Below are 243793 nucleotides of genomic sequence, written 5' to 3'. Positions count from 1 at the left end.
GTGACGCCTCACTCTCACCTCGGGGTGTAGACGAGAGAGAAAGAACCTCACAGGTTTCCATGAGATGGCCAGTTGAGAATTCCAACGTCACAGTGATTGATGACGACCACGGCGATGATATATACGATGCCCCCTCCCCGTAGTATAATTTATGAGCAGGCTCGTTTAATTTGTCTGTGGCTTAATTTGGCCCCGTATATATGACTTATTAACGTGTTCGGCAGTTGATGACTTCTACTCTGGAGAAGCAGTGGGCGACTGAAACTAACATGTCCTTTGGCATAGATACGTTCACTGTCATCCGTCCAATCTACATGACCTGACAATTAAGCTAATAAGTGAAAATGGCACCTTCCCAATGCAACTTTAATGAGCACCATGTTGAGAAAGGGATTCTGTTCACGAGGAACCCTTAATGGGCTGCTCCTGATTCCCAGCACTGAGGCAGAAACGGTAAAAGCACTTGAACTAAGGGCTCAGCATAATTGGTCCGTACCCCACAGCTGAACCAAGTCTCGTTGTGTGTCACTCAAACTTTTGCTTTGAACTTGTCAGGTTTAAAAAAAGGTACTTAAACATGTCTGTCACCGGGAAAACCTTCACGAATCCTTTGGGTGCGTGTAGCTCCTGATCTCCAACCCAATGTAAGTGTCCAAAGCCGTTTTTCAGACATGACCTCTGGAGGAACTCTTTCTCCAGAGGTTTATCTTTCACACATGCACAACGCAGCAGGGGATTCTCCACTCAAGACACAACAGGTGAGGGGGGGTGCAGCAGGCACAGGCAGGATGTGAAGAATTTACACCCATGTCGGCCATTTTCATCGAAAACCCTCTTGACATCTTAGTCTGTGTCTTTGTCTGGCACCACTTTTTAAAGCTGAGATATTGAGAGTATTTTAGTTTCTTTAATTTTTGCATCTGTTTCATTTTAGAACCCCCACACTCACTCGCAGAGGATCTCCTGCTGCTTCTCACATGAGCTCCTCTGTAGTTTCAGCAGACTCATGACTCGGGGGGGCGAGCTGGAGAAAGACTCTGGAGGTTCTCACAATCAAAAAGATAATTATGCCTAAAACGGTGACTTTATGTATTTTATTCAATGTAAAAAGTCCCTTTAAATGTTGAGTTAGTGTCAATAAATCAAATAACTTGAAAATGATGACTAATTTTAAACTCATACATAAATATAAACACACAATTCATTTAATGAAATCCCAGTGCAAGTGGACATTTGAGTTCACATTTGCACGTCCTCTAAAGAAGCTCCAGAGGATCTCCGCAGTTCAGTGCATGTCTGAAAGCACCTTAAGGGTTTTCCATTCGTTTATATTGTATCTGATTTTAAAATAGTGAGTGTCATGGTATAATAATATTGCAGTTGTGTTATCATATTTAAGTTGCGACTAGAGCCTGATCAATATATCTTTTATATTTTTTGGGGCCAGTGCTGACGCCAATATCACACATTGACTATGCAGATGACAACTGACCACATTATACACTTCTATACACTCTTTGCCAAAATTAACCAGAGCATAATAACGTATGAAAATAAAGAAAAGAGGAAGAGTCGAGGCACATTTCCTAATCTTTCTATCCAAATTAGGAATAAAGTATCATTTACAATCATCAGACAGCACTGACAAAGTGGCCTTTTGGACTTTTCTCCACTGTTACAGAAATTGGGCTGGTGGCTCAATGTGAAAAAAAACAAGCATCATAGAGACAGAGGGAGACAGACATTGGTGTCTGTGTTGTAATGATGGGCCCAGTGAAGCAGAGCTGTGCGGCCCACTCTGGTTCTATGTGGACGTCGCCTCCATCACGCCTCTCTCGCTCTCTCTCTCTCTCCAGATAACCACGTTTGGTCCCGCAGCTCCGCCCACACACTTACTGTTTGCATGTTGGTATTTTCACTGTTGGTCTGAACACTTGAGGAAAACAGCAGTGCACCATTGCTGACTTGTTTTACATGGATAACAATGTTAGAAAAGAAAGGTCTAGCTGCAAAAATAGTTTTTTTTGTAGCAGGAAATTGTTGTTTATGTTTGTTTTCTACTCTGGTGTCATTAGAGATTTAAATATGCAAACACAAATACTCAAAGTCTGTTTTAATAGACAGAATCTAAAACTCTGATATATCTGGCTCTCTATTAACGGCTGTACTGTTTGAATTATGTATTGTACTAACCTGTAGTTACAGAGTTAGATGGTTATTGTTGAGACTGCATCTTCTTTGTTGTTTTATTTGTGGACTGAAATATGTTTTTTCTCCACAAACTGATCATAGAATATCATCAAATCTGTAATTGAATCGTGTAAATAACAATTAGACTATAATGTTTATTATTATATGACCTGTCCAGGGAGTACACTTCCCTTTGCCCCCTTGTAAAACTCAAAAGGATAAGAATATGGATAATGGATGGATGAATAATTCACATGCAGGTGTTCGGCTTCATGTATTAATATAAAAATAAAATGTTCTTGTACAGTGTAACATGGGCTTCATGTGGTGGTTTGTCTGTGGTTGTCAGCCAGACTGAGTGAAAAGTCCCAGGTCACTTTTCACTCAGTCCTTGTCAGCCAGACGTGTTTAGCCCAACGTGTTCTGCTGGAACCACAATTCTCTCTGTGTGTGTCTGTGTGCAAGTATTTGGTTACCTATTCATTTAGGGACACCTACCAAACACCAGTGCAATGTAACATAACATCTCTGCAATAAACCCTGCCCCGCTGAAGGTTACAATGTTCCGTGTTTATTGCGACTGTTTTCCAGTGCTATTGATTCGATGTTAAGGTCATTTTAGAGGCTGTAGCTGTTAAATTTGGCATCAGGTGTCACATCTTCTTGAATATCACTGTTGGAAAAAACAACCTGCAACATCATTATTTTGGGGAAATATGGCTCACCGCAATCTGTGGGTATCTGCATCAGAATTTACATGCGGTATGTTTTCCTCGACAACCTTAATCCCCCTGCCTTAGGAAGCTGAGGGCTTTGCATTGTTGCCATGCTTGGAAGTTGCCATCCTGCCATCGTATGTAAAGGCTCACTAATAGACCCCAGTGGGGCATCATTCCTATTCCACTGGAGTTGATGACCCCCCTTTCTTTCTTTCTTTCTTTCTTTCCGTCCTTCTTTCTTTCTTTCGCTTATTTTGACTTTTTCCTTCTCCCTCCGTGTGTCTCTCACGGTGACTTGATATTTTTCTCTTGGCTCTTCTCTGCTCTGCCTGTGGGCCTGCGAAATGTCTCTGTCTGAGGAGAAGGCCCCCTCGTCCCTCTGGAAGCCATTAGAGAACCTTTATGAATATGTGCTGAAAGGGCGCTTTTTTTCAGGGGTGGGGACCGAGTGGGTGGGTAGATGAGGGGGATTTATGTGCTATGCTATCATTTGCCTTAGATGCTCGTGTTGTGAACCACCCATGAATGTTTTCCGCGCTTCTGTTTAGAGCGCTGATTTATTTTGTACTTTTGTTTGGGGTTTTTCTTGTTTCTGGTAGCGCTGAGTGCTGCTTGTGTTTAAGTGCAGTGTCTGTGTGGAGGATTTTCTTTCTGTTTTACTGAAGCTGCAGTGCTTAAAAATAATGTTTTAAAAAAGGCCGGCCTTCACAGGCAATGTTTTTCCTATTCATGCTTTCCTAAAATCTCTCTTCAATATCTTCCTCTCTTATCTACTTTTTCTTGTTTTTACAACTAACTTTTTATTTAGAGACGGTAGTAAGTACAACTTTGGGCCCAAACAGAGTATATTGTGTAAGTAAGTGCTCAATTTAAGTGCATTTTTAAAAGGGGGGGAGAAGGCAACAGGGCTCAATTTTCACGGCTTTTACGCATTCTGTTCCCATGAAATAAATATCACATATTTTAAAAGCTTGTATGTTAAATTGAGCCATGGTTAAATATTCAAGACGCTCTTGAAGAGATAGTGGCCAGGATGTACTAAGTGCACCACTTTACTTGTGGCATCTAGCTCTAAATCTGATTGGCCTGACTATGTACTCCTACTGGTAAGCCTGCGGTTTGTCTCTTTATACGTCCAGCGGCACTTTTAACAAGATCGGCCTACCTTGGGGGTTTCCACGCTCTTGTTGATCCGTGCTCGGTGGTAACGAGATCTTATTATGAGCAGTTGCGGATGCAGGCTTTAAAATGAGAGGATAAAAAAAAAGAAAGTGGCAGCGGTGGTGAATGCCCTCTGCTTCTCTCGCTCATTAATTGCAGAGAGGGCAACTGTTTTGAGTACAACCTGATGGTTTGGGCTGCAGGCCTGCCTGGGTCAGACGAAGGCTCCAGTGCTCATGAATCATGCTACCTGGGAATAGGAGTCCAGCTGAGGTCCAGAGGGGGGGGGGGGGTGTAAGCATTTCCACAAACGCCTCATCGACAGCACAAATGGGCTCTGGAGGTCCTGCAGGCTCAAACAATCAATCAGAGACCATTTTATCATAATTACACCGAGGGAGTCATGGTGCTGAGCCGTCCACAGCAGCACATGTCCCTTCCCTCCACCTCTCCCATGACTTCTTCTGTCAAGTGGTTAGTCTGATGCTTTCTTTCTATTCCCTCAAGGACCTCCATCTTCATCCTCCCTCCACTTCTCTCTTCTTTTTCCCATCTCCGGTTCTGGCCTTTATCTATGGCCCTTCATTTGCCCTCCATTTTGATCCGCCTGTCAGTATTTTCTGTTGCCCGGTGCCGACTTTACACACAAATACACGTGCACACTTGCAGACTAATAGACAGGCACATGCATCGCAACATGCTGCAGATTGTGGGGAGAGGATAGATGAGAGGTGATCTGATGGAGTCTGTAGGGGAGAGGGAGATGGCTATGTAGGGCACAGTGTGTGGATAAAGTAATGATTTCTCCTTCACACCTCCCTTGCTAATTAGTGCAGACTGCCTGCTGCCTGGAAGGGGGTGGTGTCTAGGGAGCCCTGCTATTTGTCTTGAAGAATTACCGACAAGGAATTCACGTTGCTCCTTAATCCCACAGATACTGGACAGAATTCAGCATTTACCTGACTGCAGCCACCTGTCAATTTGGTTTAATGATTGCAATGATCATTTTTAGCCTCCACTCCTCTGTGCAGCCACGCAACTGGGACGTGGCATAAGCTGTGGCCTGCTTCACCTCCCCTGTGAGTCCCTCAGTGCAGACTGTTTATGTGTCCTCATGCTGCAGACTCCCCCCACGCTGGTGCGTCAGCGACATCCCTCCATCATCTCCTATTTGTCGCCTGCTCTCCACTCTTCCTCAAACCTGCTGTCTCTCCGCCCCCCATTCATTTTGAGAGGTGTCATCACAATGGAGACATCACTTTGCTGTATGTCAAGTGTGTAAATATGACATACATTTGCGGTAATAGAAAACTACTGTAGGTATTAACCCTAACCAACAGGTCAAGCTGAAATCCAACCACTGGTGCTAGATGCTGAAATTCCAAATGCATTTTTCTTTTATTAATTTGCAGAGGAAAGCGCTGAAGAGGCAAATGACGGAAAAATAGTTACTTACAGATTTACTGTATGTGATAGGTGTTTGTGTGGGAATCCCATTAACATTATTTAGCCTGAGGTGGAACTCATCTCCATAGCAGCTGCATCTGACAAGCCTGCCATGGCATGACAGAGAAGCCAATCATTAATGTCAGCCAGAAGAAAAAATAAGTATTATGTTTCCCTGGAAGTACTACCCGGTAATGATGTCCATTTCCATGCATTCTGAACTTTTCTCCACTGGACTAATAAGATGAAACTTTAATGATATCTCTGGGTGTATTGTTCGCTTCCCATTACCAGATTGTAAAACAACAAAGCAAACAGAAATGTAATTCAGATAAGATTGGGGTAAGTAGAGGCTCGCTAAAAAAATGGACAGTCACTCAGATGAAATTCCACTCACGAGTTTTTGTTTACAGCACATCAACACCAGTGCACCCTTATCACCAAAAGCTCTCAAATCTTGTTTTCTATCCAAGTTGACCTCTTTGGGCTCGCTCGGACATTATCCACAGTTTTCGGGGCTGGCAGAAGAAACTCTGGACAGTGTCGATTGGAGCTGACTCAGACATTTGCGTTTTTCACATACAGCCCCTCAACATAATTTCAGGAGATTATTTGAGGGTGTATGTCTGAAAGCACCTTTACAGTTTGTGTTCCTAATAAATTGACAGCTGAAAGTAAGGTTTTGTCAGTATTTGATCTAAACTGTAGGTTATGCTCTTGGGTTGGTTTAAGTGTAGCTAGGTGTAAAAGTAAAAGAAATACATTTACATAGTTTTTAGTTCTTAGCTTAGGTTTAAGAATATTGTGTTCCGTTTCATTGCTGCTTACCAGGACCTCAGTACTTAGTTCCGTTCCCTCTCATGTATCTCATGTTTTGGAATGACAATAAATCTTCTCGAATTTTGAATAAATAATCTTAAATAAAATCAGATGACAGTGAATTAAGAATCGTTTTAAATATTGTTAAAACAAACTTTTAAACAGAATGATCAGAACAGAGGGGGAACGAAGTGGAGAAAAATGGTGTAATGTGTCTTTAGTCCCATCCATGCTGTTTTAAGTATATGGAGTTTGGGTAAGAGAGCACAGATCAGGGTGCTGTGGACTTTCTTCAGGTACACAAGGATTTTCTATAGGATTTAATGGGTAAATAGATTTTTTATTTCTTTTATCAATTAATTAAGTAATTTATATTTTTTAGAGATGTAGAATGAAAGCCTTTTTTTTTTTACCCACACTCCAGAGCAGAAGGTGGCGGTAGGTAATGCACCATTAAGCTGGATGCCAACCGCCTTAAAAAAACAAGAAGAAGAAGAAGAAGAAGAAGAAGAAGAAGAAGAATATGCACCTGTGTTAATAGGCCTCATGTAAGGAAGAGAACAAGAGTGGGCGGGGTTTAAATCAATCTGGCAAGGGGACAGAACATGGAGGAGAAGAGACACAGAGAAGACAGAGTTCAATATACAGAGAAACTTTATGGTTAAAATGTCTTTCAGTGATTCAGAGGACAGACAAGAGTTGTAGCAGTGGACAACGTTCGCTGTTTAGTTTGTCCACAGTGACCGACTGCTACTGTTGCTCATGCTAACATGGGCTAACAACAGCTGGATGAGAGGAGGCCATTACTGATCTGAGAGGAGGCCATTACTGACAGAAGAGGACTGCTGTGCTTCCTCAGGATCGTTCCAGGATTATTTTGCCGTGTGTTTCATCACTCGCTCCACAAACTGTTTCTACAGGACCAGGACTAACTTCTAACTGTGAGTTAAACTGTACTTTTTTCTTTTGCTCTGCTGGGGATAAAGCTTCAGGCATCACACAGGGTTCTTTTGTTATTGTAGTGAGTGTGTGGGCCCACCTCAGTGTTTATCATGAACTGAGCTCTGGTGTTTGTGTTTACTGAGGTTAACAAGTGTCACTAGTGAGTCCTCCTCGAGCAGTTCTATAATATACTGTCACTTATGATTGTTTTTGTGCTTGACGTTGTGTGCAGAGCTTTGTTTTAAGCCTATGGTGCAGAGTGAAGTTAGAAACATTGTGATTATCATACCTGGTTTATAGGCAATGGAGATTTTAGTTTTTGTAACCACATTTGCTTTATTACTGTTCATGTGTGGCTTATGTATAAGTTTGGGGTGTTAAGCAATTTACAGCTTTTCAAAAATAATAGCTCTGTGATTCAGTTCAATATAAAGCACTGCAGCGACAAAATGAACGTTATGCTTTTGCCTAGAGGACAATTTGCAAAAGGGGGAGTGATTCTGTGAATGTTGTTGCCTTAATGACGCTCAGGACCCATCACTGGTCAGTCGGGTATAAAAAGGTCAGTTTGTTTTAAAGGGGTCTAATTTATACTTCGTACATTCTTAAAAACTCTCTATTCAGTGAACTGTGTTTCCCTTTTATTCAAAAGAGTTGTCTGGGGTCAGTTATACAGCACAGTGAGAATATTGCCATGTTTTAAAGCTTTGTTTTTTAGAATGATATTGTAAGTTTCACCCAAAACAGAAAATCAAACCCCCGAACCCCTTATTCTAACCTCTGGTGAGTTAAAGTAACCTGGGCATATTATAGAATGCTGACTACACGTGTGTATGTCCTTTTCAGTGTTTTTTTCAAGGTAAAAGGAGAGACATTTGTTTGCCACTGAGCAGTCACAGTTGGTGTAGTGCTAATCAATCTTGGACCATTACTCCACTATACCCCACATCAGGAAATGCTGCAAACACAGCGCTGCTGCAGCATCATGGCATGTGTCAAGTGCCGCCTCTAGCAGGTCCAGGACCAGCACTGCTCTCTAGGAACAATACATGTTTTTTTTAAGGGACATTAATGCTGGAAAAAGGACATTGGTGTGATGGTGTGGGCTGTGCGGTGCTGCCAGCAGCGTGCGGCTGTACATACCAGTGTGTGGTGGCTGTTTGCCGGTTGTGTGTTTTGGGATATTCTATCTCTCACAGCACAAGCACTATCAGCTAATTACACCAGGATATTGTCAACAAACTAGCAACATCTTCTTCTCCCTGACAAACTTTCTAAATATAATGAAGGAACTGTTGTGTTTTGAGTTTGTAAGTTTAACAGCTTGCATTTAAAATGCCAGTGCTTCTCAATTTGTAAGTCAATTTATGCCATCTACTTACAAATACATCATGAATTGTTAAATGTTGTTTTCAGTAATGTGAGCACACATGCAGATGGAAGTTGTGTTGTGTCTTTCTCTCCAAGTTTCCCTCTTTATTTATAAAAGTCTTACTTATTTAAAGGCAGGACAAGGAGAAGTGTTTTCTATAGAGGGCATGGCACTGAGGCTACACCCCTCTGTAATGAAGCAGCGAGGGCTGCAGTGTGGAAATGCCCCAGTGCCACATAAAATGGATGACACAGGGATGGGCTAAGAGGCTTTGCCAAAGCTGTGGCTTACCAGTCTCACAGGTGTTAATGTGTGCTCTGTCTGCCACCACTGAGAAGATTGGGCATCACACTCACTTTTAACAATTCAGTGTCGGGCACAAAAGTTACCTCCTCCACTATTTCCCCCTTTAGTCTGATGCTATGTAGAGAGTGAGCAGAGTGATTAATTGTTTTGTTTCATAACATGGGAGAGAGGAAGATGAATGAACCGAGGAGATAATCTTTAAAAAAAGCAGAGGGGCTGGGAGGAATTATAGCCACTCTTTGTTTCAACTAGATGTTTGAAAGAAATCCAATAATTGCCTATAATCTTAATTTTACTCTCGTCATATAATGGATATCGTGGACAAAAACCCTGAGCCTGTGATTATTAGTATTCCATAATTAAAAGAGATGACCACATCTTTTCAGTTGCCACCATAATTTCATGCCTTTCCTATTGCTCCTTATGAGAGTGCATATGTCTTGTACGTTTTTCCTTTATTGTGAGAAGTTCATCCTTTTGATCCACAGCTTGTCTTGTGTGGATAATGTGTGAATGTTTTTATTTTTTCTGAGGAAAGTGAAAGGCCCTAATCTAGTGTAGAAGCAGCAGATGAGAAAACGCTTTTTGGAATGACACTGCAAAGGTGCGGATTTCTTCCTCTTCTTTAAAAACTATAATTGTTTCTTTCAGAGCTCACAGCTTTCTTCATTCTTTAACCCCAGGCCAAGGGATTTGCATCACACTTGCATCACAGCTACACACACTGTCCAGTGTTGTAAAATGTATTTTAACAATTCTAATATTTTGGGAAAAAGAAAACAAGGAGATATTTACTTCCAGTTTGTGTTGTACACAACATTGATGCTATTATTAGAAATATAAGATAAATCATGTTAATATTAATCTATGATATAATAATAAATAATATTTTAGAAAGTATATTATAATGCCTTGTATAAACGACTGAATGTGAACCCGTTGTACTGTTTCCACATGTATCCACACTGCACATCTCAGTATGTAAGGATGTGTATTTAAATGCTTCTAAGTCTCCCAGTGCTGCCTATGGATAGTGAGCTTTAAGTGGGGAAGAGTGAAATCCCTCCTGTGTCGTCTTAGTGGAATTGCGGGCATGAGCAGACTGGATTCCAGCTCAATAGAAGCTGTAATTAGTTGTAATTTACGGGGCAACTCCTCCCCAGCGACCCCGCTGTGCTGAATCCCCTGGCCACTTGGAAAGATCATGTTTTCTTGCACAGTGCATGGCACTCAAATGAACCACAACACTGCCATAATGGCTTGCTCCCCACTGATTTGCCCACCTTGTCTAAGGTAGCTGAAAGTCACTTCCTGTGATGCTCAGTGGAGCGTATGGGCTGCTATTTCTATCGAGATGTGAAAGAGCAAGTATGCCAGGAGCCACCATAAACACATCAATAATAGAAGCAATTGGAGTGATTGGCAAAGTTGGTGGAACTGTGAAGATGTTACTGCTTGATGTGTTTGCACCATCAGTGGATGTGACTGACGATGTGTATTTTAGATGCACTGATACATTTGCTTGTGATTCTCTGTGCTCGTTATTGTTCTGAAATCAGCCCAGATGCAATTTGAGCGCATCAATTTAGAGTCCAATGTTACTCAAGCAACTAATGGACTCTCAGGCAAAATGAAAATTGCTTCCTAATGATCTGACTAAGCTTGATGGGTGAATCTAAATTGATTAGTGAGCTAACATGAATGTAATATGGAATTAGCCTTTGAGAAGTGTGATCAAATTTTTCTCGCACTTGCTGACCTTATTACATCCGAGCATTTCAGTGACAGACTGATAGTTATTGCTTTGTATTGGACACACACCCGACCTTTTTGTCTTCCTCTCATCCTGTTGATGAGAAATATATTGACGTTCTCATGGATAAGTATTGCCTTGGCTGTAATGACATAATAGCGCTACAAATAGGACGTTACAAGGCACGTGAGTGGTTCAGTGAGTTATTTTCTTACCGCATGGTTGAAATGAGAGGAACTGTTTGGAATATAGCGCCTCCCTAAAATCAAAGTAAAGGTTTTTACAATACACAAGAAAATCCATATTTACAATTAAGACATATTATGACAAGCTGTTGCTGTAACACACACCTATATACCTATATATATTTGTTGTTGATGTTATTGATATGGTAAATCAATGACTTAAGCACATTTTCAACATTAAAATGTCCTCTTCATCCTTCACCCCAGAGTCCTGTATGATAGCCAGCTATCCTTCTCTGATCATGTTGCATCTTTCTCCCAGATGTGCCACTTTGCAAAATACAATATAAGAAAACCATGCCTTACCTGACCTAGTTGCCACCCAGTGCTTGGTACATGCCGATGGTTCAGGAAGCAGCGGTGCCTCTGGTCTTCAATCAGCCAAAAAGGGCACATGTCGTTCCTCGGCTAATCAACCTCCACTGGCTACCCATGGATGCCAAGAGCAAAGTCAAGTCCCTTATGCTTGCCTTCAGAGCAACTTCTCTGGCGACACCCATCTACTTGAACTAAATCATATTCCCATATACTCCTTCGCTGTCATTTCTCCAAGGAATGTCATCAGGTATTGCTATCCCTGCACTCAAGGCAATCACAGTCTAGTCTCTTCTCGTTTGCGGTTCCTCGATGGTGGAATGAGCTGCCAAATGCTAATAGAACAGGAGCATCCTTCTTTACCTTCAAGAACCTCTCGAAGACCCATCTGTAATGGGAGTACCTCCTTCTCTAACAGCTCTTAAACCCTAACATGCCTAATTAGCACTTACTTCAATGCACATCTTTACCTCATCTTCAGTTTTTCTTATTGAACAAATTTAGTGCCTAGTACTTACTTAAAGTCTCCTACTATACTCAAGCTTTAATGTTGTCCCTCAGTTGTAAGTGAATTTGGATAAAAGCATCTGCAAAATTAATAAATGTAAAAAATAATTGTATTGTTTGTTTTATTGCAGTAATGTGGGTGAATTGGAATTAGTTCCCTTGAAAATATCGCAAAGTTCAACCAGTCAACCTACAAAAGTCAGATTAAGGATTTTTTTATTGATGCCAATTTTCTGCCAGACTGTGAAGAGTCAGAGGTCTTTTGGCTTTCAGTTCAAATAATTATTGTTCTAAACACATTTTTTTAGAAATAGTCTGCTATTATGCATTATCTTTTTAAACACACTGGCCACAAAAGAAAAAGTGAGGAAATGTGACTTTGGTAAATTTCTGTGTAGTTGCGGGATGTAAAACAGATAATATTACTAATTTATGCTGTACCATCTTTCCATTACTCAAAGAACTTATTTTTTCTAATTTTGACAATGATTTCCCTATTTAAGCAAATGCACAGAGCAAGTAAAGCAGTGTGCCAAACAGTGCCACTTTAAGTAACAAAACAAGAACATGCCTCATATCCTGACTCAGTTTTTCTTTTGACAGTTAGCTAAGCTAACTATAGCCTGGACTGGAGTATGTGTCTGACATTTTTCATTCAAATTAACCAAACTTTCAACATGGAAAGCTAAATATTGCAGAGAAGAAGATAATGTCAACGGAAGTACTTACTTTAATCCGAATTAACTTTTATCAGAAATAAACTTTTTAATTTGCAAATATATAAATGTCATGTAAATGCCATTTGTAATATTGTACAAGGCCAATACAGCAAATGAAAGCAATCTAACAAACACAGTACCAGCAAATCAGGAGATATTCTAATTTACCCTTTCTCTTATTTTTCATAAAGTCTCATATTAATCAAACATTAGCTGTAACTGGTGCATGTTGTAGTATAGGCATCATGATTATTTTAGTTAGGAATTAGTGAGACGACACATTTTAATATTGATTACAGCTCAGCCACTCACATTTATCTTCCATCTGACCTTTAAACAACCCCTGGGTCCCCTGACTGGACTGCTGTCTCCTCTGCTACTTACTCATTCTGCTGTCCAGATGGTTTGTCCCCAGTTGTCGCCAGAAAAGAGAAATGAAGGAGGTAAGGAGTGTGATAGAACAGGCAAGAAAAGCACAACATGGATGAATTGGGTTTGACCCAAATGTTACATGGGCTCCCCTGTCTCGGTATGAAGGACTGAGGGACACTCGAACACTGAGATGAGCTGGCAGCTGGAGCGGAGCACGACAAGCTCTCATCCCTCCAGCCTGCATCCTCTTCCCCTTCGCCTGCTCATCCTCCACTCTGCTCTCGACCCTTTACAGCGGCTCACCTCAGTGAGAATGAATAATGAATGTGACTAGACACATAGGTCAGAGGTGACGTGTCTGTGAGGGAGCAAATTCCTCCTTGATTAGTACATAAAAAGTGGGGCCCATCTGCCTCCTCTCTGGGATTTGACAGGGGTATGGCCAGGAATGCCAGGAGTCTAGGGACTGCAGAGCAGAAACAAGGGCTAGGCATCGGGAGGGGGTGTTAGTCCTCTGAACCAAGCAAGGAGGGACGAGTGAGACTCACTTTATCATCGCCTAACATTACACAGACACTGCAGCATTGTAATGTGCAAAGCTTAAACTTGCCTTTAGGTGTATTAGCATATGAGACTAGTGTATACAATTCAGGCTATCAACTATTGAATGGTAAAAACAGTATTAACTGTTAATTCATGAAATGTAAAAGTGATGGGAATTATTTTAGGCTATCAATGCACAGGAAAGACTTGTATAACTCTTATAAGATATTCATTCACATTTTAACACAGATGCTAGTGCTGTTAGTGCAGTGAAATGGGCTCTTTGCTTGACCTGTGGCAGCTTCCTCTCTGAAACTGGGCTGCGGTACTCAGTCCGCAGAACCCTGAGACCGTGCCACCGCTCCTGCACAAAGAGCTGTTCACCTGTTCATTCAAAGTTCTGTGAAGCTCGACTCTGTACGCAGAAGCCTTTATTGGAGAATTACTTATCGTGGATGCACTGTTGTGATTGTCAGAGCCTGTTTGTTCAAAGTTTATTAATATTGAACAGTACTTGTGAACTGCATTCCACGTCTGGAATTATTAGATAGATGACAAGTTAAAAAGCCGCTCTTTCAATTGTACATTACCGTATAAGAATACATTTTTACTTGCCCTGCTTCACCTTGCTATCTTGACTATGAGCACAGAAGTCCCTTTCATTCCACCACTGGCTCTTGACTAGAGCGGTTCACTTTATAATACGCCAAAAAGAGAGCTGACCGCAGACAGCTTCCTGTACAGTTTTTTTAAATGACTCACACAAGGGTCTTCAAGGCCATCTGGAACACCACTAAGAATCCCTTGAAGCTCCTGACCTCCCACGAGGGGCATCATTGATCTTATTAGTCTTTATAGAAGGATTAACCGTGGGAGCCCCTCCGTAGACCTTTCCATTCATTTGCACTGATGGACTGGGGTACAGGGAGGTAAAGTACCATATCCCATCCCACAGTAGCAATGCAATATATACGTGACGAGTCCAGAGATAAGCAAATATGTTGGGAGAGGAAAACATAGAGCACGTTCACCTCCAACAGAAAGACCATACCCTTCGGCAGCGGCTATAATTAATATGCTAAATTGAATTGCAATAATCGACTAGGGGACTGGCCTTGTGCTCCAGAGGTAGGATGATTAAAACGTTAGGCTCCAGTGAAGGGGTGATCGGGACCCTGGTGAATTAAGGATTGGATTTGATGGGAGACAATGCAGCTTCTATTTTTCATTAATTAGCCTCAGATCCATAAAACCCATGAAAGACTTCAATTGTGTATTACTCCAGCCTCTCAATTACACCCATTCATTAGATCTGAATGGCCTTCACCAGAGTATTATAGCACATGCATATGAGAATAAAAGAGTGAATGAATGATGGAGTAGACTAGCCTAATGCCACTGGGTCTCATTATTATATGTGGGGAGTTTATGAAAAATGTTGAGGTCCTTTGTCAAATGTCAAAAGGATGGATGTTACATGGCCAACATCCAACACAATACACATCTGTGCGAGACATCCAATAATAATAAGTTTCTATGGGACAGTCACATCCACACAACCCTTACAGACATCGCCTTGTGTTGGTGAACGACCGAACCACTAATTTTCAGTTTCTGTCTATAGTCTCCATAAGGCATTCAATATTCCAATGAGTCACTTCTTGAGAGACATAATCAAAGAATGATTTTATAGTTCGCTGATCATGTAAGAACTAATGTAATTGTACACAAAAACTCCCTCCTAGACTTGAGAGATAATTTCTATAAATATTAACTGTGCAAACAAGTCATATTTTCATCCTGACCACAAGAGGAGATATTCCTAAATCACCATTTGCGCCTTCAGGATTCCAAACAATCTTCATACAGACTGCATACGTAGGGAGCGTTTAAATAATTGAGAAAAGACTGCTTCCTGTTGTGGCTGCCTGTATATGCAACTCTCCATAGGCCCGAACACAATCTGTGATTAAAATCTCCTTTGACATTTCTTTGTTGGAATGTCTTTGCATTACTCTGACTCAGTACTGTTTTGTTTCTCTCCCACAGCCCAAAAGGATTTACCACATTTTGTTTTGATGCCTACATTTCGTCTTAAGAAGATTACAAAAAAGGCAAGAATTGTCATATATCCTGTCTGCAGCTCGTCTGCCTCTCTCTCTCTCTCTGTCTGTGTGTGTGTGTGTGTGTGTGTGTGTGTGTGTGTGTGTGTGTGTGTGTGTGTGTGTGTGTGTGTGTGTGTGTGTGTGTGTGTGTGTGTGTGTGTGTGTGTGTGTGTGTGTGTGTGTGTGTGTGTGTGTGTGTGTGTGTCAGCCTGTGGGTGCAAGCACACAGAGATAGAGAGGTGTAGTGACAGCATAAGAGAGGTGCATGCGTGTGAAATGAAACCCATAATTACAGGGTGAGAGACGGGTATTGTTCATCCGATTGACAAGTCCCTTTCAGTCACGAGTGCAGTTCTCTGTCAAAGGCCTGTTTTTCCTGTCTATTTCCCCCCCTCCCCCCAGAAGGCCGTGCACCCTCTACTGCAGCACGACAAGACAATGGCAGCACTCTCCTGGAAAGGGAGTGTGCTTGATGATAATGCATCATTTGCATTTAATTCTTGGATATGACAGGCTCCCTTATAGTACAGTTGAGCCTTGGGTCTAATTTGCATTGTCTTTATCAGGTGCCATTATGCTTTGTTAAGGGACAAACATTTGGAGTGTGTGACATTTATCTGCATGACACAGTGGTGATATGGTTAGCCAGTGTATTGTGACAATAAAAACAAGCTGCTGATGTGTAGAGATATTGTAGCAAAGGTGCACCTGACTACACCTTGTTTGAAAGAAGCCAGTGGCTCTGTTGTTTTTCTTTTATGTTACATGTTTACTTGGGAGCAGACTGACATATAAAATTGAAAAGATATTTCATCTCCCCATGAAAAGAGGAAATTGTGTTCCAAATGTCAGACCTATTTCCACATTGTTTTTTTTACACAAGAGAAGTCTGCATGTTTGGTGTCATTTATGCAATGACACAGTCAAGTATCTTTTTTCACACCCATGTCTTCACATGCTCTTCACCTCCTTCCAATATTTGTAGAGGAAAAAATACCCCTTGTACTGTGAACACAATATTTCTCAAATTCGCTACTTGTCCTCAAGCACAGTCACTCCTGGCAGTGTGAGCAATTTTTATTGAACATGGCTTTTCCTCTGACTAGTCTTCCAGAACAAAAGTTCCATACAGGAGATTCTAGAATGTCACATATCAGGTCAGTGCGTCCGGGTATGTGATTCCTCAGATATTACACATTTTTAATTCCTCCTTACATGCCACAGGAGACTAGTGGGAGCGGTGGCTGCCCATAATTGAGCCGTATTGTTGCTGAGCTTAGGATTCTTGTGGGAGAAGGGCAGAAGATGGAGGAAAACACAAGCCTGACCCTGGAGACAGAGAGAGACACAATCTGCTGTACATACCTCGAGCCCTCCCTTCTCCCATATCAATGAACTCCCTCACTCTCTCTGCCTCCTGCACTGGTCATTTGCTTTCTCTGCCTGATTGTTGTACACATAGACACTGTTAACCCAAATGTAAAAATGTGCCAGGTCTGGGCAAGGATCATACCTGCTCCCTGATGAGTGATTAAACACATATGGAGCATATCGGCATTCCCAGACCCCCCCAGCCAGCCCAGGGATATGTGCTCGCTCTCGATTGCGGGGCCTCATCTGCCACCTGCACCTTTTTTAAAATGAATTTGTCACACATCTGAGGCCAGGAAACTGCCCGGCTGAGTGCCACCTCCATTTGAGCTCAATGGTTTGAACACTATCAGGAGGGAAGTATCAAAAATGGGATGATTTGAATTGCATGTGAACAGCTTCACCATGTGCTATTGCTTGTTTTTAGTGACAGGAAGACAAGCCCTCAAGCAACAATATATTTTTTTTCCCACTTCGCAAGTGTTATTCTGGTGATTCCTCCTTCACACCAGAGACGATTGGAAGTGTTAACCATCGTTTCTGTGTACGACATGTACCTTTGTCATGTCTTCTTGTAAAAGGAGCATTGCAGCAAATTAATTCCCCCAGGACCCTAAGCCAGTTCTTTGTTACAGTCCCTTTTTCCCCTTCACTAAAGTTCAAGCACTGTAATATCTACACTAGTCAAAAGAGAAATAGCTTGTCTATTAATACTGAAACGCTGCACAGAAGTTTAGATGGAGGAGAGGCTGGTGGTGGCGAATTTGATGCAAAGGGAATTCCTGCAGAAATCACAATTTGCCTCAGCATTCCCTGGCCCTTCACAGTTTAATAACTCAATAGATTACCTGCCGCAGTTTCCAAGGACATTAAACTAAGTTCTTCCAGGGATCGATGGGAAAGGGCTTTTTGGATATCAACACTGTTCAATACTGCACACTTCATTTCCCACACCATAAGGGCTCCTGCATTTAATTATACCTCGCAGAATGGCTTTAATTCCAACTTTGTACAGTTACATAGAGAAGCTGTCAATATGACGAAGACAGAAGCACATCACTGTAAAAAGAAATGAATGAAAATGTTAATATTCAGGAATTAAAAATACAAGACATGCAGATTAGAAAAACCTTGTAACACAATTTAAAGACACATTTTAAAATTACATTAGGTGACCGAGCAAGAGATTTATTTCTTTAAAGGGTACGTATTTCACAGGAAAAAGACTGGCTTACGTAGGGGATGTGAGAAATGGGCACTTATATTTAAGTCAGCTGGCAGGTAGGGAGGAGTTATTGGTGCCCACTTGCTTTGTCAAAGGCAAGAAGGTCTTTGGAAGGTCTTTTTCAAGTCTGACACTCATTGCTGCGGACTATTTACCTACGCTTGTGCTTTTATTTATCGCACAGTTCCACACCATGAATTATCTAATGTCTTATGGACTGTAAATTTCCCTAATGCAGTCCTACGCCCTTCCTCTACACTTACCTACAAACATGTGTGCACACAAGCACACACCACAATCAACCACAGACATACACAACCATGATACCCCTGAAGTCACTCTTTTGTCGGACTACTCCCTCAGCTTTATTGAGTACTGTGGCAACAAAATGCCCACATTTGTCTGCAAGGGGCTGAGTGATAAAAGCATCTGCCATACGAACCCCTGGTGTCCTTTTGAGGTCCTTGTGAAAGCAGTTAACCTGCTGTCACCAATCAATCAGTGAGAGTACTATAATATTGTTTACTAGCCCAGCTCATTAAGCAATGTAGCAGAACATGCTAACTTAATTCAAAGTGAGATTTATTGTGGCATAGGAAGGAGAACCAATGTCCTGGAGCTCAACTCTGTGCCATTGTGGATCTAGGTTGCTAAATTACAACTAAGAGCTGCTGATGAATTGTTCTGTTCTCATTTAACCTTCTTACCGGTTTTCCGATTGGACAATAATGAAGAATTATTCGACACTGAAGTGGAACGCACTAATAAAACTTGCTGTCACGCTATCGAGTGTGACTACAGGTCATGCAAAGTGGCTAGGTTTTAAGTGGAAGTAAATTGGTAACATGTAGCCGCTTATTCTCACCAACTAGTCAAAGCAGGTAAGTTTCAATAGAAAACTAGAAACTCAAAATTAATAGCTTTTTACTTTTGCAACAGCCGAGCTTTTGTGAAATTGTTACTTGTCGAAAAGAAAACAACTGACAATAAAAGGAGATTTTAACAGTATAAAAGCCTCTGTGCTACATGATTGCTCATGGACATTCTGGAGATGTGTATAAATATGCAGTTGTCTAACTTTCTCTCCCTTACACAAACTCCCAGCAACACAGCTGTGAAAGTGAAAGTGACACACTGACAGCCCTCCCACTGAGGACGAGGTCACACTAAAGCCGAACGATCAGGACTCTCAATGGGGCTTCTTCCCAGGTACCAGGTCCGGGGCCATCTCTCTTGCAAGTGCCTCCGGGGAGTAGTCACACTTTTAAAAGACGGAAATTAAGTAGAAAAATGTCTGCTCATTCACTGATGTAATTATCTGTCCTGGATTAACATCTGTTCGCAAGCTTCAGTGCCAAGTCCACTTCAACATGTGCCAGTACCTCATGGCAGTGCCGGGTATGTGTACCTGTGTCTATTTCCAAACGCTGTGTATCTTGGCACCAGCTGCAGCAACTTTTCACTCTGACATCCTCCACCCATTCAACATCTGCGTATTTATGTGAACATCTTGGCTGCGGTCACTGAGAATACCAACGTTGTGACGCCACTTAATCAGGTTTTTTCCCAGTACAACCATGACACTGTAGCACAGATTTTCTAATATGGCAATAATTGAACAAATTACTGGAGTTTTACAAAATAAAATACATAATAACTACAAAGTACTGCACCATGGTTTTTAATATTATTTCAGTTCCTCATATTACCATATTTTTGTTCAGGATTTAGGTATTTTCTGCCGACTCTCCTTTCATTATAACATTAATCCGAGTAGCGACAAGTCCCTAGAGATTATCCTTTCCTTGTTGGTGGGGGGGCCTCTAGAAAGCTCATTTGCATGCTTCATTTATCTATATCATGTGTGTCAAAGTGAGTGTCAGGGTGGGCGTTCTCAAGGTGGCTTATTCCCACCTTAACAACTCTGTTGTTACGGAGCTCAGGTGGCCTGATTGTACTATATAACCTGCTTGATATTCAGCCTGCAAACCTGGGCTAATCCATTATGCATTGGCTTTGTTATACTCCTTTTAACTACGCCCCCCCCCCTTTTATTAGAAAGGCCAACTTTCCCTGGTGCTGCTCTAAGTGTGAGCTAAATGAAGGATTCCATTCTAGTTGTGGTTATTGACGTGCAATAACCAGAGGATTACACCTGTCTTACTGTGGAAATGTCATCCAATATAAGTAGAAGGAATGTATTTGGATGACCCCTGGGTGAATACTCCCAAGAACGCTAAAGCCCAGTGGGAGCGAATTATAACTGAACTACACCATGGAAAAGAGAATTTGCATCTCGTCTCGTTAACTGGGCCCCAATTATCTTTACTCTTTAGTTATTGAAGCAGACGGAATAGAGCACTCTGTCCTCTCTATTAGATCAACTGTCTGGGGAGTTTTTTAGCTATAGGTTAATGAACTGCAGAATATCAAGCAGAATGCAATCACAGCTCAGCCAATATTACCAACGGTAGTTTTTTGTTTTTTCTGAGCTTGTGCATCAGGGCTGAGAAAAGTCAGCTCTCAGGGGAGCATGCCCCTGTAGTGTCAGAAATGTTGCACCAATGTCATGGTGGTTTTCTCCCATTAAATTCTAAATATGTCAAATCATCTGCCCTTGTTGCCTTACAAATGTCCCTGGCTGGGGGATATTATGAAGTACTCCCATTACAATGCATGACATGTTTTACAGAGCTCAGTAAGTATAAGATTTGCGTAGCCTTTGGCTTGTCAAATGATTCTATAATTGATTAGATTAATACTGATCAGTGCTAACATGGAGCTGAGGGTGGACTGATGTCAGTGTAGAGCAGATAATTGGATATTAGTGTGAATACATTATCAGTGATTAAAATGTTTCAAAATGTTATTTAAGTAATGTAACACACATATATGATAATTTTCCAAAGGGAAAACCCACTGATTGGATTTATTAAATTGTGATTGATAAATGTAAATACACAGTATGATATGTTTCTCATTATAAAAAAGGTCTGGTCAGATATATTACATGCTGCAATGGCCATATAACATACACAGTGGTCATTATAGAGTAAATTATGTCTGTTTCTAATTAGAATTTCTTTTGACCTGAACAAAATTAATTATATTTAAGATGAATTAGGGGTTTACAATGTAAATTTAGGAATTTGAGTATGAGTACACAATACTGATATTAAAACCATAGAGAAAGCATAGCATGAGGCCAAAGTACTAGACACAATGTGATCGGTGGAACATAAAATCTTCTCCCTCTAGACATAGCGCCTCAGTCAGGAAACAGAAAATGTGCAAATGTTTACTGGACCAGTTTCAGTTCAACCTTTTCAGCTGTCAGCTTGTGTAGTACAAACAACACAACATTTGGTGGTTTTAACAAAGGACAACAACAAAACACTCCATCTTGCCTGACTTAGTTACCACAGTCTAACTGTAGTGCTTTTTTTTTTGATTGAGAGTGCTGGTGGATGTTAGCTTTATTCTACCAATCACACCGGACCATGTGTGACCACGGCACAGTTGTATGCCCCTTCCTTTTATATTTACTAGCAAGAGTGTGATAAGCACCTATGCCACGGGAAGCAGAGTCCATTAAATGAGCCATTTGTCCTTCCCCAGCCAATGCTATCACTGAATATGGGCTCTTGCTCTTGTAGCTCCCCTGCTGGTTTGTCTTTGCTGGCAGGCTTAAGCCTTGGGCATGTTAGCAAACCACCTTTTGTTGTTCAATGGACTAACTCTCCAATAGCAACATGGTGCCGTGTGTGTGGGAAGTAGCATATCTCATGGCGGCTTCCTGACTATCAGCTTGCTCTGATTATTATAAAGAGCCAAGTCCTGCTTTCACATGCAGTGGCATCAGATCCTGCTTTTTCTCTGGTTCCCAAGTTTGCTTTGTACAAAAATGGTTCAATAGGGGAGACAGCAATGACTTGAGTCAGTATGTCAGCCGAGGACCTACTTATCAGAAGAGTACCTCAGAGTCTGTGATTTGTATATAATATTGTGATATTAACAGTGACATATTTGTAGTGGCCAAGCTGTTGGGCTAACCACATGCTTTTTAAAGATAACTGGGTTATCAGCCACTTGCAAATGTATGTAATCCCCAGTAGTTTTAATAGCTTCTGTCGCTTGTATTCCTCCACTTATAGGTTTCAACAGTTTCACACTTTAATGTGGTCATTGTCCTGCACCTGTCTATTGTATAATGGTTTCATTTTCACACACAAAACCTCCTCAGGGATTCAAGGGGACCCAGATCTGGAGAGGTGTTTTCTCTGCAAATTGAATCTATGAATATGTTGAGGGGCATTATAAATATATGAGCTTGACAAGAACATTTCAATTCAAGCAACCACATCATTACTGCTTTTTGAAAAAAATCTACCTGTAACAAAAGTCACTTGTCGTCTGATTTTGTCCAATATGTAAATTCTAACAGCACACACTCACATCATGTTGCGAATGCCTTGAAGTTTTGTACCAATTCATTAGTAATTCTGATTAGGATTCTGTATATTTTCTGAATAACAGAAGGTTCAGTGCTTCTGTTGTTTTCATTCATTTGTTCATCCGGCTGAATCTCTGAGGACTCGATGCCATCTTACGGCCATCTCCTCTCCAGCTGGTCCACAGGTGGCTAAGTACACTTTGCTCTTATTTGTCTGGCCCGCCTGTTCAATATTAGCCTCCTCTCCATCTAGGAACAGCCCCTGATATTGTTATGAGAGGGAACATAGAATCAAGAAGAGCGAAAAGGCATTTGGCTGGCATTTTCCACCTTGGCTAAACCCAGTTCCTGGTCCCTGGGCCAGACTGTTTTGTTTCTGTTTGAGCATTGATGATGACACAGTTCCAGGTCTCCACCTGTGTCCTCCTCCTCTGATCAGTGAGGTGGCCATGCTGAGAAGGGATAAGCAACAGCAGGAGGCTCTCATCTCTCCCTCGTCTTTCTGCACTGATAAGCATACAGAGATTATCAGGATTGCAAGGTGTTAGAATCTCAGTCTTTTATGCTTGACCTAAGATCAATGTACATTTGTCTGTTTGACTCAAGTACTTTAGCTCTGGCCATGCATACTAAAAGTTTTATTTTGGTATGAAATAAAGAAACCCTTTAATCTACGAATCACTTTGTGAATGTTTACAGGATATGCTTAAAGGTTTTGGGCTTATCAGTGTTATTTTTGCCTGTATTAACATTAGTATGAATACATGTTATTATAACTACTACATATACACATATTTTATACAGATCATCATGTGCTTATTCTTTTTTTGACTTGGACATTTTCCCATTAATACATGTGGGACATGCTGATATTTGAGTTTTAGGCTGGAGATCCATTCCCAAAACAAAAGCCCTCATTTTGGGATTTATGGAGGAACACAAATATGTTTAAAAATGATGAGTCTTGGTTAGGAACAGATTATTATACTCCTGCTGTACTACATTACTGTAATACTTAAGAGTATGCATGTAAACCTGAATATTAGTGCAATATATTTCTTTTTTAACAGCTTAGTAGGAAATTTGTCTTATTTGGAGTGAGGGTGAAATATTTTGTGCGTGTAAATGTAGTGAGTGTGACTTGTAGCGTCTCCTTCTCCTCCCTCCTAAGCCTCAGACACAGTCTCAGAGTCCCGCTCCCCAGTCTCAGGCTGACTACACATGATAAGCAGTCTGCGCTGCTCCTGCCACTTGGGTTCAATGCTGGAAGCAACGTTCAACCCCTATTTGTCATTATGTAATTTATATAATTTATAGACAATAACTGTTAAATTCATGCAGAAGAGCAGCCAATACACACTCATTTCCATAAATTATATGATATGCGACTGTTTCTTCTTTGTGAGTATTAATTTGACTATAGGCTTGCTTTGAAAGGGCAAACAGAGCAAGCAAACAAGGTTTACGTTCACATCATTTAAACTTAATGCAGCGGGATGTGGTATTCTCATTGCCCATTGCTGTTTCTGACTCTAAAATGTGATGGCTGTCCTAAAATATATGTGCATTCTGACCTTTATAAGTGTTCCCATGGGAGAAATGATATACAAGAATAATTCATAAAATGGCTGTATCTCAGAGCCAAATATACAATATAACCTTAATAATCAGAAATGTCCTATTTAATGTTCATATTTTTTTCAAATAAGCATCACTTGCTACTTGCAGGGATCCTCTAGCTGTGTTTGCAGCTCTTAGCTTGCTTTCTTACTGCCTTGCTAGCAAACCGCAATTATTTACAAAATACAAAAATGCAGTTTTTAAATACTTTAATCAGCAAATGTTGACGGTGCACGAAATGCACGACACTCATCACCTCAGTTATTTGACATGAGCACAGAGAGTAAAGCAGCATTCAGTGGGACAGATAATCTGTTATCTGTTCAAATTCAAATCATGATTTCCATTAGTCATATAAAGCATCCAGTATTAAAGAGAATGCACAGTAAAAGGCCGTACATGGGTGGATAGATGGACCAGAGGGTGCAGAAAAAGATGGAGGCACGGCATGGTCCTGGGGGGGGGGGGGTTGATGGGGACTACCTGGTCCAAATAATAGGGAAGGCCAGCTGGGGCTTTTGGCAAACACATTTAGAACCCGGTGACAGACCCTGAGCCCCTGAACTAATCCTGTTGCAGGTGATTATGTGGAGACAATTTGAGAAATAGGCGGAAGACTACACCCCCTGCTCCCTTCCCCTATATGTCCTGTATACTGCTGTGCTTTGTCAGGGCAAATATATATTTGAACACAAATGAGGCATGAAATCTTAAAATATTCAGTCAAACAAGTTTTTAATTGAAAATTATTATTTGACAAAAAAACATTATCAATATTAATCTTCATGGCCAATGTCAAAGTGCAAACATATGTTATTAAGTCTTTCTATCGTCATGGCCAGATCATTATTCCATATAACTGTGATAAATATGTATCATCCAATATTTCCATTGGATTGGAAGCATTAAATGCACATGCTTTTCAAGGCTGCTATTTTTATCCATGCACCCACACACTGAAATCATCACATGCCATGTCAATCCATGTCTGTTCAAATTAGGCAATCAAGGGAGGACTGAAGGAGTTGCATTTTTTTGAGCTTTAGTCAGGAACGACTGACCTACTTTAGGTCAAAAGGACTTCCAATTGTAGTATGATGACTTTAAACACTTCCATCTACATTTATTTTGATGGCAGCAACATGCTCGTCACTGTCTAGCTTGGCCTCTGCATTCTCGACTGTTGTACAAACCAAACTGTACTATACAGACCCCTGGGAAAAAAACATTATAGTGACCCATCACTATGGGGAAAACAGGAACTGGTACTGCAAATCGGTGTATATACATACATACAAGATGATGCAGCTCTTTCCAACAGTGCACACATATACGCTTTCAGTCTCAAGCTTTATAAAGTTTGGGATGGCTATTATAAGCAATTACCACAAACTATGGAGTTGATATTTTTGTAAGGGGTGAAGTTATTTTCAACAAAATCAACGCGTGCCATCTTAGCCCCATGGGGGTCTAAAATTATTTCCTTTCAGTTTTACCTAAAGATATTCAAAAGACAAACGACAGAATGATCTTTCTTTTCTCTCTCCTGTTCTCTGTGAGTGGCAGGTACAGCCTGTGACAAACAGGGCTCGTAACATGCTCTAAATCTGTCAGGGCTGATTGCACTGGCCTCATTTGATGTTAACGGCTACACTGAGGGGAAAAAAAACATTCAGACGCCACGCCTAGTTGATGATGAGATTATTATGTGATTAAAGATTAAATCTATTTGACCTCCAACAGCCATATGGGCTTTCACTGGCGTGGTGCAGTAACAGTTTCCATAGGGTCAGAATCCTTTAGTGGATTATAAATACTATATGTGCAGTGTAGAGTGTGTTCCCGTGCACACACTTGCTGATGGGACAAAAAGTCGCGGATATGATGGATTCATGATCATTACAGATTCATGTTATGTCTACTGAAGGCTTTATTATTTATTCTGACGGCTGAATAAAGTGATTTTCTGCTTTGAGTTGTATTTTCTTAATGACTTTTACAAACGGCAAAAGTGTTAAGACGTTATCTTCCCACTTATCTTTTTTTCATTCCATTACGTTTATCCTCAAACACGTCTCAGGTTCCCACGTGGTTAATTGAACATCACATAACTTTCTACATTGTTACTTTATGTTAAGTAGTGAATGAAATCAAGGCAGCATTAACGTTCATCCAGAAACTGTAAGGCAGAGAAAACACACTTATATCATGGATTGTACAGTTTAGTTTTCTCTTAATTTTCTTCCCCTTTTCATTTTTATTTTACCTTATTTATTCATTTTCTTATTGAGCATTAACACTATTGCAGAAACTCATTATTATTCAGACTTCAGCAGGATGATATTAACTTAGAAACTTTGCTAAACATTACTTTGTCAGCTGTATTGGGGAAGAAATATCCACCATAGGAATATATGAAACTTTAATGTCTGGTTAGTTTGGCATAATATGTTATTTCTTGGGTACATCAAATTTATCACCTAAAATAAAAAAAACAAAGACTGAGTGGTTTGTATTTATCTGTCCCAAGAAATCCAATCCATGTTCTGGATTGAATTGTATCCAATCAGCTTTGAATCATATTGCATCATTACACGTGTCATCTTTGTGTTGGATCATGGATTGTATCAACTGTGCAACCAAATCCTCTGAGTGGTTGACTTATTGGTGGAAATGTGACAAACACCCTATCTCAGATTTTCCTTCCACCACAGATTGGCATAAATCCATCCTGTAAATGTTCGGTAATCCTGCTGCCAAACAAAGAGACAGAGGAGAAAAACATAGCCTCCTTGGCAGAGGTAATACAATTACATGTGAAATCTGGAAGGAGAAGTGGGGTTTACTTGGTGAGGTCACTCCTTTTATGAACATAGAGCCAGACATCATCCTAAACATGCTCACAAGCAACTGTCACTCTATTCAGCAAATCATCTCCAGACCCCAGCAAACCAACACTTCCTGCAAACGCATTTTACTATCACTGCTAGTAGAAGATTTAGTTTGGTGATTGTTTGACATTGTTTTTTTTGGCACTTCCTCTCTTATCTTTCTTTCGTCTCGTCAGTCAAACCCTGTCTCTGGTCATGTTTCACTCAAACTGGTTAGTAGAAATATAACGTGATTCGAAGATGCACCAAATAAGATTTGACCAGAAATGCGCTCGAGAGTTTGTTCAGCCTGAAGGGACGAACGACATAATCCAAAAGGTTATTGTCCACAATCTGTTACATTTTGTGTCGGTTTCTTTCGTCTTTATAGTTCATAGTAATATAGATTTCCAATGCAGTTTTACATTCAGTGATATTCAGACAATACTTTGCCCATATTTTCTGCTTCATTGGGAAATTGGAGACATTCAGTCTCACTCCACCTGTAGTATTCAATGCTTTTTAGTGAAGAAGAAAGAGAAGAAGGTAAAATCCATTAGAGACATGGGGCTTGTCATAACAAGACGAAGTGAGAAACGTAAGGATTCATCTTAAAAGGATTCATCTTTGCCTGTAATGCATTCGGTCATTTTGCTTCACGAGGATTCTAAAATTAAAGCTTCATGTGACATCTCGTGAATTCGAGATTCATTTTGAGACATTTATTTCACTCTGTGCCTCGTTCTCTGTCTCCCGCTCTCCATCTTTCTCTTCCTGAGCCAAAGGGGTCAGTGATTAAATGATGTATTCGGTGGGATGCATCAGCCAGGTGGTTTACAACGCATCTGTTGTCGTGTGTTAGTTTTCCAGACACACAGCCTTACACACATGGCAAGCCTCCGATGCAGGAATGGTCTCAGCTGCTGTGTTCCCATTTATTTATTGTCATCTATTGGACATCTATTTGAACAGTTATTCACAGAACACAAACTGCTCTAATTGCTACAACCGCCACCAGCTTTCCAGACTCCCCTCTTTGACAGCCATCCATGATAATATGCTGCCGTAACGCTTGGAGTAAGACTTAACACGGCAGCATGCAGGTAAATCCCATGGCATGGAGTTAATTTCAGTCTTTTACGGGCAGCATAATGTTCCAAATTTGCCATGATGTTACCCTCTTCTTTTTATTATGAGGCCATGCAAGTCACATAAAAAAATCTAATTTGCAAAATGTGAGCAAAATCAATAACAACACAAGATCAAGTCAAGATATTATTTTTCCTCTGAGTCCATACACAGTAATTGTTTCTATCATTTAAAGCAGATACTATCTAGATCAATGCAATGTATAAAAATGACCTGCTCATAAAACTTTTTTTTTTTTTTTTAGATTACAGCATGTCTTGATAAATAAGCACTGAGAAGTCTTTTTAAATATATTCTGTACAAAACAGCCAGTGAAGGGCAATGTGTAATTAGCTGAGTATACAAGTACAGTTAACCCATAAAGACATTCCTCTATGTTATTGACGAATGAATTGCAATAATGGTATTGGACTTTCACTGGGATATATTTCATATACTTTCCTCCTACTGATTTTGATATTAAACCCACCAGGCTGAAGAAAGAAGATTTAATGGAGAACCACATGAAAGAACAAAGCAAATCTTTGTAGCTACTGTACCTGGTGTAAATCTAGTTTTAAATCCTTTGAGTATACGAATATGGCAATTTTTCATAGCACATAACTGTTGCATTTTATAAATGCTATATGTTAAATGCTATTTTATAAATGCTATATGTGCTCGGAATCCAGAGGGTATAACCTTTACATTTTTTCCTTGCCCTAATAACTGGCAACATAATGGTGGAGATGCTCCCAGTTTCAGCTCTGTGTATCTCTAAGCGTGCAGCTGCCGCCGCCCTGCAAGCTCCCAATAATCCTGCATTCTGGCAGAGCAATACAGCCTAAAATAATGGGCAGCACATTATCTTAGCTAACAACATATTTCCTTGTCAAGGGCAATTTGGCAATAGGCTTGATGTTAAGGGACTCATAATCATTCAAATAGCATCAACTAAACACCCTCTTTTGCACGCACGCACGCACGCACACGCAGACGCACATGCACACACGCACACTACCGACAACAGTGTGGTCTGTGATTGATTAGCACAGTGGCACTGGTACAATAGCTCGGAGGTGGTGCAATCTGTAAATAGAAGGTTTGTAGAAAGAGCAACGCAAGCCAAGAATTTTGATCAGCTGCAAGAAAAACTGTTCTGGATGGTGTTCAAGCACATAAACACAATCGTCAGAAGTTAAAAAAAGAACTTTTCTTTCCCTCTCTACGCACAAGCAAGTACAATGTCTACAGTATGTGTTGTTTTGGAAAGGCATCAGATTTTATTGATTCCCATATCAATGCTGTACTGATTCACTTCTTGCTTATTGAAACTCATTATAGACTCTGATAGTTACCCATAATTTTTATGAATACCTTTAAGTTGGTACATTGCCACGTCAGTGATGGAGGAGCAGCAACAGTTTTCACCAGGCTGTAAGAAACAGAAGGCAAATTGGTGTCATATGGTGCCATTATTTTTACAATATATAGCTTTTCTGTAAAAAAAAAACCCACACACCATTACTTTTGCATTGTTTAAGTGAACTCACACTTATTTGACCCATTTGCTTGAGGCAGACAAGTACACACAATAAACATCTTCTTTTTTTTTCTCGGGCAGATAGAAAATGCTTACTCACTGTCGATGAATTTACAAATTAGTACAAATCCATTAGGCCACTCAGGAAACAGTTATGATTAAATTAATACAATCACTAACTCAGATCTTAGAGGAGTCATTTGCTATGATGCTTTTACAAATTGTTTGTACCATGTTAATGCGTTCGCAGGAGCACACATGCAGTATGACTCACATCCTGCTAGAGGTTTAACACTACAAACTGTTAACACTGAGAAATGTAGCAAGGCATCGCCAAAGGCAGTGAAGAGTAATGCTTCTAGCAAACATGTATGTAAATTATGTGGAATTTAAAATACATACAAAAGATTTAACTCACTTATTATACCTCAATAATACACACTATGTATATGATTGTTCCAATTGTCATTGTCATTCATTGTCACTCACAACAAAATGAATACAACATAATGTAATCACAATGGGTTTGTTTACCAGCAAACTCTACAAGGGCCCTATAAATATTAGATGATATGCATCCACTTACATACCATCATTAATCAGTTTCTTACATTTTCTGGCAGAAAATATCACCTCTCCAAGTCCTACTGAAGAGTGACACATCTATTCAGGTGACAGGCGAATACATTTGTTTTTCGACCCAAAGATTTAACACATGGCATCACAGCTTTTCTACCAATACAACAAATCCACATCCCTGGTCCTTGTCAACTGAATAGAAAAACCCCAACAAATTACGGGAGGCGATATTGTTAAAAAAAAAATAAAATAAAAAAAAATGTCAAGAAAACAGCCTCTACTGTCCAGCATGAGCAATTTCCCTTATCTGATTTTAATATTTGGCACAATTTGACAGATAATGCAAATTTCTAAATCTGGTCCATGCAATACATTCCTTGAGCAATGTGCGTGGCAACTCATGTGATTTCACATAAAACTGCTTGGACAAGTGGAAAATCACATCTCTTCTCCCAGCGATTCCCTCCCCTCCCCTCAGTCATCCACCATTAGGCCTGCACAGTAGCGAAACCTGTTGGCAGTCTGAGCCATGCTGCTACCTGCTGAAATGTAACTAAGACAAAGCTCCTTTATCTGCCCTGCTAGTCTGCTGTCCTCAGCACACAATTTACTATTCAGTCATTTAACAGATGCTCTTATCCAGACAGAGACATAATAAGTGCATTCAAATGTGGAGGTGGCCTCATATTTCCTGCGTGTGCTCCCAACTTTGTCGAATGTGAAGGACGCGGGGCACTGGTGCTGGTGGAGGTCACAGGAGAGCTGTCTGGATGGCAGACGGTAGAGATGACTTACTTTATGACTCCCACTTTGAATTCCTCTCCCTCCTTGTCACTCTGCCTCTCTCACCCTTATTCTAGCTGGATTTCTCATTTCCTATGTTTTTTCTGCACGCCACATTACATCTTGAAGGTGAATCCCATAAATACTGAAATTACTTTGCAGGATAAATTACTCAGGGAGGCATTTTTTAGGCCTGATTACCATTGCATGGCGTCCCGAGACTTATTCTGCACCAGTGGAAATTCTTACCGCAAATGCATACATTCAGACAAGGCTAACCATCTATTTTCTTTAAGGAAAAATATCTACTTGAAACAAAGGACAAATGAAGGAACTGAAAATGTGCCGATTTACTTAATCCCTTTGAAATGTATATCATTTCCAGATTTGTTCCCCACGTCTCACGTTATAATTCCGTCTCAATTTTTTTATCTCGGAAAACAGGCCTGGAAAATTAATCTCCTGAAGCCTCTTGACAGGGTCATGTCCAGACCCACCGACTTTCTCAGCAGGTGCTCGTTTTGTGCCTGCATGCAACTGTGTGTGCGGTGTAAGTGTGACCATGCACACTTTAAGTGTCTCTGTGTTAAACACAGTTAGTTTTCAGTAAAGCTTTTCACAGTCAGCATTTCAGTTTACTCTGCTTTTAACTGAAAATGGCCTTTACATCTTTTCAGTGGAAGTTGCATTAATGGTTTAAAAATTGCCTGATTTAATATCATTTAGGTGGTGAAGCATTAAATCTTACATTATGTTAATAACAAGATATTATTACACACTCACTGATTTTTTTTAATGCAACCTGGAGACTTTTCACCAGCAAAATGCTTTGCACTAAAAGAGGTATTGTTTACTTAAGGTCAGTTTGATGGTACCAACCTCTGGTGTATTGTTAAAATATTAATAATAATAATACTATTTTAACAATCATTACAGTTTAATGTTACAAATTATCTTGGGTAGACTTCTGACTTTATAGAAGCTGTCGCCAAAGCAAGCAACTGCCAAGGTTGTTGTCTGAATGAAGCTTTGCCACTTTGCTAAAAATATCCTTTATCCTTTGCCTTCCTTCTACAACTGGACGCACATGACAACCACATTGTGTCTGTGTGCGGGTCAATTGAGATTGTAAGAAGAAGAATATCATGGCTACAATGACAAAAATAGAGTTTCAGTTTTATATTCGAGTTGGAACAGAGTTTGAGGAAACTGGTGAAGAGGTAACGCACCACAATGTAACATGCACTAACAATGTTTCTGTGTCACTTCTCATTTTAGTGTTAGGACATGGCAGGTACAGGCCTGATAGCTGAAATATCTGGTGTTCATTAGGCCATCGTCTACTGCTGAGTTGAAAATGTAAGTGGGTGGGTCCCTTTAGGATCGCTTAAAAATTCCGAAAAATGTTCTGAATCCAGAAAACATTTGAAAATGTCTTTCAGTCTCAACAGCTTTCAACACTTGATAATTGCTGGTTATTTTGTCCTCTTGTGAAGGACATATTTTACCTATTTCCCCTCTGAAACATCAGCATGTCAGTAGTGTGTCATGACATATTTTATAGCAAATGTTCAAATTAATCTTGTGGAAAGAAGGAAAATTACTGACTTGAAGCACAGATGCGATAAAATCAGGGTGAACATTTCTGTCCTCCCTCGCTTGTCATCAGTCAGTGATTATTTTATGATTTAGTTCAAGAAATTAGTTGAGCCCGTGCAAATCAAAAGGACTGTTGGACTGGTTTTGGGCAAAGCCCTCGTAACCCACACACAACACACAGCCACCGACACCACCCCCTACACACAGCCTCTCCCCCCTACATGCCAGCACTGAGCAGTGCTTTTGACATACAGAGGAAAGAAGGGCCAAGCAGCAACTAGAGCAGCGGGGGCACAACCTGTCAGGGAACTCTGCTGCCAAGCCTCAAATAACATTTGGAGGTAGCCTTGACTGAAAGTCACTTTCAAAGTTTATCCCAGCATTGCAGAGACCCATATCCAGATGAGCTGTGTACAATAAAACTTCTAGACTTCTTTTTTAGGCATTTTCTGCTTTCATTTGTGCAGTGTTGTTATACTCAGTGAATTGCTGCTAGTTCTACATGTCACTTAGTAAATGACTGCATTGCAATCTGTGAGTAACGTTGAAAAGGGGTTAATAATAATATAATTATTATATTATTTGTTAGTTATCAGTAGTCACCACTCACGTCGTAGTGAGCAAATCACATGATATGGTTCAAGATGTCACAGGAAAAGAAATCCATGTGGAGCGCTCTTTCAACTTCAGTCAAAAGAGTACATTTGAAACGGCAAGTTTTTGTTTGATGTTTCCAAATAAAAATGGAGATATGATAATATAAACGTTATGTATAAGAGATATACACTTGTTTGTCTTTGGGCTCGATATGTTGATATACTATGTAAAAGTGTCAAAATAATATCTTGGTCATATAGGAAATGTAGATACCAAACAAACGGCAAGATGACATTTTTAATATGGTTTATAAAGGCAACCTCACAAACATTAAAAACGGTCAAAGTAGCGCAGGACTCCTGTGAGTTAAAGGCAAGTAAAGCAGATAACAGGAGGGTTTGGTCTGTAGCTTAATTTCAATCCTCAGCTTTGTGATCTGTGCCTGATTAACTGAGACAGGAAGATATTGAACAAGTAAGGATTGTGCTATCCACCATTTCACCTGTATAAATAAAATGCCAAAGCCCAGAAGCAAATGACTGTTTCATTCATTTAACAAATCAATTAGTGCCGTTATTTATACTCAAAGGTCTATGTCCGCAATTACCTGGTTTTTATTTAAGTTAAGTTGGTTGGGATTTAATTATTTTGCTGCATTTAACTAATTTTAAACATAATATATCTTTCTGCGTTCACAGTTTGGACGTCCCACATTAGGGTTGATCAAATGTGCAAATCACTGCCTTTGTGACGCGTTTTCTTTCCCTGTTCCCTCACTGGGAGAACGTGAGGAGAGTCTCTCTGATTTCAGTTGTAATTGCAATGGCCATAAAACCACCAGCAAGTCATAAATCAACCTCAGTTCGCTGGAGGTTTGATTGAATTTCATCATTTCCTTCAGTCGTCGAGGTTCTCGAGGTCGATAAGCCTGATATTTGTGTGACGGTGTTAGTCAAATGACTGGTGATATGAAAAAGGGGCATGAACTACAATCCTTTAGTTCCTCCAGTCTGAGTGTACTGTCCTTTATATTACAAAACACTAAATACCAGAGAAAAACAATAAATGTATAACAGAAGAAACATTGGGACAATATCCCAAGAAGCTGTGATATGTAACGGAGAAATAAACATGTCATAAATTACAAAGTGTTTCACAGATATGTGTTGAATATCAATATATCAACCTGCCACGTTAACACAAACAATTTCTCCATTAACTCGGAGCGGAGTATATTTTTACATCACAGCTGAGCCTTTAAAGTAAACACAGGGAGTGTTTCATTTATAGCTGAATTTGCTTTGCAGATTTTCTTACACCACTAATGTTCTCACCTTCCACTGAGATAGAGTAGAGGTGTGATAATATTCAACATCGCCCCTGCCGATATGATTACAATACAAGTTTTTGTGTCATTACATCGACAAGACGGATGAAGTTTTTGCAAATGTTGAATGCAATATCATAGAATTGATTAGTTTCACCACAACAAATATTTGTGATGTCCTCTTTCTTCCTTTCATAAACTTACATTGTCCAACATAAGACTGAGGTGTGGAAAGAGCAAACTAAAATTAAATCATAAGAAACACAGTCTCCTCTCTCATCTTAAATTTTTCACCGTCACATCAGAGCAATGTCGCACTCATCATCCTCTTAATTAGCTGTCAGAATATGGCCAAGAGGAGTTCCAGAAAAGATGCTTCCCTTGACGCATGGAGAAAATGGAAAGGGTGGTTTCTAGGATATTTCACTAGTGTTTTCCTTTATAGCCTCTTTTAAGGCCACGGCCCTCTTGGGTGCGAGCTGAATCTAACTGGAGATGGAGGAGGCGAAAAGGTGACGCTTCGCCCGACACACAATACATCATATGTGACAGATGTCTGCCCATGTCCCAGTGCCAATAGTCTCTTCCTAAGTTAGTAGTTGCTCTCGCTGCCACACCACAGCATACGAGGAGGCACCATGTGTGTTTCTCAAAGCTTTGATAAGAGTGATTTAGATCGTGGCAGATGTAATTTACCTACATCTCAAGGTTGTCAATGGGCAAAGATTTAGTAATATTTTATTAAATGACTCAATTAGCTTGTGTGTCTGCATAAGGATACAGAGCAGTCAGGCATCTGTTCTTCTGTTAAATGTTTCTAATGCAGATGTGATATTAACGTTTCACTATATGTGGAGTTATCAATTCCTTTTAAAGTATCCAAAATGTAATTCTGCACTTATGTAGACAATCATACTGAAAACAACAGTGTTTCAGTGAAGTTATCAGTATAAAAGAACAGATTTTCGTCCTCAGTCGACATTTTCTAAGGTCTCAAATGATTCCATTTTCATATTTGATTAAGACATATAGCATGAAGTTTATACCCTGGTATTTTGAGGACATGCTGTTCACTGTACTGCATAAATGGAACTATTCAGTGACATTAGCCAAGAATTGAATAAGGAAATGACATTTTCAAGCAATTCAAACGGTAACTTGCATTTAAGTGGATTGTCTCTTTCCTGGTATGCGTTTCATATAGGATGTCTGTCTTTACTCATGTATAGTGTCTCCCTCTTTCTCAAGGGGCTTGAGTCTCTATCCCATTGTACCTCTGTTTTCTACTTTCTGTCTCACTCTGGTCTCTTCATCTCTCAGAGCGTTGAACAAATATGATTGAACACGACCCCGGTATATTATTCTACTGTATAATGTTATGCTTTCTTGGCTGTTATCATGGTCAAATTATCTTTACTTTCCTTCTTTAGCAATCTGCTACTCTCATTACCTAAAGGCAACCGTTTGATGGTCACTCTTAATTGAGCTGTACCTTTAGACCATTCATTTAGGTGTGTTGCACACAGGGCTGATCGCGGAATATTCAATTCATCCGAGGCCCCTGAGTCGAGTTGAGATTCTCGGAGTCTGGTTTCTTTTTTTGTCAGTTTGCAGCTTGTGGGGACATTTTGGTCTCAGCATTAGCTCAGCGATAACTTGCCTTGTTCACGTAAACATTATTATGACACTTTCAGACAGAATTTCCCTCTGAACTCAAACAGTGCATTGCTAGATTCTTGTCCGTATGAAAAAAGAAACACAAATGAGACACATTGCATATATGATTAAGTTACGTGATATAAAGCATTAAATGGCTTATTTAACCACTCAATTGAATTCTAATTAAGTGTAATAAAGCTCATAGCCTCTACATGTAGAGTTGGCATGTTCCCTGCATCTTTTTTTTACCCAAGGATGTAGAGGGGAGTTCTTGTGCAGGTGCAGGAAATCACATTTCTGAAGAGTCTCTCCATTACTGGGTTCAGCCCATTTTTTCTGCCTCATTTACAGCCTGATTGGAGTTTGGGCAGAGGCAGAAGCCAGCCTCTAATTGTCTCTCATAATGAATTAGTGTAATAATTAGTAACAAGGCTAACCTTCTTGTTGCACAAAGCAGGAGTATGTGCCCCTCTACTTTTTGAGGTATTTGTATAGTGTGTGTGTGTGTGTGTGTGTGTGTGTGTGTGTGTGTGTGTGTGTGTGTGTGTGTGTGTGTGTGTGTGTGTGTGTGTGTGTGTGTGTGTGTGTGTGTGTGTGTGTGTGTGTGTGTGTGTGTGGAAAGTATTCTTGTGCCCAGTGCTTGTGCATAATTTTCTGTTTCATCAGTAATCGTTGCTAATGAGATGTCTGGTACTCTATGTGCCATCGGATTTAGCACTTCTGCATATTCTACCCTGAAGTTCTCCTTTCAGAACATTTGGCTCCTTTTACCTATTAACACCAATGTATGTCCCCTAAACTGAGCAAGATGTGCTTTCATTGCTCATTGGCTTTTAGCAGTGAGTTGCTACACCTCAAACTGGGGCTGGGCAATTAACCAAAAATGTATCGAAACCGACATTTATAACCTCGAACTGACCTAGTTTGGTCATGTCAGTTAATTCAGTTAATACTTTCCCCAATGCGTGCACTCAGGAACTGTCGGGTTTCTGCTACAGTACTTGTCCGTATATACCCTGTTGCATGTCTTCCCTCTTCACCTGCTGATCTGCCCTCACATTACACGTTAACAATAAACACCAACATTAATCAGAAGTTATTAGGACACGTAGGCTGCAGGACTTGAAGTTTACCTTGTGTTGGTTTGATCCACTCTTAAGTTTAGTAAGTTTAGGAGACACGTATTTAAACTTTAAAAATTCAAACATTTTGTGTGCACGCAGTTCACACACAACAGGAAACCTAACGTGACACGCACAGCCAGGACATCAGGGTTAAAGTGACCGGAACGATCCAGATTCCTGATCCAACATAATGGATAATAGCTAAATAAACATGATCGTCAGTTTGTGTGAAGTAAGAAAGGGACGAGGAGACACACGCAGGAGTGACAATTCATTCAATTGTAATCAAGTTAAAAGTTTGAAATAATCGTGATATTGATTTGAAGTCATATCGCCCAGCCCTACCTCGATAAGCATTTTGTCTGACAATTGTGATATCATACTCAAGAGGCTTTTGATTGTGGTGACAGCAAGATCCTTGTCATCTCCCAGTAAATTTCATCTGAAATTATGCTAATTTGTAGCAAAAGATTTAATATTTCCATCAGTATGTGCATTTGAATCAGAACAGTACAGTGCATGCTTTGGAAATGTGGGTTGATACTGTTTAGTGAGGCACTGCCTCGGCAAAACACAGTTTGAATTTAAAGATGTGAATCTGAGGGTCAGTGCATCACGAGTTTGTTTAATACACAGAAGCTGATATATCATAACAGAGTAGCTCGCAAATAATATACATTGCCTGAATTCAAGGTTGTAGGCTGTACTTCTCTGAGATATATATGCTAAATATTTAAAGGTATTTATTTAGTATCATACATTTTAGATAGTGTTTGTGATATTATTGAGTATCAGAAATATCTTGTATTTTTGATATTTTAAATTAAAATATGTCTGATAGTAAATCAGAAGGTATAAGCTAATGTTACTACATTACACTGAAAATTGTAAGTTTCCTGTTGACCTGCATTTGGCCAAATCTATATTTTACTAATTAATATTAAACTAAAACCGACACAACAGTAGTTCTAATTAACTGAAACCTTTTGGTTTAAGGCAGCCGTCAACATTGAATTTAGTTCTCTCTGATTTGCCAAAAAAGGAAAATGAGACAAACAATTAAATCAGAAACCTTAAGAATGGGAATAATGAATCTGGAAGTTTTACCTCTGTTGGTATTGGCAAGATAATTTTTTTCAACATTCACAAAAACGTAAACTAAATGTTGTTGTTGTTGTTTGTAACCTGAGTTTAAACAAGTTCTAACAACTCCTGCTCATTTATGTTTGTCAGTCAGGTGACACTTTGTACAGCTGTCACTCCTCCAGCTTGCTTCATGTTGTAGCATATGGACAAACTGATATCGGCCAATGACACATGGAAGGAACTGAAGGCAATTTTATACTGTGCGATTACTCTCCAGCTGTGCGGTCTGCTGATTAAATCATATCCTTGTTCTGTTCATATAAAAACAGTCATCCTAACTCTGAAATATATATATTTATATATCAATGGTGTAAGAGGTAGTCATGGTCACTTATTAATATTTGATAAAACTACATTTGACAAAATGGATGGGTTTTTCTAGGAAAATACATCACTATAGCTTTATAATAAATTCTGCCTTTGTGAAGCTGTAAGTTATAAGTTATGGTGTTGATCACAACTGTTAATTTGTTTTGAGCGATTTAATGCAAATGTTGTACGACTACTGTTGCCATAACAGTGACTTATCATTTGCTGTTGAAAATAAGACTCTCTCAATATGTAACTGGAAAAAAGTTGATGTTTAGTTTCACAGTTTAGTTTTGTAAAATACAGCAACAGCATTTTAGATGATAAAACTATTTCAACACCTGATTATACAAGTTTAAAATGAATAAGATTGTGTTAGTACAATACATTTTTTATTGCAGAAAAAGTTCACAAGTATGTTTATAATACACATCTTACAGTAGGTGTGTTACATGTGATAATTAATAGTAAGAGAAGGACACACACACACACACACTAGTTTTATAAATATAATAATGATGGGGTAAAGACTCAATCACATATCCATATAATACAGTAGTATCAAGAGGATAGAAGAATATGAGATGGACTGCCGCTTGGCGACATCATCCGGTCTTGTAAGAATGCTTTTTACTTAACAGTCGTATATGTGGGTTTGAATCTATTTCACTTCTCATTCATTATCTCAATTCCACGCGTGGCACATACATGTTTTGCTGATGGAGCAGAGCATCATCTGTTTGTTTTGTGTGTGTGACCTCCTTCCTCCTCCAGCGCCGTTAAGTGCCTACACAGAATGATTTTGTTTTGTTCCCTCTCTTTCAACTCTTGCCTGTTCATTGATACAGCTCCAGCCTTTTTAAAATGATTGAACAAAGAAAAACACCTGACACATTCTGACTGACAAAGAATAACCTGCAGTTCACATTATTTTACTTCACTTACTTACGTTTAGCTTCCAGATACACATTCAACGCTTGCTCTGGCCTCGGAGCCACAGAGTGAACCTCGTGATTAACTGATCCGTCTTTCTTGAAACTGTGAACCTCACCCTCCGGTCAAGACCTTTCGTTTGAGACCTAAACAAATAGACCGTGGCTACAAATGGAGGACAAGATGTTCCTCTACAGGGTGGCTGGCCTCAGTCTGCATTATAAGGTGAGGACTTTAACAAGTAGGGAGGGCCTCCGTATTGAACTGCTACTCCTCCACAGAAACAGGAGCCAGAATGTGAAGTGCTCCAGACACCTGGTACGATTCCCTGCGATGCCTGTCTTTGGAGGGGCTCCAGGTGCAGATAGCACAGGGCATGAGCTGGAGGACTCTAGTGAGAAGAGATGCCCGGCTGCTGGTTTCAGTGTTGCATGACCATGACCATGTTTTTTTTTTTACTGGCTCTACACACTTTTCACAAAAAGATCAAGTTAAATTGCTCTTCCACTGGACAGAAAATGTAATTGAACAACAGCCAGCAAATAGAAAATCTCTCACAGATGTTAATATATATGTTTTTTAATCTTAGCTGCAATATACGGTTGTGTATGACAAGTGGGGATTTGATGACATGTTTATTTCCCCCCCTTGCCTTTTAGAATTCCAGATAATATATTAAAATACAAACGAATGGGGCTCAGGAGGTAGTGAGTCACCCACTGAATAGAATGTAAGTGGTTCAATCCCAGTCCCCCCCCCATTCTGCGTGCTGAAGTGTCTTTGGGCAAGATGCCCGCAGTGTCTGAAAGTGAAAGTACACATCCGTGAACTGTTTGAATGTATGTGTGAATACATACATGCATGGCAAAACTGTACCGTGAAGCCCTTTGAGTGGTCATCAAGAAGAGAAAGGTTCTGTATGAATACAGACCATTTACAAAATTGTAATTAGAAACCATTGAATTCTAATGATAATAGATGTCTCTAAAATGCATTACACAAACCTAGGTGAGTGTCACACAACCTTGGAGTAATCAACAGTGCCCAGGTAAACCCAGCCTGTCTTTTGATGGCGGAGTCATTTTATCACCCCGTGATTTCTTTATTAATTGCTACCTGCAGTTTATCATCAGGACAACAAAGAGATCGATGTCAACACTACAGTCAGAGCAGGTTAGTTATTACATGAATTAATGGCCTCACAGTAAGAACACTTTGCCAAGGCCAACATTAGAGAACAATGCAACCCTTCAGAGCCAGATCCACTGTGGATAAAATCATTCAAAGATCGAGATGATGAAACCAGCTGTGCTAACAGATGCTCAAGCAGAATCCTGTTTCTCAAGAAGGGGGGATTCAGTGTGGGGGAGACCAGAGGGAATCTGTTTGTGTGTGAGATAATTGCTATATCCTCCTGTCCAGCTCCTCAAAGTCTGAGCTGTCTTTAATACCATGATTACTTCATTTAATTTGATTATGTATCAATCAGTTCTTCACAATAAGAAGCTTATAAATTCCTATGACATTTATCAGGCGCATTGACTGTTACTTGTTCAGTATATTGCTGTGACATGATAGGGTTTTTATATATTTAATTTATGAAGTTTTTAATGTTTTATCTTTAATATTTATGTTGTTTTCTCTATGACTCCTAAGCCTTGTGCTTATGAAAGCCTTTCAAACCCCCGGAGAATAAACTGGGGAGAACAAGAGCTAAAATAAAACAAGTTTAAAAATCAAACACAAAACATTTTGGAAACATCAGTTTCTCAACAGACAGCAATACTTTTCCACATAGGGACCTGTGCTAGTGCATGACTTTAACAAACAGAAATATGTACATCTGCATTTAAGCACATTTTAGTTAAATGCTGAAATCAATGTTCAAATTGAATATCTTCTAGGGTTCACATTTTGATAAGCTTATAATTACTTACAATGATGTCTATACTCTGACAACATCTAGAGATGGTGATTTAAATGAACATTTTTGCCTTAATCATCATACAAATTACTTGCCTATAATGAAATCCACTTAATTGTTGTAAAACTAATCTGCATTTCCACTGGCACAGATGTGTAGATGAGAGGAATTCAAAATAGATCCATCTGGGCTAAAAGGTTTAAGCCTATTCTTTACTTCTGCCAGACAAAAACATGCATCCAGACATGAATCTACAGACACAAGCAGGCTGAACAGAGGCTATTCCCAGGGTGTGTTGTTTACTTGAGGTTGAGCTGCAGCAGCTGAGCTTTGTTCATAAAATTACTCAAAATAACCAATTACCCATCTTTTGCAGTGTATAGAACTATCTGAAAACCCCAGAGGATGCCTCTAGTCCTGACACTGACGGAAAAAACTCATGTCACAAAGTCTAAATATAGCTTGTTTTTATCCTTCCCCTTTTTCTTCTTACTTCCAGTGCTCCGTCTGATTTGGTCTGTGTCTTTATGTCTGTCAGTCACTACATCTGCCAGTCTGTTTTCATCTCTGCATATCTGTCAAATCAAAGGCAAACACATTATGTATGAACATTGGCTCTAATTGATGGAAGATGGGGTATAAGCATACACACAATAAAGCAATACAGACCCACACAACAATGACATGATACACAACTCAGTGATTCATAGATGAAAAAAAGGAAAAAAGTTGAGCTTGAATGAGCCCCTGGGTGGAATTATTCTACTACCACAGCTCTGTTACATTTTTTAAATTTTACATGTGACTAGGTGAGACAGTGATTCATCATGAACATTCGAAGGATGGCTGGGCCTAAACATGGGGGCGGATCAAACACTGATCAAGTCAGGCATGTGCAGGTGTATGTCTGTTATTGTGCCTGTTTTTTTAGTGTCTGAGGGGGCATCTGTTTCCAAATGTGTTTGCCATCTGCAAGAGCCAGTATAATCTTTTTTTAAATGAGAAGGAAGTGTAAAAAAGTAGATTTAGACTCTCGAGCAGTTGTCAATAAAATATACATTTTATTTGTAGCATAAAAATCTGTGATGGTTTCCTGTAGGTAAGGTCTAATAAACAACACAGCATTTATCTTTTGCAATGTGTTTAAAAATAAAGTTGAATTGGATCATATTTTCAACAAACTTTGTCAATGTAATTGATTCGGCACATACTGTATGTGTCACTGTGACCATGTGACTTTTTGAGGGACTAGTAACATAACTGCTAATTTTATTGACAGTATTACTTATTATTTTTAATTGTGTAAATAATAGACATACACCCCTGTGTCGGAATCTGTTCACCCGATGTAAAAATGCATTTTAATTATTAATATCAACCTGTAGTGTGACTAAATATTCTACCACATTGTACACAGAGGTAATATATTTGCATATCTCCAAGCCAATAATTTTTTTTTATCATTTATTGAATTTTAATTAGTTACAGATGGATTTTTTAAAAACCTTTTGGTCCCATGGTTTATATTTGATTATTTCTCAAAGGCTTTGTTGGTTTAGATGAAGTAAGAGACAGTTTAAACTAGAGCTGAAATTATTAATTTTCGGATGACCGATTTTTTTTAATTAAGTACCAAATATAATCACTGTTTAAGTCATTAACCAAATATGTATCTGGTTCCCAATGCAATAACCTTATGTTTTACTTCATTCTGAAAGGCTGTAAATGTTATAATCTTATTTATGGCACTTTTGGCTCTCGGAAATGGTGAAGGGAATTTCACTGCTTTCTAACACCCAGCATACTAACCGAACCAAATATTTAGTCCATTGAATTATAGAGAAAATAACCGGTTGTTGCAGTGCTAGTTATAACCTACAAAGAAAGTAACATTTTCCATGTGACAGCAGGGAGCAGATTAAATTCACAGACATGCAGATAATTTCATCATAAATTGTGATTTATTCAAGCAGAGAAAATGGCCTAAAAGCTACGTCTAATAGCGGGGAGAAGTTTTCAAAGTAATAAAAAGAGGAATCCTCACAATGATAGAAATGAAACAGTTTTGTCATTTCTAGAAAGCCATGGGAGAATAACATGAATTAACAAACTTCACGTCTAACGCTCCCAGTAGACTTTAAGGTAGCATCACATTTTTCAGTCTACATATCATGTAAATGTGATAGATGGCCCTGGAGAGGGAGGTGAGGGAATTAAGGGAAACAGAGACATGCAGCATGTTGAAATTAAGATGAAAATTGGGACGAAACGCAGAAATGGGGTGGGTGGATTGGACATGGTGGTGATAGAATTCCACTGGGCAACCTTCTAATTAGTTCTGCTAGCCTGAGGCAGTGAATTGCCACTGGCCTTGTAGCATACAGAGTTCCTGCAAGACCTCGAACAGAATGATTGACCGCTCTGGCAAAGAAACTGATGATAGCTATCATAAGCATAGCACTTGCATTTAATTACCCTGGGGTTTACAATGCATGATAAATACCCACATGCATAAAGATCGATAATTGACATTCACAGTTTGGAATATTAACTATCAGACCTCCTTGCGAGCTTTTGTTTGATTCAGCATCACTAGGACACGTTTTTTTTCCTCCTGCAGATTTAACAATGCATCTTCCATACGGATCACTTACTCATTTCCATCTGTATATATATCAAGAGCATTTAGTGCAGCTGATACTCTGAAGGAGTATGTATGTACTACTAATGTTGGTGGTTTCACAATGTCACAGAAATGGATGTTTTACTTGTATGTGGTGATTTAGCTTCATGAGCAAGTAATCATTTCATTTCACTTTGGGAAGGAAAACAGGAATGTGACAGCTGACTTCCTTTGTGCTGCTCCTTAATTGGCCAGCAAGGGAAATCAGCCATTGAAATGGTGTCACAGTGAATGTGTGCTATCCCAATGAGCAAGTGATAAGGGGAACTTGTCAGGGGCCGGCATGAGCAGCATCTTTAAAAAAAGCGACTGTATTTTTTTTTTTGCTGGAGGAACAACTATGCAATTAAATGGATAGCATTGAGAGAAAGGATGAAAGAATATCATGCTTCACTATGCCTAACATCTAATTATCACAGGATGGGAATCGGGGATAATGATATAATGAAAATATTGGTGTGATGGGTGGTGTAAATTTTGATCCTGTCACTGGTTTCTCCCTTTTCAGTCAATACTACAATTATAACATCTGAGCAGAAATTACCTAGGACAATAATTTTGATCATACATACAATCAGAGAGGCCTAAGTGTTAGTTATCTTTAATGTGGATCTAACAAACGTGTGGTAAATGTCAAAGTTAGTTGCTTTAATTATCCAGATGATATGAATATACCCGGCATCACCCCAGACTCTTCCTCTCATTTGATACGGCCTCATTAATTCAGATTATATTCACACCTCTCAGTGTTGTTTTCACACATTCTTCTCCTTTTCTCTTTTACTGACAGGTCACACTAATGGACAGAAAAACTTCAAGGAATTCATGGTAGAATGGTGTAAGCACAGGCTTCCTTATTTTGAAATAGGTGTTGGTCTTTCTGAGCAGTTTTTTCTTTTAGGTTATTCCTGAATCCATGTTACAATGTAGGCTTCATTAAATACGCAAATAAAAGACTTTCAACATGAATCAATTTGTTAATTTCTATATCGGATACCAATTGGAAAATAAGTATGTAGTGCTTTTTTGCTTTAAGGAATTTAAGGAATAAAATAAGAATAATTCCGTTATATGCTTCAAATAATTCAATCCACTTTTGACCTCCTGTATCAACAACTGCATTCTGAAGCCAACTGGGCATGGGCATACACATTAGGTCATAAAATCACTTATCAAACAAATTTAATATCTGTTAATCCAGACAAATAACAGCAAAGGTTTTCACAAAGGCCACTGATTTGGTCCAAAATTTGGTTAGACTGAGTAGAGTGGGACTGGTCCAGCTATAGTCTCAGATACAGTCCTGGTTCTTCCCTTGTGGCTTATAGAGTTCTGATATTACAAAATATAGTTAAGTACTTCAGCACAAACATTTTCCTGTGTGACAATTTTAATGCAAGTTTAGGTTTTAAGAAGAAAATCTGTACCCACACACCGTTTTCATTGGCACATTTGCACACACCATTCCTAATCACTTATAGTGAGTCTGAAGTTCAGCGGCCTAATGTGTCTTTATTAAGGGTAATTAAGTTGTAGTGATAGCTGTGGTAAATGTGGGGGATCCAGACCTGATTGTCCACTAGTCTCTGTGTGAAGAGTTGATTATTTTGGGCACAGCACTGGATGAGGAGACACTGCACAAAACACACTAATCAGCTCTGGCCACATTCTCTAACTTTACTCTCATTAAAGTTGGCAAGTGACATTTAACTGCTACACCAGGGACCTCCCAATGCAAATAAATGGCAACTTTAGCATTAGAATTATAATGGCCTTCTTATTCTACTTTTAATGACCCAATCTAGTTTTCAAAGTCACCTCCTCAGGAAGAGGTAGGCTCGCCCGCTCCCTACAAACCTTCTTATTGGATAATAGGGAGCAAACGATGTCAACTTAACTGTAGCAGGATTCTCAGCGGCAAGTAGAGGGAGAGGCTAAAAGCTCAATCACTTACTTCAACTCCTCCACTCTTCCAAACGGGCTGTTCGTGGACCCATTTGGATATTTTCATGCTACATTTCATACAGGGGTCTTTCTAATCCCCAGGCCCCTAATGAGGAGGTAATGAAAAGTTAATCCACATAGCTCAACTCCACCTAGCCTGTAGCTAATGCTGCTTTTAACTCTGGCTCTCATTAACTTTTAAAACATGAGCCATTAACAACAGGTTGGTAGACTAACCATCGGCTGGCCTCGGCAGCACTCTGCTATCCAACTGCTCCCTGTGCCTGAACTTTAAAGCGCAATTAGGCGAGTAAGAGAAATTCTTGGTACACACCGACCCTCTAATTAAGTCTGGATTTTCTGGAGCTCAGCTGTCACTGTATTGATTCCTCCTCAGGATTCCTCTGCTCACGGAGGGGTCAGGTCGGACACTAAGCCCGAGAGGTGATGTCTGACTCTTTTTTTTTTTTTAATTGTTGCTGAGGATGCACCTGAGCACAGAGTAACTTAACAGTTGATTGTGAACTGTTGATTTCATTAATCATAAATTACAGCATTTTTAGAAACTGGAATTTCAAATACTTCTGTCTTACCTGCAGGTTCATTTTTACCTTTTTCACAGCAGCCAAACAGATTGATTTGTTGTGTACGCACTCCATTTTCATTAAGGAAATTATGAATGATTTAAGAGGATGATTAAAAATGAATCACATTCAACACACATCATAAGCTTTAGGGGAGGTCTGGTTGTCTGAAATAGACACTGCCACCTCCCACCTCTCCAAGAATTCAATGTTGCCTCCAATAAGGGCTGCGACTGTTGTCTCCCCGCCTATTTATGACAAGACTGGGTCATAAAACATGTCTGACTGAACCAACGATAAATAGTGATTTGATTACAGACGGTTAATGCAAGGGCAAACAAGTGAGTAAATTTTGAATTCCTGGAGCTTTCTTGACAGCTCTCAACGGATTACCAATTCATCATTTTTGTGCTGTGGTGACACACAGTTCTACAGCACTGTTGCTCTGGAGAATGAGAATGAGGTTAATCAATGTGGATCAGGCTAATTCATCTGTCCTCTGCCAGGCCACAGACCTATAAAATACGCACATAAACCGATCTGCGTGGATGAGATGGTTTGTTGCAATAAGTAAATGTTCACATTCCTCAAGGGACGTTGAGCCAGAAGAAACATGATGTCTTCCAGATGTTGAAAGAGTTGTTTCATAAATGTCATGTCCAAATGTTTACTTTCACATTAACACAGAAGGGAAGTACAATAACTTCCCGATATAATATATACATTATATTTATGCATTATACTCATGGTAGAAACTTTAGGCAAGTGAAAACAGAAATGTTATTGCATGCCTGGTATCTCCAAACACTCTAAGTTAATGATGGCATGCATATATATAAAAATATAAATCCACAGAGTCCACAAGCTGTCCACAACCAAGTTTATGGAAAAGAAATATCTGACTGTTGACACATTTATAAGGTTGTTTGTGATTCTGTCTCCTCTCATCCTGTCAGTTTTTCAGTGTCTGTCCACACTAATATGGATATTTTCCTCTGTGTTTGGGCCTCTTGTCCACACATATTTGACACTTTAAGTCTTTAATACAAGGATTTATGGAAACGTCTTCCAGCGTGCTGATTCTTTAAAACTCTGGTTTCTGTGTACAACAAAAAACAAAGACGTCACAGCTTACATTGAACATGTCCACAGATACTTTGTGTGTTGAGCATGCACCAGAAACAACAATAGCAATGGCGGCTACATACCACTTGATAGAATAAGGTCATTAGAATAAACAAAGGTTTTGAAGTCGATTTTTTTACAAAATGGACGGGCAAATATCAACAAGGCCCAAATGAGTCACACACCCTATCCTCTGAACCATAGTACCAGCCTTTCTCTGTCTCTGTTCAAATTGTTACAGCACAATTTGGCAAATGTGAAAAGTATGGAGTAAAATCCGTCAGTTAAAACACTGTGCGTTTAAGGTAGCAAAACCCAGATTTATATTCTGATGTCCCCAGGCTGTTTCAGAGACAAAAATCACTTAGTGAATCACTGAAGTTCACTTCCCTCCCACCCCCTCCCCAAAAACTCATCTTCCTCTTCCTCATCTTCCTTTATCTGTTGCCTCACTACAGTATTCCTGTTCCCATTACACTGCAGACATCCGTCTGGATGGGGAGAGATGGTATTTGATGCATTCCCTCATGATTTAAGACAGATTCAGCGACTAATTTATGGACCTGCTTTGTAATTGCACAAGCACGCTTGCGCATACAAAATCCACCAATGAGTAATAGCCAGTGTGCACTGCCACGCTGCTCGTACCAGACAGTCAATTTCACATAGTTAGAAATCAATTTATGGATATCTGCTTTCACTGTGTATATGGTGATGACTCGTGTGCCTGGAGGATCAATTCAATCTCAGTATCAACCCTTTTTAATGAGAATAAAACACAAACTCTGGCACCTGTTTTTTTTTTTTAACAGTTTTATTTGGTTGAGCTCTACAGTTACAAATTAAGTTATTAAACAAAGTGATTAATTTGATTCAATAATAATTAATTGTAACCATTAATCATCACAAAATGAAACTCAATACTTATCTCTAGGAGTGATGATTACAGCCTCGGGGCTATTTGATATACAGTTATCAAGCAATATCAAACTTGTTCTTAATATGAACTTTGATCTCATACTTTATATGGCATTCATTTATTTTAATTCCGTGATTACTTAATCCAAAATCATCAAATAGGAATGATAAAATAGCAAGTAGAAGCATAATGTATGAGAAGCTATCTTTCAATTAACAGCATATGGTGCAGTGGTAGCCTGTGCTAATAACTGAATATTTCTTTTACACTTTATTCGAAGTCTTAGGGAAGGAACATCCAGCTGGGCTGCGAATCAAGATTCACTGTATCTCAATTTCACACGGATATCAGCCGAGTCTTGAGAGACGAAACTGAGAGACATGATTCAGCAGAATCTGGCTCTGACGCTTGGGGAAGGGGTTGGACATCGACCAAAACCATCAGCCGCATTGCAATATGTGAACCACAAGATTTGAACCGGGTCATGAATGAGAACAATATATCATATAGAACAATAAATCATTAGGCAGCATGTGGGAACCACAAGTTTACATTAATGTATGACGATAAAGTAGTGTTGGCAGAGCGGCCTGAGTGGAGGGTGGCACACAAACCACCAAGGTCTTTAAAGGCTCTGAAACAGCCCTAAAGCAAACTCTCACTTTTTTCTTTGAAAGAGGAGGAGGAGGAGGAGGAAGGAAGCCATTCATCTGTGTGGTCCTGCAAGACAAAAAGCAGTTTGCGAACACAAGCAACAGGCACGTCTTCAGATTGTTTAGGTTTGGGGCTAAATAATGTCAATGTTAGAGGTCATGAACATTTTCTAACCAGCTGTCAGTAGAGTAACCACAGCGCTGCAGAGTAAACAGCCCTTATTGGAGAGGCTCGATCTCTATGGTTAGTGTGGAGGCTGAGGGGAAGGAATTACCAAAGGGCTAATAGAACGGAGTTTGCCTCACTCTCCATGATTAATTAATTATCATTTTCTGCTTGATGGCTCTCTGAGGGCCACGGTACTTTGCTGCTGATGCACTGTCAGCATTTGAGGCTTATTACTGTGCTAACCCATGTAAACCATATAGTACACTCTCCCGGTTACTTCAAATTACAGAGTCATAATTTCACAGCGAAAATGTAATTGGCACATTCATTACACTCTATATTAAGACAATTCATGGAACATATGCAATTACAGCAGCTGTGGCCACGTTATGGTGAGACGGTTATTAAATGAGAATAGTTCTGTACTTGAGTTCTATTTGATCGTTTTCTCAGTTTTCATTGCTCAGTCTTTTCAGTCTTTCCATATGTGGATTCCATCATTTATTGTTAATGTCTTGACAGTGTCTCTCCAAAGGCCGGGCTTAGGAGTATTCCCACAACTGTGCGTCAAGTAGAGCAATTAATTTAGTGAAAAATAATTTTGAGTGAGAACAGATAAAACATCGACAGGGATTTAACTTCCAAACTGTAATTACGAAAGGAAAAAATGAAACAATTGAGATTAAATTGTTTTGTGCTTAGACTTAGCAGCTGGAAAACATTTGCTTTTGAATAAATAATTACTTCTGTTGATATTATGAATAAACAGATTTAGAGACATTGACAGCTCTTGCATCGCAGCAAAGTTACTCCTTTGATAATTTCGAAATATAAATATCAGATACAGGACAAGACGGTTTGACTGAATCAAGGCCGTTTATAGTTTTATGCGATGTTTGTCGGCAAACATCTCGTTGCTACAGAGCAGTGCAATGACGCCCTCATTGAGCCCTTGGCACAGCTAACAGACCAGATGAAATATTGGGAAACTTTCTACTGACCAGATTGAAAGCTGTGCATGCATTCGTTCATGCATCCCCATTGGGGGCACTTTAGCACATAAAAGCCATTCTTCTAACAACCTAATTTGGGTCGTTTCACTGGTCCAGTCATTTAAACAAACTAACAGGCCCACTGAGGTCTGGACAGAAGAGCTTCACCGTTTCACAAGATATAAAATCCTTCCACTAACTGGAAGCCTATGCAGTCTTTATCACCAAATCTCACTGTTGTTACAGCGTCTATTTGTTTTTAATGGCGCACTGATCGTGTATCATGTTCTTGATGAGATCTATGGGTATATTGGGAAATGTGTTACTAAAACTAACATGTAAGAGGCAGCTTTCATATTATTTTATTTTAAAAAACCTTTGAGTCAAAGATATAATTTATAAAACAGGTCAGTTAAGTAACATGTAGAAATTACAACATTGTTTTCCTCCACAAAAATCTGCCGATATCAGCCTATCACAGACAAATTTATATCCGACTTTATATTTGCCAATAGGCGCTGTTACGAAAAGTTTTATTCTATAGAATCAATAGTTCGACACATTTTACATATTTGTCTTTTCTTTTTATTAATAGTTTTTATAGTAAAGTTATGGATAAACTGTAAAAAGATGAAGCCTCAATTGGATTTCTTTGTCAATATAAGTATTGACCCCAAAAATCCAAATCAATCTGGCTCTACTTACTTTTATGCCTGGTTAAGTTACCTTTTCTATGCAGAAAAATTCTGAAAATGTAGTTTGGTTTAGACGATGAGCATCTCAAAAAAGAGCCCCTAAAGTTTTGTGACAAACCAAGTGAATGTCCCTCATGTATTTACCACTTAAACTAGAAGTAAAAGAGACAGATGAGTTGGTCTCTTGTATGAAGTATTTCTTTTTCAAAGATTTCTCGTCATTATACATCTAGACAAACGTACGTTCTTCCACTGATGTAAACTATGTCCGTGAGGTGGACTACTTATCAGTTATCGACAGAGGAAATAGTCTCCACAGCGCAGAGACCCCTCCCCAGGAGTGCTACCTTATGTTGCCTGTATTATAGGTTACATACAGAATTTGTGTTATATTAGCCTTTCAGGTAGGATATTAAGGGATGCCAAATTGCCTCATATTCCCACTTTGTTTCTGAGAATAAATCTAATTTGTTCTAAATGCAGAGTTTCTGTCAACTCAGGTAGCCAGAATTTAACAGTAGGTAATGTTGTTTCTTCTTCCAAAGTAGAGGAATGAGCTTATGATGATGAAAGATTTTATTTGATGAAATTACCCCAGGATTGTGTTGGTGTTGCTCACAAGTTATCTTGGTCACAATAAAAAGATAAAAGCATCCAAATCAAACTTTTATTTACAAAAGTTTGAAATATCTGATGTTATATTTCTTAACTCCAAAATAAAAAATGCTGCGCTGAAAGTGCGTCCATGCAGGTTTTTAAGAAATGAAAAGTACATAGTTCACAGTTTGAGTTGATCAGATTTTTGATGTCCCTAAGGTAAATATTTAGCAGTCAATAATGAGCAGTATCATTTGTAATTCATATAAAACAACAGAGAACTGAGGGAAGTCTGCAATGTGCGCTGACACTATAAATAAACACATGTTGAAGGGTGCATTTAGAGCTCCTATATCTTCCTCAACCATAGTCCTAGCTAGCCTTATGGTCACCACCAAATTGACACCAATTAATCTGAAAGGAGCTGACAGCTAGCTGGGGCTTCAACTGATTATCCTAAAGGTGTGAATGTTTCTATGCTAATTGTGTTAATTTAGGGCTTTCCCTTAGTTCCTGGAGGGTTTATGTTGAATTTGCAGCTGCGAGGCAGCGGGGGTTCTCTCATCAGGGTGTAGCAATAAATGGTATATTTATCGTTTACAGTGCACCTCATCCCATTCTTTGTTGGTCCATTGGTTCTTCTTAAAGGGATAGGTCACAAATTGAATTTGTTTCCTGTGCAGCAAAAGTACGACAGTATATGTCTCTATCGTCCTCTCCCCTGTCCCTTTCCCTCTGCTGCTCATGTGAATACATTGCCTGGCTTTGCCTTGCTGGTATTGATCAACATTTGCAAAAAAACACTGTTGAAGTCTCGCAAGAATACTGACTGTACCTTTAAAGATTAGAAACAGGCAGTGACATTTTTAATGTGGATTTAAGACTTGCATACAATGCAAAACGCATGATGAGAAAAAGTAAAGGTAAGAGCTGGTAGGGAGCTTCCACTTCAGAGAATCAAGGCAGCAGGTGAGGCTGTGTTAATTGACTGCTGAATGGAAAAAAAACCACACTATAATGAGTGCGATATAATTACCTGCTGACATAAGCAAAGAGTGAGAGGGTGAAAATGCGGTTGAGGTGCGCTAAGAGCTTCAGTCTCATAGGATACCAGCTATATGAAGAGGTAGGCATTTTGCACAGCTGGAGGACTATTGAAGCAGCACAGCAAGACAAATCTTACCTTGGTATCTTGTTATATAATTAGCAATTTATTCATTCTGTGAAATCGTACTATGGCTCTCAATGATCTAATTGTGAAGAAAGGCATGATCATACATTCAATGTGCTTAACAGAGGCATGGAAATACAAAAATAGTCATTTAGACATTAAAATTGTATTTAACAGACATAAGTGCTTTAAGAATAGAATATAATGTTTTTTATTGTCATTGCACAGTGTACAACACACTTTTACAAATCCTGAAGGTGCAATATATACATTAAAAAAACAAGAATTAAATACAAAATTATAATAATAAAAAGTGTATATATGAGGTAGAAAAATAAGTGAAATTTAAATATGAAAACAGTACAGCAGATATTTTAGCAAAGATTTATTGAAAATGTACAAACTAAATAAAGAACAGATACAGTTACTTTGATAAAGTGCCAGTGCATTACTTTTGGTTTGTCAAAATATGACAATGCAAAATCCTAAATATTTGCCCTGATTTAATTATTCCTAATCTATGATCAGTAACAAATAAGAGTCCCTGTATGTCTCTCATTCCCATGTTTGGGGGTAATACTGATACTAATCCAGATATCAGCTGGATGAATGTAAAAAATAGAAACGGATATTCATCAAGACAAAATTCTGTCCTGACAGCCAAACAGTCACCCTCAGGCCAACCACATTACTGAGTCCACATTTTAGAGGAGGAAAATTCAAAGCCTTGATATTTTAGTGCTGAGCTTCAGCACAGATAAGTGATTATTGACTGGGAGGGTGTTGTATTCTGCATAAAACTAATGTGATGTCAATTAGCCATTAATACAAATGTCTTGCCCTTTTCTGTAAATGTCTGATTTGACTCAGCAGTTAATATGCAGGCACTATGTGCATGCACACAGGGAGGGTGTTGAGGACTGTGGCTCGTTCTGCATGAAATTAACAGCAAGCTAATGGCTGTGCTGGAGGAATACTACTCAAGATGTATGAATCTGCCTATTTTCTGACTCAATCTGCTGCAGTTTCACATTTCCTATGTGACAGTTATGCCAAATACAAAAACTCCAACCTGCCAGTAATGTCAGACATAACCTGAGTCTATTTTAAAAGTTGTTGTGGGAGTGTTGTGTTTCAAATAGCTCGTCAAAACCTTGTCATTTGCAGCTCTAACAGTGTAAAATGCTATTCCCATGCTGGATAGCACTGTATGGAGGACAGGTTGCAGCTGGGCCCATAAAGAGCAGCACAATGACGTGGAACAATGATGAAGCCAAGTCTTAGGCCGTTGGGGAATGTCATGGCTTCCATGTCATTGCACAAAGCCGCTGGTCCATTCAGCCTTTATGACACCTGGAAGGGCAATCAGCCTTCACTCACAAACACAAGCTGGACTCGAGAAACAAGTCCTCATAAAAAGTACAGGCTACTTCTTTGAACCTACTGTGAGCTATTCAAGCAAAGGCTTTGTGGTTTTTAGTAATCTCTATGTAGTATTTTCACATATATATTTTCAACCAGGGCCTTTTTAATACAATACCAGCCTACATGGCAAATATTTACCAACATAAGGGCACGCTCGGGACAGTTGCTATCAGCACATGGTAATGCGCCAGTCCAAATAAAGGTCAAACTTTTGAATGAATGCATGAATTAGCACCTCTATTGTGTGTCTCCTGCAAACTGGGTGGACATTTGGTCTGTGTTATTTTTTTAAAGACATTTTGCAAGATACCAATATTAGTCTTTTCTGATAATGACAGCAGTTAATCCTGGTAGATTAGACTTTATTTAAGCGGATCAACCTTCGTTGTACATATGATTAATTCCAAGCTCATGTCTTTTTGTTTTTGCACAATCAAGCTGTCAATGTCTGCACACTGATTATGACCTATTGGCAATACCCACAAAACAATGATGTTTTCTTGACAACAAAGTAGGAAATGACTGTAGGACCCACTCGAGGATCCGAGTGCTCTTCCAACTGAAATGCTGTAAAGTGGTGGAACTGACAGAAAACACAGCCTGTGTAAGATGAGCTTGCTTCCCACGGGGCTCGGCTCATGTCATCCATTGAACTGTTTACATCCACAGAACTCCAGAAGCTTGTATCGCCTTTCTCGCCCTATCAGGGACCAAGCACAACAAACCACAGTTTGACAATAATCAGAGGCACGAACAGTGTGAGAAACCAGTGGAAACAATAAACCCTGCTCATAAGGTCGTAGTTTCTTTCAAAGTAAAGCGATGCACTCTGCTGTTTCGGTTATTAAATTTGGAATCCTATAATGTGGAACACAACATGATATTTATTCAGTGATAGGTTATGATGCACGCACCAACAGAAGGCACAGTCACAAGACGAGACCCGAGTAAGGGCATGACTCCTCACCCATCCCCATTACTCATAGTCTTTTTCTGCAGAGGCCGAGGTATGATGAAGGCCTGTCTTCAGGGAAAGTGCTGTTTTACATCAATGCATCAGTAACTCCAAATTGCAAGTGGATCGGTCATATCCCCTTTGGTAGGAGGGTGAATAACTCTGAATCATATGAGTCATTCAGATTTTAGGACAAACTCTTTGTCATACGGCTCATATCACATTTTTCTCCCCTTTTGTCCTTTTTGACTTTAACATTGTCTTATTATTGTATCGTGTGGTTGGGTTAGAGTGAGGGTATCTGAAGTGGTATCATACATGTGAGTGTGTATGAATTGCCAAACAGAAGCACAGCAAGTATGAGTAGGATTAGGGGAGTTAGGGAAGAGAATATGAGAAGGGCCATAATATTAGATGGGACAATGTCTTTCAGTGATTTCAAAATCAATAAAACTTTAAAACTGCAGATAATCTGTAAAGTTGGAATAATATCAATGTGCTAGTATATCCTAGCACTTTTTAAATAATGTTTTCATTTGTGTGTGAATAGGTGAATGTAATTTAAAGCTCTTTGAGTGTCTGTTTAGACAAATAAAGTGCTATTCAAATTTACTATATATTAGCATGGTAATGAGCTAGCTCCAGACCAGCACTTTCCAATACCGAGTGACTGTAGCCTCCAGCCTACTCCAAAGAATTAGTGCTGCTCAGATCCCATACGATTATTACTTGGCCCCTAAAGGTAACAACAGAGTTTTATAGTTATCACCTATACTATCATGGTAGTCTACAGTAACTCAACTTTTGCACTCATTGCTGACAAAAATCTTGCACAGTTGTGAGTTGATCAAGCTTTAATTAGATACATCTTCTTCAGGCCTAAAGATATCAGTCTACATTATATAGACATGTAGTGCACCCAGGTGAGAAATAAAATGAATCATGAGCCGTAACACTGGGTCAGTATTGCCCCGTGTAGAAAGAATAATTTAAACTCCACTTGTTCACCACAGCAGGCTGCCGAAGACCCTCTGATTTTTACACAAATAGCCCTTTCATGCTGTCAGGCTCCTGTGCCAGAAAGTACTGAAACGTAGGGCACGCCTGTGTAAGGGTTCCTGCTTGCGTTGATGCAGCAGCTGGGCAGAATTCCGGGGCGGGCTCTCGATCTACACGATCTAAATTAGGGGTTATCACTGGTGAACTGCAAAAATACAAATCCACATAGAAAGGCTGTACAGTGCAGTGTGATGACTTAGTGATTCTGTGGACCAGGGGAAATACTCTGAGTCTATGAAACTGATTAAATGGCAGCGTGGCTTGTTCGTGTGTGTGTGCCTTCTGACCAATGATTCCAACCATAAAAACTACTCCAGATTTATTAAATGGCCAGAAAAACACCACATGTTTTTATCACACAAAATGTAGAGCGCAAAATATACTTGCATATGCATATTTATTTTTTCACTGTTCATAGATATGGTGTAGTTACCTGGTTATGTACCAGGTGACTTAAACCACAAGTGGCTAAACTGGCAGCAAAATGTAATTATCCTAGTGAAGTGCCTATTGTAAACCAGCTTGGAATGGGCCGTTTGCTTGGCCTGTGGCAATGCTGGTTCCGGCTGTCTTTCTGAAACTGCACTAATTGAGCTGTGGCAAGTTAAGACTGACTGCTGGAGTCTGTAGAACCCTGAACTGGAGAAACCGTTGTCGTTATTCAAAGTTTATTTATAATGAACGTATTTCATGTCTAAATCCTTCCTTTGGCCCTTAACAATACACATGCCAAGTGTAAAGCTGATAAGATGAACTGTTCTCAAGATATGCAAGCCACATTGTTCTCAACGTTGAAACCTTCCAGTTCCCACTCAGAGATTTGGGTTCGGTCTCCCAAAATGATCTGAAATCTGCATATCTTAAAAGTAAACATATGCATGAAAAATGAGCTACTACACCAGTAAGCAGTTTGACATACAGCTATAGAAAAGTAAAGGTGGGGAGATAAGAGCGCTGAATGGGTGGTGAATGTAGGCGAGAGATAAATATTACCATGTAATGCAATCTAATACAACACCAACACAAATTATTCTATTTGCTTGAAAAAATCCAGGCTCCATGACTCAATTTCAACACACGGTGAACATATGCTTTACAAAAGCAGTGCTTATTTCAGGGATGTTGCATGAGATGACATTACAATATACTGAGGATGCTTTTATTCGTCTGCCTGAAGTGTTTTGCATAATTACAACTGTGGTGAGAGATTCAATTGCTATTTCCTGTTAGATTTTTAGCTATGATGGCTTGCTTTAATCTCAAATTAATAGCCAATGTTTAAAAGCAACTTAACACCAGATTGCAGGTTGAACAAGTCCCCTTAGCAGTTTTAAAAACCCAAACTGAAAAGCTAGAATGATACTCAGTCAAGCTCATACCTTCACCAAGCCACACCCAAATGCACACACTCAGAGATGTTAGTCCCCCAAACACAGCAGGTGTTTGAATCAACATTTATGCATTATTTCATTAATAATTTAATTTTGTATCAATTGTTGAAACTGTCAAAAAACAACAAAAAAAGAAGTCGGAGTTATAAAAAAGTAAGAAAATGTAATAAAACATTTCTGAATCTGTTTGTCCAGATCGGCCCCAAAATTTAACAGATTTGCTTTGGTCCCATCCTTCCACTAAACTGCAAACAAATCAACAAACCAAGCAACAAACAAACCAGCAGACAGGGGCAAAAGAATCAGCCCCTTGGCAGAGGTCATGAATTTCATATCATGAAGGTTGTAAAAGGGATTAGGATCAATTGATAGTGCTAAAGTGACTGCACATAATTTACCAACTCATAAAAGTAGATTTGTTTTGGCTTTAGCTGCTATGAGAGTGATTGAATTACTAGATTTCTTATTAATTATTAGAAACTAACTTTAAATCAATAATAGTTTTGTTTGGCTGACACATATTCTAGTTTACGTGTTTCTGTCAAAGTTGTTTAGTGTTGGAGGAACATAACCTTCACATTCTGCTGAGTTTTCGCCCGTGTGGGCAAATTGCATGTGACTCTGTTGAGAGATGCACAAGGCGTCGCTCAAACTATGTTAACAATAGAAGGTATTTTCATTCCTGTCAGGTCTGGGTGTAATTGCTTTCTTTTTAGTGGTTGGAATTTGACACCCCATTTTCAACAATGACAGTATTATAATTGCTTTGAGAAGTCATGGCTGAGCTTTTGAATGATATCAAAATACCAGCACCCTCCTCATCCACCTCACTCTACTCAGCTTCCTGTCGATCTACAATGAAGTGCTATTACTGACGCCTTTCGTTCACCCAACCATGAGGCCTATTTGGAGTTGCTCCACCACTGTCAGACCCACCACAGATTTTTTTTCAGCATGGCACCATATGAACAAGGTCCTCTGTTTTAATTGTGTATTCAAAGAGACACATTAAGTGGGGTTAGATGCACATCAATTTTTCAAACGACATTATTTCATGTTTGATTTGGTGCTGTGTCCTGTGTGTAAAACCAGGGATAATATAAGCTCTTAGACGTCTAAATTTAATTACTGGAAAATTAATATAGTTTCTCTGATCCTAAGAAATGAAAAAAATAACTTATTGGACACATTCATTTTTCATTTGCTGTGCTTAATCATCGAAAATGTCTATCAATCTGCGTATGCAAATTATTAATCATTTGTACATTCATTGCTTCATTTTTTAATGATAAATTGTTTCACTGTCATTTTTGCTTTGCATATTTAATACTGCAAAATTTACTGTATTATCCAAATATGTGCTCTCATTACAATTAATCACAGAATAACTAAAAATGAACTCAAGTTGACACCGTTCACTTTGTTCTGAAAACATCACCGAGGGGAACAGTCCCTGTTTTTGCTGAAGGGCTGGCAGTGGCAAATGTAATTAGATGGGTAGAATTCCTCCAGGTGGTTAATGGCTGTTCGCAAGGTCAGCACAGCCATGTTTAGGATGCCATTCAGGCGTGAAGAGGAGGAGCCGGGCTTGGTTGACTGGTGGTGTGAGCATTGCCGTCCCCTCAGGTGACTCACATGAGATCCACCCGCACCCCTGCTCAATGCTGTAAAGTTTGACAGCGAATCACGGGAGAGCGTTGTCTGTCTAGATGCATTATAGGTCCATGGTTTGCGTTTTTGGAGAGAGGCTGTGCTGCTGCTTTCCCTAACAAGCTCTCATGCGATATATGATCAATTCCATGAGATTACAGATGCATCCTGGCATATACAACCAGGCAGTCTGATTAACCTTGAAGACCTGGGGCTCAGGAGCGTGAAGAGCACCAGTGTCAAAACGTAAATGAAAAAGACCTGTTGGAGGAGAAGAAGAGGGCCATGCCTGCACGATGGCAAGGGAGGGGAATCTAAAGTGAATCCTTAAGTAGTTTGTTTGGTTCTGCTTTGTGGCTGATACTCTGGAGAGAGGCTTCCCATCTGTCCTGCTCTCACCTTGGCCAGTGTCTGCCAGCTTGGTCTGCTTGTCACATTTGAGTAGTTGCTATGGGACTAGTCCACTGAGGCCCTGTCATAGACCACAGAGAGCAAGGCCCTATCATCAATCACACAGATGAGCAACACACTCCGCAGGAACCTCCCACTAATGACGGCCAGAGATCTAAATTCTTTTGACATGGATTTCTATGCAGGGAATAGCTTGGGTGACTGTAATCATTTCACAAACAGGCAACTTGATTGTACATTGGTGACTGCCAAGAGTGCCTTTGGCAAAATATCACATATACAGTAACATGCTGTACATCTAGAACCTATAGTGAGGATAATAAAACCAGATGCAATCAGTCTATGCTATGGTATGACAGTAAAATTGCATTGTGTTGTGATTTGCGATGTATTGTATGAACTAAATCAAATTCATGATATTACAGTTGTATCCTGATACTGTTCCCATGAATTACAATCATACCCTCAAATTGATGAGTTATTGGCACTAGAGATGTTTCCAAACACATTGTTTTTCCGTCATTACTTCTACTCAGGAGGCTATGAGGAATTTTCTTTTGTTAAAGTTCCCTTAATTGAAAGTGCAGACTTGCTTGTCTCCACTGCAACAAAGATACCACTTAGACTAGACCTCAGATAAATCATGAAACCTTTGACAGATTAAAAGTGGCTGCCGTGCAGAATTGCATTCATGAGCTAGGTCATCTGAAAATCAAACTGATAAGACACATCATGTACAAGGTCTGATCAAAAGGTTGAAAGAATGTTCCTGTTTAGGTGACAGGAGTTCTGCATGGAAATATGCATGTAGCATTTTTGAGCAGTAACTCCAGTGAGTCATATTTCATAATTGATGTCACATGCACTACATTGTGCGATCTTTCGATTTTTGTTTGCCTTCATGATTTCACCAAGCATCTCAAACTTAAGCAGAGAGCAAAGATCAAATTCTGTAATGACAGAATGGATCAACAGCTCCAACCAACAGCATCTTTGAAAAAGAAGAGCCCACAGTCTCCAAAACCCAAGAAGGTGTCATGTCAGAAGGACAACCAAGAGCATGCTTGTGTTTTTTCTCCAACATTTGCACAAGGCACAAGACATTCATCCCCCATCATTAGACGGACTCCTGCTGCACCATTCATAGGTGGACAACCTGAACAATGTTGAAATTGGGTGCTTCATCATGACAACAAACCTGCTCACAGCACATTGAAAACAATCATGTTTTTTTGGCCCCACCAGCCCAACTCGCCAGATTTGGCTCCCTGCATCTTCATTGCTTTCTGAAAATGAAATTCAAGCTGAAGTGTTCCGGTTTTGACATAGTGGAGGAGATCCAGCTCACTTCACAGATGGTGCCTGGCGGGTTTTTAGATTGGGACCTCCAGAGACTGTTCCAAGTGTGGCAGGAGCACTGGAAGCGATGTATCGCTGCACAAGGTGACTACCAAAAAGGGCTGGTAGCCAGATTTAAGTTAGGAAGAGTCTTAATTTATTATAGGTGAACCGTGACCAACATCCATCAAAGCTTAGCAACAGGGGTCAATGACAAACACACCCATGACATACACAAATTGATTAATCTTAGATCTTTCTCAAAAAATATATTTTGAGGGTTTTCTCCTCCCTCCACATTTCTGTGAAATGTGAAAAATTATGGCCAGAGTTCTCCACTGCTGAGGAGAGAAGTGATACCAAATCATTATATTCCTTGAGGCCAATTTTTGATTTGGGATTTTAAAACAATATTTGACTTGACTTGTTGGCCACTTCATATTTTAGGACAAGACAAATAGTCCAGCAACATAACCTCAATTAATTCTTATGAATTTAGATGCACGTCTATTGTCTTTTACAGAGAATTGCTTGATTTGTTCTTTGTAGCCTTAAGACTGCTAAGTTGCCAAGTTGTTGTAAGTTCATGTACAAGGTGTCTCTCGGAGTTAGTGAGTCCTAAGTTGTTTGTTAGTCCAGTTTAAACTGCAGGAGGCTTTAAATGCTGGTAATATATGTTTTGCTGCCATGGACAAAATTAATTTGTCACAAGTAAACAGCATTTCATAGCATCTTTACTACAGAAATGAACCAGGAACAAAATCTCTGGTTAATTTCTGATAACAGGCAAGAATTACAGCTGTCACAGACGAGGATGTAATCACAACATTCAGGGAACAGAAACATTCGGTCATTTTATCTTTAAAACACTGACCGAATTGAAAAAAGACAATAAGCAAGTCTAAAAGTCCTCATTAACGTAAATATCCCTTGGTTTATTACGGATATTTAATTTTGATTTCTGTTTTGCTGTTAATTGGTTTAACACTGCCCAGTCTTTAGGGGCAAGCAATGACATTAGGCTTTTGTGCCAAAGAGAGCGATTTATGGGATTTGGAAATCAAGCTGCCAGCCTTGCAGATTAAGACATTTTATATGCAAGTAAAATGACAGTGTTAATGTCTATATCTCACAAAATCGGAACATACTGTTCTCTATTACAGCACTGTACCCTGAATAAATTGTTTATTTAAATGAAAAGATTTTCCCATTTTATTTGAAATTTGATTCAGAGTCTGCTCCAATTTGTGGTTACTATGGTCTAGGTACTAATAAGAGAGCAGAGGCCATGAACTAATGTAACAGCATTCTACCAAGAGACTAATGGAACTCATGCTGAATCACCTGTGAACATGGTGAGATAATTGCCATTTCAGAGACCCAAAGAGCACGCAGTGATAATAAAGTCAAAGGGAGCAGGAGGTCTGCCTCTTTCTGGTAATTGAAGAGTGGAATGCCATGTGACTTGGCCACACATCAGGTAAAGAAACCAAAAAGTTTTATTCACAGACACCATTATGGGAAAGTGTGAGCTTGCTTAGTTTAATCGAAGGTCAATTATAATGGAGTCGTGCTTAGGTTGTCACCAAAGTGCATAATCAAGGGGTACTGCTGGGCTAACCGCTAATCCATAGCTGTGCACTTAAGCGTGCCAGGCTTGTAGCCATGGAGCTATTCAGTGTGCCTATAGTGTGGATCCAAACCAAGAGCCTCTGGGGCTTCACACTGCGAGGGTGTAGGTCTGTGTTTAAGTATGATACTCCAATCCACACAGACCATTTGTCAGTCGTGTAGCATATAAACACAGTATGAGCCTTCAATACAGTTGAATGTCAGCATAGGATTGTCTTAAAAGCCACCTTCAATCAGCACACCATGCTGAGAAGTAAGTCGGCTTTGAAGATATTAACTTCGCTCACAAACAGGTCAAGCCTCTCATATGAGGACTTTGACATTCATGACGTTAATAATAGGGGAGACAGTACTTTTCTTTCAGCAGTGATATGCAGGATCCACTTACTGCCCAAAGAATATTAGATGGGCGAAGGTGCGGAATAATTTCGGAACGAGCTTTTTGAATTTCACATGCAAATGGAAAGAGAAGAATTAACATCTCTGGTGTCATAAGCCAAATTTCTGATTAAAGGTTTGATGTGAATCCTTAAAAATTACAATCAACTATTTGACTGAATTAAGGAACCATATAATAGGTCAGACTTTACATTTTCCAGAGCAAGATGGCGGAGATTGCTTTATTCTTGGTGGAAAATGTTGTATTTTAAGAATGATTTTGCATAAAAATACGTTTTGATGATATTCATGGTGAGAAATGTGTGTTTCAGTTTCAATATTTTCATTCAGTGAACCTATACGATGTTTGGTTTGTTAGTTATTACGAAGATTTTTCACGTTTCTGTCGTATCTGAGGTGGTTGCTATGGCCGCTTTTGTATTACAAATATTACACCACCTCTAGTCACCCCTCTTGGACAAACAACTAGTTTCAAAAGCAAGTTTAATCTAAAAAAAAAAAACACTTTTAAGAATCTTTTAATATTCCGCTGTACTCTTTACATTTTATATGTTCCTCCCCTCAACTATCTGCATTATCTACACAGAGAACTCTCTGATCTGTTTCCATGTTCAATCTCCACCCTGCAGACTGGATTACCACTGAGCCCAGAGCCAAATCAGAGCAGCACATCTGCCCACACAGGTCCACAGCAAGGTCTAGTACCCGGTAGCTCACTGCCAAATTTCCAACTGTGATACACAACTTTCTGCTTCCTACAGCCTGGGACACAACTTAAATCAACTCCAGCTGAAAACATAGATGTTTTGCTTGTCATTCTATTTTTAGAAGAAATATGGACTGTCAGCCGAGGCTGAACATCCTCCTGATGTGCAACATGCCCCTCCTAAATTCTTACATAAAGACAGTCTAAATGGGTCAGAACTATGCTGGAGATGAGCCACGAACAGCTTAAACAGGGCAAAGAAAAGAGAAACCATTCACAGAATCAACAAGCCGATAGTCCCAGGGAACATAAAAACAAATGAAAATGTAAATATAGCACTTTGGAAACTTCAATGTGTCCCAAAACAAATGAAATTGAGTAAGTGCTACATGATATTTGGATGTGAAAAGTTGCACAACAAAAGCTTCAGAGCAGCTTTCCCAGGTTATTTTCCCACAAGCATGTGTGTATGTGCATTTATGACAACATCTGTGTGCAAGTTCGCAGATGTGGCTTAGCTCTTTCAAGTGTGTGTGCTTGTGTGTGGTAAACAGCCTATGGTGATGTCTGAATAAATGTTAACTGGATACAGGCTATGTGGGTTACCAAACATGACTAACACTAGCCAGGCATATTGCATTATCCAGGGCTGTGTAGCTAGAGGTTTGTGCCTATTAACATTGTATTAGTCATTGTTTTGTGCTTGGGTTTTGTCCAAACACACGACTTTTTGTTGCAAGGCTGTAAACTCATGAGAAAGTATTGTTCTGGATATGTTGATTCCCTTTGCTGCTTTGACTGCAGACACGTCCTGACCTATTTTCTTCCATGTCAACAGCATTACTGCTCACCTCAATGAGGAGGATTTTAGTCTGTCATGAGACGGAATTAGATTCTTGTCACACAGACGCACAATTACTGTGATTCCCCCTAAACATAAAAGGCACTCTGACTTGAATAATAAAAAAAAAAGAAATCATGACTTTTGTATTGCCAGGATGAGGCACAAAGAAAGAATAGGACTTCATCAGAATAACATGAATAGATGAATAAACAGCCTTTGTATCTGATGCACTGAAATACGGCAGCTGTAGACTACTTAATCTCACACACCTTGTGTTTCTTGATCCAAATACTGAAGGTCATGGTTAAAAAATATAAAGTTTATAAGCTGATGTGATATGAATGAGAGTTCAGTTGGATGAATGCCACAACTGATAGTGACGTGCCATGTTTTGCAGGGAAGACGATGTCTAACGCTGTTTGATTTGTTGGAGCCAAGGAAACATTCGCATTTGAACAGTGGAGCTACAGAATGTTCTCAGAAACTATCTTCAACAAGTCAAGCAAAGTTTAATTTAGTCCTTTCATCGAGTTATTTGCAGAACCAATATTAATAAGTGGCCACTTATATGACGTACCGCCGCCAACTTTTGTTATTTTAATCAGCGTCAGCAATGTTAAGTACTAGCTAAAAATGAGAAGCACTGATTGGATAATTCAATGTAGGATTAGTGGATAATTTAATTTTTTCTCTTTATAAGGAAGAAATTCTAATTCTAAATGTCAAAAAACAAAACCTGTTCAGCAAGAAGTCAACATGAGATCAAATGATTTTTTTCCAATGACTAACAATATTAGTGCTGTGACAGTGTCAATATTGTCGTATCTTCCTTTTTTGGAGAAAAAGAGTAGAAGCAGCATTTGACCTTGTGCTCCATCAGTACAAGAGTAGTTTTTGTTTACCTCTACCACACATGCTGTCAATATCTCAGTTCAACTTATCCACCAAATGAGCAATGAATCACCTGTTTAAATATTTTTGGAATGATTCTCGTCTATCCAAACAAAAAACACCTGTGCTGAGCCTCAGCCTTCTGTCTCCCTTCTTACGTTTTCTTCACCACTTGCTCTGTGCTGTTAATATCCCTAATCCATGGATCCAGGATCACTGGTTTCTACAGGCCTTACAGAACCCTATCAGATTAGCTGAACTATCTCTTGACCAATATGGGGTCTCAGTATCTCCAAAACCTATAATGAGAAAACCGAGATTGAATTTGAAACTCAGTATGACCGGAAGGATTAGTGTGCAGCCCGAGACTCCTCATACCTCAAAGATGTCAGTTGGATTTCAGCTGGAGGGGGTTTTGGAGGTGGGTTTTCGAGGATGACCTACATTTCTTCTAAACCGCTTGCAACACAGGGACTTAGGACATGGGCAATGTCTAATAATGTTTCTGCCTCCAGAAATGGAACTGGTGCACGAGGAAGGTTACGTCAGCACTAATTTACAAGGCAACAGGAGGAAATACGGTTTCAGTTTGCATGGGTCAAATGCAACAGCCACTAACAAGTGATTGTGTTTATCAGTTTTGAGACTTATTTATTTCCAACACTATTTGTCCCCGAAGGGCAGTTTTCAAGGTCATGTAGAGACGTGAAATGAGATAATAGAAAAACCAAATCTGTAAAGCAACACAACTACATTTTACTAAATTACTAAATCTGTCAAAAGGCAATAGACAATTCTATAATAAGCATAGCGGTTCGATAAATGTAATTACACACAGTTCCAGTCCACTTCTACGCATATGGCTGAGATGACAAACCCGAGGCCAATTGCCAGTCACTGTATAGGTATGTATGTATATTTACTGGACTAAAGATAAGCATACAGTGAAACACACACACACACACAGAAATGCTCAGGAACAAACTCATTCATTACTTCTCAATCTGGCCTTGAGTGGTGTCAACCCTGCAGCACAACATGTTGATAAGCAGAGGAACGGCACCATCACATGGTGTCTCTCCTTGTGAGAGAAAGAATTGCCAAAATATGAAAAATAACAATCTTCCCATGAATAATAAACTATCCCTCACACAGGCACGCACATACACTCAAGCATACCTCCTTTTTAAAATAAATAATCAAGTAGTTAGAGTCGCCTAGCAACCACATCAGTACCTGCTTTGTTTTAACACACTGAATGATCGGCTTAAGGCCCACAGCACATAGTAGGATGCGAAGGTTCAAGTTAAACTGATTAATTTTTTCTTTTCCCATTAACTTCCTATTTCGTATTAATTTATTTCTATAACTGAAGGTAGACAAACACATAATGAGTGATTTAACGTAAACAGACGTTATCTGACATCACATATGTGCATGTATCTAATACAATGTCACAGCGATCTAATTTTATAAGTTGACGAGTTAGTTTTTTGAATAACTGATTATTAAAAGCCTAATTTTGCTATGTTTTTTAGTGCACCTTGTTGTCACCCTGTACTTAAGTATTATCGTTGTATAAAGACGCTGTAAGATAAAGATGCATCAATGCGATGATAGATGTGTTTATCACATTAACTAACAAATTTTATCCTCTGGTGTTCAAACGAGTAGACAAAATGCATGAAAGAGTGATACGAGAGTGTGTACTTTGTGTTCTGAAAGCCTGCATAAAAAATGCAGTATCATTCTCCTATTGGTTGTTTTTCCAGTGTGAACAGCGGCATGAAGGTGGACCTTTTGGCAGTCTCTCAAATCCAGTCTGTGCCCTTGAAAATCAAGAATGGCCTGTTCACACAGCAACTTATCTCCCAAAGTGAAGCTGACGTCTAATCAACACCTGCAACCCTTTCCTTTGCCGTGTGTCCAAGTGAGACTTCAAAAGCTGTGCCAAGCCACACGCTTCCCGCTGCGCGCGAGACAGCGGCGGGGAGGAGAGAGAGATTTCTTATCAAAGCCCCCCAGAAACTGATGTTATTTTCCGCCATATGCATTGGATAGTACCTGTGATGTGTTGTTGAAGCTTCGTGTCCCTTTGAATTTTGAGGTGGCTCGTCTTACAGCCTATTCTCCACCGCTGATTGTGGCTCGTGCTGTTAGATTACACAGCTCTGCAGTGAGGTTTGAGAGCCTTTTTCTCCTGATACCGCCTTTTGTAGACCTGAAGCAAAGAATGAGGGCTTGTTCTATGTCGGATTTAACACGTTGCAGCTTCCCAACGACCATCGTGTCACCTGATTTACCTCAGGCTAAATAGTCATAATCATTGTGTCACAGAATGATTTGTGGATGTGGATTGCATTGTTGTCTCAAAAGCAAAAATGCCTGCACTGTCATATCAGCTTGCCCGTTATCTGACTTAAGATTGCATCGTTGATGTCGGACATCATATCGCTCGGGCCTGTGACGTTAATGGGCTACACCTTCCTTTGTCGACAGTCAACAGTGGAGATGAAAACACTCTTTGTCAAATAGGTTCAGCGTTAAGATGGTGAAAGGAGCTTATCAGTCTGGTGCTGCTTGCTTGTAATAATCAATTACAGGTGACTATGAGTGACCTTGCAATGTATTGAATCTGCAGAAATACAATGAGAGGATTTGAATTGCACACACTTGTGTAATGCTGCCAAGGATTGTGGACACACCGTGCTGGAAACAGACCGAATAAGGCTGTGTGGATCTATTTTTCTCCTCCCCCAAACCTAATATCTTCCTGAAATGCATCATCTCCCCTGGCCTTATCTCCCTCTCTGCTCTCTCTGCTGTAATTGTCAATGAGAAGCTTTTGGTGTAGCTGTTCCACCAGTAATAGCATGCAGAACGTGTATCCATCAATCTGTTCAGTTCTCCCTGAGCAGTTCCTTCACCGAAATCCGTTTAGGGCTTTTCTTATTGAGTGGAGTGTAGTGAAGTCCTTCTGGGGCTTCGGCTCTCTAACCTAGTTCTCCCTCTGTGTCTTTTCAATGAATCCATTCCCACCAGTGAATACACGTGCTCACTACATAGGAACAGCAGAAAGGCCAATGATGGAGGAGACTGTGATTAATTAACTGTGAATATGTGTTCATAATCTTTTCACGCAGGAGGTTTCGCAACTTACATCTTGCATAAATCTAGCGGCTGTAAACTGTTGGTTCTCTTAGTGTTTTTAATACTTGCTTTTCACCAAATTAAGTAGCTGCGTTATATACCCACAATTATATATATATATATATGTAGATTTGGGATGCATAATTAATCAAGCAGCACTCTCCATACACTTCTGACAGTAATGAGCTGTTGGTCGCAGAAAGTGCATTTTAACACAGCAGAGTTTGTGTTTACTTCAGGATTCTGATACCACCACTTCTCAAAGGGTTCTTTTCTCTCCCTTAGAGTTCCCCCCACAGATGAAGGTAGCTGTAATTGGGAAGCGATGTTTGTTGTCATAGTTGTGTAGTCATAATAAATTTTACATAACAAATGCATTTTGAAACAGAGGAAGACATTGCTGGCTGTTCAGTCCTGTTCTTAGTGTGTTGCCATAATTGGTGTGTCGGTGACTATCATAGCTTTGAACACGGAGCATGCTGAGAGCAATTTTAAATACGCTTCACACGAGACGGTAGAATGCAGGGAGTTGATGTTGTATTACTATCCAAATGTGCAATCTGCTTTCATCATAACCTCTTAAGTATGTCTGATATGTACAGGAGAGGGTTCTTTGCTGTGCTGCTCGCTCTTGAGCAACCTACCTGCAGCTCTTTTATGTAACCAACATGCTCTAATACTGTCATTCACTAGTAGCTTTATTTTAATTATTCATTATCAATTGTCCCCCAGTAACGTGCAGCTAAGGTCTTTAAAAATTCATCATCACCATTTCGGCACAGATTTCAAATGTATGTGAAGGTTCATAGGAGAATCATAAATGTGAATGAATACGACAGAAGAATTGTGATTGTGAAGATTCCGAATGGGCACATGTTTGGAGTTTAACAAATAACTAACAAATACATTTTTGTAAAACTGAATTATTTCATTATAGGAAGCCGTTTTTCTTTCTTCTTCATCTACACAAAGCAGTAATGATGTCGATTTTCTACTAGCAAGGTAGGAATATTGGTGAAAGAGCTTATTAAAATAGCTCCACCATCGAGGAAGAATAATTGTATATCCTGCTGCAATGGGAGACTTTGATCCAATTAAGTGTGATGTCAGCAGTCCGAGGTAGACTGAGTTGCGTGGTTTATCTGGAAATCCAGTCCCCCTCTAAAATTTAAGGGAATCAAAAAAAATGGGTCCCACCGTCTGCATTTGTCCCAGAGTCTAAGATCAAAAGAAAAATTGTACATGCACATCCTCAGTGTCTGAATAATAATAGTCCCTTTAAGACTTTAGCAGATACATATTATGGGAAAAGGTAATGCATGTGTTTGCACTAGAAAATAGAAAATGATAACGGGAACATCAATAAAGTCAGAAATAATGAATTCATCTAACTTCAATACTACAGTTCTCCATAAAGTCAAAGAGATGTTTTAACTCATCATGTTATTGTTACTCACTCTTAAGCCATTTTCAGACGTGAACTCCGTAGATTGCAAATTCAAGATTTGCCTTTCGACGCTTCTTCCAAGTTGACTTCTTTGTCCGTGTTATAGATATTTGTATCGTTGTTTCAGTTTTCCATCAACCACGTGTTAGAAACGTCATCAGTGTTAATTGATGATAACTTCAGGAGATTGGAGTGGAGTTCAGTGCATGACTGAAAACAGCTTTGTGGATATTGATGTTTGAACTTTAGCATTGAAATCAGATGAGGCTATAATTCAATGCAAATCACACATCTACCAACAAAATGGTGATTCATGATGAAAGCAGTGGCCTGACGGGGGGAAAAAATGAGGCAACTTTGGTTTGTAGCCTTAAAGATTTTAAATCGCAGCCGGATTCACCAACAAAATTGATTGTGTTCTTTCAGGTGTTCTGGGGAGAGATCCAAGAGCAGAATACAACTTTAAAAAAATAGAAACAAAAAAACCTTTCCAATGCTGTAGATGGTAATAAATATTATCACGCTACATTGTGGTTTAAAGTGTTTATTGCTGTGTTTAGAGTCATTGATCAACACAACTGCTGTTCTCCTACAGATGTCCTGTGTTCTTGCCAAGGGGCTGTATTCTGCAGAACCATCAAAAAGCTCCTGTAACGTAGAACCGGTGGATTTTATCAATCCCAAATGCTCCAGTCTTGCAGCAGCCCCTACTGCTTGACTCTCCTTCCCTGTGTGTGAGTTAATGTTCCTCCAGTGTTCCTCTGTGAGCACTGGGCCCTATAGTGCGCGCTGCTTCCTTGCTGTCTCTCCATTAGGCGCCTAACAGAGCGTTGGGCTGCGGCTGCTCTCTCCCTCAATGCCTCCATCTCCCTGTCGCCCTTCAGGTCTCATCGCCCTCGCAATGGAGGATCCATCCGCCATGATCCCAGGACACATACTGTCCTCCATTACCCATCCTCACAGCCCACTGCATCCAGATCCTACAACCCATATATGTGCACGAGCACATTGCATGTGTGTGAATTTTTGCTGCTTCTGTGTGCATGTTACTCTTGTAGGTTTAACCAAGGACGGTAAGTTATATCTAGTTACATGACCCCGACACACACATACACACACAGACAGAGAGCGCAAGGGGGGATTTTAGAGAATAAGCGACAATGGTTTAGAAGCAGGAGTTGTATTCATGGTGTTTTTCCAGACTTTTCAAAAACTGCTGACTGTTCAGTTTGAATGACAGTTTCAAAGGAATAATACTGAATATCAAGTCTGACAAATTTGCAAAGGCAGTCAAGCGTTTTTTTGACTAATTCCCTGCACTTTAGAAAAACGTAGTTTACAGTATTTCAAAGTTAAAAAGAATATCCAGAGTTGTATCAATTATTTTGAACCTGAGATTTTAAGGATTTATTACATTTTTTCTAATTCTCAGTTCACTAGATGTTTCACATTAATTAGACTCCATCTTTACCAGCCATTACAGCGTGGTCACATAGGCATCAAGATCACACACATTCAGATTTAGTTGTTTTCTTTAATCAGTAAATTACGATCTTATTACATCTCTACTCATGGGTTGGACAACAGCCTTCTTCAAATTTTCTGATGATTCACTTTTCTGGTGAATGTGATGTAGCTTTGGTTTATATGTTGTTCAATTTGTATGTATTTTAGTTGGTTTCTATGGAAATAAGTAACAATACATGAGCCTTACTTCTGCATTCGACTGGAAAATGTGCCAACTCCACAAGGCTGCTATCATTCAAATCAAATCACTGTCTTCGCCTGGAGTCACAAACACCCCCAAAACTTAGATAACAGATTGTTTTATCCATAGGATCCAATTAAAAGCTGTGAAATCATTGAAAGTCATTTGGTGTCTTGGATGCTTATCGCCACTGAGTGCATGAGTGATTACACTTGCCAGTGAACTCTAGAAAATAATACAGATGAGAAATGCCAGACGTATAACATACTCCCAGTAAAACGGCACAATCAGGGATTGCATTTTCTGATTAAATCGCAAATGTAAGTTGAAACTCAATGTACAGTTGGTCCCATTCACACTAAATTACTTTTGCTGTAGAAAATGTTGTTCCATGACTATAGTATAAAGGCTATTCTAGTCATGTCAACAGCATGGGTATGACAATGAGGGTCTGTCTGTGGGTTAATCAGCTGAATACTTTGATCTGGACTGAAAAATCTAAAACAGCGAAGATTGTCACAATGATTTTATTTGTACAGCCATTAATGATCGCAGATAATAAATCCACCAGTTCAAGGTTTTCACATGAAAGTTACACTGATCCATGCTGCTAAGGCAATGTCCCAATTTGCAAGTATGCCACCACCTGTAAGTACCCAAAATGGTGCAATCAAAATGCACCAAAAGATCAATATCAAATGCAGTACACTTCGCATCCTGAATGGTTGTGGATGTGGTGGCCGAGAAAAGAGGACACATTGTCATGGGAAGGAAAAATTACACAAGTGATGTGAACAAAACAGAAATTATTCATGGCATTTACTGTGTTGAGGTACCTTATTTCTGTTGAGACTGATCTTTATAACTTTACGCCATCCCCCAAGTCTCAGGGGAAACACTGCATTTCAGATTCAAACAAAGAAGAGTATTTGAGTAAAACTTAAGAAAATAATTTTGACATTCCCAAAATGGGTTAGAGTTAGGTTTGGTTTTTGTTTATAGTTTTTGTCAAAGAAAAGACAGACAGACTCTAGGTTAATAGTCTGGCTTGCTGAGGACTAAGTTGTTGTTTTTTAGAGGATGCAAAAAGCTAACAACATGCCTCAAGGCAACATGGTGGTTCCCACTGGGCTTTAGTGTTATAAAGGGTATAAAGTGCACATTTAATAGTTTCCTCCTCCCTCGTTCTATCAACTACTTTGGGAAATTTAAGCAAAAAAATAAACCATGCTTGAAAAACTAAAAAATCTACATTCAAATATAAAAGTAAAAATCTATCACTCATAATAACAGACATATTTGTCAGGTATCTAAAATATATTCTTGAGCAAGACCACTAGTCATAATACAATAATGTATAATACATTTGAATTATTTAATCTCTTTCAGATGCTATGCCATGTATTTTACCAACTTAACAATATATTCATTTTACTTAATAGCATTATATAATGTGACCTATAGCTGCATCACATCTGTCGTCCCACGCCAGGATATTATTCATGTTGATGAATCAAACACACATTTGAGAAGAAAGCATATATCTTCAAAGCTTAGTAATGATGCATGCATAACCTTTAAGTATTGGTGTGTCTATCATATCAGCCTCACAACATCACTTAGTGTAAAATAGATCATTCAGATGTGTCTCACAGCTAATTTGATGATGAAACATAAAATCCCAATCTGGCAGCTCTGTAACTGTAAACAGCCATCCTCGTGCTCAGAGGCTGAGACCAAATGGAGACATAAATTGAAAAGTAAGAGTAGCTTTTGAGAGAGGAGGCGGCTGTGGCGGAAACTGCGAGTGTCAGATAGGATGGGAGGTGGAATGGAAGACAGGTGGGTGTGGAGAAGAGTCACGCAACCATGAGGAATTACATAATGGCTGGGGATGGGGAGGAGAAGGCCTCAGCGGGTGGTGACGCTTCCTGTGAATTACCAGCTATGAAGTGCTCCAGTAGCACCATGCTAATGAAAGGCTTGATCAGACAACAATGCGGGAGTCAAGTGCGAGTCATTTTCTAGGGCATGATTTCTGCAAACCTATTCCTTTTCTTTCCATTTAAAACTGATGACAGAAAATCTCCATGAGAAAAGCCTAAGCTCAGTTTAATAAAGCTTGTTCACCCATAATATGAAATGGAGGCTAAAAGGATCCACCAGGTTAAGAACAGTGTTCCCATTCTAGTGTTCCTCTCTTCTTTTACTACACGCATATAGTGCCTATAAAGTGCTTCTTGCTTTATGTGTGAGTGGCTACAACGTTGGTGGAAGATCATGGACATAAAACACAGACCAAGACTAAGGGAAATCAATACCAGTGATGGAGACCGTTTACTGTTTCATTATTCCAGATTCATGACCTACCAGCGCCCCATGCTGTTGTTGCCCCCCCGGCTAAAGCTCATTGTCACTCGCGTTTGCTCATTAAGTGCCAATCACGCAGTACTCCGGGCTATAATTTTGCCAGCATTGGTGGCACTGCAGATGTCGCATAATGATCCCTGCCTACTTCCTGCATAATTCAATGTAGGTGCAGTTGACAGAGTTTACCCTTGACAAGGAACTACAGTATGTCAGTGTGTGGGAACTGGAGGTGAAATTGGTCAGCACCAATTGTCATTGTTCTGTGCAGAGTTTTCTTTGTGGACTGAATGAACGGGTACATGATGCATCTGTCGTGTCTAATTTTGCAAGTTTTGTAAATATGGTTTAGCCTGAAAGGAAATTAATTATCTGTCTGCTGGATTGCATTCCATGTGCACTGATGAACACCGTTATATGTCCTGAAAACTTATCAGTGTAAACGTTCTGCTTTGATGATATACAATCTCGTTAGAGGCCGACTTCTCATATTGCTCATCACATAAAAGACTCCGGTCTAATATGCATTTATTATCCTCTTATGTGCATGGTGTCAGAGTAAACATATGTTTATCCCTGATATCACAGCAAGAGGAGAGTTGGTATTGCTTCCTCTTCATGTAACATTTACAGTACAAAGACCTGCAAAGAGTCATCTGTAATAAACACAGATGCAGTTAGATCTGAGGAGCAAATCGGAATTCAGATGCCAAGGCCTGGCCAAAACAAATTAGGCTTCATAAAGGATCTTTGTGTGAACAGGGCAAAAGGGGCATTACATGTATGGTAACTGTAAACATGTAAAAAAAAAAACACTTCAAGGTTTCTATGGACAACAGCGATTAAACATGAAGACATGCGCCTGCATGCCAGTGAATGAAATAGAAAGTGTCATGTGTCAGTGGCCATGATCCTGACTTCCATTGACACCTTGTCATAGTTCAGGCGTTTGTAAGGCAAATAAATCATTCAAAGCCCAGCGAGATGGCAACCTGAGACAATTTGTGCCTCTAAAAACACGATTGTAGAATGAAGTCTTTGTGCACATGCAGAGAGAACAATAGCCAATGGAGAATGGTGGTTGTACCTTTTTTAATCGAGACAAAACCACAAAAAACTCATGATAGTGATTCCTCCAGGCTGCAAAAACAATTATAGAGTAATTGTAGCAAGGCCAAAGTTTGAACACATTACTAAGTCAATATCATTGCATATCTGGACGGAGCATACTGAGTTAAATCCAGTTAGTTTAACATGCGCAGCAGCTGATGTTTGAGTGGTTATTTTTCAGCCTGGTGCTCTTTGACAAAGATTTAATTACCTTGTACCCACCCTGTATCATTTAAACTAACATTGTCACTGTTGTTTGGCTGCACTTTTCAAATTATCAGGTACCGGTGTAAAGCATCTGTCCTGCTGCCTGACTCAGTTTTCATCAAAATAGCAACACTTTTTGTGTTTCCTCCACTTTTGTGACATGATGTCCAGTGCACAAATACTCACTAACTTATAACTGACCCCACCTTTTAGCAAGGACGGTCCAGATTACTCTGTGTTAGCTTCAGAATTATCCAGGGAACAAAGGCTTGAGCAAAATTGTGGGCTCATCTCTATCATCTTTACTGCTATGAAACTAAAGCCGTCGCTGGTAAAATCTTGTCACAGTATGAACTTAATGAACTGAAACTATTAGCTGAAAAAGTTATTAGATTAACCTCTGATAAACAATTTATCGTTTTTTCAAATTGCTCCCAGTGGGTTTCAGCTTTTCGCACATGAGAATCTGCTGCAAGTTCTTTTTTATTTATGACTTTACATTGTGGAACGCACAAAGCGAGCAATCTGTTGAATTATGGCATCACATTATATTAAAAAATCAAACTATCTACACCTGCCACTGAGAAAATGCCATCACCCTTGCAATTTAAGGTAACTTTGCAAATGTTAAAACTCTCACTTTTCTATATGTTAATGTTGCCTAATGTATATATTTAATGCAAAGCTGTGTGAGTGTGGTTTAATGTTACATGTGTGTGAAGCTGACGATTTGACCTAAGAGTGGCACTAAATTGAAGCTCATGAAGAGTCTAATAGAGTTGTGCTAAGTGCTTTACAAAAAAAGCCAGTTATCAGTCTTCACTCCCGCTGCCAAAACAACCTCATTAAAGGCCAAAGCTTGTGTGAAATAGAGCGACCATTATGTATTATAACCCTGGTTCCACAAACAGAGGGAGAGCCCTTTAACTAGATTTTCTCTCTCTCTCCATTATTTGCTGCTGACATAATGGAAAGATATCAGAGAATCACGGTCTCTACATTAGGAAAGATGAAGTCTTACAATGATTAGTTTGCTCGCACATAGAAATTTCCATTTACAAATCCTGATCGCAAAAGCCTGTCTTCATAGAACCATGGTTATAATTTATAACTACTGGATCTTGGATTATTTAGCCTCCTTAACCCAGGCTGTCAAACGTAAATCATTATGCATATCACACACTTTTACACATTTACGTATTTTCTTCAATCTCAGAAACTAACAGGGTCAAGCTTTCTGAGATGTAGATCTTAACATATATAATTTATCCACCCTGAGCGGTCAATACTCTTCCGTTTTTCAGTCCAACCAATTCCTTGGGCTTTGTTTATTGCTTGTGGCATTTTGCTATTGTAAAAAAAAAAAAGAAACACCATTTCAAAGTTTAACAAGTCTTCTCCAAGCATTTAACACACAGCCATTAGGTGTTACAGCTACAGAAAACGGCCCTGGTGAATTTACCGATTCATTTGTCTACAAGCAAAGAAGCAAGGACGCAGAAGTGCTTTGAAATGCCACAATCATTGTTAGGAATGAAAGCTCCCAGGCTGTCCATGATTATCTATACCTGCTCTCGGGTAATTACAATGTGTATAATATTTTTACCAATGATATTTATTTGAATTACAAATGATTAACTTTTAAATACACTTGTTTTGTTCCATTAACAATAACCTAAACATCTTTTACAGTTATCAGAGGTGGGTGACAACTACAAATGTAAGATTACTACACTTGACTATGATTCTATATTTTTAATTCACTGCATTACAGAGGGAATTACCGTGTGTCTTATTTCCTTACATTTCTAAAGTCTATAAAAATAATTCCTTGCTTTAGCTTTAACAGATTGCATGAAGTGGCCAACTACATAATTTATTTCTGTATACACTTTATTAGGAACTTATACTGACAGAGTTTCTCTTTGCTCTTAAAACAGCTATGTTCTCCATGGTGTGGATTCCACAAGAAGTTGTAAACATTTCTTTGATATTTTGCTCCATCCTGACATCATTTTATCACATAGCCTGTCGGCTGCACACTCATTCAATCTCCTGTTTTATTACCAGGGAGGACACTGAAGTACAGTCCCCTTGTTGTCATGTTAATAAGACCAGTATGAGATGACTTTTTCTTTGAACATGTTGCATTTTCGCGCTGGAAGTAGCCCTTAGAAGATGGAAAACTCTACATATAAAGTGATACTCATGGTCAGGAACAATACTCTGGGTGTCTGTGGTGTAAACAAGCAATGACTGATTGGGATAATGGGGCACAAAGTGGGCTAGGAACACATTCCTCAACCACTTACTATATCAGCAGCCTGTACTGTTGACACAATCCAGGTTGTGTCCATGCATTCATGCTGTCTATGCTTAGTTTTGAGCCGAACATCTGCATACCTCAGCAGAAACCCAAATTAATCTGACCTGGCTACGTCTGTCCACTCTTCAACCGTCCAGTTGTTGGGGAGCCTGGCTCACTGCAGCTGACAGGAGTGTAACCCATCGTGGTCTTTTTCAGTTTCATCCGATGGTGGTGAAGAGTAGTTATCTGAGTTACTGTAGCCTGCCTGTCAGCTCGGACCAGTCCGGCCATTCTCCTCTGACCTCTCTCATCAGCAGAGCGGTTCCATCAGCAGAACTGCCGCTCACTGGATGCCTTTGTTTTTCTCACCATTCCGTGTAAAATCTAGAGACGGTTGTGTGTGCAAATCCCACAAGATCAGCAGATTCAGAAACACTCAACCAGCCAAGCACCAAAAACATCATGCCACATTCAAAGTCACTGAGGTCAAAATTTGTCCACACATGATTGGCTGATGGGATATTTGCATAGATGATCAGGTGGAAGGTGTTTCTAATAAAGTACTTGGTGAGTATAATTATAATTTGTTAAACTTTCTGTTTTTATTTATTAGTCTTTATACACTCTTAATCCCACACAGTCAAAACTTTGTAGAAGACAGTCTATGTCTGATCAAAGGTAAATGTGTGTACCAATACAAACCTGCCCTGAGGGAAGGGAATAATAAATGAAAGGCTAGAACACAATGGTAATTTCCTGCGAGCTACAAAACTGCTGTGAAAAGCCTTTTCTAGGTTGCTGCTTGAGAGGCAGTCAAATGTGAAGAGTTAAAGCTGCTCAAAGTGACTAGCAGCACTGAGGGCTAAAAATCCCATTTCCATCTGGATTTGATTTAAAATGTAAACACACATTGTTGCGCCAGAGAAATCGCAGCAATGTTGCAACTCATGACGCGTCTACAGGCATTATCTAATCCCTACGACATGCAGCTGGTTCCTGGAGTTCTTTTTCTCATGGAGTCTTAGTCTCTTTCTCTTTGCCCCTTTCTCTCCTCTTATATTTCCCCACTCAGATAAACCTTAACTGACTTTGATTTGAAAATATGTTTTCATATGTCATGCAGACAAATAAATAAATAATAGTTATTAATGAAGGGGTTACAGAAATCCGTCTATATCCCCATTCTCCTCTCCTCTGGGATCTGGCTCAACCTCAAGGCTGTTTTTGGTGATTAGGTCCTTGGTGCTCTCAGCTGAATGGCTCTTTTATCAACCACGATGGCTTTTTTCTCCTTCTTGCCTCTCAGCTCAGAGTGAGAGGGGCTTGGATTCACCCCTCTTTACACCCTCTCCCCTTCCCGTGCTCCATTTCCCCCCCTTTCCTCGCGTCTTTCCTGCTCTCCTGGAGAGACCGCCGTCCACTCTGTGTGTACAGATGACCTGCGTTATCATCAGCACAGCAAAAGAATGATTTTACTCCCCTGCAATTCTCCGGAGATGGCCACCAATCCCTTGTCTTAACAGTGACACATGGCTCTGTAACTTCTTCTCACTTACACTGATGCAAGCCACAGGGCCAATAATGAATGAAGAGACATGACCGATCATGTATGTGGACAGAGACCATGACAGCTCACACAGTGAGAATAAAGGCTCTGACAGCCTCAAAGGCCATGCGAGGCAGTTACTGTATGTGTCGCTGATATGAAGGAAGACATCGGAGGTAAATGTCATGTGTACGCCATCGGCCAAACATGAGTCATAACATTCTTAACGGACTGCTTAGCCTGGTAACTCCATATACTGCATGTTTCAGACAGCGTTGAAAACAACTCATGCCGATTAATGTGTACACGCAGAAACAAAACAGCAGAGGAGAAATGTGCATTTTCTGGGAGAAAAGCCTATTAAAATGCATCCACAATAATGTGATCTTTTAGAGAAATGTGCTTATTAGATGCCAATTATCAATGCAGTCTCATTTGTATACTAATATGCATTTTGGCAAAAAACCTGTTAACGCTGAGGATGGTAATTTCAACTAATAAGCACCTCAATATATTTAGTGTGAAAATCTAGCACTTCTTCAAGAGTACTTCGAATTATTGATCAAATGGAGGTTCCACTTGATGGGGGATATGAACTTATGCTAATTACATCGCTAATGTACAGTGCAACATACTGTACAATAGCTTACTCTCAAATTGTTTTCCAGAACCTGTTGACAAAAACCTGTCTTATAAGACTTGCAGATTAGCCTTGCATTTTCCTTCTTGAGCTGAGAACAGCTTGAAGAGAGAGGTAATTAAGTGTTCCATTTTTTTCTCCTATTTGCAGTTCATTCCAGGCCTAATTGTGGCTAATTATGCAGTGATGTGAGTATTGATAAGTAGTGAGGTGACACACCTTTTCAAGGCTGCCATCACAACTGTGAACGTGTTAGAAGTTTTCTTAAAATAAAGTTAGAGTGGCAATATGCTTTAAGTAATTATTCTAAAGTAAATGTTTGCACACTGTAATAACTGTAGAATAATGATAGTATCAGCTTTTTGACTGGTTCCCTATAAACCTTGCTTTTATCACGCAGTTCTGCAGCCACCGGGTAAGATTTACAGCACAAAGGAACAATGACGTGCATCTGCTAAGGACAATCAAAACAGGAAGAGACACACAACATAAGTGGTGCCTCATCTAAATCCTCCCACATTGACCATCAGGCCAGCACAGTGACGCACCAATATCCCATCATGGTGTGGATCAAACCCTTTGTTCAGCATGTTTGGTATTTTGTCAAACAAATGACCGCAGAGAAGCAGTTCAAGGTATTTTTTATAGAAATGTAGCGGGAGACCAAAATAATTTTGCTTGTTTGTGTCTCTATCCATGAGAGGAAATTATATATATATATATATATATATATAGAATGGTCCATTATTGTATATAACATGGCTTAGTGTCCCTTTCATCACGTCTGCAATCCGCTGATGTGAGCATCTGAGAATGAACCAATTGATGACAGTGGCCAAGAAAAGCAGTGAGCAAGGTCATTTAAACCATTATGCTGGGAGGTACATTCTGTTGCTGTTAATTAACTCAGTAATTCTACTCACAATAATATGGTGTGGTGGTTACAGGTACAGCAGCTCCACCAGGCACTTACTACCATCAAGTGCTGATCGAAGGATGTAAGAAATGTTCATCACCTTCGGGTACGCCTCTGTAGTCGTGCAAATGGTAGTATTTTTGACATTCTTACACATGCTCTTATTGGTATAGTTGATTTGTCAGCGACCTGTAGAACCATTGCAAACCAAGTATTTCTGAAATAGCTGTAGTTGACATACACATTGAAGTGTTACATCACTCAATGTGATTTTCTATTTTGCTGTTTTTTGTGCAAAATCTGGAGCTTAGGCCTGTCTGCTTGGCACATCACAATTAGTGTTTGATCCAACTTTTAATTTGCATGTAGAAGTAAGAGAGTGGGCTTGAAACGCAGCCTCGTCTAAGTATATCACTGATGAGCCATTTTTGGTTTTTGAAAGAGGATCATTTCAGATTTGGAGAATACATCAATCTTATGTATTCGGGAAAGCAGTTTGCCTCCAGTCTACAATCACTACAACCATCTCCCTCCTGCGAGTAGCCATGATGGAGACAGGAAGTGTATGTATTTAGTATAGCAGTTGTGAGACAGTTGTAAAATTGTTAATCAAATGTAATACAAACTGCAATTTGGTGTCCAAGGTACAGATAAGAAATCCAAAAACTGCAGTGTCTACACTTGAGGGAGACAAAGGATGACAGCTTCATCCCAGACCCACAGAAGGTCATTGTTGTCAAGTGGAATGAGCTTTCCCTGCTAAACTGTCCCTGCTAAATAATTCAAGAGCTGTAAATGTTTGTTTTCATTTGTAAATAAACAATGGGAATCAAAAACTTAACTTCTGTTGACATAGCACATAAATAGCAAATAAAAAAAAGACTTACATTTGCAGGCTATAAGAAACTGGTTTACTTTAATGGTGGGACACCCTGAAGCCAGTGTATTGACCCGTTGGCTCAGGAATTGCATCAGAAATTGGCTCCTGGTCATCATCGATTGGAAGAAGATGATGCCATGTGTCTAATATACAAGAGCAGTGCCCATCCTAAACATGCTGAACATGTTTGGAATGTCCTGTTTGCTTGACCTGTGGTGATGCTGGTTGTAGTTTTCTTTCTGAAACTGTAACTGCTGTTGCATTAAAGAGCCATTCAGCTGTTGGTTGAAGTTAGGTGAAGCTCAAATCAGACGCAGAGCCCCGAACTGGAGAATCAGTTGTCGTTGTCATGAATGTGCGAATGGTCCTGATCATCCTGTGGTCATGATTTCAAATCAGACCAAATATGACACTGCACTTCCTTTGGCCCCTAACAATACACATGTCAAGTGTGAAGCTGATAAGATGAGCGGTTCATGTAACATGCGAGTTACAAACAGTCAGACTATTTCTACAATCATTAGAAAGATAATACTCCTTTGTTCTGTTAGATTACTAAAAGCATGTAACATGTTCAAAGATTTGGATTACTTCAACATTGTCATTGTGACTTTATTTTGCACGTAACACTGAATGAATGTAGCATACATACAATACTTCTACCTAAACTAGACAGAACTCTGAAGCCTACACATGTGCACACCATGCACATTGTAAATTGTCCCATCTCTAGACCTGTTTAGCAAGCTAGCTCCTATGCTAAAGAACAGGCTAATCAGCATTTGCCTAGCAATTCAACAAAAAGTATTTTGCCAGGTACGCAACCTAACCTGCACTAAATGAATTACTTAACTAAACTGTACCTACCTTTAGATTTCACAGTGACTTGTGCAGACTATAAAAGAAAAAGAAAAACGCATCCCTGGCAGCTGCAGAGCTTCTCTGTGTCGATTGACATGTCCCTGCAGTGGCTGCAGATGCACCAGTGTACTAGTGCCCATCTGGGACATCAGGACTCTTGGCAACCTCCAATAACCTTATGACGTCAAGCATCAGGTCTGTTAGTCTTGTCATGTCATGACCTTTTCCAGCAGTTAGTCCTTGTAGGGAGCCGTCAGGGAACAGATTTTTGCCTACAATATAAATCATTTGTTTTATTAAAACTTTAGCTGAGGAAAAATAAATCTACAAAAAGTGATATACAGTACATCTGATAAATCTTTCTATGGAGGAGTGATGACATAAAATAAATCTGAATTTCAGCTGTTTTTCTCTGCTGCAGCTCCTTCAGCCACCTCTGGTCATCAGGGTCAATCTCGTCTCTGACCCTAACTCCTCTTTCTCTCTCCCTCTTGAGCTTCCACCTCCCCTCCCGCTTCCTCTCCTCTGACCTCTCCCTGCACTCTGGCTTTCTCCTACTTCAGAGGAGGTTGAAGCTTAAGTTGATTCCTGCAATAAAACCATATAAAGAACTGTTGCTATAAAACCTAAACCTCATACTCTCTTAGCAATGCATAAATTAAACTTTCTAATTGAGCAGACTAATGCAGGGCTGCAGTGATCTGTCTCACTGCTACATTACAACAATTTGACAGTAGAGTAAACATCCTTGCTGATTTATTTATTATTTATGACAGACTGCAACGTTATGCCATTTCTATCTCAAGGAGTTTTGTAGATTTTCTGAATGGTAAAAGTCAGCGTAGTCTCATCAGGTCAGCATGGAAGTACGTTAATTAGTCTTATACCACGTACTTCGTCCAGTCAAATATGCCTTAAAGTTAAACAACCTTGTAAACCTATCTCAGCTAGCTTGTAAATTACACTGTCTATGTACAGTGGAGCCTGTATTGTGTTTTGTTGTTGTTGTATTGTTCTAAATCCAACAAATGAACTTATTCATCTGCCAATGAGGGGGGAAAGAGGGTCATGGCACAATTTGTAAAAGTAAAATTCACTCCAGAACGTAAGGGGCAAAAACTACTGATTCTTGCATTATAATTCGAGCATTTAACTTGAAATGAGCCATTATTCAAGACTTTAGGCTGACGAATAAACTCAAGGCCAAAGGCCACCTCAATTTAAACTAACTAAATTTAACTCATGTTAATTATCACTCAGAATTATACTGTGCAGATGTAATTTGACTTCTAAGTAACCTGACACCAGCCAAAAGTTACCTCCAATGTTTCAGTTTCTCACCCTGTTGCAGTAATGCAGATGTGTATTCCAGGGTGTGTCAGTGGTGTCACAGCAGCAGTGTCCTTTACCTTCTGCAGAGGACACCTCCGACCCCAATAACTGACGCTTATCAGTACCTCTTTTTGTTTTGTTTTGTTTTGTCAAAGGTGGAACAGACTTGACACTTTCCACCACAGAGGGCAGTGAAACACTGCCTGGTGTTCAGTCACTCTTTTCATAGTTTCTCATCTGACAGTGGTTGTGTTGTCGTGTCACGCAGAAGTAACTGTCTTTATGAGTAGGACACAAGGTGAAAAGCTGACATGATGTTTGCATCCGGCTCAGCTCCTCTGTTTATTTGCTCATAATTACCAGCCTGGCCCTGCAGCCTGTTGATTTCTCTGCGCTTGAAGTGCCACAAGCACATTTCATGCAATTTTCTCCTGAATAATTTCTAATTGATTGGGAATGAGGGGCAACACAGGTTGATGTATTGTTGGAATGTGGAATACTTTTAGGCGGTGCATTTATGGGCTTCTCAGTTATGCAGTAAATGTCCTCCATTTTTCATTTTGTCAATTCAATTCATGCCAGTAGCAGAACAGTTGTGCACATTCCCCCAGTCAGGAGGTTAGCATAACGCTGGAGCTATCTGTCACTTAAGACCCTGGCTGAAAATGGGAGGATGGAGAAGCAAGGGATCAGTGTTTACCCACCTGGCCAATTAGAAAACAGAGAAACCTTCAAGATGGAGTCAGCCTCCAGGAGCAGGTACTAGTCACTGTTATGGCACTCAGCAGTTGCTAGGCAACACCATCTATCTGTTATTGAGCAAACTTGTTGTGGGTATGGCTATTATAAATCACTGGTGATCTCTGCACCTCAGATAAGGTGGTGCACTGTTGTTGAGAAAATGAGGTTTGATTTATTCTTTTAAGAATGTCTAAAATTGATCTTACTCAGAGTGATCAAGTAATATAAATGTATTTTCAATCAGAAGAAACGTGATAATATGAGCCTCTCTACATTAAAGAGAAAGCTATGGGAAAACAGCACATTTTAAGGAAGCACAGATTCATCAGCGGCTTCTAAATTGCCCAGCGCTCCCGATTTAAGAGATTAATCTCATGTGAAATCCCAGGTAACAATGCATGTGTTGTAGTTTTCTGAAGGAAAGATGAGCTATGGGTTTCTGTAAGGATTTGATGTATGCACCGCTTGGCAGGGGATGCGGCGTAAGCAGAAATGATGAGAGCATTGACACATTGGTATACATCACATGGAAGGCTGTAACAGCCCAGAGAATTTATTTCAAATTAAATACCCACTTTATATTTATTTCAACAAATATTCTACATGAGGAAAGCAAACCTATCGACTGATATTCAGTACATTTGCCTTTTTTTATTCATCTTATTGGGTGTGTATGCACATAAGAGTACACTGCGAGAGGTGGGTCTTTAGTTCCCAAATCTGAATCTCTTTGCTCTTTAAAATCACTATTATTTGAATATTACCATGGAAACAGAAGAGAGAATGTCATAAAGCATTTAATTCCTAAATACCTCAGCTTTAAAAACATGTCACTTTATCGTGTTTATTTTAGACAAGATATGGTACAAGCTTCTAAACTGAATAGTGGAGTCTTCCATAATATTAATGTGAATGCAAACACAGGGTTTAATGATGTCCCTGTAAGGCTGCTGACAATGCGTCTTTGCCCACAGAAATAAATAAAGTTATTGCAGGCATATATTAGCGACACTTAAAATTCTGGATTCATGCTAAAATTTTAATATCAGAGTTTGGCCGCATGATGCATTGTACAGAGAGAGAGGGAGAGAGAGAGAGAGGGAGAGAGAGATGAAGGCAACTAGCCAAAGCATGTCTATTAGTACCACATTTCCCCCAGATCCACAGCATGAAAGGTACACTCCCTAACCAATGATTTTTCCCTGTATATGTAATTATTTCATTAAATATTATATCAGTCCTGCAGCCCACAGCTGCTTGCTTCAAAGGAAGTTTGGTATCATGGCCTAAAGCCCGACACACACACACACACACACACATATACACACACACATATATACACACACACACACACACACACACCAACATCTCTCTCCTTTTTCCTCACTCCGTCTTGTTCTCTCTCTCCCTCTCTCTCTCTCACTCAGGCACAGTCCAGCAGTGCCAGTTTTGCCCCGGGCTGACTGATCACAGGAAGGAGCAACATTTTTGAATTCAGGGGAGGATTGAGTCACACAGTCCCAGCATCAGGCTTTGGGTTACAAAGCTTCGCTGTTTTTCACTCCTGCAGACCGCTATGATTCAAATGGAATTTTAATGGCCCGCTCTGCTAAAACTGTATCATTGTCTTTTCCTATTTGACTCTGGATTTGTCTCCTCCCTGATAACGCTCTGTGTGATCATTTTGCTATTTGCTGACTTGTTTCATGCCAGGTATGTTGGTGGTCCACTCCACAGAATTTAATTTGGATCCAGAAATCTTATTGTTCCTCTTGGCTTCCGACCCATTAAAATGGAAAGCAATACCTACTGTATTTGCAAATTCCACATACCCGGCTGCGCACACAGAAAGTTAAACAACTCAAACCAAGAGGGTTTTTCTTCATTGCAAGGCTTCCCTTTGAATACATTTTGAACTTCCATCATTTTTTTAAAAATTTAATAACAAAAATGACATACATCTTTCAATTCAATGGACAGTATAAGGTTGAGGTGATCATTTATCACATCATATCAAGTTCATCCCACAAAACATAGCTTTAATGCTAAATTAAAATAATCTTCCTTCAAACAAATGTAAAATGGCAGCAATTCTTCCTAAAATATGTAAAATACCAGTGCTACATTTAAGAGGGATTTGGCTTTAGATTAGTCATATCCTTGACCCATATGGTGGCATATTATGGTGCCAATATGATTTAAACTATACCTGAAAACTTCAGCCATAACCTTTAGAAACAGAAAGAAATTACAATTCTGTATTATGCAGGTATTGACATTCTCAACCAGCTGCCTGGCATGGATGAGTTGTAATACCTTGAGGAGCTCACCTATTTATATTCATAGTCGTTCCCATACAGGAGGGGGCAGTGCAGTGAACCTCTCTGACTTCAGCCAGCGGAGGGATTCAGAGACAGAGAGAACAGTAGATGGATAAAGTGAAAGTTAAAACCCAGGGCTTATACACACAGATACCGTAATCCTGACAAAATCTCCCGCTACTACCCTTCACATGCAACTTACGGACATGACCTTCAGTTGTACTTTTGGTCACACAGTCTACGCTGGTGGATGTGTTGAATAAGCAACTTGATCAATAGGTAAAAAGTCAATTCCAAAGGTGTAAAAACGCTGAGAAACGCCTGAGTATGCGACAGCAGATGCAGCTGACTGGAGTTATACTATCCGGAACTAAACACAGGTGCCAGTTGATTCCCTCACACTGAATTCTTCTGTCTGCTTGTTTTTTATTTTTAAATGCAAAGTTTGCGGTGAGTCTTGCAAATGTGTTTTACGTGCGTCATGCAAATTATTTTATGTTGCATGGAAATAATTTTTCCTGCTCTTTCCTCTCTCCAGCACACACAGAGGGTTAGATTCCACACAATGTTGCTGCTGCTTTAAACTGTGATGGTGAGGCAACGTGTCTCTAAATGAAGTGTTTTTATACAAACGCACACTAACACTTTCCTGACAGGAATTAGCATTAACCAGCTTATCAAACGTTTTCTAAACATCCAACCAACGCCTACAAAAAAACGGGGCTAATAGAGAGCCATTTAATCACAGATACAAACAAATTAACCTTTAAATACCAGTAGGGGCATTTTAAGTGCTCATACATCTATTAGAGCTCTGGTCTCTCGCTGTCTCACACTCAATCAACCCCCCACCCCAAATACCCCGCTGCATTTGGCTGCAGCTGAGAAGCGAGGTGAGTCTGTATGTGGGACATCACAGAGCTCATTAATGTGACTGTGCAATCAAATCAGGTCAGATGGATGCATCTGTGCCTAGAGGAAGGATTTGATAGCCAGCTCAGAAATGCCTTATAATAAGTTAATTAGACATTCACTTAATGGTCCTGCAGCCATCCTATCACTAGATAGTTCTTTGATAGGGTTTGGGTCTTGAAAATTGAGTGTCACAGACTAGTGCCTTATCAGTACAGTGGAGTAATAGGAGACTCCTCATTAGGATTAGAGACAGCCGTCTTCCTGAGCCGGCATCTGACCATGTGAGGATGGAAAACAACAACCATAAATAAACCAATGCCACAAATTTGGCAAAGGTTGAGATATTAAAACAGTTTCTTGGTGTCAGCGCTACTCGGACTCTTCTGATATTTGACCCGTTTGTGTGATACTTGGAGTGGGGACATGTTTTGAAGTTCTGGAATATACTGCAAGCTACTATAAGTTCTGGATTTACTATAACATATACTCATTTTGTAAGGTAGTCTGAAAATAACAGGTGGAAACGTAGTTTTATTGTTTGCTAATTTGTTTTCTATTTAGAGATGACTGCATGCTGGTTTTATTGGCACAGCGGATCATATGCTTTCCAGGTTTTTCCCTTTCCTTTAGTGTGTCATAGATATTTTTATGCATATAAAACATCTGTTAAGTTACAAAGAGCAAAGTCTCTGTCTCCCACAGAAAACACTGCTCCTGAAACAACTTGTTTTTATTCCTGTTTTGATTGTTTCATTTTCCGTAAAGCGTCTATTTCACCATGGAACACATAACGTCTAACATGCCCACCGTCTGGTTAGCTTGGCTGGAATTGGTACATCAGAGCTAACACCATTGTTACTGTGGTTACAACCGTGTTAACACCTGATCAGGAAGCATCTGAGGAAGCGATGCCACATTTCCGGCACAACAGTTTTTTTTGGGGGGGGGGGGTTTAAGAGAGAGCTAAAAAATAGTATATTTGTATTTCGAACAGAATATAAACTTATTCTAGTCGACCCAAGAATTTCGATGAACCTATAAATACATAAAATATGGGCAATTTAAAGTCATGGTGCATGATTGTTTATTACTGCCCGTTTTTTGAACAGTACAATTCAACACTACTGCATATATTGTTACGTCATAATCTGATTTGAACATACGGAGAAACCATAAAATATAGGACTGGAAACTGCTATGGCTTTTAAAATCAACTTTAAATTGATTGACAGGTTAGTTAATGCAGGAAGTAAATATTATTTCTCAATAAGATATAGGTTTTCTGGTGTGTAGTTGAAAACACTGATGCACAGCAGTCTGAAAGTACTGACAAACACAAAATGCTCTTATCTTCAAATAATCTATATATACTGTAGCTTTGATATGTCTAAGTGACTGTGTCTATGCATTTGTCAAGTTAATGCTCTGCAAATAAAATGAATTCACTGAATACCTATAAAGGGCAGGTTGCCGTACAGTTAAGTACCTGCAACTTAGGTGTGCTGGAAACTACACATTGTGTTTGACTAGGTGTGTTTGCCTTGTGAAGACCTGTCAAGGTTGTTCCTTTGCCTCTCACCAAGTGCATTCTGGGACAGGGTTGGGTCCTCCCGTGACAATAAAAAGAAAGAGTGGCTATAGAAAATGGATGGATGGATATGGAACAGTAACATTTGTCTGTGTCTCTCTTTTCTTCTCTATTCAGGGTTTACCAGTATTATCATTCTCTCAGAGAGCTTTTACTGTCACAAGGGTCCTAAACTCTGATACACCGGCAGTTCACAGGGGACCAACCCCTCTTCCCTGAGCTTTAGTTTCAGTCATCTAGGTCTGATCCCTCATGGTTGCTGTCTCATGGGTAAAAAAGCCCAGACAAAGTGGTGTCTCTGGAATTACAGGAAATCAAGGGTAACAAGATAACTTTGAAGAAATAAGAGCTGGTGGCTCAGTCATTGAAATAGTAATTAAGTTGCAAAGTACATATACCATACAGTTAAAAGACTTTCCAGCCTTTATGTTTTTTCACTAGGGAATAATCAATACATCAGCAGAATAAATAAGGACTTTTTGTAAGCTCCTATCCAATGTCCAATTGTGTTCCATATTCTTCTGTACGATGGTAACAAAATACCTGAATAGTTAATGACTGAAATTAGTAGCAGGCTACATGCTACTCTTAAATGTAATTAGAATAGCAATCAGTAGAACGCGTAGCTCTGCCAAGGCCCAACAATCCCCTTGAACACAATCAAGCTGCACCAAATTACACACACTGAGATGTCTGTCCCCTAGATATACAAGATTTATTTTCATCTAGAATCTTGGATTATTCATTTTAGGAAATGAGTGAAACTGTCAAGAATAAAATTCATGTTGCCATGTTAAAGAAAGTAAAAAATAAATAAATAAACTCAACCCACATGAAAATAAGTTCTTCCCTGACCCATACTGTGTTCTTTCCACCAAGTTTTGTGGTTATCCATCTTGTAGTTTTTCGGTAATGCCACTTACGAACAGACAAACAAATTCACGCAGATGAAGACATAACCTCCTTGGGGAAGGTAATAAATGGGCTTGGCTACTTTTACTAAATCAATTTGGCCCTTTACAACAAACACTGACGGCGTAACTTTGTCTAAACATTGTTACTCGTAGCCAAACTCATGACTGGTAATCTCTCTTTATAAAGTATGAGAGCGGACCCAGCTCTGGAGCAATATTATTATTAGCTCTGCTTTGACAGTAGACGTGTGCAGTGGGGAACAAATGAGGATTAAAGAGGAAATCTTTAGATTCAGTTGTCACCCTCTGCAGTGGTGTCAGGAAATGATGGAGAGATGGTTGTTGTATTACAGCCCAATGTCTTGGCAACCAATGGTGTTTTGTGACATCAGTCTTGTTGCTATTGAGCTGAGTGAGAACGTCCTTGACCTCATTCCAAGGTGTAGTGTTGGAAAGGAGAAAACAATGTGGCAGGAAGTTGGGCAGCACAGCACTGGGCCTATGAGGTGCTGAGGGTTCTGTCATTATTTCCCCGTACTGGAACAACCTATTATATTCTACATTGCTTAAATTACTCCTGGAAAATTATTAGCTGCTGTAATCTCCTATAGGTGGTTGTTGACAGGTATTTTTTTTATCTGCTATCTTCTTCCCCAGGGCTGCAGCTCACTCTGTAGAGAAAATGTTCAGCTCACATGAGACCAGGGGCAAGGTCACTGGAGATCACAAACCCACCTGTTCCACTTTTCTGTTTCCCTTTCCTTGAGGTGGGAGGGGAGGGGCTGCGCCTTTTGCTGGCAAACGGCTGAGAAATGCTTTGGTTAGGACAGATGTGTCATTTGCTGAAAAATACATTAAAATGTATACTACACCGTTTTTTGCAGATACTCTGAAAATATTTGTCACTGTCAGCTTTTAAGAAACACAGTCACCAAGAAGGTCTAAGAAGTTATTAAATCTAGTGATGCAGTTGCCAATTTACGGAACACTGCTGCAAGCAACTGTGTTTTCAGCTTTGCTCCATTTCTGTGTTCAGACTGCGAGCAATCACTTTGCTGTGCTGCAGTCAGTGGGTGATTTGAGTTCGCTGATTGATAGCTTTAGTGTCAATGGTTTTGCAGCAGTAGGTGGGACACAGTGTACCACAAATCCAGCATGTGATTGGCCGATGATGAAAGATATTGCATGTTCAGTTACCGCTAATGTTTCTGCACTGATATGAACAGAAAATATTTGATTCTGGCTCATGTATTTTCAATAATTCAGTGTAAAAGGCAAATAAAGAGTTTCATGTCTGTCTTCAAAAGTCATTAATTGCCAGTTTTACATAGTTAAAGGGTTGTTGTGAATTTACATACATTGGGAAATGTCTTGTGTACAAAGCAGTGCATTGTGGGCCTTGTTAGAAGATTATCATAATTTCAGTTTATTGTTTGTTCATCATGCACATTTAGGGAATTAATTTCAGTGATCAATTGAGGTGTAGAGCTAAACATTGCTTTTCTCTTTGGCAATCACCACTGTAAATTGAGGCTCTCATTAAGAACAGCATTGCAATCGCTTGGTAGTGTTACACTTTGATTTACTCATCAATAAATAAAATACAATCACTGCTGTTTGATTATACGGTGTTCATTATTCTCAGGTGATGAGATGAGGTTGTTAAGAAGGTAATGTATGATTCGCTGTGAAACATAATTCAGAAGGGACGAGGTGTTCTTCACTGTCTGCATTGTGAAGTTGTTGTTTGCTGTATATACACCTCGCACCAAACGACATGGATCGGTCTGGCCCGAGTAAAAATAATTCTCGAAATGTTTTGCCCAGTGGTCTTTTCAAAAAGGCCATTTCGAGAACATAAAGAGCCGGAGGGAACATTTCTTGGAGGCAGAGTTTCTTGTGTGTTGTATCAATTTCTTATGGCATGCTGTTGTTAAACTTCTCAAGTGGTGCATAAAGCTCCCAAAAATATTTCCTTTAGGAGCCAACCTCAAGGGTTTTTAACATTGTGTTGTAAGTAGGATTGTACAGTTGTTGCCATGACATAGAATGACCTTCTTGATGCTTTTTGTAAATTTAGTCGGTAATACTGTATTTGCATACATTCATACGTTTCTCACAATGTTGCAGTCATAGATTATCCTTAAAAATAAAATGCCACATGGTTATTCTGATGCAAAAACAAAATATTAGCAGGCCACAAGAAACCAAATTAAGTTTTTGTTTACAAGAGCACACAATTTAATATACATGTATCACCTTCATTTCACGAATAAATGAGCTTCCCAGGGAGAAAAAAATGGGTCTTGATTTGCTTTTTAATCATCTTCAAGAGTCAAACCTCTCAAGCACATCTGTCATATACTAATTAGTGGAGGTAGCTGCTGAATGGATTGCTGTGTCTTCCATACAGGATATTATGTAATTAGAGGGTGACATTCACAGACAAGTAAACAATAAACACCTATATGTAAAGTCCGAGAAACGTGATTTAAATTCCCTTGACACTATAGGTGCCGCTATGCGTCCTTCTTTTCCTTCTTCTTCCTTCATTCCCTCCCATCTCCACTGAAGGAAGCTGGGTTTCTCTTCCACGTCACATTTTATACTGAAATGTCGCTGTTGAGAGAATCCGGTGTTTCTTTCAGTGGCTTCAGACATTGGTCTGTTCATTTTATTGATGGTATCAAGCTTTGGTTTACAAATTAATGCATTATTGATGGACAACGACCAATAATGGTAAAAAAAAACACACTGTTGTGTTTGTCACCTTTTAGCTCTTTTAATTAGTAAAGACTGAATTGCAGCAAAGATCCATCACTGTGGCAGCTACAGCCACAGATTAATTCTGTTTATTAACAGATTGATGTTTCCTAGCAAAGTACCACTAATGCACCATCCTTGAAGTAGTACAGTTTTCTTTTGGTTGAGGGGACTTTTTGGGTTCAGGTGGAACCATATAGCTGACAAATAAATCCGCTTTTCATTCAACTTTTTCCGTCGACTGAATGGAAATGCTTCAAGGTCAAGGAAAGATTTTAGCAGACTTTAGAGGAGGTAGAAAATCAGAGCCACAGTGTTTTACTTCAGTGAAAACATGGTGGAAAGCAACAGCAATAAATACAGAGGTGTTTTTTCTGCCCTCTAAGTCTAAAGTACGTTTGCATTCAGAGTTTTTATTACATTGCGAGTCTTCTGAGTCATCTCCATGTCCACCCACTACTTTTTTAGCAAATGCGAGTAAGTTAACTTTAAGTTCACTGTGAGGAAATGTCTGTCTGTTTAATTTGCTAATAGCTTGTCAGTAAATTAAACTGAAGCTTTCCGTGTTTTCTACTCCTGTAAATACACAACACGTTGTTGTGCTGCTGTTTGCATCATGTTCCTGCAAACTGTGACACTGTGACCTGGCTTTTTTCAGTCACCAATATTTGTTCCAATGAAATCTGGCATTCACTGAATTTGTTTTAAAGGTGTGACAGCTGGAAAAAAAAACAGCAGACTCCGACAAAGCACTCATCTCTATAGTTCTTGGACACTGTCGCTACCTTTTTGTATTCCTGTAAATTGTGCATGGGTTCATTGTGCAAGCGAGACATTAACTTTTTTCTGTACTTTACTCCCTAAGTCCCTTAAATTATTTCCTAATCTGTCAATAACCAGTTTTTTTTACACATCGCTATCAGACCATTCGACCTGCAGTCCAGAAATTGTTAGAAATCCTTCAGATAGTTTGCTCATGATCATCGGCCGGACGTTTGGAACAAGTGGGCAGAGACAATCTTGTTTTGAGGTGATGAGACATTGTGAGTGAATGGAAACATCTGATGAACAGCTATGTCAGCCTTTCTGAGTAACCTTGAACCTCACTCAGTAAGTATAAAGCAGTATCTATCTTTAGAACATTCACTTCTCTCCCATAGAAATATGTTGTCTCTCGATCACTCATTATCTTTGCTTATTCATTAATGTTCCCTTCCTTTGTACCAGGATTTCAACAGATATGGTCCGGAATTCTCTGAAAGAATTCAGTGTCCTTCAATATTAAGTAGTGTTTCAAAATGTGTGACATGTTCATTACCAGTCTTCTTCTTTACATGTTCAACTAATTATGAAAGGAAAATCTGATTAGTTGTTGTCATTCATTTTTCGCAGCCTCTCTGATTAAACCACGACTTTAAAACCACAAAAAAAAAACATTAATATCTCCAGCATAGACCTGAATTGAGCTCATGTCATACTCCTACAAGTTGCACTGCCTGACACAGTCTACCTCTTAGCATTGAGACCTAAACAGCTTTGATCTGTTGCCACACTTTTTACTTTGAGTGAAATTACACTGATAGCTAAATCTGCTTTAACAGAAAATAAAATAAAAACATGACAGAACTGAAAGCAGCAACTAAATGTTTAAAATACTCTCATATTTGTTGAAAATGCCGATAATCAAACTGTCAAAAATCGAATGCTTGTTAGAAGAAACGTATACAACATGCAGGAAAGTATTTATTTACTTATTTATGGGTTATTTGATAGGGACAGCTATCTGATGCAAGTATCAGTGTTTATTTGTATCATATGCAAACATGCATCAACAAAACTTGTTAATGTATAACTAGAAATGTGACACAAGGGATCGGTGGCATTGTGTTGCCACAGCAGCCCTACCTTTGTCTGCTTTGGTCGCTCGGAGGTGCAAAGAACAAATATTTACATGTTTATCCATTTATTACAAGGACTTGCATCATCAATATGTCCATTTGGCCGTGAAAGCCAAGAAGAGAGGTTCAAATGTGAAAAGTGGAGCCATTTGAAGACAACTGCACTGCTTAGCTTCAAACTGTCATGCAGCTAAAATCAAGGTGAACTCCAATTCCACAGTGGATCATTGCAGAAAGCAGAAATGTTGTTAATAAAAGTAAAAGTATAAAAATACAGTGCCCATTCAAACTTGTAAACAGCAACACTGGTCATGAAAGTGAGTAGTACAGTCTTACACGTTCACTTGAGAGAAGCATGCAATAAAAGAATGGGCCATAGACTCTAGTCCTATTAAAACAAAGTGAAGCCAAAGCATCACAATTGTCCCTGGCGGCTGGCTGCAGCATGGTCATGTACCCCGCCTCCTCCATGTTAGTGGAAGTAGATCACATCAAATAATTTAGTTTTTTGTCATTTAAGGTAGCTCTTATCAGTTTGTTCAAGTGTTCATGTAACCAACAAGTTTGGCTTCTAGTAGTTATTTGATGACCTCGATACTACGGCTCCATCGCCTGATCGCTACTCTGCAGACTCTTGCTCCAGATGACGTGATTGTTGCAAGATGGCAGCGTTCGTACCAGGGATGTTTTTGACTTCATGTCTGGATAGTGGGTGGAAGTAGAGACGCGTTGTCCATCTTTATATACAGTCTGTGGGATGGTACCACAAATCCAACCTTTTAACTTTTTATGCATCCACTACCATGCTCTTGCTTTGGTCTATTAATATTTTAACATTTTTTGAAATGACAACTTTGTGAACTCTAGTCAAGAACCCCAGTAAATCATCTCAGTGTTTATAAAACCAGTTTAGTTCCCACATTATGAAGGGTAAAGCAATGAACCAAAAACAATTGGATGAAATCAGCATCTCTTATCCCACAATAAGTCATCATGGAAGTATAGCAAAGCAAAAGCATGAAGGGCACAGTTCAGCCTGATGCGGTTGTACATAAAAATAAACCCAAGTTTTGTAAATAGCACTGTTTGGGGTAAATTTCCATGACTGAGTCTTCGAGTGGTAATAACACAATGCAATTTACTTCAAACTGTCAGTGTGGACATTACACATGAGCATAATTAATTTTGATGTCGGGAAACACATGCACTTCACAGTGAAGGAAAACCAAGCCTCCAAGGAAAGTGCACGACAGTAGATGTTTATTATAGCTCGTGGTATGGGGGAAGTATGAGGGAATTTCATTTTCAACCACAGCATAACATTTTCAAACTATGACAGACAAAAACAGTAATTTACATCAGCATTGTGTAGGTGTTCTGCCATCTATAATGAGCTAAGCTGTCAGCGGGCATTTGTAGAAAAGAGTAGAAAAAGATAAAACTGAGGAGCCGGCCAATGCGAAGTTAAACGTAGCAAAAGAGTTGACTTGCCCATTATTTATTATTGGCTCTGCAGTGCTAAAATTGCTGGAAAATGAGTTTTTGTTACACACCGTGATATAGTACAAGATTGGTAAGTGGCAACCAAACATCAGACTGTCAGTTTCTTTTTTGTCTGGAAGGAGGGAAAAAGATCACTGACAATAATAACCAAGAAGACACAGCCCCTCCCATCAGTCATTAAATTCTATTGATTCATAACAGACACTATGAACAGCTTCAAATGAAAATTGCCATGGCAATTGATCCATAAACCTGTCGTTTGCTGCATACTGAGCATCAGTACAATGGAATACAATGAGATATGTTTAAACATATAGGTTTTCCCCACATCACTGAAAAATGCTTGTGAGTCAACATGCATTAAGGTAGTTCTCATAGGAAAAGTCAGGAAACACTAAATGGTTGTTGCTTGGAGAATTCTAGTGATATGTCGACTGTTAAACAAATAAATGCCAAAATAATTAGAAAATTATCAATATTTCAATAATGAAAATAATAACATCTGCGGGCCTATATAAGGATAACTATGTCCAAAAATGTCCAGGCCTGGAAAATAGTCTCATGTCTGTTCCATCACCACCTTTGTTTAGGAACTGCAGATTATGACCAACCCATGATGTCCACCAAAACACAAAGGGTGTTTTCAGTAAAACTTCGTAGAAGGATTGGACATGAGAAACCATTCTACTTTGGCTCTGGACAAAGTGGGGGATCCCCAAATGTTTATTCACTTCATTTAACATTGTGGAATGTTAAAGATCTTGATGAAAAAAACATTAATATCTTTAAGTGTGTGCAATTTGGGGCAACTTGATCAAATGTCAGGGCACTGTTGGGCATGAGACAGCAGAAGAGAGCAGAAAACAGGAAATGGGAGCAGTCACGTATTTGTGCAGCAGATATCAGCAGTTTTTCGAGTGTAGCACTTGTCAATTTCTGTTTGTGTGGTTCTGAGAAGCTTTCAGAAAGACAAAAACAGGGAAAGCGATATTAAGGTGGCAAATAGGGGTCCCGAGGAATAGAGTGTGATTAGTGTATTAAGCATGCATTAGAACTCCTCCAAGCTGTCTCTGCAGAGGCAGGGCGTCGAGATAAATGGCTTTAATATCCCCGTGTTGCGATAGGAGAGCAACAGTTGTTTCCCATTGATGGCTTTAGGGTACGACAGTCGTAGACACCGACCTTTGGAAAGCAGTATGACAACCCCCTGTCCTTTCAACCCAGAGAGCTTGTGACCCATTGAGACCCTGGGGACAATGAACCAGCAGCATCAGTGGGACAAGCCCATGTATGTTGGACGAACAAAGGCTGGCTAATGCACTGTTTTCTCTCTTCATACCCTGGTGGGGGTAAATCTGACCTTCTGCCTCTTGTTTCAACATGCTGAAAGCAGCAGCAGCAAGACGCTGACCTCTAGAAACTTGTTTTCTATGCCCTCCTCCCTTGACAGTGTGGAAAAATGTCAATTTACAAAGACCTACATATCAAGTGCAGATGATACAAGGTTTTTTTTTTTTTTTTTTCACTCGTTTGTTGTTAATATGCATAATTCAGCTGAGGAAATGCCAACACTGTGCTATTACGATTTTTGATATGCTTTATGAAATCAGGCCATTACTCTTCAAAGTGCCATGATGAGGCCCATCATGATGTTTCCTTTGTTCGCAAAGAGTCCAACATGTGTAAAGGAAATGGAATGCATTGATTCCGCACGACGCTGTTTGTTCTCTAATTCTTTCTGTCGAGCCTTTATATGTAGACATAATCAACCTGGATAAGAACTCTGGCTCTCTGATATTAAAAATAAACCTGCTCTTTGAAGCCCAATTTACATTGCTGCTGGGTAACTGCCATGTTGCTCGCACCATCAAATGATTAATGGACAAACGACTCAAGAAAGACCCAATCAATTAAAAATAGACACAATTGAAGTTAGTAAAAAATAACATTTAACACAGTGTCACTTGAGGTTTTGTTTTCATCCTCGAAATAGCTCAGATTTATCCTAATTAGCTGATGAAAAACCTTTGAAATAATGTGCAAAGGTTTGATTTCAAACACGTGATAATTAATTTAATTTATATTCAATACTATATAGAGATTTAACAAAAGTATTAATAGAAAAATCCAAAGGGTTCCAACCTTCACTTTTCCAACGTCTGTCTCAAGATATTGACAGTTGGGGCGAAAAAAGCACAAAGTAATCTCAGTCATCTTCTGCTTTCTTATATACCCTCTATCTATTCCCCTTTTTCTTTCACAAAAGAGAGATTTGAGTTGTTCAGGTGATAGCTTGAGTGATGGCCATCTTGGGAAATGAAATATTTGCTGAAACTCTGTGCCCTTGAAAGTTAATTCACCAGAATGTACCAGAAACTTTGGAGAAGAACAGTAATGGGTTTTCTTTCTTTGTCAACCTTTGTCTTGTTCTGTTCACTTTGCTGTATCATCCTTGACGTACATACTCCATTTGTTTTTTAAAAGCAGAGGCTAAAACTAATCAATATGTTCCCAATAGGACATGGTGAAGGTTTGCTAAATTCAAGCATCTACATCTTGGAACAACTCAAACAGTGGCCACCACGTTGTGTACCAGGTTGTTTACCACGTTGTGTACCATGTTGTGCTGATATTTACGAGACTATTGAAGAGTGTCAAAATACTGACTTACTGATCAGCTAAATACTTAATTCAACCAAAAAGCAAAAATCCAGCAAATATATCGATTGTTTAGGTATTTTTTCAAGATAAATATCAAATATGTTTTAGTTACAACTTCTCAGTGGTAATGACTTGTTGTTTATATTCTCTAATGTGAGAATAATTAGAATTTCTTAGATCTTCTGATGTGGTTGTTGGACAAAATAAGCAATTCAATGACATTCTTTTGGGCTTCATAAAATTGAAATGTTTTTTAACATATAATAATCCAACTAATTAATCATAGTTGTCCATTGTCATTTCAGTCATCTGGATTGTGTCTTCACAATCACTTTTATATTATATATAGGTATACTAATTATAAATATAATAAAAGTGGGTTGATGTGTTGTCCTAATCCAACATAGTCTTCTCACCTGCTCTGATGCATTTAGTATTTTGGTCCCTATTGATTTAATTAATGCCAATGTGGGAGGAAACACACAGTAGGAGGTGTAAAGAAATAATCAAGATTCACAGCACACTTTGAAGACAAAGGTGATGATGATTTGCACTTGACCCAATGCATCTTTCCTGTGAATGTGGCATTTCCGAGCAATGCACCCATGATCCATTACAAAGTCCACTACGCATTTGTGGATATGTTCGCTGTTTGATCTTTGAATCAAACCCCTCAAGCATGGAGAAAAACAACAGCATTTTTCATGGCCGACATCTTTTGATACGGATGAGTGTCAGTATGTGCAGAGTGGGGCTCAGGAGGCGGCAGTGACACCATCCTGCGTGACACCGATTCATGCAAATAACAACCACATTATGTGTACGACCATCAACCCGCAGACATTTAACATCCCAGGCAGGTGAAAAAATAGCACTCCTCTCCATCCTGAGGACGCGTAGCCTTGTAGTAGCTGCCACACTGAGGTCTGTCTATTTTACTCTATTTAATCTGACTATTTTACAGTAGCCATTTACCATGGGAGCACTGGGCTATGATGCATCATCCAATCAGCTGAGAAAATCACTATGTATCTCGCCCTCCTTCCAGGTCGGTGTGACACCAGGACCAAGACGTGCACTTAAAGGCACGTCTCTTCTCTGGCCGCACTCACACCAGCCAACATATTTCATAAGCTCTCTCAGTCGAAATATGCCGACGCTAAAACTCACAAGAACAAGAACAGCATTTCTTCTTGCATCTCCACAACAGACAAAGGTCAAGACTCCTCTGACTGGAACATGATTTAATGATGCCTGATTTAACTTTCAGTGCACATTGTATATACACCGATGTCAATCTGTGCATGTGTCTCTATAGGTTTCGGTTTAGAGATGTACAGTCGTGCTCAAAAGGCTGAGGTTACAGTGATGTACGTGGTCAGGGTTAGTTCAATAGGAAGGATGGTGTCCAAGCTTGTCCAAGTATAAACCCATAAAAACTTGACAGAAGAAAGTGTTTCCACCACAGCAGAGCGGATTTTTTAAACTGCCATCAATGGCACTGTTGAGGAGCACAAGAGCAATCTGACAATAATCCGTAAACCCATCTCTCTGTAATAGAGCACAGGGAATCTCTCATCCACAGGTACAAGTGCTTGTTTTGACGGTTTTATAGGACTACATGATAATAAATATATCAACCACTTATCAGCTAAACATTCTGTGTTTTTTTTAACAACGGTATGAAGGAAAACCAAAACGTTTAGATTTACTGTAGTTGGAGAGCAATGATGTTTCACTTCAGGCCCACTTTCCCCTTCCAGAGAGCCAATTGCAGACTGCAGACGCAAGTAATTGGCCGAAAGTGTCAGTGGTACATCTAAACCTCCTCTTTGTTTACACTTCTCTCTTCTCTTTACAGTTCCTACAGATGCAACAGGGCTGCGGTGTTGTAGGCAGTAATTGCACGAGGTGAGAAGGCCATGGCTCTCTGCGAGGCACCTAGGTGGCTTAGAGGTGACTGCAGTCCCTGCAGTTTGAAGTGCGGTCTGCTTGAAAGGGAAGTTGACCTAGACAAGACAGGAGCCTCTCTTTGCCTTGTGGGAAGCAACAGGGGGGGGAACAAAGGGCGCCTCTGTCTGCCCACATCACATTACTTAGACCTAATGGCAAATTGTCACTATGGAAAACACCTCAGCCACAAAGAGATTGTTCAGGGACAGAGGCATAAGCGACCTCTCCAAGGTTGGACAGTCATTGCCAAAGGGGGGGTTTGAGTTGGTTCCACTGGTGCTATAGTTTATGGTCTGCAGGCTAAAAGATGTTGTGTCGTGATGTGCTTGTTTTTTTCCCCAGTAAAAAAAGGTGTCAAGAAAATGCCTCAAGTGTTGCTGTTTAAATTCCTTTAGGTGATGTTAAGTCCACTATACGTCTAAACATGCGTATTTGATGTATGAGTATTCATGACTTTATTCACAACACATTACTTGATAAGTCAGTATAATCACCATCCAGATACAATAACATTTAATTCCACATGATGCATGATATTAGTTTGAATTTGATGCGTCATTATTATTATATTAATGAAAAAAATAGTGCCACCCTCAGAAATACAGATATTTCATTTAATTTGAATTATGCTTTGATGAAGGTTTGATACAAATAACCAGAGAAACAATGTAAATTGCAGCTGGGATTCAAAACCGGTAGCATGTGTCATTTTGAAATTGCTCCAATATTACAGTTCACGAAGGAAGTGTTTACTATTTCATCATCATTTGTTTAGTAGTTTAATTTTACAGTCTTTCAGATTTCATACTAGTATGTTCATGGCTGCCATCACTCGTCATTGAGGAGATATGCACGCATTGTCATACTGCCAGCGTTTCTTTAAATCACAGTCGCCAACAATGCCTCCGCTTCTGTTCAAGACTTTTTCAAAACATAAATCACAACACAATGGCTCATTATGAGTTTGAGTTACCTCTTTCTTTGAAGTGCACAGTGTTCACGCAGACATGTGTCACAATTGGAAAAAGATGATGACTGGAGACCTCCCTGTTCTCTCCTGATCGCTCGTGTCTCTGCCAAATTCCTCATCTCTCTCCACTCCTCAGTTTGGTAAATCAAATTGAGTTCTCAGTCATTTTCCCCTCCCTGTCTGTAATAACAAGGTGATATAAGTACATCAGTATCTCTGAATCCCAACTCTGCTGCAGTGTAATTCTCACCAGGTAAAACACGCACAGATTCACAGTGGCCAGGACTCCTGAGCCATTTCCTCTGGACCAGATGAACTGTTCTGCTAATTAACTGTAACACACATTACAAAGTCATTTCCATTCTGCTGCTTTGTTTGTAATTGAGGGCAGTTACATGTACATTAGGTTAGAGAAAAATCTGGTTTAGCTGTAGTGCAGATGTAAGACCCCAACATCTGTTTGTAGTACAACTGTGACCAAATACTTTTACAATTAACCACATATTTCTAAGGGAAGAATTTAAAGTGCTGCTGTTAGTTGACAAAATGCTTCCAGATGCATCTTAATTTTTTGCTCTCCATACATTTTTTGATCTGTAACGTTTCAAAGAGACACAATGTTATTATCCAGCACAATACAAGTGGGATGAATTTGCAAAAATAATATTATTCAATAACAACAACTGACTTAGGGATGTTTATCCCTCCCATCTCATGGGAGTAATTAGCCTTTAGTATTTTATATTTTGGAAGCAGCTGTCATGTCCTCATTATCACTCACTGGTTTTCTCACTCCCTCAATCAAAGTGGGACTCTAATATCTCTGCTGTCACAGAATCACGGTGTTGTGCTACGTCACGTGTGTACATGTACACAACACACCGACAACAGTCCAGGCTTCCACTGACAGCTTGTTCTCAGTCAGATTAAACAGCTGTTTGAGACTCTGCTTGCATGAAGGTAATATATCAACTTATCAGAGTGTGAAAAAACAGGCAGGATTAGCATCACTCTGATCAGCAATGAGACTTTTATATTGGACACACAAATGATAGAAATCTATGCAGCTTTTTCAGTTCAGCATTGATATACATTGATTATTCATGTTTGAATTCCTTGTTTCAACTTTCTACAGCAGGGAGAACTTTTATTCATAGTCAGAATAAAGGTAGGTGTTTTTTTTTAGCACATTACACACTCTAGCCAGACTTGGTTAATTAAACTTGTTCTGGAGGAAATCGAGCAGGAGAATCGCTGCAGGTGGTCCACACGTGTATTATGTCCTCAAATAACTGACTTCATTCCTTTAAATTATTAAATTAATATCCTGTTCAGCCCCTTTGTCCTTGTCTCCTGCTTTCTCATACAGTTTTGACATTGGTTTCAATGCTAACAACCAAAGGATGAAAGTTTTATCAAAATATTCATATAACCCTCTTAAATATTGACTGAGTATAATACCCTTATCCAAACTTTGGCACATGTTGGTCTGCACCACTTGCTTTAGAATAACTGACCCCACACAAATTTAAGATGAAGTCCATAATACAGCTAAGGTAAAAAATTACAATATTACCACCTAAGACACCATGGTTCTCTGTATTCTGTGGTTCTACCTTAACATAGCAGATTCAGCACAGCATAGTCTGTGTAGAGTTTAAAGCTGAGGCTATGGGTAGATAGGCAATGTTATATTAGTAGGGAAAACTTCTGATAATTAATTATTATAATTCCATTAATTTTTCAAGCATTCATTTGACAAAAAAATCTTAACTCCTCAAATGTGAGGATTTGCAGCTTTTCTTTGTCTCGTGTGACAGCAAAGTGATAATCTTCAGGTTCTGGACTGTTGGTTAAAAAAACATTATTTTGTCATCACCTTAATGTTCAGGCAATCATTTTATACAATTTGATAATTTTATTTCTCAAGCAATCAATTGATTAATTGAGAACATATTCTGCTGGTTAATCATCAATGAAATAAAAATATTTGTCGCAGCCCTGATGGATTTACTGTGCATTTAATTAGAGATATAAATAACACAAGATGTTATGGAATATTATTGTTTACAACACAGATTTACAAACAGTTTAACTGTATTAATGCCAATGCAAACTAATGCAGACTTTAAATAAACTATAGTTACACCATTAAACGGAAAAAGACAATGCCTAACCCGGGTTAAGTTGTGTAACAAATTGGTTGCTGCAGTCTACCACAACTTCAGCTAATGACAGAACTCCTCATTTCAGAGCAACAACACAACACTGTAGACACAGTAGCAGTAACAGTCTGTCACAGAGTAACCACACCGCCCACTGGGCACAAAAAAAACGGCTGATGTAACAACGTCAACTGCAGCTTACGAAAACAATGTCACGTAGAGATGAATCCATAATAGACCTGATGTTCAGTAAGCATCACAAGCAGCACAACCGATGCAGACAGAAACAGGCCATGATGAACATCCAGCCTCTAAATACTGCACAATAAACAAACTGTGGTGTCACACTGCACAAGCTGATTAAGGTCTTACCTTTAGAGGAGTCTCTTCCTTGACCTTCTGTGTGTGCAAACTGATACATCCAATCCTCGAATTGAATCGATCACACCAGGTTGGACTCCACAGGCAGCGGTGACAATACAGAGTCAGTCAGCTCCGGGGCCAATGACATGAATGTGCAGTCGGAGTCGAAGCTCCGTGTGGAGACTTGAATCTCTCGGTGCAGTTAGTTTAGAGGGCAGCAGTGCAACATGTCACTGCAGAGATGTCTTCCTCCCTGGTCAGAGTCCAGCAGGTTCGATGGCCCTGTTCTCTCAGGCTGCACAGGCTAATAATAGCTCTTCCTTGTCACGCTCCATTATTAAATTAGGATCTGGATAAATACTGTGATTCTTTATAATCATTTCCAGGCCAACAGACAAATTTGCCATCACCATTTTCAAAATAGATCCATGCCGAAACTCCAAGCATGTGCAGGGCTACGTGGAGCTGCTGCTGCTGCTGCTGGCCTGCCCTGCTCCCGCTCATCTTTGCTTTATCTGCCCCACAAGAGCTGCCATTTACAAGCCTTGCCAAGCAAACACTCCACTTCCGTTGCTGATGACAGCCCTGATGCTGGCGGTGGGACTAATGTGTCTGCTCCAGCACCACCACTATCTTTGCTGCTGATGTCTCATTGTTGCTCCTCCCGGGCAGCGGGGCTAACTGATGACAGCACCTGTTGCTGATGGTCCCACTTGTGAGTCCCACAGTGTTTACACTCTCACAAAGCGGAAGGTTTTCATTCGACCTCGAACTAACGCGTAGTTGGCAATTTAACACGTTTTGGTTGAAAGCTAAACGGTCTAATTACAGACCGGGGAACTTATTTCGCAGGGCGTGCGTTTGTGAAGCATAGGCAACAAGCTCTAATGAAATGTCACCTGCACACACTGAACAGTGAATGTGACATTCATGAGTCGCCCCAACTCTTTAAAATCCAACTGGACCCATTATTTGATCAGTGACATTGTCCTGCTTCTCAGGATAGTGCCTGGTGCTGCATGGTGGTCAAAGCTAGAAAGCAACTACTCTATGTGGTGAATACTGTAGTGGCCACCTTAGATACACCCTTACCATGTGTTTTAATGGTGTGTAAAGTTTACAACATTTCACTTTTGTCGTCATTGCCTTTTCTTTTTCTTTTTCTGCATATAAGTATCAGAATGGTGCATTGAACAGAAGCACTGTTTCATGTATGTCATGAATAAATGATGCAAGTACTTTATTAATCCCAGAGGAGCAATTCTCAACACAGTTTATATTAAGAGGTGTCTCTCAGAGAATCCTTCATTATTTTATTAAGATTATTCAACAATAATGTGTTGTACTCAGTAGATGCAGCTCTCATGAGTCTCAGCATCAGTTAGATAAGACTTATGGGAAATGTTTACAGTGGACTGAAGGTTTACACTTGGTTTACAACTGGTTTACATTTGGCTGAAATTACTTGTGTTGTCAGGGTACAGTTTATAGTGATTACACTGGAATTCCTTAGCTCTCTACAAACCTAGAGCCAGATTTAATTACCCAGGATTTGGTTACACCTTTGTGTTCTGGTGTACCATGGAAACGAGAATTTATTGTTTAGGTTTCTGCTCACTTCACTTTCTGTATTTTTCTGCAACCAGGGAATGTTTGAAAAATGGAAAAAAAATCTTTCTTTTTGTCTTTTCACTGTATCTACAAAATCCAAAATGGTTAAATCCTCAAGGGGCTGAGCCATATAGATCTCCTTTGAAAATTAGACTGTGATGGTTCTTACCTAAGACAGAGGTGTGCCTCGTGGGAATACACGATACAAGATAAAGCTATCATTAGCATCTCCTTGGTATAAGCCGTGACCAAGGATACTGTGCCTGTGAAAACAATACTTCCTGTGACATTCCACTGTTTGATTCTCTGCAGTAACCTTGGCAATTGCCTCAATCACAGGGAATTAATTCCAGTCATGCCACTCCCTCCCCCTCCCCTGAGCTGTATCGGGCCCATGCATCGTTCCTCTGGCCCTGATTCACCCCGAATTCCAGCCAAGCCCAATGATTTTCAGGTCCCCAGACCCCTATTGGTATCTGTCTGCCTCCACTCTCAAAATGGGCCACTCTTTTGTCTGCAAACATTTTTTAAGCTGCCAGGTCGTGGCAGATTCAGGCCGTTTTTTATTTCTATACTCATGGAGGATGTCAAAGTGCAAAGGATCTCCTTGTTGAACAATGTGCAACCATTATATGTTGAAGTGGAGCATTGCAAGTCCAAGGGTGTACATCCCAGCCTTAAATTCTACACGGTCAGTCATATGTGTCAAATATTTAGAAATGCCAAACAAACAAAGTAAAGACAACCTTTGTGCACAATCATTATTTAAAAGTTTTTATTTCATGCAGCATAGCAGAGATGTATTTTTGCACAAATGCTAAAACTGCTTCACTGACAGCTCCTGTTGCTGATGGTCCAACAAAGTTTTTTGCTCTGCCATTACAGCAACAAACCAACATGTTCCTGTTATTAAATTTGTTCCTTGTGACATTTTAACCAACATTGGTTTGAAAATATTAAGGAGAAGTCATTACAAATGAAATGTGTCATAATCTACACATTTCTTGTCATTCTTAATATATCCTGCTCCTAAGAAGCAAATACCAAACTGCTGGAGCTCTAGGAACAACAAACTGGTCCCTGGCTGTTTTCTGATTGACACATGGCCGGACCAGTCACAAGGAACAGATTTTGACCCACTACTGTAACGTGCCACCAAATCATTTTTCAGCTGTGAATAGGATTAATTTGGGACAAAAGACGAGAGACGAAAGTGTACTGGCTGTCACATGTGTCCTGTAAAACTGGTGGTGATTGTACAGCAGTTGTGCATCAGTGCTTTACTGGGTGAATGTACATTCCATCCGGCTGAGAGCCTCTTTTCTAAGGAGCTTGGGCTTTGATAAGAGCTCTCACTCTCAATTCAGAATTCAGTAGGCAACAGCAGTTACTTACTCCTATTGTGCTGAGTGCAGCCATATACCACTAAGCCTACCTATTCAAAAGAGCATGTAGTGGTGCCATCCTAAATATAGGCTGCTCTGCTGCCGGCAGGTTGCCTCATTCCCACTGTGTCAGCTCTGTAATGCACAATTAACAAGAGTTAGACAAGACCTTTAAAATACAGAGTTACGTTTAACAGCACTCTTATTTTGTGTCATGTTAGACCGGCTGAAAAGAGGATGAAATTTCATAGGTTTTCTGCCATGATCCTTAAAATACTCTGATGGGAATGTTTCATTGAATCATAATGAGACTCTTGATAGCAGTCACCTCACAACAGGAAGCCGTTCAAACTCAAATCGACAGCTCGGGCCGTCATTGTTTTGAGTTTGCGTGTTCTCTCTATTTACATGTCGGTTTCCAACCGTTCAAAGGCTGCAGAATGGAGGTTAGGTAAACTGGAGACTAAAATGTCTGTATGGAGAGATTGGTCGTTAATATACACAATATTGTCTAAATCACTGATAATTCCTACTGAAAAACAGACCAAAATAATTTGCCATGCAGCTCAACATAAATATAAAAAAAGATTCTGTGGACATTTTACTGCTTGATGTGATATTTTTGCTCTATACGCTAATTGACATGTAATTTATATATATTATTAATTAAATAATAAAACCTCTTGCACATGAGTGTACTATTCTTAGAATGAGATGTGGTTGTGATCATTTCTGACATATTACTGTCTTGAGAGAACAGAATGTGAAATCACTTAGACCAGCGAATACCTGGTCTGAAGTTAATAGCTCAGTATTAGAGTCATTTTAAGGGAGCATTATTAATATAATAATATGTGCCTTTATAAACACTTGTCTTGTTACGTGCACAGATGGTCTGGACACATATTCGAGTAACCATTGCCTCTGCAGAGAAGTGTCCTTTATACCTGGCAAATCCAGTGTTTGAATAGCAGACACCGAGGTTCAAGTGCACCTGGCTCCAGCTCTCATGACCCCGAACAGAAGCATTTACAATGGATGGAAAGATAATTGTCATGTGAATCAAATAATATGTTTTTAATGTGTATATGCTCCAGATGTGAGTTCAAGGGAGGTTTTATTTATGGGTTTAGCTCTTTACTTTTTCCTTTACTGTCCATAGTTGGTGGCCAGCTGCGAAAATGTGCAAAATGTATATCCTGTATGGCTTTTTGTCAGGGGAAATTATGTGTGTATGCTCACGTAAAGGAATGGTGACTGTGGGGAGATGGGGGTTGAGTCTACGGTGGGACGTTGTCTTGGACCACAGGCATCTGTCTGGGAGTGTCTGTAATTGGCTGCAGTGTGGCATTGTCTCATTAATATGGAGCCCAGGGGAAGGAGACAGCCAACTTCCTCCCTCTATGTTTGGTTGTTTGACTGTATCTCCATTGATGCTAAATGCAGTGCTCCCAGGGCACCCCATGCCTGTTGCCTGCTTCGTTAAAACCAAGAAAATTAATATTAATGTTATAAAGACTGGAAGCTGCAGTAGCAGAAGGGGGTCGTCAGTCTAAAGGCTGTTCCTACAGATTTCTGGGTGTATTTAATAGGGTCTATTTGAAAGGGCCCAATCCGATCCGCTGCAGAAGGGCATGCTCTATCAACATGGAAAGTGCTGTTGACACCTTATTTTCTTGTCTACTGGGCATCGTGGCACACAGTGACTGAAAAAAATGTCCATTTGGAAATACAGTATATTACTTAAGCATAGCAGGTATAGTCCCATGTCTTAATTCTGAGTGGCCACATACACACTACAAGACATTATGAGAGTGTAAATATATATTTATGGAACTCACTGGTGCAGTAAATTGACAAAATGTGTGCATGGGTAGCTGGAGCAGCTCGCTCCAACCTTGATCTTGGGAAGGCAGTAAAGTGCCTGTAACCATCACAGTAACATTTATGACAGCGAACACAGTCTGTTTTCAATTTACTTGACACCAGTAACACCAGCAGCAGACGTGTCAATTCATCCATAGATGCCACTGACAGCACCATCGTGTTTTTTCTCCAGTTGAAGAACTTGCTATAGGACACAGATCAGAACTGTATGAAAACAGTGTTTCTGATTAATTTCTCGGCCCAATTTTAGATTAAATATTTACAATGTTCAAACAAATTAGATATATAAATAATATTAAAGTAATTGGACAAAAGAGGAGAGCTTTTCCCCCTTTTTTCAGGCTACAACAGACTCCGGCCAAATGCTTATTTTTCTCACAAACAGATATGAAAGTGGAATCATACCTCTGACCAAAAAGGGTCTGTTCGTTCCATTAACATCTGGTTGTCTAGTGTAATTCATGCTGCTCAGACTAACTGGTGCTGTCCCCTTATGAAACAGAATTTAAATCCGCTAGGATCAGATTATTTTTTTGGATCCACTCAAAATTCCACACACTTATAGATATTAGTTCCCTAAATATGTCTGAGTTTTCCAGGGAAATTGGTGAAAATGCCAAAAGAAACTCCCCATCTCACAATGTTCAATGTTCAATAAACAAATTCCTGGATCATCTCCTTTGTCCAGATCTGCACCAAAATGTAATGGTTTCTTTCTTGGCCCAAATAGATTTGTTCTATAGTTTGTGCATAAACCTGCTGACAAACAAGTCAATCAACAAGCTAACGGACTGGGTTGAATACATAATCTCCTTGGTGGACATACCTACAGTCAATGCCAAATTAGAAGCTAAGGACATCTAAAATCTACTCTACCATTTATTATTTTTGTTCAAAGGGACAAATAAACTAAAATGCTGTGTATGGACATGATTGAAACAGAGTACACAGCTTTCATACTCTGAACAAAAATCCTGTGGCTCATTGTGCCAGTGGTAGAATAGGGGCAAAGCCAATGTTGAATATGGTGTTGTTACATAATCAACTATAAACACCATATTAAGGTTGAGTGAAAAGCCCACTTCAAACTACTAATGTGTCAGTCCCTCCACCAGACTGCTATGTTAGCGATGAGCTGATGAATAATTAATAGTAGAATACATAGAATTCTCACTGGGGAGCTGCTCTGTATCCTCAGCGCAGACAACCGCAGAGGGACAGTCAAGGTCAAGCAAAATGGGTTTCCTTGCCAAGCATGTAAGGATAAAGACACTGGAAAATACCTATAATTGGTTTAAAACACTGCAATGTGGAAGGCTCCCCAGCAGCCCTGCGGTCATATCAGCCCTTTTTTCCAGTTGAATTTCAGCAGCATTAATAAAACTTCAATTAACCATCAGGGGTCCATCTTCCAGCTCACCTTCCTAATCTAGTTTGATGGAAGCAGTTACAGAATCAGCAGAGCCAATTTATACGGCTCCCACCTTGGTAGTGAGTGAGAGTATCGGAGGCTTGTAGTGAAAACCTCTCTCTGTCGGACAGAGTGTGCGAGGCTGCATCATGTAGTGTCACACTTTTTTATTAAACCCTGTTTCTCTTCAGCTTCCTCAGTAATTTGTTGCTTTGTAAACACTGTCGCTATGTAGACCTGATGTCACACTGGTTAATAGGAGCTGACCCCTGATGGTTAAATTATTTAGGTACTTTGGAGAGAGAAACCCAACAACCCTGCCTAATTGATACACCCACACACAGACAGACACACACACACACACACACACACACACACACACACACACACACCACTGTGTAAGGGTGCACATATTCCCAACATTTCAGAGGCCTATTGGGCCCATTGCCATTCTTCTCCCAGCAGATTGGAGGTTTTAATGAGCAGCCACTCTATCGCTCCAACCTCGTCTTTAACACAGCTATCCACACTGGACCACAGGGTCTGACAGACCCCCTATTATGTTTCCTCAGTAAATTAGAGATGTTTTTTCTTCACTTCCTTACAGTTCATTTTGACTAATCACTTACAGCAACGACAAAACAATGTTATCCTACTTTACTGCTGTGCCCGTTGTAAACCAGCCTGTTTGGAATGAGCTGTTTGTTTGGCTGGTGGTAATGCTGGTTACAGATTTCTGTCTGAAACAGAAAGTAAAGGCCGGCTGCTGGACTCAGTAAGCAGAGCCCTGAAGCTGCATCACTGCTGCTGCACACAGAGCATTTCACCTACGTGCAACCGCAAACTGGAGAATTGTGATTGTCGGGAACGTGCTGTTCTTGTGATTAACGTCACCTGCGTTGATGAGTCCCACCTGCGCTGATCGCCTTTTTATTCAGTTTATTAATATTGATCGTATCCCTAACCGAGTCACACCAAATTCGACAAGGCCGACAAAACCCATTAAATCATTGTGGGTTTTCCACAGGACATCAGCACGTGAAACATTCTGGGGTTATTTTTTAATAAATGTCTTAATTCTGCTGTGAGAAACTTGCAGTGTTGCAGAGGGTTAGTGTTGAAGTTGGCACCCGTGTTGGAGCCTGAATGTGCTGAGTAAAATAATCATCTCATCAATTTTGTTTGCCTCAGACATCAGGCTGTAATTCTACCCCGTCTTTTCCCTCTAGGCGTATCCACAGAACATTTGAAGGACTTGAAAAGACCAGTGACCAGACAGAAAAGTGAGCATGATGCCATTTGTGAGCTCCATGGTGCGGAGGTAATAACATAACAGCATAATTGCTACACTTTCTTGAAAATAATCTTTTAGTCTTTAAAGGGACAATCGCTTGCAAAGATCATACCTCTGGCAAAATACAGTGTAGACGTTGTAGTTTGGGTGTTGTGACGGCTGTCATAGTTTTCATCTGTTGTCTGGTTTCAGCTAAATGAGGTGGATTTTTAAAGGTCATTTCATGGACCAGGGATGTGTTGTCTCCTATACAGACATTTATGATGAAGACAGTCTGGACTTGTGCAATAGAGTGCATACATCCGCCCAGACCCAGCAGTCCCTTTACGAAACTACCATTTGAATTCATTGGATCCGTACCAAATTGCGCACGCTCATAAATATCAGCCCCTAAACATGTCTGATTTTTATCATCTGGAGCCGTTAATTATTCTCTGAGAAATCCACGGAAATGTTGAAAAACACTGAACCTCGCAATGTTAAAGAAAGTGAATAAATCTTCACCCTGATAAAGATCCACACTACATTCCTCCATGGCTGCCCTGTCTCCTCCAGTCATTTCTGCATCATACTGCAAACAAACAAATGCAGACCAAAGCACAACCTCCTTGGCAGAGGTAATTAAACAAGAAATGACAATAGATAAAACGAACATATCCCTGTGCTGCTGTTGTCAATAAAAGGAACATCTGCATCCATCAGACTTCAGTTATGGAATAAACCTGTGTGCAGTCACACTGTTTAATCACTTGACGAAGTTTCTAATGTCATATCCGTTATTCCTTTATGAGATCAATAAAGCATTTAACTCTTCAATGTGAAGTAAGACTCATTTAGTCTTTTTTTTCTTATTTATCTGCCTCAATAATCAATTTTGACCCAAATCTCATCAGTTGAGCAGTTTGTGTCTGACCTGCCAGTTTCTGCAACTTCCGGGTTCACTCCTATGAGGGCGAATTGCTGTAACATTTCCATGCTTATACTCTTGAGCGACCATCTGCTGCTGTCTGTTTACACATGCCACTGAGGAAATTAGAACGGAATAAATAGCCGAAATTGTCACCTTGCAGATAAAATGAAAATGTCTCATTAGAGTAAGAGTATCAGCGCGTGTCAGGAAGACGGACGTCGCGCAATTTCAACAAACCTCTTCACAGGATGTCACAATGTGTGAGCTCACTCGTGAGCCATTCATCTATTAACTCAAATGAGCAGCTGCAATACCGCTGATATACTGTACGGATAAAAGGGAATCAATTCATGGGGATGAGGAAACAATAATAAAGCCTTTTATAATGATGCACAGTTTGTATAATGTTAAAAGCTGTTTATATACTAATAATTCATTTGATAATAACTACCGGTGATTTACATTATATTCCATTCGGCAGTGCTAAAGGCTGATTAGGTGGCATTCATGGTCCCGATGCTTCACTAAAAGATGCTGTTAATTCATTGTTATCATGCGTAATGGTCGTGTTTTTTGTTTTAGTCAATTCATCTTAATTTTTCGAATGGAAACACCTCCTGTCAATACATGCTCAGGGAAGTGAAGGAGGTCTCGCAGCTGTCACTTTGTCAAGCAAGGTAAGGGTGATTTAATGCTGCCTCCATATGCTTAATCATGTAAAACACACAAACATGCTGGTGATTTGTTGGCTGCCAGTCTTCCCCACATCCAGGGTGAGTCAGTGGATTGATCAAACCAGCTGGATGTTCCAGCTCCACTTTCACTTGAAAGCCATTAATCCAGGCCTGTCTTTGTGCTTTTGCTTTGTGTTTATTTTATTTATTTTTTTGACGTGGAAGGAAAAAAAAATCACAATCTATTTCATTTGCGGGCAGTTTCAAAATCACCATATATTTCTGTCATTTTCACTGAGTGCTGTATTTTTGAAACGTTCTCCTGCTGACAGGGTCATTTTAAACCCATACATGCTTGGTGCTTGTCTGTAAACATTTTTAATGAAGTGTATACATAATCATTATAAATCCTCTGTTCGTTTTGTATGTGCGTCCTTATATGATAAATATAAAGTTAGAGAAAAGTGACACAAATAAACTTCCCTGAAAGTCGAGTTATTAGGAACACAATACAGTATATGAAACCAAAGTAAACCTAAAATAAAGTTTGAGCATCAATGAGTAATGCTCTTATGCACAGTGTATGGTGAAGGGTCAGATTCTAGAGCTAGGTATATTATTATTATATAATAGTATAAACATATTTAGAGTTAGTTCGTATTTTCCATGGTTGAACGCCCCTTTATATGTCCACCTACATTCAAGCCCATGCACAGAATATGAACTACTGGGAAATACGGAAAGTGACGAAAACATCACAAGTTACTGGACATAGATGGAATTTTTAAGAGGAAAACATCTATACAACAAAATATCATCTGTAGCTATTAAAACTCTAAGGTCTGCATGCATGTTTGTAGCCTATCAAAGTTTGTGCATAAAAATACACAAAAGTGAAGCCAAGGTCATAAACCCTGCCTTCTCCGCGTTAGCATATGGGACATGGACCAATCTAAAAAGTGAGATTACTGGTCCAAAAATGTGTTATTTTTGAAATTTTATGTCGTTCTTATCACACGGACATTTCTTCAAGTGCTCATTTATCCAGTAAGTTTGGTTTTAATTTGTTATTTGATGCTATACAGATGGGTTGAATTGTCGCAATTGACAGCAGAGACGGACTTGCGGCGTCAATTTTTATATTTATAACAAAAACCCTACATATACCTTTCAGCAAAGGGATCCTTTGGTCATGGATTTAAAGTAATGCAGTGCCCACCATTATAGATTTCTGTGAGGGGTCAGGCATGCACAGCTTTGTGCCACAATCAATTGTTGATGCCTTATCCGATGCTAATCTATTCATTTCATGACTGCAAAGGGAGTAGTTATGGATGTTTAATCCAGGATCGGAGAAGGTTAAACTTTTCTGGTGTGTGAGTCGAACAAATATCAAACAAATGAAATGTCAAAGTTGGTACCCCTGAACAAATGAAATGTCAGGGAAAATACCTTGGCCCAGGCACTCGCTCACCTGCCTCATCATCTCCAGGCAGTCGTATTTGTAGTCAGACATAAGAGGGCATGCCAAACAGGCTTTCTTCCACTGAGCTGACCTATTAGCACCCTATTATTTGAACTGCTGAAAGGAAAGTGCTCTGGGTCCCTTCACCCAACCACAGAAAGTTAAGGTCACAAAGTAAAAATTCTCTGGTACTTTTCTCTGTCCTTTTGGCTCCTGCCTCTGCTTCCTCCTGTTTCCTCTGCCTGGCACTGAGCCTCGATTCCTCCCAGTGTGGACATACTCTCATGCACCGGATCTGACTATCAAAACAACAGTCATTAGGCAAATTTGCTTTGGTGCAGGATTACGTTAATTATCATGGAATTATCACTTCATTAAAGCAGACAGAGATAAATTATCTCTGATGAAATGAATGCAAAATGAGGAAATAATGATCAGCCTCCCCCCCGCCCCAAAAAGGAGAAATAAAATGTAAAAAAATGAAGATGCTACTCGTCAAAGGAAACTCATTGTGCTCCGGAGACTTTATCCCTAAGAGGCATCGCAGTACAGCACAACCTGACAAAGGAAGTGGGTTTCCACAGAGCAAAGTAAGGACCACCCACCCCTTTACCCAATCCAGTCCAATTTTCCTCCCCAAGCCTCAACAGAGCCTGTATTCTTCCATGTAAATTGCAAGTGCCATTAATCATGCCAAACCCTGATTTTAATGAATGCCTGCATCACCCCAGTTACGCTTTGTTTCTGGGCAAAGGCTGTGGTGCTGCAGCAGAACCACAGTGAGATTTTTATGACTGTAATAATGATTTTTATTTTTTTTCACTCATTGGTATTTTGATGGTCACAGGCTTTGGTGTGTGGACCTACACTGCAATCATCATAAAAATCATGGTTATCGAGACGACGCTGCCCAATCAGGATCATATTGTGCATTTGCCTATAATAGAAATGATTAAAAAGCTGAAAACCTTTTTCTGCAGTCGTTGCTTATGTTGTAGAAGATTTCTGATGAAGAATACACAGAGGCTGCAAGAGCGTCTTTTTATTCCAACATCTGTATCCCTACTTATAATGTTCGACAGACAATACTGTTGCCAGTGCTGACGTGAATAGGTGCATGTTTCCTTGTGTATGTGGAGTGCTCATCCTTGTATTGTGTGTGTGTGTCTTAATTTCCTGGAAATCATTGTTTGAAGTGTGTGTATTTAGGCATGTCCTTTTGATTAGATAACGACACAAGTGGAAATTGGTATTTCCCATATTGCAGCCAAGTTCGGTCAAAACAAGTTATACACCATTGTTCTTTCAGAGGCCAATACTTATTTGTGAGGGCAGCAGTATCTGGCAAATTTGCACTGATACCACTGTTCACTCCTGCCACCGTGCTCAATCCGCAACATTGAGTAAATCACTGAGCCGCCCTTATTCTCCACAGTGCAAGAGAGGGCCGGGAAACAAACAGTTAAAACCTTGATGCTGCAATTTTAATAACCCATTTCTTGCTTGATGTAATGAAGATATTGGCATCTTATTTCTGTCACACCATTAGCTCTTCACCCCGGATCTTTTTAAAGTGCCAGAAGAATTAAAAAATATGTCCCCCAGGGTGATCAGGTTTTCTATTAGTTGTCTTTGCTTGGTGTTTTTTTTTTTTTTTAAACATCCCAACAGTGAAGTAAATGAGTGCAGCACAAGGACATTGGTCTCTGCTTGATTGATAATCATCAGAATAATCATATTTCTATGGCAACATTAGCAGGGCCCCTATCTTTCCACTGGATAGCAATATGCAGTATTGTGTTCCTCCTCTGGTTATGAGAGAATACTGTGGGAGATTAAACTCTAGCTTTTATCTGTTGTTTAATTTATTCACACACTCAATCATTGTTTTTTTTGGGGGGGGGGGGCTAAAACAACTTTGGAAGGTTTGATGATCTATGTGTTGCGTATTCCTGAGGCCTAAGACTGTAATCTGTGATGTTACTTAACTGACAGATAGTTGCTCTACAAACTGAAAAAAGCTTTTGTCTGAATAGAGCACAACATTTTACTGATATGAGGCAGCAAACAACAATTCCTGTCTGCCTCAATTACTGTCTCTAAATGCTTTGGGAAAAAAAAAACGTTTTGAATCGTCTCCCTGTCAAGCAAACGGCAGAAAATCTGTCTTTGACAAAGTTGTTGTAACTTTTACAAGTACATGTTACAAACAGTGACTCCTGCAGGTTATCTGCATACTTATAAATACAAAAAACTAATTATCAGTAATTACTATGGTCAGTGAGTCCCCACTGCTATCACCAACCAGAATGGCACTTAGTAGAGTCAGTCCCTTTATGAAACCACATTTCAAGTCACTAGAGCCAGATTTGTATTTGGATCTTCACCAAGATCCATGTATTACTCTCAGAGGAATAAATTTAAATGCAGGAAAACACCCTATCGCCCAATATTAAAGAAATTTATAAAAAATTCCTGGATTAAGATTCTTCCCTGACCACACCACATGCTTCCACCGAGTTTCGTTGTAATCTGTCCAGCAGTTTTTGCATAATCCTGCTAACAAACAAACAAACGCAGATGAAAACATAAACTCCTTGCTTGAGGTAATAACCTTCCCTCTACCACTGCATTTGCCAGCTCATGCTGATCTGGGGACATGATGAACTGCACCACTGAAGCTGTAATATAGACAATCCCACAAGGAGCCTCCCGTAATGGTGGCACTCTGTTCCATAAAAATGCTAGTTTGTTTAGGAAATTGAGGTGCAGGTTCATTAGAGGCCATCTTGTTCAATTTGACAAAAGGCTCCCAGGAATCAGTGTGGGGGGGAAGTTTCTAACACACACAGTTTGTCACTGTGCATCAAAGGTAGGTTTTATCCTCCCCCTCCTGCCATGTTGGTGGTATCAGCCAGGCCTTCCATTGTTTAAGTGGTTTTGGGGGGGAAACCTCAGACCAGGCTACTTATTCTTCATGAGGTTACATTGAACGGAGACACTTAGTCTCCAGGGATGTTTGTGACTTCTGAAAGCGTAGCATTGCTGCACTGAGCAGCAGTGGCTGTTTGAGTCTGAATACAACTTTACAAAGAGGACAAAAGATTTTGACACGTCAATTTGAATATAATCCTCCGCACTGAAGGTAGTGTTAACATAAACAATGCCACCTGAGAACATTACTCAATGCACATAGAGAAATCAAGTGTGGCCACAAGGGTTGGTAAATCAGCCTTTGTAAGCTGAACCAGGATTTTACAGATACAACACTCAGCATGGAGACATATACACTGGTTTGTGTGTTGACGAGCCCCAGTGTCGAGTAACAAATTACATAAACCGCCCACAAGAAATCTGTGAAGATATATTTGTGATGATGCAGCCACTCGCCACCGTGGACCGAGCGCCCTCCTTCTCTTCTAGCGCTTTATTCCCGACACTATTTCATGTTCTTTTTTTTTTGTTGTGCAGAAATGTGTCTGGAACAATTTCTACAACTTTGGCCCAAACAAAAACCATGTCCAATTCCTTCCACCAGCTGCACAAGAAACTACACACACCTGCAGTCAAAGCTGCAGGCGATCCATTCACTTTTGTTCAGAGATTTAAATAACATAAGGGACAATAAATAGCGTGCACTCTACACAACGTTCCAATTTCAGCTCTTTCAGTAATCTCGTATTCTTCTTGCAGAATAGTGAGAACCATTCAACCCCTTCTTTGTCACAGGCTTTTACAAGGACAACAAAAGCACCTATTTACGACAGCATTGTGTAAACATTATGCATGTGTTTATCTGCTGACATCTTATTTGTACATCATTCATATTTAAATTGCGATCCTAATTTAACTGAATTGGTTTGATAATGTTATGAATAATATATGTAAGCATACATGTATAGTAAGTTTAACACATAGAATGTAAGATGCTCCCTCGTCTCCACATTTTGTAAACTGACATTTGATTGAATACTTGCTGGAGGGAACAATCATTAATTTTAATTGATCGGTATTGGTATTATAAATCAAACTGGCTGGTTGGGGCCTAATGGACAACTTAATGTGGAGAATGGGCTTTAGAGTAAAACTGGAATTTGCAGCAGAAAATTTATTCTGAAAGAAATATACTGGCATTCAAATTATGCTTTATATCAATTTAGTTAAATGCAAATAGTTCACTGACAAAATATTTAATTTGTTTTCCCTACAAAAGCAGCTTGTGCAATGCAATAAAAGCAAAAAACTAAATACATTTTTAAAAGCATTTTAAGGGAAAGTTTGTGGCCTTGGTCAAACATAAGTACAAAAAAAGTTAATTTCATTTATTAAGTTTATTAATATTGAATAAAAACAGTGTCCTTGCCTGATCGTATTTAAAGTGTTTTTGCCTAAATCTGAGCAAGGACACATTATGATATACATTCTATGTACTATTAGAGACCTAAAAACTGTAATATGTTACAATATGTTACATATTATGTAAGATTCTCTCAGTATAAATGCCATGATATGAACTATACAGTTATTTGAAATACTGTAGTTTGGTCGTTTTGCATAAATTTACCTTCTACTGATAACATCACTTTGTTTTCTCTACCAGCAGAAGAATAAAAATATATAGCTTAATTTAATCAATATGGAGTATGTCTTCTACACAAATGTCTTTTCCCCTTTCTGAGCCAGCCAGTGGATGAGGAGCGGTCAGCAGTCGGACAACTATCTTTCACTGGCAGTTCAGTTCAGCATGTTGAGTCAGCCGAGCGACTGCTGATGAGAGAAAACCAGAAGAAACTAGTGTATGATGGTTTTAAAGTGTTCGTCTTTATTCACCATTAGCTGAGTTCTACCACAAACTTTCTTTCGCAGCTGCATTCCTTGTTACACAAACCTAAAAAAAAGCGTTATTCTCTCCTTTTACTCCATATCAAAACAGAGGGCCGGGAAACTGAACCCTCTAAACTGCAGCTTGCATAAAACAGTATGATAAATGGAAGCTGAAAAGCAAAAAGGTTAAAATCAATGTGTCATTAAATGCATTGTAGATAATCAATTCATCAGAGTTGCAGTCGCAAAGAAGAAAATGTGTCGCAGTGTCGGAAAACTCAAGTCATATTTTGCCTAAATATCTTCAAACTGCACAAACGTTTGTAGATAAAAAAAATCACACGAAGCAGAACAGCGAGAAACACTTCAGAAAACAAAGACCCCTGACTGCCTCAAAGGTTTTTGAAGATATTGCATATTTTAGAGTCCTACTCTCTTGTCTGCGAGCATACCTCGAGAACTGACATTTGAATTGACATGCTCCTTTGGTTTTAGCTTTTCACAGCACATTTTGGTCTCACTTTGGACTACAATCCATCTTTCTGAATTACTGTAGCAGAGGAACAATTGACCCAATCTTTTTAGTTCCCTGTGTATTCCTGCAAAGGGCTTCTTTCCTCTGAGACGGGGAATTATATTTGAAATGGATTCAAAAATAGATTAAAAATGGCTCCTAAAACTCCTGAGACATTTGTATGACTTATTCAACCCACAGTCCAACACTATTCAGGTGTTTTCTGTCACTGTTTTCCTACAAAAGGGCAGAGAGGTCAGGCAACGTACCTGTGCCAGGGTAAAATAAATCATTGGCAAACAGAGACTTAGGGTCAAATAATCACCCCGCCGATAATGCATGTCTATGGAGAGAGCCAGTGAGATTCATTGCTGTGCTCCCGCTGACAATAATGGAGGCTTTCAAAGGCCACAGTCTTTAATTTCTAGTCCCTGCTATCAGCGTTTTTATCCTCCAGAGAGGGGGAGGTCAACTGCCCCTGTTCCCCAGCCCCAGAGCCAGCATCCTGGGCATTCAGGGCTGAGAGAGGTGGCAGAGGTCACCCTATGATTGCTGCTGGAGATGGCAGGGAGCGGGGTCCTGGGGCTCATTGGACCCCTCTCAGACAAAGAGGCTTCACAGAGCAGCTCCCAGGTCAGTTTTATCAGGGCATCACTAATGGTTATGATATGATCTGTCTAGCATCACTTCCAATTAAAGCTAGCTGGGGGAATGTGGCAGCCGCTGCTTCCCATCTCGCTCGGGACTCTGTGGTGTTCTGTGAATGCAGACTATTGTTTGAGCCACTCATTTCAGCAGTGATCAAAGTTCCATTGTGACTACCACAAAGAGAAGTGGCCACTGGCCAGGCCTATTAGATAAGTAGTTGTGGTGGGGAGATAGAGAGGGTAATCAGTCTTCTTACTGATAGCAATGACCAGCCCACTTCTCATTGTGACAAGGACTAACCTCTTCAATACAATATAAAGCTATAACAAAAGGTTATTCTTCTTGTTTAGATAGACTTGCCTTTTGGCCAAGAAAAATACGTCCCTGAGAGTCTTCATAATTTCTACAAACTTCCTGTGGCTTTGTGGAGCTAATATCCCATTCTACGCCCTCACCTCTTTCAAACCACTAGGACTGCGGCAAAGCTTTAAGAGTGGCAGAGTCTGAACCTGTCATCCATGGGACACCAGGGACCAGGACAGATGTGCTGTGAGGAGCGTTAAATATTCAGTCTATGGTGAGGACAGGCTGAGGTGAAACCAGCTCTGGGCTTTGTTGGATTTCTCTCCAACAGAGATGTTAATCGTTTTGCTTATAGGTGTGAATCTGTGGAACAAAGCATTATCTTTATGGTAACTGGTTTTAAAGAGAACAGAGAAACTGCGCATGATAGAGGAAACTGCCCGCAGGCCAAAAAACAAGAGCTCTTTTCTTTGAAGATACTTCAAATTGAGTTGAGTTTTAGTGAGACTTACGAAAACAGCACCTTGTGAATCTCAAGTGTTGATCACCTCACTTGCTCATTTGTGGAGAAAAATTGGAGAAGAGGTGTGAACCAAAAATGGCAGATTCAGTGTCATTTGCATGCCTGAAATAAAATTTATTTGGCAAAGTGCAGCAGTGGAGAAGGCAGAGAAAATCCTCTCCTGTAGATACTGTATTTGTGGGCGCAGTCATTGAAATAAACAACCTTTGGACAACCATTGGATTTTCCAGCTACATCAAATAACAGATAAAACGGAATTGGCCCATTATCATGTAGCTACAGGCAAAAACTCAGAATGCAAATGACCTAAAAATCTTCAATTTTAGAGCGCATCACTTGAATTTATTATTTGATCTTTTTAAGGACACAAAACGTTGCTTTCTTTCTAAGACGTCTTGGCTGTCACGCAATCCAGTGGTGAGCCTCCACCAGAGGTTCTTGAATGGAGTAGTTGGTCATAATGAGGCAGGAGCAGCTGCAGGTCCTTTTGAGAGAATGAGGTCACTAGAGCGACAAAGATCAGTGCGTCTGATTGGGGGTTGGTTGAGGGGGTCTCCCTCAAAAGAACAGGCAATGGACTATTTTGTACTGAAGGAATGCAAGGCTGCAGGCCCTCCTGCTCTTTTGCAAAGCACATCTGTGTCAGAAATAAATCATTTTAATTGTTCTCTCCAAATCCCCCCCCCCCCTCACCATTTTGCAAAAGGATAATTGAAACATTAATAGGCTGTTAATAGGAAGTGTGTCCTGGTAACCTTTGTTATAAATCTTGCTGTAATGAAGAATATTCTCCATGACTATTGTGAGTCAGGAGTAATTACACATGCGTTGGCAAGCACCAATTCGGGGGATTCACAAATACGGCTCGTGAATTTCAAGTTGGGTTTGACTCCGGGGGAAGCTGCTGCTTTGGAAGACAAAGTTTTTTAACATACAAGTTTGGAAGAATAACTGGAAAATTCCGCCACCAAGTCAGTTTTTCAGGTTAATGATAATGAAACTGCTCTTTAAATGCTTGCTTTGCCCTTCAGTTGGAGGTAGGACAGTACCATTGGCTCAGGCAAGTTTGTTATGGAGACCCAGGGGTCTAAACACTACTGAAAGGGCATGAGTAATTCATATGAGTGGGGCAGAGCTGGAATAGCGGTATTGCCCAAGAGAAGAGAACTTAGCTGGAAGAAACCAGATCCTCCTTATAGACTAATGGATGTGTTAGCAAGTGTGCTTTAAGACCAGCTTTCATGTTGGCTCCACCAGAGGGTAAAGAAGGAATGTCAAATTAATTATAGAAATGAAGCCAACCTCCTTTTCTTATCATGGAGGGCAGCTGTGTTGTCTTTTTTTCTTCTTCTTCTTCTTCTTCTTCTGTGTCTACAGTGCTGGAATGTATCCTGTTCTACATCTATCCTCTCCTGCTCCTCATCAATCCATACAAACTTACTCAGGAGAAAGATCTCCTGTGTATGGGAGAGTTGGAAAGTGGAGCTGTTATCGAGTGAAAATGTCATAGAAATTGTTGCAGACGAGCGAAGAGAGAATCAGGCTCTATCTTCCCTTTCAACGTGTTTCACAGCTTCCACTCAAAGTTGACTAATCGATCAATATTTCTGTTGGAATCTGTTGTAATGACATCACACGGTTGCCTGTAAAACAGCATTAACCATTAGCCTTGTGTGAGTCTCAAATCTCTGACAAGCTACATGGTCCTGTAGCATTTAGCTGTAGTCTTTTTAGGAGAATTTTGCAAAGTTAAATATCTCACAAATGCAACGTGTGACCAACTCTAAGATGCTCTCACCTCACATGTTGAAAGATTCCCCAAGGTCTGCTTGGGAAATAATGGGGAAGAGCAACAACAGCATGCATGGAATATTAATGCAGAGTTGAAGCCAGCCTTGACTCAAACTGTTTATATCCATTATATCATGACAAATTGAATAGACATCACTCCATGTGTTATCATGCTGTTTTCGAGAACAGTCCTCAGACATGCACATCATATTCGAGATGATAAATGTATTATGGCGAGGAGGAGTTTCTCATCCTTTGCTGACTTGCACATTATTCAAGTTAATTAATGGTCATTTGAATTCATTATTGTTTTTTTTTTTGCCATTTCTGCTCTATTTACAGCGACAGTCGGGAAAGAAAGGAAACACAGGGGAGAGGAGCGTCTGATTCAAGACTGCAAGAGGACCTAGCCTTGATATGTGAACTGGCTCTACAGGTGAGCAACCAGAGAGCCTTTTCTTCTGTTTTACTTAAGCTTGTGCATTTTTAGTCAAGTGACTTATTACAGACTCTATATACATCCACAGTCTCAGGCTGAAATGTTCTGTCCGAACCCGACAGTGCCTGAGAGATAAAGCCCAACCTGAACGCCACAGGCATTCTGTTTTGTGTCCAAACCCGAACTGAGCCCAGTGATCACACTGGCAGGTTTTGTACTCTTGGCTCATATAGCCCCATCTGTGATTTGGACACTACTCCATGACTCCATGTGTTAGTTTCTATGTGTTTTGATTCAACTCACTCAATGAACTGAGGTTACAGGACACCTGTCACTGTCGGTGACAGTCTGGTCATTTACCGTTTGGACCCATGAGTGACAGCTAACCCTCTTCTTTGTGCACTGTAGTCTAAATACAGCCCTGAGTGTGCAAGAGCTGTACATGACTCAGCAGGTGTGGAAGTAACAAGAAAACATATGAATGCTAGTGAGCTACGCTTGCTAACTCCCACTTTCCAAAAGTACAATAGCTCATTCCAAATTCTGGTTGTTGACAGATTGCCAACGTGATAGGTTTACTGAAAAAGTGGCAACAATATCCATAGATCCATTATCTATACTTTTCCTTTGAGGGTTGCGGACGGACTGGAGCTGATCTCAGCTGACATTGGGCAAGAGGTGGAGCACACAAGCTACACTTTGAACAGCTCTGTGCAGCTAAGATACAGATACATGTCAAATCTGGCTTTAAAAAAGCATCCAAATTCTCACATGTGCCCATGTGAGGCACAACACAAATACAGTTTTCCTGGTCTGTACAAAATATTTTTCTTGTCTTCATTTTTCATTACAATACCAGAGTTGGCCACTGGGGTATATATCCAAGGCATCTCCTGGCAAGCGCTGTCATCGGAGGTGTTCCCCTGGAGGCCTGAAGCTTAGACACTGTTTCCACTAATAAGTCCTAATTGGTTTTATCCTCATGTAAAAAAACTGAAAAGTTTGCACAATAGCTGCAGGAGTCTTACAAACAGTCAATTTCTACATCACAATTTTCAAATCAAAATAAGCTGAGTAAAGACAAGGAATCAAAGCAGAGAACATTTAATAGTTTAATTATAAGCTGCTGTATACATTCAGTGATTATTCCGATTTTCATGTTGCCAGAAGCCATGGGTGAGACCAGCAAAACATTCAGCTACAAGATCTAGTTTGTTGTATGCAATTTGTCCATTTTCATTCATATTTTTCGACATTGTACATAGTTTACTGCAAAGCAACAAAAACCACATTGCTGATGTGCAACACGGTTCTTCCGAGACCTTAGTTCATTGGAACACGATTCCACCCAGTCTGTTGTGTGGTGCCTGTTGGAGGGGAGAGCCATGTTTGTACCACTCTGGTCGTAACCTTATCTTTGAGTTCATGTGAACACAGATGGCAAAGGGTGACAGCAGTGCTGAGCAAAGCTATTCTGCACATCAGAATGCCCTCAGTTGAAGCTGAAAAAGTCTTATTTAAACTTGATTGGGCCCAATAGGAAAGCCGACTCTTACAATAGGTAGACACCTGTTTACCAGCTTGGAGAACACTGGGAGCCGTTCTTTCTCCTCCTTAGATACTAAGATAATGCAACATCCTGCAATCTTTAAGGTTTTGTTTGCATCTTTTTTGGTTTCTTTTGCTATCTCACTCTAAGCTCATTGAACTGACACACTAATGTTGGTGCTGAAATCGCTTTTTTTGTAGAATTTTTTTTTGTCTTTTTTTACATTTTCTAGTAGCCCACACAGAAACTTGATGGCACAAGAACTGACCAATAAGAAACTCTTTACAACAAGGTAGACTGCAAGTCAACAGTTGCCAGGGGTCACACAATAAACAAAAAAAATAATCCAAGTTCATTTTGAAAATGAAAAATAAAATCAGATTCAATAAAAAAGCAAAAGACAAATGAACAAAAGCAAGTTAATTTTTCAAGTATAACTTACTCATAAAATAACTACACAGCATTAAATATTCTCATTATACATTTTTAAATTATTTATAAAATATATTTTGGCATATATGTTTTTTTTCATTTTTGTGTTTGTGTAACAAACGCTACTGTAGCTTCAGTTGAACACCAATGTTTATTTGTTTTTTCTCTTGAAACAAAACATTAAAGGGATTGTCACATAACAACAGGTTATTAAAAATGATAATAGTAAACCCTATACAGAGTTTCACATAGCAAGACATGAGTGACGATCCCTTCTATCCTAGCCCCATAATCAAAAGTCAAAAAAGGTACAAGACCAGAGCACAAAGTTCTAATTTGTGCTCCACTGGCTACAATCAAGGTTGGGCACAGGAGATTTCAAAAGCAGTAAGTCTTTTTTTCATACAACTCAATTTGAACACAAGGATCGGTCGGTCCAACTTCCAGTGTTCAGAGCGGCTGGGCAGATAGTGAGAGTTCATTTAGCTCCATCCGTGATAAAATATAAATACTGTAAAGACCTCACAGTCTGATGACACTAGGATGTCCTCAGGGATACGGCGAGAAAGTTTCTCTTATTAGTCGGGGAGAGGGGCGAATGAAACGGAAAGGCCTCGCTCCCCTGCTCCTGAATGCACTGAGAATATTTTTAGCTGAATCCTGTGTATGTCTGTTGTTGCTTATTACACTGACGGAGCTCACTATACAAAGGAACAAAGAGCGATTTTGGCAGCTAGAACAAACTGCAAAACCAAAGAAGGCAAATATCAGTTTGTGATACAAAAGTAGTTCGAAAGGCAAAACTGTACTTGTGAGTCGGCACCTCGGGTGTCCAAACGTGTAGTGTCCTGCTTTGGCGCAAAGGGCTGGAGAGCTCCGCCGGGCCATGTCCATGCAGTCAACAGTAACCTGCCTGTCCACTCATTGCAGACTGATAGAATGAAAACTGAACAAAAAGCAAACAAGGAAAACGTACTGCGACTACAACAAAGCCACATCCACTACCTCAGCTTGAGCACACATCTAGCTGCAGCATACTACAGTTCATCATCGGCAGCCCGAGCTGGTTCTTCATTATTGGATACTGCAAATGGGTGTGTCTCTCTCTACTTCCACGGCCTGATGTCCTCCTGTGCACACACAGCTATTGCGGGGTATATATATGTGAGTTTACACTGTATGTGTGTATGCATGTTGGTGTGTGTCATAGAGAAGCTCGCTAAAGCACAATGTCCTTCAGGCGCTTGCTGCTGGGGGATTCCTTGTCTCGGCCATCGTGGAGAAGCGTGTTGATCTCCCTGACAGCCGGCTCACTGTCCTTCCCCTCCGGCTGCCGCAGCAAGCTGTGGTTGGCGATTCGCTCTGCGTCGCGGCATTTAAGTGTGTTGTAGGCAGACGACGGTTTGGACAGTGGGCTCTTCAGGTGCACAGGGGAGGTGATGGGGCTGGCTGCCTCACGCCCGTTGCCAGCTTCACGGACAGCCCCTCCATTCGCCTTGGGGCTGCACACCTGAGACTCCTGAGTCCGCTTTCCCTTTATCTCTCCCCGCTCCACGTCCTCGGGCCCATCCTTGCCGAAGGTGGCAAAAGTCCTCTTGGTGGTGCCATCTTCGTAGTGGGGCACGTCCACTGTGGTGGCCTCGATAGACAGAGCGATGACATTGCGGCCGTGCTCGGGTGATTTGGCTCGCGCTGGGATCTGTACACGGGGCATCCAACAGCGGTCAGAGTGGCCTAGGATGCGACACTCGTCCTGGCAGTGAAAGCCCTCGCTGGGATCTGTGGGGGGACAAAGAGAACACATGATTGTTAGCTCCGTCTGATTTTCAACTTTTATGAAAACTCATTTGCACACAGATCTCATGATGCTAATTCTCCCACATGGTGTTCATTTGACTTTAGTATGCCAAATCTGTCATGAAATAAGAAGAAAAAACAATGCAGCATTTAGAGTTAATTAAAACCGTCCAATTTAAACATTACTGAATGATTAGCTCTCGCTTGAATTGCATTCCCGCGTCTGCTCGCAACTGCAGTCCTGCGCTGAAAGCTAGAGCTGGATGTTTGGGGCACTTCTAATATGCCAATTAAATTATGTATTGTTAAATCAAAAGTCCATTTGCAGCTCTTGTATAATTGGGTTTTCCGTAGCAACACCAGATGAAAGGCAGGTTTAAACAGTGCAATCAGATATCTCACAGAGAGACACCAGGCGAGTTGCGGTGTTGTCTGCCTGGTGCGTCTCTCTCCCCCTTTTCTTTCCCCGTCATCTGGCACTGAGTTATAAATAAGTAATGATGTTTAATGCTGAACTGAAAAAGAGATTTGTCTGAGTCTCTTAGTTGTGTCGGGAGGAGGGAGGACATTCAAGACAATTTCGCACTGTCAAAAATGTTTTCCTGATTGTTATTAATTCACAAATACAATTTAATTCCAGCTCTAGAAATCTCTTAAATCGTTAGAACATGATTTCACTTGTATTTCACTGGTCTTAAAAAAGGCTGATAACAACAAAAGATTTATAAAACACCCTTTGAAAAAGATTCGGCCCTGGAAAACATAATTTGTTTTCCAAAGTGTCTCTATGCCACTGTGCCGTTTTCCACCAGCTCCAGTCTTGAGAAAGAACTTGTCACACACACACATACCCAATGACACATTTTTTTTGTTCCCCTACTGGTTGTTTCACTTCTAGCGAGAGTCATCCTCCATTCCACACGCCCAAGGTGACAAGAGAGGATTGTGAGAGGGATTGCCATCGACCCAAATGCATACGCTTACATCTGGCAATCGCAGCTTGACAGATCACCTAATTAAAATCACTAATGATCTGTTTTTCTCTCTTCTTTTCCTGCACTCATGAGAGGCACCTCTGCTTAGGCCCTGGGGATCGATATTTAAAGATTGGAGACAGGCTTTTCAGGACCAGATATGCCAGAGCTGTCTCTCATAAAGTATAATCTGATGAGGCTGACAGATAACATGGTGACTAAATGACTGAACGAGTGAGTAAAGGGTATCATGGGCTGTCTCAACCCAAATAAGGGAAGTGGAGTTGTGGGGGAATCATCGCGCTGGAAGGCAGGCGACATTAACAACCGCACCAACACTGCCGACGATGAATATCCAATGTCCACGTGAATGCCTCATAGTGACACAGAGGCGGAAACAGACTTCCTTTTATCACGTGGGTCGAAAGGCACTCACGTCATTCTCTCTAATAGATGCAGCTTCAGGCCACACTCTCTACCTCACAAGTGACAGCATTGATATAATTGTGTCTCAAAATGTAGTCGATGCTTAAGCAAGGTAGCATCTTACAATATTAGATAATATTAGCCACTTTACCTGTATTGTAGCATATACAGGCAGTTTTATAAAATCACTATACAGTTTAAATCATGTGATGTGACGAAAAAAAATCAAGGATGAGCCGACTGAGTAGTTTTTCCATGTGTTTCACTTGTGTATGAATGTAAATTTCCATGAAAGCTGATTGGTCTGAGGAACTGCACTGGCAGCAATCAAGCAGACAAAAGGCATGAAGCTTAAACAGAAGGGATCCAATCACAGTGTAATAATGTAATCATAACAGAAAGTCTTTACCAGGTACCAGGAACATAAAAAAAAAAACATGCCCACACACTGGATTAGATTGTCCACTGCAATAGTATTTTTAAAGCTCTTTTTAAAATTCCATGTTCTTTTTCTAATCCTATGTAATGGATTTCTCATCGTCTGTGTTTTGAATCTAACCATTTTTGATGTCTTTTCTTTGATAGATGACGGCGCTTTAAGAGAGTCAATATCTGAGTCTTAGTAGCAACGTAAAGTCTTTTCAGAGAGCTTACATTTTACTACTCTCTCCCATTGGAAAACATGTCTTTGATATGTGACATGAAAGTTGTAACATAAAATTCAAACGTGCATTTAATAATCTGAAATTTCTCCCCAAATCTTGTCTGACAAAGTAGATATTTTTCTCTCCTGATTAAAGATTTACCAGCAGCTCGGTAATGAATGCCATTTCCTCTAAATACTTTGGCTTTTTTCTCTTGCCTGAAGCCCTTTCTAAAGCGTGAAAAGCCTCAAGGCACAAAGAAATATACACAAGTCGCATGCTCGTTGCTCAGCAGTGCATGCATATGCAGTGAATGCCATTTTCGCTCCTTTCCTTTAGGGGTAAATGGAAGAGCAACTGGGTTGTAAATGACATTGTTATGAAAGCCAAGTGCCATTAACACTCACACATCCTGCCTCTGCTCTGAGCTTCATAAAACGCAGATGTTAGTCTAAAAGACCCACAAAAAATGGAGAAGGCAAAGTTTGAAAGAAAAAAGTGACAGGCCATCGACCTATGACAAAACACAATCTCGCCCTATTCTGAAAAACCAGCAAACTGCAATGGTGAGAGATGAATTAATGGCTTTTCCAGCAGCAGCTCGGTTTGGAAGTCAACAACCAGAGAATGAAATACAGTGGAGGCGCCTCCTGCCGTGAGTGTGTGTTCAAAGTCGTCAGGAAAGTAAGCTTGCCAATCATCTATTAACAGACTTGAAGTACAGTATAGAGCAGGATGTCACTGGGAACATTTCCTATCTACAATTTAATACCTATTAATTACTGAGGGAGCTCCATCGGGAAGTGGAGGCTGCCTGTGTGGTTTTTTTTCTTCCACATTTAAAATACAGCCTCATGGCAGAGGAGGCAGCAAATCCACATATCAAGTATCAGTGCTGCTTTCAAATCAGACATACAGCACTTTAATACTGAATCTAGGTCCAAACACTGGCAAAGGCACTAGAGAGCACTTAAAATATCTATGTACTGATGTGCACGGCATTGGAAAAATATTAAATATAGCCATTTCAAATACAAAGGCTTAATCCTCCTGATAGTGCTGCCCATGTTTTTCTGTTTGTAGTTACCTGGAATAGCATCACTTTGCATCAACTCGGGGAGAAAACCCTCCCGCTCGCTGCCATTCCATCACACATCTGCAGCCTGCCAGCAGCCAATTCAATCCTGTCTGTTTCTCTCAATCACACGAAGGCATCTTTACATCCAGTTACAGCAGACAGATCTCCGGCTCCAGCGCGGGGATCCCGCAACCTGACAAGCTCATTGCTCATCTTACCCTCATGCACTGCGCATAATGATCCCTTCATGTCATACAGCTGGGGTGTGCTATTTGTTTGTTGCTAATGTTGCACAAAAAGAAGAATCAGCAGAAGACTAAACTCTCCTGACACTAAAGGGAAGCAATGTGTTCACTGCAAGAGGCAACTCCCCAAAAAAACTCCCTGAGCTTTTGCCAGCTATTTTGCGTCCTGTTTGGCGAAGGCACAAGAGTCTGGCTTGGAGAGCACAGACGCTTTTCCCTCCAAAACTAGTGCACACAGCCTCAAGGTTGAAAACAATGATGTAATCCTATAAAGTCGGCGTAAGCAGCAACAAGAAACAGAAGGCCAGATTGGAAGACCAGAGACGGGGTTGAGTCAAAGTGAACCCACGTTCTGGTGACAAAATCTTCATTGTGTATTTCATCGTCTAACTGGAGCCATGAGGCGATGGGGACTTGCAGCATGACACAATTCAGTCAGCTTGGTTTTACAGCGTGATGAACCCTAAAAGAATTTGGAACAACAGCGTGGCATGATAAATCATTTTACAAAGAATGTCTGCCACTTTTGGCTTAAACTACTTTTTTGTATTTCCTCTGTACGCTGACATTTTTTTTGTCGCGGTAACAATAAATGCCCTGATTCTGCTTGTCACATGAAAATAGATCCTCCTGAACAGACATCCAGGCAGCTTAAAGCAGACAATACTGTGATGATGCTGTTTTCAAAGAAAATAATTTAAAGCAATTTAAACGGGGGCTATATTTTATTTGTGGCCTGCATACACTTTACCGCTCCGCTTTGATTTCCCTTGCTTTCCTGTTTTGTTCCTCTCTGATATTAAAATGCTGTGACAAAGCTATATAATATCGCCTGTCTGTGGTCTGAAAAGATAATTATTCTGCCGCGGTGATTGAAAAACCCAACACCGACTCTGTCATTGTGTCTCTCTTCAGTTTTGCGCGAGAGGCCGAGAATAAAAATGCAAAAGAATTCAATCAACAGAAAGTTAAATCAATGTGGCTGCCGACCCCTTTCTGAGGACAGCCTGGGAGCCAACGCCCGCTGCAATGTCTGAGTGCTGTACAGGAGGTTTTCATTTGCTGCTTAAACGTCGTCCATTTCTCTGCTCTCATCTTGGTATTCCAGTGTATCTATGACAGTGAGATGGCTGTTTTCTAATTGCTCTCCATATTAATTTTCCATCCTGGCAGTCACATGGCAAAGATTGATTAAATTTAAATTGTTACTACAGAGTCGGGATGGAGCCTGTGATGCAGAAGCTAATGGAAGTATCACAGGGGAGGGAAAGTGAAAAGATGGCAGCGGCAGAAAAGAGGGTGACTGTCAGTGGTTGCGGTTGGTGGAGTCCAAAGTGCGGCCTTGGACCTGCCTGACCCCAACACTGGGGATAGCGCTTAACATCTAGTCTGCCCTAACTACTACCGAGGAGGGGTCTACACGGCCAGCTGAGGCTGAGGTCTGGCCAAGCGGCCTCCTACACTTCTCACCAGGGAGAGTCCAAGCACGGCTGTCATCCCAGCCAGCCAATTCAGTCCACGGGCCATAAATCAGCCCGGAGGCCTGGCTCCTGCGGGAGCGGCAAGATGGAGTGTGATGGTCTTGTTTTTACAAACAGTAGAGGGGCACCCTTGCTGCACCACGCAAGCCATCATTCTCTACACAGCACCGAGTCCTCGCCTTCTCCCCACAGCATCTGGTTCAGTCACATCAAGCTTTGCCCCCCCGATGCAGCCAGATTCATCCCTCGCAGCTCCCCACACAAGCCCATCCTTTATGCTTCTCCTCCTTCTGTCCTCCTCTTTCATCTCATCAGTACCGCTGTCTTGCGTACATTGGCGTAATTAAATAAATCCTTCGCTCTGAAAATCTCCTGCTCTCATTTCTGCCGATCTGACCGGAATTCCTTCCACTCTCACAGTCAAATATAAATTTTCGAGGAAATGCGACTCGCTGGGCCGCCTTGTTAGCGCTGTCATATGGGTGGTGGAGCTGGGGGTTCACGTAGCCCCGGTTCGGTTTCTGAGCATTAGTGCCAGTCAATTCATCAAGAACAAATTCACTGTCTAATCCGTCCAGCTCCACAGAGAGCGCCTGACAGTGTGTCACCTGTCCCAGTATCCTCCTGAAAGCTGATACAAAATGTTAACCATCTCACACTCGCTGATATTTAAGCACTTGTCAATACTTGTTCAAAAGCTAACAAACCAAATTATGAAAATGTTTACTTCCACTGTGTCCGTTCCCTCCCACACTGCTCCCCCATCCAGCCCCAGCCTGTGCATTCTGCAGCAGGTCTCGGTTTAAAGAATGAATTTTCAAACTGGTGTTGACAAACAATGCAGCGGCTTCTAAATTGGTACAAACAACATCTGTTTAACAGCTGTGTAACAGCAGCGGGTGGAGAAAAAAAAAGAAGCAATTGCTATGCCGTTTTTATAAATCACTGTGTCATCGCAGAGCAATGTTTTTGTTCAAAAGCAGGTCCAGTAGCCAATGGACTGCTTGATGTAGTGGAAATGATTCGAGCTGCTCGTCATGATGACACACGTGGGTGGGCTGGTTTCAAGGCCCCGACAACAAATGCTGTTTAGCTGAGAGGATGGTCTCACCTCACTGTGCCCTGCTCCCACCATCACATGCTCCTAGAGGTTGCCGTGTGTGAGGAACGCTTTGCGAAGGCTCCACAATGTTACCCTCGGCTCCCATTGTGAATTGTACAACGCTTAGCAGGGCAGGATTTACACTGGTTGGATCTACTGTGATCTGTGGGTTTTTAGATGAGCCAAAATCACGATTCATACATTACATGAGCCAGTGGCTGTTTAACTCTCTAAGCAGACACTCTACACCGGATTTAACCCAGACCTTGCTGCATGTGGCTGAACTCGGGTAAACAGAAAAGAAGAGGTTGCGAAATGGTTTCCGAGACACACAGCGACCAAAACAACACATGTACGAATGTGTCCACGAAAAACCACACCGCCTCCGGGGCTGAGGAGGTGTCATGTCAGACAGTACAGTACCCGACTGTTTAACCACACTGTCAATCCAGCAACATGCAGAGACGTGGTAGAGAAAAAGGCGTCCTTCATGTGCCGTTATACTGGACCTTGAAATACTTGACTATAGAAGATAAACCACAGGACAGGTTTTAGTCACTGTACTTAAAAGGTTATTTATTTGCCTGTAGAAAAATGGGCTAAAACATGTCACACATGCATAAACTACCAACATGCACATACATCTAATAACTGCAGATTGCAAAGGAAGTCGTATCATGTCTGTGCTTCCCTCTGCTGCGAGATAATGGTGCCAAACGTATCGCTGTCATATGAACAAGAAATCATCTTAATAACTTTGTGATAATAAATTAGATAAATATGTGGCCACATATAACGTTTCCAAGAAAAACTAATCAGGGGTGTAATTCAGAGATGAATTTCATCAGAGGGAAATTTGGGTTAGTAAAGTGATAATTATTTTAAAATATGAAGGATACAGAGGATGGGGGGAAAATGCAATTAAAGAGGAAATTAAACTGCAGCTCTGACTTATATTTCTTCATAAGTTGATATATTTCCAGTTAAAAGGGAAACTGTGGTGAAACATCGTGCAGAGATAAATAATTCAGAAGTGACCAAAGGCAAATGAGAGAGAATGGTAAACTCATTTGTTTGGATGGGTATTGTTTGGTGCTTTAACATTGGTTGCAACACACTTGAAACACAAGCCATGAGTAACTAACACAATATCTTTTAAACCTTTTTGTTTTTATGGTAAAAAGCAGCCGTACAGTAAATATTGGCCTTCAGAGCATTTCCCAGAAATCCTCAGGCTGGAATTAGGTAATAGATAATAGAGATTTGATATAATACAATAATAAAGACTGCCTGGAGGCTAATGTCTATTTATGTGAGAAGTAAAAAAAAAAAATTCAGGATTTGAAGGCACTATAGTTTTCAGATACAAATCCTGTACTTAATGACCAGTGTAAATAAGAGTTAATTAGCCAAGCCCTTAAGAAAATGTCTGTATTAGTGAGGAAGTGAACATAAACTAATTAAATTACATCAAATTTGGCACAGGTACAACCCGGCTTTGTATTTGTGCACGTTGCTTATAGTGTCGTGTAGCACGGTGATGAGATGTACTTCAATATAATGACAAAGCAAATGCCACCCTTGTCAATTCTCAGCATCCAAATTACCCTTCTAATGATGGGCTTCAAATTAACCTGTGTTGTGGCGCTCCAGGCCCACGGCACCAGTATAATGCACTCCCAAATATCATCACAGCACGCCGCTGCTGCCCTGGTTGCAGAACTGCCCACTCTGCCATCGGAGCCAAACCAACTGGCCGCTCTCCCGCGCGCCTGCCACTGTCTACTTGGCTCGTTTCCTCCACAATGCATCGGCAGAGGACATCTTTAAATACACTGGAACAAGTGCCGTATTTCTGTGTTTAAGCTTGACCGAGCTAGCAAGCTAATTTGCTCGGAAACCCTTGAGTCTGAGAGAAGCAAGGGGGACAGACACAGACTCTTAAATTACATCTGTGAATGGGGTTGGGGGGATAGATGAAAGCTATATGATGGAGAGGGTGAGCGCTGGCAGGGGGATAGCAGCGATACGGACTCTGATCATTGATTTCACAAGTGAGAGGAAAAAACGGAGGTTATATCTGCTGAGTCCCTCAGGTCATTTTTTATCTCTTTCTGACAATTATATATTCCCAAACTGAATCTATTTGTACTTTATCTGAGGCAATGAATCCCTATTAAACAAGTATAAGGGTTTTTAGAAATTCAAATGCGCATGGGAGAAAATACAAACTACAAATGTCAGGCAAATATAACACTGGATGATGGAAAACTGTGGCACTGAGCTTTTCCTTTGTAAACAAGACATCTACATCAAATAAAGAGATTTTCTATTTGTGAATCCACATATTTGTCTCAACTAATTAAGTGTTGGGGAAATAGATTAATGATTAACTGGATTTGAACAATGTTTTATGTAAACACATTATTTCAGCGCCTGTCAACGGTCAAGGTCCCAAAAACTGGCGACAGCTCACAGGGAGAATATACAAATATCTTATGATTTTCCTTTCTCACTGCGAGTGTCTGCTTTGCCTCAAAAGAGTGGCCCTACATTATTAATATAATGTGGCTTCTCATTGAGTCATGTTCACTTTGTGTCAGCCAGGACTATGTGTTTTATATTCTATTTTATCTTACTGCAGAAGCACCAGCATGGTTCAGACTCTCTTCTCCTTTTTCCAGCTTTTTCTTCTTTTCTTAAAAAGAAAGTAAAACAAAAAAAAATCCACTTGTCCCTTTTCCCGACCGTTTTAACAACCTCTGAAAGTAGGACAGTGTCACATGCTGAGTGTGGTAGTATGTAGCGTGATGGGCAGGTTTACTTCAGCGTGAAGAAACATATACAGTATGAGTGGGTGGGCCACCCTGGGATAGCAGAAAAGAAGGCCTCCCTGGTCCCCGCTGAACCGGATTGACAGCATCACTCAGGGACAAGCGGCAAATAAACGAAATAAGGGAAACACAGCGAGGGCCCTGCCGCGTAGTGATGCATTAGATTTACACCTGCTGGGCTGAGGAAAAAACAAGAGGGAGGCCTTTCCGACACTTTCTATTTCTCTGTCACAAAGGCCATTCTGGTTTCAGAGGCACGCTGACGCTCTCCCAGGTTCTTCATTATTAACCACCGCGAGGTCCGCACCGTGATGCCACTTAATCTCACAGAAAGTCCCCGTGTCCGCGCGGCACTAGCCACCCACCATCCAGTGCTAGGCTGTATGGAAGATTGTCAGCAGTGAGTCAGTCCATGAGAAGTGCTGCAGCTTGAACCAAAGACACACTGAGATGGAGGTGGGAGCCCGGACTAAAGAAAAGAGAAGGAACTAATAGCCACATCTTTTCTGATTTGAGGAACATGACTATAGCATACATAAGGATGATGGCAGGGGTCTGACACAGTGGTAGTAATTGGATTTCTCAGGCCGGGTGCCCACTCATGATAACATGCTGAGCTGTGACATAAAAAGTCCTTATGTGTGGCGAGGGAGGAAGGTGCAGCAGAGTGGAAGTGACAGTTGTCAAAGATCCAATTCCATCGCTCCTCTCGATCCCCGAGTTCCTTTTCTCTGGAGGCAGCCGAAGAACAACGTGCCCTGTGGTTAAGCCAAACACCAAGCTTGACATTCAGTTGCAAATCCAAGCCAGTTAAACGTACGAAGAGTGCTGCAGGAGGTGGCGGGGGGAGAGCTGGCATTAATGTGGATAGAGGAGGTCGTGACCTGATTGCTTGCTTTATTTATTTTCTGATGCTAACGCGAGCTGAATACAGAAGGAGCACAGGATTTCTAAGACGTGCTGGAGACCACACAAAGGAGTTTGAGACCCCCACTGCAGACCTTACTGACCCCACTGTGGGGGTAGTGTAGTGTCTGGCCAAAGTTCCCTCCCCATTCTCTGCGTGCATGCCGGCGTCATATTTAATGAGGATTGCATGGGAACAAGGCACATCATTAAAAGGAGCCATTCTGGGACTTTCCTGTCTGACATTAAACTCAGCAGCCGACCTCTCTCGTTACTTTCTTCTTTAACTTTAAGGACGTGGGGGACGCAGGTGTTTGAAAAGTGACATTTGGTTGGAGAGATCCACCCACTGAGTGAGTTCTGTCCCTCAGTTAATTATACATAGAAGGAACAATGGCGAAGCCTCCTGGAGTATTTTGCAGACTATTTCAGAGAACAAGTAGAGTAATGTCACAGTTTCCGCTGTATTTACATGGCTCACACTAACCTAATTGTACATAATATATTGACGTGATATGATAAGTAGGTCCATGACCAGGAAGATGTTTGGTAGCCTAAAGAAAAGATGTTATTAGCACTGACCTACTAAATAGAGGGCATTTGTGAATAATGTTTTCATTGTTGATGAATTAAGTTTAATTTGATTATCCGCCACAATGTAGACACTGCATCCTGTCCAGCTCTTGACCTTTGTCTCACATGAGCGGACTCAATGCAGGCAGACGACAGAGCGTCCACACAGCAGTAATTCAGATGGACTAGTGGTGTTTGGATGTTTATTCAGAAAAGATGACCCTATTAAATCAACTAACAACATTTGTTTTCATAATCTGAACTTGTGTGCGTGTTAATTCATCGAATAAGGAATAAACAGAATGCAGATGTTTCACAGACCGACAGGATCTCCAATATGAAGACGTGTTGAAAGACAAAATGCCAGCGGGGTCTGTTGGAGCTCGGTGGCCAGGAGAAGGTCAGGAATAGGCTCCCTGGGTCCACACAAACCTCGGCAGGTCCCTTCTCTCTGTTACCGTGCTTCCACTCTCATCAATATTTTATAATCTGGGTCACCAGCAGCCACAACGTGCCTCCCACTATTGAGACCTTCTCAAAATGCTGAATTACAACACAGTGTGCTCATCCCCTGCAAGGTCATCTAGGGGACAGCGAGGAGCACTGACACTAATTGGTGAATGAAAGATCGTAATGATAGACGTGGTTGGGATGACTTCTCCTTAACCTCTGTTTAACTTCTGCCGAGCACAAATCCAAAGAGCACATTTTGCCGACCACTGTTTCACTGTATGCGCAGCAAGAGAAATCCAGCATTCCAACGGCGATAAAATGTTACAGAATAAATCATTCTCGCTGAATATACATGAGCGGAGCAGAATATGGAAATATTATAGCAGTAAGCCTGAGGTAGTAACCTTTTGTTGCCACAACTGAGGAGGACGACATAACTTTACATATTTCTGTTACATATTCCATCTGAGTTACAATGTTGTCAGGAGAGGAAAAAGGTGATGAGGACTAAGATAAAACCCAGGATGGAGATGGCAAAGGCATCGGGGGACACAGAGAAATGAAAGAAAAACAGAACATAGGGAGTCCCAAATGGATGAAAGAGGATGGAGGTGCAGTGTTTTCCCACAGAGAGGAAGTAATAAGGGTTAAAAAAAAACTAAGAAATGCACATTGCTGCAACACAGGAGATCCCCCCTCCTCTCTCTCTTCCTCCCTTACCCCAGCTGCAGTGATAAATGTCTCTTTGTATTCCGGACAGAAAACTGCGGGCTACAATATACTTGTCAGAAGACAGCTGATTTTCCCCTTAAACAGAGCAGAGTATATTCTTAATCTGTCCTTTCACGGAGGCAGCAGATAAAACAAATGCCTCATGCCAAGACACATAAAGGCGAGAAAATCTCTCCCCCTAGTCACTGCGCGTTTGTGTGGCGCATAGCTACCGATCCACCCCTGTGTACACCATGTTATTTATATCTGCAGCAGGTGCAGATGCAGCATGTGCAACTGCATGCTGTTTTTACTTTTTGCTAAATTTCACAGCATCCTTAATCCCTGCAGCATAACCATGGTTCCACTATGAGGGCTCCTAAATGGAGTCAGTGCTACAGGTAATGGAGCTGATTATAGCTATCTGGGCTACGGGCCAGCTGCCAGACTGCCCTGCCTGGAGGGAGCGCAGGCCGCCTGGTGTCTGATATCCTGGGATCCCTGTAATACAAGCCTTGCTTTGGCAGTACCTCGGTGACTATCCTGCCCACTTCCAGCCACACACACTGAGGGTCCTTTGAATTAGTCTATGTGTATAGTGTGTCCTCATCAGGTTGTTTACTCCACATGGTATCAGTCTATAGTCATGACGTCTCAACAACACGCCGCAGTAAGTCTGACAGTTTTACTCTGACCTTCACCGTCTGTGGACTCTGTCCCCCTGTGATGACATAACTTCCTCCTTCTCTGCTCGTCTTTCTGTGGCTCGACCTGAGACAACTGATGTTCTGGTTTTCCTCAGGTATACGTCTTTAAATTCACACGGAGCACTGGCAACAGATGTGCAACAACCCAGTGAGCGACGGTGTGTATCCGTTTCTTTCAAGAAAAAATTAATAATTTGCCTCGGTTCAGTCCTTGTTCTGTCACGATGTGTTTGCGTGACTGGGAAGGTGCACTGGTTCGTAGGTGGGAGGGTTGTTAATGAAGTAAAAAAGCACAGTGGAGGAGTTTACATCATGTGTTTATAAAAATTACTGTTAAAATGTAATTCCTGTTCAAATATGAATCCATGGCAGCAAACCCACTTTAAACTGGAGCTACAAAAACGTCCATGGAATATTAAACACTGGGAGGTGATGTGGGTGACGTGAGAACAAATCAGATTTCAAATATCTCAAATTAATTAAGTATTTACTTCCACCATTTGTTGGTTTATATGTTTGTAAGTAAGATTGTGCAAAAAGTAGAGAGGGATGTGGACTGGGTCAGTGAAGAACGCATGAATTCTTAATTCATGGATCTTGATGAAAAATATCAAGCATGTTTAGGGGACTGATGTTTAGTAAAAATATAATGAATAAAAATGAAGATGTAGTGAATTTAAATGTAGTTTCATAAGTGGACTGATTGTCACTGATTTACGTTTGCTGACTAACTTCTCTCAAACAGGCCCATTAGGTGCATGTGATTTCAGCATAAAGGGGCCACAGTCCCTCCACTGATGCAGCCCTCTCTTTAACCCACATTCTTAGTACTGCTTGCTTTGTGTTGTCGAGGAGAAGAGGTTGTGCCCACGCAATGACCTCAAAGAACTAAAAAGACAATGGTGCGGTTAAGAAATATGGCTGAGGCCTCGGTTCCTCAGACAAGAGCTGGAATCAATCGCAGCCACAAAAGGACCTGGACCCATAGGATTTCTCTCTTTATCTTGCTCCCTCTCTTTTTCCTCTCATCCTCTGTTTAACCTTTACAGACACGGCTGCAGCCACACACACACACACACACACACACTCAATACACTGTACACACATTCAGACACATTTCAAATTCAGGTACTCTCGCCTCTCCCTTCTCTGTTTAATACACACTCAGCCCCCATCAACTTCAGAATATTACCTGTTCTTAATCTCCCTCCCTCTGTCTGGGATCATCCTGATCCCCCTGTTTTCCCATCTGCTGCCGACCGGGGCCCAGTTTGGCTAGGTGTTCAACAAACAACTGTGATTCACTTGGTTTCTGCGGAGATTATTAACACACCTAGCATGCCACAGCATCATGAATAAGCAATGGAGAGCCGGAGCCCTAGTTTCTCGCTGTCTCTGTGTTTCCTCCCTCCCTCTCTCTCTCTGTCTCTCTCTCTCCCTGCCGCGTTGTGAACTGAATGCCAGGATTGTCTAGAAAATGAGCTGTCAGTGGAGGGCCTGCAATGAGATACATCAGGCTCATTGTGAGTCCTAGAAAATAATGAACTATTCCCATTTCTCTCTCTGATATGTTCAATACGCTATCCATGACAAGTGCAGAGAGATAAGAAGTCCCCTCTTGAGCTGATTAAATACACTGGGTATATTCAGGAGAGCTTTGGCAGTATGAGGGTTCAGGGGATGCCATTGCACTATTTTAACATTACTTTATGTTTTCAGTCTGGGCTGCAGATGAAGATCTTTTGCAATGCGTTTTTTGTTTGTGTTGTGCAGTTCAAGAAGATCAGCTAGAGGCAATGCTTGTAACAGCTTAACAGAGAATCAAAACATGTCAAGTTGGTTTAAGTCTTTCTTCACATCTCTTAACTTATTCCCTCTCGGAGTTAACTGAAGAACTAAAGAGGAAGGCTCCGAGTTTACTTGTGGAAGTGCTCCACAGGGCTCAGGTGCTAGAGGAGGGTTGACTGCTGGTCCCTGCTCAGAGAGCATACAGATGTGGGCCAAAAGACAACAACAACTTATGGAAGTACCACCACAGCCAATTTTGAAATTTAGAAAAAACTGTTGTTAGAGCACAAACAGATTAACAAAGTGAAATATACTGAAATCAAACCTTCACACTGACTGATAAAGGTCTCGTCTGCTTTACCAGGGACAAAATTAATATTGGTCATTTCTGTTTTTGTTGTGTATTTCAATTATACAGAGCTACAGATATTGAGTCTCACAATGAGCAAGGTAAAAAAGATGAGTCCAGATGGACACAGCTTGAAATGGCATTTTTTGTCTTTCTCTTTCCACAACTCTACATCTCAAAGGTAAAATCTGCATCTTGGTTTGTTCATCACAGACTTCACTACACCTGCTAGCATTCTCTGGTATGTTTGAGCATACTGTGTGTGTGTGTGTGTGTGTGTGTGCACTCTATCTTCCTTAATGCTTGTATTGCACTGAGCTCTTTGTCACTGTCAGCCATTTTACCTCCACCACGGGTTCCACATTAGATTAGGCAAATCCAAATCAAAATGGATGATCCCAGTATAGAGTTTGTATGTTGATCTAATCATAAAAATATCATATCCCGACACGTGTTGTTGCCAGTTCGAATCGCGGGAAGAGTTTTGATACTTAATTCAATCAAATGTTGTTTGAGAATCAGTCAAATCCTCTGGCACATTCACAGTTATCTGGGAGTGAGAGGGGAAAAAATCCCTCCTACCTGTCAGAGAGATTGTTTCCTCTTTTCCTCTTTTTATTTTCCCTCGCTAAGACTGCTTACTAGATTCTCAGTTCATCTCTCCATCTCTGTCTCCCTCACACACACACACACACACACACACACACACTCCCCCTCTCGTGTTGTCAGCACAGCCCTGTTCCTGTTGCCTTCCTGATTCTGACACCTGTCAGCATTTTCCTCAGTAGATCACAGAGCTGCAAACTAGAAATGTTCCCGTGTTGAATTTAGGGCAAGTTTTGCAGCAGGAACGTGTGAGGTGCCTTTACTCTTTCTCTAATTCAACAGGGGAAGGGTACTGCTTGACTGGCACAAAGTTGGGAGATGGGGGTTGGAGATGTTTGTTGTCAGTGGATGGAAACAGAAGAGACAGACAGAAAGACACGAGGAGAGGGAAAGAGAGAGAAAGAGAGAGAAAGAAAGGGAGGCTGAAATCAATTAGGAACAGCGAAACCCTCTGGATCTGCTGATGGAAGGAGGGAATATGGAGAAGTCTGCAGCCCAGAGTGGGGGCTTCCATTCCTAGACTCCAGCTTTAGGCACACACCCACAGGGAGCTAAGAGATAGATGAGAGATATTCTCCAGAGGTGGAGGCCAAGGAATATGTCAGAAATAAAAGAGGCCTGCTCTGGCTAATTGAGCAGTCTTGGATCGCTTTGAGTCGAATAAGCCAAGAGAACGGGATTCAGTTTTTTTTTTTTTATGAACATTCACATTGACCTGGAAATCATTCCAAAACCAAGACCACAAACCTCTAAACCCACAAATCGGACAGTGTGCAACCACATCATGCTCTCCCTTTCCCTCCCGCAGAGATAACCCGAGAGATTTAACAACGACATGAATCTTAATCCTTAAAAGCCATGGCTCATCCATATCCAGGAGGAATTAAAGTGTGAGCTATGACAATCAAAGGAAGTCGGGGAAAAAAAATAGATTTAGCTCTCTTTGTCACCAGCCCCCTCAGAGTCTGTTCTCTTGCTTCTCCCTTGACACTAATGGTTCTACGGAGCCAAAGCTAGCATGTCGCACATTTCAACCAAATCCCCCTAACTTCACAGACATGCCTATAAAGATAAAGGAGAAATCATTTTATACAGCTCTTCTTCTCAGTTCATAGTCATGGGCGATATCATCCCTTTTTATTCTTATGGTGGCTACAGTGTGAGGGTGCCATTACATGTTAAAGATGGGCCTTTATAGATCTTAAGAGATTTAATGTAATTTGTTCTTCAGATACATCCCTAATCTAATCCACTGGGTGAGGATATTTCAGGTCAGGCTTTCAAAAAGAGCACACACGGCTCTTTAGATTCTTGGAGGGGATTCAACAAAGAGGCATTCGCTCAGATTTAACTCTGAAATCTCTTCACGAGCACTTCGCTGAAAGTTACCTTGGTCGTGGCTGGTGCAGGAATAATGAATAGCGTTGTTGAAACCGCATCAGTCAAGGGGAAAAGAAAGCATAAGCGTAGTGGACGACAGCCAAATAACAAAGTCCTGTACTGACACAGAGAGGACGACGGCGGGTGAGTTAGCAGCTGAATCCCGCCACCTGAATGGATTCCCACATGAAAGCACACAATGATGACGTGGACGTGGGGTCTTTGTGTGGAGGTAGCGACTCGTCTCCAGGGCAAACAACACTGGTACGTGGCACTGGGAACTGTAAACATTTGCACTGTAAAAGCCTGAGAGCTTAAACCTCCCTCCTTCCCCCTTCCAGCTTCCTTTTGTTCTCAGCACTTATCAACACAACCGGACAGAACAATAATGACACACACACACACATACTCGGCTGGTGTGTGCCGTCGTCCTTTGGCAATTGCAGTCTCTCAACTTGTTTTCAGCCTTCGCTGGCAGGAGAGACGCACTATACAACAGAGTTAGTCCCAGAAGACATCTAAGCAGCGGGGTGTTGAGTGAACAAGCCTATTTGTTTTCTGACAATCGCCTCCATTCACTCACAAGTAGCGGATAGTGTCCATTTTCGCCAATTAAGACAGATGAGCTCAAAGTAAAAACCACACCATCGCATGACCGCAACCGCTGCGGTTCTCATATTTTACAAACCTAAACTGTTCTATTTCTGCCGCTACACTCGAGTCAGCTTCCACAGAGGGAAATGAAGAGGAGGCTACTGTTCTCTTGAGGAGACACAGAGCGAAAATCTGACGATGTAAAAATCCTCCTACGGCAGGAGAGACGGACTCAGCTGCGCCTGGTGCTGAATCTGCCCGTCTCTGCCGGCCCACCATGCCTTTTAACCATGTAATTAGACCGTTGAGACAGTAATAGAGGGGCGATTTCATTTGCTATGTCATTACATTTCTGCCCGTGTAAGGATCTTTGGTCAATTCATTTAATAATTATAAACTCTCATTACTCTCTGGTGTGACCACTGCTGATGACTGACTTTCAAAACAAAGGGAGGAAAGGTTCGACTGAAGCCATTTTGTGAAGTCTTGAGTGAGGAGAGAGCGGCCGGCCAAAAGTGAGTGTGTAGCTGACCCCGATATGAAAAATAGAAGAAGAGAAAGGGAAAGCCAATAACAAACCGTCTAATTGTAATTCCGAACAGATACTTTGTTATCATCTTCTCGTTCTGGTCAAAACAATGGGCAGCGCTGTGTAATAGCCTCTTGCTGTGTTTACCAGCAGTGTGGAGCCGCATTACACATTCAGGAGGCATGCATCCATTTTGCTGAAACAGATACAATCATTGGTGGTGTTAATGAAAAAAAGGGCTGCCTGAGAGAGCTCTCCCCACTTGTAATATTCTCCGTGTACATCATTTCTAATTGTCTCCAATAATGAGATCTCACTACTAGACGACCTGTCAGCGTGCATCTTCTTTTTGTAAGAGGAACTTTTGCAGGTTGTGAAGTAATTACAGCTGGCAACCGATAGTCAGCAAATTCACTTTTCATTACTGTCTGATGCCACCGAGGGAAAACACCCATTGCAACCTGATTCTAATGGTCCCCATACTCCAGGGTCCTATATAAATATATATATAGCTGCTTTCAGACGTGCACTGGACTCCAGATATTCTCCTGAAAGGGTTATGTGTGAGAACGCAAAGGTCACAGTCAGTTCCTCACACGAGGGTTTTCCTGCCATGTGAGAATACAGGGGGATCGTGTGCAGAGAATTCACCGTAAGTGAGTGGGCAACACGCGGCAGACACAAAACTGAAGGAAGAATACAAATGTCTCAGGATGAAAAGAGAAACCATACACAAAGAAGATGCCATTAAAGGCCAGACACCGGTGTTGATGTGCTGTTAACAAACACACTGCAGCGGAATCTATATGTAAAGTCCACGCTCTATCTAGATGCCACCGCTCGCCTGAATCCATGGAGATTATCCTGGTAGTGTGTCTGACCCAGAGACACCTGCTGCGTTCTTTATATGTAAAAGGAAAAATAGCTCATGTGATATCTGTATTTTTCTCAAAGGTAGAGCCCAGTAAATAGAGATTTCTTCGTTTTTCGATACCAATACTGGGGAGAAAGAAATGTACCAATACAACTTGTTCTCATGCGTACAATGTAAACATAAATAAAGTTTAGATATCTGCAATACGCATGCTTGGGAAAGTCTCGTATCGGCCAATTGTTATCGGCCATGCAGGCTGAATGCATGACTCCATCCTGAAAAGTTGCACGTTGCCTAATATTATTACTTCTCGGTCCAACAACATCAACAGCAAAACTGCTCCAAGTGAAGCATTTGGTCAGTTAAATACAACCGAGACCAGGACGAGCCAACACGTGACTATTACTGCTTCTTCAACCGCACCCACACACTTCACAGCCCACTGATAAAAATAGATAGATAAATAATTTAGGAAAAAAAAAATCACATAATCTTCATTCCTTTATGCATTTTTATAAAGTAGGGTTTCTTTTTCGTTATCTCTCGCTCATTAAAATGGATTCTCTATACGAGCTGAGGAGGAAGAAAGCAGTGAGTGAGTGAGGGAGCAGACTGGCTCACTAGGGCAGTGCTAGTAGAAAAGGAAGGAAGCAGAATTGTGTGGCTGTGAACTGAGGGAAGAAAAACTAAATTTGGCACAAGTTCCCAAACTGGAGCACAACAAAAAAAAACGTATAGTTCAGACACAGCGAGTCGGATCTGTACGTGCTGTCCTCGAGAGTGCGCTTTAAAAATAAAATGTCCGGTGTTTCCTGCTCACCCAGATTAAAATGAATGCGAGTCATCCTTTAAAAAAAAAAGCGCCTGCAATTTTCACACACGCTGACTCTCGTGCTCGGCTGAGCCACTGCACCTGTGCATGCGGTGTTTCCTTTGAGCTCAGTAAATACCCTCAGGTGCATATAGTAACATCCTGCTCTGCTCCAGACAGCTTTATCCTGCGTTCTCTGCTCTCCCTCTTACTGACCCACTGTCTCCCTCAGTCTGAGTGGCAGTAGTTAAGAATGAACATGACCCTTACACTGACTTCTGCCAACCGACTGGATGTCTTTTTAAACGGTGAGTCAGAAATGAAACATCAACATTAATTCCCTGCTAAATGATCCCTCTGAATAATGGATGAGGCTACGTGGAATATGTAGATTTCCACCTTCTACCTTTGTGAGCCTAATTGCTGCCATTCAAGCACATCTGATGTCAGGCCCGGCTTCAGGAGCTGACATGGCTACTATCAGTCAATAATATTGCCTGAGCCTGTATCAAAGGGTAGCCTTTGCTGTCAGAGATCCCTCACATTTGCTGCTCTAGTAGGACATCAAAGATGAAAAGAAAAACTGTGTTGTTATTCATACTTGCACTTCTGAGGACGGCAATGGGCATAATGCACCTTAAAAGATGCTCTGGAGGCATGAAAACAGACTCAAGTGCACACAAACGTACACATTGGTCTTATCTGGAAATTGGCAAAAACATACTCCAAAGGATGTTGCAAAACTCTAAACCCCCGCAGTGCACGCACAAAAACACACACACACACATTCACACTCAGGCACGGAGTTTCTTACCTTGGTCTGGCAGCTGGCAAACGTTGGGGGGGACAGTCATGTTCAGCACGTCATTGACAGCGGTGTCGACATAGTGTCCTCTCTGGACATCGTGTTCACTGTCGGTCTGGTCGCTCTCCTCATGACCGCTGTCCTTCAGACTGTTCCCCTCCAGGTCCTTGAATGTCGACGTGCTACATGGGGGCCAGCAGGGAGGAGAGGGAAATGTTGATTAACTGTCATGTCACCTTCTCTCACATGCTCTCCTCCGTCCTCTTGTCTCTGATGGTTTGTGACGAGCTGTCCGTCTTTACGTCTGTCCCCTTTTTACGTCCTTCCTCTGAATTCTGTGCCCTTTTACGCGAGTCAGTTCCATGAATTCCAAACAGATGAATGGTAATTTCTTTTAGGATAAATCTTTGCAAAACGTGTGGTGCTTTGCAAAGATCAAAAAGTCCCACTCCAGCCTCGCTTGAAGTAACCATGAAATAAGAGGAAGGTTTAAATCTGTTGAGAGGCTCTTTTCTTTGGATTACATGGAGTTTTTTTTTTTTTTACCTTCACAGATACTAGCACAGCAGTTACAGCCCGTTTCAGACAGGGACATTTTGGATGGATGCTCTGACTTCAAGGACATCGGACTGAACAAACAGGAGGCACTCACTCACTAGAATCAAACAAATACTGCAGTAATCAGGAATTCCTGGAAGGAAGATGGATGTAGGAAACGCTGGGAGCATACAAACTGAGCATCTGTCTTGTTTGGGGCTCACAGTCAATAAAGAGGGTGGGGTGGCGTGGTGCACAATCAACAGCTGCACAGTAACAGCATGATTTCCCTTCATTTGATTTCTATCCCACTGGAACAAATTCTACTTTACAAACAACACTAAATAGGGGTGAATATATGAGCATGTGTTCTTGCATGAGGAAAAATATATGAATGAGTTCGTGAGAGGGGAGAGAGGGAGGTTAGAGAAGAATAGGCGGTAAACAAATGTGTGCAAACAAAAAGAAAGGTTGAGGAGGAGGAGAGGGACAGGACAAGGAGGCTGCATTCCCCAGCCCCAGCCTCACATTCCCCAGCCTGGGAGAGAGGAGTGCAGTGGAGGTAATGCTGGCTCTCTGATGTTATCACTGTAATTGCACCTGTCCCAGACCATAGGCTTACTGGCTCCTGAGGGGATTTCTTTGTAGTGTGCTGCGGAGGCCCACACTTGAATGCTCTTTGTTTACATTAATGCAAGGGAATCTTTTGGGTGGGAAATTGCCATAATGGCTTTTCAAAAGACCGGGATGGCCTCAAACAAAAGGAAGGCAGGAATGCTCCGTGGCTGCGGGTAAAATGGGAGAATTGTAGTTTTTGAAGACAGCCTGGTTACAAAAACCTCCACGGCTGCAGGGTATTATTGTATGACCCCCTATCCCGACCCCCCAATCCTGCATTCCTGCAAACCTATCTAATATCTTTGTCCAGGTGGACTGAATAACAATGCACAATGGAGATGTTTATTCTTCACTACTCACCCAAGGAAGAGAAAGGACATAATGTCTCGGCAAACAGTGGAGAAATCCCTTGAATTGAATTGAATCATTAAGTGCATGAGCCACATGTGTTGCCAATGAGGAGTGCAATAAGGTTATCTGTAAACGGGAGAATCGCTGCTCACAGATTCCACCGCTCTATGTAATCTCATAATCTGAAAGTATGAGTTTGTGGCTCTTTTCAACAAGTGTCTCCTAAACGTATTGTGCAGAATAATATTTATCCCAAAATCGTATCCTCCCCATTGCAATTACACTGAATGAAAAAACATGCGGGAAGACATTTAGCTGCAACCGTAGCTGTGCACTCATTAGATAAAGCAATTACAGATAACAATGGTAACGAGGTGCTGGTAACAATTCCTAATCAAGACATACCTTTTAATGAGGTGGGCTCTGCTGTTCACGTAACTGGCGTCAATGGAATAATTCTCCGTCTGTAAGAGAGCGATGCAGGGGGCGGGGGGGAGGGGGGGTGGGGCAGGGGGGGGTAAATGGGTGGCATGGGGGTGGGAGGGTTGTGGTTGAGGGATGATGGGGTGCAACAGAGAGAGAGGTACTTTTAATAATGGAAGCAACCAAAATAATGTTACCAGTAATTGGCTTTCAGTAGAAATGTTATTTTACACAAAGGCCCCGGTGAGCAGCCTCGGATTTTATACGGCTGTATCCTATTCTCTCTCAAAGCACACACACAGAGAGGCTGACTGGGAGCTAAGAGCTGTGGAGAGTGCTGCAGTGAGCGCAGCCTCTCTTCTCCTCTTCAGCCGCCCCGCTCTACACCCCTTTGCTCCCCCCCACCCCACCTCAGCCCACCATCTTTAAAATGTCGTCATTAGCGAGGACAGACTATCTTGCAGACAGAGGGAGAAGAAAAGTTTTCCTTTTTTCTTCTCTGAACTCTTCACTTTGACCATGTTTGAGAAGACATTAATGTAGAAATATTAAATAAATAACTGCAAGAGAAGTAGATGAAATTAAGAGTGTACCGGGGGAATCTTAACTCCGCAATTGCAGATGAAAAGGCTTTTCGGAATATGCATACGATAGATCTCTGACCCACATTAGAGAACACAGTTCAAAGGCATCCTACATTCGTTTTTTTTAAAACATTTATTTAGCGGGGGGGATGCCTGATGAGTAACAGCACGCGGACAGAGGAGGCAGTGTACACTGAGCAGGTCGCCGCTCCTGCATCTGCCAAGCATCAACTCACACTAGGTAAGAAGTCAGAGGGCCAAAGGGTATCAGAGCCTCTCAAAGGACTTTCCCAGTCCTGTGAAAAGACAGGATACGACCCTTTCCACAAAGTTTGATAAGATGCAGGTGTTTTCGGCAGAAAGAAAGCAGGGCCTTCACTTTAAATTCCACGGTGCAGATAGTGAATCCTGATAATGGCCGCGAGTCGCTGGTTTACTCTCCGAGGGAAGTCTACAGTACAGATATCGAAACAATGTTGGAAAAGTCACCCCCGAGATAAGAAAGGTTAATGTAGGCACAAAAGAGAGCAGTGGCTGATTAACAAGTGGGCTCCATATTCAAGGGAGCAGTGGTCCTGCACAGCACCGTCATACAAACAGAGTTGGAATAAAACTCACTGTGCGACTGTGCGCTCACTGTCCTTATTGGACTTTAACTGGGTTGAATATTTTGAACTTTTTCAGCATAGCCACAAAGCCAAAGAGTTTAAGCAGTGTGGATGCAGCTGCAGTAGAAATGCCAAACATTAGTCCCAGTCGTCTTGGATCGCTGCTGAAATAAATACATAAATAAATAAAAATCATGCTGGCAGATTACAGCTGCCAGTGTCTGGTGTTTACCTTTGGCAAATAGCTCCCCTGACCTGTTTGCAGTCTATGAAAAATGTAAAAGCTTGTTAATGCTACTAAATGCATGTCCTTGTTTGTCTGGATTCTTGGTATTGATGCCATTATCTCTTGGCTCCTCAGACAACATATATGCTGTGCAGCATTATTATCTGACTGAGGCTGACGCCGTTCTTGTCTCCTCTGTTGCAGGGAACTTGGTGTCTGTCAGAGGTGCAGTTATTTTTCAATAGTCTGCAAAGTGCATAAGGACATAAGCTGTTGTTCTCCATCTCACCTCATTTACTCTTCATTATTTTTTTGCAGGACGATTATGTAATGATATGCAACAATGCAAGGCTAGGCCTCTGATTGGGGTTTTGCTGAATTATGATGCAATGTCTTTGTGCCGAAGGTTAGCATCATTCCATCTCCTTTTTTATCATTTACCCCTAATTAAACTTTCACTCATTACTACAGAGAAGATAATTTATAAAAAAGGATTTAATTAACATTTTATTATTAGCCCTTAATTTGGAGCACATGTTTGTTCTCTTGTATTACCCCTGACTCCTTTTGTTCCTGTTCAGCTTGACTCCATTAAATATCAAAGGTAAAGGCAGTGGCAACACTCTGAAACTCAGTTTAATCATGAATTAAAAATATGGAATTTATTATTTAGATATTAATATAGAACATATATTATTTCATTCGTATTTTATATTCCTTATTTCAGAAAGAAGTTTGTGATTTTATGAAATAATCTATTTTGTATCTATCTATTTGTCTGCCCGCCCACCTGCCATCTATCTATATATCTGCTTGCATGAATAGTGCATCATGTACTGTAAGTGCATATACTACACGTTCCACCTGTGCTCCACTTTGGTTCCAGAGAACATGAATTAAACTGCCTCATCTTCTACAGTGGCTGCGCATCCGGTGAGAGCCTAATGAAAATGCAAGGCATGAATAACAAGGGGAAAACTTCATTTAAAAGACAAGATAGAACATTCCTTGTGAATGTCACTCTGGCTGCAGCCTGTAATTGGTTTGGATGGCAGATTCTGTGTGAGCACAGCCAGAAAAGGACGGCAATATGACCCTGCTTTCAAGCTGTTCCAGTCCTGAAATGGAACTGTACTTTCCATAATGCAATTCTCTCTCAGGATTTTTACATGGACAAGTGTGTAGCCGGTTCAGCCAAAGGAGACTAATATTCCACCATTCAGTGTTTTTGCATCCCCGTCTCTTCCCCTCCAGCTCATATTCAACACGGCAGCTTTTCATTGATCCAAGGATTCAGTGGAGATAACCACATTTGGTAGATTCAGGAATTGTCAGTGGGATAAAACAAATACTCCAACACTTGAGGGCATAACCCTTAGGCACCGATTATTCAGTCAACACTGCCTATTCTGTTGAAGAATGGGATGCATTAGCCCATGCAGGCTTCCTGTAAAGAAATGTAATGTCTGCCCCCACATTTCTGATTGACCTCAAATTGGAGGACATGTCAATATATCTTGCGGGAGGTCAAGTTTCAGGCAAGATGATGAGGACTGCTTAACTACAGCGAAGATGCCACAAATGGCTACTTAATCAGGTTGGACAATGTGTTGTTGTGATCTGAGTGGCCCCAGTTTGGCGGCCAGCGCAACTCTATCCCCATAATTATTGTTCCGTTTCATCTGGGGGACTGGAGGGAGGAATGCAGTCCCTGGTGCCGCCTGGTGACTGATAGGTAGTGTCAAGATGAGTGGGGAGGGAAGTGGAAAGAGAGTGGCGAGAGAGAGGGTGAAGATGGGAGGAAATGGGTGAGACTTGACCTGCGGGAGACTTGCGGTCCAGCTGCTGCAGCCCAGTAGCTTTCCCCTTTTCACCCTGTGCTTCTTTCTCTTCAGTAAAACCTGAGGCACGGGGATGACGGGCTCGCCTCTCTGCCACTGAGAGGAAAAGCAATCTCCTCGCCTAGTTGCTGCCGTAAGATTTGATTTGCCTTCCTCCCAGCGTGACAATTGGTTCTGTAGTCTGGATGCAAGTGTATTCATTGTGTGGGGGCATGGGGAGCAGCAGAGAGAAGAGGAGGGGGGTGGGGGAGTGAAGACACCAGTTGTTACACCAGTAAACACCCGACAAGTTCAGCAGATGTCACACAGATAGGAGAGAAAGAGAGAGAAAAAAATGTCATACAGCTGCCCTACTGTATGCATCATCGAGGCTGACAAAGCACAGTACATTTTAAGAAGGATGCAAGTTAGGGAAATATGGACAGTTGCATTCACATGCACTAATAACATGCTATTTAGCAAAAGGATGCAAAAGTTGATCTGTTTAAATGGACATAAAAACCAAAATGACGCTTGAACATAAATGCGTTACATCAACTCTATTTACTGAATATGAGCTAAATTGCTCAGAAATAAGATGCATTCATGCAGGGGTGGGGCGGGATGCACAAGACTGCATCTAAAATCATCATGAAAACTCGATTACACAAGTGAGTGTTTCATGTCTGTCATGGATGCAGCTCTTTAAAGTCATCAATTTAACTGACAGAAAACATCCATCCGTGATTGTTGTGGACACAAAATGCTCTTACTGCCACAGTTAAAATGCACGGTTTGAACATACAGAACAACAGACGAGACAGAATCAATTAAAACTGTCGGATCGAATTTTGCTGCCTGGTTGTGTGTTTGTGCAGTCGGAGGTTGTGCCTCAGTTTATTGTTAAGCAGCTTCCTCATGGACTCCCCTCGGTCGCGGAAGGAAATGTTACACATAATGTGCCTTGTTATTGATATCCCATTGCTAAAAGGGAGGGGTGGGAGGAAAGAGATCCAGAGGGTTTACAGGACAAATCAACTGCAATTAAAAAAAAATGAAAAGGGAAGGTATGGTTGTGAAAGAATAGAGATGTTTTTTGTTTTTTTTAAACAGATGAAGGATGAAAATGGCTGTTAATACATTCACATATCCCCAACTTCCATGTGATTTTGCAGTGAGGATGCAGAGGAGTATGAGTGTGTGTGTGTGTGTGTGTGTGTGTGTGTGTGTGTGTGTGTGTGTGTGTGTGTGTGTGTGTGTGTGTGTGTGTGTGTGTGTGTGTGTGTGTGTGTGTGTGTGTGAGAAGCGGCGACTTTCTCATCCTATCCACTGTGTCTATGAAAAGAAATGCTTCACTCTGAGCCTCTTGCACATTTACATTCTTGCACACACAGACTCTCTCTTTCTGCTTCCCTACAAAGGCACTGCTCCAACAATCCCTACTTGCACGGCTGTGCTGGCTGTGCTGGCTGTGCTGGCTGTGCTGGCGCCCGACCACCACGCCTCTGGGTCGACACCCAGCAGCTCACATTCAGTCTGTATGACACCCATGACGAAGACATAGACCACCAAAGCGCACCCTCCGAGTGGGTTTATATTCTGTTCACCGTGTGAGGATGAATAAAACTACTCTTCGGCCCCTGAGCTGCCATAAGCCTCCACCACCTCCACTTCTCTGCCCTCTACTTCAGTGACCATCATCACCAGCTTCTTCCCGATTATCGAATTTCCTATAGATCCTCTGCCATCTGCTAGATTATAGATTTCCCTCTTCCTTTAGAGAGGGCACGGCCCCTAAGGGAGGATCAGTGGTAAAACGGGTGAAAGAGGGCCTGAGGCACAGCCATGGTTGTGGATGAGATTACATTTTCTATTTCTGCCTGCTAAAGGGGGCCCGCCGTGATGAATACACAGACTTGTTACCATTTAATATCAACTGGCTCCCCTGCAAACTCAAATTATACACAATCAATTGTGACAGAGGGGTACATGTGTGACAAATAGCCTGCCACATTCTCTGCATCATTTCACTTCATCACCCATCAATTCAACCCAAACCCAGTAGCCCATCTGGAAATCAATCATGTTATGAAAGTGAGTGATTCTGTGGAGAGAAGGCTTTTAAAAGCTTCCACGCGCCGCTGCAGTTCCTGTGTTTCTGTAGTCTTTGTGGCCGGACAAGAAAAATAAACCGGGTGAATTAAGAGCTATTATGAGGTCACTAGTGTCCTTGTGTTGAGTATTGTTTTAACAAATTAAGTAACAGCTTCTCTGAAAGACAATGAAGCAGATACGTAAACAACACACCACTTCCTGCTTGCATTTCCGCCTCCTTTTTCTTCCCTTCCTGTGTGAAATCGAACAAATACTTGTCCACTTGACCCAAAACAATCACCCCCTGCTCTCAGAGGAGCTGAGGAAAACAGACAACGTACTACAGCCAAAGATCGCTCCACCTGCATCACCCCCACATAGAAAACTGCAGATCATGCAGCTGTCTTTTATTCTGAAACAGAGACAATCGTCCAGACAAGTCTCCATGTCACTCAGGCCGACAGGCTCCACAGAAGTCCAGTTAGTAGATATGTGATTAATTATACATACATTGATAGAAACAACATTCATTATTCATGAGCTACTCAACGTCAAAGCTATTTCCCTCCCTTTCAGCATGATGAAAAGATTTTAAATAATAGACCCCCTCTGCAGACGCCTGCATTCCAGCGGAGTCGGCTGATGCTAAAGAGGCTTAAGTCAGAGCTGTTGTCTAACCAGGGAATCACTGCTCAGGCCCAACATGTTTCAAACTGTCGCTGGTTGTGGGGCTTCCTGGCCTGGTGTTTTTGTTTTGTCTTTGTCTTTAGAGACACGGCTGGTGCTTTTAATCCTTTCAGACGGAGTTATAGTGTCCACCCGGGATGAATAAGGTCTCCCGCGTCACCCGGCCCATTAGGGCTGGGTAGGGTTTCGTTTAACACCTGTTCAGCGTCCGGGCCTGTGTGTGTTTTCAGACTGATTCTATCTGCAAGTCAAAAAGAAAACCTGAGAACCTCGGTGAGATTAGGATTCGTGGTTTTACATAGTAAAAAAGGGGGGAGGGAGGAAAGAGACTTCACTGCGTTCGCTGTTTCCTTAAAGAAATCGGCTTAGTTTTCTTAAAGCCTGTGGAGCCCAATCAAACCGAATAGCAGGAACTTCCCCTTTAGGCGAGTCTTGAGGGATTTTCTTTAATTTGGATGTCAGACCGCAAAAGTTTTCACACTCCTATCATCCAAAAATCCGTTAATGTGTGTGTGTGGCGCCACAAGAGAGAGGTAGATGGGACTCTTTTATTTTTTGACAGACAAGAAAACATTGTGGGTAACATCTAATCCAGGAAGATTTGGTGGTTTCGAGGGGCCTCTGGGAATAAGCATTACAAACAAGCAATGTTTGAGCAGCCATTTAATTTTTCTAAGAGAATTACTAGATAGCATTTCCCCTCTTTGCTCGTGCCCTATATTAGCCCGTGTTGAGAGGGAAGAGGGGCACGCTAAATTAGCGCACATGGAATTCCCAAAGGTTTCTCCCACCTCCCCTGGGCTGTGCCTTAAAAATAAACATTCAGAAACACTGCAGATTATGTAAACACATTTCCCCCTTAAACGCTTGCATGAGAGCAGTGACTGAATAAACAGCATTACTTTTTGAAATCAGTAAACTTAAAAAAACTGTTTTTGATTAACCCAGTGACTTGGACGGCAGGAACGAGAGACGTGCGAGTCTGTGAGGAGGAGAGCTGATTTGCTTGCACTCTACAACATGGTGGAGCACGGCTCGGTACATTTTCTCTTAGCAGCTTAAAGGTGGCTGCCAGTCACGTCTGTGCAGCTGTAGTCTCTCTGTCTCCCTCACTTTCTCCCTCCCTCGTGCTTTTTCTCTCACAGACTGTGACAAGGCATCTTTCCAGACATTTTAGCTGGATGGAGATTTGCAGCAGTTCATTACAGACTGGGAGGCTCTGTGAGCGGATGCAGTCACTCGGAGATGGATTGAGTGGGTCTGTTTATTGACATGCCTTAATCTGACACTGGGTAAAGGGAATGAGTCACCGCCTCCAGACACACTACCACATCACAGCCACTCCAGCAAATAGGGAGGCAGCACCCAGATACAAGTGGAACTTCATCAGCGCTCATTAATCCAACTACCCCAGGCCACTCGCTCAAACAAACCATGTTTACTCGGTGTGTTGGCTGGATGGAGGGGTGATGGAGCTTTTCAAAGGGCATGTGTGCAGGTGCTCAGATCCGCAACACACACACACACAATGTGCATACCCTTGCCACACACACACACACACACACACACACACACACACACACACACACACACACACACACACACACACACACACACGTACAAACATGTTCTTCAGACTCCAGCTCATCAAAAACCCACCCGCCCATCTTACCCACATCACCCTGAACACAATATCTGTGTAAACCAGCTGCTAAAACTCAGTTGATACACTTTGTCTGGCAAAACAGAGCCGGTGTTCCGAACAGGGGTGAACGATCGGGCTCGGTGCCAGGGTGCGTATCAGGGGAGTGGGCCTTTTATTAAACAGATGGGTATACGAGATCTTTTAGTTTCACGTCACAGGACCGCTACTCTTATCAGTGATCAGGCTATGGGGTTACTGTTTTGATCCAGTTTACCAGTGGTCTTTCCAGGCAGCTGTCAGTGCTGGGATTGACAGCAGCGTATTAGCTGTTTGCACATCACCACCGCATCTGTAAATCCAGCTTGTTAACAGGACTGTGACAGGCTGCCATTAGGGCACGGGCAGAGCAAAACAACATCCGACGCTACTCTTTGTTTCCCGTTACTGTGCTCTTTAGCACAGTGTCTCTGAGATGTGAAAATATGCGTCGCTTTTACTGTACATTTTTTAAATCTACTCCTCAGCAAAGACAAGGAAAACGTATAAAATGTATTAACAAGTTACAAACAAGCAATAGGGACTAAAGACTGTGTGAGTCAGAAACGGAATAACGACACAAATTTACAGTGAAGCGCACGTGTTCATGCACACACACACACACACACACACACACACACACACACACACACACACACACACACACACCACGTACAGTGGCAGTAGGGCAGAAAGTCGGAGAGGGGCCGGCTGTCGTCTCCATCAGGCACTGGGAGTCTAGCAGCTTGGGAGCGGAGCCAGTGGAGAGGAGGCCAGATGCAGCGGGCTTGACCCACTCATTCGTAAGGGGAGGGGGGGGGCTTCAGCGGCTGAAACACACAGGGATTAGCCACACTGCCTTCATTTAATTTAATTTGTATTAGGGCCATCTTTGGGGGCAAACATCGTTTTTCACCGCGGGGGGATATACAGGGTCATGGAAAACAGCAACAGACGGAGGGACTCTGAGTCCTTCCCCCCGCAGTGGATCCACAGGGGAAGGCATGGCGCTGTATTCTCAGACCTCAGGTACACACACGTACACACACGTACACACACCCTCCAGCACAGATCTCGTTTCCCCCTAATTACGTCTATATTATGAAGTCCAATCTATCCGATTGAAACGCATCTTAGTCCCTGCATCCACCGTTCCACAGCTTGATTTCTTGAAGTGAAGACCTTCAATCCTTTTGTTCTGCCACCATAAACAACATACAACTTAATTTTCTGTGCTTATCGGAGCTCTGCTATGTGAACTTGTTGTGTCTGTGATTGTTTGTGTAGATGTGTGTTGCACACTAAGCTCTTATCTACAAGAACATATCTTAGGGCTGGATGTTTATCTGCACTGATGCAGATTGGAGGAGTTCTCTTTGTCTTAGTGCAGTGGTACATAATATTATTTCTCTTTTGTTTTTTCAGCATTCATTTCTCCTGAGCTGATATAGTTTGATATCCTATGGTGGAGAAATCCTTTTAGTTACCCCCAGGCATCTAATGTGCTTTTAGTTGTAATCTGGGAATTTAATAAATGAAAAGGAGAAGAAAAAGCTGTACACAATCAAATACAACCCTTTGTATTCTGTGGAACATGACTTACACTATTAAGCGGAGGAGGAAAACAACTGCAGTGAGTGAGTACCCAACATGCCTGCTCACAATTTACAATAGCTCTGTGGAAAAAATATGGCTGCAATCAGCCATCGAGTCGGCTGTAGCCAAGGCCTGTGGTCATATAAAAGCCTCCGTTCTGTTGTGTGCAGGTGACATACGAAAGAAAGCTAATGTACCGTGCTCCGGGAAAAGTTGTTTTATTATATACACATATCCCCAAAAAATAAAGGAAAAAAATGTGCGAGCAGCAAAAGCGCTGCTTTGTCTCTGCTAGACAGAGACGACTGTTCTGCTGGAGCCTGTTCAAGACTATCAGCTGCTCGCAGTCTTTTTTTTTCTCCTCTCCTCTCTCCCTCAGCCCCTATCAAAAGATGTTACTGTGTAAAATGTCAAAGAAAAAAGAGGCAAGAGAAGTAATCTCCGTCTCCTTTTTGATCGCAAGTGGAATAATTGGAAACCTCTTAGGCTCATTACATGAGTTGCCCGCCAGCCAAAAGACAGCTCCAACTGCCCCTCTTCATTCATGTCGGAGCTTTGAAAAATATTGCTTCCTCTAGTAACAACTCTTTATGAGATGCAATGACTAGAGGTCCTGGTACCTACATTAACGGGTAATCCCACAATGCCTTTGAAAATATATCTTTCAACTACCACTGTCAAACATCAATTCAGCGCAATGGGAAGGGAAACAGCAACAATCTGGCTCTGTAATAACGTCATTATGCATATTGCAGGGCACTTCTCACCCTTGCTCTTTTTTGACAATGCTGTTCCTCTCAATTACATTAGGCATTGCATGCATGCAGCAAGTTAATTTGGATCCCTATTACTAATAGCCTGCTGCTCATTGTTATAACAACTATGCATGTAATTATTGTGACTCTAATTACTCTTACTGTATTACTCAAATTGCCCTTATTCTGGGTTTAGATCACCCGCACTGATGGTAGCCAAGACATGTCTATGAAGAATGGCACCAATGTCCCTTCAGATAAATCCCGCATAATTAGCTGTGTGCCTTACAGGGCCTGTGTGATGGTAATAATTAGAGCTACTGTAGCAAAGGTCATGCAAAACAATTTAGCGAGGATGCAGGCTGCATGGGTAATGGGGATAATGGGGGAGGGACAAGAGGAGGGGAGAGCTGGGATGAACATGGAGCCTCCTCTCCTCTCCCATCTCTCGGAGGCAGAAGGCAGACGGTTGTCGCTTTGCCTCCTCACTTCAACCGATGCTCTCTCAATAATAGAAATTGAAAAAACAATTTTAATAGCAAGCCGACTTGTAGCGAGCAGAGTATGAATATATCCACGGATCGGATTGGAGGACAGTGCTACCGGGTGGATCTGTGAACCGGCATCAGCAGAAATCTATTCCCTGCTTTTGAGGTGTGATCGTCGCCCAAATCACCGGCTCTTTCACATGTTCATTAGCTCGAGTTCAATGTGCTTACTCTTGCCCGTAGTTATCATTATTAATTGTGTGTTTGTGCATGAGAGAGATACAGAGAGAGGGACATTGAGTGCTGCTCCACCCAAGTGCACAGGTTAATGAGCTGAGTCAAAAATGTTGACAACAAGGTAAACAAGTAGTCACACCGAGGTCCTTCTATTTCTGCAACTCCCCCACCCCCCCACGAGGCTCGGCTCTCTCTGTAACTCCCAGGCTGCTCCTGAGCCGAGACCTAGAGGTCCACAGCCTGAATCCACCAGGAATTCACCAGCTCCCTCACCTCGCCACTATCACACCCCGGTGAGATAAGCAACAGCCTCATGCTCAAATATAGCATCTCAAACAACACTTATGCTTATGTGTGCTCGATTGGTGCCTATTCCCTCTTGCAACACTGACACCCCACCCCAACCAGCTCCTAACAACACTTCATTAGCAGCGACTGATACAAACAGCCTAAAACTGGTAGGATAAACCTTTTCTATAAACCATGTCATATAATTATTTATTTTTTTATTATAGAATTTTATAAATTTTCTTGCCCTTTGGCAGCTCATAGATTAGAGACTTTGTCCGTAAAGCGTAGACGGAATACTTTCCAACTTTCACTTTTAAGAACATAAGATTGGAACCACTTATGTCAGAGCAAGGAAGAAATGAGACGGTTACCTTAGCAGCTAGCCTCGCTCTAGCTAAAGGTTAAATAAGTCCAATGCAACCTACATACCAGCAGCTGATAAGTAATCAACAAGTTATATTTATAAACCTGTACAAAATCAGGTTTATAAATTGTGGTTTATATGTCAGAGCCTATTTCCTTGGGTAGTAGGGATAAGAGAAGATTTCAATGCCCTTATATTTATGTACAAACAATTGTTCTACTTGCTCGTGCAATCATCCTGTGCCACTGCAATTTACTTTATAACCTTTCGATATATACCACTTCGGTGAAAGGTGTATATAATGTACATTCCCCAGCTTTTATTATTACATTTTTTATTTTTATTCTCTTGTCTACCTCATTCTGAGCTGACTGTTGCTGTAACAACTGAATTTTCCTGGTGTAGGGATCAATAGTTATATCTTATCTTATATTATCTTGCCTTACCTCTGCCAATGAGGTTAAGTTTTCTTCCTTGTCTATTTTTTTTGTTGATTTGTTTGAAAGATAACGAAAAAAAATGCTCCAGCATCAGGCATGTTTAGAGAACTGATATTTATGAGTGTGTGCAATTTGGTGCAGATCCAAATAACACTCTGGATCTAGTGAATTTAAATGTGGTTTCATAAGGGGACTTTTGGGAGGTAGTAGACTAATTAAAAAAATAATAATTGGGAAAACTTAGAAAAACCTGAGGTGATAATTAGTAAAGAACCCCTGGCACTAGAAACTTGAATGGCTGCAATCAGTTAAAATATCAGTTTTTTTTTAAAAAGGCCTGAAACAAGCACTGCATCAGGATGTGATGTTGGACGTCTGATTCAGCTGCTTCGTTCAGTCAGATTTAACTTAATAGTGAAATTCACTGGGGTGAGAGCAGAGGCATATGCTAAGATCCATATTCCTGTGAGGATTTAAAAACCGTAAATTGTGATTATCATTGATCTCAGTCGTCAGATGCCCTAATCTCTATGACTCACATCCACACCGGCCACATTGGGCGACGATGAACTGTCCTCCCCCACATCTGAAGTCCCAAACAAGTGTTGAGGGAAGCAGTGATAAGCAGGTCCTTATCCTTTTAAAGACACTCCCGTAATCCAACAGCGGTGGGAGGAGGGAGGGGGCTTCAGCTTTCAGGGACTTAGTCTGGATTATAGCTAGTCCTCCAAATTAAACCAAAAGTCAGCTTTCTGCAGTTGCTCATGCAAGCTGGCGACTGGCTTGTTACCAGCACTGCTAACAAGGCAAGCGATGGAGGTCTATAATTAGAAAAATGCTCTCACTCACAGGCCACAAGGCAAACAAATGCAATTTACACATTAGCACAACACGGCTTGTTCCCACCTAAACTGCATATTTTCTGTTCTTCTCTGTCACCTCCCAGCTCACCTCCTCTGAATACACTCGAAATGTTTTCCATGCTGTGTCCCTGACTTTTGCTGCCAACTAGCTTAGCCACAGACAAGCTTCTGAGCCAGGGCAAGGCTGCTCTGTCCCCACTGATGCTGCTTCCCACAGCAAAACAAGGCCAAATCTGGGGCTTAGAGGCTAAAATGATCATTACTGGGTCGTGAACAAATGAAAAGTCAGAACACCACTCCCATGACTGTCCTCCCCCCCATCACTCTTGGTATTTCATCTGCCATCCTATCACACACACACACACATACAAAACAGGGGCAGCCACAAATTAACATTTAGGATGGACGACATTTTGTTCTGACAATAAAAAAAACCAAAAGGCAAAGCTGAAACCAGATTCTCTTTTGTTCTCTGGAAAATATAATTTAATCAAGGAAAATATCAGTTTCTGTAACTTTAATTTTAAGAATATTGTCGGCAGTTTGGGAAATACACGTATTTACTTTTTTTTGTTGAGAGTAATAAGAAAAGATTGATGTATTGAGTATAAAGCTGGATCCAAGAGATGATTTGTTTAGCAACATCTGGAGGAAGCCTGGTGTGGTTCTGTCCAAATGTAAAAACATAAAAAAATAAAATTAAAATCTGCATTCCCTCTTGCAACATGTTTCATTGAGTGAGTAATTAAGTTACTCACTGTTCTCTGCCAAGACATCCTCAAATGAACACATCACAGTTATGTTACCCTCGCAAAGGAATCAAATAACCACTTTTTCAAATATAATAAAATATTTCTGCACAGGTTAGACTGTTTCCACTCGTAGTTTAAAACAGTTTTAGATCACGTAGGGACGCTAACGGTTTCCCCTTGCTCTTGTTAAGTACTAAACATCACAGGGCAAAAAAAATCTCATCTAACACTCCTTAGGAAAGCAACTAGGTTAATTTCCCAAATGTCACATTTTCTCCTTGTTTTTTTTTATGACTTTTATTGATAGTTTACAGAAAAAGCTTCGACAGAAGTTTTTGAACTCAGCAGTGCATTCTTGTTCCCAGGTGTGAGCATACATGTCGATGTATTAGCAGTCCTTACAACCTGCTTTGACGTTACAATACCCAAACTAGATAAGGCCACATAAAGCAGCTCCACAGTGACCTTCCCCAGCGGAGCACTCAACCCCTGTTATTAGAGCACAAAGATTATGAGCTGTCTTCGACATGCGGCCTTCCTCACTCAACAGCCCCACACAAGACTGGACTGGGAACAGCGCTCAAACAGAGAACAGGTACAGAAGAGTAATTTTGAACTAAGGGGGTTACAGGAGAAAGTGCTGCACTTGGAGCAGTCTGACAGAGGCCAAGTGCTTTTCATTCATTAAGTTGGCCGCCTGAGCTGTGGTATGTCAAACAGTGGACGTGAGGGGAAAGTCAAAACTGATGTCCCATTGTGCGGCGCAGCCAGACACCGACTGAACCCCGAATATTGTTTTCTGATGCCATGAGAGAGCACAAAGAGGCAGGTGGAGCCGTTATCAATTCCCTTAACATGGAAATCATAACAATTATCATTAGTAGTATTTTTATTCCTCCACACTCAGCGCAGAGTAGATGTCTTATCTGTCTCCTGGAACACATTCTTGTGTTTCCAACATGACCTGGTATCACTCCAGCAAAGAGATGGTTTCCCGCCTCTCTGGAAAGCAGATATGGACGTAAATAATATGCCTGGGACCTTTCTGAAAAGCCCTAATCCCAGCAAAACAAACCTGAGCGTAACAGGGCCACCTGAATTGCTTTCAGGAAAACTAGATAATCAAAATGCAAAACAGCCTTTGATAGAAAAATGAGCCGACTTCTAACAGCAAATCCTCTTCACCTAACATCAGCAAATTCTCTTTCCCGAACTTTTATTTGCATGCAGTGTTTGGGTTTTTAATGTAATCACAGAGCACACGGTGCTCCGTCAATGAGCTATTCTGATTTATGTCAGCCTGAATCAGGCTGAATGCTCTGAGCTTTACAGACATCATGAATGAGAAAAGGAGCCACACACTGAACACATTAGGGGTCCCACCATCTCCGCAGACAGGGGGACAATGGGTAGGGGAGCAGAGATAAAGGAGGGTGAAAGCAGGGGTGAAAGAGTGGTTGACGCTGATCGGCCAGTGAAAAACTGGGGGAACGGGGGAAAAGAAAGGAAGAGGCCCAAGACGATGGCCACATAGGGCAGAGGGAACGTGAGGGCTCTGAGAGGCCTACACTCGGTCATAGCCCATTAGGCTGGCTGGGTGAAAATGCTACAGCTCATTACATGCTCTGCCTCTGTTCTGTGGATGAACAATGCACAATTACGCTACCCTGCTGCTCCTCTAGCCCGACTGCTGCATGCCTCTGAGGCGGCCGATATTGCTGCTATAGTGGCTCGCCTGCCAACAGCCTCTGCGCTCATCAAACATCCCATACACGGGCTTCCTAATGCAAATCCAGGTTTATGTCTTAGAAACAAAAGCACTGTATGAATTTGCTGAAATGAAAGGAGGGGAGGAACAGGCAAAGGCTTCGGCACCGCCAGAGCAAACAAAACCGAGGTATAATGCAGCATTTGTGTGTGTAATACAATGACGTTTGCTCCCTTTTGTCAGCTCTGCCGTCCTTAGATTCTTCTTCTCCACAGTTTTAAAGACGAAGACGCAAAAAAAAAAAAAAAAATGGGAGAATTCTTTTGTTTCCAGCTCAATTAAGTTTCACTTGATGTTACAATTACTGTTAAGCCAGGTACGGTGCTAACCTACAGGTCCAAATATAACCACAATTAAAACAGAGAAGTGTAAGCAGATGACACTGAGAGGGCCGTGACAATATCTGCAATGCAGTGACTAACTAAGCTCAGGATTCATCTCCCCCGCAAATTGGTTCACTTCAAGTCTTCCTCTTCCTCCACTCCACAATTATGCATGCAGGAGTTGACATTTAATCTGATGGGGGAAATGCTAACTAACATCCTCCTGCTTCTGCTTTGCTTTAGACTAAAAAACAGGACACTTGGAAAGGTCATTCTTCCCTGGTGTCAGAGCCGGCTGCTTGGAAAAGTTTCCCATGCACAGAGAGTATTGTTATGTTCCACTGAGTCCCTCCCCCCCCCACTTCCCTGTCACTCAAAAACCACAGCATCAGCACTCGGGAGTAAAGCCCTGGGAACTCTCTTAACAATGTGGCAACATGTCTACTAACCCAACTAAATTAGCCAGTGAAAATACCAAAAACATGTTGAAGCTGACATCCACGGATTTTAATTAATACTTTTTCCTTTCTCTGCACATTGGGATGAAATTCGTTTTTGGCTCCTTCAAATCATCGCTGTCATTACTGGAGAATTGAAATAACTTTTTTTCTCACTTTGTTTACTTCGTAAGTTAGTTTTTATTTTTCCAGAGCAGATCAGACAGGGAACATTTAATTTCCCCAAAGACTGATTATGAGTCCCTTGTTCTTGTTATCGGCGAGGAGAGACAAATCTTTGTATATGTGTATATATCAAGGCTTTATTACACTGCGTGTCAGCACACATTATACAATAAGTCAGAGTGACAGAGGTGGGCACATGCCTCTCGACAAACACTAAAGAGTATCATGAGCTTCCACTGCAAACAGCTTCCACTCTTGGCCATTAGCAGTCTCAGGGCTTTGTGTTTCTTTTAAATATGTGGGCTGACCTTTTCTCTTCTTCTATATTAATGTAACTACAGGCATTTTTCACCAAAAGGCAGAACAAATCTGCGTTAATGAGAGCGGGGTTATTTTTTAAATATTCATTCTGGAGCCTTCCTCGTCCTACATTTTCTTATTTTCTCTGTTTTACTTGTTTCCCTGAACATTAAGGATTTGATGCACAAACTTTGCAAGAAATTGTGTGAACAGCTGCACATGAAATTCGGGTTGATTTCCACACTTTAACTTCTTATTTGTTTGGGTAGAAAACACAATGCGGCATATTTGTGTGTGAGGGTTTGATTTGAGAAATAAAAGAACAACCCGGTGGGAAACTCATTTAAACGGGTAATTACTGTACGTCCACGCAGCATCGCTCGCAGGGTAACAAGGTGCATAATGACGTCCTCTTCTCCGGCGATAAACATCATCACTATGTCCATTTCCTTCACTCCATTTAGCCTTCGCTCATTTACGGCTGGACCCATCAACCCATAAGTTCAATGCCATTATTCCCCTTTTTTGCATTCAGGTACATGTCCATTAAAATTTTTTACATAAATTGCTGGACGACTAATGCTATTATGTGACTACTTTTGGCTCCTTGAAAAAAAATCCCCTTCCTTTGATGCTTAATAGGTTTAAAAGAAAGTTAATTCTTTCCACATAATAGAGCTTTTCAAGTACCTTTTTCCAGGGCTGCCAACTTGAAGCAAATAAATTCATCACAGAAGATGAATGATTAGGCTGATTAGTACTTTGCGATTTTACTTTTTTATTTGAATGTATTTGTGTGCTCGTGTTGCAAACAGCTTTAAGTGTCTGTTTGCTGATGTCCTCCATGAGTTCAGCCATTTGACAATATCACCCTGGAATGTGGAGATTTAATATAGAGTCGGTGCAAAACTCAAACCACTCTCCTTTGCTAATGCAATTTACCATGTTTGCCGTTACATTGAAATAATCACAATATTTGCTTTTTCGGGGGGGAAGTTGCGCCAACAATAGAAGAGACATTATTGCTTTCCGTGGAGGTTGATGCGGTCTCTGCAATAAAATCTCTCCGTCATCCTAACACCACCTTTTAGAGCGAAAAATAACACGTTTCAGGCAGCAGCGATACAGGTTGAGGAAAATCATTGGCACTCTATAAATAGACCTCTCTCCCCTCGTCTCTGTCTCTCCTGGTTTTTCTCGGCCTTGCCATTTCTCCACAGCGCTCCTCAGCCTGTTCGCTCCGCACCAGTCACATGTGGTTAGGGACACATACGGTGACATGTGTACATCAGACGGCATCACTCATGTGTTTTGACTCTTAAGCTCTTTTGGCTGGGTGCTCTAATCCCGGACGGGAGGCCTGGATGCTTGTGACTGGCTGCCCGGGGTTGTTATGTCATTTCATTGTACCTCGGCAACATCGAGAATGACGTGCCGGCGTGTCGCGGGTTGGGGTCAAGGCTATAAAAACCTAGCCGAGTGTAAAACTAGCACTGGTTGTGCATGAAGTGAAAACCATCTTGTTGAGTAATGCCACTAAATCAGCCCACAGCTTCACCAGTTTCCCATGTAAAACACAATGGGAGGAGCCGGCTAAGGAATGTTATAAGAGGGGCGCTGAATACATTACTGTCATACTGATAATTTATTTCTGACAGACAACATTTTTATTTCACCTTATAAACAGTGACACTTGAAAAGCAGAGTATTTCTGAAGCCGCTGCCTTACAAATAACCTCTCTAAATAATTAACAGGTTCATCTGCCACTCAATCAGAGCGCAGCTGAAGCTTTTGTAGATGAAACAATTCCCTCTGAAATCCTCTGAGAGGAGGAGACTTTAAAGAATGCACCGCACGCCTCCTCTTTCAACACATGAAAATAAAGATACTCAAAAACACAAGAGTTTTCAGATCAAGCAGTTATGTATACCTTCCCTTATTCCACAATATCTGTATATCTGTTGTTTCTTTCCCACCGTGAATAGTCACTGACAAACTGTTCAGTGTTGAAGAGCTCCTGTATATTTTCTATAAGGCCTTTTAACAAGATATTGGTTTGGCTATATTTTGCATATGAATATAGAATAATTATTTTTTTATCAATCTGTAAAAAGAGTTTCTTCCCTTGATGTTATTAGGGACTGGCTCAGAAAACAGAGAAATTTGACTTTTTTTAAGACTTTCAATTAGGTACTTCTTAAGTCCATATTATTATTATTATTATTATTATTATTATTATTATTATTATTATTATTATATACTATCAATATTATTATTATTTACTTCTAGGCACTTCATAAACTTCATTGAAAACTGAGCATAACTGAAAAACGAATATCGAGCGATGAACAGTCTCCAGCTGCAGCGACGCGAGCATTCGGCACCAACATGCGAACTGAGACAGTTTTACTTCCACAATTTCAACCAGCAGCTGACGTTCTTTCTGTCAATCTCAGCCCGTTCAAGTCAACAAACACACACAAGCTAAATGATTCGTCCAGATACAGTCTGTCTGTAAAGATAAACTGAAAAATAAAAGCTGGCTCCCCACAGAAACTCTGCGCCAAAAAAGTTGAACAGCTGCGAAAGTCGGCTGAAATATAATTTATTCAATCTACTGTAAAAACGGTCTGCACTGTTACAAACTTTTTCATTAACACTAGAGCACTAAAATGACAGATGCTATTAAGGAAATATTATTAGAAGCATTTATAGCTCTCCGTATCTTAAACACCAGGGAATGATGATGATGATCACAATATCATAACAACATTAACAAAGCACTTTAAATGCAGGATCACAACAGTGTTTGATTATCGAATGTGCGAGATTGTGCCGCTCATTTCTGCTGCTGTGAGATTCCTGAGTTGGTCATAACGATGTAAATGATAATGTCACAGCCCATACTTCAAATAAATGTGACACTCCATAAGAAATATTGTGGCTGCATTTGTGTATTCATGAGTGCATGTGTGTGTATGGGGGGGTGGCAATTTCAACAGATGTGTAGTGTGCGCTGACAGCATGACATGTACTTTGCATGCTCAATAGGACACGTCTGGATGCTCCCATGCATATTGTCCTGATGTGAAGTGATAGCGAGTGATGTGCAGCCATCGCTGGAACCACTCCCTGTTGTCGCTCTCCTACATCCACATCAAAACATCTTCTTCTCTAACAGGGAGAAGCAGCGAGACCGGTGCACTGAGATACCTCCTCACTCGTGTGGCTTGATTTTTCATTTTCTCATTTAAGATGCTTTGATTGGCTGCGAGAGCTGAACAAACAAACACAAATATGCACGTCTGAACCCGACCCCGTGGCGCACACTTCAACACGGTATCACAGAGACTTGTGTAGCCGCAGTATCTTCAAGGAAGCAGTGCAGAGAGAATCTGGAGGACGACTGCATCAATTATCAATTAACTGCACTTGTCAAGCGCACTCTTCGCTGCATACTGAACACTGAACGTTCTCCAGCGTGCAGTGCAAAGTCCTACCTCTTTTTTATCCTAATTCATTTATCACCTTTTTTCTGATGAATTTATCACCTTTTTCTGATTCATTCACCGCAGCGGAAAAGACATAATATGCAATCTACCTGAATGAGCGTAATCAATACAGTAAGATAAGTTCTTTTTTCTGCTCTGCTCATTATCTGGAATCAGGTGTGAGAAGCCCTAAGTGCAGATTACAAATTCAAAAACACATTCTAGCCAAAGGCCATTCCTTTACTGTATAATTGTTTCCCCCACCAAGTGATTCACTATAATTAAGCTGTGGAAGACAGCTCTATTCTCCTGTGAGCATTCATATTAGTGCTACCACGGGCAGGTCTAACAAACATCTCACAGCTGATGCGTCCCAAAACAATGGACAGCGATGTTCGGGGGGGAGGTATATACGGGTGCACGTTCTCACAAGGGAGAATACAATACACACAATGCAATTGCAGGTATGAGGCCTTCGGGGAGACCTGTCACTGTTATCTTGGCCATGTCTGCTGTGTGTGTGTGTGTGTGTGTGTGTGTGTGTGTGTGTGTGTGTGTGTGTGTGTGTGTGTGTGTGTGTGTGTGTGTGTGTGTGTGTGTGTGTGTGTGTGTGTGTGTGTGTGTGTGTGTGTGTGTGTGTGTGTGTGTGTGTGTGTGTGTGTGTGTGTGTTCGTTCCACGGTGCTTTGTCTGAAGCAGGAAAAGCTTGACTCCAGCTGCTCTGACATAAGCAGGAAGCTCGCTGCCCCACATAAACTTACAATGGAGGAGAACCTTGCATCGATTATAAACATAAATTACAAAATAGACACAAGCTCATATCCTCTTTCCCTCCATTAGCTAACCAAATCTGACCCCGTATCCACATTCTGATGGCGATGATAATTCTAAACTGCACGTTTGGAAAAATAAACAAACAGGGAGACATCATCGTGCCCTGGTGTAAAAACAAAAAAGCTCTTCCGCTGAGGATAAATGAATCATGGATAATTATGAGGTTGGCCTCAGGATGAAAACAATTTTTGGGACAAAGCTGCCTCAGTAATCACAACAGTGCAGCCACTTGTGTGTCCTAGCCAGTCAATGGAATATGGGTTGAGGACTTGTGGAGTCAAGTGGTTTCAAGCCTAAGCTTGCTCATTGTAACAAAGCAATTATCAGTCATTTCACCGCTGTTTGTTTGTGCTATAAATGGTATTGTAATTATACTGCAAACATTTGCCAGTTAAGAGCAACGTTTGAACATACTGTAGAGCTTGTCTCTCTTGCAAATGTCACAATGGGGAGGAAAGCAAACAATGACAACCATCGCCGGGCTGAGGTTGGAGGGCAACGCGTTCTGTGGCTCCTGCTACTTCTCACTTACATTCTCGCGTTCTCACTCACTTACTTTCTCACTCACACGCTCTCTTCTCAGTCCAGGGAAAATATGCAAAGGCCGGGTCAAAGAGATGTTTGTCAACATCATGTGTAAGGCGGAGAGCGATGGAGGCTGCATGCTAAACAGGCCCGGCCTCTATCAAACCAATCAAGTGCCTCTAAGAAAATGAGAAAACGTAGCCGGGGCTCAGACACCTGGCACTGAGACTCACTCACCCTCGCTCACATCTTCCCTCCTTATCTCTCGATCTGCCCTCACACAGCTCTATCAAGACAACTCCTAGCTTTGCATATGGAATCATCAAAATCAATCTTCAACCCTATTTGTCTCCCTCTCCGCTTTTTCATGAGCTGAAACAAATAAAGGCCCTCCTAATCCTGCGGCAAATGTGCTTTTATTGGATGGTTAAGCCACAGAGGCAGGATGCTGCTCTGGCTTTTTACAAAGGTGCTTGATTTCATTCTGGAGCCAGACCCACATTTTTTTTTCTTGGCTGAGGAAAAGGGTGGTGGCGACCAGCAAATGCAATCACAGCATAAAGGGTCAGTGCATGCGCCGGCTGAATCCCCTACCTCTGCCTCCACTGACCGGATAACACCACCAGACAGCCCCCTACAACATTTCTCATTCTTTCCACCTGCGTTACTCACCCACACACTCAGTCGGAACCAGCTCAGACAGGCCCAGTAAATCAGCATGCCTGTAAGTAGGCCTCATTGACCCCTCAGGATCCACCGGTGCCTGGATCTCTCTGGATCATCCAGTCAATACATCAATATCCATCTTGTGTTCCTTGTTTTAAGACCCCGCTCCCAACCCCGCACCCCCACCTGCTCCTCACTGAATGTCAAGCGGAGATTGGAGTCATCAATTACAAGTGTGCGCGTCTGTGTGTGTGTCCATGGAGCTTATTTGCTGCCGTCTATGGGAGCAAGCGTGATACACATTCGTAAATAAACACACGCGCACACGCACATACCGATGGACATTTTTCTCTTGCACTCACACAAACATAAATGTCCCTCCCTCCCCTGGGATTGAGGAGAAGTGGGTCACGAAGAGAGAGAGAGGGGAAGGTTGCCCAAAGAATCCAATAGACCAGTTCATACACACAAAAATCTATAAACTAAAGATCAACTTGTCGGCATACACTCTGTCAGCTTGAATAGTTTTTCAAGTCAGACCTTCACTGCTCTGCTGGAGCCATGCATGGTATGTCAGGGTAATTCAATGTGTCTGTGCAGAGCGGCCATGCGGCAACGCTGCAGCCAAATGGACGACACACAGATAAAGCATTTTAACAATGATTCTTTTTTTCTGCTAGCACCTGAAATGACGTGTGGTGGAGCAGATTAGTTGGGTCAATACACCTGGCAGGTGCTCAGACTTGTCTTCTTTTCTTTTTTTTTGTAACAATAGCTCAGCTCACACAATAGAGAAAGTAAACACATGGAGTAGGGAGAGGCCAAATAATCCACTTTGTCAGGCCTCCAAAATTCTGCTTGGCAAAGCGCTCTCACTCGCAGGTCAGCCTCAGTGTCTCTGCACCTTGAAATGCCTCGAAGGATTCTGCTCAGATTGACAACGTCACGAGCTCCACTTGAAATCGCTCAGCTTTCAATCAGTAACAGTCAGGCGTCTCACCGACACTATGATCTGTGGTATGATGGAATGCTAAATGTCACTAGACCTTGAGATGTGTTGAAAGGTGGCGTGTACCATCTTTACAACTCATGCTGAAGATTCAGCACCATTAAGCAGACCTATTAGTCATAAGTAATGAAAAGGAAACCTAACAAAGATGGTTCTTTCTTGTCTTTGATTAAACCTCACATTAAGTCATATAAATCTTATAATCATGTAAATCTTACCCCCCCTTCCCTTTAGTTCTAACCCTAACACCGAAGGCTGCCCAGCCAAGGATTTAGAACAGAGCACAGGGGAGTGTATCTCACCTCTGGCAGTGGCATGCCGTTGATGATGAGGTCTGGCTGTTGGTGGCTCTGCCCAGTGAACGGGTGCTGATAGCCATGGTTGGGAGCTGCATTGCGTGAGTTCTGGTTCTCCACGTTGAGGAAGGTGCTCTCGGAGCGCCTGCAGCCCAGCGGCAGGCTCTGCTGGTGGTAGTCGAAGTAGTTGAGCGAGGAGGTGAGAGACGAGCAACTCACCACATTCATCTTGTCTGTCTCCTCGACGTCTCGTGGCACCAGGCGGATGTCGTTCTTGCTCAGCTTCTTCTTCTTGCTGGACTTCTTCTGGCTGCCATATGAGTACTCTGCCACCCTGCGCAAGTAGAAGAAACTGAACAGACTCAATAAAGCAGTGCTCTGCCTTCCCCTCCCCTGTCCACACGGTCAAAATGCTTGCCCGCCATGCCAGCTAGGGCACTGCTCAACCATGGGTGCCAGACAAAGGCGCATTGGCCGTGTCCAGGGGTGGAACAGCACACTAAGGTGACTCCCCCACTCTCAGCTTGCGATGGAGCTGTCATCCCTTATTTGTTTGCATTTGCATGCTCAACAAACGACAAGACACAAACAGGCAGGCAAAATGCAAACATGCCAAAACCACAGAAGCAAAGCAAAAGGACACACTGGTACTCAGCAGCACTACCGGTATATGCAATCATATTCAAAGCACACAACCCACACTAATTCCATTTTTTTCTTTCATTACCAAGCAGGCCTACTAGCAAAACGAAGTGCAGGAGAACTGCAGATTCAAATTCATTTAGCTGTTCTCAGTGGCTGCTGCAAACTTGATATGAGTATTTTGACTTTAATAAGAGTAAATGAGCAGCACAGCCACGTTTTATCAAAGGAGCCTCAGACTGGGGAAAATATCCATTATTCGCACAGCCTTGCAGTTTTCCACAGGACAACAGATGCTATGTGCTTTATAGTGATGACTAACCACAATCTTCAATAGACATATTCCATACAATTTGTGATGTTGTTAATGATCTGCATACTTCAAACTCTGTAAGAGTCCATTTTCAACCCCAGGGCTTCGAGCATCTGGCTTATTTCCCGTTAATGCTCAGAAGGAAACTATAGTTACCCATGAAATTGCAATATCTGAAATGTGTCTGTTTTCTCTCTTGTCTTGTCTGGAAGCTCTCTGCTACACCAACCCCCACTGGCCTCTGTGCCTCACTAAAATGCAGCTCTAATCCTCTGTCGCTTTTAAAATCACACTGGCTAAGGAGCACCATTGTAGTTTGTCTTTTTCATTTTTCTTTTAGATTGCATCTTGAAAACAGCTCCCGCCCCCATTCTGCTCCCCCTTGATTCAGAGGAAAGAAAATGGGCAGCTGCAAGTGTGGAAAATACTCAATTTCTTTTCCATTTATCATTTGAACACGTTGTCTCTCTACTTTGTGCCCAAATTGAAAATTGGGAGGGGGAAATCTTCAGAGTCAGACAGATTGACAGAGGACAAGCAATAAATTGGAGATAACTGCTCCTCGTATTCGAGGTGGTGACTGAGAAGCTGAACACAGCAGTGCTGATTAAAGCACCCAGCAGGCAGAGCGGCTCACACTAGGAGAGTAAAGTTCTGAGAGCAGTTTTGAATTTTGAATTTGTTGTTGTTGTTATCACTGTTTCTTCTCTGCAAAAAACACATATAAAAGACTTTTAAAAAAAAAAAGATAAAATAGCTGTTTTGATGAAGATGTGAGCACACTGGTTTACCATTCTATCAAATCAGGCTTCAATAACAAGACGTATAGTGTGGTATGTATATGTTGAGAAGAGATGTGAGTTCCCACTGTTTACAATCTAAAGGGATGGTTCCTCTTAACCCAGAGATAAAGGGAAGCAGAATTTATTTCCATTTCCACGCTCTGTAATTAAGAAAATGTGAAAAGCAGGGATTATTCAAAACAAATATTATTACTGGGGAATTACAAGAATATTACTCCTAGTAAGTCTTCTATTCATACTGAGTAATATTGGGGGAGTTTTAGAATATGTGTTTCACCACTACATGTGGAAAAATGGCCCAATTTCACTTCAAATCAACAAAATTAGGTCTGGAGCAAAATATGATTATAGCTTCAGGTTAAATCTCAAATCCAATCTATATGTAAATTCATAGTGGTGATGTGGCACAGGGAAATCAAAGCCAGAGCTGATGTTCAGATTGATGAACAAAACAGATGTGCAAAGGTCCGGGATTATAATAATCTGGAAAAAAAAGGCTAAATAGTGAATGACGGTGATGTGACCTTACATGATTTTATAAAACTAAAAAAATGCAATTAATTCTTTTATTATCATTATTATCCCATCTTATTGTAATCTTATTGTTCCAAGACAGAGGTAGATGTGAATGATCCCGGATGATTGTCCATGATCACACTAGATTAAAGCTGATAACAAGCAATCAGCCATGGTGGACGTTAAATAATAAATGTCTGGGACTGCTATTGAACCAGTGGGACGTTAATTGTCCGGCAACACACCAGCAAATTGAACATGACAGTTGAACCGTCATATTTATGAGTCAATTGGTTACAATGGAAGGATTAAATCAATCAATCCCGTTTGCCTAACACGGAACAGTGGGCCTCAGCAGAACGTGTCTGATTTAAAGCAGGGAGGGTTTATTTAGGTCTGTTTCACTTTCAGCTGACGAAAAAAAAAATCTGCAGTCCTCACAGTCAGGCCTCTGCATGCTGCATGACAAAAAGCAATGCATTGACACCTCGCCGTTTTACGCACAATCACGGTCACAAGCACCACGGTCTGTTTCTCTCTCTCTGTCTCTCTCTCACACACACACACACAAACACACACACACACACACAAAAAGAGTCGGTCAGTACCTGCAGTTGTACGTCCGGATCTCCTTGTTATCCCGCTTGCACTTCACCGCCACAAAAATCATGGTGACAAACAGGATGGCAGCGATGGAGCCCAGAGCGATGATGAAGATGAGGGACAGGTTGACTGGTCCAATAGGCTCCTGTGCGTTCAGGTCTGGCGAGAGGTACACCACGATGTAGGCCGAGGCGGAGAGGGAGGGCTTGCCGTGGTCCCTCGCCACCACCGTGATCTCGTAGGTGGACTTGGCGTTTTCCCCAAACATCTTGGTGGAGCGCACCTCCCCGTTCACCTGGTCGATCTCAAAGAAAGCCCGGTCCCCCTCCGAGATGGTGTAGGTCAGCCGCCCGTTCTCCCCCTCGTCGTAGTCGTCAGCTTTCACCTGGGTCACCATGTAACCCACCCCGGCGTTTCTGGGGATGGAGACCTCCGCTGTGCCGTTAACCAGAGGGGGGTTTGTCATCACAGGTGTGTTGTCGTTGACATCCAGCACCACAATACGCACCGTGGCGTTACTTGACAAAGAGGGGTTGCCATTGTCCCTGGCCAAAACTTTGAAATCAAAAGTCCTGGTGTATTCATGGTCGAATGATCTCATGGAGTAAATGCGGCCTGATGGGTTTATGCTGACATATGTGTTTACATCCATGTGCTTAATCTCACCAGGGACTATGGAGTATGAAACTGTGCCATTCATCCCCAGGTCCGGGTCTTCTGCCGATACTGCGAGCAGACATGAACCAGGGAGGTTGTTTTCCATCACCATTTCCTGATAGTGAGGCTTGAGGAAGTGGGGAGGGTTGTCATTTTCATCCGTGACTTTGACTACCAGGGATTTCATGGCGCGTAAAGGAGGGGTGCCACTGTCCTCAGCTTGGATGGTCAGGTTGTATGTGTCCTTTTGTTCCCTGTCCAGTCTGCCATCCACCAGTATAGTGGAGAAGCTTTCATATTCTTGCAGTCTGAACGGAACATTGCCCTGAAGCCTGCACTGCACTTTTCCATTTGCCCCAGAATCCTTATCTGACACCCTCACCAGCGCAATGACATATCCACGCTGTGCGTTCTCACTAACTTCCACCATCTCAGTGTTCAGTGAGAGTAAATTGATGACAGGTGGGTTATCGTTCGTATCCATCACGTTCACTGTGACTTTGCAGTGAGCTGGGATGGAGTTGGGACCTAAATCTTTGGCCTGAATGTCAATCTCGTATATCTGCGTCGCCTCATAATCCAAAACGCCGTTGACAGTGATGATCCCCGATCTGGGGTCAATTTTAAACGCGTCCCTCGTTTTCTCTGTGACATAACTGTTGAAGGAGTACACAATCTCTCCATTATTGCCCTCGTCAGGATCCGTTGCGTTCAAGTCTATGACTAATGTATTGATGGGGGAATTCTCCATCACGTTAACAGTATACACTGACTCGTCAAAAACAGGGTTGTTGTCATTAGAATCAATTACCTTGATATTTAACTGGACCGCGCCTATCTTAGGAGGGTCTCCTCCATCTTCTGCGCTGATTTCATACTGGTAGTGTGACTGTGTCTCCCTGTCTAATGATTTCTGCACGACAAGCTCAGCTATTTTGGACCCATCCCCTCTGGTCTTTATTTCCAGTCCGAACAGCTCATTTGGGGTGATGGAATATGATTGCACTCCAAAGATCCCCGAGTCCGGATCACTTGCCCCCTCTAGGGGAAACCTCGTACCAGGGGAGGCATTCTCAGAAATCTCAATGTCAATGTGGCTCGTCGGGAATCTGGGCGGGTTATCGTTCAAATCCTCAATTTCAACTTTGATGACACAGATCTCCATAGAGTTTGACATCACTTCTAGGGAAATAACACACTTTGGGTTTTGTCGACAAACTACGTCCCGGTCTATTTTCATTTGGGTTGTAAGGATTCCGGCTGGACTCAGTTCCACCCATCGCGGCTCTGAATTGGAAATAACCCTCAAGTATGGGGGCTGCGGTGCAATCTGAAATCCTTGCTTTAGCGCGTCCTTTGTCACGTTTCCAATCACTGACCCGGGCTTCATCTCCTCGTTTATTCCATACTTCAGGTTGATGACCGCCTCGGCCCCGACCCAAAGTAAAACGAACACGGCGATTGATTGAATTAAATCCATCTCCTTGGTTTGCATTGTACCTGTTGATCTTTCTTTCTCTCTGCCTAATAAAACAAAAAGAAAATCTTGATAATTACGCACAAGGAATGCTCGTCAGAGAAAACAGCAAAAATGTTCCAAATGAATCATCTCATTGAAACGTCCTCAGAAGTGTTTGGGTGACGAATGGCTCTCGTGTGCGCAAATTAAATCATGATGTGGAAGCTGTAATTCTAACAAGTGCCTCAGCCTATTTCACTCTTCTCAGGCGGAGCACATCCTCCGGTCTACTGCAGCGGGCGAAACATTGGGGACGACGGATGTGTGAAAACATGCTGAATCTTCTCACAACACTGATTTCCCCGTGTAAATCCGTGCAACTCTTATCAAGCGGCAAACTGCTCTTACGCACGACTCGTGTGGCAAACTGTCCATTTTCAAGTGCCCTGAAAAGGAGGGGGAATTAAATCTAACTGCATGGACGCAAAGATGAAAAATTCCTGCAAGTCCACACACAAAAAAAATACAAAATCTCCCCTGCAGATTTAGTGATGAGGTTGAAAAGTCCGTGTTAAATTCTCCGCCTTCGTGCCAGCAGATATTTAAGTCGCATTCTGGATGAACATCTTGCTCTGTGCGTAATGTTCACAGGCAGTGGGGAGCTCTCCTCCTCGGACGGCAGCTATAGGCTTTCAAGCGGCACATCTGATGTGAGAGGAGAACAAAAAAAAAATTCTAAAAGGCTCTGCAGTCACAAAATTATTCAACAGCTCAAGTCCGGATATCTCTGCGTAAAAGACGAGGTGTGCAACTGCGGGAGTATCTGGTGGAAATCACTGAAGTCCCGATTACCTTCTTATTTCCAGTAGATTTAGTCTTGAGGCTTTTACTTACTAAGTAATTTCCTCGTATCTCACTTGGAAAAGACAGCACACATCCTGGTAATTAGTCCATGCAACACGCACAAAAAAAAAATCCAATGGAAATTGTTGCCAAAAGCCAGCGGGGGGAAAAGGATGCAGGAGCCTCTGTGTATATACAAAACGATGGGGTCTCGCGATGGGCTGCAGCAGAGGGGAAGGAGCCTGAATCCAGCCTGGGTAAAAACCGAAATCTCCACTCGCTGCCTGTGTAGTTGACTCCAACGAGCGCTCCTCTCGCTGCACTGGTGCACACTGGAGGACGCGCAGCTCCGAGGCGAGCGCTCAGTCTCAGGACCCGCAATCCCCGCAGCCAATCAGGGGTTACACAGGAGGGCCGGAGCTGCTGGTGGGTGGGGCGACGCGCAGCACAGAGACACGGGCCAACTACCTGTTCCCCCTGCAGATGGACGACTCCACGGGCAATTACTGCGTTACAAGTTGAAACACGAGGCTCTGCAGTTTGATGATCGTTAGAGGTAAAAAAGAAAAGGAGGTCTGGGGGAGGGCACCCATGGGTGTGTTTGAGAGGGTTCCCAACAGTGCCGCAGAGGGGGGAGAAGATTAATTTCTCCCCCAGCAGACGCAGAGGGAGAGAGGAGAGATGCTAAGCATAACTTTTCACCTATGTCCCCTTGTTTTCTCTTCTGCAGCGGTGGCCAATTATATATAACAAGTGACACGCACACATCTCCCCACCGGGGACCCTGTCTGGTGTTATCTCATATATATATATATGGAGCTGTTTCATCCTCAGTGGCATGGCACAGTTTGGTGTAACCCCCGTGCCAAAGCGGTTAGCATCAAACCGAACAGCACCTCGCACAACCTCCTTTTAAAGCCAAGTGATGGGGCCCGTTGCTCCATACGGGCGCTGCAACTGTGCGCATTCTGTTGCATCAGAACGAACCGTGGCTCTCCGGCCTTTAATGTGCGCGTTGTGAACTTGGACCACGTCAGGCCCCGTGGTGAGAGAATTCCCAACACTGCAAACATCTTAGATTATGGTTTCCATGTAGCCGCATGCTGGGCGGAAATCTTCACATTGGCAAAATCAATACATCATCAACCACGGTTTTTTTTCGCTGTCAAGAAGATATATACAAAAAATCCGAAAGGTTTACTCTTCTGAGCAATTTCACAAAAGTATTCCCTAAAATGACTACATGACTACAGAAGGTTTAATAATTGCTTTCAGTTTATGTAAGGTCGCAACCAATCAGTAGTTCTGGATGAACACGTCACCGGCAGACGTCAGCCAATAAATGGAGAGCGTTGAGGAACAATTAATCCTACGAACATTAATAAACTGCCTTCAGTGCAACGAGGTGCTGTGTGTTTGTCAGCGGCAGAGTCCATGTTAGTGAAAGGTTCAGGATGAGGTGGATGGACTGTGACCTCCTGTCCGTCGCTGATCATCATAAGGAAAACGCCACAAACAAATCAATTAGGAGATGTTATCCAGTGCGTCCCTTCTCCCTGGTCCGCGTGTAATTCACAGCGACGCGGCCTGTGATGGGAACAATTCACCGCAGTGACATGTCAACACGAGTAAGAGCAGCCTCTGTGCCAATGGAAATAAAAGGAGAGATGAAAAGGATGTGAAGTTCCTCTAGTAACCCTGCGCGCATTAGAGCCTCTCATCATGCATCCTCCCTTTAATGTCACTCTTCTGATCCACACACACACACACACACACACACACACACACACACACACACAGTCTCACCGGCGCGCACACACGCCTCCGCATCCTGCCGCCAGGGCCAGTCCTCTTTTAAAGTCACAAGGGTGACACCTAGCGTCCGCAGCCGCTCGATCCTAATATTCAGGCCTGTCCACTTTTTTCCCATTTTACCCGGAGACTGTTGCACACCAGTTAAAAAAAAAAGAAAAACAACAGGCGTGAACGCTAGAATAACAATGCAACACGCCGGCAAATCAATTTCCTCTTTATATCGGAGTGGAAGTGGGCAGTTTGACCACAATTAATATGCTGTCCAAGAGGTGAATTACTTGTGAGCCATATCCAATCATTGTTAATCAATAAGGACTGATTGAACTGTGTGTGGAAAGGAGAATAAGGTCATTGTTGTGTAATATGGCTGAGTCATTTAACCCATTGTATTTATGTTTGCATTCAGTACAAACCTGTGGCGGTCTCATAAACACTCCAGGATCAATAGTTGCAGCTCCACTTGGCTTATTTGAGTACATTAAGTAGATTTAAAACAACCAACAGAATCTGTGAAAATTATTATTTTTGTAACTCTATGTTACAAAATACAAGAGCCAAATAAATAATTTCCCCTAATAGTGAAGAATTACTCAGCACCCAGTCTGAAAATACAGCTTTAAAGCAGAATGATGGCGCCGCACTCTCTCTGCAGAGTCTTTGGTAAATGCCCTGGATGTGATGGTGCTATGATGAAAATATTTTCTCCTCTCTCGTAAAAACGCAATCACGTCTTTGACAAACAAGCGAGTATCAACAAAGCAACATGTTTGCTCTTCCTCAACACTTTTCAAGACATGTTGCAGTTGCATAAGGAGCGAGCCGGAAGAATCTTTGAGCTCATAAATTCTTAATGTCATCGAGTTAAACAACCGTAGGCGATGGCTGGGGACTTCATTTTCCTCAGGGCTTTCTGATGGCTGTATGTACAACATAGTGCAAAGTATGTTTTTAGTGTTTTTTATCAGCCTGAGATGATGCTTGTGTCGTGTTAGGTTTAATTTCTACCCGTTGACAGTGTAAGTTACTGATATTAAAATGTGCTTTTATTGTAACCTGACGTTTGTGAACCTATCTACGAATTCCAGAAACCTCGTCTGTCTGTATGTGGAACGCACATCTCAAAAGTGGTTTATCTTACTGACATAAAACTTTAACCGATTATTGTCAAGGGCCCAACAAAGTGTTAATTTGAATTTGGTGCATTTTGAACATATGATACATTGAATTTGAATAAACCTTTAATAAACGTGATCAGCACTCTATAGAAAATACATAAATGACACTGTTGATCACAACAACAGCGCGTTCGCAACATCGGTAACATGAACTAGTTCTCCAGCTCAGGGTTCAGTTTCACCGAACTTTGAATAAACGGGTGAGAAAAGCTCTTTGTGCAGCAGCGGTGGCGCAGCTTCAGGGTTCTGTGGACTGGTCTTTACACTTTAACAGTTTCTGAGGGAGAAGTCACCTCAGGCCAAACAAACAGTCCAAACAGGCAGGTTTAAAACAGGCACTAGTTCCAATAAATTGACATATAGATTATTTGTATTCTATTATTATCTTAAGATATATTTTTTACAGTTTAAAATTGTGGTTGATGTCTAGAGGGAAGTGTTAGGTTTCTAACATTAACCCAACAGCGTTTGGGTTAAACATCCTTTGGCCTAAAAGTTTTGGTCCAATTTGCAGTGCTACAGTGCATGATGAAGGCTAAGAGGGTTAAAATGCTGCAGATGCTCTTCCCGCTGCAGTTGAGTGCAGTGTGGGGGGAAAAAACAGCAACAGCATTGCCTGGAGCTGCGGGTTGATCATAAACCATAACGCAGTAATTTAGCCACAATGTATTTCTTTCTCTCAGAGAGTGGTGGCATATTTCATTTATGAGCTACAATCTACCTCAGTATACTCAATATACTTCCTGCTGTTGACGTTCCTCTGTGTCCTGTATTGATTTTACAACTATGTTAAAATCTTTACATTTTCTGTCATGAGCGGCGGCGAGTCTGACTGGCATCAGTGTTTGTTTCCGACGCCATCATTTGGTTGCCGAGAGAAAGAATGAAACTCATCATGAGAATGTAACGTTTATACTCGTCAGTTATTAAACTGTAAGTCATTCCTCAACTGACTGACGACACTTTATGTTGTGGTCTCTTTCCTGTTTTCACAGTTGTACAGTTTATTCACCAGCATAGCTGCCCTCAATGAAGATGGTGGCACAAAAATTATGTATTAACATCAAGAAAATCAGTACGTTATTCATCAAGTGCAATTTGAAAATTGCTGTTTGCAGACATGTCTTCAAACAGGGCTGTCAGAGTCACAGATGATGAGTGAAAAACTGTGATCTTACCCGAGCTCTCCTGAGTTTGTATCAGTTCTTTACGCCTCTGTGCCGGAGCAACATGTTTTTGGGTTGTCCAGCCGACCGTACGCCCTCACTTCATCCTTCTTATGAACACCATATCTGAGGAAGGCTTGAAGCAATTTTCTTCAAATTTGGCACAAACATTCTCAAGGATGAGCTCGTTGGAAAAAGGTCAAAGCTCATGGTCATTGTGACGTATTGAAACATATTTTTAGCTATAACTCGAGAATGAATGTACCAATTTTTAGAAAAACAAATGTCTAGTTGAATAATTAATGATGTGTGGTGGACTTTATATCTGAAAGGTCAGAGGTCAAATTCACCTGACATAATACTGTTCTGCAAAATCACTTTTTCAAGCCCTTAATTAATTTCATAACTCAGGAAGAGACGGGGAGATTTCAACCGTATTTCCTGCAACCTGACTGGTTGGTGAGGACATACAACCCAGGGACTGTAATTCAAGTTTTATTATTATTTAAGTAGCCTCCATTCGTTGTGGATGAAAAATGTGAATCGCTAATGATTAAATGTCCAAGACGTAATTATTTATAGGTCATGAACATAGGTTTATATTTTAAAGAAAAATCCAATATGATATCTTTCTTTCACTTTCAAGATATTGACGTCTAATTGTATTGCTGGACATACATGTAGCTCTGTGCTGTGTGTGCTTGAAGGCTGTGAAGAGGTTCATTCTCAAACTCGGAAACCAGAAGGCAGAGCTCGGGTGTTTAAGTCCATGGGAATTTCAAAACCTCACCCTGGTTTTGAGAATATCTGAAGCATTTGTGGTGGAAATCTTGAACCGGTGCAGTTGAAAGTACACAGAGAATGGCTGATTTCATTTCATGTCAGTTTTTTCTCTGCTGCCAAGGAATGGCCCATGTTTGTAGTTGGTCCTTGCCTCTTGCCTGGAAAGGAATTTCTAAGCTCCTCAGACAGATGCTGGCTTTATCACCCCCATGTCTTGCCCGGCAGTGGAACTTGGCCCGTGCACAGACAGACTTACAGGGGTGAGCACGTTACAGTAGAGACAGACGGTGGCGCATTGATTCTGAATGGCCAAGATGGCCACGCTTATTTTGGCTGGAGCTGATGATGACGTTATTATTATGGTACCCATCCATACAGCTTCTCAAAGAATTGATTAGTCCAGAGTACCCCTTGCCAGAGGCATAAAAAGGAAGGGGAACTGACAGGCTTAATCAATGGGCCTCTCGTCAATGACGATACGCCCTCCACTCCATTCCACACCATGTCTGTCCATGATACATCAATTAGTATCAATTCACCGTCCATCTTTGGATTCACACAGTCCCCTGGGCTCAGACCAACATCGCTACAAGTACAATTCAACCACACATCAGGCTCTTTTCCTGCTCTCAGACAACTATAGTTGCTGTTCTAGTGGTTGCTGCTCTGAGGCTTCTAATTCAATCCGGTTTTTAATCCTAATTTCCCCAAAGCACTGGCCCGGGACCCCCATTGTGGTTGAATCAAGGAACTGTGAGTTCAGTTGGTACAGTTTGGCTTTGTGTCACTCAGTCAGTGTTAATACCACTCAGTAACTTTCCTTTCCCTCTCTGTCACTTCTCTGTGAATCATCAAGTATTTGTATTTGGGGCACTGTGCTTTCCTCTATTATGCACAGAAGTGTTACCATGGAACAAAACTTTAAATGTTCTCATGGCTGCTGATGACGCACGAGAGCTGCTTGTGATTTTCCCTTATTTGATTTGATTTGATGTATTCTAGTGAATGTTAAAGGTTTTCCTGGCCTGCCGCCCTCAGGTTTATTGAAACCACTTCCTCGGCCTTGCTTTGCCTGACAGGAGCAGGAAATGGATGCAGATGGCGCTGTATTAGAATGGATGGGGTCCTTGTTGCATACAGATGCAAATGAATGAAAGAATTGTTGTGGCTGTTTGAAGTTGCATGGTTGGTGGGGCCCCTGATCATCAAAAGCTGCATTGATTTAATATGCAGTTTGTTGACGTTTAAACAATTAATAATTAGTAACCCAATGACCTATTTGCTTCTGAAATGAAACATGTTTAAGAGAAGCTTGTTCTATTTGTGCATAATTGGTTTAGGTATTTATGCTGTTAGATGGCAATTAACAGTCTTTGTGTGCAGTCCTCTCATGTTTAGAGCCAAATGTGCTCTCACCGTTTCTCTTCCAGTGTCTGTATGATAAACAGCAATTTCATCTCTAAATGGCTATTTGTTCAAGTATTCTTTTCAAAGTGGAATTACAAAAAATAAGCAGTTTACTTTATTGTACATTATTTAAAATGCTTCTGCAATTTTCTCATTTTTAAATTACTATAGAATAAAATCAGCCCAAAAAGTCCAACGTAAGTGATACATTGGCCAAACAGTTTTCCCAATCAACTTTTCAGCTTATTTTTCCTGTAAATTAAATGAAGTAGCTGAGCAAAATGGCCGATAATGTAATTCTTCCGAGCAAAACATTCATTCATAGAGGCGAAAGAATAAACTACAGAAAGCCATTATCACAGTTAATGGAATGAACATATATTTTAAAAACCTACAGGGCACTGAGAAAGTTCCCTCACTGATTCTCTCTCCACTGTCTGCTGGGGCAACATTTTAAAGAGGGGACATGCTTTATGGATCGTTCGGAGCCTCATATCATCCTGGACAGTTGCCATTTCTCCCAAATCAACAAAGTGCTCCTTCAAACACATTTCATCCCCTGAAAAAGATCGACCTCCGAGCAGCCTCCTCTAAAACATCCCTGAATGGGGAAATCAGTTGTTTTCCTGAAGCTATGAAGTCTTTAGTCAACTGGAGTCAGGGCGGCTTGGACCAAGTCGACTGTATTGATTACAGATTTTGGAGCTGCGTGTTTTTTGAATGCCTGATTGTTTAAATCAAGATATTTAACATTCCTCCCCATAGCATGAAGCACAATGGGTATAATCACCGACACAAAACCAGGCCAGAGATTTCATTTTGATTTGATTACTCCGGTGTACAAAATCAGATGTCTTTGTTAGGAGTCCCGGCTGTTAAAAAGCCCCACAAACCCACGGCTGTGAATAGACAATAGACAGGATCCGTGGACACACAAGTTTCTGTTAGACCTGGCACACGGTCAATTAGCGTTGTGTGTGCTGTGTTTATTCAATGTCAGCTCTGATTAATAGGCACAACAAGGTGGATGAAACACCTGAAAGTGTTGTATGGTGCCTGGGTGGGACATTGCTGCCCTCTGATACCATCTCCACAACATGACGCTTATCTGGTCGCCCACCCCGGGGGTATTTACGGCGGTTTCTCTTGTCAAGACAAATTAGTGTGACTGTGTACCTCCCCCCCCGAGAATGGAGCAGCGAACAGAAACATCGCGGTCACTTCCTCTAACCTTGCACCTGGATTAATGCATGTTTGCTTGTGCGTTTCGGTATTTTAAAGTCGGTGACCCGTGTCAGCTTTAACTAAATGTGTGAGTTGATCTTTGCGTTTCTAACCTGGGAAGTCAAGAGGAGGACAACATATTGTGGGTGTTTTCATTCCCTCTGTAATCTAACCTAATGTGCAAGTTATTTATTTATTTTTTGATCTGCTGCGGCTGATTTAGCCGTGGTAATACTCCAAATCCTGACTAGCCTGACTAGGCTGTGTACTGTAAAATGAGGGAACGAGGTTATGTTCACAGAGGATACACACACACATACACACACTCACTCACTCACACACACACCCACACACAAAACCTTGTACTTCTATCTTAGTGAGGACACCTATTGGTCCTTGTCCATCACAACTAACCTAACCTAAAAGACAGACACACACACATACATATAGGATTGTGCAGCTTTCCTCTTTTGGACTGTGCATTGACTTTTTATTGTGGACAGCCTAACCAAAACCTAATCCCGAACCTTAACCATGACCAATTCATGCCTAACCCTAACCGTGACCTAAGCACAACACACATTTGACCCCTACCTTTACCCAGTGAGTCAGAAATGATGTTTTGCCTCTTCAGGACCAGGCTTTGGTCCACATGAGATCAACTGGTCCTGACAAGCTCAGTGCTTATGCTGGAAACTGTCCTAAAAAACAAATAAAGACACACACACAAACACACACTGTCTCCCAAACACACCTAGCAAAACAGCTGTGCTCATTTTCATTTAAGACTTAGCGTGGGACTCCAGTGATGACTTTTTGCTGGTGAAAAATTTGGCTTTGTTAAGAAAGTGACATTTCCTTTTTCCTTTTCCATTGACCATGACAGTGTTGTTAGCAAACCCCAGGCGGCGGAGCACAGCCACCCCTGCGGGCACCCATATGTTGTCTGTGTGATAGATGCAGTAGCACGAGGGGGTGTCTCGTTCATGTCTCCTCATATTGTGCCACCAGTGGCTTCATGGTAATGAGGACGTTGCCCTATGATTGTGCCTGTTTAAAATGTTACACTTCATCACCTTAATACTGGGCCTCAGCAACATTTGATGGTGTCGGCTATAAGGCCACAAATTAGTGGCTCTTGTTATTTCAACATTAGCTTGTCAACACCTCATCTTAATTTCACCGCTGAACCACATCTGAACCGTGTAAGCGGAGACGTTCAACGCTTGTGTCGAGCAGAGATAGGAGGTGAGAGTGTGTGTGGGTGGCAGCACACAGGCGTATTTGTGTCTACGCCACTATGTATGGATGTGAGTGCGTATGCGTGTCAGCATGTGTCGAAAAGGCATTCTCCTCCTCAGAGAGAAGTGAATTCGGAATAACATACACAGAGATAGAAATAGAGGAAAAGAGACGGCTGGAGAGCGCAGGAGAGAGACAGTGAGAGAAAAAAATAATCTCATGCTATGTTATCCCTGCAAAACCTGACAAACCACCCCCGAGACTGATCTGGCTTAGCATTCAGTGTGGTTAGGGGCTTGTTTGTGCTCCTATGATTGGAGCAGGCTGCTAAGCCGGCCTCATAACAGTCCAGTCACAGTGGAGCCCCAGTGGAGTCACTCTGCCTGGGGATGGCAGGCCTGTCTCTATCTGGCCACAGATATCAATAAAGGCAGCAGTGCCGTCTTCTGGGAGGCTGGACAGTCCAAATTTTCTCCCCTGAAGGAGGGTTATTAATTGTCCCGATGTTGTATGTGGTCTGCCTGCACAACATGCTTTTTTGTTGAACATTTTGAATTCCAGGCGTGTATCCCAGAATGCAATTAGTCCTCCGCCATTAGATCAAGCGACACATGTCTTCTCGCCTCGCGCCTGGTCTGGAATTATGGTGAGGGGAGGGAGAAAAGAAAGAAATTAGTATGGAAATTAGCTGTCTTCAAAGCCTTTGGTGTTAAAGGTGCAGCAAGGTGCTACGAGAAGGTGGCAGTTCCCTTTGCAGATATCTGAGTAAGAGAAAACGCAAGGATACAGGAGGATTGATTTTCCCGGGAGACTCGTATCCCTCTGTGCAACATGGGATTAAGGAAATAACACATGAAAGGCATAAGGCATATCATGCAGTTTAGTATACACTAATTGTGAATCCGGTGCTGAGTGGTCTGGGGTAAGCAGATTGTATTTTAACATCACACGCTGATCCTCGGAGAGTTGGAGGTCCTTAATATTTCAAAAAGAACACATAAGAGTTTGTAATCTTGACTTTGGCCCAGTGCAACCAAACCTGGACCTGAGAGATGAGTCTGGTTCTCCTTCTGATCCCTTTTTTCACTCCCTCCGGGTGTTTTGACAAACTGACACATGCTGACGCTCCTCTGCAGTAACGATGGGATCTTTAAAGGTGCAGATGGTTCATTTTAATCTTGTGCATTTTAACCAGGGATTCAACACAGTAATATATTTATATATTTCTTGAAAACAGCTGACAGGTCGCTTGTAGTTTTACTGTAGTACGTCAAGTGAGTCACAGCTTCATGACTTCAGCCTCCATGACAGTGTTCAGGGCAGATGGTGTCAGTTGCTGCACGCACCAAGGAAAAAGTGTCTCAGCTTAGGATAAATTACCAAAGCTGCATTAAGCAACAACATTAAGCTATTTTTTAAAAGTAAACTCTGCCACTTCTGTCCTACAGCTAAGATCAGGGAGAGAAATGAGAACAAATGTCACCATCTTTAGCTGTGAGTGAAGCATTATGATTCCAGGAAATTATCAAATTATTTGCAATAATATTGACAATGTGCAAAAGTGAAGTAATGTATTAACATTGTGAGACCTGGTATATGGTACAGAGATATTCCTGTACAGTATATTTTAACAGTATGCTAGGTGCTATGTTTTTGAGGTTTTATTGGATACTGACCAGCTGTAGACTGATATTAAAATCTCTGAATGTACATACACAGATAATCTGCGATAGGTATTAGTATAGGCTGGTTGATTACTGCATCCACGTAGTAATTATTACTTATTACTTCATTTGAATGGAGTGTTTATTAAATTTATTTTTTAAGTATCAAAAATAAAGGGTAGAAATTGAATTTAGTTTTTTAATATCCATACAGATACAGACACAAACCTAGAACTTACATATGCTGCAGCAAGTCCTCAAAACTAGATGACAAAATAGGTCAAGAGTCATTTCTTACCAAAAAGACAGTTTCTTTCTAATCCTATTGTCAGGATGACAATGTCAGTGCCTCACAAAATGCATTTGAAAGATGTTCTCTTGATTGTTCACTACAAAAAATGATTGGTATGATTAAGGTATAACTACATTTAGACATAAACACCACCTGGTTTATTCAGAGGAAAAAAATATAATTTGGGTTAAGAATCTGGGTCACAGTTAAAGTAAACCTGTTTTCACACCTGCACATTTTGGTGCAGTTGAATTGGATTGCTTGTTTCCCCCTTAGTGCAGTTTGTTCTGGGCAGGTGTGGACAGACCTCGCACTCAGGTGTGGACCCAAACAACAACACTAAGACCCTAAGACCCTTATGGCTCATTTATGCTCAACTTTAGATATGTACACAGTAATGACCGAAGCCTTCTGTCCACTCTACTCTGCCTTAATTTTGACCTTATTTGTGCACATTCTCTGAAAGCTTTACAGACATGGCCGAAACAGACGAAATGGGGCAGTACCACTGGAAATCACGGGGGGCAGTGTAGCCTATAGTTATAGAGACAACCATTGGACACAAGGAGGAAATTGCAACATCGTAGGAGAAACTTTGGAATTATCACAACTTCTTCCACCTTCGCCGTGTTTGATGTTGTCAGAAACTCTGTCCTCTAGTGGATGTATTGCTCAACAGCCATGCCAATGCATAGGATGCATGGAAGTATGTGGGCAGTGACAGTTACATCGAAAAAATCCCAGTAATGATTAAAAGAAACTAACTCTGATTGTTTGAGTCAAAAACTCTGTATTCACGCCACAATTCTAGCAAACGACATTTTGCTCTGCCACGACAATGTCATGCTATTTCAATCAGACAAAAGTCTTAATATAAATGTAAACAATAGGTCCCTGTCAGTATTTGTCATCTAAACAAACAATCGATGACGTCCTTTTCGGTGCGGGCAACCTCATTAGCATAGAACTTGTCATTCGAAGAAAACAACTCGCTTACAATGCAGCCTGTTAATCTCTGGGTTACAACAACTCCAAGATTCATGGCCACAAGCAAACTGTGGCATTAGCATGAGTGAAGGCTGTCAGTGTCATCCTAAGGTTATATATACATACAGGGTTACAGACATATCTATAGGTTACACATCACTCTGTCTATTTCAATTGTAGCTAGATATTCCTTCAGTTCATTTATTCCATACAACCTTATGGCATGCCAAGGTCCTTCTTACCTGAATATTTAAGATAATTGTTCTGTCTGGCACCTACTGGCTTTATTATCTCTCTTACAATGTAGTGGGGTGGTACTGCTTCTTTTGGCAGGAGGCAATCTGGCCCTGAGGCTATGGGGATTCCTTTCCCCCATGTGTCAGCTAATGTTTACAGAGGCCTGAGGACTGAGGATGGATCACAGGATTTCATAATCCACTGCCCGTAGAGTGGAGCAAGGGCAAAAAAATAATTCCCTTTGTGTCAACAGTTGTTCATGGGTAATTTCCCCATAGCTAGCCTCACGCTGCAGTCATAGATGGAGACAAAGAGAGAGAAAAGGAAGAGATAGCAAGAGAGATATCCACACTCAAGTGTTCTGCTTCCCTGGAAACCGCTTCATGATTTGCTTGTAAAGCCGAGCTATTTGTATTCCACCTGAGTTGTTCCTCCTCATTCATGTGTTTTGCCCAACCATGTATTTGGATTTATGAGAGCCATATAAGTCGAGAGATGCAGATGATGTCAGCAGTTCTTTAAGGAGGGGGGCACATCTCTGGAATCACTACTCAACAGTTTTCCTTTTTGCTCCCTGGGCACTGGCGGTTTTCCAAGGTGTAATTCAGGATCAATGCACTGTGGGAGTGAACTCTGAATGGCAGCACAGGAGGTAAAACTCACAAAGACCCGGGCACTGACTGTATGAATCTGAATTTAAGAAAAGGTGATATTTCATATGGTATAGAGCAGCAGTTCCTCCTCTTCTGCTGTCATTTTCTGACCCGACTGATGGGTTTTACGGGATATAAGAAAAGCAAACCCTGCAAAGGGCCAGTTTTATATCCATTAAATTTGCCCTGTAAACATTCAGTGGTACTCTCTAAAAAATAAAGTGTGTATCTTGATCCAATTTCAGACCCGATACTGATACCTGGGATTGGGTATCGGCCAATACACAGAACTGATCTGATACCAGTGTTTCATTAATTAGTTGTATGCCTCATTGTGTGGAAGAGAATGGGATCATTCTTTTATGTCTAAGGCAGCATGAAGCTTGAGTTAGAAATGTCATTCTAATTTTGAAGCTAAAATCATCCCTGTGTTCTTTCTTTACCCCAAACCCGAAACTAGTTTAACTCAGTAAATATATAATAATATAAGTAATTGGATCAACTACCAGCCTGCCTGCACAGGATTTATATACGTAGACGCAGACATAGAATATCAGGCCCAAAGATAGGCTCTTTTAATCCCTGGTCCAGCTCTTTGAATCGGTATCGACCCGATCAGTGTCGGTGCATCCCTAATCTTGGCTGCTGAGTGAACAATGCATTCTCCCCTCATGATGTATTTTCTTATTTATTTTGTAATATTTCAAACAGTGCATTTTGTACATCCTTGTTTACCAGATGGCACTCACACTTTCTTTACCTTTGATGCATTGCTTTGTGGTTTTCTTCATTACCACATGAAATCAGTAATCAGCAGACTAGCGCAAGAGTGTGAATTACTTTGGCCACTATGTGTATTTAAAAGTTTACAAACGCACAAAATTGGGACTCGGTAGTGGATTCAGTCCTCCTCTGTGCCACTCATGGTCAAAAACGCCACAGGATACCTTAAATTATGCACTTTGCAACACACGCATGGAACATCTTTCCACTGCCAACAAGAGGGACAAGAAACAGCATCATCTGGCCTGTCTCCTGCAGCTACACTGTAAAACTTCCCCATCGATACTGCTGTCAGCGCTGCAACCTGGGTCCTTCTCCTCTGCTGCGTCCCTGAATGATCACAAAAGTGGAACGACGCCACACTGTTTGTGGGTGGGCCATCATAGGTCTTTGTAAACCTCGGAATATACATTCAACGCATACTTGTGCACTTTTTCTCTCCTCGGCTCTTGACTCTTGACTGATATCTCTGCCGCACAGAACTGCAAAACAGGATCATCCCAAGGTGGATCGTAACCCTGTGGACTGACTGGTGCCTTCTCTAAGTTTATGTGAATGTGCATATATGAGTACTGCAGGCAGAGAGTGCTTGCCAAAGTTGCATTGTTTGGCGTTGTATCAGTGTGAATAAACGGCCCACAGGGTCCTATCTTGCACCCGGTGCAAAACAGTGCCTACCGCAATGCAAGTGTATTTTTCCCGTCCTGCGCCCACGTTGTCTAAATAGCAAATGCACTTGCACCCATCTCAGTGCCCAGGGGCGTGTTGGTCTTCATATCAGGTTGGAGCCGTCTTACCTTGAGGCAGCGGCAAGTGATTGTGCGATTGACCAACAAGAACCTGGTCCAAAGTCAATGGCGCAGTATATCAGTCATTTAAAGAAGGCATTATCGAGATAGTAATATGTACCTACACAGGCTGTAGCTCAACACATGTACACTCTGCCTCCTCCTACGCCTCCTTCACCTCGAGGAGCTTTGGTGGAATCCTGCTGTTGCAGCAGATGATCCGGTTCTTCTGCAGAGACGCTATCTGTCTTACTACCATTATAACTGCAGTTTGCCAAGTAACAAGTGCACCTCCAAGGTAGACGCCACTCTGCTCTGTTTATTGTATGTTACACCCAAAACCCACCCATGATTAATGAGGAGATTAAATATATAATGTAACTATTCTTTATTAAAATTAATTTGTGAGGTATTTTGTTGACTTGTGACCTCGTTTTAGTAACAGGATGTTTCATTTTGATCGTCGAAAAAAAAGAAACTGTCGTTAGCCAGTCAGCTGTTTTCTCCATCCACTTTTTGTATTGGTCACTCGTAATGGATCACGATTATTCATTGCCATTTGCTGCGTAACGTGAATAAAACTTAAACACATACCTCATCCCTGAACATGATTTGCACCTCAGGTAGGTTTTCATCAGCAATGGTGGTGAAGACAACTCCCATGATCCCACGCTGCTTCACAACGTCATCAAACTAGGTATTTTGTGATGGTTTTGATTGAGAGACCCCTAGTGGCTGAAGTTACATATTGTAGGTTTTAGTACGACCTTTTTGAACCATGTTTCTCCCCATTAAACAAGTAAAAGTTGATTTGGTCACACCCGAAATGAACTCGCGAAATTAGCTTTAGATCATGTGCTTAAGATTGTGAATATGGACTCCGTGGTGTTTCATAGGTGACTAGTATGCTGTTTTCTAGCACACACTGTTACCTGCATTCACATATTCAGTTCACATATTCGTCATATTGTACTGACTGTAAAACTGAACATTTGAAAGAGAATATCAGTCATATCGGCTGAACAGTTGTTATGATGAGAAATGGGACGTTTCTGACAGCTGTGATACCTATCACTTGCTAGAGAGAACTGTTTAGGTGTCAACAAACCAGTGCCAACCTTTTTGAAATGCGACATTGTTGGCAGTTCAGTGTTAAACACAATCCAGTAACAACACATTTACGATTGATTTAGATCTTTGCACAGAGTTTGTTTGTATCTAGTTACACTTGTTAATCAACAACTCAATTTATGTGATTCAATCAAGAACGGTTGCTTATTTATGCTACTTCTTCATTTACTTGGTTTGACTGAGGCTATAGCAAAGAGAGCAAACCTCTCTGAGGACTATGGGAACACTCCTAAGTGATGAAAAATAAGATGTTTTCTTTAGCTTCCCACTCTCTCAATATGGCATGAAAGTAGCAACAGACCCACTAAGCCTCTGAACCTGCTACTGTGAGATATTTCACCTTTCCTGCTGAGTGTCCTGATGAAGATAGTGGCCACTGGGAGGTAGAGGGCCCCGTTGACTACTATCACATCCAAAGTACAGAAGAAAAAACTGGAGAAGAGTCTCGTCTTTGTGTTTCTTTTGTAAATTATTTTTATGTAAAGGTGACCTGATTAGACATTGTTCCACCACATTAACAACCTTCGGTGTGAATGACAACTTCTGCTTCGTTGCACAAGCTAAACCCCCGGTGCATTGGCAGCTCTCACAGTGTACTGCACGTACTGTCAATTGCAATACTGTGGCTGTTCCTGTCAAGATGAGATAGTTGTGAAATATGGCATCAGAGACACCTTCCTTGAGAACACATTCATTGATTTACAGTAAACCCAGCATTCTCATATGTTTCATTAACTTTTGCAAGAAGGTGATTGATTTTAGCCATATGAGATCTGGTTCAGCTCGGGGCAGTGTAAAAATTGAATCTCGGTCTCAGGTTGATAGACTACTTGTTTGTGATATTTACACTAGGTGTGGATCATGGCATGTGCTCAGAGTGTGTATATGTGTGCACAAACAGGTTTATACATGTCAGAGTCGATAGACATCAAGTCTGCACATGATGGGCCCTGTAGGAGCACTTTTCCCCCCTTACAGTGGGATCGAGATGCAAAAACAACGCCTTGGATTGGACAAGGGTTGGTGGTTGAAATCTTCCCCTACGAATTGGGACAGCACTTCAAGAAGCCGTTACATCATAATCAGTAGTCGTCGATGTGGGATGTCGACGATGTCATTGTAATAACATTGTTGAGATCTTAAATAAACCGATGCTATTGCTTGCAGTTACTAAGGTGACAAACTTATAGTATCCAGCTAACATCTCTGCTAATACAGGTAAATCAGTGACATTTGAAATTGAAAAGCTTGGATGCTCGGCATTATTTCACGTATAGATCAAAAGCACACAGCTTCAGGCTTCTAGCGGTGGTCTGTAGACAACCCTGCCAGGGTGCTTTTTATTAGAGGAGCAGTTTAGTTCTGTAACCTCGCTGCTATACGCTGGTTCAATCAAGTGCATCGTGTGTCTTCAAAGTGGGGGGGATGCGACGTGAAATCATGTGAAAATACGGGATTATCATGCAAAAGAAAAAGATCGCAAGCATGCTTTTAAGTTGTTGTGAAAAAAATGACCATAATACATTGAAACAATATTAAACTAAGATATTACAATCATTATGGTAATTTTTTTATCCTTATTAATGGAGAAAATACTACATTTTTGAGTCTCTCTCCCAGCTTGCCGGTGATTCGCAAGGCATTCTGGGAAATTCTCGTAGCCCTCGGTTTGTGTGTGTCTGAAAAATCTCTGTTTCGAGGGCTGTACAGCTCTAACACTTGGCCCTCCTGCTCTGTCCCAACAAGTACTGGGACAGCCTACCCATACACACCAATGCCCCAACGCAGGGTAAGGGCTAAGGGGTGGAAAGAGTTTGGGCCTTAGTCTTTTTTCTGCCACCACGTTATAAACAAAGTTGTCAAGTGTTGTAAATCAGCAAATCACAGGATGATGGACAAATCATCTGTTTTAGAGACTAATCTCAATGAACCTTAATTCTGCATTTTTTCAAACAAAAGGCCAAAAGCCCAGTGCCCGGCACCGTGGCCGACCCCACCTCACTGGAAGCTCGCAACCCCTCAGTGTTAGATAAGGTTGTAATAAGATATAGTCAAAGCCTGGCAACTAATCTGATATTTCACCTCAGCAAGAGATAGGAAAGATATAAAAACGTATTAGGAGAGGGCACTAAGAGGATTAGAGTACGGAAACGGATGTGTGCCGGCGTTTTAATCCACTCATGCTTAACCCTTTCAAGCTGCCCAATCTGCCACACACAAACAATGATTATTTAGTCTTGCTGTCGACAGAGCTGTTGCTGTTGTCACACTCACACACACACACAGACACACACACACACAGACACACACACACACACACACAGAGGTCTGCATAACTCCAGAGGACAAGTACATTGGTTTAAATCGATTTTCTACAGACTTACTCAAACTTTAACCATAACTACTACCTGCCCTTATCCCGTATATCCTTAACCTAAACATAACTCCAAACTTAAAACACGTCTTCATCTTTAATTTTAAAAATGAAGTCATGAGGACTTGCTTTTTGTCCCCATAAGGAAGACAAGTCCCCAGTGTGAGCGTGATATGGGAAATACCTCCCGGTCTCACACATTTAATTTGGTTTTGTGTGGAGAAAAAGGTGAGCAGCGGACTGGCAGAGCTCAGGTTTGATTAAGATTCTCTGTCCTGTGACAACACAGCGCGGATCTGTGTCTCCAGTGAATGACTCCGGATAGAAGATTGACATTTGGCGGCTGGTTTAGCAGCAGCGTGGGTGTGTGCTTGTGGGCAATGTGTGTAGGATTCGTTTACATATGCATTTGTTCAGGTTCAATCTGTGTATATACGGGCAGCCACCCACATAGTTGTGTGCGATTTATGTTTCACATATGTGTGTTTGCACTCCGACGTGTCCCTGTCAGTGTGTACACCAAGCGCTTACTGGCTTAGTCCAAACTAATCTCACATAGCCACACTTTGTGGATGTGAGATTAAGTACAACCAGAGTGTGGAGGGCAATTAATCTTTCTTCCACATCCAGGCGGGAGCTTTAATTTCGGGGTGGGCTGATCACAGGCTGAGTGAGCTGTGTGAAAGGTGAAAACACGAGCTCTTGACCTTTTGACATGTGTTCACACTGATATTAGTTCCAGTGGGGCCATAGTCTGGAGGAGCCTTCCAGGAGGGATCGCTGCAGTCAAAATGAAGTCATCACTCTGGGAGAGACAGCTGTTACATGGGGATATGAGCAGCCAAGCCCGAGAGAGCAGTCATGTTCTGTCATCCAGGTCTGCCCTGATGGGTGTCGCCCGGCAGCCCACCACTCGCCGCCGTCTATCTGGACCCATGTGACTGCGTGGCGAGCGCCGAGGAGGCTCGTGTGTGTAACCTTACAGAAGGGCACGGCCATTAATAAATCATAGTCTGTGGTGGGTGGCGAGGACAGGGAGAAATAACAGGTGTCAATCTTCATTACACGGAATCTGCCGCCTCTCCAAATTCCAAATTATTTCCCAATTAAGAAGAAAAATGAAGGCAAGGATGCTCCTCGAATTTGACATCCTAATTAATTACTTCCTTCACATGAAGAATTGACTCATACTTCATGTCACCTTGGAGCCCTCTTGTGTGTTTTGCATTGATAAATTAGCAACGAGAGCTCAGTGTAAAATAAAAGTTTCCAAAGAAGAGAGAGCTTTAAAACATTTTTGACAACTTACCACTGACATAATTATAGTTTACTTATTAATAATGTGGATATAAAATTGTGTTCGTCAAGCCATTTAAAAAATACATTAATATGTTTTGGATGACACTAGTTGTGAATATGTCTCAGATTAGATTGCGAGGTATAAAACTCCCACAGCCGTGATGGCAGAACTCACCGAAGACATAATTGGATAAACTGTGAAATGGGCTCAAGTTTTATTATCAAATCAGTTGTGGTGAATTAAAGCAGCGTCTTTCATCCTGTCCTCTCATTTGTTATTTAGTTCCTCGCGCCATCCCTCCGGCAATTCTATCCCAGATTGCAACGGGCAATTTCATTCTTACAATCAATTACAGGTTGATTGTGAATGGTTTTCTGTGAGGAGGGAGAGGGGGAAAAGATAGGAAATATGATTTTTCTTCCATGGATAACTGTACCAATGTGAAAATAGAACATTTTATGGCCGTCTCTTTCTGTCCTTGTCTTCTCCTCACATATACACACACACATACACAAGTCAAATATAAAGTTCTATACAGGCAGCACAACAGATTTTTGCATAAATTTAACTTCTCAGTGTAACTGGTGTCCTTGTGAACGTGGTGATAGTTTTGCAGTGCTGCAGATGGCTTGTTAAAAAAAAAAAAAGTAGGAGAAGGGAGAAAAAATATCACGTCTGAAACATGACAAGTGAAGGGGAGCACTGAGCGTCGTTACAGGACTTGGCTCCTTCCACGTACAGTAGCACAACCGTGGAAGCGTCTCGTGAGCTGAATGTATGTCACTCCAGCTCAGAGCCAACGCCCTCCTTTGGTGCAATTTTTACACTTGGCAGAGTGATTAACGCATGTGATGCATTAAATCTGGGTTGCCCAGAAAGTACTAGACAGACCGGGATTCAAAATTCTTTCCCTCTTTCTTTTGCCTCCTGGCTCCTCAGGCTCGAACCGTATCCGTTGGATTTTCTATTCGTTTTTTTGATGATCACCACCAAACACATATTTTCCCCCTGAAAACTTCTCCATGTGTCCGCTCGTCTCTGCTCTCGCTGAGTGAATGAGAGTTCGATATTTCAGTTTTCACTGCTATCTATAAAATATGAAAGCTAAATGGTTCACATAACCTTGAAAAATTACCCGCAGAACCTTGTGTTCAGTTAACACTGTGTGAGCCGCAGCACTTCTCAGTCTTCCTGTGTCCCTGACTCAACTGCTTAGCAAATTGTCAGACAACCTACAAAGAGAATTATGGGCCCTGAGGGGTCTCGGGGAAATTGCATCACTGGCAGTTTTATCTGGGGGAGCTTCAGGGTCTAGACAATGCTTCGCTTAAGTATGATGACAGACTAGAGGGGATGTACCCAGGCCCCTTTCTATAAACTTCACAAAACCCTCACAGCTGAAAACTCCAACTGCTGGCACCCCCCTGCTGAAGTTGACACCATAGGGCAAAAGTCAACAACTATAAATTTAGCTTATCAGCCAACTTGAAGACAGGAAGCATATTATATTTCTGGATGTGTTCCATTAGTAAACTTAAATTTAGCCAATCTGTAGTTTCAAAGCACTATACAAATAGTCTTTTCCATCCATTTGAATGGCGACAACTCGATAGCCCTGATGAATGCACCACATGGAACTCATCCATCACAAGCATGGGGCTCCTGCTCGAAAACAAATCAAACTAAAAACTCGGAGAGTTGACTTCCGCGGTGACAGACTACCGCCAGCAGGTCGGCGTGCATTTGCCTTTGGTATGTTTACATGTGCTCTGCTGCGGGGGATCATAACAGAGTAAGATAGACCTCTAAATGCATGCACAACACATTCAGGGGAGCGCACTCACTTTGAAGTGGTTATTAATACACAGACAGACAATTCCTGCAGGGATCAAGACGAGACACCAGAAAGACACAGACGCACAGTGCTGCTGCAGCCGAGGAAGCTCATTTTTCTTCCCTCGCTAGGTTAACATGTTGGTTTGATGTGTGCACTGCCTCTGTGTAATTTGAGTTAAACACTGCACACGATAGCGGGAGAGAGCACAGATATGAATATGAGTTTTCCACCGAGGTGTTTGTATATTGCCGTGTTTATGAGGCTGTTTCTTACATGTCATATTGCCTGTCACATTTGTGATGAAGCTCTGCCCCCAGTTCCTCCTAAATAAATTTCCCTCCTATTTGTGAAACGTGTATCCGCCGTGTGCTCGGTGCAGTCTATGCAGAAGTTTCTCATTAAACACAGTAATGAACAGGAGTATCAGCAGCAGGCAAGGTGTTTTATCAATACCAGGGGCGGAGAAGTGAAGCAAGCTACACAGCCTCCCTTCTGACACTCAGCAGCGAGCTAAGTGAACATTGGACTTTTCCCCTTATTTCAATACTCCAAGTGAGGGAGATAAACAGTGGAATGAGGCTGCCTGTGTATGTGGTACTAGTGGAGCCGCTCGCTGCCTGACTGGACCATGGTGATGAATTATGAATGAGCAGGACAGAAGCAGTTACCATTTGGAGACAGTTTCCTGATGAATGATTACTGGCTCCATTGGGTCTGTATTTGCATAGGAGATGAAAATGTCGAGAGGAAGACACATGGCTGGTACAGTAGTGGAAGCTGTAATACTTTTGACTGCTGAGCAGGCAACTCTTATAATGTTATAATCAACTAGCATGGCTAGCCATAAGAGACCACACATAAAATAGAATAAGTGAAGATGGGTGAGGGGGTGCATGGGGTGACATTTCAAATGAGATGTATTTATCTGTTATGCTACTAAATCGGTTGTCTGCTCCAGCAGGAATGTCGATTTATGTTTATACTATTCTGTACAGCTGTTCTTATAATAACCACATTCATTACCAGGCGACGGTTATTAACGGAGTGAGAAAATCATGCTCTGCAACTGAGGTGAGTGAGATTTCTCAGGAAACACACATCCTGTAGGCCCCGGCAGAATAATGAGGTCAAAGATAACGATCGCTTTTCGCAGAAAATGAAACAGAACCAGTTGATTCATTCCTTTGCAGACAGATAAAACCTGACTGCCACTTATTTCACTGTAGCCATGCCACTGTGTAGCAATATCTGTGAGTGCAGAAGTGAGGCAGATAAGGATTTCATGGCCATCGCATCTCCTCGCAAGGTGGTTGTGGTGCTGTGGGGAGGGGGGCAGGGCCTCTGTCTGGCGCTGCAGGGGGAGATGAAGTGTCCCTGTCAATGTCAGAACTCCTCAGAGCAGCCACCTATGCCACCACTTCTCGCTTCGCCACTCAGAATCTGGCTTGGTTTGATCAGCTTTTCGAGTTGGCTTAATCTTGTCAGGCCTGACAATGAAGGCTGATCTCCTCTGTTCTTCTTAGCAGCAGAATCAGCCTACAGCTCGCCCTATTCAAACAGCGCCCAAGATTCCCTCAGAATTCATAATCATTTCTACTAGGGATTTTTGGACGTATAAAACATTCTCAAGTAAAAGCACTGATCTGCATTCATCCCTACCATAAGCTGTCCTGGCTGAATACAAAACGGCCCTGCTAAATTCTGAAAGCCACCTTTTAAAAGTGCCTAAGATATGTGAGGTGGTAGAATGAGAGAGCGAAGTCATCTTCTTTTCTCTGTCGTTGTAAAGAGATGAGGAGACGAGTGTGTTTTAGTGCTCTCAGGGTCAGATGGAGCTCAGAGAGAGAGAGAGGAGATGAAAAGCACGCGGAAGTGCGAAAGAGAGAGGAGAGAGAAGGTGGGAGCTATCATTGCCACAAGGCTACTTGAGGGCACTTAATGGCACCATTTGTAATAGAGGCTCCCTTTCACTACGCACCACGTTTCAAAAGTAAGGAGAGGCTCTCTGTGGGCATAGAGTGGATGTGTGAATGTTCTGTCGCCCCAGATATTTGCATTCCTGGGTAGAATAGGAAGTCAAATGCGTTCCACATTGTTGATTTTGTTTTGTTTAACAATGAAGTGAGAACAACCTTTCTCAGACACAATCTGAACCACTCTGCTTTCCATGAATTTAGCTGCACACAAGATTTACAAGGACACTTGAGCCATTGAGTTCATGTGAGACTGTGGGTGAGGGAGCTAACATTAGGCATTACTGCTGTGTCGCTCCTGTAAAGGTGATTCTACATTTTATTATATTATAGCTACTGAGTCATTCATTGATGAAACTCCTGCACAATTCTTCACTCATTGCATATTAACTATCGACTCTGTATCACGATGGACAACATGGCTGCTTCCAAAAAGTGAAGCCACAGCATCTTAATCACCACCTGGTGGCTGGTTACAGTACAGGACATAAACCCTGCCTCCCCCATGTTAGTGGATGGGACGTTGACTACATTGAACGGTTTCTATCATTTATTTTTAGTTCTTATCATACTGATGTTTGATGACTATTATTTCCTGAAAATAGATAATAAAAAAATGAATAAAGTAATTAAGAAAATATATAGCAAAAAAATGTATTATGAAAATAATCATTAATCAAATTGGAATTCTATTAAAGATTAATGTATATTACTGTATTATATTATATTTTTCGATGTAAAATGTGTTGCATGTATTCAAATGAACTCACCGTCTCCTAAAACCCTGGCCCCGAAAATCTACAGCACTGTTTTAAGAGAAGACTTTTTCAAACTTTCAGCATGTAACTTAATTTGACAGTACATGGATTCACACTTAAACAGATTCACAAGTGGAGATTTGGCAACAACCAGCAGTAACTCTGCCAAAGCAACTCAAGTATCTGCTGCGCTATTCTCTATAGCATATTAAGTGAAAAATGGAGCACCTATAGCACAAACAGGGCTTGGGCCAAGAAAATATCTGAAGACGGAGTACAGTGGTGCTGAGACAGGTCCTGTTTTATCTCCAGTCTTCCTTTAAACACAGTGAAGGATTGGTATGATCATCTTGCACTCAGGAGCATGACACTTTTATTGACATCTCTTAGATACTGCAGCTGCAGGTTATTCACTAACATTACCAAGGAAACACAAGCACAAAGTCACATCAGTTCCCTTTTAGCAAAAGTAACTCAGTGCACATTTCTACTGCACACTCAGTGAGGTAACAGCCATTATATTGTAATTATAAGCACGGGGTCCTTCCTTGAATAAAGCATGGAAATGGGTCAGGATCAAAAGAGTAATTTAACAAGCTCAAGCTCTCAAACTGGTCTGTTGGTTCTGTTTCACTTACGTCTGTTTTTAAAGTGAAAGAACAATGAAAGAAATAAAATCCTAGAGGGATGGTTAAATCACTATTTTAGTTAAAATTTGTTTATCTAATCCAGGTAAATAATCTGTGTCCCAATTCAGGGGCCTCCTATTTACGTCATCAGCTTGTCCTGCGTCTCTGTTACCACTGCGTCATAAGCGTATTTGAGCGGCTGCACTTATGCAGCTTAGCCTCCCACTGAGATAGCTTGTTAGCTTCTTTATTGAGGTGCAATGAATTCTGGGAAAGGATGGCAAGAGAAGGTGTTGGATCAATCATATCTCAGGAAGGGAATGACTCATTTGTCGGCCACATCTGAAGGAGCATTTGAAACCCGCCTAGTCTTGGAAGGATGCTGCCTCTGAATCGGGACACAGTATATAATGTATGAGATATAGTACTGGATGTCATTTTAATTTACAATAACTGTTTGCGATGGCTGGAAAGAGGAGGAGAGGCTACAGTTCCAAAACAAACAAAGTAAAGCCCTTAAAAAAAACTTTAATGAGACTGAAAAATTCAAATAAAAAACTCAGTGGGCTCCACTTTAATTTGTGCCCCGCTGTGCGATTCTGATGATACATTTCATGATTATTTTTTGTCTTTTGGCCAATTCAAGACTTCAACTATAAACACTGATCTTTAAAAACAAGCCCATCAACTTTCATTAGCAAATATATATCTCTTCCTCAGAGGGTGATTTAACTACTTGAACAGTTGGCACCACTAAGCAGCAGCAACTTGAACTTGCACCCCCACTATCTTTAAACTAACAGATATATGGATTAATGCATCAATAAACTGTAGTAAACATAACATTCCTTAGAACTGTGGATGTAACATAGACTGTACTTTCACTGAGCTATCTTGTGTTTATAGATTATCAGACAGTGTGTAGACAGTGTTTACTGTATCTCAGTCTGCTGCAAACAGATAAACAGTTCTGCCAACACAGCAATGGACAAGAACACCTGTAACCATAGTGAACATAAGATATATACGTACAGTAGAGTTGTGACCTCAGAAAGCTTAAAGGGCAAGAGTTTGAATAATGAAAACTGGACTAAAATACATTTCATGTTTTTGATTTGAGAAAAAGTGGATTGAGATTAAATAACTGCATGGCGGATATGACTGATATGTGACAAAAACTAATATACATTTTTTCCAAGGAATAAACATATTGATGCCGAAGACTAAATCAAACTCGTGGCAAAATGAGCATAACACCAGTTTATTCAATGCATCTCTCATGTCATATATAAGTGGAAATCTGCATGATTAATCCAGGTGTCTGGTGATGTGTCACTGATACAGCAGTATGACCTCTGATATCAGATATTGGCCTGAACAAAAATAGTGCAATCAGTCTCACAGCATCAACCGTGACAGGATGTGAGCAGTAAATCATAACACGGTGAGCGTCTGATTCATTGTGAACTGGGCCCTGGAAGCTGAAGAGGGGCCTCAACCGTGATAAAGATGATTTCCTCTCAAAGAGATGGTGTTTTGTCGGACTTACCGAGCGATTACTCAGGGTTCTGTGCCGTCACCTCTCTTGTTCAATCTCAGCTCCTCTAATTTGAGATCCAGATCTGCGCTGTGCCCCCTCTCATTCCTCTCATCTGTAAGGACAACAAGAAGGAGGCAGGAGGATGGTGGAGTAGTGTATACGTAGTTTGGTGGTGGAAGGCAACGATCTCCTGCTCACTGGGAAAGTTTATTGAATGAGTAGTTAAAGTTTTTCAAGAACCCTGGGGTGAAGAACACTAACAGCCTGGCCGGGGCTGATGAGGTACAAGTGTCAGGTTATATGTTGTCGTTTAACTCCGGTTGTACAATATAGACATAATGAATGTCTGTTATGGTCTTTGCACTGAGATATTGCTGGACCAGCCCTGCATCCCTAATAATTACATCAGTATTGGTTGACCTGCACCTCATGATTTACGAGTTAAACCAATGCAGAAAGTAGTGTGCTTTTTTTTCACAGCGAGGTGGAAAGTAGGAGAGTGGAGGTCAGGGTGGTGCAGAGGAAATGATTTTATATCCCATCGCAGACCAGCCAAAAAATGTTTGCCTGATTAGTTTAAATAAAAACTTTTCCTAAACTCAATTCAAGAGTTTTAGTTTCCCTTAAATACACGTGATGAACTTTGCACAGATACCATAAATATAAAAAAATGTATAAAGATGGTAACTGTCAAAGAAAAACAAAATGTTGATGTTCCTGTCGGGTTTTCCGGACACACGTCTGTGGATTTCTATATTTCAGGGTAAACCTGCTAAAAAGGTGATTGACTTCTTTCCCATTGCCAGCAGAAGAGTTGGACTTTCTTTTCCCCTAGTGTGTCATGTTCGACATCACAAACACAACGACAACTGAGGCGCTCTCTCACCTCGCTGTCTTGCCAGTTAAGCGCGTTCACCCAGGTGTCACATTTCCATCACTGCCGATTGGAGCCAGATCTGATTAAAACCTGTGTCGACCGCAGTCATTTGACCGAGCAGTGAGTGCCGATCATATCCATTCCCACTGCAGGCATAAGCCAGATGTTAGTGGGTGTGGAATAAGGGCTGAATATTAAAATGACGGGAAGGTGCAGTGGTGAGAACTATCGTCTCAAACTGGGATCCTTCTCGCTGTGAGACGATAGTTCTCACCACTGCACCTTCCCGTCATTTTAATATTCAGCCCTTATTCCACACCCACTAACATCTGCATGTTTTCCTACTACAGTCCAAAAACATGCAGATTAGATTAATCTGAGACTCTTAATCACTGTAGGTGTGAATGTAAGGGTAAGTGGTGGTTTGTCTCCGTATGTCATCCCCTGATATGCTGGTACCTGTCCAGGTTGTACCCACCCTCTCCCCCCAATGTCAGCTGGGATTGGCTCCAGCTCCCCCCACAACCCTCACGAGGAGAAGCGGTATAGAAAATGGATGGATGGATTCAAATGAATCACACAATACATTATATATTGCAATGTGAAAAAGAAAAAAGGTATATGAATATGTTTATACAATAATCAAAACAAAAAAGAATATATTAACTACAATTCGATTATATGGGAAGAGGGAACACAGACTACAGATGCATCTTCATTATCTGAATGTATTAAATATATTGTGCAATGATTGAACTAATTAATAGTCATATGACACATAACAGATGTAGTTATGTACTGAAAAACACATTAAAACAATACAAAGAAGTAATGACTGTCAACTCAAACAATGGAAACTAAGGCAGATGGTAAGCAGTGAAGATTAATGGTGGAAAGGAAATATTAATTAACGTGAGTTTATTTTCTTCTAAACTCCTCCACGTTCTTAAAGGAGCAAACACAAACTCTGTCAGCCGAACAACACCGTAAATGACTTTGCTTCATCATGTCCGCTGGTGAAACTAAATGTTAATATTAGTTGGCCTGGGTTCAGTATTAAAAATGATGCGGTTCCCAGTTGCCAGTCAACAGATTTTGTCTGCGCTCTCTGCTGCTTAAATACTCTGATTTGCATTGTAAAACTGTTTCACACAGGCGGCAGAGAGGAACAGGCCTGTGCCACAGGTGATTACCGGAGCGAAGGGGTGTGTCAAGTCTTCTCCTTCAACGTTGGCCCTTGTTCTGAAGCAGGCAGTCGATGCAGCGCAAGGGAGTCGGCTCCACAGGTTGAGCACTGGGGTTAGATGTCGGAAGCGCTGGGCTCTTCTGGCTTAGAGGCATCGGTCTGCGCAAGCATGCAAAATTGGCTGCGAGTTCAAAGAGAATCAGTGAGAGCAGGGAGTTGAATTGAAACCTGTTATTTTGCGTTCTCGCTCTATCTCTCTCTCTCTCACTCCGTCTGTTTGATTCTGACTCTCAAGCTTTTCTCTCTCTCAAGCCTTTTCTAATGATGACTCTATCTGCCTCCCACTGGAAGGCACAGGAGCAGCGGCCTCAGGGTCTGCAGCATTAGGTATCAGAACCACAGCTCATGCTTTCTTCTAGCTCTGCTTTTCATATCATCCCCCATTTAGCTATTTAGCCTTGAATATGCACACGTGGAATAATTCAGGAACATACAGAATCCGAAACTTGGCCGTCTTATACTCACCCTTGATTATCATCAAAAAAGCTTTTTTTCCTTCCTTCAAAGCTGTCAAATGGATATGGATATGAATGTCAGACATTTGAGGAATGGCTGATGGACTAAATCTGAGCATAGAGATGAGCAGAATAATATTGAATCCAGGTTCATACCTGAGATGGAAGTTTTTATGAAGGGAATAAACTGGCACATGACAAACATTTTGATCAAATGCACGCAAACATGGAAGATGACATTTATCAAAGGGCATATACCAACACTATGTCCTTATCCACCCTTTTCTTGGCGGAAGACAAGTTGGGTCAGATACGAAAATGTATTTGTATCCTCGCTCCATTCTTAGCCAAGGACTGATTTTGTCTATCACTAATTTTGTTTGCAAAATGCATGTGGGTCAGAATTCAACTGAAATCCAATTAAAATCATAGTATGAAAACCTGAATAATTGCGAGGGCTCGTCTTTAACGAGTGAAGGCTGTAGAAAACGTCTCGTTCCTTTCACCCTTCCTCTACATTTGATTTAACAATGGCAATGTGACACAAAAAGATTAAAATTGATGAAGTGCTTTCACTTACAGACAAGCAGAACACTCAGCTCAAACGACAGAGATGCTTGAGCCTTCCTTTAAGTCTTTGTGAAATGACCTTGTCAGACTGACAGGCAATATCAGCAGCAGGTTCCGGGTTGAGTTATCTTAGTGGGTAAAGAAATACCTTTATCCTCTTTTCCTCTGTGACCACAGCTATTTTCGGGGGTTCAGGAACCAACAGTTACTTCAAAGGTTGCACTCATTTAACTCCCTCTCTGTGTTTCCCAGGATAGTGTTTTTTGTTGAGCTACAGTAGAAGGATAGAAACTAAGTCGAACTTACGGTAAACACTCTGTTTGATCTGTTTAACTTGACAGCTAAAGTCTGTAGCCTGAATCTGGGGTAATTTTTTTCACAATGCAAAGACTGCAGGTTGTGTCACTCATCTCTTCCAATGCAACGTCTCCTTCATACTACATCGGTGTACAAATTAAATGCAAAAGCAAATGCATTTTGAAGGAAACTCGATTGTGGCCGTATTACACTTTCTACTAACACAATTAGTAAATGGTGGTTTGCATATTTGGCAAGTTGCAAATATGAGGATACTGAACAAACCAGCATGATGCTCACTGACATTTTTCCCCAAAACAAGAGCCGATTACAGTTAACGCATTATTACAGTTTTTCAAGGATATATTTAGGCAGACATTGTGCTAAGCCATACTTAGCTTGGGACAAACCTAATGACACATATACACATATGAAATTGGACAATACAAACCTTTACAGTCAGGAATGATTATAAGCCTCGTGACTAAGTAAATACATGAAACAACTGCGGCTCCTGCCAGTATTCAACCGCCCAAATCCAATGAAAAGACAAATTGTTGCATGTCCCGACACCAAAACATTCACAGAAAGTAAGCAACACTTGTGTATCTGATGTCAGATGGTGATGATGATGATGAATCTAGTCACAACTGGTTTTAGCGAAAATAAGAATAAGAATAAGAATAAGAATAAGAATAAACGATTCCTCCCTTTGGTATAACCATGCATGACTTGCAAGGACAACAAATCATTGCTTGTGGTAAACTTGGTGGTCATCTAAAAAATGACTGGTAGGTCTGTGTTTGGTTTACTTGTTATTTCATTGGAAGTGTTTTGCTCCTCCGCTCAAACACTTGATAAAAATAACTTTACTTTTTCCGGTTCTTGCAACATCTAACCAACAAGGCACAGGCTGAAAATTCTCTTTGAGAATGAGCTTTCAGCTTCTTAGCTATTAGCTCACATTGACTCTGTCAGAATGCCGTCTTGTAAAGGCTGCGGGTCGGGCACACAGACTAAGTTGAAAGAGTATTAACTTTATTTTGCCCAGATCAAATCAAAGAACTCAGACTCATATAAAAGAGAAATCAGATTCCTATAATTGACATAGTTCGCTAGTGGTGGAAAACATTTCTACTGAACAATAAATTTGAAACACTCTTTTCTCTGTTACTTGGAAATATGAATCAGGTTTTCAGAGATGAGTGTTGTCATGACTCCCAAACATATTTTTTATTTCTATCCATCCTAAATGGTTAGCCTGTGCTGTTATCCACTGCACACCAACATATGGAGTCAACTCCAGAGACACTGCAGACTTCTCCAGTTCCCTCGGTCTAATAATTAGCAGGAAAGAACATGGTAGAAAATACAGTATTTTACCTCTTAATAATACATTGCTACCATTAGGGTCATTTGCAGCATATGCAGCAGCAGTTAATCCTCAGAGGCAAAGATAATTATCCAAAGGATTTGAACATGATGAAGTGAATGGAAGTTATTGCTTTCCTATGTATAATAAATATATATTCAATCATATTGACCTTAATACAAGCCATCATACAGTGCTGTGATTCAAACTTTGAGGCCTTACGCATCAGCAACCGTGAAGAAAATAACACATTCTGAAATTGATGTATCTCTCTATACAGTGAATATTTCTTAAACAGTGCAATCCCTTTTGGCAACATATAACACAGCACATGGGTGTACTGTGCAGTACTGTATATGCTGCTGTTTGATGGAGAAGTCCAGCCACTAACATATCTCACTTGTACCAGCGCCTGGGGAATCTGGCGGTATTTCAGGCTGCACTACAAGGGCTTCCAGCAGTGCACCGAGCAGAGCCTGTGTGGTTTATGAACAACATGTCTCTGTATTTGATTTCATACCGCACCGCACCGGCCTCTCCCTCCACATCACCTCACTGCCCTCTCTCACATTCACAAAAGAAGCCACTCCACCCAAGCTTCTCCAAGTCAACAGAGGTTACGTGCTGCATTCATTATTATTGCATCTGAGGCAGATGGAGCAATTATGTTGTGAGGGCAACTCATTGTGTTAACAGAGTACAGTGTTACTACAGTGTGTGTACTGTAGAGAGTGGGTGGGTGTCATGGTTGGTTTTGAGGCTGTGATGGCTGCCATCCACGTCTTTCCTCTGAGGCAGTTGGAGAAAATGAGGCCTGGTGCTGTGGAGAGTGGATGTGTTGCTTTGAAGCAAAGCAGGGTAGCTGTCAGAGCCAGTCATGGATGGGATGTTACTGTCCACAGCCCATTAGAGAGCTGTTTATCAATGCAGCTGACAATCAGGCTGTGGACTTCATATCTGCTACCTACAGTGCAAGTTCTGTTCATTATATGTGGCGTCGGCTCCACTCTTCCACTCGTAATGCAAATTCTTGTGATCTGCACGTAAAGTGTGAATGTCACAAGACTGCTTTTGTCTTTTCTATGCACATGATAACAGGTGTGTGTGTGTGTGTCAGAGAAAAAGAGAAGGACAGAGGGGCACAAAAAATACAGAAATAAATAAGTCATCCTATCATAATTACAACATCAAAGTTAGACACCTCTTTTTTTCAAACTGACATTTGGCCTTCATAATGAATCAAACAGGACACTTTGATGATATACCGTCTTCAGTCTCGTTAGAACTGATACGCACACAAGACAAAACAATCGTCTGATCCTTCATTGTCGATGTTCAAAGACAATAACGTTTAATCAACATTTCTACTATTTATGTTGTTGATTAAAGCTAAAATACAGCCTTAGAAAGAATGACAAGTTCTGGCAACACCTCCATCATTGTATTCTTGTATGATAAAATACTGTGCATGTTGCTTTGGCTAAAATTCATTCCAGATATGTTTGATAAAAACATTGATAAGTAGGCTATATTATAAAGATTCTACGCGTTTGTATCCAACAACAGATCAAAAATGTAATAAATTGAGGTGTTTAACTTGTGTAGTCTGCAATTTACAATCAACCAGTCAACATGGTTTACTGAGGCCAGTGTTCAAGTCATCAGCAACAAAATGAATAGGACTTTCAAACAGTTGTACTAACGCTCATTCATTTAAAGAATATGGCAGTTGAGCAAAATTTCCCCTGCTGATCTGCTGGCTCGAATCAAGGCCGTTATCCGTTTTTACTTTATTATTACGTAATGAAAGCTAACAGCTAAGTAACATAAATCAACAATATTAGGTACCGCAACTTTAAATTACACACAATAACTTCAGCTACAACATTACTTTAAGGATTCCCTGATCCTTTCGAAACATTTTAGCATGGCTGATTATTTAGATTTCAAGGTTGCATTGTCTGTAAATATTAGCAAATATATAATGTAAGTAGCTAATTCAAATCCAGTCATTAGCTAGAAATGAGAAGCTTTCTGCCTCCTACATCTCGATGAAGTAAAGGATTCACTGTTTCAAGGGTTATTAAGAAATTCCGGCTGCCAACATTATCATAAAGTCAATTATCTTCTGTTGGCTATATTTACATACGCCGATTTCTTTGCTAATATATTCATTAAGAAATTGAATACTTTCTACGAACGCTCAGCAAGGATCCCTATGACCCAGGGGACATATTCATCACGGAGAGCAGCTATGACTACATGAGCTTTTCTTATGTTATGAAATTGACAGGAACAGTGCGGTATAGGGAGAAAAGTCAAAAGAGGTTTGACCAGCGAAAGAACAAAAGGTGAGCACATCAGCCCTTCGACTGGCCATCGTTAGATTCCATCGCTGCTCGTTGCAACTCAACTTTCCTCTGCTGACGAGTCACTGACGCTGAGCAGAGTGTAAGCACAAATTGAAAAACACATATGAAATGTTGTTTGACCATAATTATTTTCCGATTTGTACTTTTTCCACGTCAATCAACCAACCTGAATCATTGAGCTGGTGTGTGGATCACCACCATTGTACTGTGTTCCACATGTGTCTGGCAAATGAACCTGTAGTCGTGTGGGTGGTCTAATTACATCAGGGAGTTCTTGAATTTCAATTTCTGTTGTTTCTCAGCACTTTGCCGAGTGTAGACATATAAATGCAATCTCAGTAGGAATTTAGACCAGGCTTGCAGTGGTTAATAATTCAGCTCGGAGCTGCAGGCTTGCATTGAGGTGAACTATGCAGCAGTCTTGTTAAACATTCATGTTCTCAGCTGTGCCTCGCCCCTGGAAGGCATTTGACCGCTAGAGCGATAACTCAAAAGGTAAAGGCTTCACATAGACATTAATATCAATTGTATGACTGCGGTGTCAGATCCGCCCCATACTCAACAATATGGCGACCAGTGACTGTATCTGGCATTGGCCCTCATGCAAGAACTACTCATACGAACAATTTTGTTTTTGGTAAATGTGATTTAGGAGAGCTTGCCACATCCATCCATATCGTATTTTGAATTTATTTTTCAGGTACGAACACAATTTACAAGTGGTCCAGACCTCACATACAAGGCCCATTAAATTTGTCTGGTGTTATTCCAGTTGGTCACTCATGGATAGTTATGTCATTATAAATTATATGTTGACATTAGTTTGTCTAACTCTGCAATTTGAACTGTAGAATAATTCAAAAATTATACATCTACTTAAATGTTGTTGTGCAATGGCCAGGGGAGCCAACAGAAATAGTGCAGTAGGCATTCGTCTCTTGCATGGCAGGCGTTTAGATGTCTGACTTGACTTGTCAACGTGCAAACTGTTTTCAGATCATTCACTAAAAATACCTTATTAAATGAAAAAGAGGAATTTAAGAGAAGAATCTGAAAATGTTCTTGTGTGAGACCAGTGTGGCCATATGTTTGCAGGCTTAGTGTATATTGGCATTTATATTTGTGTTTATATTAAAAAAACATTACATGTACATAGAATTGAGCAGCAGGCGGGTCGGCTTGAGTAGAAGCTAACCTGCTAGCCTTTCCATTTACATGAGGCTTGGGAAGTGCTCAGTCTGCGTAATGACATGTTCGTAACCTTAGCATGGTTTCTATTTACCCATCTACCTCCTTTGCCATTGAGTTTGCTGCTGTGGATAGTGGTGGTAGATTTCATGGTAGCATCAGAAGACTTGAGCTAAGCAACTTTCTCCTCCTCTTTCTGCCACTTTGCGATTTTATCTGCTTTCTCAGCCACTCTCTGGGAAAGTCTTGCTTCATCTCTCAGAAGTGCAGTGGCTGTGGCTGCCAATTTGTCCGTCACAATTTGGATGGGGACCTGCCGTTTTCTGGACTTTTATGCCTGGTCATATTCTCTTTGCCGCAGAATCCTTTTTTGTTCGGACTGAACGGCTTTCTTTCATCCTCCGACATATTCAGTTTCTGTGCTTCCCTTTCTCTGTCGACTTTCTTACTGCCGATGTCGTCCAGTAGCTTAAAAGAGGCTCTCTGTGACTCAGCTTTTTGTACAGCCCGATTCCTTCGCTCCTGTGCATACACTTCATTAAACTGCCTGAGTTGATCTCTTTCCTTCTCTATCTGTCTCTGTCTTTCTCTACTTCTTCTCCTTTACTCGTCCCATCTGATATGCAGCCAGTGAGAACTCGAAACCTCCTCTGCCGAACTTTATCCTGCTCTTGTTTCAGAACATCTCTCTCTCTCTTTTAACTGTCAAGTTCTTTCTCAAGTCTGCTGTTGTTGCCAAAAATCAGCCAGTGCTTTGCTCGCCAACTCGAGATATGTCCTTAAGAAGGCACTGTTGAATTTTCTTGCGCCGTAATCCTGCAAAACATTTGACATTTGGCCTTCTTGGACCGGCCTCCCATGACCGAGGGCAGGCCATGTCCACTGTGGCAAAGAGAATTCAAATGTTTCTCCTGCGCCTCCATGTTTGCTGCTTGCACCTTTGAGAATCTGGTCTTTCTGGAATATTCTCTTTGCTGTGGAAGAAAACTTTCTACAAGATGAACACTTTGGCCAAAACTTAATTCATCTCCACGATAATTATCTGAACAATTCGCATTTTATGTTGAACTAGGTTGTATGTACATGTTTTTGTATATTGATGTTGCATCTTTCAATTGTTTATTATTTATTTATTTTGGAGGGGGGGGTTAGATAATATCATGGTGTGACACCATAGGCTAATACACTTTGTGCTCAGCATCATTAGTACCTGATCTCAGCTGGTGGCGCTCTCCTGGCAGGTATTATATAGAAACAACAGCTGCCCTTCACTCATGTGAATGAGAAATAGTTAAGCTTTCATTGTAGTCAACAACAATGAAGAATCAGCAGGGTGGCAATAGAGACGCTGCTTGACTGGAATAAATTCAGACTGTAAAGTCACAAGCGACAGCAACTACACATGATTTCGAAAGGCAGCATTTATCAAATGGTTTTTTTTCAATGGCATCGGAAAAGAAAAAAACCAAAGGAGATATTTCTTTTGGCTTTTCCTTGGAAGACCTTCTGTACACATGTAAAGAACAGGTACATTAATATCAATAATGAATGCAGTTGAGGAGATTAAGGACCATTTTTTTGTCGGCCTTTTAAAGATATACTGCAGCATTGTTGAACTGTGTCTCCTTTACTGCAACCCGGAGCATGCTCATCAATCATGCTCACGGTACAACAACGCAAATTAGTTCTTTTTGGGTGGCAGTGATTTATTAGAACGGCAGCTGGATATGCAACACTAAATTGTTTTTCTGCACTTTCATAATTCATTTAATTCTCCAAACAACAATTTTCTAGCAGGTCAGTGCTGTGCTCAGGGTTTGAATTTTTCAAAGTAGTTGTTGATGTAATTGTTTGGTTTTTTTTGCACTCTCTGACCAAGGAACTGAGCCCGTGGCCACTGGTTACAGCAGATAGTTAATGCAGACAATTTCACACAGTCCTCTTTGTATCAAAAGCAACTACTACTACTGAACCAACAGCGTGCAGACACCGTATCCCACAGCGACACATGTCTGCACCCAATGGGGCAATAACCAATTTGTGTCCTTTGTCACATGTAGATCTGATACATAAATAATGTATGAAGATCAATAGTATTACATCTCAATGCAAGGTGTGTCTCTTTTAAAGAAAACATAAGAAAAGAATATCAACATTTTCTACCACATTGTGAAACTGCAGGGCAACATGGTCTCCTAGAAAATATGGGAAGTACAATTGGTGTCTAAATTCTATTCATTTGTGAAAAACGTGGACTTGCTGGTTTAGGTATCAGACAAGTGTTTTTGGTAGATCAACAAAATCTTCAGTATGATACAGTATTGTATTTCCAGGGCAGATATTATGACTCTTGGTTCACGTGGGAAATAAACAGCGGTCTCTCGCGTGAAAATACTGTGTTCTTTCGACCCATGCACCCCAACCTCGTCCTCACACTGACTTCGTTACTAAGTATAATATGTCACCTGACTTACCTTTGCTCCTGTCATAATTACTACTACGCCTAGAGGTCCCCCGACCATAAAACGTAGATATGGATTGCAGTAACCTGTGTTCGCAGATGACCTGAGGGCTCGTTTTTTAAAGGACAGTCTTTCTCGGTGTGAAGATGCCGGCCGTGAACTGTAATGTCCCCACTGAGTCCAGCTGAGGATTTGTTGCACCCTCTTCTCCCTTGTTTCCTATAATTATCCAATAAAAGGCAATAAAAACGGGCAATAAAGTCTAATTATAATCTTTTAAAAAAGTTTCCACATAATGTGGATTAAAAGCATTACATTTCAGTCACCTTGTATTTGCAATAGGCAAGTTAGGAGTGTATACACAGAATGAGTTCTACCTGAATGGGTTGTGTAAGGTGGAGAAAAGTTGATTTTCTTTCATTTGTGATTTCAAATTTCAAGGAGGTAGACGAGTGCTTATTGCTCAATGTTTATTGGGCTTAGTGTCTTCTCCAGATGACCCTTCAAACTAAGACCCCATCTCCAAGTCCCTACACAAAGCCAGCTGACCCTCCAGCTTGGATTATTCTCTCCATCTTGTTTGCAGCCACTACAGATGGCAATTTGGCTGTGCACATATGGTAGGCATATATCAGAAATATATTCATATGCATGTTGTTTTGAATCAGATATGACTCACATTTAAAGGATAGCTCTGATGGTATTCTGTAGTTTTCTCACTGGTCCATGAAACCCATGGAAAGGCCAAACCCAACATTGAATTGAATGCACTAACTTGTGTCCATGTAGCCAAAGCCTCATAGTCCACTGTGCCATTGACTTCCATTGTTGTCCATAAAGTATAAAAAAATATATCAGGGAGCCACACTGTTGCATGGGATGACATGTTCCTTATTACTATGATTATATGTGGTGTACTTTATATCGAGTTGATCCCAAATATACCTTCCTGCTGCAGTACGTACTTAGAAGTATAAGTATTTTCAACAAAAACCCTATGTATCCCTGTCTGTGTATGTCTGTGTCTATGTTAGCTAATAACTGCAATGTTGATTTCAGATATAATGGAGCCTCAACTTTAGATTTCTTTCAGAAGGAACAAATGGGAAATATGGACCAAAACGACTATTGCCAATAAAAATAATGCAGAGGATACACCAGCCTTACTCTTTAAATAATATGCTGATGTGGCGGCCAAGAAATAAAAAAATCAGATAATGTTAAGACATAAAAACATAACACTGCATATATTCTACACAAGCTGTCGAGCAGTATTGACTTTCAGGACCAGGTCCTGTTGGAGTGCTTTTGGCAGAAGTTTGGTATTATAGACAAGTAATGATCATTATACTGTATAATGGCCCATAGTTGGACACTGGTTTTATTCACCATCCTTTTGAACAAGGTTTATAGAGGGGACAGACAATGACTGAGTCCATAACGGAGGACATAAAACTACTTCAATTTATTGTCGTCATCATCATCAGCACCATAACTTTAATTCCTGATCATAGACCTTTGTTTACCTCTTATAAAGTTGTTAAATTTATAATGAAAGCAACATGAATTAAAACGTCTATGTGGTTGAATGAAGCAGTTGCAGCATGAGCGACTTTAATATATAATTTACATATTCCACATGCACACTCTCAGCTCTAATGCATATTCATCATTTACCAGTTCTGTGTTTTAGAAGAAGCAAGACACGAGTCCTACAGCAGAAACTGTGCATTTCATTTATCCCCTGTTCATAATAGTAAATGTCCTCATTTAATGAACAGCTCTGATCTACACTATAAACATGTAAACAATATATATATATATATAATATATCCCAGATGTTGGCCGATGACAGCAGAATCTTCCTCTTAATATTCAAAAACATGTATGTTCAGCTCTTTGCAGCGTGGGTGGGAGCACCTGGTGGAAACTGCCTGGAAGCCTGCATTTTAACACCAAACCTGTCAAATCTTGAAATGTAAACATATGAGACTTCACACAGTGACAAGGGCGCGAGGGGGAGAGATGTATCACATTGATGACACCCCAGGATTGTCTTTAAGCTTTCCTGGTGTTGCACACATAAATTAACCTGAGCCAAACTTGGATCAGTCAATTATCCCGGGGGCGGTGATTAGTGTTTGAACACAAACGTTTTGGAGGGGGGGATTATCCCTGTCAGCCAAGAGAAGACCACAACCTTCACCCCCACAAGGTTAAAATCCTGACTTAAGCAAAAGGTGGAAATAGAAATTCTGCTCATGTCTTCAGATTGATAAATTAAAAGCAGAGCTCTTATATATTTACTTTCCAGCTGTATAATGAAATCACCCAACATTACGATCATGTTACAAGATGAGGCCTGAAAACGAAAACCTTTCTTTCCATTTATTAAAACCAACACATTACCATCACTGAAAATAATGTATTCCAAGCCCCATTATGCCTGTTGAGACGTTTTGTTAAGTAGTGATTACATTTAAACCATTAGTCAGTTAAAATTAATTAGCAACAATAATCAAGCAAAAGTCCCAACTGTTCTCTTATAGCACAGATTTGTTGTTTGCTGGATGTTTCACATGATGTTATTGTGCTTTTATTGTTATTAATGTTATTTGTCACATCTGTTTTCAAACCCTTGTGTGTTTATCTACAGTGAGTCTGACTGTGCCGCTTATGTCTATTCTGCTTTCTGTCTGGTTTTCTTTCATGGAGCAGATCAGTGTTAAACTGGTGAGGCTGGTCGTTTTTTTTCTTCTTCTTGACAAACTAAGGGAACTATTGAGTTTACACTTCCTCTGCATGGTGTCATTTTTTGCCATTTGGTGAATGTGGGCAGTGTAGATTTAACGCCCTCATTCGTTTCTTCGCATTACTTTAATAGCACAAGCTATAGAGTGGAGGCCATCCACATACAGGATGGTAATGACACTCTCTGTTCCATTCAAGTCATGGATTTCCACCAATTACTAAAAGGGTTCCTGTGGCAGATGGTGCAATAATACAAATGTATTCACTTATGCAGCACACCATCATATCATCCCTCTGGTTTCTTCTTTCAGTTATTTGCTCTCACCCTGTCCCATCCTTTCCTTCCCCACTTCTCCCCTGTCTTACAGTCTTCCACTGTCGTTTATCGTTTTTAATCTACTGTACCTGATCCTCGATCTTCTTTCACATTCCCCCTCACCCTCCAACTGATGCAAGGTGAGGTAACTCGTGAGGGAATTAACATGTGAGATGTATGCTCCTTATCTCAAGCACCACTGTGCCGCATAGCGCCGCTCCCTGCACGAACCCGTCCAGTATCGTTCTCACAGTGGGCAAACAAGAAGTTTATATAATTAACTTTCAAAGACATTGTTGAACCAACCCTACATTATAGAGGAAAAGGGGAGCTAAGCGCCTTTCCCCCTTACTGCAGGGGATTAAAGTAATGACATAGAAAGACAGGAGCAGACAGGTGGCCTGCAAGAAGTCTCCACCTATTTCATACAGTAATGAAATTGAATTATAAACCTCGACTAATCCCTATCACAAAGGTTTGGAAGATATTTCCCCACCTGCAGGTCTGCCTGCCGGAGCCCTCCAATCAGCGCAACTCACAACGTCTGACTAGCTACCGACAACAGTGCAGTGCCTCCTGCTGCAAACACAGTGATTCATCTGTGATTTTTTTGTTTCGACAGTATTCTATGTCTACGTGTCTAAATCCTCTTAGTTTTGACACACGACTTACTGGTTTAAGGAGGAAAAGGTTCAATTAACATTCAAAAGTAGAATTTGCGCATGATATTGCACATTATAAAGCAGTTTGGTTTGCCCTACCTTAACCTCCATTTTATATTTTTGATAGCTTGCCATGGCAGTGCAGCATGATTATAACCCTTAGCAACAAGTGATGGGGCTATGCTCCCTCCATACGATAATGTCCCTTCCACAAAATGATAACCATCACACTCACAAAGCTGCATTTTGTTACAGTGCACAGTGTATACTTTCGCCTCTTTATGAATCTACAGGGGGTTGAGTGTCAAGCAGCATGATTCTCTAAATTTAGTTCAAGGCCGTGCCAGTCAAGGAGGTGAGCTCATAACTGTCAGCGCCTGTGAAAGAGAGATGGAAAGGGACAGGGGAGCACCGACAAGCCTGCAAATACTGGCTGCAGAATCCTGTATGGAGGAGCCCCTCAGCATGTTTATACTCATTCAATGAGACAGCTGTGGGCATCTTGAGCCTGCCTATGCCGATGTTTCTCCTAGGCTCTCTAAGCCAGCCCCATTCATCATCCTCCAACAGCCCTGCTCTAATTGGGCTGCATCCCCACCTGCTGTCACTCACCACCTCCTCCACATGGAGCTGGAAGAGACACAGATGTACCCGGTCCGGCACAGCCCTGTCGCAGCGCACCAGCCTCTGCATTTGAATTGCATATGTGGGCAGCCGAGCCCGAGCACCTACTCTGAGCTGATCCCAGGTACCGCTCTTTCCTTTTCTCCCCGACGGTATCTTCCTGTCCCTCTATCCACAGCGGAGTGGAAGCCTGGTAATGATGTGGCTTATCAGTTTAACTGGAGACTGGGCTACAACACTCCAGGGCTGAAGGCACCATCTCGGGGAACCTCTGTCCCCCCAAAATGGCAGAAACATTAAACATTACTCTTCCTTGGGTGCTGTGTCTGTTAAAGTTTTGCGAGGCCTAGTTTCATAATAGCACTCGTCTTATTTGAGTGGAGCCTGCCACTTCAGATAGGAATTGCAGATACCCTTTAGCTGCCATGCACAGCAAGAAGATGTCTAATGAGCCTTTGAGATTTCCTTGCTAAACCTACCATAAAATGCCTGGCTTGCATGGAGACATGGTTTCAATTTGTCTGAAAGGAATTTCAAGGGTTCAAGTTTCAGCATAATAGACAAGACAGCAACCAAAAGTCTCATTTGCTCGATTTGATTTTATTAATAAATAAAGGATTACCTCTTTTTTTCTACGGAACATTGGGTTAAGGTTTGTAAGGGCTTGGATTTGTCTAGTTGGGCTAACCAAGAGGGAGATTTGCACTTCTTCACTCTGTTTCTTTTCTCCATTCTCCATGTTGTATGGTTTAATTTGTGAATACATTTGTCCATCCCCATTAGTGCCTGACAGAAGCAAGGAGGGGTGAATTTTATGTGAGTGCAGCACATATAGTTCGTTGTAAGTGACAGCGGCTGATTCCAAAAGCTCGGGCATGCTCAATATCATTTTATGATGTATGTCCTGGTCTGCTTAATACTGACTGAGCTGCATTTATAGTCATGAAAAATGTAGACAAGTAAAATAAGACTTTGACAAATTATAGAATGGCTTCTGTGTCCTTATCAGGGTTTACTCAAAACTTGTGACAACATAAAGAAAAAGTTACGAAGCCCTTTTCCCATCTGTCATTTCTCCTCAGTCCTGTCCTAAAAAAAACCATACATATCCAAACATATTATATAAGAATATCATAATCATTTATTTGATTTGAACTCTTTCTATGAGTATGGCTTGTTCTACATATAAAACTAAATGACAGGCTTTGAAAGAACGGAAGTGAAGAGACTCAAATATCCATCCTACAGTTAATTCTAATACTCCCCCATGTGACCACTTGCTGCTGCCAAATTCTGCCCCCCCCCCCAACTTTTGAGACAGGAAAGTTTGAAATGTCAATTTTTATGTTTCAGGCTGCATAAACACGAACACTTGGCTGCTTCCTGGAAACAACATTATGGTTTAAGTGATCTAACCATAATGAGGCGTCAGCTGTACAGACAAAACACAGGATGTTGACTTTGATTGTAAAAACATGGAGCAGTCACTCCAAGTTGCTTTGTATTGATGGAGAGCAGGAGAAGCAGCTGCGTCTCCAGACAGCGACAGCACGACGATGATCATACAGTGAATTCAGAGTCGGTCCTGTTACCTGCAGTTTGTGGTATTTTTCATTTATGACATGTTCCTGTTAGGTTGCATGGAAGTGGAGCATTTTTAGAACACAATAGAGTTGACTTTGTAAATGAGGTCGATTTGCAGCAAATGCAACTTTGGCTCTTTTTAATCACAACAGTAGCTACATGGACAATGTCATTCTTATTAATCAAAATCTTAAATCTTTTAAATCAGGAGAGATTTTTCCATTTTGCTGAGGTCCTGTTTTCATTGTTGCTCATTCAAAACCACCAGATGTATTTATTTTAGCCCTACCAGTATAATTCTATTGCACCTTTTATAACTGTGTGACATCAAAACCATTAATCACAGGGATGTTTTTTTTTATCCTTGTCTCATCCTGTCTGAACCCCAAACCTCCCCTAATTATACAGAACCCTATACATGTGATCAATGTGTATATTTGGAAGAAGGGCTCTAATAACAGTGTATGTATTCACACTGAATACAACTCATCATGGACTTAATTTATGTTTTTGTCTTTAAGTTGGTTGATTATTGTTGGTTGGCTAAACCGACTCATGGATTCACCAGCAGCTGGACTGGTGTTCATATTGTCAGATCATATATGCTTTAAGAGTAACAATACATCAAGTGAGTAGGTGCTAAGACCACAAGTGCAGGTAGTAGAATTAATGTTTGTACAATCATCAAACGGTGGAAGAATATTTCCTTTGCACCAATTTACATAATTTCCATGTAATTACAGTGTTCACTCCAAACCATTTGTGTGCGTCCGACAGGAGCAAAAAAGTGTTTCTTCCTGATGTCCTCCATTTAGATTTGGTGCCCAGAGGTTCGGTCAATGTCATATAGTATAATTTATCACAAGTAATTGTGTGTGTGTTTGTGTTAGTGTTAGATTGTATATAGCCCACTCAAGTCTAAACTAAATTAACTTTGTTATGCGTGTAGGAAATTCATTTGGTCAGTGGTGCAAACAGTAAATACACAAAGACAGCTAATAGTACACAAAACAGCAAAAAACAATACATCATCCAGAGATGACAGAGCTCCTACACGTCTCTACACACACAGACACACACAGCGGAAAGAAACACAACTGCACCAGTTTACCCCCCTACTTACCACACACACACACACACACAGAGATAAAGCAGTAGTGCAAACCAAAACCATAATTATATGAATAAATTAATGTGTGCCAAGGAAACATATGAGACAGTAATACCAAATGCCGACATCAGACAGTGCAGCTCAGGTGCCAGCTGTTTAACACATGAATGGGAACAAAGAATTGCTTAAACCTTGTTGTTTTGGTTCAGCATTGCAGTGTCCTCTGCGTCTCTGACTCAGCTCTAATTCCTAATGTCGAGCATTAGTGGGTCACCAGAGCAGATGGATGAGACCAAAAACACTTGCTGCTTCCTTCACCCTCACATTTCCTGCGTTAAGCGAATGTTTTAAAGACAAAAATGGAACACACAAGTGTTTTTGTTGCAGCAAATCATTACATATCCGTCTTGGTCTACTCTTTAAAAGCGATGATTCAGAGATTTAATAATTACAGGCAGTTCTACTACGATGTCCCTCTGTGTCGGTTGTGACTAATACAAGACAGAAATGGGAAGGAGTCAGTCATCAGTGGGAAATTGGACCCTGTAAAAAACTCTTCTATATGAAGTGCTGTCGACTGTGGGTTAGTGTTGCATGTTGCGGAGATATGCTAATGAGGACATGCTTTGATTGGTCCACCCACGTCAGTGACTCCGGCTGACAAAGGTGCACAAGGCTGCATCCGCCAGCCTCATTAAAGCCCTGTCCAATTATAGAATAGTAATTGATCATCTGCTTTGTGTGTTTCTGCCCTCGCTCCTTGTCTCCAAAGTATTCTCGAGGTCAATTTCAAATGCATCAAACCTGCAACATGGTTAAATCCCCACAGACAGTTTCTGGCCTTCCTTGGCTTTTTGCTAAGCTCATACATGCACCTGCGTACTAAGTGTTGTCCCTGTTTTCCAGCTTCGCCTCCGCCTGCATCGTCATTATGAATGTGTGACACTCTGCCAACCTGAGGGTGAAATATGAAGGGCTCCTATTTGACTGTAATGTAAAGTGGGTAAACCATTGCAATTCTGTCCCTGTAATTGAGACCATGATATAAAAAGGATTTGCTGGAAAAGAAAAATGGGAATAAATGTGCGTATTGTCTTCGACTGAAAATGCTGAAGAAAGTCAAGACAAGTCATTTGAATTAGAAAGTGGTTTGATAAGAGTATGTGTATCATAGTGTGTGCAGTTTGAAACACGGGGGAAACAGAGTGACTCTCAGTCAACCATGCTAGAACCATATTTGAGCCAATATCCCCCCACCTCACCCACCCCTCTGTTGGTTTGTTGTTTCAAACTGGGAGAAATGATTTGTTGTTTTCTTTTAGATGAGACAGGGTGGCATGGGATCCTGAACTCTCCAGTGCAAATAGAGAGGAATAAACACTGAAGCGTGCTTGTCACAGCCACCGACAACCATCAGGATTTTGAAACAACATCGGCACAAACACACCAGTGCCTTCAGATGTCCATATTTAGATACATGCGTGGTGTGTGAGCGCGGGAGGCGGGCGACTGTCAACAGACTCACAAAGTCTGGGTTTCTATATTGACAATGACGACGTTCAACTGATTCTTGAATCAATCAGTAGCAGAGGTCTTATTCATCTCTCAATTAGATCTCTCCTGCTGTATCGCTTCAGTCCGTCATGATTTGTATGCCAACCAAGATGGCTCCACTGCTGCCCCATTATGAATAGAGACAATGTCTTTGTGGTCTCATTATTAAATAAGTAATGGGATGGAGGAGGCAGACAAATGTTTTTAAGCCTTGTCAGATAAGACGCCACGGCCATTAGAGGCTGAGCATTAACAACGGTAAGAAACAACACAAACCAGATGAGGGCGAGTGGGTGGGTGGGGGGCGGGGGTGTGGGGTGGTTTTGGAAGAGAGCTGGACAAGAGAGAAGGAGCTGTAATTATGGGAATATTGCCACCTTGTTAGAACAGCGTGAATTGCATGAACTCTGAGTGTAGCTGGAAGACGGAGCCAAGGATACAGTCAGTTCACTAAAGCCTCACCTCTTTCTACTTGTGTTTCTACAGCTTCTTCTGTAAGATTTTTTTCAATATTATAATTCATTGCTGCATCAAAACAAAGGGATGATAAATGAGTGTTTAAAAATCATCCCTGGACCTCGTAACGGCGCGGCCATCCTCAATGGAAGGACCGAATGCATTAAATGCAATATGAATTGTCCCTTTGTTGATGCCATTCATTACAATGATGAAAGCGCTTGGTAATTATCAATTTTGTTTAAGCACATCTGAGAGCTTTGTGTGGCGCACTAATGGCCGCCACCGGTGAAGTCAGTCATTCACATTTGCGTCAACGAGTCATTAAGCCGCCTTTGAGGGAAGTCAGCAATCTGATCAATCATGACAATTAATGAGAGGAAGATGAACTCATCAATTTCACTCTCCCCAGCCCCGTGCGTGGCTGTTAGAGAACAGTCACTGTCTAATCCTCCCGACTCACTTCGCTTGCCACCATCTTTCACCATCTTCACCTCTCGTCGACACTTTTTTGTCGCCCCGTAACCCACTTTGAACATCTGAGTCCAACTTTGTCACCCACACCACTTTGTCACCCTGCCGCTCCTTTTCTTTTTCTTCTCTCAATCAATCAATGTGTATTTACAAATCACAATTTGTCTCATAGGGCAAGGAGCGACATCCTCTGTACTTTACCCTCAGACAGAGCCACGTGTGAGGGGTCCCTCTCCCAGCACAGACAGGAGTGCAATAGATCAGTAAAATAACAGTATTCACAACATTGATTAAAATAAACAGTTTTTAGCTTAATGGAAAGTTGTGTCAATGTTTTAAGTATTTACATATAAGAAAATGTCTGATAGAAATGAAGCGAGCAGCAATGACAATTGAAATGGAGGAGTTATTGCCAGTAATGGTAGAATATGTAAGTCGGCATATTGTATATCAAGCAGTCATGTTGTAATCACAGTTCAGTATGACTACTGTATAAAAGTTGCATAAAAGTACTCAATGAAACGCCAGGACTCTATAGAATGAAGCCGTGCATCTTCCGGCCCTGCAATAACAATACAAATCCTATTAAACAAATGAATGGATTTAGTCAATAGACACGCTAGACTGATTTTACTTTGAAACAGGTACAGGAAGTGTTGCAGTTATTTACATAGTGACATATGTGACAGATACATACGTTGAAACTGTGGTGAAAGATCATTTTCATTGTCTTTTTTGCTGCACAGTACAGTGAGAAACTAGCCGAGACCCTGACCCTCTAGAAGAGCAGCACAGGTCACATCAGAATGAGAATCAGAATCAGAATTCTTTTTATTGCCAAGTATATTTACACATACAGGAAATTGCCTTGGTGTGGTTGGTGCCTTTGGACATAACAACAAATCGGACATAAAACAACAATATATACAGAAAAAAACAATAGGCACGTGCGGTGCTAAGGTGCAGTGATTGGTTCCGGATAGTGCCAACAATATTTAAGTTATAATGGGCAGTGTGGCTGCTCTGACCTGACAACATGGGCGTCGGAATAAAAAGAAAGACGTTCCGTGATGCATGCATCCAGTGACCCTGGCGTCACAGCAGCATGCAGGTCATGTCAAATCTTATTCATGTAGCAAATGCTGTTACACTTAAAAAATGCAGCAGGTAGAGAAACATGTGTGTCTAATAAAATAGTTGTTGTTGAATAATTCAAGGTTTGAAACGTAACCCTGAGTTTCTCTCTCCCCATAAGCATTTGAAAAGGAGTGAAAGCAAGACAATAGGCCGATAGAGAGCGTTTTGACAAAGTTAATTTGTTTTCCTGTGTTCATCTTTTTCCTCAACAGCTTTCCTTCATCTACAAGGAAATAACCAATTGCCTTGTTTTGATATGAAATTTCTCTGTGCACTTCTGCAGACTCCCCACACAGCCTAACCTCAAAGGCAGCCTTAATATGCGAGTCATTTAGCCTTTGAGAATTTTCTATCTACCTGTAACCTGAGGCAGCTCCTGAAGTTTCCATTTCCTCAATCTGCCGTTCATCATGAAGCTGGCTGATCATAACCAGCATTTAATGATTCATGAACAGAGAAACTAATGGAGTACGTTACACGTTGTAATCAAATGAGGCCATTATGGTGAAACTAGGTGCTTACAGGGGACTTTGATCAAAGAGGGACTCGGGGTATGATCATGGGATGCATCAGATGTGGAGAGATGGCACCGACTGACTGACATCAAGCCTTTGGACGGAGGTCCGCATTAGCATGTCTTTGAAAGAGGGGGAGAGCACGCTGGTACACAAGGTCATAAAACTGGTGAAGTTCTTCCAAAAGCAGACACTTCGACTTGGAAGTTGTAAAAAGGTCCTGATCGCATTAGGGAATGTAATTAAAGAAGAGCCAGAAACGAGGGGGCAAAAAGAGACACAGAACTCAGTTACTCAGTTTCATAATGCTCTGGTAATCCTCTTCGTCACTGTCAGGTTTTCCTTTTTTCTTTTTTTGCAAAATGCATTCTTGCAAATGATAGTCTTGGAACAGCACGGCCCATATGAGAACTAGCTGTGAGCTCTATTTGAACTTCTACTTCTGGGGTGAAGGTATGGTTACATTTACACGATTAAAACTGCTTGGTTAAGAAGAGAGGGTTTTAATGCTTATGAGAAAGAAGTCAACCCTGACTGTTCCTCTGTATTTGCATTACAATATAAAATATATATATATATATATATATATAAAAGAAAATCGAACACCAATCCACTCTCTCCCTCTGTCAGTACCATAGACTGTAGATAAAGATGGACAATGTGTCTTTGCCTCCTCCTGTTGTACAAAATTGAAGCCAAAAATATCTATTTTATCTAGTTCCTGAGCCAGTATCTGAGCAGTAGTGATCCTGGTGTGGAGCTGTGGTGTCCGGGTGCCATTGATACACATGCTCGACCAATTGCAAGTCAATCTCAGCTGCCACTCATGGCGTTTCATCATATTTTAAAAACTTCAAACAACTAATTAAAACCAAATTTAAAGGAAAAATAACCACTTGAGAAAGAAATCTGTGTGATAAGAACAACCTAAAATGATAGAAGCCTCTGAGGTAATCCATGGAGGAGGCAGGGTTTGTGACCTATACTGCAACCAGCCACCAGGGGGTGACAAGATGATTTGGCTTAGGACTGAGCTATGCTAAGCTAAGCTAATGTGCTGGTGGCCATGTAGTGAACAAGTCGAGTCTCTTGAAGTATTTCAACAAATGCACAAAGCTGATGTTCATTGTTTCCTTTCAGGAACAATCATAAGAATTCATCATTCATCAGAACAGACTCTGCTTTGTTCACAACACGCTCTTCAGTGATGCCAGACATCGTTCTGTTGCTTGAGCTGTCACACGGATTTCAAATGAGAATGTCATTTTGATTAAACTATTTCAAATTGGCATCAAAATCGAAGATGAAAAAAGGCTAAAACGTTAGTGGTTCCATAGAGATGGCTACATTAGATGCTACAGTCACAATTTGCTCCAACAATTGATTTAAATCACATCTCAACTTTGGGAGGAATCATGGAAAAATATTACACAAAATGTAAATGCCAAACGTCATTCATATATTTTCTTTACAAGGACATATATCATGCCGCCACCGCTGACACACACATTAACATCCATTCACCCCCCTCTCTCTCTCTCTCTCTCTCTCTCTCTCTCTCTCTCTCTCCTTCTCTCTCCCCCTGTCTGTTACATTTCTAATCCTTGCACCCACTTCTTGGGTGCCAGCACTTGTTGGAAGGAGAGAAGTGTTGACAATTGTCTTCCCCTGCCTTGTCACCAAACAACTTTGTCACACTTCACTGCCAGCTTAATTCTTAGACATCCCTGTCAAGAAATGACATTTAATTTTCCCACCTCCTCACTCTGCTATTCTTTCTTCCATGAATTTTATTTCCGAGGACACCCCCGGTGCATTGACTGACTGGCAGTATCGATATCTCTGACAGTATGGGAGTCTTTAACTCAAATGAACACTCCCACTATCTTTGTCTCTCTTCCACTTGCAATGTATTATGATGAACGTAAGTCATCTTTAAAATACAATGTCACCTGCATACAGCTACAGTACATCATCTTAGAGGACATCTCAGTATGCATTATATTAATAATACAATGAGACAATCACTTATTAATCTTTGTTCTACAGGGGAATACACATATCCTTTGTCTTCTATATGTTTGAAAATATTACATTTATTTTTACAATATGATATCATCTCATTGAATTCATATCGAAATGCTTAAACATTAGAAACTACATTGACCAGACCTGCTTATTTTACTGTATGTGATAGATAGATAGATAGATAGATAGATAGATAGATAGATAGATAGATAGATAGATAGATAGATAGATGAAATAAGAAAGTATTACAAATATAAAAACATAACTGCATAATGCACTCCATAAATTGGAGACCAATAAAAATATAGTATAGTATAAAATAGAGAATAACTACAATATTGATATATAAATAAATATATAGATAGATTAAAAAAAACTTTCTCAGCACAGTAAATTAAACAAGAAAGACTGCATGTCCTAGTCTGTCGTTTTATCCTCCCCTTTACATGTAGGATGAAAGCTTAACTTCCTAAGGTTTTCCATTTCCACTACGATCAATAGCAAAGTGCTCATTGGCCAAAGTGACTTTGGTCCCCTGTGTTCAGTCTTGTGAGTGAGCCATAGTTTGCCAGTGCAGCCCACATGAGCAGAAAATAGAGTTCAGGTTGAACTGCGCCCGTCTACCTGAACTCTGTTTACTCTCCACAAGTTACAGTGGGATATGACAGGTCCTTTTCATGGTTTAAGTAGGTGACTGCAGGGAGCTGATCCAAATGGCCAAAACCGCCCCGAGTTCATTATCAAGAGGCCTAGAATTTGAGATTATAGGTGATTACACTCATCCATCCCCTTTTCCGAAAAAAAAAGAGAAATCTGTTTAATCCCCCTCTCTGGTGCAGCTTCGGAGGGCGCCCAGGGACGACTGGCATCCATCACAGGCCTAAAAAAAGCTCAGAACATACGGAACCAGGAGGAGCCCTGGCTCCGGCTCGCAGGGAAGGAGGCCAGTTGGCCGGGGAACAAGAGGTGCTGGGTCTGATCGGGCAGAGGGAGACGCCACTTGGCCACAGATCACAGCGGTCAGTGGGGACATCGTTGGCCCGCCGGCTTGCGTGGGGAGCTCTCATGGAAAATGGGAGGGGGGGAGCTGGGAGTTCAGTGTTGACCTTAGACTCTGAGCTGCACTCACAACACAGCAGTGCTCTCCCTCCACCCGAGTCCTCACCATCTCTGACAGGCCTGACTGACAGCTCTCGGAGCTGCTGCTCTCTCACTCTCCAACTCCTTCTGTTGAATTATCTTCACCAACACACTGAATGAGAGCGAGGGTCATTCACAGTTAATTTGAAACTCCTTTGTTTTTTTTCATGTAAATAATACTTTTTAAACTCTTTGCAATAAAATGTTTGTTCCATTTAGAGGAGCCCAGGTTGGAGAGGCTAACAGAGAGGATCCACCCACTTCACAAGTGTCTGGCACAACATTGTTTCTTCTTCGAAACCAGTCCTTTGAATCCATGTGTGCACTTATGAAAGGGAGCCTGGTGAGCAGACTCCATTTAAAGTTTGAATTGATAGAACATATCGATCACCAGAGAGTTCTGTTCTCATTAAATGCTGCCGATCAGGTCGAGTCAAACAGAGTGCCTCCTTCACAGTGATTCCATCTCATCAGGGCTTTGAGCTTTTCACAAGACACAAATAGCATTTGTTCCTTCCTTCGACGTTTGCTGTTTCATACATGTTTATAAGGAATAGAAATCCCTGACATAAGAGAGTGGTTATAAAATAACTGCAAACTGTGCAACAAATTAATAAATGTAAAACTCTACAGTTTCTTCCTTATCTGCTCTCTTGTCCGGATCCAAACCAAACTTGAATGTGTTCCGTCTTGGCTCATATCATGGAAATCCATTCAGTAGATTCTCCATCCTTCTGCTGACTAACAAAAAAAACAATGGTCAGGGGCAAAAACCTGATCTCCAATTGGCGAAGGTAATGAATGAAGGCGCACTGAATCACTATGTGCGGCTTGTGATAGGAAATCAGCTTAGTCCGAGTCTGTATGTTAATTTGTCCTCTCATCTCTCACCTGACTGTAGCTTACAGAGGGTTTTGAGAGATTTTTTGGCTATAAACAGCTGCCTGCTACTGAAAAAACACCAAGAGAGTAGCAGAGAACCAATACAAGGTTTTTTTAAAACCAAATCAGTGAGCTGAGAGATGCTGTAATGATGCTCTGTAGATCTGCTATGACTGACAATTCTCCCACTTCGTCATATGATCTGTTTTTACTATAAAAATCGTTATAGCTGCTTAAAATAAAGTCAGGATATGAATATATCTTTGTTTAGCACAATATTTTTTATTTCCTATTAATCCTCTTGCAACCCCACCAGTTTTTTGTGTGACCTCTGTGATTGGATCTAAAGCCCATGTTTTATCTGACCACCATACATGAAAGCCTATTAAAGCAATAAAATCACATAAAAACCAGGTTCACGCTGCACAGAAAAAAGTTCTGTTTGGTTTTAGAACTTTCTCTGACTGTTGTTCACGGCTGTGACCGCAGCCCCGTGCAGTGATCACCAACGTAACGCACATCTCTTCCACAAATAGAACCGAATACCTAAGAAATGTTGCATTCTTGTTGCACTGGCATGTGGTGGACAGAAAACCTGACATTCATTGTTTTCAATAGGAGAGCAACAGTAAATCCATAAAGAACCACCTACTGCTCTGCAGACAGAACCTGACAACAAAAGGTGAATCCTCCACCGTCTACACAAGGCAGGATAAACAAGGGAGAAGGAAAACAAATCTGACAAAATGTATGCAGCTCAATATGTTTGTGCCGCAGCTTTTCTTCTACTGACGTCCGATGAAGATAAGGCAGTGAACACACTCAAAAAGATTTATCAATAAATATTAGAGCTTCAAACAATCAAATACTACCAAATCAATGTTTTTGTTTTCAATGTACTTTGCTCTTTATCATGCTATAGACAGAATGTCCTATGAGTTCAGTGGCGTTATTAATGAAAGGTTAAATTGATCACACTATTTGGATGTTATGGTAAGAAATCAGTAGCATGATCATGCCCCAAGATATGAGCAGTCTGACCGAGACTTGCTCTGCAGAATTACTTAAAGATAATGTGGGACCCTGATCTCGCTGATCTGCAGCACCGAAGACACAGATTAACGCGTCGTTTGTCCTCCCTTAATTGTCTTGTTATTCTGGCATGACATCACATGATCAAGACCCAGAGGTGACCGACAAAAGTCCCTTTTGTATCTCACCGTCTCAGAAAAACAACCGCCTTCCCCTCGCTGCCGTTCCCACCTGTCAGTGCGACGCAGAGTGAAAGTCAGGCAGGGGCTCTTTCCGCAGGGTGTCACAAACACAACACCGACGAGGGCCAGACCACACCGCTGGGACGAGGAACGGCCCTCTGACCAAAATCGCTGCTCATGATTCATTCATTACATCGTTAACAGTTTCCAGAGTGTCAACAGCTTGTCTTTGAAGTGATAATCTTATCATTGAGGGTGTCCTTGAATTTCTTCTCTCCATTAAAATGGTTAATGGGAAATGATTTCTATAACTCAGCAAGGAGGAGCTCCCTGAGCCTCCTGTTAGTTAAACCATGTCTAATAAATCTGTAGGGAGAAGATGGAAAAAATGTGGGAAGATCCTAAAAAGCTGAGGGCATTTCTCCCTCACTTTGCATTTGATATTATGTTGAATCTCATTATATCTACCACTTGTGATTTAATAGATATTTTAGCGTCATGCTGTTTTATGAATATGATTATGTGTCATGATCAGTACAGCATATAGAGTAAATATTAAGGAAGTTTTAAATCTCTGTGGTCACCTCACAGCAAGAAGGTTCTTGCTACAAATCTTGTTGTCTGCGAGGTTGTTGTTTTTTACCTTGTCTTTAAGAATCTTTATTTTTCCATTTCACGATTCTTTGCACCAGCATATTATGGAAACTAAAATATCACGAGCTGCTTGAATTGAACACAGACATTTTTCTCAGATGGATAAAACTGTTAGATGTTGCCCCCCCACGACCACCACCACCACCACACACACACACACACACACACAAAGAACTTGTTACAGCAAATGGTGTGCTTATATTCAGTTGACCACCAGGATCAGAGGAGGAAGTACTGTGATGTTGTAGAATGAGTCCAGAGGGGTCCAGCATGGATGTATGGGTCAACAACAAGTTGAACATAGAAGACGTAGTTTACCTCCTGTTAACTGCTGAAACTGTTTCTCTGCCTAAGCTCAACCAAATCTATTCCAGTGTTACATAAAAATACTTTTATTTTGTGACAATATTTAGAAACAAATTCAGAAAGACACTGACAAATTACACCACCAAACCATAAGAACAACTTAATTTGTCGTTTAATTTGAGGAACTTGATAGCAGTTGAAAGAAATTGATGAGAAAACAAAAAACTTGCAACTAACCCTGCACGAAACACACATTTAGTCGCAAGTATGAATTAGGCAATCAAGTTGTGCAGTAAAAAGTCTGTCTCTGTTTTAACAGCAAATGTAAAATATTTTTTTATATTTGCAACAAAAACACAGAGAAGCATCAAGAAAAAGCAAAGAATCAAATCACTGTAATTCTTCCAACAAATGAACAGTCAGCTGCAACAGTCAAACAACAACAAACAGTTTCCAGTTTCCTGAGCAAAGAAACAAGAGAAACCACAAACATCAAGAACATGATCCATCTGCTGCCAGAGACACTGACGAACACGTTTATTATCCCACTCAAACTTAAACTTAATTCACTTTTTGTTTCAGTCCTCGGTGGTGCTATGCGCTCTACTCAGTACCATTCTGCACTGTGGATTATTGCAATCCGCTTTATTTAAAGGTTGTTGTGATAATTTGTTTGTCCCTTTATGGGTCTTTAATAGTTTTATATTAATAGATATGGAAATCAAGTTAAAACAACAAGACCATGGAAAATTTGTCTTGAAAAACATAAAATCCCTAAAGACAGACAATAACACTATTGTTCAGTGGACACATGTTTTAAACAAAGAAAAAAAATGAACGCGTCGGGTAACCAAATGTTTTCAGAACAAAACATGTTGGTAGAATCAAAAGGAAACACGGATAATGTGGGAACATCCAGCTTAAAATCAATCAAATCAAGAAAATCTCTTAATACCAGCGCAATTTATTTCAACTCTCCAACCTAAAACACTATTATAATTCACTGTGTTGTTCATTGTATGATTAAAAGCAGCCAAGAGCAGTGGTAACGATTCCCCGCAGTAAGCGTAATCCGAGCTTATTTCAAGCTTATGCTCTGAGAGGGGACTTTAAACACAGGCATATGGTGATAGCTTTATATCATACTTAGTGATCCCAGTGGGGGTCCTAATCAATAAAGGACCAGCTCGTCAGATGTACAAGTCTGTGTCTTTGTACGAAATCCAAAACCAGAGCCTTTTTCGCAAGCAGCGGGGTCGACGCTGCCATTCCACGCTTCGACATCATGGGAACTGAGCAAATTAAGCAACTGTCATACTGTAGCTTTTAATCATTTTCTTATTTATGAGCCGGTATGTGCTGGGATCAGTTGGACTCAAAACTGCCTTGTATGGGATGTATGCTATAAAATGCATTTTCTTAGTAATATGATAAAAGGGGAGAGGGATAGTGATCTTTTATTGTCCCCAGTTTTCTTCGAGATATTTTTCTCCCCACAGGACATGGTGTATGTTTAGTTTAGCTGGAGGTAGGGCTTGATTCAGAGAGCGAGATAAGCTCTGCTCTTCATAACTGGGCCATTTAGTCCCTGGTGACCCAGCCTCGCTGCCTTTGGCAAACACATCATTTTATTGTGACCCCAGCCGGCAGCCAAACAGTCGGCCTATAAGCCATCAGTAATGAAAAGCACTAATTCCAGCCTAGTGAACACAAACGGAGAGGCTCGATTCATATTCATGCGCTGAGCGTCTTCCTTGCACTCTACGTCAACCCATTCATCCATTCACTGCAGTCAGACAACCCCCAGCATATAGAATCCTCAATTTACTTGACAAGCAGAGTGGCCCCTCAAGGTTTGTCGCCACTAAAACAATTAAAGAGCTACGACTGTCGGAACACACAGGACTGGTATGATGACGCGTTCTCTGCAGTGCAACCAACAAAAACCATCGAAAAAACAAACAATAAATGTTTTTTTTTATTCTTCTGATGTTACCACTGCACGCTCCAGTAGTTCTTACATACCCAACATGCCATTCACATACAGTATGGGGCATTCTGTAGAGGTTTTGATAAATTACTCTGCGTCTCATCCAACTGAGACACCCTCACTTGTGTTTTTAGCCCAAAGCTGCAGATTAAAAAATGAATCTACAATTCCCCTGTTTAGCGATCACACGTTTAAAGGTATTATGCACCCACAGGAGACTTTGCATGTAATAAAGTGTGTATTCTCGGCTGGGTGCATTTGCGGAGGGTAGACATGCCAGCAGGGCTTCAAAGCCCACGTCTGGGTGATTCCAACAGCTGTTTATATGAGCCCGGGGAGAGAGCGTGTCAAGTAGGATGCCTTCTGCTGTCACAAGCTCCTCAAGGTGTTTATTAAAAAAATGCTAATGCCATCAGCACAACACACACATTGAGACTTGGCCCCTGTGACAGGGATCTGGCAGTACCCGGCATGTTTCCGCTAGTGGGATGGACTGGAAGTGTGTGCCGGTTTCTGACGCCCACACGGCAGGAGGTCTTAGTGGGCAACATACTTCACTGAGGTCCCCAAGGCCACAGAGGGTTTACTTTAGATGTTTTAATATCTCCAGAGCTGGGAAATATTGATTATGCATCCCAAATTAAAGGGAAAGTAAATTGAATATGCACTTTGACACAAGTTGACCCACACACACGCTGTCCACAAACACACAGTCCCTCTAGTTTTTTTTTTTCTCTGAATTGCAGTATATAATGTTTAAGTCATTTCAAAATTCTATTGTTTAATTCATGCTGAGTGCTCATGATGTCTCAGCCAGACGAACACATGGTCCAACACTGATTTAGCCGTGTCGAGGGGAATACCAAGTCAAAGCACATCTTTGGGTTTCTTCCAAAAACTTTCTGGAGAGAAACATAAAAGTCACCGTTTGATAAGAAAGGTGGTTCATCCCACAGGACTATATCACATGGCAATAATTATTTTAATATCGTAAAGAATTCTTCAGTTTTACGCCACAAATCTTCTTCTAGATTTTAAGTTCTTTTTCTAAATGCTTATTAACTTTAAAGCGGGATCTTAGAGGAAGAATTTATATATTTAAAGTTCCCAGTCTGGTTTGGACAAGTTATAAAATTACCTTTCAGTAACGTGTGATGGTTATTTTCATATTCAATGTGACTGTGCTTGTTCTCTGTAATCTTCTGTAAATTACATGAACACTTTATTCGTAAGTGGAGTATTTGTGCTGTATGTCAGGCTGAGGGCAAATGATGAATACATTATTAACTGAGCATTAGAGATTTGAAAGATCTTTGACTATAAAGGTGTTTTAAGCTTTACTCTCTGTTCCTTCTCGTGAATATTATTCTTATTATACTGTTACTCTGAACACTACTCCTGTATACCACAGTTGTTTGCATCTTTTATATTCAGTTAAGATAAACTAATCACTGATGAAGGTCGTTTGGATGTGGCTTTTCATATATTTTGCCATCACAAGTTTAAATTTCTCTCAACCAAACATAAAAATATAAAATCTGCTGCTAAAATCAGCTTGATTAAGTTTGTTGAAAAACTCTTCCTTCTCGTTATTAACGTTAATAAAAAGTATTCTAACGACTTTGCACCAGATTTGGATTCAGATTTAAATATTATGTTGATGAACATGAGGCATTGCCACGAGCAAAGTCATATCACCTGAATTTAGGTGCTGGGTGACAAGGTACTTGACATGAAGTTGTCCCCGTAGGCTCAGAAGCAGATTACTGCAGGGCAAGAAAACTGGCTAAACCAGGTGCCAACCAAATAACATTCATTCATTATTTCTCTCTGACTTCTGAATTATTGTGGTGGAGGAATACAGGCTTTAATTTTTATAAACTAGTAAGAATTCAGCTGCCAGCAGACAGTTCCCATAGAGCCCAATGGTGGAAAGTATTGATGCGTATGGTATATATACACACATATGTTATTTATATATCCACAAACATGAATACATACATTCGTGGCTTTTACTTGACTGTCTTTTATTGTCTTCTTTTGCGACTACTTTTAAATCATGTTGGTTGGTATGTATGGTTTTAAATGACATATTAGTTTGCATAGATAGATAGATAGATAGATAGATAGATAGATAGATAGATAGATATTTCACTCTGATATTATATAACTATATCAGCCACTACATTAAAACAAGTTTCCTCTTTTAATAAACTGTGTGGTGAATGGAATGCACTTATATATTTCTAATCCAATCACTTAGAGCCCTTTACACTTCATACCTTTCACACACACACATTCATACACACACTCACTCAATCAACCATCAGGATTTAGGGTTCAGTGTCTTGCAGACCGGAGGAGCTGGGGATTGAACCACCGGTGTTCTGATTAGTTAACATTCTGCTCTGTACCCCCTGAGCAACAACGGTTGAAGCTGATGTGTATGTCCTTTAATGTGATGAATAAAAGGAATTATAATTAGCGGCTCATGAGGAGACTACATCACCCTCCTTAATGGCAGGGTGCTCTATGGGTTAATACGATAGAGAGTAGGAACAAAAAGCACACCCACACGACACACACATGCACACACCATTGAGACATGTGTCATTATTGTGACATGTGTAAATACGCTATTTTACCACTAATGAGAACAGAGAATAGGCCGTGGTGTTGTCAGCCTCATCTTGGGCGCCCTGATCAACTCAATATTGCATGGCGTGTTCACAAATGAGCCGACACTATGTCACAGGTAACACGGAGGGTTCATTCAACGCTGTCTGACTATCAGCGCCGGGCTGAGAGCTATATTCATCAGCCTAGCGTTAATTAATGCCTGCATGATTGAATGCGAGAAGGGACGCGCGGGAGAGATAATGCACACCTACAGCTACAACACTGGCTCTCCTCAAAGATATGATGATTAATTCATTCTTGTCTTCCGCCATAGAAATTAAAATCAGACACGCTGTATTTTTGTGTCAAATGCATGGCGAACAAAAGAAGAGTCATTCGGATAGTAATTAGAAGCCTGTGTGAGAGAGGCATCACATTTGTGTCATGTAGACGGCTCCAGGACGCAGCCCCCCCACCCCCAGAGGACTGGAGACAGACAAACATGAACGCATGTTGTCCCTGACTCGGGGCTCTTTGATTGTAACGGACTGGAAAGAAAGGGGGCGATTTGAAACTGGGTCTCTGGAACACCAGCTTTGAGGTGAGGGTTAAATGGGATTGCTCCCTTTGAATCGTTTTGATGACCCACCGCAGCTGAGTCTGCAGGTTGTCCTGCCTGGTTTAAAGCGTATTATGTGCCTGAGATTGAGCAGAACTCAGGGCTTATCACACAGGTACACACACACACACACACACACACACACACACACACACACACACACACACAGTGCATCTCAGATACTGGCTGGGTGGTTGGTAGCAGTATTAGGCAGCCCTCTAGAGGAAGGAGGTTACTGGGAAACAAGAATGTCATTGTTATTTAGAGATTGTAAAAAAAGAAATAGATGAGAGTCAATTACTAGGTTTGCTCTGATCTGTTATATTCACAGACTTCCCACAGAGAACAATAGTCCGCAGTAAAATCTTTCCTCTCTATCTCTACATGTTTAGGGCAAAAAGTGAGTCATCAGAATCATTGATTTGATGCTACTACAGCCATAAAGCATCTGTGAAATCATTGTTTTTCAAAACCACAGACATCAATCGACAAATTCCTGCATTTATATGTTTGAAATTCATCAACATTAACAACAGTCACGGTGGTAAACGCAAGAAAAAAAACCTTATCAGTTCACCACACACACACACACACACACACACACACACACACACACCAGCACCACCCCTGATTCTAGCTGTTTAACTCCACATGAGCTCAATCTGTACTCAAAGCCTCCGTTGGTGGCATGTGGCCTGTCCATTATTGCCCTATTAAAAGCTGCGTGTGTGTGTGTCAATGGGTGTCATGCTGCTCCAGAGCAAATATGCATCTTGTATTCTGGTGGGGAGATTAACAACATCAAGCACAGTGACTTCTTTTAATGTCCGTCTCCCTTTGATACTCTGCGCTTGCACTCGGGCATGATTGAGATTAGATCTTACACAAAGTAAGTGTAGGATGACACTGTTTAAAAGAGGGTGATGCCCCTGATGTTTGTAACCACGTCTTTTGACTGCGACAGCATAATAATTATTTATTGGTTTGTTAAGTTTGTACTTAACAGCATGAATTTATTTATTATTCCTGCCAATGCCCACATAGTGTGAACTAAGCTTATGTTTAAATTCTTCCAAGAGATAATGATGGGTTTTAACAGAACTCTGCAGGAACTCTCAGGATGAGCCAAATGGCCTTTTCACCTCTTATAATAAAAATGTCAGATTCAACATCAGCCAAACAAGTAACCACCCTTCTCCAACCATGATATAAATGTATTTATAGTATGATCAACACCCAATAATCATCATCAGCCTTAAAAACTGCTCCGTCACCCCTGGAGCCAGTTCATCGAAGAAACTCCCCTGTCTGACCCTCATTCCGAGGAAACCACTGTGTCCCGGGGAGCGTCACCTCGCTGGGAGAGTTAGGAGTGAGGCCAGCACCGAAATAACCCCTTCAGGTCCAACTGATAGCTCTGACACAATGCTGTAGAAGTAGGAAAACTTTACTTCTGCTGTCTGATAAGCGTTAACGTAGAATAGTCTTCTAAAATATTTTAAATCCTAGATAAGTAGAACTACCATCCTGCATCCTGTGGATTGCTCTGTCCAGGTTGGCGGCGAGTTGCTGCCCCGAGTGAAGGAGTTGGGGTCTTGTTCCGGAGCTAAGAGAAGATGGAGTGTGGCAGTCAGTGCGGCTTCAGCGGTGATGTTGTACCAGACTGTTATAGCTGTAAGGCAAAGCTTTCGATTTAGCAGTTGATCTACGTACCAAACCCTCAACTGTAGTCACAAGCTGTGCGTAGTGACCGAAAGAACAAGATCTCGAGAGGAGATCTAGACCCCTGGGTAGATCCAGAACATGCTGGAAGACTTACATATCCCAGCTGGGCTGCAAACACCTCAGGATCCCCCAGGAAGAGCAGGAACACGTGACGAGGGGGACACATGTTTGGAGTATTTGGCCAACTACCTCTGTGACCCCGGCCCAGATATAGTGGAAGATAACAAATGGACGAATGGGTAAAGTCAGGCTCTTCAGAATTCCATCTCAACAGAGACAGACATCCTTGGCTGCAGGCTTTACTTCTAAATGACTGATTTTAAGTGTATTTTTCTTCAATTGAAAGCGATTTTCAAAGACGGCAGAGTTCAAGTTAGAGAGTAGCAGTCTTTACATCCTTATGCCTTTAACTTTCCTCACAATCTTTTTAAACATTTACTTTGAGGTTTTTCTCTCTTCCACCTGCCCCTGCCCTCTGTGTTAGACTCAAACATTTCACCTGCCTACCTGCATCCACTCGTGGATTTAAAACAAAAACACTACACATAACATAGTCCGACACAAACAGTCACATAGGAAAACAGACATGCAGCACCTTTATTTTCTCTCTCTTTCATTTCCCCCCTGTCGCCCGTTAGCCTATTTTTGCCCTCGCCTGTTGCTACCTGAGGGGCAGCAGAGAGGTGGTAATGGACAGTGGACTGAGGCCTGTCACTTCATGCTCCCTCACCCCCCGGGACTCTGAGTGGGAAAGTAATGGCCATGCCTTCCAGATGTAGCAGTCACTTTTAATCAAGTGCACGGCTGTCACGCCGCCCGCATTGATCCCTGCGAAGTCCCCAGGCAGCCTGCGATCGGACCGTTTCGACACCACAACAACTTTCCTCTCACCTTACAAACAGCTCCCCGTGTGGCGGCAACTTGGCCAAGTTAATCATAGTCCAGCTCTGCCGCGAAAAAAAAACGCAACAACAGAAAACTAGATCAGATGGGTCATCACCCCTGCATTTACTGTGTGTGTTACTCACGCACCACCTCCCCTTGTATGTGAGACAGATGCAGCATTTCCATGTATTTCATGTGTGTGTGTGTGGCTCTACACTGGCACATTCATGCGTGAGTTTGTGTATCTAAAGACAGCATGCCTATAAGTGATACAAGCTTAACACGTTAGGGTGCTCGAGTAAATCCTTGAATCTCCATATTGTTTAGATTAAAGGTTTTCTTAAAATATTGCCGAGGTTAAGTGGCCTCTGTGAAGCTGTGTTTGTTTTGTCTTCCTCTCTCTCTGCATGAATGCATGAGAGTGGGTGAGAGTCAGGATTTGGCACCTGGCTCTCCTCCTTTTTTTCAGAGATCTGTTGCAAGGCTCTGGTTTTATTGTTCATTTGCTGAGGCCACAGGGGCTGACTATTACTGGGTCATAACTCGGCAGGATGATGAGGGATGAATTCTAATGTGGATCCATCACAGATAGGGATGGGAGGGAGGTGGTGGGAACGAGAGATTGAGGACTCGTGGGGGAGATGGGAATAAAGTGTCATCAGCGCACACATGCAAATATAGAAACGCACGCACACATAACCACAAATGGATGAAGGTGCATGCACTCCTGTAAAATAAAACTATGTTTATGCAGACCAGCCTCAGAGAATCAAGTCTCTGTTTGTAGCTTCGACTCAGAGGAGGCAGTGTAGTGTGGGGGTCACTCTTCTTTCATGCTCAACTGTTTGCTGTTTTTCACTCACGACCAAAACCCCACTTGTGTGTGAGGATCATGGCTGAAAAGGAGAGCAGGGAGAGCAGTTGCAGAATAATCTTTCCCACCATCCAGACATATGGTTGACTCCATGTGGTAAACCTCACTGACAGATGCTTAGAGTAAGAGTAAAAGGAAAGGTGTTAGGCAATGACATGTGAAATAGAGGGCAGTCTGTCGAGCCCCCTGCATTGCAGATGTACTCCACTGCACCACAGTGGACAGACAACACTGAAGGAGGCACTGTGAAGAAACACTGTTTGAGAGGATTTGGTAAAGGAGGATTTCTTCTGACCCTTCATACAAACTTGTCTTAAATCTTCAGGCTTCACATGCAGCAGTTAACAGTTAATCTAATGCATGGAACATTTGTACAATAACACAAGAGACAAGTAGGATTTTTAAATGATGCTGCAGTGACAGCTGCAGCTATAAAGCATATCTCATCCAAGATGTAAATTCTCTGGCAGACTTTATGACACCAAAATGATGATTATTTTATATGTGCCGAAAACGCAGGTTGCTGCAGCAGCCATTCACCATCATCCCCATGCAGCCTTATATTGGGGCAGAATAATTTTCAAGTTGTAGATTTATTTAGTTCAGTTTAGATTAATCTTTAATGATCCCTGTGGGGAAACTGGGTTGTTGCAGCTGAGGGGAATACGATATAGCTAATAATAATACAACAGGGAGTATTGGGTATAATTCAACAAGTCGCCCACAGCTAAAACTGCAGAATGTAATGTGGTAAATGAATAAAAATTGTCTGCATTGACAGGTTTACAGGCTGGTGTGGATGATCAAGTACACAATGCTACATATTCTCATTGCAGGAGAACAAATACAGAGAAGTGCAGAATATTTAATGCAAAAATAGCTCATTTGAAAAAGACTTGCAAAGCAAGACAGAGATATAAATTTCCATATATAAATTTGTGCTGAATGCTTTCAGTCATAAGACCTTTTTTTCCTAAAGAACATCTTACGTGAAGGATATTTCCAGCATATTTCCAGCTCCAGCACAATGCAAGCTATCACACGTGACTTCAGGGAGAATGCAGGAGGGGGGGTGTCTTTGGTATTTGCAACTGAAGTATCGAGCCTTGTTTTCTTACAATACCCTCTTGCAGAATCCGTCTCAATCTCCCCCTTCATGGTGGAACAAAGATGTTGCGCTGCAGCTCACATTTAGTCAGCAGGAAAAAAAACAACAAAAAGACATGGCTCCTCCAGTGCCTTCAGTCTTTTCCGCAGGAAACAGACCGATGGCTCTATTAAAGCAGCAGTCCCGTACACCCAGGGTAAAATAGCTGTCAGATTTGTCACTTTCAAATGACATACCTATTAGAAGCTAATAAAACCCCAGAGCTAAGTTGAGCCAGCCGGCACAAGTCAAGGATACGATTCACAAGCAGAAAGATGAGGTGCTGAGGTGAAAGAGAGAAGAACATTTCTTTGCTTTTGCGATCAGCTTTTGTTTGCCTGTTCAGCCCCTG

General features: G+C 41.1%; 1 protein-coding gene and 1 long non-coding RNA gene across 10 annotated transcripts; one reads left to right on the top strand and one right to left on the bottom strand.

The window, feature by feature from the left end:
* Positions 1–6871: 6871 nt before the first annotated feature.
* On the top strand, positions 6872–133803 carry LOC118112469. Of its 2 annotated transcripts, XR_004697224.2 has the most exons (4): positions 6872–7276; positions 112688–112779; positions 124747–124840; positions 133203–133803. It is a non-coding gene; the product is annotated as an uncharacterized LOC118112469 (long non-coding RNA). The 2 variants fall into 2 exon arrangements; XR_004697225.2 differs by lacking the exon at positions 112688–112779 and having other exon boundaries at positions 6873–7276.
* pcdh19 (protocadherin 19) lies at positions 125932–179948 on the bottom strand. Of its 8 annotated transcripts, none has more exons than XM_035161802.2 (5): positions 176624–179948; positions 173961–174093; positions 150403–150461; positions 148501–148685; positions 125932–128603 (listed from the first exon to the last, which is right to left on the bottom strand). In XM_035161802.2, the coding sequence occupies exons 1-5, from the start codon at positions 178768–178770 to the stop codon at positions 128044–128046; spliced, it is 3084 nt and encodes a 1027-aa protein (XP_035017693.1). In that variant the 5' UTR covers positions 178771–179948; the 3' UTR covers positions 125932–128043. The 8 variants fall into 8 exon arrangements, with proteins under 8 accessions (XP_035017693.1, XP_035017694.1, XP_035017695.1 ...); XM_035161803.2 differs by having other exon boundaries at positions 148501–148673; XM_035161804.2 differs by having other exon boundaries at positions 173961–174075.
* Between the last annotated feature and the right edge of the window lie 63845 nt (positions 179949–243793).

Source organism: Hippoglossus stenolepis, chromosome 7 (assembly GCF_022539355.2).
Source record: "Hippoglossus stenolepis isolate QCI-W04-F060 chromosome 7, HSTE1.2, whole genome shotgun sequence".
Taxonomy (NCBI): domain Eukaryota; kingdom Metazoa; phylum Chordata; class Actinopteri; order Pleuronectiformes; family Pleuronectidae; genus Hippoglossus; species Hippoglossus stenolepis.
Note: the sequence above shows the minus strand (reverse complement) of the source record. Positions and strands in the feature narration are given on the sequence as shown.

What these genes read in the sequence shown, in the direction of transcription:
- pcdh19 (XM_035161797.2), bottom strand. Translation starts at nt 178,770, where the DNA reads ATGCAAACCAAGGAGATGGATTTAATTCAATCAATCGCCGTGTTCGTT. An exon ending in ACGGCATGCCACTGCCAGAG is followed by an intron (nt 150,462 to 173,747) that starts GTGAGATACACT and finishes GCTCTCTTACAG; the next exon opens with ACGGAGAATTATTCCATTGA. An exon ending in TTGCCAGCTGCCAGACCAAG is followed by an intron (nt 128,604 to 148,500) that starts GTAAGAAACTCC and finishes GTCCCCCCACAG; the next exon opens with ATCCCAGCGAGGGCTTTCAC.